Source organism: Cydia pomonella, chromosome 27 (genome assembly GCF_033807575.1).
Source record: "Cydia pomonella isolate Wapato2018A chromosome 27, ilCydPomo1, whole genome shotgun sequence".
Taxonomy (NCBI): domain Eukaryota; kingdom Metazoa; phylum Arthropoda; class Insecta; order Lepidoptera; family Tortricidae; genus Cydia; species Cydia pomonella.
In genome coordinates, this window is record NC_084729.1 from 6,378,589 (window position 1) to 6,599,069 (window position 220,481).

Consider the following 220,481-nt stretch of genomic DNA (forward strand, 5'->3'; position numbering starts at 1 on the left):
GAGCTTAAATGCCGAAAACAAAAATGGCGTGCGTTTTCTAAAAATTTGACCTCAGAATCATAATAAAGGTCCTCTGGGATCCTCAGATATCGATTTTCATCTCAATCTGAGCTTAAATGCCGAAAACAAAAATGGCGTGCGTTTTCTAAAAATTTGAGCTCAGAATCATAATAAAGGTCCTCTGGGATCCTCAGATATCGATTTTCATCTCAATCTGAGCTTAAATGCCGAAATTTAAAATGGCGTGCGTTTTCTAAAAATTTGACCTCAGAATCATAATAAAGGTCCTCTGGGATACTCAGATATCGATTTTCATCTCAATCTGAGCTTAAATGCCGAAATCAAAAATGGCGTGCGTTTTCTAAAAATTTGACCTCGGAATCATAATAAAGGTCCTCTGGGATCCTCAGATATCGATTTTTATCTCAATCTGAGCTTAAATGCCGAAATTCAAAATGGCGTGCGTTTTCTAAAAATTTGACCTCAGAATCATAATAAAGGTCCTCTGGGATCCTCAGATATCGATTTTCATCTCAATCTGAGCTTAAATGCCGAAATTTAAAATGGCGTGCGTTTTCTAAAAATTTGACCTCGGAATCATAATAAAGGTCCTCTGGGATCCTCAGATATCGATTTTCATCTCAATCTGAGCTTAAATGCCGAAAACAAAAATGGCGTGCGTTTTCTAAAAATTTGACCTCAGAATCATAATAAAGGTCCTCTGGGATCCTCAGATATCGATTTTTATCTCAATCTGAGCTTAAATGCCGAAATTCAAAATGGCGTGCGTTTTCTAAAAAATTGACCTCAGAATCATAATAAAGGTCCTCTGGGATACTCAGATATCGATTTTCATCTTAATCTGAGCTTAAATGCCGAAACTTAAAATGGCGTGCGTTTTCTAAAAATTTGAACTCGGAATCATAATAAAGGTCCTCTGGGATCCTCAGATATCGATTTTCATCTCAATCTGAGCTTAAATGCCGAAATTTAAAATGGCGTGCGTTTTCTAAAAATTTGACCTCAGAATCATAATAAAGGTCCTCTGGGATCCTCAGATATCGATTTTCATCTCAATCTGAGCTTAAATACCGAAAACAAAAATGGCGTGCGTTTTCTAAAAATTTGACCTCAGAATCATAATAAAGGTCCTCTGGGATACTCAGATATCGATTTTCATCTCAATCTGAGCTTAAATGCCGAAATCAAAAATGGCGTGCGTTTTCTAAAAATTTGACCTCGGAATCATAATAAAGGTCCTCTGGGATCCTCAGATATCGATTTTCATCTCAATCTGAGCTTAAATGCCGAAAACAAAAATGGCGTGCGTTTTCTAAAAATTTGACTTCAGAATCATAATAAAGGTCCTCAGGGATCCTCAGATATCGATTTTCATCTCAATCTGAGCTTAAATGCCGAAATTTAAAATGGCGTGCGTTTTCTAAAAATTTGACCTCAGAATCATAATAAAGGTCCTCTGGGATCCTCAGATATCGATTTTCATCTCAATCTGAGCTTAAATGCCGAAAACAAAAATGGCGTGCGTTTTCTAAAAAATTGACCTCAGAATCATAATAAAGGTCCTCTGGGATCCTCAGATATCGATTTTCATCTCAATCTGAGCTTAAATGCCGAAAACAAAAATGGCGTGCGTTTTCTAAAAATTTGAGCTCAGAATCATAATAAAGGTCCTCTGGGATCCTCAGATATCGATTTTCATCTCAATCTGAGCTTAAATGCCGAAATTTAAAATGGCGTGCGTTTTCTAAAAATTTGACCTCAGAATCATAATAAAGGTCCTCTGGGATACTCAGATATCGATTTTCATCTCAATCTGAGCTTAAATGCCGAAATCAAAAATGGCGTGCGTTTTTCTAAAAATTTGACCTCGGAATCATAATAAAGGTCCTCTGGGATCCTCAGATATCGATTTTTATCTCAATCTGAGCTTAAATGCCGAAATTCAAAATGGCGTGCGTTTTCTAAAAATTTGACCTCAGAATCATAATAAAGGTCCTCTGGGATCCTCAGATATCGATTTTCATCTCAATCTGAGCTTAAATGCCGAAATTTAAAATGGCGTGCGTTTTCTAAAAATTTGACCTCAGAATCATAATAAAGGTCCTCTGGGATCCTCAGATATCGATTTTCATCTCAATCTGAGCTTAAATGCCGAAATCAAAAATGGCGTGCGTTTTCAAAAAATTTGACCTCGGAATCATAATAAAGGTCCTCTGGGATCCTCAGATATCGATTTTCATCTCAATCTGAGCTTAAATGCCAAAATCAAAAATGGCGTGCGTTTTCAAAAAATTTGACCTCAGAATCATAATAAAGGTCCTCTGGGATCCTCAGATATCGATTTTCATCTCAATCTGAGCTTAAATGCCGAAATTTAAAATGGCGTGCGTTTTCTAAAAATTTGACCTCGGAATCATAATAAAGGTCCTCTGGGATCCTCAGATATCGATTTTCATCTCAATCTGAGCTTAAATGCCGAAAACAAAAATGGCGTGCGTTTTCTAAAAATTTGACCTCAGAATCATAATAAAGGTCCTCTGGGATCCTCAGATATCGATTTTCATCTCAATCTGAGCTTAAATGCCGAAATTTAAAATGGCGTGCGTTTTCTAAAAATTTGACCTCGGAATCGGAATCATTATAAAGGTCCTCTGGGATCCTCAGATATCGATTTTCATCTCAATCTGAGCTTAAATGCCGAAATTTAAAATGGCGTGCGTTTTCTAAAAATTTGACCTCAGAATCATAATAAAGGTCCTCTGGGATCCTCAGATATCGATTTTCATCTCAATCTGAGCTTAAATGCCGAAAACAAAAATGGCGTGCGTTTTCTAAAAATTTGAGCTCAGAATCATAATAAAGGTCCTCTGGGATCCTCAGATATCGATTTTCATCTCAATCTGAGCTTAAATGCCGAAAACAAAAATGGCGTGCGTTTTCTAAAAATTTGACCTCGGAATCATAATAAAGGTCCTCTGGGATCCTCAGATATCGATTTTCATCTCAATCTGAGCTTAAATGCCGAAAACAAAAATGGCGTGCGTTTTCTAAAAATTTGACCTCAGAATCATAATAAAGGTCCTCTGGGATCCTCAGATATCGATTTTCATCTCAATCTGAGCTTAAATGCCGAAAACAAAAATGGCGTGCGTTTTCTAAAAATTTGACTTCAGAATCATAATAAAGGTCCTCAGGGATCCTCAGATATCGATTTTCATCTCAATCTGAGCTTAAATGCCGAAATCAAAAATGGCGTGCGTTTTCTAATAATTTGACCTCGGAATCATAATAACGGTCCTCTGGGATCCTCAGATATCGATTTTCATCTCAATCTGAGCTTAAATGCCGAAATTTAAAATGGCGTGCGTTTTCTAAAAATTTGACCTCGGAATCATTATAAAGGTCCTCTGGGATCCTCAGATATCGATTTTCATCTCAATCTGAGCTTAAATGCCGAAATTTAAAATGGCGTGCGTTTTCTAAAAAAATGACCTCGGAATCATAATAAAGGTCCTCTGGGATCCTCAGATATCGATTTTCATCTCAATCTGAGCTTAAATGCCGAAAACAAAAATGGCGTGCGTTTTCTAAAAATTTGACCCCAGAATCATAATAAAGGTCCTCTGGGATCCTCAGATATCGATTTTCATCTCAATCTGAGCTTAAATGCCGAAATTTAAAATGGCGTGCGTTTTCTAAAAATTTGACCTCGGAATCATTATAAAGGTCCTCTGGGATCCTCAGATATCGATTTTCATCTCAATCTGAGCTTAAATGCCGAAATTTAAAATGGCGTGCGTTTTCTAAAAAATTGACCTCGGAATCATAATAAAGGTCCTCTGGGATCCTCAGATATCGATTTACATTTGAATCTGAGCTTAAATGCCCAAATCCAAGATGGCGGACGATCATTCAAATTGAGTGACCGGTTTGTATTGGGGTATCCGATCGCGTGGCAAGATACTTTTACTTAAGGGTAACGTTTGGACGGAAGCTTGTTTGGATACCCAAAGTATTGATATCGCTTCCGGAATGCTATTTTAACGGTCGGGTACCCTTTCAAAATTGTTTTAAAGTCTAAGGGTACCGTTTGAACGGAAGCTTGTTTGGATACCTAAAGTATTGATACCGCTTCCGTAATGCTATTTCAGCGGTCGGGTACCGTTTCAAAATGGTTTTAAAGGTACTTTTATTTAACGGTACCGTTTGGTCGGAAGCTTATTTGGATACCCAAAGCGTTGATATCGGTACCGAAATGCTAGTTTAACGGTCGGGTACCCTTTAAAAAGACCGGTCAAAACCGTTTTTAAGGGTACCTTTTCAGTCCCTGTCCATATCTAACTGCACACTTAAAGCAAACAGTAACCGCAAAGTTGAGTGCCTAATTACAGGGGAAAAGGTTTCTTGATAGTCCACACCAAGCTTTTGTGTGAAACCTTTAGCTACTAGCCGCGCACGATATCTCACTCTATTGTCACAATCACGTTTCTTTTTTAAGACCCACTTACACTGCACAACACTCGCGTTATCTGGGGCATCGACAACTTCCCATACCTCGTTGTCCTCAAAAGACTGCAGTTCATCTGCCATCGCCTGCAACCACTGTTGTTTCTCAGGTCCACTGATAGCGTCTGCATATGTCATCTCGTCTTCTCCCACATAGGTGCTGGTGCATGTATTTGCAAAACCATAACGTTCAGGTTTCTTCCTCAATCGTTCAGGTTTCTTGGTCAATCTTTCTGTGACGTCCACTCTTCTTGGTGAAGCATTTTCTGAAGACAATTGCTGATTTTCAGATGTCAATTGTGACAGAGCATCTATTCTATGAGGTACACCTTCTAAAGACTGCTGCTGTCCTTCCTCTTCATGTTGATCACCATCATCCACTTCGAGGTACTCTGATTCAGAGTCACTGGAGTTAGGCTGGTTAATTGGCTCTAATTTAACCACAGATTCCTCTGTCAACTCCCCCACTGAATCTGTGTTTTCTATACATACTGTGACTGTATCCTCATTCTTTTTCTTCTCTAGAATCACTACATCTCGACTTGTTGTGATCTGATTCTTTACTGGATCATAAACTCTGTAGCCTTTTATGTTCTCAGGAAATCCTACAAGTATGTGCTTCTTGGACTTTTTGTCCCATTTCGTCCTTTTTTCTTTCGGGATGTGTACCATGACAGGGCTACCAAAGATGCGCAAACCTTCTAAATTAGGCTTTCTTCCTGTCCACATCTCGTAAGGAGTTTTATCTATCCCCGATGCTACTGATCGGTTCTTTATGTATACGGCAGTATTAGCAGCTTCTGCCCAGAATTTCTTGTCTAGGCCGGCTTCAAACAAAAGACACCTTGCTCGTTCCACGATCGTACGGTTGCTTCGTTCACTGAGACCATTCTGCTCTGCTGTGTAGGGGTTGGTTTTCTGGTGCACTATACCTTCATTCTTTAAGAAATCTTCAAATTCTTTACTACAGTACTCACGGCCTTGGTCCGTTCTTAAAAATTTTATTTTCTTGTTCTGACTGTTTTCCACCATAGACTTGAACTCCTTAAAATAACTTAATGCTTCACTCTTTGCTTTAAGGAAATAAATGAAAGTCATTCTGGTAAAATCATCAACAAAAATGATGAAAAATCTTGCACCACCAATTGAGTTTTTTTCCATAGGACCACAGATGTCACTATGAACAACTTGAAGGATCTCTGTGGCTCTTGTGCCTGGTGAGAAGGGTAACCTTGACTGTTTTCCTTCACAGCACACTTCACAGTTTAATTTACTACCCGTGAATGTTCCAGGGAAATCTATTCCGTCCACTAATCCGCGCTTCATCCTGTTTAAATCACTGGCATTTATATGACCCAGACGGCTGTGCCAGGTCTGACCATCAGCTGTTGACGATGATAGCATACAGCTTGGTGTTGTTTTTAGTTTTAACTTGTAAACACCATTGACTAGGTCTGCTTCTGCAACTAATTCGCCTAGTTTGTTGCGAATCAAACATTTTTTACGACCAAAATGTACACTATTTCCATTTTTGGTCAATTCACTGACCGATAGTAGGTTAGTCGTAAGGTCTGGCACGCACAGGACATTTTTCACGTTCACTTCGTATCCGTGACTTGTCGTAATTTCCATATCTCCGGAACACAAAACAGGTACTTTCGTATTATTTGCTACAATTATGTCTGGAATATCCGGCGAAAACTCTTTATTTTGCAGCCAAGCTTCATTCGCCGTAAAGTGCTGACTCGCACCGGAATCCACATAAAAATCGCTTTTATTGAAGTCTCCACTAAGAAAAACAACGCTAAACGCGTTAGTCTGCTTTTTCTTTTCTGTTTTTTCATTTAACAGTGGACATTGGCTTCGATAATGGCCTGCGTTTTTACATTTATAACAGGTTATGTTCTTCGTGTTTACATTTGAGTTTGACGTTTGAGAGGTTTGTTGTCTATGCTTGCTAGTGTTGCTGTACTTCTTCTTCAAATAACTTTTTGCAACTAATGCTGAATTGCATTCCGTTTCACTTACTTGACTTGATTCCATATCGAGTAATTTGGTTTTAATTGAATCTGCCGTTATACTGATTCCAGAGTGCTCGATAGCCATAATCATAGGCATAAATCGTTCTGGTAAACCAGCAAGCATCAATGAACCTACCCACTCATCATTGATTTCGAAACCTGTACCGGATAATCTCTGCGAGGTTTCAACTATTTGTGTCACATAATTCGTCATATTATCACAGTTTTCCAGTCTGATGGATATTAAATGACGAAGCAAAGTAATCCTCCGCGAAAATCCTGAATCGTCGAACAAAGTCTTCAACGTTGTCCACAATTGCTTCGTGGTCTTTGCATTCTTTATATGCACAAATAACGATGAATCAATCGTCAAAATCAGTTTTGCTCGTGCTTTTGCGTCTGCAGTGTCTGCTGCTGCTGTTATTGCAGTCCCGTCTGCTGGAGGTTCTTCCTTCAGATACTTGTTCGCGCCTTCAAGTATCAGCAAATTTTCTACTGCGAACGCCCAATCGTCGTAATTTTCGCGACCCTTAAGCTTTGGCACGTTCGTCAGAAAATTAGAACTCATTTTCACGCACTAAACACGAAAAAACACTAACAATTACTAATATTTTTTATTAAAAATACGGGAAAACGCCCATAACCTCTAAAGAAAGTAATGAAACACACGGATGACGGTTGACAAGTAACGGGATTTTATTTCATAAGAACAGATATTACCATAGACATATGTTGTTACATGCCTGTACTAGATGGCGCTAGGAACTATATTTTAAACTTATTTTGATATATAAACAACAGTTATTTATACTTTTTGTTTCGTTTTACATTATTACACCTCTTAATCACTAAAATCATTATAAAGGTAATCACAATAATACAATCGAGTTTACGCTTTTAATTTCTTTGTATTACATTTTTAGCAACGAAAATTATATAATATTAGACATAGATTCATTACTTTTATATTCATGCCGTGTTTTAAGTTTCTTCGTTTTAATAAGACCGGAATTTTTACCGAAAGGGCCAATTACATGGCACGGAGTCGGTCCCGCCCGATGTCGGGCTTGATAATAGTTTTCCCTTTTACGGAATATCAGCACATCGTTAACAATATTTGAAACGTAAATAAATGGTTCAATGTGCAAAAATATCAAACATTGAACATTTTTGGCAATTAGAGACAATAGTACATTACGATACAAGTGCGAAAAATAGGAAATTCGAAACGAGTGGCGATAAATTAAAACACGACCGAAGGGAGTGTTTTAAATCGACACGAGTTGCGAATTACCTATTCGCACATGTATCGTACAACGTTTTACAGTACATATGGCCCTTTAAATGTTCGACACAGTAACGTAATATGCTACTTCTCGCACTAGTGCTATAAAGTAGCCCCATATGTACTGTAAAGTATTTTTACATGTCAAATATTGTAAAAGATGTGCTGATATTTGGTGAAACGGAAAAATACTCTTACTCGGGCCCGACATCAGGCCTGATTTAGTGTGGATGTAATTGGCCCTCAAGTTCTCGTTGCATGTCATGAACTTAGTTACACTAATTACGTTGTATTGTATGGAATTGTCATAAATTGTACGTATAATATAATTAATGTGAAATGTCAACTTGAGGTTACAACAGATAGTTCGGAGCGGCCAAAGTGTTCACAAATATCTGACCAAAGACTCTGTCAAAACCAAGGCTCGGAACCGATTTATAAAATACCGGTAAAAACCGTAACTTATAAGAACGCGAACGTTTTAAGAACTTTATTGTAACCTAAAAAAAACGGTTTATTCGACGAACGATGGAAAGGCCGGCCGGCCTGGTGGTGTGCCACGTAAACATAGAAAGAAACCGGCTTTTATTGCTCTACGCCGGTTAATTTGACAAAAACAATTGTCATTAAAACCGGTCTAAAATAACGGTTTTTCGAACGAAACCGAAATTAAAAGGTTTTGTGCCAATACATGATAACGGTTTGGAATTTCAACCGTTTTCCGAGCCTTGGGAACCAGTACTTATCCGACACCTTTATTTTTTATGCCACTATGCTACCTACTAAATATCGTAGGTACTTGCAGATGAAAGAGTATAAAAATTCTTAAAATTATCGAGTCTTATTGTCAAGATCTTGTTCCTAATAACAAAATACAATCAGTTTAACAAACCTAAAATTACAGATACAAAAACTTAGCTAATGCCGCATGTAAATAGAATCGAATTAGAATCTTCCGCTTGCTCGGGATTCAAAATCGGTACTCGCAGCAAAAACTAATTTTGTTCTCTTGTTATGAATAATTGTACCTAACTCTCAATGTAATTTTATTTAATACCCTTTTTAACTCTATAAAACTGCAAGCAAGAGCTTTAGCTAACGTTTTTACCTATAGAAGTTAGTTTTTTTATATCTAATTCAGAATAGCAGCGTTTAATGTGGGGAGGCCACAGCTCTAAACTCGGCGTAGGTGATGAAACCATCGTTGTCCTTGTCTGCCTGATCCAGTGCCCCCTCCACAATCTGAGCCAGATCGTCGTCTGAATACACCATCTGGCTCTCGACTTTTACGCCGTCAGCTCCTGGGGAAACAAAATGTGTTATAAAATATGTTATATCCCTAATATTGATGTGCGTTCGGTGCAAAAAGGTTAAGGTCAAGGCGGGAACAGTGGCTCAGAAGCACAAATATCGTTCTATATCTAACTGTAGCACCCTCGTGAGTCGTGTGTTAGAATAATTTCAATTTGTTCAATTACTGAATGTTCCTGCTGTGTTAGCAGGGAACCAAATAGCCTCTCGAGAGAGTGAGCCACTGTTCTCACCTTGATACTACTATGAATGTCAGCGTATCCCATAACGTATAGAAGCGTTCTTCGCGTTCAAAGGGTTAAATCACACAAGGTAAAATTGACTTTGATTAAATTTTTCCTACCACTCATGAATTGACTCAGATAAAGTGGTAGGGGTAGTGCTAGGGGGTAGGGGGGGTGAGGGTAGTGGTGGTAATGGTGGTCCAGGTGGGGGTAGTGGTAGTGGATTTGCTTCTATTTTAACTATAGTAAGTACTGCTTAACGAAATAAAAGAAAAATACACGACTAACTATAAGTAAAAATTGTATTGTTCTTACCTTAATATCTGTAGACAAAAACAAATTATTTAAATTATGAAATAAAACCAAGAAAATGGGAACATTTACACGTTTATATTTCAAGTGAATATATATTAGTATTTTAATAAAACATAATAAATGATTACCTCCTAAATTTATGGCTGAAAAAAAACAAGGTTGTGTTGTGACAAAAAATCGACTTCAAGAAGGATTACATTCTAATTATAATAAATACCAGCATCGGACGAAAAAAAAAATCATACATATGAAATATATCGTGATGTGAACTACCGTTTTAGTTATTCTCATTGACATATATCTAAGGACCGGCCTTACGGGCAATAAGAATGGAGCCAGTACAGCGGTGTCACGCACACGAATTTGAGCCAATCGTGCAGTCTAACGCCATAACGCGATTGGTTGACGAGTTCGCATCATGCTCGCGGTTGGTCGCACCTAATATAGTTGTATTAGGTGTATATATTATATTTATGCCAGTTACGCAAAGAGAGACCTAAGCCCTCCTACGTGTACACGTTAAACGCAGCTGGCCTACTTTATTGTCACGCGTGCAATAGAGTATTTAAGAGCAAGTTCGGCCTGGCCAGCCACATTAGTGTTCATGCTAGACAACGTCCATAATGTTTATTTAGGGTCGCCGTCATCAAAAACGATAAGGAGGACTTTTGCTTCTTACTTAATACAAATCAATTTCACTCCTACAGCCAGTCCGTAGTTGACCTTAACACGATAGAACAAAAGACATCGACGAGCTTCCTTTTCAGTAAAAACAAGCTCGTTGATGTTTTTGTCCCTTTGATATCTACGACTTTTTCTACAGTATCACTACTTTCCGTCTGCCTTCTGAGCCTCCTGCTTCTTAGACTTGGCCTTGTAGCTGCTAACCCGGTACTCTAGGTAGTCGACATATCCGTCCTTGTTTATGTCCGTGTACTTCAACACGTGCTCCAGCAGATCTTCAAGCTGTTTGTCCGTATAAGTCGCGTGGTTTTTGTCCACTTGACCTGGAATCATAATTATTCAACGCTTGACCACCATATCATATTACCTACCACCACCTGGTCAACGCAGTCACTTGTGAATTTAGATCCTGAATATGCATCAAAGAGTAACAACTCTCTGCCCGCCAAAATGGCAACTGACGCGCGTGGCCCAATATCAACCTTTGTACATTCTGATGGAGTACCGCACAGGATTAGCGTGGCGTTCAATGGGTTAATAAGAGCGAGATTTATTAATAGGAGTAGAGGTATTGAGTCTAAGGCTGAAGTATCACCTGCCTATTCCATCCTAGACTGCATCGCCACTTTCCATCAGGTGAGATTGTGATCAAGTGCTTACCTTTTCGTAATAAAAAAAAAGTTGAGGTTTGAGGTCGTTGTATAGCCTAGTTCGGACTACTTGAGGCGAGTGGCGAGAGTATTACGTGCCAGTACACCAAAAATTTGGTCGAGTAGATTAGTCAGTGATTTAGTCGAGTGGCTCCATTTTATTCAATTTTTTTGGCGAGTAAGCCTCTCCCCACGACTCCACTCGACTAAATCCTTGGTGATTTCACATAGGTATCGCCTACGTCATCGTTTAATTTCTTATAGTAGATATATCAAAAAAACAACACAAATATATACAAAACAGCACTTACCCTAGATTCAAGTAGGGATTTCGTACTTAGCAACACTCACACTTTCGGACACTTGTACAACGTTTGTCAAAATAACGTTTTCTGTACCTACGTACTGCAGCGTATTTTGTATTACAGAACCTATGTACGTACCTGCACGGTACGATTAGATTACACACTTTAACGACGGTTCAAGCTAATTTGGTTATTAATATTTACGCTATGACATCACCAATATAAACTAAACCCTAGATTGCTCAACAATTTAAGACACCGAGAAGTGTGGATGTAATTGGCCCATTAGCGCTACGACGGCAATAGGTACAGTCGACATCAGATATCTCGGAGCGGCCAAGGTGCTCACAAATATCTCAACACTCATCTATTGTTTTTTTGTTGTTTATTGTTTGCATTAGAGTGCGTGTTCAGATATTTTTGAGCACCTTAGTCGCTCCATTACATACTCGTACATTTCTAGGTTCATGGCGTTCAAAGCGTAAGCAGAAACGTTTCAAAATTCTATTTTTCTGCCGACGAAAATTAAACTACTTTTTGAAACTAGTTACTTTTCGCGTTCGCGAAGACCTTTTAACTCGTCTTTCGTCGCTTCTAACTCTTGCGTTTGACATACTACAATTACAGAAGGTCGGTAACTAAGATAGATGCACCACTGCTCATGCACTGGAATGGACTGCATGTGGCAGCCACAGATGCTGAGAAGTGGTGCATCTAGATTGCCTAGTTATATTTTTTTTTTATATTATTTTTTTTTGTACTTGTAGATATATTATTAGATTTATTATTATTATTTTGTATGTCACTAACCTTAATTAATTTTAAGATTTGTTGTAAATACTAACAATTATGGATCTATTGTGGATTCGAATTAAATAAATAATTGAAATAATTGTAACTCGGTAAAGCAGAAGGAGCGAGGACATTCCTTTTTTTAAATTTATATATTAAAATTAAAACTTATGTATAATACATATTTATTCCCGCCAAACTGTAAAGTTTATTGGTTTTCTGACTGTGGCTGAACGAAGTAAGTATTGAAATACGAGAGTTATTGCCGTAAGACGTCCCAACCAAAAATGTTGTACATACGGTTTTATCCACACAGACATTAAGAAACGAAACTGACCTAAACCATTATATTTTTGACTCCATGGCGAACGTAATACGTTGGACCGTTCATACTGATGAGTCTGTGGATCAATAGATCGCATTGTATTGTAAACAATTACATCACAAGGTACAATACACAATACATACATAACGCTTCCGAATAACAAGCACATACTTACCATCCACATTCTACAGTAGAGTTGAAACGCTGGTAGCTAGCGTCCGTCTAAGCTAGCTCTGTACTTGACAGCAGTGGCGGGGCAAGACCAAAAGTTTATGTAAGCAAGGTACATTTAGCGAGGCCCTCTGGTAGCGCAAGAAATAACGAACATTTTTAAGTTGTGTCCGAGTTATACTTATTTGAGGCGCGAAGGCCCCTCGGACCGCGAGGCCTTAGGCGGTGGCCCACGTCGCCCACGCCTAACGGCGCCTCTGCTTGGCAGAGTGTAGAAAAAACAACCATAAACATTATACCTAAAGTGTATAGTGGCACTGTTTGGCGCTGCTATATCGGTGCAGAGATAGCTTGGACGGACTCTGAAAAAGATAACCGGTTCCCAGTAGTGGGACGGATATAGGCTGATGATGAGTACCTGGCTCCAGAAAACAATGATTGGCACGTGACAAATGTCACAAACATGAATAAGAAATACATTTTACCACAATTTTACAATATACCTAAATACAAGTCATAATTTTAAAGAACAAATTATTTTTACTCAGACCCGTCTGCTAATGGCCTCTCTATTTTTGAAACACTTATTAGGAAATTTCACCCCTAAGGCACGTAAGAAAATAATTAAGATAAGTGACAAATTATGGGTCCACGCTACTACTATGTCCCTTAGCTCTTAATTCGCCAACATAAGAGCTATGGGACATGTTTTTGAGCAACTTGTGTGCACCCATATTTTTACACTTGACTGTAGACAGCAGTGTTGGCCGAACGTTAATTAGAATTGAAAATATTGAAAATTAACCATTACGAATTGAACTGTAAACCGTAACGGACGGTTACATTTTACGGTTCAATTTGTAATGGTTAACTGTCAATTCTATAATTAGAATAATTGGAATTAACAATATAATTGGAATTTGACGTTCGGTCAATACTGGTACACAGACTCGCCGCAGACTCTCATTGTTCTCTCTCTGCTGGTAAGTAGGTACCCAAAAGCCGCATGTTAGGATCTCGTCCTAGGCAGTCAATTTAAGTTTTAAAAAGGAACATCACACAATTTGCTCAGGTAGGTATAAAAAATGCAAACAACCAGGTATATTTTCTTTTACTTATTAAATCATGAGCAGGCTTGATCACGGAATATGGAGCTAACAGAGCGTAGAAGGCCCAAAAACTATTTGAGGGTACTGATGGTCAACTCCTTGGCAAGATAGTATGAGTGGCCATAGTGTAGATACATTGGTAGGGACCGCGAGTTCTCAGTTCAGGGCGAACTACTAGTATATTTCAAATAAACAAAAACCATGCAACAAAAGTTTATTAAACCTTAAAACGTCAGCGTTCGCCCATCTTTCAACGCCAATTCCTTCCTATCTCCCGTCCTTTTCACCCCCTCCTTATACTCCGCATAGTCTATGAATCCGTCTCCGTTATAATCGTTGTTGGACATCACCATGTCCGTGAGGAGGGACAGCTCGGTGTCGTCCATATGGGTCACTTTCTTTTCGCGTCCGTCTGCAAGCGGGTGACCGGTTACTTTTTGATCGCCAAAGACGTCGTATAACGTTAATAGGAGGCGGTTCAGGCGCCATGGCGTTTATAGACGTCAGGAATTACCGGGTATGTTTAACCAGTATTTAAGTTTTTAATTTCAAGATAAATATGGTAATTTACTTAAAGAGCGTGTCTTTAAATAATACCACATTTTATTTATATTCAGAATCACGCGCTCTTTCAATCCAGGAAACTTCAAATGATGAGTATGACTTATTTTGTATACAAATAATATAAAAAACACATCGTTTAAAGAAATCCTATCGTCACAATTTGTAACGAGACATAAATAACATGTCATGATATTCTGATGTGATGAGTTCCAGATATTTAAACACTGTTGCGAGCGCTATATCAGGGAGTAATGGAGTGCTTATATAAGTAGGTAGTTTTCATGTATGTTTCTGTACTGTTATGCTCACCTTTCATTTAGGTATCGACGTCTTGATTTTAAATATAATTAAAATCGAATCCAGAACCGAATAGGTACTAAGAGATATGCAACAAAACAACAATTTTGTTGTTTCGCATTCAAAGCTTGGCGATATTGGCACGAGTGACAACGTATAATTTTTTATACTTATCTTGAATTTTTCGCTTAACATGTTTAAAATAAAAGCAACACGTTATGATTTCAGTTTAATTTTCAAAATGAAATCTTCCGTCCATCTTTTAGTTGCATCTGCTTCCTACCCGCAGGTTCCGTCAAAGCCTTTTTATATTCAGGGTAGTCAATAAAACCGTCTAAATTCTTGTCAATATTCATCATCATCATGTCAATGAGTAGTGATAGTTCCGTGTCATCCATGTGAGTTACTTTCTCTTCGTGGCCGTCTGTAAGCGTTTTTGACGTGGCGGTTAGCGTATAAGATGGATGTAGGCTTTGATAATACTTATAAATTATCTTGGATGTTTGCAATGTGTACTGATAGGTAATTATAATGTGAGTATCACACAAATAATGCCTTAGTATCGTAGTTATTTTGAGAAAACAGAAGATACATAAGCAAGACATGCAACTATTAATTTTTCCGCCGTAACAAAGGATAATTATTCCATCCAAATTGTCTCTAAAGGTAAGAAATGGAACTTTTTGTCCCATTTATTCCTACCACGAACTTGTGAAAGGGAAGAAAAGGGAATACACCGCCAACGAAGTTTGAGCATCCTAAAATTATATACGATACAATAGGTACACAATACAATATCCCAAAGAAAGAGAACATAATATATTACATACATATATGGATAGTTTACATTATGAAGAAAATCTTTAACCTTTTCGCCGCCATTGACTTGATATAAAGTCAGTACATTTCGTGCCCCACACGCCACGACTAGACATGGTACACGGGTTGCCATGGGCGGGTATGTAGTTTACGTAATTTGTGGCTTGGCGTTGATGACACTTTATTACTTGATTGACATGGCGGCGAAACAGTTATTTGTTTTACGAGGGGGAAAAGTTGTTGTTTTACCGCTCGTGCTAATATTGATACCCGAGCAAGCGAAAGATTCCAAAATTGAACCACGAGCGTAGCGGTAACCACTGTTCGTGAAGCGGAATCTTGAGCGTTGCGAGGGTTTCAAGGCACGAGGGTTAAACAAACTTTGCCTCCGAGTGAAACACAACATTTTTCACCACACCAACGCGAGGAAAATACTAACTATGAAATACCAAAAAAAAACAAACCAAATCAAATCCAAATGAACTTAATTAAACATTTATCATCCAAAATCATCATTTAAAAGTCAATTCTACCAGCTAACATAAGGAAACGGCTCAAAATTTGCATCTGATTACTTTGCCCCACATGTGGATAAAATGCAACTTTCTCATTCGTTTTTGAAAAATCAAGAGAGCCTTTACCAGTTGGTGTAGTGAAAAGGTTAATATTATAGCAACGAAGGTTACACGTATAAGTAGGTACTAGTGTGTATTTCCCGACCAGTTTCGATTTCGCCATAAAAATCATATGTTTCGGCCAAAGTTTCGGTTTCGACCGAAACTAGAACAAAACCGGATCTTCAGTTTCGATCGGAGAATAAAAAGTACCCGTTGAGACTTTTTTATTCTTTAGTCATATTACAGACTACAAGTCAATAAATATGTGTTACAATCAGTGGTGGCCGAACGTTAAATAGAATTGACCATTACATTACAAATTGAATCGGAAACTGTAACCGTCCGTTACGGTTCAATTTGTAATGGTTACTAGTCAATTCTAATTAACGTTCAGCCAACATTGGTTACAATTTATATTATGCTGATTTAGGGTTAAACCAAGCCTCAAGCAGCCAAGGCTAGAATTGAGCCTTCTTTAACTAAGCTGCTTTTATAACACAGATACTAAAAATCACAATTCGATTAGACAATTTACCACAAAATGTACAATACTCGTACATACTCGTATTGATACAAAAGCGGTACCTTTTTTGTGAATATGTATTGTACTAAAATTTATTCCCATTAGTTCCCACCTTCTATAAATGGTAACTACTAGAAAAAAATCCCTACCACTGGTAACAACTTGGTGATAACTAGAGGGAATAACCAGACAAATTGGAAGAATCTAGAGTTGGACTACGCAAAGTTTTCATGCCTATGACAAGTAAGTGGGTAAATAAGAGTGATACACTTTGTTTCTAAATTTTAATTATATTAAGTGCAAAATGTATTAAATATTTTTTCATAAATATATTATTCAGGGTTGGCAATTGTATACAGAAGATAATTCCTGCCAAATGTCTACTCCTCTAGCAGCAAGCAATTCTTTCTAAAATGTTTGTGTTGTTTAAAACACGTTGTTTGCTCGATTAATTTCTAGAAAGTGACAGGGATTGGCACCCAAATTCCCCAAATTTTACAGCTCCTGACTTATTTCTGTGGGGCTATCTAAAATAACGTGTCTATGCTAACAAGCTGATAAAATTTAAACAGTTAACACCGACCATCCGACACAAATGTACTAAGATAACGCCGAAAATGTGCGAAAATATGCTGAAATTGGTGATGATAAGAGCTCACATTTGCCTGCTGTTAGTGGTGGACATATGTCAGACATTATGTTCCGCATGTATTTGCCAACCCTGAATAATATATTTTTAAAACAATACTTAATATTTTTTGAACTTACTATAGTTAAAATTTAAAACAAAATCTATACTTCTTATTTGCCCACGCTCTACATGGGGATGCATTCTTACTGCCAATTTTTTGCATAATTTACGTGGTTAGAGTCAAAACTGTCATGTTAGCATATTAGGCATATGTTAAAACTGATTACAGAATTCTGAGAATCTTAGAAAGAAATAACAACATGAATGAAAATAAAAAATGGAGTAACGTTTCAATGTTGTATATTTAAAATCCATCACTTAAAATAACGACAAAAGTAATAAAAAATAGTATATTTGAGAAAGCAAGGAAATGCTGAGTTTCATTCGGAATATTTCGAGTAGAGCTTACATAATTAAATGTAGTTTCCATCAGAGACGAGTCCTTCTGCACATGAAGCTTAACATAAGGACCCTTCTCAGATGGAAAGCCATAAATGTACCCTGAAGTTCAATCAACTAGGTAGTCAAACTCTACGATATCTCACTCGTTATATTTGTACAATTAGACAATTAATAAGTTCTAATTAATCCGGTACAGTTGTATATTTACTACAGGATTAAGTATATATTTTGTACACTGTAAATTATCAAAAACGAATTGAAATACCCGAGTCTGACTTATATTCGTTGATTGGGATTTGCAATAGACATTAAATTATGTGTATTTCTATGATTTCTTAAAAATATAGAACAGATAATTTATTTAATTTAAGTAGTATTAAGTACTTACTTAACTCTATCAATAAAATAGTGAAGATAGAAGATATACACGCTTAGTAATAAACAATAAAAAAATGTATTGGAAGGAAGTGATTTAAAAAAATGTATTTATATATCATAATGAAAGTAAACACTGTACAGTCTGTGTGTTTAGGAAGCGGTACCCGTAGCTTAGAAACGGAACAGAAATATTACGTAATTGTTTTTTACTAAGCATAGAGATTTATAGAAGATCAAAAAGCACCCACATGGCTAATTTAGTTTTCTGACGGTCAGTGTTTGTTTTAAAATTTTCGATAAAAAATCGATTAATCAATTTTTATATAGAAAAAAAAAAACGCTAATCGAACAATTTTGAACATCGGAATAATCGATTAACCGATAGTCGACAAATAAAGTAAAAAATAATGCATGTCGAGTCGATTGAACGAATCAATTTTCAAAAGGAATAAAATCGGAAACCGATTTATAGAACAATTCCAAAATATCGATCAGCAGATAATCTATTAAAAAAAGCGGACAGTTCCTATAATGCTACTCAAGACATGTCACTGACTGTTAAAAAACTAAAGAATGAATAACATAACAAAATATACAAATCATTAAATTATATAAACGGGACTTAATCACGTATAAAGTTTTGAAATTCCAATGTTGCGAGGACGGCGTTGTCCCCGTGGTCTCGGAGAAGACTGGCTAAAGTTGACATCAACATATTTTGGCCGCGCGAGTTTTTCGAACTACCCGCACTTGGTCTTGTTTATTAACTTGAACGTTTTGCGCACTAGACTGCGACTGACGATATTCGTTTCCACTTACATATACTAATGGCGCGATTAAGTCCTGTTTCCATAATTTAAATGTGTAAACGTCGTGAAAGTTTAAATCAAAATATACAAAAACAACCAATTGGAAGGATCATTCGAATTAGACACTTTAAGTGTACAGTCACATCTATCAATATATACACTTACATTACGAAACATATAAGTAATAGCTAGTATAGTAATAGCTCCAAGTAAAGTAATTACTGCTGTCCTGTATCCTTACCACGAGTTTGACATATTCGCTAGCAACTGATGATGATGATGAGTAACTAATGTGGTAGTGTGCAGTGAATGGAGAATTAATCTTGAAACGCGTTTAACCGCCATTTTGGATTCAACGGTCGATAGTCCACGTGCTACTTGTAAAGTCCAGCTACCACTTTACAAGAGCTGATAAAATCACCTTGCACTGTCTTGTACTAAACGTACAATTTCAGTCGTATTTAAAGCTCCTAATACCTTGATACTGGCGAAATAGTCCTACTGGACTGAAGCCATAATTTTAAAAGAAAGAATGAATTAATTAACTCACAATACATCTCAGTCGTACTGACATTGGTGCAAGCTATGCTAGCGAGATGCATTGCGCTTCAGTTGACGTAGTCTCTAGCGTTTAAGGCCGCATAAAGCTCATGGTGAGGGTACTGGAGGACGGTAAAAATCACTATACTTTGGTGGTGTTAAGAACGTTTAGAAGAACTTCGGATTTTAAAAATAATCCTATTATTACCAAAATATAAAAATTAGAGGTACGGTATCTGGATTTCGTTAATTAAATATAATAAGATCCACAAGTATTTATTTATTTATTTATAACGTCTTGTTCGTTCAGATTTGGCACGATTTGGAATATAAAGAGTGTTACAAGCAATTATATACAAACAAACTCTTTTTATACATCTGTTTTTAGGTACGATTTTTACTAAACATGTGGATCCTTACGTGTCAGTTTTACTTATAAAATCACAAGTTACTAATGTAAACTGAAAATTTATGCAATTGGCATATAAATTCACAGCTTTATAAAATGGTGCCATGCTGTATACTTCCAAAACGAAGGTCATTGTTCCCAGAAAGTAGAATGAATAGTTCTAAAATTTAAAAAGTTTCCAATGGTCGACCACATTCGTCTTGTTTTAATCAAAACATAAGGTAAACGTCCTATTGTTTGACAGACTAATCAGTCTATATAATAATAGACAATTGACAGCACGTTTGCCACCCGTTGTCCAGAACTGAGACATTTACGTTATTGATGAAAAAAAACTTAACTTTCTGAACGCCGCCATATATAGTGAAATTTGTTTTAACGTTTATCATATTCTACTTTCTGCTACTCAGTTTCAATCAGTAATAAAGTCGCTTATTTTTACACATATATTTAATATGTGTATCTCTAATAAAAATAAAGTACATACAACCTAATAGCTATTACCAAAGAGTACAATACTAAAAATTTAACGTATGACAATCATAACTTGCTTTTGTCTTAAATTTGAATCCTAAAAAATACGTTGTGTCTGATCGTGTTTTATTCTGCGGTCATTGTAATATTATTCTACATATTTCCTCCTTTTTCATTAGACACATATGCCACCAAATATATAAGCCGTATGTTATACAGGCTGTTTATTTAGTCACCTGCATTAATAATTTAAATTATTGCAGGTGATTAAATAAACAGCCTGTATAGGGAAACGGATTCAAACTTATATTTTAGTATGAAAGAACAATTCATAAGATTTTTCGAATATCACATAAGTGTTACATAACTAAAACAGATGTCATATCCATAAGTATATTGAAGAAAAAGTGGTGAAGGCCGGTTTCGAACCGACGTTCATTTTAGGCCACGCTGTCACGGCGGAACCGGTTCCAATTTTTCGACTATATACGGTTATTCGGTATTGGCCGAAAGTTAATTAGAATTGACCGATAACCATTACAAATTGAACCGTAAACTGTAACCGTCCGTTACAGTTTACGGTTCAATTTGTAAGGGTTAATGGTCAATTCTAATTAACGTTCGGCAAACACTGTGGTTGTTAATGTTATTACGCTCAGGCAGTATACTTGGATGTAATGTATTTATGTTTTGAGATTTCTAACCTAAAACTGATCGATACCGATAACTGACCATGTTCTTTAAGTCGTATCCCCATTTGAGCATTTCATAATGATAGCAGCTACCAAAGACATAAAAATTTGAATAGCAATCTCCTTAGTAAGTTATGCACCTTAGCGAGGTTTCAACTACATGTATTTTGTGACCTTTGATTAAGTGAATGTGGCGTTCTATACCTAAAGGAGCCTTATGCTTCGTAACAAGGGGTTTCGAAGACAAGCGTTACGGTCAAATAAGCTATAAAAACAGGGCCCGATCTATTTGAACCGATTTAGAAGCGAGGGCTGCCACACTGTGTCGCTTACCAAACAAACTTAGTTTAAACGAACTATGAGTCTAAAACCTCGTTAACTGGCACTGCATCTCTGTAATTATATATTGATATCTCTTTATTTTTTAAATTCCTGCTCAAACGAGGAAAAACACCCTAAAATCGTCAAAAGCAATGTCTAATACTATTGCCCCTCCTTATTCTGACTCTTCTGTTGCGCCCTAATGAATTCAGGATAATCTATATACCCATCCCTATTATGGTCATCCATGTTTAGTATGGGGTCTATTAAATTGACCAGTTCATCGTCTCCGAAGATCTTTTCGCCGGCCGGTGGTGACCCTGGCTGGGGTTGTTGCTTGTGTCCCTGTTCTGTAGCGTACATAGAAAGAAGACAGACACAGATGAGTGAGCGTAGGGTAGCAAGTAACAACTACTGGTGAGGTGATATTGTGCGAGTGTATATAAGGAAGGGAATTTTTTTGTCATGGTAGAAATGTCACCCGGTATTTATACAAGTTGACAGTTCAAAATCTTTGCGCGTTTAACTTTTTTGGAAGTCCCTTTGTAAAATGTATTCAGGTAATACAGAATACAGCAGAATATAGATTTATTTCAAAAATCGCCCATAATTCGATCATATTAGAGTTCATTTTCGGAATTACTCGACATTGGGAAGCGATTCGAAATAATTACTCGAATTCAGTTTATATATTTAATTGTATGGCATGCTTTTTTTTTACTAAATAGGCAATTTATTAAATCAGATACACTTTTACAGTTTTATCGCGAAATAATAAAACGGGTCCAAAAGAATACAATTATACAAGATTATTATCATACACCGCACTCGAGGAAGCATTTTGCGGGCACGTCAGTTAGTAACGTTTGCAAATAAATCAATACATTGTCGAGTTGTCAGAGTAAGATATTTGTACTTAATATTATAACTATTAATATTTAACTAAATCATTCATTTGGCCAAAAAAAATACAATAACGTATAGTCATTTGACAGAGACCAGATAGTTGCGACGACGAGCGAAGCGAGGAGGACGATGTTTTTTTTTTATGGTAGAGGAGGCAAACGAGCAGACGGATCACCTGATGGTAAGCGATTACCGCCGCCCATGGACACCTGCAACCTGCATGGTTCTGTTAGGTGAACTGCGACCTAACAGAACCGACTTTTTATGCATCGAACGATGTCGATTAAAGACTAGGTTACAAATATTCAGTACAAATACCTGACTTACTCTGACAACTCGACAATGTATTGATTTATTTGCAAACGTTACTAACTGACGTGCCCACAAAATGCCTCTTCGAGTCCGGTGTATGATAATAAGTCAACATTTATATACATACTGGGAGACTTTTTTACACCATCTAAAAAAAGTCACTCGGCACGAAAATCGACTGAGTAGTTGTTACTATTTATTAGCGAATAAAAAGTCTCAACAAACAAAAAAAAAAAATTTTTTTATTTAATAGTAAAGTTGAGACTTTTTACACAATGTAAATGAATGTAAGAAAACTATTTCGACTTTGCCCACCATTCATTGACAATATCCAAATATTTTTCTTAATAACATACCATGAACACATATTGCCATAGCCATGAAGAAACCCACCCTGGCAACATTTAACATTCAAACACTGTACCAACACTTAATCCCAAAAATAGCTGACATAAAATATAACATTTTGACCCCAAATAAACATAAATAAAAGTAGTTGTTTTAATATAATGTAAGCAAAAAAAACCGTATTTTTGTAATTATAGATGTCTAAAAATGTCTCACTATGTAAGATGTAAATAATTTGTGTAATTTGGGTAATCAATAGAATTTGTAAGTGTCTTTCATAAGTAATCGAAACGGTAACGGTATGTAACGCTTAATTTAATCTCGCCAGAAATCTAAACTCGCCTCTATTTTTAAGGAGTTAAAGTGCACGTTCTAATATGATTGATGTATCTTATTTTATTAAGTTTTTTTTTTTAGTAATCAGATTGGGCAAAGTTACAATTTTATTAAAATTAACAGGCCAAAGAAACTTAATTCAAATAAGCTATGAATTAGAAAAAAAAACATCAAATATATTTAACTCCCAAAATCCCACATTCAACATAGTCTATATAAATTTTAGACTTAGAATTTCGTACGGTTAGGTAAACTTCTTAATAACGATATTTGATTAAAAATTTAATCAATTATTTTGTTGCTATACTTCATTTTTATAGCATTAGAAAAAAAGTAAGCAAGCTTGACGTGTCTTTTTATGTAAAAACACTTTTAAAAAATAAAATTCGGCTAATATGTAACAAATATATAGATCATTGATGGCTGAACGTCAATTGCAATTGACCATATCTATTACAAATTGAACCGTAACGGACGGCTACAGTTTACAGTTCAATTTGTAATGGTTAATGGTAATTGCATTAACGTTTCGGCCAACACTGATATACATTCACATTCTTTTGGTTTCAAAAGTAATAATTACTATTTTTAATATACCTATATTAAAAATGTTAAAGTACTCACCATGCCAATGTATAAGGCTCTTGATCAGCTCACAGCCATCCAACTTATTGTTGTTGTCGGCGTCGTGCATCTTGAAGTAGTGGAACTGCAGCTCCTGCTCGGACATCTTGGACGTGTCGATGGGCACGTCCATGTGCTCTTGGATATGTCTGGATTATTCCATAAACAGATTAGGCGAGCTCAACGAGGGTGCGGAGTGTTAGGGTCGGCAACGGCATGTAACTCCTCTGGACTTACAGGCATAGGCTACGGTAACCGCTTACCACCAGGCGGGCCATATGCTTGTTTGCCACCGAAGAGTATTACAAAAAAAACCTGCGTACGTCCGCGAAGAAATTCAAAGACATATGTGAAGTCCTCAACCCGCGTTAGGCTTGCGTAGGGACTACAGCCCAAGCCCTCTCGAACATGAGAGGAGGCCTGTGCCCAGCAGGGGGACGTATATAGGCTGAATTATTATATTATATATTAAATTAGGAGGGATAAGCGTTGGTTGCCTAGCTGTAAAAGCGTGCGACTTTCAAGAACACTCACTCTCTTTCATGCTGAATGTTGGCAGCGTTCAGCAGTTGTGGCTCTGAAAATAAAAGCTCCAGTTACTGCATTTGAGCTACTCTTGCTATATTAACTAGTGGAACTGTAGAACCTCGTGGACTCCGCCATTATGAAAAAAGTGGCTGTGACAGAATCGGACAGACAGACGGACATGACGAATCTATAAGGGTTCCGTTTTTTGCCATTTGGCTACGGAACCCTAAAAAGAGTGATTGCTTGATTGTGAATGAACCCATTATTCAAAATGAACTTAATGAACAATAACAAATCTGCTTACAAAATCTGCGGGCGAGGTATATTCAGAAGGGATATGTGTAACTCATATCAAAGATACATCGATTGAGTAAGATGTATAAAGTCGAAGACAATTTCGTGCTTCGAATTTGACAGGTAAACGAGATGGCGCTGTACGGCTCCATACATTTTGCGGTAACTCTGATTGTCAAAAGTTGACATTTGACAATTCAGTGACAGCAAAACATATGCGCAGTACAGCGCCATCTGTTTTATATGTCAAACTAAGGGGCACGTTTTTTTCTTAGACTTTACCTGAATTGTATTTTTTAATGTTGACAGTAAATGATTAGTACCAATAAATAAATATCTATCTACCTCTCTATTACAACTACTACTATTATCTTTGGTCATATGAACTGTTTTGCCGAAGTCAAATATAAATAAAAGCCTATATATATTCCGATGCTGTGTTGCACTTTGACCCAATCCTGCTACCAGTGTTAGTACTGCTGATGAGGTTGGTATCAACAGAAGTGACAGAACTTACCACCGTGGAGGTCGTGCTGCACTATGCTCTGCCCCTCCAGCGGTTGCTGCTGGTATTCTTGCTGCAGTGGTGGGGGCTAATGCTGCAGCTGGTATCAACATAACTTACCACCGTGGTGGTCGTGCTGCACTTTGCTCTGCCCCTGCAGCGGTTGCTGCTGGTATTGTTGCTGCAGTGGTGGGGGCTGATGCTGCAGCTGGTATCAACAGAACTTACCACTGTGGTGATCGTGCTGCACTTTGCTCTGCCCCTGCAGTGGTTGCTGCTGGTATTGTTGCTGCAGTGGTGGGGGCTAATGCTGCAGCTGGTATCAACAGAACCTACCACCGTGGTGGTCATGCTGCACTTTGATCTGCCCCTGCTGCGGATTCTGCTGGTACTGCTGTTGTGGCGGAGGCGGCTGCTGGTACTGTTGCTGCTGCGGTGGTGGGGGCTGGTACTGCTGCTGCTGGTATTGCTGCTGAGGGACCTGCTAAAAAAAGATAAAAAATATTAGTTCAGTTTTTTTTTGTCCGAGCAAGCCCAAAGTGAAGTAAGCTTGAGAAAAAATGTTGTATCCAGCTTATTCTTATCTAGAGGTCTCATTTCTCAACCAACTCTCGTGGTATTTTGAGAGCTGGTTCAATAGTCATATGTAATTTTTATGCATCTTTTTTAAAATATATGGTGTATGTATGGTATGACAACGTATGCTATACATACACCGTGTTTTTATTGAATTCCGTTAACTTCGGGGCATGAGTAAGTACGTTTAAGGAAACTAAATGGCATAGGTAATTTTCAAAAAACATTTATTTTTGTTTTTTCTTTACTTTTTTATAAAAAGTAATTAAATGTTGCAGATAACGTTGTTGTAACACGTCACGGATTTCAAACCTGCATGGGAATCAATGATACTAGTTGCAAAGCAAATATTTATTGTTAGGGTGCGCCCAGATATGCGGGTCTTGCCATGTGCCAGCCAATTTTTTTATACTTGCTAAAAATATATCCTTTTTTTTCTCTTAGATATAAGCGGTTCAGCACTGGGCGAATGCCGCATGTTTGGCCGCACCCTTAGGTTAAGAGTTAACTAAGTATTGGTGCGCATAAAAATAGCTACATATTAAACGCGGGTTGTCAACAATATGCCATAAACTAATTCTCATATAATTCGGACATATGTTACGCCGCTCCCCGGATAGTCTAGAATTATTATGATGGGCAAAGTTGAAGGCACCAGACCTCAGGGCCCTCACCTACTAGATGGTGTGCACAAATCACAACACCTATGCAATTAAAACTACACAAGGCCATGCACTTGGCGAGGAATAGAAGCCTTTGGAGGAACCTGGTCTTCAAAAGAAGGACATGATGTCACAATGCTCAGCATTGAGTGATTGACTGAAGAAGAAGATTATCAAAGTTATTGAGCTGAGTGTTAACTAAGTATGGTAGATCTTATTATTAAGATCCATTGAATAAAGCTTATTATTCAGTGAGTAAATGTTGTCAATGAATTTTTTACCTGCTGATGACCTTGAGGTGGTGGCGGGGGTGGTGGTTGTTGATAATTCTGAAATATTAATAAAAAAATGAAACAATAAATTTTACTAACCTATACTGAATGAGGGTGGGTCTGTCTTTTGCCTCTAGCAAAAAATCACCTAATATAAATTTTACTATAGTAAAAATAAACTACAAAAATTACTTAATTTACCCTTTACCCTTAAATTTCATTGCATTTAAGAAAAAGTCTTATTCAATTCTGCTTAAATATTTACATTCTAGGAATAAAAATACAAGTAAATACAAGCTAGACAAATCTTAAATCATGAATATAGAAAATATAACATAACATTGATATTGATTTCATCATAAAATAAAGAATACTCAAATTATACATACGAGTCACTTTACTGTTTCATTTAAAATGCTAATAATGTTATTTGTAACAAGTTATTTGTTTGTGCGTTTTTTTTATCTGGTAACATTAGAACTGTTAACACAACCTAAATAATTGCACTAAGGAACCTAAACAACATGGTGTTGCTCATATGGTGTTTATTCCTGAACTGATTTTCACCCAAATACCCAGCCAATTGGGTGAAAATAAGTTCAGGAATAAACACTTGACAGTTTTTTGTAAATAATGTCAATCAATCTTGATTTTCGTGAGGATCAAATGTCTATATAGGACTCATGGCATTTAAGCAACACAAAGGTCAAAAATGAGAGTTAAAGATTGATGCTCACATTCGACAATTGAAATGCCTCTAACAAAATTATATTGTAATGTGACGTCACATTACATTAATCTGTTCTAAATGTATGGAAGATTAATAAAATTGCTATTTTGACCCTGATTATTACATTTATGTATATAGTTGTCATACAGCTTTTTTTCAATAAAATGTAATGAATCAAATGGTACCATTTTCTTTTAAAAGTAAAAAAAAAATATATTACTTTAGAGCCTTTTATTTTTTTATAATCTCAATATATCATTTAAAAATCCACTTTTTTATAATGGATGGCTCATTTTTTATCTATTTAGCTAAATTTTGTTATTATATGCAACATGTGTCAAGTACTCAATTACCCACATAATATTTGCGTACATAGTTGAGTCCACCCCAAGTACATATATCACAGTACCTACACTTGGATTACTTCTTCAGTATAATTTATTCTCATCTCTTACCTGTACTAATACTCATAAGCTTATTTAATCCTAAAATGTATAACTCATATAATTATCTATATTTTTTGAGTCTTAGAATACTTCTCCCTTCACTATTATTAATAGATTTGAATTCTATTGCTATCAGAATTCAGTGAAACATATGGGGATAACCCATATTATGCCAACTTGACATAACAATCATTGAATAGAGATTATTTAAAACGCAGGGAGACGTAAAGAGGAAGTAAAGCAACTGATAGTTACCTGATAGTTCTGAGGGGGGACCCCAGGAGCAACCTTTTGCTGATATTGTTGCGAAATGCAACAATGCAGGAAAGCAGTAAAAATTAGATAACGCAACATCATTCACACCTGAAACGTATACAACAACAATATTTTAAGCTGACGACACACCTTAATTCACTATTTTAATCATAAAAAGCGAAATTATAAGTGAAAACTTTGAAATAAAACCTATGATCTAACCTCTGAGTTAAACCGTGCTTAAAGCGAGGTTAATTGATTTACCTATAAATGTAAGCTACGTGGATATTATGGCGATAAAATGCTTATCGAGTATTCTGATAATGTAAGCAGATTTAGAAATCGCAAGCGTTTCGCAAAAGTCTAACTTTAAACAAATCGACACGTCACGTCAAACGTAAACGTCATTTGACATTTAGTGCGTTTTGTTATCGCACTGCTTTTTACAGTAAAGCGCCAATCAGAAATCGTTTATTGCGAGCCATGGTACATAGTTATTACATTTAAATTATAGAAACACATGGCACCTTGAAAAGGGTATTGCAAGTATTCTTATAGCTAGCTAGGACTAAAGTTATTAAAATTACATCCACACTTCCCAATATCAAACCCGAAATCAGTCCCGACGTCGGGCCTAATAATAGTTTTCTGTTTCACGGAATATCAGCACATCGTTAATAATATTTAAAATGTAAAAAATACACTGTCTCTTATTGCCAAAAATGTTCAATGTTTGACATTTTAGCATATGGACAATTTTTATATGAACATTGCATAATTATGAACGATGTCCTTTGTTCTCCGTCTACTTAAAACGGATTGTGCCTATGTAGCTCTCAAGTCTAAATCGCACAAGACATAAAACGTCAAGTTCCTAATTATCAACATGCCATTACAGCTTTTGAACTAAAGGATATTAAGACTAAATGGCTGTTAAGCTACATCGCATTACGACTAACCCGCATTAGGACAACAGCGGTATTATGACTGACTTAGGTATGTGCTCGAAACAGGCAGTGCACTGTATACACCGTGTTTTTTTTGATTTGCGTTAATTTCGAGGGTGCATTCCTGAGCTTAAATTAAGTTACTTTCTCAAAGACACCGATATTCTAATTAACTCCATTTCGGAGATAATCAATCATTAATTTTTATCTTATAAGGCCCTTACGAGCGTGTACACTTGCCTTAGGGCCTGTTTACTTATTGATTAGTGTTTAGTGCGAGTTCATACATTTGCTACTAAACGTAAGTACTATCTCGGACGATCGATGTTCGAAATGACATTGATATGTCACAGTTTTCAATTGTTTGGTTGAGTTAAATGTAATGCCCGTGTTACAACAGCGCTATATGCAACATTTAGTTACTTTTTATAAAAATAAAAATAGTAAAAAAAAAAACAAAAAAACATTTTTTTTTTTTGAAAATTTACTATGCCATTTAGTTTCCTCAAACGTACTTAGCGATACCCCGAAGTTAACCCAATTCAATAAAAACACGGTGTAGAAGAACAACGAAATGACCTATCGCCCATGAAAATTGAAGTTTAGGCAAAACCTGAGTATGTCACTTAGAAAATCAGCCACGAGCTCTAAACAGGCGATCCACTATATAGACAAACAGTGAAATGGCCAGCAAGCTAGATAGTCTTTATGCCCTTAAGGATTGAAGTTTAGGCATAACGCGACATAGGCACAATCCGTTTTAGGCAGACGGAGAACAAAGGATTCGAAAGTAGTATATTTTACATGTCAGATATTGTTAAAGATGTTCTGGTATTTCGTGAAACGGAAAACAAGTTGGCCCTTAAGGGTTCCTAAAATTCAAGGGTCGAAGTAACAAAACAAGACGAAAGTCGTGCTCCTTGTGAGTATTGTATTTATTGGAAAGGTCTCGGTGGACCGGCGCAGCATCCGCGTGGAATCGATGTCTTAACTTGCACAATTCGGCTGGAGGAACTTCAGAGTAAAAATAAACTGCACTTCATTTGCTACACACACGGGTCTTTTATTATCATAATAAATACACCGTTTGCTCGTCAGGATTCGCTTAATATAATTAAATATAAATATATCTAACACAAGAGTACTCGGGAGAACAGACATTCGGGAAGAGAGAGTAGAGAGCAAAAAAGAACGGATACGGAACTATGTATCAAATGACATTAGCTGTCACTGTCATGCATTGCGTTTTGTTATATGCTTAGATATATTCAATAGTATTCGTTGCACCCCACTGACTAAAGTCAATAATGAAGCTGTTTTGCACTCCAACAAAACAGCTATTATGTGTGTGGAGAAAACACAACATTTGATTGAAGAAGCTATTCGAGTTTTATGCCATAAATTATGAAAATGCCTCTTACCGTAGTATTTCTTCGATGATTTTGTTACCTTAAACGTCCCAGCAGTGTTGACCGCGTGAAAAAACACCTCTTGATAAGCACGCCGTCATCCTACTAATTTCATAGTCTTGTCAATCACCAGCAAGAAGCTTGCTGCAATGTTGTGTTTTCTCCACACACATAATAGCTGTTTTGTTGGAGTGCAAAACAGCTTCATTATATGTGTTTCCGAAAACACAACATTTGATTGAAGACCTGTTTGTTCTCTGCTGGTGACAAAATGGGAACTTAAATGCTATGTGATCAGTCTTAATAAAACAATTGTATCTAATCACACCTTTTATATATATGTAATCACCCTGTATACTCAGTAGCAATAGCCCTTTAAATATAGAGATTACATTGTTATGTTTGCACAACATTATTATTTTCATTATAACATGGTTATGTTATATTATATTTTATTATAATATTATATTTTTAACAGAATATTTTTATTACTAATTTCAATAGTACTTTTTATTTCTTTATTCGAACAGTTGAGATCGAAGTAAAAATTAAAAACAAAACTTCTAATTCACTAGATGTTAGTGTTCATTAACTATTTATGAGAATAAGGTACAATGATTACAATCATATTAAATAATCAATTGAATAATAATTAAATTTCTAGTATAACCTTTATACTTCTAGAAATTGTTTTGCCAAATGGTCTACTTGGGTAGCTGTATTTGTCTTTTCCACTACCCGGCAATAATGTTTCTTAAAAGTTGCCGCACTCCTCCAGTTACCTCTTTTTAATATTTCTTCTATAGGTTGTTGTTCCGAGTAGCTTCTAGAGGCTACTGCTGCTCTAATGCTACCTGGAGGGGCGTTAATGTCTATTTCTTTAAAAATTGTTCTTATCCATCCTGCTATCTGAGTCCTGGTAGCAGATTTTACTTTCCCTGTAATTGATATAAAGAGACTATTGATATCTGTATTTTCAGATAGTCTCCTATTCAGGGTTACATTGATAAGTTCTTTTACATGTTTTACTGGGCATAGTCTCAAGTCTGAATGTTGTTTCAATAGCCATCCTGATTGCCTTGCGTTGGCGTTATCTGTTTTTGACCCAAATTTTGGCCATAGAATCAGGCTCTTATCCAATTTTTCTATTAGATTCTCTTCTGCTATATTTAGTAGTGTAAGGTCATGTACTCTTCGACCAGAAGCTAGTAACAAGATGATTGCAGTTCTTCTTGATACTTCAAAAAGTGTTCCTGAATTAGGAGTTTCTTTGAGCCAATTGAATATTATTTCTGTGTCCCAAATTTTTTCTTTTCTCTCTATAGGTCTCATGATTGATATGGCTTTTAGCACTTGTTGTACAAAGAAGTTTTTTGTCAATTCTTCTGCTGCTGAGTAAGTTATAATTGCTGATTTATGCAGCAGTATGGTTCTGTAAGCCAAATGATCTTCAAGATGGAGTTTAGCAAGGAATCTAGCTAGGTCATTTCCCTTAGGTGATTTAGGGTCTATATTATTTAGTCTGCACCATGTAGTCCATCTATTGATTGGAGCTTTGTAAGTTGTCAGGGTCGAGTCTCTCCAGCTCTTTCTGAGGAGTTGTCTCTCTGATGCAGACCAGTGAGCGACCTGGTCAGCCCACCCCCAATTTTCCATGCTTGGAGTTTTATGTTGTTCACCTGGGTCGGCGATCTGCCTGTTGTCAAGTCGATTAGGTTGCTGTGTAAGTTTTCCAGCACATATGGTTCTGTCAAGGCTCGTGCCTGTAGGTCTGCTAGCCAGAAACACTGAGTCCACATTGGAGCTAACACAATGAACGTGCCCTTTGCTGTATTCAGATGTTGGAGGACTCTTGGAATTAGGTTTGGTGGTGGAAATACCCAGGCCAATTTGTAATTCCAACTCCGACTGAATGCGTCGCAGAAAGCTGCGGACCCATCGCGCGAGTCCCAGGTTACGTACTGCGCTACGACTTTCGCTCTTTCCGACGCGAACAGGTCGATGTCGGGCACACCCCACCTTTAATATATGGATGGAATATGGCTTCCGCAGCCTGGGGCAACAGGTGCCATTCCGGCACTGGTTTGTTCCTTGATAAGCGGTCGGCTATGCCGTTGTACCTTCCCGGAAGGTATGCCGCTGATAGTGTTATATTCAGATGTTCGGCTAGCACTAGAAGGTTTGATGTCAGTTCCAGTAAGGTTAGGGACCTTGTCCCTCCTTCGTTCCTGATATGTGCTACTAGAGTTCGGTTGTCGGACTGGACTAATATGTGTGTATTTTTCAGGATCTGACTTTTCCTTTTTATTGCTCCATATACAGCATATAGTTCCTTCATGTTGGAGTGCCATGTCTTTTGGTGATTTGTCCAATGTCCTGTTAAGTAGTAGTCGTTGAGATGAGCTCCCCAGCCCGCATCCGCTGCGTCTGTTGTCAAAAAGTGTGTTACCTCTTTTTTGAACATTGTTGTTGAGCTGCTCTCTATGGCGTCTAGCCACCAGATTAATTCTTTCTTTGCAGGGGTTGGAACCCTTTTCTTTGTTTTGGATTTTTTGTTGAATTTTCTCAAGAATCTCTGCATCTGGCGACAGTGTAGACGACCTAGCGGCGTCGTTATACTGGCAAAGTTTAGGAGGCCAAGTAAACTCTGTGCTCCTCTTAGAGTAATTTTTCCTGACTTTAATGTTTTCTGTAATATATCTTTTGTTTTCTTGATTTTTTCTTGTGGCAAAGCTAAGGTTCCTTCCTGAGTTTTCCAGACTAGTCCCAAATATTCTATTGTTTGGCTGGGCATTAGAACTGATTTCTTGAAATTTATTTGCCAACCCAGTTCTTTTAAAATCTGTAAGACTTGTGTTATCTGGGTTGCTAACAGACCTTTGTTTTGGTTGGCAATTAAAAAATCGTCCAGGTATACAATTGTCCTTATGCCTTTTGCTCGTAGAATTTCTGCTATCCAGTTTGACACTGTTGCAAAGGTCCGTGGGGCTGAGCACAGGCCGAACGGCAGTGCCTTTAGTTGCAGAACTTGATTGTTGTAACAGATCCTGAGGAAACGACGGTGGCTTACAGCAATTGGAAGATGAAAGTATGCTTGTGACAAGTCTATTTTTGTCATCCAGTCGTTTTTCTGCAGGAATTTGGAGATGTCTATGGGAGATATCAACTGGAAGTGTTTTGTTGTTATGAACCGATTGAGGCCTCTTAGGTCGAATATTGGTCTCATGCCTCCGTCTGATTTCTTTCTTAAAAACATTTTTGACATAAATCCTCTGTCCAGTGATGGAGGTATCTCCAGGATATCCTGAGCTTTCAGGTCCTCTATAATCATGGTCATTGTTGGTGATGTTTTGGTTGTGTATTTTTCTATCAAATTCTTGGTAAATTGTATCAGCGGAGGTTTTTGGGTGAATGGTATTCGCCCCTTTGTTATTATATTCATAATTACTGGATTGGCACCTAGTTGTTTCCATATGTGAGCTTTGTGCATTAAACAGCCTCCCCTGAATGTCTCTGTATTGGTATAGTCATTTATTTTTATTAGATTCAACAGATCCATTTTTCTTGCTTCTGAAAATTTTCCTTTTCCGAAAAGTATTCTGGTCCATTGTTTTATTTTTATTCTCTTTCCCAGAATTTTTATGAGAATACCGGTTAGGTTTTTTGGAATGTTCTCCTTTGTATTGTTTCTCTTTTAAATATGTGGGCTTGTTAAGCCAAGTTTGGAGCCCTCCTAGTGATTGGGTCACTGGCAGTAGTTTTTCTTTGTCAAATAGATGTTCTGTACTAGGTGGAATGTTTCTTAAGGTAGCTTTCAGATTGCTGTTCTGCATTTCTTTGAGAATTCTTTCTCTTCTTATTTCAATGCATTCTCCCCGTTTTCCACAGATTATTTGCATTATTTTTTCTGAACATTTTTGGACAGGTGAGCCAGGTCCCAGGAGTGTCATCATTTTCTCAAATAATGAATAAGAGTTTAGCTCTGGATTTCTTTCTGACCAGTTTAATATTTCCTGTAGACCTTGTTGTAACAGTTCTCTGTGCTCTAAATTTGCATTAGTTAGGCCCGCCAAAAGGTTCTCAGTTCCTGCCAAATAATCTTTGGTTGTTCCAAAGTGGAGTAGTTCTTCATTTATTTTCAGGTTTTCAAAGCCTGGGGTGGCTAAAAATTCATGCAAAGTTTTCTTATATCTCATTCCCTTCCAACCTTGGGTATTAAAATGTTGTAATTCTTTTAATTCTTCTTGTCTCTCCTCCTTTGCTGGCGCTATTATCTTTTTCTCATCAAAGTCTGTGTTCAGTGTACCTAGGTTTATTTTGTTTGAACCCGGTTTAACTAAATATTGGTTTGAGGAACTCGTTCCTGGTCCACTAGATGCTAAATTGTCCGATGCAGCCGGAGCTGTTTTGTCGTTAGTCATATTTGTCAAATATTGAGGCAGTTGTGACAAGTAACCTGATAAATACGTCATTTGCTTTTCCAAAGCCTCAAAGCGACGGTCTGAACTAAATTTTCTACGCTTATTAGGTGGAAGCGATGTAGAGTCCTCTTCGCCTTCCGAAGACGAGCGAGAACTCTCATTCTGACCATCGAAATAATTCGAATTCTGTCGGACCGACCGTTCCTCGTCCGAGGCAACGATCAAAATTTCTACGTCCGACTGGTCAGAAACCTCGCTCTTACCTCGATTTTCAGTTGCATCTTCGTTCATCTCTCTTGAGAAAGTCGACACAACACTTTTTAATCACTTTTACTTAAGTATTTGAAAATTTCTAATCGGAAATTAAAATTCTCGTCATTCAATATGGCGTAACTCAAATGCTATGAAATTAGTAGGATGACGGCGTGCTTATCAAGAGGTGTTTTTTCACGCGGTCAACACTGCTGGGACGTTTAAGGTAACAAAATCATCGAAGAAATACTACGGTAAGAGGCATTTTCATAATTTATGGCATAAAACTCGAATAGCTTCTTCAATCAAATGTTGTGTTTTCGGAAACACATATAATATATGCCAATGATAAATCAAAGCGAAATCTTGATCAAATCGAAGACAAATTGTCACATCTATAGAGCCCTTTCTTACTGTCAGTGTCACAATAGACAATAGTGCTGTCACTTGAAACTTGTATTTCTTTTTTTATTTATATGGTTCCTTTTCTTGTCCTGTGATCTTATCAATCCGGTTTGGGTGGATACTTTCTTTTTATTAAAATTCAATACTATCTTTCTAATACGCATAAGTATTTACAAATCGGAACATATCACTACTTGAAAGTCCAGGAAGTCATTTCAATTTGTAAAAAAAGAGCGTCTATGTGAAATATTACAAGCTGTGTCAAGGTACGTAAACAGTTATTATTTATTTTTATCCATAGGCACTCCCACCAGCCAACCCCAAGTCACACAACTATTTATAGATAAATCATAGTCACTATTTTTATCTTCTTCAGCTGTCTGAACTAGGGTGACCAGATGTCCCGTATTTTTCGAAACCAATACGGGACCGTGTATTGTCCCGTAATTTTGTGATTCAATGGCATTGGATGATAAAAATACCTATTTTGATTATTTGGAAAATTGGTAATTTTACTGTTTTATATAAAAAAAGTTTTTAAATATTAAGATTATAAATTGTAATCGAGTACTTTATTAATCTGTAGATTAATATTTAATTGAACTTAAATCTAGTAACTAAAAATGCCATACAATAAATAAATAATTAAGGCTATAAATGAAAAAAAAAATGGTTGTGTTTTACAATATTTTTTTATTTTTTCATTACCAATTGATTATGCCAAATTATTGTAGTAAAAAGTCCCGTATTATCAAAGCAGTTCTCCCATTAAACCAGAAATTAGATCTGGTCACCCTAGTCTTTTCAACTTACTTTTTCGGTTTTGGAACTTGAACCCTGAAGCTACATATTCACTGTAAATAATTTTATTTATAAGCCAACTTAATCATAATAATGGCTTATAGAATAAACAAGATTAAAAAAAAATTGTTTATAAACAGTGTTTGGAGATAGTTTCCCAGAAAATGTATGATGATCAATACAAAACATTGTTTATAAACCTTAATGAATATGTGGCTTGAATTAACAATTGAAGAAAGCAGGAGGCTGCTATCTGGTCCAACCAATATCTTTGGCTATTCAGGGTGGCAATGCAGCTAGCATATTTGGAACAACAGCCAGGCAAGGAACAGTTCGGGGCTTAATTGTTAGAATAGCATGTTTTTTTTTTATGTAGCATGTTGTGAATACTATTTTTGTGTGTAGTCAAGTCAATATATTCTTCATTCAAATAGGCCTAGCAACAAGCACTTTAATCTAAATATCAGAGCAATTTATTGATGCAGTTATTATTGTTCTCAAAGAACATTGAATTATTATAGATATAGCAAACTTAATAATAAGAATTTCACTAAAGGATTGTCAAACACCCAAATAAATCTAAATGAATGAATAGAATTATCAATTTCATCATTATTAACATAACAATAAATAAATCATTCTTTACAATCACACTTAATCCCACAGTGTTTCATCATTCATGTAGTCTTGTGTGCTATAACAGGCTTTAGAGATAAGCTTACGTTTTACATAATTTTTAAATTTACTAACAGACAATTCAGTTATAATATTAGGAAGTTTATTGTAAAATCTTAAACAATTACCCATGAATGATTATAATTTTATGGAGCCTAGTGAAAGGCACTGCAAGCTTATGCTTATTTCTAGTATTAATATGATGTATTTCACAGTTTTTCTTAAAACTTGCAATGTTTTTATGTACATACAGAATATTCTCATAAATATATTGACAGTGCACTGTCATTATGTTAATGTCCTATGTAAAAACTATGACAAAGCCTGCGTTGTGGACCTATATTATAAAAATCCGATAAACATCACAGCCCCTGTGAGCACTTCTCCTTCCTTAGACAAACCTTATTTTGTGAAACCGAAATTGCATTGGTCTTAGCAAATTTTGACTTGTGGTTGGGGTTACAGATATGTCGGCGGCCTATCGAAAATTTAGGCTGATCACGATATTCCTAGGCATATCAAGAGTCATGTGAAACATTGTCCCGTTCCCTGATTTGACAGAGCCCCGCTATGTGGGGCTCCTATTTCTGTAGATCGGGCACATGAACAGCATGAGTATTATAATGAATGAATATTCCAAACTTCATTAATTAATTCTAAGAGCAGCCCACAAGGGCTCAAGGGCTCTATTATGCATTAATTAAATAAAATATTAAGTAAATAAAACATTTATAATCGCCTATTTTGGTGACTTTGAGACCTCTTGTGGACTTTTGAAATACACAGTTTATTTCTCAAGCCAATTATTTTATTTTTCATATCAAATTTATTCAATATATACCAATTCCTATGCTCTGGACCAAGCCTTTAATTTTAACATTATACTACTTTTACAGAATGTCAAATATGTCATTGGATATAACGATAGTAAAAGAAGAACCTGCGGATGAAAGCGAGAGCAAGGAAGCCATCCAGGCAAACTTATATGAAGATCATGTTATCAAGAGGGAGGTCGTTGTTGGCCCTGAGGTTTTTCAGAAGCCTGATGTGGCATGTGCACGAAAAGGTACTTACATTTTCAGTATCTGAATAAACAAAAGTTTAACCCTTTGAACGCCAAGAGCCACTAAAGTGTTCGTGTAGTGTCGTGCCTACCACGCCAACGACCACTAAAGAGGTCATGGCAGACGCTGTCAAAGCAATTTTACTGTTGACAGATAAGATTTAAATTCGGTTCTCACTAGTTGAGATGTAGGCGTGTATGCCATATTTTAATACGAGAGAGAAAGCGTTCAAAAGGTTAAAAAGAGTAATCTGAGTAGGAATTTCTTTCGTATAGACTGGATATGTGTAATGTTGATAATGTTACTTATTTACAACACTTTATGCGATTTTTTGAGGCACTGTATGATTTTGAATTGAATCTTAAGCTGTAGTGATTTATAAACTACCATCATTAAGTTCCATTATGCTTAACCCTTTTCCAGGCTGCACTAATCTACAAGGTTTTCCAAAAAAATCCAAATTATTCCATTTAATCCAGCTTTGACGATTCATTTGAAGACGAGTAACATTTCCTGAAAGTGTAATCTAATTTGAACCTTAAATCGGAATGCTAAAGCTGAAATTCTAATGACGCGTATGTGGTCGATAAATCGTACTATGCCTGGAAAATGGTTAAAAACAACATACAATACCATACAAATGCAAATTTTTATTGCAAACCTCACTTACAAACATATACATAGTAAGTTTCTTAACAATCATTTATTTTGCAGCTAAAGCAAATGTCACAAAATGTGAAGAAAATATTAAAAATGGGCACATACACACCAAAATCAAGGTGGAAAAACAGGAAGAAATAGCAGAGAATGGTACTCAAGATAACTCATTGACCATTGATGATGATTTAAAATCTAAGTTAAATAAATCCGAAAATAATGATAGTCCCGAAACGTCTAATGTAGTAAAACCTAAAAGTAAAACCTTGTCAGGAGAAGAAAAACATTTCACATGCAAAAAGTGTAAATCTATGTTTTCTAGCAAATTGCTTCTCTTGAAGCATAGGAAGTCAAAACACGGCTATGCATATTTCAGATGTAAGAAATGTAAATACGTCGCTGGTCGCAAAGCACATTTTGAAAACCATTTGCGTACACATACTAGAGAAAAACCATTCAAATGTCACCTGTGTGAGTATAAGTGCAGCAGGAAAGATGCTTTAATGGTACATGAAAAGATACACGATGAAAAGAGACAGAAACGTTATCAATGCGTACAATGCAGTTTCAGAACTGACACTAAAGTAAGCATAGCTCGCCACGAAATGGTTCACAGTGGAGAAAAACCATTTAAGTGTCGCCACTGTTCATACGCCTGTAGGGGCAAGGTTGACTTGCGAAGACATGAGGGAACACATAGGCCTGAGAATTCATTCAAATGTGGAATATGCGATTATTCATGTACGCGAAAAAGTGACTTAGGTCGACACAAAAGATCACATGCACCAAGACCATTCAATTGTACAGAATGCACATTTAAATGTAGTCGAAAAAAGGTATGGTTGCGCCATCAACAAATGCATATCCAAAATACTTTTCAATGCAACGACTGCAACTTCATATGCAGAATGAAAAGCCGGTTTCTCTTGCATCTAATAGAGCACCGTAGTGAAAAACCATATAAATGCAATCAGTGTCAAAATGAATATAAATATAGAAGCAGCTTAAGAATACATAAAATGATACACACTGGTGAAAAGCCTTTCAAATGTAACCAGTGTAGCTACAGGTGCAGCCTACATTACAATTTACTGAAACACAAAATGAGACACAATGGCCCGAAACCATACACATGCGATGAATGCGGTTTCAAATGCCGCTTACGAGGTGGTCTTAAACGTCACCTAATGATTCATACTGGCGAAAGACCGTTTAAGTGTAAGTCCTGTGATTACAGGTGTAGAGATATCCAATCTTTACGGATACACGAGAGAATACACAGTAATGAGAAACCATACAAATGCGACATTTGTGAGTATTCGTGTCGTTGTAGGAGTAATTTGACTAAACATATGAAGACTTGGCACTAAAAGCCAGTACACCTAGTACACTAATTATTGGTCAGTGGCAAAAGTAAACGAATAGTTTTGTAGCTCGGTGCTTAAACACTTAGGTAGACTTGTTTCAAATTATATACTTGAACTTGTGTAAATAATATTTTTGAATTCATGAAAACGTACTGATACTAATAATGTGGTGATTTATTATGGCAACCCGGCATTTTTTGTTATCAATGAATAAAGGTTACTATATATATTATTTTTAAATTATTGTTTTATTATTTATGTTACTCTAGAAGGGAACATCAGACAGCCCATCAGAGAATAAATTTTGGGGGTTCCCCATACTTAGAACTGAAACTCAAAAAAATCTTTTTTCATCAAATCCATACGTGTGGGGTATCACGCGGTCAATAATAGTTTCCTTGGCACTCTTAATATATTTTTATTGAAATAGGTATAAGGGTGCCTTTCGACCAGAGATGTGTTATGCTATGTTTTCATACATGTGAAACGCAGCTCCAGCTTCAACTACGTTTCAAATGTATGAAAACATAGAATAGCACATCTCTGGTCGAAAGGCACCCTAAAGCATATGGTGAGATGGCTGTTTATTCCTATATACCCTATTTTTCTTTCCCTAATTAAGTTTTTTTTTGTTTTTATGGAGGATAGGCAGACGTTTGACTAAGATCACACCTGATGGTAACTAATGATGCTGTCTACGGTGATATAACTATTTACTCTAGCCTTCAAGAGATCCAGATTGTACTCGTGAGGAAACACAGACTCAGGCTGGGAATTCCACTCCTTGGCAGTTCGCATAAGGAATTTTGAAGCGAAACGCTTCGTGCGTATTTGTGGAATACCTACCATGAAGCGATGCCGAAGAGTCGATTATCTGGTAGTCTGATGGTGAAATGGGGATGGAGGAATAAGGTTGTGTAGTTCCTCGGCACACTCCGAAATGTGTCCTGTAAAAGATCGTTAGTGCCGACTAATCGATCATTTTTGCCGACTAGTCACCGACTACAAATCAGGCCGGATAGTCCGCTTTCCCGACTAGTCGGCTAATAGTTATCTATTGAATTGAATTCTAAAGCTAGATAATTTGAATTAGCAAATAATTTATTTTTCTCAAACTTGCAATGAAATATTGACATGACTTGTAAAAAACTTAAGTAAGTCACCTGTTGTATGTAGTTGTGACGTGTTCGAATAGACAATACATGTTTAAAAGACACACACAAACAAAACAAATGTCTATTCGAACACGTCACAACTACATACAATAGGTGACTTAAGTTTTTTACCTATAATTCAAATTAGGTCCGGAAACTCCGGAAATACTACATATCAGGTGCGATGAGTGAAGATGATATGTAAAGGAATTTCATACAGCCTTACACACCTAGGCCTGTAAGGCAACCATCTTTTGTTTTTAAACGTCAAATTGATGATGATACGTCTTGGCATACAACCATAAAAAAACCTACAAGCGAAATTCTGCCATTATGCTTTTTTTCTTTTTTATTTCATGCAGAAATCTTTATAGGGCTGTATCTCCTAAACCGTGCGTCGTAGCGAAAAATTAATCGAATTTTCGTTCCCCTTTTGATAACCTCAAATAAAGCACTAAGAAGAGAACAAAAGAAAAAAAAGAAAAAAAAAAGCGTAATGTGCGTCGTAGCGCCAAAATAATTTAATTACAAAATAATTAAAACGTGAAACAATCATCAATATCATCATCATCCTATTTTGTATAAGCATTCTTTATGTACAATAACCTAAGGACACCCCATCAGGCCTCTTGCCATCATCCCTGATAATGCCAGGCGGCTCAAGAAGAGCAGGCACATTGATGGTGGCAAGAGACCGACGGATTATGCCATTAAGCGACGCACGTCTTGAATAACAACCTGCACTTTTTTGGCAAGATTATCCATGGTGTCGCAGTCCTATTTTTATTATTATTTCATTGCAAGTTTGAGAAAAGCACTATACAAATCTCGGTGAGAAACGGGGTTGCCGGCCGCTTCGTTACGCAGCCTCTATAGTAATGTACTATTTATAATCAATGATGAAATAGCGAAAAATGTTTGTCTGCTTGTCTTGTGCCAATACCTACTGAAAACTATTGTTTTTTTAAGTAGGTACATACGAGCTGCAAAAGCCTGAAATAAATGATTATTTAATTTAATTTTATAAAGGCGCCCTTCACACTTTAAGTTCGGGCGAAGCTTTAGGGTTCTTAAATTTAATCATAGATATTTTTACTTCATAACTTATTTGTCTTTTTATAATATTGTTAATCATTATGTAAATAAATTTATTTGTTCCTGTAAAGAATATAAAATTGTGAAACCGTACCAATTTTACGTGGAAGTAACTCGTAACGTTCACTGGAGCCGTAGTGACCGTAACACAAAAGAACACAAAGATTAATTCTGCGAGATTAACACAGAGCGAGCGTAGACGCGCTCGGGCGAGGAAAACTCTCGCGCCGCCTCGGCCGAGGCACGTCTACACTGGCCGGTTTGTGCGTGAGGAAATTGCCTCGCACGTACGTGCTCGCTCGCTCGCTCTGCGTGGACCGGCCTAATCACATATACTAATCTATTAATTCTGCCAAAGGAAATCTTTTGTCCAGAGAACGCCTTATTTGACCTTTTTATTTTCTGCAGCTACGTCTGTCTCCTTAAATAAGTTTTTGGCAAAAATTTCATTTTTGGGACAAGCTTTCTGAAGACATTGATCTCGGAATTGACCTATTATGAATAGTATTTACTGAAGACGTTTACTGGATTGAACTTACTGAAAAGAAAAATTCCTACTTATGACAAGGCAGTATGGCTTAGAGCTTTAGCCTGTCCTAATGGACGAAGAAAAAAAAATGGTACAAGCTTTTATCGCTGACTGTACCTTTCCACAGGCAACTAATACTCATCGAGACTATTCTAAAAACCCCAAACACAATTAGGTTCAATTTTATCACAGAGTTCCTGTGGCTACCTCCTGTATCCATCATCAGATCAGCTCGATGATAATATTGCATTATCACCCGACTTACATATGTAGTAAATTTTCAGCTTCATTGGAAACCGGGAAGTGGGTCAAATTTAACTTGCAAGATTTTATTACAGACAGACAACGGGACGGGTGAAACTAAATAAAAGCTTGTAAAAAACAGATTTAAATAAGGGAAGTTTAGGAAAACATGGCGTAGTGCCTTAATTAAAATACATAAAAATTAAAATTAGATATTTATTTAACTATGAACATTGCCAGCTCGTAGGTAACCCTCTTTAGAGGAACTCATTTTAAAAACCTATTTTATAATTAAACTAGGTCTTAAATATATACAAATATGAAAAACTCTACAGTGCAAGTATTTGGAGTGCACCGACCGCAACACTCGCAATAGATCAAAACATATTTAAACATAAAACACATTTATTACTAAACCAAAAGTAAGGTAGGCTGTATCAGGGACACAGCCGCAATCGTTAACGTGAAACGTGCCGTGGGAAGTTATTGCAATGGCCGAGCTCATCGTAGGGCCGAAGGCCCAAAGCGTCCGGGAAATTAGTGCTCAGATAGAACAAATATTAACACAAAAGGATCAAGACTGGGCAGTTACATGTAAGACACGACGCCGGAATAAGTTTGCCGGGTAACTTTTGTTGTCACTACTCTTATTTTTTTATTTTATTGGTATTCAGGACAACAACGCCGCCGAATGACCGTCTCAAGTGGAATCCCGCCATGGTATATGAAATGGGGTATACACTGTGTAGTACAGTGTAAAGGGCGCCGTGTGTGTAAAAGCGCGCTCCGCGAACTCACTGAAATTCAAATTCGATCTTCAAGTCTCACCATCACACTTTATTCCTTCCTTATTTCTTTTTTCTTTTTTTTTATTCCTCATCCTCGCATGCTATTCTATACATCTCCCCGTTTATCATCACAAACTGATGCCCATCATTCTCGATAACCTCCAAAGGCGCCGAATCATCAAGCTCCACAGAGTCTATTTCCATCTCTACTGTATCTACATCCTCTTTAAAACTTGAATTTTGATCAACTTCTACTTTTGGTACAACAATCTTCTCTACTTCTCCTGGTTTTATAACTTCAATATTCTCAATTTTGATTCCACTATCGGGATAACTGATCTGAGCGACCGCAGACTCCAATTCTGTCGGTTTCTTTTTCCTTCTATCCCGTTTTCGTCTTTTCTTCTTGCAAATCGCAGATTCTTCCGCATCAGGACTGAAGATGAAGTAATTTTCGTATTCTACAGGTTTAGATTTTTGCTCCAAATAGTCCATTAGTTCGATTTTAAGTTGTTCGACTACGCTCCTTTCTAACTCGTTGATGATGATTTTCATGTGGGCGTATACGAACATCTTTTCCTTGGATTTGATTAATTTGGTTTTGATGGGGGGGATGACCAAGTTGTGAACGGTTTCAGAGTGCTCTTTCAAGTTTTTCCAATAGGAGAACTCCACGCCGCAGAATTCGCATTTGAACAGTTTCGTTGGCTCGTGTACCTAGAAATAATTATTCAAAATCACATACACATTATACACATAAATCTTAAACAGGAGTATGAGTAGTATCGTATCCTTTTTCTTATGAATATGAGTATGTATGTGAATATATTTTCTTATGAATGTGAGTATATATTCAGTATGAGTAGTATCCTTTTTCTTTGCGTTGTCCCGGCATTTTGCCAGGGCTCATGGGAGCCTGGGGTCCGCGTGACAACTAATCCAAAAATTTGGCGTAGGCACTAGTTTTTACGGAAGCGATTGTCATCTGACTTTCCAACCCACAGAGTAAACTAGGCTTCATTGTGATTAGTAAGGTTTCCTCGCGATGTTTTCCGTCACCGAAAAGCGACTTGTTAATATCAAATAAGTTCCAAAAAACTCATTGGTACGAGCTGGGGTTTGAACCCGTCTCGGAATTGCAAGTCGCACGCTCTTACCGCTAGGCTACCAGCAGCGCTTCAGTATAAGTAGTGCGCGTATATTGCACTCGTAAATGGCTTTAAATAATAACGAGGGAGGTATTTATCCTACAATTTATTACCAAAACGTGAGGGGACTCCGTTCCAAAACTTCTTTATTTTATCGTAACTTAAACATTTCATCTTATGACATAATTTTACTAACAGAGACGTGGCTACTAGATGGAGTATTGGACACGGAGTTATTTGATGATCGATATGTCGTTTGGCGGCGAGATCGTGATCCGCTTGTAACTGGCCAAAATCGAGGAGGTGGCGTTATTATAGCTACTCGCAGGGAGCTGGCAGTCATTCCGCAACCTACCTATCAATCAACAGCCGAGGATCTATGGGTGACCTTGACTATTAAGGGCCATCAAAACACATCAATTAAACTGCACCTATGTGTTTTATACTTATGTAAACAAAATAATGGTAATACCTTCTCACAGCAATTATCTAATTTCCTCAACAGCCTAGGTGAAGCGGTATTACGTGGGTGTGATGACAAGTATTTAATAATAGGCGATTTTAATATGAGCAATATTATATGGACACATCAGCATTCTACTTTGATTCCCTCGAATTATAAAACTAACGATGAGTGTAGTTTAATTGATGAGTTAAACACGCTAAACTTAAATCAATATAACGATGTCCGTAACCAGTATGGTAAGTTATTAGACCTTGTCTTGTCCAATGATGTAGTACATGTTAGTGAGTGTTCGGACCCTTTAGTACCGATTGATCCATATCATAAAGCTATATTAGTTTCGATTCAATTTGCAAAAATAAGTAGTTTAAAACCCGCTCCTCGCATAAAATATTTTTACAATAAAGGTGACTATAGTTCCATTAACAACGAGTTGACCTTGATTAATTGGGAGGATGAATTCTCGCGACGCTCATTAGAGGAGTCGGTTAGCTTTTTTTATTCCACATTTAAAAAACTGCGATTTAAATATATCCCAAGTAAAATATGTCATACTGATAGTTTTCCTAAGTGGTATTCGCCCGCGCTAAAAAAAGCTATCAAAGAGAAATCTAAATATCTAAGAAAATTCCGTACATATGGTAATATATCAGATTTAATCTCTTTTAATTTTCAAAGGGACAGGGTCAAAAAACTTGAACAGTCATGTTTTGCAACATATGTTCGACGCCTCGAAAATAATATCGTTAGAGACCCGAAGCAGTTTTGGTCCTACATTAAGTCGCGTTCTAGCTCACATGGTGTACCGAGTTGTTTAAAGTATGACGAAAGATTAGTCAATACGGCCGCTGATATATGTGAGGCTTTCTCTAACTATTTCTATACAACATTTTCTGCGCCTAGTATTGATCAAGCGGTGCCGGTTGACTCTGTAGGTGGTTCTATCTCACATATAAGTAATATAGAAGTTAACTCAGATGCTCTTATAAAGTTACTGTTAAAATTGGATCCGTCCAAATCAGCTGGACCTGATGATATGCCGGCCCTCTTTCTGATTAATTGCGCGAATACAATTGTGATTCCAATATCTCTACTATTCAAGCGCTCATTTGCTGAATGTAACGTCCCTTCCATATGGAAATCAGCCTACATTACACCCGTTCATAAGAAAGGCCCAAAAACGGAAGTAACTAATTATAGGCCAATCTCAAAACTCTGTATACTTGCTAAAGTACTTGAAAAACTAGTTTATACTCAAGTATATGCGGCAATTAAGAATTATTTTAGTCCTTTCCAACATGGTTTCCTGCGATGTAAGTCTACCGTTTCAAATTTGATACTCCTTAATGATTATGTAACTAAAGTCATGTCTGAAGGTAGTCAAGTAGATGTAGTTTACACAGACTATAGTAAAGCGTTCGATAAAATTGACCATAAATTGCTAATCCTCAAGTTAAGTAATATGGGTATTCACGGTGATCTGTTGCGCTGGTTCACGTCTTATATTGACAATAGGTCGCAAGCTGTTGTCATTAACAACTATGTGTCTAGCTGGGTAACTGTTCCCAGTGGCGTTCCTCAAGGATCGTTGCTGGGGCCTTTGCTTTTCAATATATTTGTCAATGACATCAGTGATTGTTTCCACACTTCCAAATTGCTATGTTTCGCTGACGACATGAAAATTTTTACCAAAATTAATTCATTGGATGACTCTGCTCTTCTACAAGATGACCTTACACGTCTTGTTGCATATTGCCAGACCAATAAATTAGATCTAAATGTATCTAAATGCTTTACTTTGACCTTCACTAGACAACAAAGTTCAATTCCAACTTCATACAAGCTAAATGATCATGTGCTTAAATCTGTGTCATGTATGAAGGACCTGGGAGTCACCCATGATTCAAAGCTTTTATTTGATACTCATATAGATAATATAGTAACTGGTGCTACCAAGACTTTGGGATTCATAATGCGTAGTTCTTTACATTTTACCCAAATTAAAACTATAAAAGTTCTTTATTGTACATATGTCAGAAGTAAACTTGAATATGCGTCTCAAATTTGGAGCCCCAGTTATAATATTTACATTAACAGAATAGAACGTATACAGAAAAAGTTTGTAAAATACCTCTGCTTTAAAATGAAAACTCCTTATAATTCATCCAATTATGAGAATATTTGTAAAAAACATCACCTTATCCCACTACATAAACGTCGACAGATTGCAGATATTACTTATATACTTAATATTTTAAATGGTAACATTGATTGTCCTGAATTGCTCGCTAAGCTCTCCTTCAATACTCCATCTAGGTCTAAAAGATACTTCCCTCCCCTCTCAATTCCTTTTTCATCACGTAATTACAGAAAGAATAGCTTTCTACTACGAGCTGGTAAAAGTCTAAATGAACTAACGAAGGAGCGGGATATAGACGTTTTTAATAGCAACATCACAACTATAAGACGGATTCTAACAGACAAATTACTTGAGTGAGCGAGTCGTATGTGTTGGCATATTATTGTATCGATTAACGTATTAAGATTACTAATAAGTTTTGGTTTCTTTGTTCAGTATATAATATAATAAGTTTAGTATTAATATTTAAAAATATTAGTGGTAACACGTTGTAAAAAAAAAAAAAAAATCTAGTGCTAACCACCAATTATCTGTTAACCTGTTGCTACCGGTGGGAACCTATAATTGGCTCTTTGTTATCTATATATATAACTATTGTACAATTTATAGCTGTTGGTTCTCCGAACAATAAATAAATAAATAAATAAATAAATAAATAAATAAGTAGTATAGTATCCATTGTAGTATATTAATATGTATGTGTGAAGTATGTAGTACTATATTAATAATATATCTTATACCTTTAAACGAGCAATTCTTGTATATATATAAATATATATATTTCTGTGATCTCGGAAACGGCTCTAACGATTTCGCTGTAATTTGGTATATGGGGGTTTTTGGGGGTATACAATCTATCTAGATTAGTCTTATGTTTGGGAAAACGCGTGTTTTCAAGTTTTCATGCGTTTTTCTTCCGACGCAGAATATGGTCGCTAATTTCGTGTTGCCGGCCACTGTCCGTCTGGTCCAGCGGGTTAGGACGCGGACTGCTAAACGAGTGTTACGGGTTCGAATCTCGCCCGGTGACTAACTTTTGTTTTTTTATATGTCCAAGTTTATATATAATTTTTTAATTTTTATTGTTTTAGACAAGTTTAATTTAGTAAAAAAACGTAGTTAAGATTATCACCTATAGACCACCATATTACAATAAATAGTTATAAGTGTTATAACCGAGCAAAGCTCGGTCGCCCAGGTATCTTATACCTTTAAACGAGCAATTCTTGTATATTTCTGTGATCTCGGAAACGGCTCTAACGATTTCGCTGAAATTTGGTATATGGGGGTTTTTGGGGATATACAATCTATCTAGATTAGTCTTATGTTTGGGAAAACGCGTGTTTTCGAGTTTTCATGCGTTTTTCTTTCGACGCAGAATATGGTCGCTAATTTCGTGTTACCGGCCACTGTCCGTCTGGTCCAGCGGGTTAGGACGCGGACTGCTAAACGAGTGTTACGGGTTCGAATCTCGCCCGGTGACTAACTTTTGTTTTTTTATATGTCCAAGTTTATATATAATTTTTTAATTTTTATTGTTTTAGACAAGTTTAATTTAGTAAAAAAACGTAGTTAAGATTATCACCTATAGACCACCATATTACAATAAATAGTTATAAGTGTTATAACCGAGCAAAGCTCGGTCGCCCAGGTATCTTATACCTTTAAACGAGCAATTCTTGTATATTTCTGTGATCTCGGAAACGGCTCTAACGATTTCGCTGAAATTTGGTATATGGGGGTTTTTGGGGATATACAATCTATCTAGATTAGTCTTATGTTTGGGAAAACGCGTGTTTTCGAGTTTTCATGCGTTTTTCTTTCGACGCAGAATATGGTCGCTAATTTCGTGTTACCGGCCACTGTCCGTCTGGTCCAGCGGGTTAAGACGCGGACTGCTAAACGAGTGTTACGGGTTCGAATCTCGCCCGGTGACTACTAACTTTTTTTTTTATATGTTCAAGTTTATATATATATATTTTTATTATTGTTTTAGACAAGTTTAATTTGGTAAAAAACCTATGTAATAAGATAACGCGACGTGCTGCGCGGGCGTGGAGTATACCTTGAGTATGTGGTCCTTGCAGTCGCTGCGGTGCTTGAACCTGCGCGTGCAGAGCGCGCAGCGGAAGGGGCGGCGCGCGTGCTGCGCGAGCATGTGCGCGACGTGCTGCGCGGGCGTGGAGTATACCTTGAGTATGTGGTCCTTGCAGTCGCTGCGGTGCTTGAACCTGCGCGTGCAGAGCGCGCAGCGGAAGGGGCGGCGCGCGTGCTGCGCGAGCATGTGCGCGACGTGCTGCGCGGGCGTGGAGTATACCTTGAGTATGTGGTCCTTGCAGTCGCTGCGGTGCTTGAACCTGCGCGTGCAGAGCGCGCAGCGGAAGGGGCGGCGCGCGTGCTGCGCGAGCATGTGCGCGACGTGCTGCGCGGGCGTGGAGTATACCTTGAGTATGTGGTCCTTGCAGTCGCTGCGGTGCTTGAACCTGCGCGTGCAGAGCGCGCAGCGGAAGGGGCGGCGCGCGTGCTGCGCGAGCATGTGCGCGACGTGCTGCGCGGGCGTGGAGTATACCTTGAGTATGTGGTCCTTGCAGTCGCTGCGGTGCTTGAACCTGCGCGTGCAGAGCGCGCAGCGGAAGGGGCGGCGCGCGTGCTGCGCGAGCATGTGCGCGACGTGCTGCGCGGGCGTGGAGTATACCTTGAGTATGTGGTCCTTGCAGTCGCTGCGGTGCTTGAACCTGCGCGTGCAGAGCGCGCAGCGGAAGGGGCGGCGCGCGTGCTGCGCGAGCATGTGCGCGACGTGCTGCGCGGGCGTGGAGTATACCTTGAGTATGTGGTCCTTGCAGTCGCTGCGGTGCTTGAACCTGCGCGTGCAGAGCGCGCAGCGGAAGGGGCGGCGCGCGTGCTGCGCGAGCATGTGCGCGACGTGCTGCGCGGGCGTGGAGTATACCTTGAGTATGTGGTCCTTGCAGTCGCTGCGGTGCTTGAACCTGCGCGTGCAGAGCGCGCAGCGGAAGGGGCGGCGCGCGTGCTGCGCGAGCATGTGCGCGACGTGCTGCGCGGGCGTGGAGTATACCTTGAGTATGTGGTCCTTGCAGTCGCTGCGGTGCTTGAACCTCCGCGTGCAGAGCGCGCAGCGGAAGGGGCGGCGCGCGTGCTGCGCGAGCATGTGCGCGACGTGCTGCGCGGGCGTGGAGTATACCTTGAGTATGTGGTCCTTGCAGTCGCTGCGGTGCTTGAACCTGCGCGTGCAGAGCGCGCAGCGGAAGGGGCGGCGCGCGTGCTGCGCGAGCATGTGCGCGACGTGCTGCGCGGGCGTGGAGTATACCTTGAGTATGTGGTCCTTGCAGTCGCTGCGGTGCTTGAACCTGCGCGTGCAGAGCGCGCAGCGGAAGGGGCGGCGCGCGTGCTGCGCGAGCATGTGCGCGACGTGCTGCGCGGGCGTGGAGTATACCTTGAGTATGTGGTCCTTGCAGTCGCTGCGGTGCTTGAACCTGCGCGTGCAGAGCGCGCAGCGGAAGGGGCGGCGCGCGTGCTGCGCGAGCATGTGCGCGACGTGCTGCGCGGGCGTGGAGTATACCTTGAGTATGTGGTCCTTGCAGTCGCTGCGGTGCTTGAACCTGCGCGTGCAGAGCGCGCAGCGGAAGGGGCGGCGCGCGTGCTGCGCGAGCATGTGCGCGACGTGCTGCGCGGGCGTGGAGTATACCTTGAGTATGTGGTCCTTGCAGTCGCTGCGGTGCTTGAACCTGCGCGTGCAGAGCGCGCAGCGGAAGGGGCGGCGCGCGTGCTGCGCGAGCATGTGCGCGACGTGCTGCGCGGGCGTGGAGTGCGCCGCCGCGCACAGCCGGCACTGCAGCCCGGCGCCGGCGTGCGAGCGCAGGTGCGCTTCCAGAAGCGGCTTGAAAATCTGCTCACAAACAAATTAAGTGGATATTATGAATGCCATAAATGCTGTTGAAACATCGACATATATCTAAAGACGAGCCTTACGAACACTAAGAATGGTGCTAGTTCGAGCCAATCGGGCAGTCTAACGCAACTAGTTGCGACCAATCGCGCGCGTGATGCGAACTCATCAACCATTCGCGTTCTGGCTTTAAACTGCACGCTTGGCTGGAATTCGTGTGCGTGACACCGCTGTACTGGCCCCATTCTTATTGTCCGTAAGGCCCGTCCTTAGATATATGTCAATGTGTTGAAATAAATAACCATCGCAATACTGACCGATTTCCCGCAAATGTCGCAGATGCTGTTCTGAGTGAGGTAGCGGTACTGCAGCGTGGGGTGCTCCTGTGCGTAGTGCGTTTTGTAATGGATGACGTCGTGGAGCATTTCCGAACACTGGAAATAAGTGTCATTATCATTTCATGGAAGCAAGATAATCGGCTTCGAATGAAAATAGTAACCGCTTCTTTATAATTAAATATAAATATTTGGGGACAGTCTTACACAGATCGACCTAGCCCCAAACTAAGCTAAGCTTGTACTATGGGTACTAGGCGACGATATACATACGTATATAGATACTTACATACTTATATACATAGAATACTCATGACTCATGAACAAATGTCTGTGCTCATCACACAAATAAATGCCCTTACCGGGATTTAAACCTTGATCAGCTTCATAAGCAGTCACTACCCACTAGCGCAGACCGGTCGTCAAACTGCCCTTAGTTAGTTATGCTGGGCATTTTCCGCAAATCGACAACCATTGTGCCTATTTTGCGTGAAACGAGGTAGCGCTACTCTAGCCACCCCAGCTCCTCCACGAAGCCTAGCAGTGTCTTCAGGTTGCTAACTGCCTCCTTCCGTGTGCACGGAGTCCCTAGGTATTTGCTCCTGTATACCTGTTTGCAGTCTAGAGAATATGTTTCGCTGTTTCCTCTTCTTCCATGCACGCTCTGCACATGAAGCTGTCCGTTTTACCCATATGACGTAGATGGGTGATTAATGTGTTATGTCCTGTAATTAATCCTACTATTTTTCGTAGTGTCTGGGTGTTTACAGTAGTATTTTGGTGAGCTTGTGGTTCTGGCCCTTAAAGTTCATTGTACTTACATAGCAGCACTTGCGCGGGTATTTCCTTGCGTCTTTGCATATGATGAAGTGCGTCTCTAGTTCTTCTTCAGTTTCGTACATCTTCTTGCAGGGTATGCACGCGAACCTGAAAAGTATTGTAAGTTAAATTTCTGTAAAAAGGTTCGATGGGATAAGACAATATGTGCGTGAATCGCGCCGCGAATTCGCGGAGAACATATCGCGACGTTGACTTGCATTCGTTTTTTATTACGCGGTGTCTGATCAAACTTTTGAATACAGTTTAACTTGGTAGTTGGCAATATAACGCAAATTGCATGCCAGTTCTTGCTAGCCTACACATTTCTAGTGACTCCACACTCGCACAACTTCACGGCGATTTTGCAGTTTAGTTCGCGCCAAGATGGCGGCAAAGCACCAGCTGATCGAAATTTAACTGTGAGTTGGCTACGTCACCAGTGTTATTGTTATGTGCTGTAGCGGTTTTTTAGGGTTCCGTAGTCAACTAGGAACCCTTATAGTTTCGCCATGTCCGTCTGTCTGTCTGTCCGAGGCTTTGCTCCGTGGTCGTTAATGCTAGAAAGCTGAAATTCGGCATGGATATATAAATCAATAAAGCCGACAAAGTCGTACAATAAAATCTAAAAATTTATCAATCAATCAATCAATATCTTGGAAGTAGAGCTTAAGAAAGACATTCAATGAAGACTATAGCGGATATGATCAGTTTAGCTGTTTTTGAGTTATCGCAATAAGTTTCCCCTTCATAGTAAAAAGACGTACACCCACAGTTCATCCCTTGGTTAACAATCTACCATACTTTAAGCTCCAGTTTTGCTTATTGTGACGGAAGAGTAACTACGGAACCCTGCTCTGAGCATGGCCCGGTTTATTCTATTTTGTTTTGACGCCGTAGAGGGGCATACATTGTACGTAAAATTTGAGCTCCAGTACCTGTACTTGCCTACGCCCATATGTACCGCTCTAGACTGTGTTGATCTATGAATAGCACATTTGGACTTTACTTCAAAGTGATAGGGTTCAATTTTGTAAGACAGGTAACGCCACTTACTGGACCATATCCGCGCCCGCGTGGTTCATGTTGACGAGGTGCCGCTCTGGACTGGACTGCGTTGATCTATGATGCACGTTGCATTCAATTTGAGCTTTATTTCAAAGTGATACAGTTCAATTTTGTAAGACATGTAACGCCACTTACTGGATCATATCTGCGCCCGCGTGGTTCATGTTGACGAGGTGCCGCTCTGGACTGCGATGATCTATGAACTGCACGTTGCATTCATTTTGAACTTTATTTCAAAGTAATAAGGTTCAATTTTGTAAGACATGTAACGCCACTTACTGGACCATATCTGCGCCCGCGTGGTTCATGTTGACGAGGTGCCGCTCTGGACTGCGATGATCTATGTACTGCACGTTGCATTCATTTTGAACTTTATTTCAAAGTAATAAGGTTCAATTTTGTAAGACATGTAACGCCACTTACTGGACCATATCTGCGCCCGCGTGGTTCATGTTGACGAGGTGCCGCTCTGGACTGCGATGATCTATGTACTGCACGTTGCATTCATTTTGAACTTTATTTCAAAGTAATAAGGTTCAATTTTGTAAGACATGTAACGCCACTTACTGGACCATATCTGCGCCCGCGTGGTTCATGTTGACGAGGTGCCGCTCTGGACTGCGATGATCTATGTACTGCACGTTGCATTCATTTTGAACTTTATTTCAAAGTAATAAGGTTCAATTTTGTAAGACATGTAACGCCACTTACTGGATCATATCCGCGCCTGCGTGGTTCATATTGACGAGGTGCCACTCTAGACTGCGTTGATCTATGAACTGCACGTTGCATTCGCTGCATTTGTGGTTAGGATCGCCTATTAATGGATCGTTTATGCTCTGTAAAAAAGGCAATTAGACAAGTCCGTCTTAGCTGAGTTATTTAATTATTATTTATTGCATATACATCATCAAAAATGGCGGCCTTAATGCCCAGAGAGATTAACTAGATGCACTTTTATAAATTAGATGAAATTGAAGCCAAAACAAAAATACAGCGACAAGTGCCAGTATAAATGACGACCAGACAGGCCCAATGGGTAGTGACCCTACCTATGAAGCAGATGGTTCCGGGTTCAAATCCTGGTAAGGGCATTTATTTGTGTGATGAGCATGAATATTTGTTCCCGAGTCTTGGGTGTTTACTATGTATTTAAGTATTTATATATTATACACCGTGTTTTTATTGAATTGCGTTAACTCCGGGATTTCGGTAAGTACGTTTAAGGAAACTAAATGGCATAGTTAATTTTCAAAAAAAAAAAATTTTATTTGTTTTTTTTTTTATATTTTTTTTTATCGAAAGTAACTAAATGTTGCATATAGCGTTGTTGTAACACGGGCATTACATTTAACTCAACCAAACAATTGAAAACTGTGATATATCAATGTCATTTCGAACATCGATCGTCCGAGATAGTGCGTATGTTTAGTAGCAAATGTATGAACTCGCACTAAACACTAATCAATAAGTAAACAGGCCCTAAGGCAAGTGTACACGCTCGTAAGGGCATTATAATATAAAAATGTATGATTGATTATCTCCGAAATGGAGTTAATTAGAATATCGGTGTCTTTTAGAAAGTTACTTAATTTAAGCTCAGGAATGCACTCTCGAAATTAACGCATATCAAATAAAACACGGTGTTTATATCGTTGTCTAAGTACCCTCAACACAAGCCTTATCGAGCTTACTGTGGGACTTTGTCAATTTGTGTAATAACACGGATCCTTCTGTTTGACATAATTATTGATTCGTAATGTAATGATTGTCAGATTATCATTAGTCATAAATCTGAAACCGTTAACTTCTCAGAATTATCGTAAGGTTAGGTTAGGTTTGTTTTATGGGAATCAAGAAAAGTTAGGTGTCTCTGAGAAAAAGCAAATTATGACTAACGAAAATGCGGACAAACAAATACATTATGACTTAAAACTTTATAAGAATTCAATTTTAATGGCGGCACTCCAGTCTGTTGCTCTACAACTCAGTGCAATATTAGCTTGGCCTGATTGGCCCATATAAGACGTCTAAATGGCCGAGCCGTCGAGGCCGTATAAAACACGAGTCAGGCAGTACTCACGATATATTCGTGTTCTCGGAGCTGGTGCAGGTAGTAGATCTTCTCTGTCCTAGCTGCGTACCCGCACAGGTTGCAAGGGATATGTTTAGCATGCTTGGCCTTCATATGCGCATGTAACTTTACTGAGTTTCTGAAATAAATGGATTTTTTGATTAGTTGCTTGATATAATATAACAAAAATTAAAGTTAAATTTAGAAATACTGTTTATTTTACCTTTTTGTCCATTATCTAGAAATGACATCTCACCCCTCTAGCGATAAATTGTAATTATATGTCCTTATCCTTCTGTGCACATATGTATGTGTAGAGTTATAGTACAGATCTGAACTGCATGCTAATACTGTATTTTCCGCTATTGCCTGTAACTTGTTTTGTTAGCCTAATAAATAAAATACAAAAAAATCTCGTTGTGTACATTCCTGCACTACCAGCAAGTTTCTGTTTGACCCAATGGTTGACTAGTAGAGAATGCCTTAAGGCATTAAGTCCGCCATTTGTACAATTTTATATCGTGCAATAAAGTTTAAATAAATAAATAAATCTAAGTTTTATGATGCCCGGAAGTAAGTCGATTAATGAAGTTTTCTTAGCCCTTGCAACACTTGCTTTGGTCGTAGTTAAATTTTGGAATACTTCGCTTGCTCCGGTATCAATATTAGTAGCAGTAGTTAAACAAAACTTTGCCCCTTGTACAACAATAACTAATTTTATTGATAACCAATATAATTATGAGTAGGATTATGTGTTGTATGAAGCGAAGTACTCACTTAAATGCCTTCCCACATTCCTCGCACGGGTGCTTCTTCGCGTGAACTTGGTCGTTATGTTCGATGGCTTGTGCTCTGAAAACATTTTCATTTTGTTTAATATTTATTTTCATTTTGTTTTTGTTATGGGCGCTGGCGGCCTAGCGGTATGAGCGTGCGACTCGCAATCGGGAGGTCGCGGGATCAAACCCCGGCTCGTACCAATGAGTTTTTCGAAACTTACCTATATGTACGAATTATCATTTGATATTTATCAGTTGAGATTCAGTAAAGGAAAACATGGTGAGAAAACCGGACTGATCCCAAAAAGGTCTAGTGTACCCTCTGGGTTGGAAGGTCAGATGGCAGTCGCTTTCGTAAAAACTAGTACCTACATCAATCTCGGGATTAGTTGCCAAGTGGACCCCAGGCTCCCATGAACCGTAGCAAAATGCTGGGACAACGCGAGGAAGAAGATTGCGTTTTTGATATATTTGACAATTTGATTTGATTTTACAAGCTTTTATTTAGTTTCACCTTACCCATTGTCTGTCGGTCTGTAATAAAATCTTGCAAGTTAAATTTGATCCACTTCCCGGTTTCCGATTGAGCTGAAATTTTGCATGCATATGTAAGTCGGTTGAGAATGCAATATTATAGTACCATCAAGCTGATCTGATGATGGAGACAGGAGGTGGCCATATGAACTCTGTGATAAAACACCGCAACCTAATTGTGTTTGGGGTTTTTAGAATTAGATCGATGAGTATTAGTCGCCTGTCTAAAAAAATACAGTCAGTGATAAAAGCTTGTAACAAAAATGAAAGTCTTGCCAAAAACTTATTTTTAAATAAGATATCGAGCTGACATTTTAGTATTTAGGACAAAAAAAACAATACTTTGCCTACTTACCGCGTTGTGAACACCTCCTTGCACAATTTGCAAGTATACATGTACCGATGTTGCAGCACCATGTGTTTATACAATTTGTCACGAAACCTGAACCCAGCGCTGCAAATGTCGCAAGAGAAATTGAACTTTTCACCCGGCTTCGCTTCTCTTGACTGAAAATGTAATAAATATTACATATACACACTCGTCGAGACCCCGAGACAGGCCGAGAACGAGTGTGTACATACTGCTCCCTTCTGGTCTCGCCTCGCCCGTCAACGATTGGATCGGAGAAGCGAGACGCGAAGGGATGTAACGTATCACCCTAGGGATTATATCCTCTAGGAAACTACGTTATCAAAATGTATTTTATTAATAAAAAAAAAAAAACAATTTTATAGGGTCATACATGTTTTACATGTACTTTGCACGTATACGTACAACGTTACAGGGAGCAGTACGTACACACTCGTTCTTGGGGTGTCTCGACGAGTGTGTACAACCGTAACTTATTATTGTACGGCATTTTGGATTCCAAAATCGTTAGAGTTAGAGCAAGCTAAGTTGGCGGCGTTATAATTCTATAGAAGTATGACGTTTTAAATAACACTTGCACAGCCTGAGCTATCAAAATCGCTGTCAACTTAGCTTGGTATAACTCTATCATGTTTTCAATCTGTACCCCCTGAAAACCTCGAAAACGAGTACCATGACAACACACTTCACGTTCACATTTAATACCTCTAGTCCTCCCCTGCTGTGCTCAGGCCTCGACCGCAGCAGCAGGACATCGCTCATCATCTGCTGCGACAGCACGGTTATGGTGAGGTTGGCCAGAGTTTGCCGCCGCTCCTTACTTTCCATTTCATACATACCTCCAGTCTACCCTTGCTGTGCTCGGGCCTCGACCGCAGCAGCAGGACATCGCTCATCATCTGCTGCGACAGCACGGTTATGGTGAGGTTGGCCAGAGTTTGCCGCAGCTCCTTACTTTCCATTTCATACATACCTCCAGTCTACCCTTGCTGTGCTCGGGCCTCGACCGCAGCAGCAGGACATCGCTCATCATCTGCTGCGACAGCACGGTTATGGTGAGGTTGGCCAGAGTTTGCCGCAGCTCCTTACTTTCCATTTCATACATACCTCCAGTCTACCCTTGCTGTGCTCGGGCCTCGACCGCAGCAGCAGGACATCGCTCATCATCTGCTGCGACAGCACGGTTATGGTGAGGTTGGCCAGAGTTTGCCGCAGCTCCTTACTTTCCATTTCATACATACCTCCAGTCTACCCTTGCTGTGCTCGGGCCTCGACCGCAGCAGCAGGACATCGCTCATCATCTGCTGCGACAGCGCGGTTATGGTGAAGTTGGCCAGAGTTTGCCGCAGTGCCTTCTTACGTTCCATCGAGTTTACCAACTGTTGGGTTTCTCTAGCGTGCTTGGATTTATTGTGGATTACTGCGTCTTTTCTGCAAATAATAATATCAGACCTTAGTTGCCTGATAATTATATTTGCTTAATTTGAACTAGGACAGAACGTTCCTCAAATCGGCTAGTGGCAGCGGTTACTCGGAGTCCCTAAACGTCAAATAGATATGAAAGCAAGACCTCTGATTAAAATACACAAAAAAATTCAGGACTCTTCTCAATATTGTGAACTTAGCAGTTTAAAATGTCATACACAAATTAAATTATCTTCATCAAATATTCCACTTTACCAAATGCTTTCCAAGAGTAGATGCTTTGTATTCAAAACACACCCTCAAAGATTCGAAAACCTTCCAAATTTAAAGTGAATTAAAAGTAACTTACTGAGTATAGACCCTGGCGCGACAGATCTTACAACTGTATTCGTACAAATGACAATTGGCCACATGTATATTGAGGTCCTCTACTGTAGGAAACTTGTTTTTGCACACCTTACAATCATGTTGGAATTTTCTCTGAAAACAAAGTTATGACTCAGTTTTATTTACATGATTTTAGCACAGAAAAAGTAATGTTAAGTCGCGTAAAAAGTGCCAATATTACACACCTAGGGCAGTAAAATAATACATGTAATTATCGACAAACATGTGATCTGAGGCTTTCTTATTTACTGGCCGTTTGTGTACAATTTTTCTGTTTATAGGATCCGGTAAGCAGCCGGTTCGGACACGGATATTAACTTAAACTACGTCCAAAAGAGAGGTATGGGCAGTGTGACTTTGTCTGGTAGGGTACAGCCAGGATGTCATTCCAGATCTAGAGCAGAGCCCAACTGGTGAAGTACCTCCACCTTACAGAATACCGCAGCCAAATAACACTAGACCCTACTCATAGTGTTGTGTTCCTACCGGTGAGTAAGGTTGCCAGAGCTCAACAAGGGTGCGGAGTGTTAGGGTCGGCAACGCGCATGTAACACCTCAGGAGTTGCAGGCGTCTACAGGCTACAGAGACTACTTACAAGCGGGCCGTTTGCTTGCTTGCCACCAACGTAGTATTAAAAAAGGTTACTTTGTTAAGCGCAGCGACCAGAAAGTTGACACTTTTCAGCTGGAGTGCAGTAAAAAATATTTTGTGGTAGATTGTATCTAGGCTAACTTCGCACCAACAAAGTGTGGCAACAGCACCAACCACACCATTTTTTACATTTGCTTGTATGAAATGCTATCTGTTGTCTAAGGGAGTTGCTGCCACCATATTTAATGTTGATCAGTTCATCCCCAAGGAAAGAAGGCGAAGAAGACTTGAGCGAAATCAAGCACGAACCTTAAGCCCGATCCAGATGGCGGCGCATTGTGGACGCCCTCTGCCCTAGTGTTGGTAGGAACTAGAGTCTTTTGAGTCTGAATTTGAAGAACTCGACTCGTTTTTAAGAAACTCGGCGCTTAAAAAACTTCCAAGGCTTTTAAGACCCGAGTTAAGTCATTTATTGAGTCTTTTTTAAGAGAGCCCAAAAGGACTCGAGCCTCCGAATAAAGACTCCGTCAACAATTGGCTACTTGACAGTTTTTTGTAAATAATGTCAAACGATCTTGATTTTCCTGAGGGTCAAATGTCTATATGGTACTCATGGCATTTAAGCAACACACAGGTCAGAAATTAGAGTTAAAGTCTGACGCTCGCATTCGAAGATTGAAACGCCTCTAACAAAATGATAACATGATGTGACGTCACATTATATAAGTCTGTCCGTATAGAAGATCAAGGAAATTGCCATTTTGACCCTGAAAATTGGCTACTTGACAGTTTTTTGTAAATAATGTCAAACGATCTTGATTTTCCTGAGGGTCAAATGTCTATATGGTACTCATGGCATTTAAGCAACACACAGGTCAGAAATTAGAGTTAAAGTCTGACGCTCGCATTCGAAGATTGAAACGCCTCTAACAAAATGATAACATGATGTGACGTCACATTATATAAGTCTGTCCGTATAGAAGATCAAGGAAATTGCCATTTTGACCCTGAAATATTGCGTTTATGTGTATAGTTGTCGTACAATTTATTTTTCAATAAAATGTATGGAATCGAATGGTACCATTTTTTTTCTATATTTCTATGATGCCTTCAAAATCCGTAAATTATGGCCAACATTACGATAAACTGTTTTGTTACAACAAATTTCTTATCTGTGATAATGTAGTTATTGCTTCATAACTACATCAAAATCGATTTGGTTATTATGCATTCAAATTTGGAACATCTCTAAAAAAACCAATTCGATTTGACCTCTATACTAATATCAGTCGAGATGCCTTTTTGTTCGAATTGAAATGTCTATTGCATACAAGTTTGACATATCTCGCATGTTAGTTTGTATCAAATGGTACGGAAATAGGCCCTCGACTCTAGTTTGTCTCTGAATTTAAAAAAAATACATGCGTGAAAAAAGATTTAATTTACCGCCATTTGACGTACAGTTTATATTTTAATTAGTTTTAAGTATAAAATGAATATGTTTTGTTGTTTTTAAGGTAACTATAGCAAAAGTTTCGTGTTAAATAAGCGATAAAAATATTTCGATGACGCCACCATATATCCGCGAGTTCCGCCATGCCCCAACGGAGGCTATAATTTGGGTTAGTGAATATTTCATAGAAAGTTTATAATGTGTGTAGATAAAATAGTGTATGTGACTGTACATAATTAGACATTAAAACACTCGTGTGATCTTTTTAAGAAACTCACTTCGCTCGTTTCTTAAACTCACACTCGTGTATTTTAATGCCTTTTATTATGTGGCAGTCACATAAACTACTATTGCGTTATTGTATATTATATTATTTGTGTGCTATAACTAACTTAATACTTAACGACAAAGCATTTCAAAATTGTGCAAACAAAAAAAATTTGAATTCTCTGAAAAGGACTCAAATCCCTACAAAAGACTCGAGTCTCTAACAAGTTCAAAATAACTCGAGTTTAGACTTAATATGTGAGTCTGAAAAACTGAGTCGAGTTTCAAAGCAGAGGACTCAAAGGACTCGAGTCTTAACCAACACTACTCTGCCCCATCTAGGCGACATAGGACATTAAGTCAAGTTCATTGTGCGTATAGTGGGACACACCCTTAAATTCTTAAAGTACTTACTTTGTTATGGTACTCCACATGTTTCATCAGTTCGTTCATTGTTTTATGGATGGTCAAGCACATAGCACACTTATACGGGGCTCGGCAAAATGGATGAAGGCGTTTCCTTATTTCCATCTTCTCTCTCTGTTCCTCTAAATTCAAAACTTTCAAATCAAATATCAGCATCGTTTTCGCAACAGTGTTATCTGCAAACGCTTTGGCCAGTTTTAAATCGTCAACTTGTTTTTTAGGCTCTGGTAGTGGTGGTTCTTCGAAGTTGTCATTGTCATCGCTCTGGTCATCAGGTTCCGTTTTAAGATCTTTGAAAATGTCATTCATGTCAATGTTAGCTGTGTCGAGGGCGGGTTCTAGGTAATCGTTGGTTGGTATATCTTCAACATCGTTATTGGTTGCATCATCTTCTGGTTCATTATTTTCTTCTGGTATTTCAGTATCTATTTCAGGTTTGATGTCAATAATATGTTTACTGTGTGGAGAAATACATCAGTTAGTTGAGATTTAATGATATTTAGTTTTTACATACTAAACGAAATTCGTGGATCTAAGGTTGTACCTTGAGGTACACCCCATTCAATAAAGTATATAAATCTCAAAATTTGTTGACAAACAGCTACAATATTATTTTTAGAAACACGTGTGTCCAGAATTTCAAGTAATAACAAGAAACAGAAGCTTGCATAACTGCAAACAAGTAAAAGTTATGTCATTAAGAAATCAAATGCATCTTGAAAATCAGAAATTCGAAAAAGCAACTAACCTGTGACATCTTGTATATTGAGCAGGATCCAAGTTATATTTCTGTAAGGAGTCATCTTCTTGGCCTACCTCATTGGCTATTAGGTAGCAAGGGTTGTGGTGCGGCTCCCAGAAATTTAGGGATGATTCCAAGTTGGTTTTCTTTCGGTTAACTGTGACTATGTCACTGTAGGATACCTAAAGTCGTAAAATACAATCAAATACCAACATATTGTAATAACAAAAATACTTAAATTATTTGTTTGCTTTTATCCTACTTTTATCAAAAACTGTTTTTTTTTTGTCTTCCATATATCCATACCAAGAACTTAAGCAGAACGCTATCAAGACTATACTATAAGTAACCTTAAAAAAAAGAGCAATGGTTAGGTACTGGTAAAGGCAGACTCATGAACTTATCATCCCTCAGAATAAACGAATTCAAATCCTTTATGATCCTCAGGCCCACCATACAAAATATTCTAATTTTTGATCAACCCTGCTGTATAGGAAATTTGGATGAATTATGAATATTATGATTGATTGAGAAAGCCATGAATCAAATAAATATTTATTTGGTTTATAAGGGAAAATGCATAACGTCTGGTGTGCAGCTATTTTAGATTTTTAACTAGTATGTATGTATGTATGTATATACTTTATTGTACATAGAAATAAAAACACGAAAAACACAGTTACAGAGTAAATTAAATACAACAAAGGCGACCTTATCCCTGTATGGGATCTCTTCCAGTTAACCTTTGAGGAAATTAGTAAAACAGAAGTAACGGTGAATGAATGACAAACACAAACAAAAGTGTACAATCACTGAAATTAATGAAATGCACGTTTTGAATACACATTGATACAAATATACATAGATAAAAAAATAACCATAAAATAATGCAAACATATATATATAAATAAAAATAAATAAATATTCAATATATAATATAAATAAATATGAATTCGAACCAGAAAAGTAATACCTAGTAGTTATAGTAATACCTCTGTATGTAAACATTTTCAGGACTAATTATTAATCCTTTATTCATTTGTAGTCTTAAATTACAAGTAGAATATAAAACACTAGCAAAAAATATATAAACACATTATAAAACCCTAAATTAGGACAAATTTATTATTTTAAAAAAGAGGGTATGTTTTCTGCATACATGACTGACCTGTTTTCTAACATTCAAGATCTCCTTGAGGACAAAGTACGCGCGGCGGCTCTTCCTCCTAAAGGCTAAACTTTTCCTGATGTGGTGCCGGCACTCTACACAGAAGTAAACTGGGTAGCCATCACCTTCGGCAATCTGTAATTTAACAAAAACCTGAAATGTTTTTGTTAAAGAAGAACTAATGTTCTTCTTTCCATACATTGGGGTTTTTGGTCCACCATACATGGGAATTTCATTTCATTTCATTTATTTATTTATTGCTATCAATCAGCACTAACAGCTAAAGCTTACGTGCTAATTGGCATTATATACTTATGGCATTATTGATAAACGCGTTACTGGCCTAAATTAGCTATGAATTGTATGTATATACTTTATTGTACAGAGAAATAAAAACACGAAAAACACAGTTACAGAGTAAATTAAATAAAACAAAGGCGAACTTATCCCTGTATGGGATCTCTTCCAGTTAACCTTTGAGGAAATGAATAAAACAGAAGTAACGGTGAATGAATGACAAACACAAACAAAAGTGTACAAATTGTTTGTCTTTATCTGTCATTTTGACTTAAGTGTTTGTAAGAAAGGGTTAAAACATAATTTAACTAAATCAGGCCCGTAAAGTTTTATTAATAAGGGGGTTGTCTAACATGCGTTAATCACTTTATAGAGAAAAAATAATAATAATTGGAAAGAGGAAGGAAGCTATTCAATGCAATAAATAAAATTAAATAATATTGGATTCAATTAATAAATTATATGTATGATACTGAATATAGAGTTAGGAATAATAACAATGGAATGTTTTATACAAGCCAAATAGGTAAAAACTGTAAAAACAGATACTATATTAAAAATTTTAAGCACATTTGGAACTTACTACCTATTTTAGTTCATAGTTTCATAATTATTTTACAATAAACAAAGTTATAAACTTGTCTACTTCTTCAGTCAGTGTCTCTCAATACTGTTAAAGACCAGGTGCCTCCATAGGGTTCTGTTATAAATACACTAAATCATTCCCATGCCAAAAACCCTATGCACATCACCCAAAGCTCCAAGAATGCTTGTTATTTTTAAATCATTTTCAAATATAAAAAGAGTGTTAGTGTTCTCTAGCAATAAGGCATATTACTTTGAAGGTTGCGAGTTTGATTCCCGGCTTGGGTAGTCCCAATAAGGACTAGTTTCCTCTCTAGGTTGGAAGAACATATCCTGTTGTTGGCATCGCTTTTATAATAACTAGTACTTGTTCCAAAGGCTCCCCAAGAATACTAAGACAAGGCTAGGAAGATGATGATCTCATTAACCCCATCCCATTTGACGACCGGTCTGGCCTAGTGGGGCCTCGGCCGAGTCAGCGCGCGCGTTATCCTCGCCCGAGCGCGCCGCCTCGGCCCAGGCGTGTCTACACTGGCCGTTTTGTGCGCGAGGAAATTGCCTCGCACGTATACTCACTCAATGAGGACCCGACTATTAACATACAGGTGTCACTCCACTCATACAATAAAAGCTTTGTTCATTCCATTTGTGCCAGCTTTCATGAATCGACCTGTACTTTGGGACATAATTTTGTTAACAATTTGTGTTCATACCTGGAGACCTGTGATAGCGGTGTATTGCCTCTTGGAGGCATCTCCAATTTTCTCTAACTTGCCTTTCACCGTCAGGCAGCTCCGACATGCTTTCACATCCCATATCCTTGACATCCTGAAAAAAAACTAGTTTAAAGCTAGATCTGATCTAGTTTTAAGCTAGCAACTATAATACGTATCATAATTTTTTTGTAAAATTGTGGTTGAAAACTAAATACTTACTGAGAAAATTTTTAGAATTTATTTGATGCAAAATAATTAAAACATTTTATTTTCGTCACTTACTCTTCAAGCAAATAAAATTATTTTCAATGGATGCGGCTGAACCGATTGTAAACTGAATTATCCAAATAATACCAAAAGGCCAAAGAATAATAAGGAACACGACGTACCTTTCCCTTATCACTTTAACAATATAGCTCCTTAATTAAATCATACAATAAACTACTACATTTTGAATATATTCAAGCGGCAAATCAAAATAATAACCACAGAATATTCAAGCATAAGAGAAATCGAATCGTGAACAAAATCCGCTCAAGATGAAAGCAGAAGCAGAACGAACTTGAAACGAACAAAATGGCGTACGACAGCGAGTGGAAATTCAATGCTACCAACATGTACATGGTTTCTGAGGTGAATTTGACTACAGTAAAGTACAGCGTTTTTACCTATTTCTCAAACAAACCTAATTAAGCTTGGCAGCTTCGATCTCTCTATTTTATATTGTTTGTGTCGTTTTAAACAAAAATGCTTTCAAAAGCAACGCGTAGTGATCTTTTTAAACTGTTTTAAACGTATATAATGTGATCAGCTTTCAACTTAATCCGTAAATAAAATCGAAAACAACAACAAAGCGTCATAACCTCAAAATGAGTTCCATACAAGAAAGGCTTCAACTGAAAAGGATCCCGTTGGATACCTGGAACGTAAGGGAACAGCTATGTCTAGCTTCAGCTGTGGTCAGGAGCGGGGACCAGAATTGGATGTCTGTGTCCAGAGCGTTAAAAACCGTGGGAGAACCTAATAGACCTGCAGATTGGTACTCTCAAAAAAGGTAACATCAAATGAAATAAACAGGATATGACATAAAAATCTTATATAAATAAGTGGAATTTATAAAGAACTTGCAATAAACCAAATACAAATTACATGCAATAATATTAATATTTTCTATATTTTGTATTTTTGGTTTGTAATCAGAATGTATTTTGATTAAATACTTTACGACTTACACGAAGAAGTGATTATTTTTATTATCGGCCACTACTATAAATTTTATCTCAGTATTTTAGAACACCCTAATAATTAATACTCAGTCTGCAAATGGCTATGTTGCCTGGCTCGACAATAGTGTTATATATCTTCTATAAATTAGAATTAACAACATTTGTCTTCAGTTCAAAAGTAGTATACACCTTATTAATTATCTTCTCCAGCTGTGCAGCCCAATACGGAGTACTGCTAGAACATGTGGAGACCCCAAAGCGCAAGAAGCGCAGCTCGGAAGGCGCAGTGGAGACTCCGCAGGAGAGCATCCTTAAGAAGCTCACTCAGGAGCGCATTGCTGAAATACAGGAGGCGGTGGCTGAGATGAACCGCCAGTATGAACAACTCAAGGTTTGTATTAGTTTAGTTTAAATTATTGGTTATATGTATACTATATATGTATATATATTATCTCATCTAGTATAGTATGTTTAGGTATTTAAATAAAAGTAAACAAACAATTTGCACATTTTCGGGTAGTTATAACATTTATTGGTTAACCAACCAAATACAAAACCACCTGGATCTGTCACTGAACGACCAGACTTTAACCTGCATTATTTGGTTATGTCATCTGGCCTGAGAAGCCATTAGAGGTAGATATTGTTTACTTTTATCTAAATACCTAAAGATACAGAGTATAGGAATGGGCCAAATATTCAGTAATTATTTGGTGTTCAGCAACTTTGTGTGATGAGCCCACTATTTTTACTGTGAGACTAACCCTTGTGATGTGAAATAAACTTGCTGCATTGCATGTTTCATACATACTAGTTTGAACTGCATTTTAATTTTTAATATTTTAGTATATTTTTTTTTTAGTATACAATATTTTGCGTTTTTATGGTTTATTCAAGTCTGTGTTTTCAGTATGAAAACCAAAGATTTGTAGATCCAATTTAGAAACAATTTTAATAACTTCTAATAACTGGAATTCTATTCAAAATGTTTTTTTTTAAATGTCTACTTAAAAAAAACATCCAATTTTATTCCAGAACGAAATAAACGAAGTCCGTAACCCGGCCACCTCGGAAGAGCGCGTGCGCGAGCTATGGACCGCCATCGAAACAGCCAAGCGGGCGCGCGAGAGAGAGACGGCCAAACGCGCCGCCTGGCTGAAAGAGAGAGAGGAGAGAAGAGCGCGAGCGGAGAGGACGTGGCGGCCACCTGCGCAGCCTAATCAGAGCGCTCCATGTAAGTGTTTACAGACATGTACAATCTTCAACACAAAATCCACTGGGATCCACTTTTGGCAAACCAATCCCTATTTCGCAAAAGCAATATGGCTTAGGAAAGCGCGTACCATCTGACCTTCCAACCTAAGAGGGCTTATTGGTTTATTGAATTTTTTGTACCCATATATGTAAGATTAGTTACAAATTTTCTTAAAGACTTCGTTAGTAACTTAGTATCCACAGTATAATTATTACATTAATTTTAAATAAATAGGTAATCACAGTCACAAATAAATAAATAAATAAAAATTGTTATTAAATAATGAACTAGTGCAATAAATCAATTAAATTAATATCACAATTAAAATCAAGTTAAAATCAGATTAAATACAGTATAAAAATAAAATGTCAGCAGCAGCATGTCATAAACCCATATGAATGTCATTGCATTTCTGCACAAAAGGACAGCCAAATTTGGATGATAATGAATTCAGGAGCGCGCCGGGGCCGCCTGACAACCTGCGCATGAGAGACGCCACTCTCTTGAAGATGATGGCGTGGAACCCGTCGGTGTGTGCGTCCGCAAACATACCCGATGCGCTGCAATGCCGCGGCAGCCGCAACAGGGTCCTGAATGCATTATTATATTGTATGCGCAGTACATTATATGACCGCTGAGTATAATTCGTCTCATCTGGTTCAAACCAGACACCTACGGTTTGAAAGTTGCGCGTCTACCGATATGCCACTAGCGCTTGTTTATCGACACAGTTAACTTTATCCTCGTGCCGCCCACCATACAAAATTATAGCTAAGGAAGTTCGTCGTCAAAGTTTATATCGTTATATCTTGTTGCTTGTAATTATTTATAGCAACGCCGCCGCCGCCATCGTCGCCGCTGCTCACGTCATTACTGAAGTCTTCCCCTGTGGTCACCACTCCGCAGCACATACCTCACCCCGCTACCGTCGTCGGTAAGTATCCTCCACACTTAATATTACAGATGTCACGATTATTCGCATTCGTATATACGAATATTCGCATAATTTAAACATTCGCATCGACATTCGGATTCACATCAAATAGCCGGGTCCACACAGAGCGAGCATACGCGCGAGGCAATTTCAGTGGCGGTATTGTGCGTGAGGAAATTGCCTCGCGCGTATGCTCGCTCAGTGTAGGACCGCCTAATGAAGCGAATGTTTTGCGAATGCGAACGTGCCCAGGTCGTGTCCTGTCTAGTCGACTCGCGTATGGGCAGTGCGCGCAAACTGTTTTCAAGTAATACATTTTGACCAGTAGTCAGCATTTTTCAGCACTTTATGACATCCTATTCTAAGGTTTCATATGTTCTATGTACTAACAGTATTTTTATAAATTAGGAATAATAATAACAACTACATATTCCCTTACATTCGCATCCTCCGCATTCGCGAATGTGAAGAATGCGACATTCGTGACGTCCCTGGTTAATATGGCTCAAATCTTGAAAGCCATTTTCAAACGTTTCATTGGGCACAAATTGTTTATCAAATTTATGACATAATGTAATATTAGAATCATTAGAATGGAATTAAGCTGATTTGATGATGAAAACCTCTAAGGTGCCATCTTACCGGGCATAACCCAAAAGTTGTGGCGCCATCGCTCGAAACGATGCCACCATACCTTTGGCCTTTGATCTATTGCGCTACTTTTTGATATTTTACAAATTGAACACATATCATTGAAAGAATAAGGATCAAAGTCAAATGGCGTTCTAAAAGTTCTAATCATTTGTCGAAAGATGGCAGTAAATTTACTGTGGCTACAAAGTTTTGTTAGACAATCCACCTCTATTTCAAATTCTGTTTGGTTTGAGTTTGTTAGAATCCTTTTGATAAGCAGTAGATGACTATTGTGAGAAAAGTATAATCGGCGATAAAAGTTTGTATGATTGTAAGATCGGGTTATTATGCAATTCGATCTCACAATTTTTACCCTAGGCAGGTCCACACAGAACGAGCCGCCTCCCGAGGAAACTGCGACGCGAAGCAGCTCGGCCTGTGTAGACGTGCCTCGGCCGCATTGCCGCGGGCGAGACACGTCTCCACAGACCGAGCTTCTTCGCGCGGCAATTTCCTCGCGAGGCGACTTATTCTGCGTGGACCCACCGTATATCTATCGAATTCATTAAACACGGCATGCATTATACCGTTTTTACTGATTACAATATATGACGTGTCATTACATTTTTCCATGTCTGGGAGTGTCATAGGACTATTATGTTATCTTAATAGTCCTGTCTTAATAAAAATTGCTTACAAAGCTTAACCACAGTCGGATTTCATTTCTTTGTAATTTTAAACCCCTTTTTTTAAAGTTTTTATTTAACTTGCAATGTATGTATGTTTGGCTCAAAGCTAAATTAGACCCACTTTCCATTATTCGATCTAACTGAAACTTCACATACATATGTAAGTCGGGTGACAGTGCAATATTATGGTAACCATCGAGCTGATCTGATGATGGACACAGGAGGTGGCCATAGGAACTCTGTGCTACCTAAATGTGTAAAACAACGCTACCTAATTGTATTTAGGTTTATTAGAATTGTTTCGATGAGTATTACTTGCTTGTTAATAACTTATAACTTTATTTTTTTTACGCAGAAACGATATCGCCATCAGCCGGTGCTCCGACTCTATCTATGCTGCTAGAGAAACCAGGCTCTACGAGCCCTCACGACAACAAACATGCCGCCATAGAGCACATCAAGAGTCAGTTGGTGCAGATAGAGCAGCAGCTTAAAGGTAACCTACCAGTGCCCGGTGTGCATTATAATGTGTGCGGTGTGTACTACCTATAGAGAAGCCAGGCTCTACCAGTCCCCCCCGACATCAAACATGATATTGAACACATCAAGAGTCAGTAGGTTCAAGGTAGAAGGAAATTATTTATGCAAACAATAATCAACATTTAGAGGAACTTTTTTTATATCTTTGTACCTCAAAAAACCGTTTTTCCTAACAACCTAGGTACTTGAAATTCATCCTAAATTCAAAGCAAGGACCGGTCCGGTATCCCCTTCGAGGGTTTTGGAAGGGGTATTTCGTAAGGCTTTGCTTACCAAAGCCGTTGCTAACTAAAACCCTTTCATTTAGCTTTTTACACGCTTCATGATACGAGTAAGCTGATACACGCTCGTAAGCGCTAACGTCTTGAAGGGGTATCCAGAACGCTTATGCCATTTTCAACTTTCTCTTCGTAAGAATATAATCAAATATTGTTTATTTATGTTGAAAGCGAAGACCGACCTGGGTGTCCGCGCGTTGACAGCACAGGTGTCATAATTTTTCGAATTAGGAAGGGGATACCGTTTCATTTTAGCGTTATCTCTGAAAGGAAAACCCCTTTCTAGAGCTAAGTCAAATGAACGGGTAATAAATTCAAAGGGAAAGCCATAAGGCTTTTTTTGGGAAGGGGTTAACGGGTCCCTGATTCATAGACAAGACGGCTAAACCAGTTTGAAGTAGATGGCGCTGCGGCGATCGCTGATACGGAGAGTCGGACCAAGTTAACTCTGCATTGCATCTGTAATGACAAAGTATGGCCATGTTATCATTAATGCCAATGAAAATATGACGTTTATAATGACACTCCCACACTGCTCTATTCAAGTCGGTGGAGAGTTCGCTTAGACGGACTGTAAATAGCTTCTATGTGTTTAAGCTCGAAGTTTATATTTAAAAATGATTTCTTGTTTACGGTGTTAAATAATAAAAAAGAGCGTGCTACTTGAAAAACTAATGCCTACGCCAATTCTTGGGATTAGTTACTAAGCGGGCCTCAGGCTCCCATGGCAAAATGCCGGGACAACGCGAGGAGATGATGATGGAGTTAAATAATAAAAATAAACAAATGAATACCTATTATTAGACATTATTACACAAATTGCCTAAGTCCCACAGTATACCGAATTTCCCTCAGCATTGTTTGTTCAAGATCATGCTTTTATTTTCTTAATAACAAAACATGATTTTAATAATATTAATAAGGCAGCGCGTTGAAAGATGTACCAGACTTTCATTTGGTTACAAATAAAAAAAGATCAAATCTGCAGGTTTTTAAATCTATTGTTTTTTCAGCGAGCACGACCGTGGCCTCCCCTGTCCCGCTCCCCGTGCCCGCGGTGGACATCGATGACATCGAAATAAAAGCTGAGGATGTGTATGCCTTTAGAGATATCGACCTGCATATACCGCCCGTCGCCACCATGCACAAGGGGCCAGTCAGGTATCTATACAATATCTGTCTCTTTCTAGTTAATACGACCGTGCTGAGACAGAAATAAAAGCTGATGATGTGTATGCATATAGTGATATCGACCTACATATGCCACCTATCAAGTCTTTACGGTTCGATAAAAAATGATGTCCGACCAATCAATCCAACAGGAAAAAACTACCTCATCGTTCGATCGATCGGACTACAAGGAAATATAATAATTTGATAATCGGACCAAAGAAAATTGATTGTAATAGAGAAGTAAAGTCTAAGAAAAAAATGTGCCCCTTAGTTTGACATCCAAAACAGATGGCGCTGTACTGCGCCATGTTTTGCGGTCACTTAATCGTCAAACGTCCAATTTTGACAATCAGTTACCGCAAAATGTATAAATACTATAAATAAATAAATAAGTAAAATAAATATTATAGGACATTATAACACAAATTGACAAAGTCCCACAGTAAGCTCAATATGGCTTGTGTTGAGGGTACTTAGACAATAACACATAAATACTTAAATACGTAGAAAACACCCATGACTCAGGGACAAATATCCATGCTCATCATACGAACAAATGCCCTTACCAGGATTTGAACCCGGGACCATCAGCTTCGTAGGCAGGGTCACTACCCACTAAGCCAAACCGGTCGTTAAAAAGAGATCGATAGAGATAGAGGTCGTATGAAGCTGTAAAGCGCCATCTTGTTTATAATTTGAAGGACGAAATTGTCTTAGATTTTACGCATCTTACTCAATCAATGTATTTGATCGGACTACGAAAACTTTAAAGTTCGATCAATCGATCCGGATTCCTGCAGGAAATAAAATAAATCGTTGTCCGATTGATCGATAAAGCCGGTCGGACCACGAGGCCTAAAGGTCCGTTGCAGCTTAGACAAAAATGCTTTTGTATGACCGTATGTTCTCCTTTAGAGGCCGCACTTCTCAACCGGTTCTAGTAAAATTCTATGACCAAGCTACTATCGAACTTGTATTGGGACCGTGCGAAGTGCGTGGTGGGGGTAAGTAAAGCGATCCCAGCGCATAAGCTGGTAAAAATTTGAACTAACTGCGGATAGCGTCTTTAACATTTCGTACAATTATATGGCTCGAAATAAAACTTTGATTTAAGATTACTCCTGAAATATTCATTTAAATTGTATGGTGTAAGGGACCATTGTAATCTGTATGAAATGCTTAATATACCTAACGTATTTATTTTGATAATGTTAATAATGTATCCATGTAAATAGCTTTGCAAATGCCACATATTACGTGATCTTTTTCTAGAAGTTAAGAATGGATATAGTAAGTTATCCTTAAAAGATAGACATTTCACATCGCGGACTTTTTTGTAGACCTATGAATGAGAAACAACCCCACCATACATTGTGTTGTTATAGCTCAAACGGATTAGGCAGCGTTTTCGATTAAAGCTCCTAGCCAGCGTGATTTTTTCCAACAACATCGTTATATTTCAAACAATTTACACAAAACCTTAACAAGTTATATACTTAAGCCTTCCTCAAGAATCACTCTATTGATAGATGAAAGTCGTATGAAAATCCGTTCAGTAGTTTTTAGTTTTGGAGTAGTTTTATAAGATGTAGTGAATTGACGTTTTCCCCTAGAATTGCGGACACTAGGTTGCGTGACAGTCGTGCACGCTCCCAATAGAATTCATTGAGGTTCACGAGGTCGACAGCTCACAGCCCCTAGTATAAAGTGTATTTGCAGTAAAATGAGATATAAATTCGTATGTTTTTTGTTACAGGTCGGTCGAGAAGCCGCCATTGAAGAAGGAGGAAGAAGAAACTCCAATGGTTACTGAAGATATCAAGGTAGAGGTTGAGCCTGCGCCGATCGAGGCAAGTAGTTACTTTAACTAAAAAAAATCACCTAATAATCAAAGAGAAATTGAAAAACTTTTGCAAAGTGACGCCACTTTTCGATATTTAACAAATGTAACACATATCAATGAAATAATAAAGATCAAAGTCAAATGGCGTTCTAAAAATTTTAATGACGTGTCGAAAGATGGCAGTAAATTTATTGTGTGGCTGTAGCCACAATTTTCTTTGACAACCTCTATTTCAAATTATCTTTGCTAATAATACATTATCTGTTACCCCCTAAAGAGGACTTCAAAGAAAATTAAAAAATAAGAACAGATTTAATCACCAACTGACAAAAAAATATAAATAAACATTTAAACTTGAAATATCTTAAAACCTAATCTAAATAAAGGATAATTATAAAATATAGACTATTTTCAACACTCCCTATGACGCCATTTCGCAGATCTTTCTTATTTCTATGTTTTTTATTCCATATTCATGTAAATCGTTTTTTTTTTAATTTAATGCATGTTAATTATAAGATGTAATGTTTTGAAAAGATGTGTCCCGCCGAGTTTATTGCCGGTCCATACTGGGATACCCTCCTACGTTTTATAAGGGATTTAAACTTCTCGAGTCAGAGGTGTAGACGTTCATAAGCGCATTGTAATATGCCTACTTGAAAAAAAAATCTTCATTGTTTATTTCCATAATTATTTATTTATTTCCATAATTCATACCCATTCATACTTCAAAAGACACTGCACCTACTTAATCTTTCTGGTTTAACCCATTGGTTGATTGGTAGAGAATGCCTTAAGGCATTAAGTCCGCCATTTCTACCTTTATGTATTGTGCAATAGATATTAAATAAACTGTAAATTTATTTCCTAAAGTGTAAATGTTAACATTCAGGTGCAGCCTATAGAAGAAGAGAAAGTCCCCGAAGAGATTCCCGTGGAAGAAATAACAGTGAGCTATTGTTTTTCTTTCGATTAATTCCTTCATATCTGTATGGTTTCAAAATATACCAGGAACCGGATAACCCTAACCTCGATAAAAGCTTTGCAATGGGCTGCCCTGTAAAACGGCTAACCCAGTGAAAGGCTTATTACCAGTTCGAACTGCTAGCCCATTCATTCCACTATCCCTTACCGAAAAAGTTACCAAACAATAGCTAGCCTTTGGTAAATGCTTACTGCTATCCTATATGCCTTGCAATCCCTATTACCCTTACAATTAGCGCTTTTCAGGGTTCCGTACCCAAAGGGTCAAACGGGACCCTATTACTGTGACTCCGCTGTCCGCCCGGCCGTCTGTCACCAGGCTGTATCTCATGAACCGTGATAGTTAGCCAGTTGAAATTTCTACAGATTATGTATTTCTGTTGCCGCTATAACAACAAATACTAAAAACAGAATATAATAAATATTTAAGAAGGCTCCCATACAAAAAAGTGATTTTTATATAATGGTACCCTTAGACCCCTTAGTGCGCGACTCCGACTCGCACTTGGTCGATTTTTATTATATATCTTTTCCTTTTTGGTTGTTTGTTAGTTCCAAATACAACTTTTGTAGGTAGTCAGTATTGAATAGCATTTATAAATAAATACTTAATAATAAATAAATATTATAGGACATTATTACACAAATTGACTAAGTCCCACAGTAAGCTCAATAAGGCTTGTGTTGAGGGTACTTAGACAACGATATATATAATATATAAATATTTATAAATACTTAAATACATAGAAAACACCCATGACTCAGGAACAAATATACATGCTCAACACACGAATAAATGCCCTTACCAGGATTTGAACCCGGAACCATCGGCTTCATAGGCAGGGTCACTACCCACGAGGCCAGACCGGTCGTCTATATATATACATCACAATACAATCTCTACCTGTTGATGGTGCCTGTTTTAATGTCTGGTTTGTTAATCTTATTATTAGGTAACCGAGGAGCCGGTACCGGTACCGCCACCGCCGGAACAGCCTTCGCCGCCGCCGGAGGAGGTCAAGATCGCGTTCCCGGAGGTCAAGTTCCCCACGCCGGAGATCAAGGTCATACAGCCGGAGGACCAGAAGGTACGGTACCGAAGAATAAATGTAAGATTGACAGAGACGTTTATTCTTCAATACTACAACAAATTCGATTGAAAATACGACGAACGACATATTTGTTTCTTAATGTACCGGTTCAGAGAGCAGTTTTTGAAAAAAAGTACCGCTATTTTAATAAACAATACGGTTGCCAACAATTTCATTAGCAAACTTTAGGATTTTCTCTAAGGACTTCAGCGACTGGAATTCAGAATTTTTTACTTTCGCTTGATAGGAAAAAATCACGAACATATGTTTAAACCGCACTTAAAAAATTCCGCAAGATACAAATTTTGGGGAATTTTTAAACTTGCAAAACCTCCAACATACAAACGGATGAACCTATGGATAAAACATGTTTAAAAATCACTGCACGAAAACCTGCTTTTAAAAACAACACATCTAAGTCGGTTCATCCGTTTTAAGAGATACGATGCCACAAACAAACACAGAGATACACATGTTAAGCCTTATAGGTCAGTAAATAAATATTATAAATAAAATAAATAAATATTATAGGACATTATTACACAAATTGACTAAGTCCCACAGTAAGCTCAATAAGGCTTTTGTTGAGGGTACTTAGACAACGATATATATAATATATAAATATTTATAAATACTTAAATACATAGAAAACACCCATGACTCAGGAACAAATACCCATGCTCATCACACGAATAAATGCCCTTACCAGGATTTGAACCCGGGACCATCAGCTTCGTAGGCTACCTACTAGGCCAAACCGGTCGTCAAACACAACAACAACAATTATAGAACATTATTACACAAATTGACTAAGTCCCACAGTAAGCTCAATAAGGCTTGTGTTGTGGGTACTTAGACAACGATATATATAATACGTAAATATTTTTACAGTACATATGGGGCTACTTTATAGCACTAGTGCGAGAAGTAGCATATTACGTTACTGTGTCGAACATTTAAAGGGCCATATGTACTGTAAAACGTTGTACGATACATGTGCGAATAGGTAATTCGCAACTCGTGTCGATTTAAAAAACTCCCTTCGGTCGTGTTTTAATTTATCGCCACTCGTTTCGAATTTCCTATTTTTCGCACTTGTATCGTAATGTACTAATAAATATCGGTACCTGATAGTCATAATGACGTTGTTTTGCTAAAAATGTTGAGATATTTAAGCTGCAACTTCGATTATTTTCTAAAACACTACATGAACTTGACAGCCGAAGGAGGAAGTAAAAGAGCCGGAAGCGCCCCCGCCGAATGTGGAGCCGGAAGTGGTGGTAGAAGACGTCCCGGAAGTGGTGGAAGAGGTCGCTACTGAAGTCGTCGAAGAAACTATGTAAGTGTCAGAAATGCCAACTGATTGAAACTAACATCACAGAATAAGTAATAGTACTACCGAACAGAAAAGAAACTTCCTACAAAACCGAAGTTTGACAGCGATTCGGGGACTAATCACAGTGTCCCTTTCTAATGTATGGCGCTATCCCTTTCGGCGATTTAGGGTTGTCAAACGTTAAACGCGTTCTTCTTAACTAAACTTCCGATGTATTGGTATGATGGAAAGGGACAAACTATTATTAGCGGCATCGTAACTTTAGTAGACGTTTATGAATAAGGGGGAAAGTTATTATCTTATCTGTGGTTGTGCATGCAAATCGACGCTAAGTTGTGCCAACCCTAATAATTGCTCGGAGCAATGCTGAGCCGCACTAAAGCTCTTCATACAAGAAGTAGACTCCGGTTGGAGCAAAAAGCTATGGAAACTTAGCAGGAGACAACTCCAAATTATAACAGGGGTGTTTACGGGCCATTATGGGGTCAAAGGGGTTTTGGCCAGGATGGGACACTCTGACAACACCGATTGTCGAATGTGTGGTGAAGAGGAAGAGACAGTGACACACCTAATGTGTGAATGTCACGCCCTCGCCAGACAAAGAATGAAGGACTTTGGAGCAGGCTATCTGGAACCAAAGGAATTCAAAAGGCTACCCATAAGCTCCATCATCCGACACATGGAAATGGTCAAAAAGGCTCTTGAGTAGCTAATGGGTCTTTCCTTAGGGGGCAAGGGCCCCCGGAAATTAGAAGATAAGATAAGATAATGCTGAGCCGAACGCGGCCGAAAGGATCAGTTTGAGATCACACAAACAAATGCCCTTACCGGGATTCGAACCCGCGACCATCGGCTTCATAGGCAGGGCTACTACCCACTAGGCCAGACCGGTCGTCTATGATTAGAGATGTTGCTGTATTTTTTTGCCAATTTCGTCATCTCCGGTCAACGGGAACTATTCTCCACCCTAACCATGAGGGAATATTCAACTGTAGCAGGTTACTGTATAAAATAGTTAATTACGATACAAGTGCGAAAAATAGGAAATTCATAACGAGTGGTGATAAATTAAAACACGACCGAAGGGAGTGTTTTAAATCGACACGAGTTGTAAATTACCTATTCGCACATGTATCGTACAACATTTTACAGTACATTATGACCCTTTAAATTTTCGACATAGTTACATAATGTGCTAATTTACGCACTAGTGCGAAAAAGTAGCACCATATGTACTGTGTTGGATCTGCGCGTGGGGGTGCTACGGGAGGGTGCACGGCCATCAAACAAGCGCGCTAGTTTAACACTTGATTTATTATAATGCATTCCAGAACAGGTTACAAACACAACGGCGCACACTCACGCATGCATATATATCTAACATACTATATTAGTATTTTATGCAACTGTTGTTTAACAGAGGTCAAAAAAGGCGAGTGGCGTGAGTAACAATTTGAGGCGAAGCCGAAAATTGTTAATAAAGACGCCACGAGTCCAAGCACTTACTTTGAAACAAAATTGTAAATTTTCCATGTCATCTATCGCGATTTTGAAGGCAGTAAATTTTTAGTTCTTGGGCCATCACTGATATTTCTTCAGGCGTAGACACTAAGTGTTCGTCTTCATCCATTTTAACTTGAAAGACACGCTGTTTTTTTAACATAAACGTCAAGTTTTTATTCGACAACCACAATAACCACATTCAAGAAGTAGCAAAGAATGGAGGGTACGGGCGGGAAAATGAATGAATAAAATTAAAAAAAAACTTGTCTATGGTTCACTTATTTGTCAGAGATGACATTTAAAATAATGCCAAATTTTAAATGTATAGTTACAATGTATTTCATACAATATTTTTTAAGTGGTCATTACACGAAGTTTCGAAAAGTGCCAAAAAGATACTGCGTGTATGCACAAATGTGTTTTTGGGGAATAGACTAAAGACTTGTCTTGACAACTATAAGGAAGGGTTTTAAAGATGTGTGCATGACCCTTTAAATGACAAATAAAAGTACGGGTTTAGAAAAAATATTTTACAAAAACATCTTTTTTCTTATGCAAAAACTTATTCCACAGCGTCCCGCCCGAGCCCTCACCGCCCCCGGAACCGGAAGAGGCCCCGCCCCTACCGCCCCTCCCGCCCCTGCCACCCCCTCCCCCAGAAGAACCAGAACCAGTAGTGATGCCAGAGGTCACTGACCTGGACAGCATACCGCTCCCTAGCGACCCGCCGCCAGCGGACAATGTTATAGGTAAGCGATTATATATCTTATGTCAAATCTTTAGAGTCGGTTTCAGATCGGAAGCTCTGCCCCTCCCGAGGAGTGGTCATTTCTAAATACAAACGTACTCGACTGTTTCCTCCGCGGTTTTTGAAGCTAGAGCAATGATTTTTTCAACACAAATTATTATGGATATTATGTGTGTCGGACTGTTTTGCTTCTTTTGATATTTTTATTTCTTCTGGCGCTAATGCACTTCAAATATTCGCTAAAACGGCCTAATTTACTAGGCTGCAAAGAGAAGCATGGTATTCAAAACTGAAATCTATTAGCCTAAAAAGCAAAACAGTCCGACACAGATAATTTCGTTACCATTAAGATCTCAAAATTTCGTTACATTTGGTTAAGTTTTGGTGTGTGCCGAGGGCCTTCAGTAACGTCTGAACGTCACGTTCCTGACAAAATGTCAGGAATAATTTGTCAGTCTTGTGACGATTGCTAACCGGCCGTTAATGGCAAGTTAAGTAAAAATGCCCATAAACATGGCTGTCAACATATTTTTGCGCCCTTACAACGAATAAACAAGACCTTTTCAAGCTGGTAAAATAAAAACGTATCAATTTATCATTTTTAGTCACAGAGCTCCCTCCGGAACAACCGCCATTACCCCCGCTTCCGCCGGAGCCGCAACCTGAGGAGACCATCGAGAACATAGCGGAGGAGATCAAGGTGCAGGAGGTCAAGGAGGAGGTCCAGGAGGAGAAGGAGAAGGAGGATAAGGAGGAGGATGCTGAGGTTCGTCCTTACCAAAGATTAATCGATTGTAAAATAAGGACGCTAACCACGAAGAATTTCGTACATTGACCCGACTAATCGTATCTGTATCGCACGCGAGCAATTATATTAATTAAGGGTTTCATTTCTCCACTACCTAAAGGTTTTCTGGAAGAGATCGCTCTGTAGCGATAAGGCCGCCTCTTGTTTACCTCTATCTTCATGTATTAAAATAAATAAATATTATAGGACATTATTACACAAATTGACTAAGCCCGAGAATAAGCTCCAGAAGGCTTGTGTTGTGGGTACTCAGGTGACGATATATATAATTATAAATGCTTAAATAGATAGAAAACACCCATGACTCAGAAACAAATATCCGAGCTAATCACACAAATAAATGCCCTTACCAGGATTTGAACCCGGGACCATCGGCTTCATAGGCAGGTTCATTACCCACTAGGCCAGACTGGTCGTCAAAATTTATTATATGCGTTTTCATGTAAATTCATTCTGAGGTTGTGTAATAAAGAGGATTTGTATTGTATTATTTACTTATTTAATCTTTATTGCACAATACATGAAGGTACAAATGGCGTACTTAATGCCTTAAGGCATTCTCTACCAGTCAACCAATCAATTCAATATTATATATTCCTATCCCGCCGATGATGCCGGCAGTCAATGCCACTGCGAGTGGGACAGCAATAGAATGCGCGTGCGATAGGAACAGGTCAATGTACAAAATTCTTCGTGTTCAGCATCCTTATTTTATAAGATGTGTTGTAACACCTTAGAGTAATAAGTAAGGATAGAGTGCTATCTCCGTACATCAGTTTTCTTACCAAAACGCGGGTTATTTTCGTAGTCGACATTTAACATCAAGTAGCGAATTTATCAGTACTGCTGCTTGACAATAGATAGAAATTTAAGCTCAGGAATATACCCTTGAAATTAACGGAAATTAAAACACGGCGTATAACTGCTGACCATACTTTACATATACCAAAAGAATTTGAAATAGAGGTGTATTGTCAAAGAAAACTTTATAGCCACGTAAATTTACTGCCTCTTTCGACACAAAATTAAAACTTTTAGAACGCGATTTTACTTTGATCCTTAATCTTTCACTGAGATGTGTTAAATTTGTTAAATATCAAAAAGTGGCGCCGTCTTACCGGGCACAACCTAGAGGTTATTATGGCACCATCGCTCGAAACGATGCTGCCATTTCTTACCTTTGGTTTTTGACCTATTAGATATGGCGCCACTTTTTTTTTATATTTAACAAATTTAACACATATCAGTGAAAGAATAAGGATCGAAGTAAAATGGCGGTCCAAAAGTTTTAATCATGTGTCGAAAGATTGCAGTAAATTTACTGTGGCTACAAAGTTTTCTTTGACAATCTACCTCCATTTCAAATTCCCTTTGCCTAACTATACCTATATTTAATTCCTTTTCAATTGGCACCTATCTAAATATCGAAAATATGTGGCATAGGCCACCGAAGTGGCCAGTGCAACGTTACCTGTCCCACAGGACTCCATCCCGCTCAAGGACATGATCAAGGACGAACAAGCGGAGGCCGAGGGGCCGAAGGAGGCCGACGGGGAACAACTGGAGCCCCATGCGGATACTGATGATGATACGCCCATGGAAGTTAGAATGGTTAGTATTAGAGATGCAACGGATATTCAGTTTGACCGGATATTCGGCCTGAACATTGGCCGAATATTCGGTATCCTGCCGCCGAATATTTGGTATCCTGCCGCCAAATATTCGGTATCCGTCGCCGAATATTCGGTATCCGGTCGCCTAATATTCGGTATCCGGCCGCTGAATATTCGGTATCCGGCCGCCAAATATTCGGCCGGAAGGTCAACACCTCAATTTTCAGTTTCGCCGCTGTCCTTCGTGAAGGTTTTGACCTGTTTCATAATGAATGTTCGCGCGGACTCATTTCTAGGTTCGAAACGAATTTTATCATGTCGTTACCAGACCACCAATACATTACCATTACAGGCGTAAAAAACAAAACTTCTGACATAATCAAACAATAAGGCCCTTCTCTCACGAAGCGACTCTCGAGCGACTTGTGTTTCGTACGCGTATCCTACGCGTCGCTTGTGAGTAGCCATACATATTCACTTCGTGTCGCCCACGACGAGACGCGTCGACGACGCGTTTGATATCAGTCGCACTATACTGTCTTGCTGGTCGCACGCGACTCGAGTTGCGTTACAAAGTGCGACGGAACAAATTTTTAATATTAATTTTGTTCTAGAGGTCAAAAATTATCCATGTTTATATAATTATAAGTTGCCAGAATATATGAACAAAGGTGTAATAGCAGGCGTGGATTTTTTGGTATATTATTAATTGCACATCAAAAAAATTTACATTTCACAGCAGAATAATGTATTCGCACACCAAATGCTGCTTTGCTGGTCAATTACCTTTTTCTTGCTGTATAATTAGATATTTAGGTTGGGTTAGAATATAAAAAATAGTCCCATTTGCGTAGCACCGTGTGCGGAAACGAGTAGCATACCAGTAGGCGATCATAGGGCCTAAAAAATCTTCACTTGATGAGAAAGATCGCCGATACATCCGCCGAAGACATCCGACGCCAGTGACGCCATGATTTAAACTACCTAATGAGATTTCACTTATAAAACGATTACACTCACGCAACGCTTGGTGCCCAGAACTCTACGCGTCTCGTATTCGTAACGTTTCTGCGATACGCTTACGGTCCGTGTGCCGAGGGCTTAAGTGTATTCTTATGTTTTTATCAACTTTTATTTTTACAAGCTTTTATTTACTTTCACCTGACCGTTGTCTGTTTGTAATCAAGTCTTGCAAGTTAAATTTGATCCACTTCCCGGTTTCCAATTGAGCTGAAAATTTGCATGCATATGTAAGTCGGGTGACAATGCAATATTTTGGTACCATCGAGCTGATCTGATGATGGAGACAAGAGGTGGACATAGGAACTCTGTGATAAAACAACGCAACCTAATTGTGTTTGGGGTTTTTAGAATTTGCTCGATGAGTATTAGTTGCCTGTGGAAAGAAACGTACAGTTAGCGATAAAAGCTTGTACCAAAAATGAAATTTTTACCAAAAACTTATTTTTGGTTGATTATTATTATAGTAAACACCCCTATAATGGACACCAGGAATGGGATGGTATAGACCAGGGGTGGCCAACAGGTCGATCGCGACTGTTAGTCCAGTCGATCGTGGCAAGGCAAAAAATATAAATACGTAGGCCGGTTTCATTTAAGGTTTCAAGAAGTATGTAATTGGTAGATCGCACAGGGTTTCGTTAGTAAACAGGAGATCTTGGGTCTAATCAAGTTGGCCACCCCTGGTATAGACAAATCCTGTAAAACAAGTATTTACCATCAGCTTTAAATCGCTGGCTACATTTTACCATAAACAAGAGCCAAAGAGCTACTTAAGTTTAATTTTTCATTGATATTTGTTATTTTGAAAATAAATGGTGCCATGCATCCCATGACTGGAGCAAAAAACACAGTTTTAATTGGTTAATAATATTGAAACCGATTGCAGTAGCTTTCATTAAATACATAGAAAACATAAATGACGAATTGGACATTCAACTTTCAAAGCGTAAAGCGGTAGACATTTAACAGGTGTCGGTGAAATATCAAAAATACTCCAAATTTTCTCTTAAATGTCCCATGATTGGCGCCGTTATTATATATATCTGGCTTTTTTTAGTTGAGCCGTGAAGAAGAAAAGGATGGAAAGAAGAAACGAGATTATTCGCGCAAGAAGAAATCTGACTCGAGAAGTGAGTATTTGTTACTCTTAAAAAAAGTACACTACTTTTGAAACTGTTAATTTTTTTTTCATTCATCTTATACAAGCTCATACAGGTTGTTTATTTAGTCACCTGCAATAATTTACGGGGTGAATATACAGGGTGATCCATGAGACGTGAGCAGGACGAAGCCCACACAGTAAATGTAAATTTTGATTATCTACAATCATGGACACCCTACAACACTTAATTAACAAAGATAAAACTTCCTTAACCGTTATGACAGCACTTTGATTATGAAGAAAATAAAATGGCGCACTTGAGTGATATACGATTTTTCAAAAGTAACCAGACCCCGATGACATTCAATTTGTCATTTGTTATGGATGAAACAAACAGGGTGACCATAAATGTCGTGTATAAAATAAGATATTTTTTTGAACAGAAAAAACCAAATTAACGTTAATCTCGCAAATACTGGTACGAAACAGTTACTGATACCTTACTGAATACGCAGGCTTGATCCTGCTCACGACTTCTGAATCAGCTGGTATAGGTCATATTGAGCGACTTTTACTATAGGACCAATCCCGAAATGTGTCTGTCCGTCAGCTTGCTCGGGCTCGGAGAGCGCGGCGGAGGCGAGCGCGCCGGACTCGCCGCACGCCAACGACGCGGAGCGCCAGCACCGGCTGTGGAAGCGGTCCGTCATGCTGGTCTATAGCAGGTGACTCATCATTTATTCAACTAACACCACAGGGGCACAAATCACAAAATACACTTACAAATATTTTTGACGACCGGTTTGGCCTAGTGGGCAGTGACCCTGCCTACGAAGCTGATGGTCCCGGTTTCAAATCCTGGTAAGGGCGTTTATTCGTGTATGGATATTAGTTCCTGAGTCATAGATGTTTTGTATGTATTTAAGTATTTATAAATATTCATATATTATATATATCGTTGTCTAAGTTGAGGGTACTTAGACAACACAAGCCTTATTGAGCTTACTGTGGGACTTAGTCAATTTGTGTAATAATGTCCTATAATATTTATTTAATTAATATTCAATGTAAACATATTAGAATCTTTATTATAGATGTATACAGTCTCTAAATGTCGAATTACGCAAGTAAAACTATCATAAATAAATACAGACAAATTCTAAAATTCTTTAGAGATGTAGAAGTCTCTAAATGTCAGAGATAAAATAATAATCTATTTTATTCTTGATACGTATTTACAACATAATATTGTACTGAAACAGTAGATTAAAATAAAGCTGACTAAAAACTAAAATGTTAATACTAGATTATTATATATTGACGCTGCGTTACGTTTGGGCCAGGTAGGGAACAGTTTGGGCCTTAAAAGTTAATTTTTGACAGGGCTAGTTTGTTGGGTATTTCTATTTTATTTCTGTATTAATAAAGAGATAACATATAATATAAATAACCGGCCAAGAGCATGTCGGGCCACGCTCAGTGTAGGGTTCCGTAGTTACTCTTCCGTCACAATAAGCTAAACTGGAGCTTAAAGTATAGTAAATTGTTAACCAAGGGATGAAACAGTACCTTTCATCCGAGTTAAACAAATAGGCAAATTTGCATAATCAGTGCCTAATTAAAGTAAGTCTTTTTACTATGAAGGGGAAACTTTTTGCGATAACTCAAAAACAGCTAAACTGATCATAGTTTTCATTTAATGTCTTTCTTAAGCTCTACTTCCACGATTTTTTTCATATTTTTTGGACCTATGGTTCAAAAGTTAGAGGGGGGGACACTTTTTTTTTTCGGAGCGATTATCTCCGAATATATTCACTTTGTCAAAAAATGTTTCTTGAAAACCCCTATTAGTTTTGAAAGACCTTTCCAACGATACCCCAAACTCTAGGGTTGAAGCGAAAAAAAATTTCACCCTCACTTTACGTGTAGGGGAGATACCCTAGAAAATTTTTTTTTAGATTTTATTGTACGACTTTGTCGGCTTTATTGATTTATATATCCATGCCAAATTTCAGCTTTCTAGCACTAACGACCACGGAGCAAAGCCTCGGACAGACAGACAGACAGACAGGCAGACAGACGGACATGGCGAAACTATAAGGGTTCCGTTTTATGCCATTTGGCTACGGAACCCTAAAAAGATCTTTAAATTTTCCTTAGAGATGTAAAGGGTCTCCAAGACCTGAATTCTTTGACCTGATTGTCAGTTCACACAAGTACAGATCTATTCACAAGAACTAGCATGAATGAAATTAATGAGGGAATGAACATATATATGTATGAATCAAATTAACCAATAAGTTTTTAGAATTGAATAGAATAGAATTATTTTATTCGTAAATACAAACAAGTCAAATTACATAATATAACAGAACCATAGAAAGTATAAAGCGCCACGAAATAGCCTCATCTCAGCATGTGGCTGGTGGCTTCCAGCGCTTTCTTTTGAACTTGTTATTGGTACGAAGGTTAAAACATAAACAAATTTTAAAATCTCGCTGACTTTATAATATAACACATGTTGAGTGCATGGCCTCAACATAAAAAAATTCCAAATCTAATTAGTAGAGTTGTGCGTGATCGTCTGATCGTTCACTGAAAAGATCGCTCCAAATTATTACAATCTCAAAAATGTACGAGTTTGTCCCCGTGATCTTGGAGAAAACCTCCTCCATCCTCGAAACGTCGGAGGTACATTTAAAACGCAATACGCGATTAAGTCCCGTTACTATAATTTAATAATGTGTAAAAATCGTGAAAACGTACTAGTTCAGTATTTTAGTACATTTAGTACAGTAGTACACCGGGAGAAACGAGCATAATAATGTAACGCAATTGTTACAGTGATGTGCTATCTTGCTCATATTAGCCGAAAGCCGTTCGGTCGTCTTCGCACGCGCTCGGCGTTAGTTCGGTCGGATCACTCGGATCGTTTTGCTGTCCGTGTCACTCCTTGCTCCCGTTTCACGTGGTGTACTAAAATGTACTAAGAGCAGAATCATTAGGAAATAGTTCGGTTTAGTACAACGGAGGGAATCGCATCTTTTGAATATAGTATATGTACTACACAAACCTACTAATTAGTTCATACATATCGGGATTAAACCGAGAACCTCCGCTTAATTTGTATTCAGATCAGAACACATACACACAGAACTTAAATGTAAATTTGTGTCCAGGTTATGCGCCCACAAGTACGCGTCACTGTTCCTTCGACCAATCACAGACGAGGAGGCGCCTGGCTACAGTGTAGTGATTAAGAGACCCATGGACCTCACCAGCATCAAGAGGAACATCGAAGCTGGCAACATAAGGTATACACACGCGCTCACACACACACACACACACACACACACACACACACACACACACACACACACACACACACACACACACACACACACACACACACACACACACCCCCCTTACTGTTCCTTCGACCAAAAACGGAAGAGGAGGCGCCCGGCTACAGCGTGGTCAAGAGACCCATGGACCTCACCAGCATCAAGAGGAACATCGAAGCTGGAAACATAAGGTATACACACACACACCTTACTGTTCCTTCGACCAAAAACCGTTTTTTTTTTTCATCGAAGCTGGGAACATAAGGTACACACACACACAACTCACTGTTCCTTGGACCAATCTCAGACGAGGAGGCGCCGGTACAGCGTCGTGGTCAAGATACCAAGGAACTCACCAGCATCAACGATTTTGACAAGTCTACAAAAGTTTCGGTTTCGGCCGAAACTAGAGCCAAAGCCGAACCTTCGGTTTCGGCGAAAAAACATGATTCGGCCGGACACTAGTGACTGTGTCTCGGATATTTTGTTTTAATTGTTGAAGGTTTATTGCTCTGTTAGCATAGACACGTCCCTTTACAAAAAAAAAACACACCTACTGACTTTTTTTTTTGTGGCGCCACATAAAAAAGTCAGTAGCTGTTAAATCAGGGGATCTTGGGGGGCAATCATAGTCACCGTTTCTCTAAATTAATCGACATGAAAACGTTCTGTTTAATGTTCAGACACATGATTTTTAATGTGTGCACGTTGTTCAGTCGTAAAACGCTCCATAACTAATTTGCGGTATCTACACAATAGTATTTTATGCAATCGTGGTATAATAGAGAGCTTTTCAGTCGAGTGCCGCGTTTAGACAATGAAGCTTGCTGAGTTGCCTAAGTAAGGGTAGATTGAGAAGCTAGATTATATCACTATTGTATACAATACTTTTTCAACGAGTAAGTATATGTGTAGACAAAAATGTAGTACAAAAGACTCCCGCCCCACGCCCGTTAATTCTTTTTTGTGGGAGCGCCGCGGCACGTGCTTGGTCAATATTTTTTATAGTTTACTACAGCGCATCGAAATGAATCTTACAGTTGAGTTTGGAGCCCATACATGAAAAGTACGCAATTATTGTTTGGAATACGAAATCTTAATTCAACCATTACAGTCGACGAATAGAAAAAGTAATTTTCATGAAAAAACTGTCATATTTGCCGCCAAAACAAAATGGCGGCAAAAAGGTGGTATACCTCCAAGTTTCCCAAGCTGTATCTAGTATGTTTCTACCCACGACGATAATTATATTCTATTGCAGTCGCCGGCGATATATTTATATTTCTAAATAAAAAATTGCGTCAACTTTTGTGAATCAACGCAAAATCCCTTCTTCTTTCTTCTACCAATAGGGAAACTTACGCGAATCTCTGCGTAGGCGGCGCCACGACCACAATCCATCACACTCTGAAGTTCTACCGCGAAACAAGAAAATGAAAATTTCGATATCTGACCTCTCTATCACTCTTGCATATTCGAGCGATAAAGACACAGATAACTAAATTTCGATTTTCGCCTTTCCCGGCAGGCCCTTTGTAAACAAACCGCCTTGATGCATCAATGTCATATTTTATTATCTGTGAAAACTTGTCAAAAAACAGTTCAAGGCACAGTATGTATAAGTTACTCTATGGTTTAGGAAAGGTGCTAGTGCTGCACTCTGGCGGCAGAACATTGCAGTAATACTCCCTATTGAACAGTGAAAATGGAAGTTTTACCTTATAAAAAATTTTTCCTCTGTTATCACAGAACTACAGCGGAGTTCCAGCGTGATATTCTCCTCATGCTGTCCAACGCGCTCATGTATAACAGCAGCGAACACAGCGTCTACCAGATGGCTAAGGAGCTTCATGAGGAGGTAACATAACCAATGCTTAAATTATACTATGTATCTTTAGGTATTGAAATAAAAGTATACAAAATCTACCCTCAAATGACTCCTTAAGCCGATTGAGGGTAGATAAAGACATTACACGATCAAGTAATGTAGGTCAGGTTGTCTGACTTCTAATAAATTCTTTCACAACTTAAATTAACGCAGCCCCCGCGAACCCTACCTAAGCATTTTCCCCAAAGTATAATGTTTTCATGAAAGTAACACTTTCAATAGGTAGGTAGGTTTGTCGGCAAACTGCCCAGAAATAGGCGGGGCTCCATCTATAGTCTGTATCTTTAGGTATTTAAAAAAGGTAAACAAACAATTTGTACATTTTCGGGTAGTTTTAATATTTATTGATTAACCAACCAAATACAAAACCGCCTGGATCTGTCACTGAACGACCTGACTTTAAACCTACATTATTTGATCATGTAATGTTTTCATCTACCCTCAACTGCCTTAAGGAGCCATTTGAGGGTAGATTTTGTTTACCTTTTTTTAAATACCTAAAGATACAGACTATAGTTAAGTTCTGAAGTAAATGTTTAAATTGTTCAATCCACTGGTGGAGCATTTTTTTCTGTCCAAAGAGGAATTCCGTTTACGTCCGAAAAAAACAGGCTTTAGCCCTTGGAGTGGTAGGCCGTCGATTCCCGACCGATTATGTCATTTAAATTTCAAATTTGATTTATTGAAATAAAATCAAAATTCCAATAACTCAAAAACGACATATGCCACTTGACAAAGTTTTATCCTGATGAAAATGTAATCTGACGAATGTGATCCTCTATGGATCGAACAAGATAGCTTACTACGACATCACTAAATACTTTGTCTCTAATTGCCAAAAATGTTCAATGTTTGATATTTATGCATATGAACCATTTATTACATTTCAAATATTTTTCACGATGTGCTGTTATTCCGTGAAACGGTAAACGACTATCAGGCCCGACAGCGGGACTGACTTCGGGCCCGATATCGGGAAGTGTGGATGCAATTGGTCCTTAAATAATTAATGAGATTGAACTCACTTACTCTTCAGTGAGTGAGTTCAATCAAAACATATAGTTCATTTAAATCACTCACTCGTGAACGACCCATGTCCAACGGCCAGTAAGCGTCAACCCGAGCTAAAATGAGACTACCTCATTTGCCTTTTACCATAATTAGGGTGCCTTTCGACCAGAGATGTGCTATGTTTGTTATGCTATGTTTATACATTTGAAACGCAGCTCCAGCTACAACTATGTTTTCTAATATATAAAAACATAGCATAGCACAGCATCTCTGGTCGAAAGGCACCCCTGGTTGTGGCTTGTGGCAGTAACGTGAAGTTCCTATTAATGTATTAATTAAATATTGTATATACTGATGTGAAAGGTGCTTTTAATTGACAAGCGTAACAAAAGCAAGTGATGTCAACCGAAAGGGAATATTATACCTCCACCTATTCGCAGGCGGTGTCGCAGCTCGGCATGCTGCTGGCCGCGCAGGCGCACGCGGGGCTGGCCGAGTGCGCGCCGCGCCGCAAGCGCCGCCGCAACGACTCGCCGCACCGCCACAAGCGCCCGCACCACTAACCACCACACCCATTGCCACTTACAAGGAAGGGTACCCAACTGTCCGACTCCGATTTGATTCATTTTGATATATGTTATAGAGTAGTCTAAAATAACGGACATTTTTTTTTTTAGCTGCCCAAACTCAACCTGTTAAGAGAAAATGGCCTTCAAAGTACTAAAAAGTTACTAAATCTTCTAACTCCTATAGAAAGTGATTTGTTATATCGGCTAAAACTCATTTTTTTCTAAAAAATCGACATTCGAAGTTTTATAATATCTTATCGCTAAAGTTACACATAAAGACAGGTATTTTTTTAGGAAAACTTGAGTTTAAGCAGATATAACAAAACACGTGCTCATTATTTTTTGCTGCTTTCAAACATATACTCAAACCAGCCATTAACTAGCAAGTTGCTTGAGCATCACTTTCTATTGGAGTTAGAAGATTTAGTAACTTTTTAGTACTTTGAAGGCCATTTTCTCCTATAAACAGGTTGAGTTTGTGCAGCTAAAAAAAAATACGTGTCCGTTATTTTAGACTACTCTATAACATATATCAAAATGAATCAAATCGGAGTCGGACAGTTGGGTACCCTTCCTTGTTAGCTTAGCCCTTTGATCGTCCGACACGTCAACTGACGCGCACCACTACAGCCTTCCCTTCAACCTTCGTGCATTCCGATAAGGTGCACGATGACGCGCACACGATAGGCGTGGCGTTCAAAGGGTAGGGCTCATTTAAACGGCGCGCGAACTCGCATCTAAGTTACATTGCGGACTACATATTGAGTATGAAAGGTAGAGGGTAAGGAGTGAAATATCCATAGGCAGAATTGTTGCAAAAGTGTCCAGCTGTCAGCTATAAATAATAGTTCCAAAACTCTCCAGAGTAGCGCTAGAGTAGCTAAGATTCTAGGCGTTGTTGACGGTGTAAAGTGCGCTGTCTATGATTTGTTTTTTTTTTTAATATTCTAGATATTGTAGTGCCACCACCTATTTAAGGTTTTTAGAGGGACACTTTTTGATACATGGAGATTTTATTTCTTACCTCTACCTTCCATAATATTGCGGTTGCATCCAATTCAGTCCATCGATCAAAGACCGCATGCGAGCTCTCCCACCGTTTAATTGAGCCCGTATTGTCCGATAGATCTAAGTTCACGCATTTGATACATGACAACGCCCGTAGAACGTGAGCGTGCATGACTCATAGAAATTATAAATAAAATCCCGTAATAATATTAGGGTTTGTCAACTACTTAAAAACAACATTTCGCTCGTCTGAAACATAACATACGATTCATTTTTTATATCTTAGTTATTGAATATTCTACGATTATAATTTATCACGCAACCAGTTAACTATGATGTCTAAAAAACTGTTATCACATTCACTGCCGAGAACCCTCCTGGTGGGCGCTCGTGAACTTTATTCAGATGCCGGACAACCCGCCGGGCGGGTTGTTTTGTACGCAGCAATAGACCACCGGTTTCTGGGGTAGTGCGCCGTTTTTTGTCTGGCAGTGAATGTGTTAATTAATAAAACAAACGAAACGATACAAACATGCAAAAATCGGCTGTAAAATCGATTCAACTAGTTCGTTTATAATCGCTATATTTGACAAACGATACGTCTTAGCCTCATCACTACAAACTTCAAGAGATAACTGTCAAATTATGGAAGGTAGAGGCAAGGAAAGAATCTCCTTAGGCAGAACTGTTGCAAAAGTGTCCAGCTGTCAGCTATAAATAATAGTTCCAAATATCTCCAGAGTAGCGCTAAAGTAGCTAAGAACCTAGGCGTTATTGACGGAGTGAAGTGCGCTGTCTATAATTAGATTTTTTTCTCAAGTATTCTAGGTATTGTAGCGCCACCTATTTATGGTTTTTTGTCGGACACTTTTTGGTATATGGAGATTCTGTTCCTTGTCTCTACCTTCCATATGTCAAATGTGTAAACTTAAATCTATGGAAGGTAGAGGTAAGGAATGCAATCTCCATAGGCAGAACTGATGCAAAAGTGTCCAGTTGTCAGCTATAAATAATAATTCCAAATCTCTCCAGAGTAGTGCTAGAGTAGCTAAGAACCTAGGCGTTATTGACGTAGTGAAGTGCGCTGTCTATGATTTAATTTTCTATTCAAGTGTTCTACGTATTGTAGCGCCACCTATTTAAGGTTTTTCGATGACACTTTTTGGTATATGGAGATTCCATTCCTTACCTCCACCTTCCATACTTAAATCTCTCCGACAATAGAGCCAGTTGCACCGAACACAACTGATTGACGGCTCTCAATGAAGTATGAAACTTCCCGACAGTAAATTGAGGCATCAACTACGCCAATTGCAACGACTCGGAGAGCCGATTACACCAAACAATTGTGATCCTCAAAACGTTCGCTAAATTGTAATGTATCGGATGTTTCATAGATCTACTTATGGACAATACATTGGAGATTTGTCAAATGTGGTTGGTGCAACAGGCCTTGATATGTTAGGGGAAGGTAGCGATCTATAACAAATATTAATATCGCGTGATCTTGTATTGTATATCGAATCAATAAAACTCTACCTTAACCCCTTAAAATTGTCGCAAATGAAAAAATGTAAGGTCAAATGCGAATTGTGTAGTATAAAATGTAATTAAGAATAAAACTTTTTTAAATAAACTTGTTTTTAACTTCAGTTTGTTACTAAGAATATAATTATATTAAACAGTTTAATAATTTTACAGAGGTCTACCACGAAAGGCGAAAGTTAAAATTTCGTTATCTGTCTCTCTATCGCTCGCAAGAGTGATAGAGAGGCAGATAACGATATTTCGATTTTCGTGTTTCGCGGTATCTGTATGTACTAGAGGCGCCCCCTACGCAGAGATGCGCAATATCTAAGCATCTTGCATTTTCGTGCTTCGAATTTGACAGGTAAACGAGATGGCGATACTTCATACATTTTGCCGTAACTCCATGAAGGTATATCTACGTCCGTGGGTAATATATATTAATAAATATTATAGGACATTATTAAACAAATTGACAAAGTCCCACAGTAAGCTCAATAAGGCTTGTTTTGAGGGTACTTAGACAACAATATATATATATAATATATAAATGTTTATAAATACTTAAATACATAGAAAACACCCATGACTCAGGAACATATATCCATGCTCATCACACGAATAAATGCCCTTACCAGGATTTGAACCCGGGACCATCAGCTTCATAGGCAGGGTCACTATCCACTAGGGCAAACCGGTCGTAATCGGGTAACTTTGAAAGTTGACTTTTGACAATACAGTTGCACCTATGGAAGGTAACGAATTAAATCTCCATGTACCAAAAAGTGTCAACAATCAACCTTAAATAGGTGGCACAATACCTAGAATAGAATAGGTTCTTAGCTACTCTAGCGCAACTCAGGAGAGATTTGGAACTATTATTTTTTGCAGACACTACCATAAGCGATTTCACTCCTTTTAAATCCACACTCGATATGTCGCACGGCCAAAGAGTATAATAATATATGTATAGTGCTAGGCTAAATCAGTTGTCGATTTTAGTTTAGTAGTCTAAACGAACTTTTAAAGGGGGCATTTTTTGTATAGAGTTATCGTTCTTCTCCTAGTGAGTGAGTATTATATTCTTTGATATTAATGTTGTGCAGACATGGCCGCAATGTTCTAACTTTTACTAATAAACAACCTACGTAATTTGGTCGGATTATTTGTTGCCCACCATAAAAAACGTCTTCGACACTTAGGACTTTTTAGAAGTAGGCAGAAAGGAAAGTGAGACTATGATAAGGACAAACAATAATAGCGCTTTCTCTACTACTCCTACTGAAAGTACATAAGACTATCCTGTTCTGTCAGTTCCCCTCCACCACTAAAGCCTAATCCATACTAAATACTAGATTCATGTTATTGGCGAACGAATGATCAAAAATCCTGGGCTATAACCCAGAATATCAAAGTTCGCAAATAGGGTTGTTTCCATCTACAAATCTTAGGGCAGAATTATATCCTAATAAATTGTTTTGGATTATAAGAACATGTTAAACTACTTTTAGGGGACCTGTAATGACCATATTTTTGTAAATATTGAATTTAAAATATCTTTTGGCACACGTCACGTGACCAAGCTCGAAACGTCATCAAAAATTCTGATGACGTCACAACTCTCGAATTGACACTGTTGACAGATAGGCGATAAACAACAAATGACAAATGTCAGTGGACAGTTCGTATCTTCTACGTGTGTATGTAGTTATGTGTCAAACCGTAAACTGTGACATCACACAATTTTCAAAGAGCGTTTTGGACGCGAAAGCAGCTGTCAAAATATATTTTGTTAATTTAACATATTTAAAGCCGTTTTTAGTATAATAGGGCAACTTTTAGTTAATATGGAACGTAATACAAGCGTTTCAAAAAATTGAAAACAACCCTATTAGCACTATAGCGTGCGTAAGATACATGCTCGTGTGCAAGCACTACTCTAACTTGATTGTGTGCCTAAAAACGTCTCAAAAACGTCAAACAGCGGCGTCAGCTGCAGCTGCAAGCCAACATAGCCAACCGTCAACAAACTAGCGCCATACCTTGATGGAGCTTGATTGATTGATAATTCCATTATTGTGTTTATCACATAAATTTACTGAAAACTAGATTGTTTTTAAAATGTACGAGAGTGGAGTAAATTCGGAAGAACCCGTTAACTATAATTTGTTATTTTGCCACGCTTGTCTTAGTTCTAATAGAACATTAACTCCGGTTGGAGACTACATCAACATTTATCTCAAAATTTGCGATAATTCACGAATGGTGAGCTATTTAAATTATTAATAGTATAAATTAAAGTATTTAACAATGATCTGGTAGCATTTATTTGCAAATATTTTTACAAAGAAGGGGTGAAAAACATGTTTATGTTGAAGCATACAGTGGGGTTTTTTATTCGAATATTTTTTTTACTACTTCAGTGGCAAACAAGCATATGGCCCTCCTGATGGTAAGCAGTATCCGTAACCAATGTATGCCAGCAAATCCAGAGGAGTTACATGTGTGTTGCCGCCCTTAACACTCTGCACTTCCATTGAGCTCTGGCAACCTCACTCACCGGCAGGAACACATCCTCATTTTTAAGAATTTCTGGGTAACAGAACAAAACCATAAAATATCTTCAACTTAATCTAGGAATAAACCTAATTTATATATAAAGAAAATTACACCAGAACCCTCTCTTAAGTTAAGGCATAGGTCTCTTCCAGACTTAAAATTTTTGCGAATGTGGGTCTCCCATATCAGTTGGCCCCTGCTACTTTAAAAGGTGGGCTCACATGCCGTTTTGTGCGTACATGCGCTCGCTCTTGTGGACCCGCCTGATTATGTCATCAGCCCAGTGTGCCAGTGGCCATCTTCATTTTCTTTTTCTGTCTGGACCTTTCCAGGCTGTCGCTTGTAAGGTCCATCTCTCGTCCTGGGATCTGGCAACACATGGTTAAATTTAAAGGGTCTATTTTCATATAAGCATTTCTTGCTGTCCCAAGACTATAATTCCAAATACATTGAACAAACAGTATTGTTATGGGTATAATTTCTTATAAACTATTTAAAAAAATGTACTAATGTTCCTTAAGGATATATTGTTTGTGATAAAAGGGAATTTAAAACCCTAAAACGGCAAAATTTATTGCTATTTCATCCCACATGTGTTTTCGCTTAGCAAAAAATCATAAGTTTGGATGTAGGCAATGTATTATCAAATACTCGATACATGTATGTAGAGAATTATTTAGAGGATCAATCTACTTATTTATAAAAAGTAATGCATTATTTACTAAAACCAGGAAAGCCTTTTTGTGGTTGTCTCGCGAGGCACTGTTTTTCTTATGTCTCGAGGAAACCTCCCTAAATCTGGTTTGTCTATTGATCTACCATTACATTTTAATTAACAATACAATATAAGCAAAGAGATAGGTACGGCTGAAAAACAGTGCTGTGCAGTCACCCGTGGCAAAAGCTGAGTCCCTAGCCCATTGTCACACTTAAGAGTTTGAATGTAAACAATATTTCTATTCAGTTTTATTAATAAAGTTTTTATTTATCTATGTAACATTTGTATGGCTACTTTGACCATACAAATGTCGAATGTGGTATACAAATGTTGACATAGTGCCATAAAACTGTCGGTTGTCGAAAATATTCCATTTACATGTCAAAAGCGTCCTACAAATGGCTGAATCCATATCTAGCTAACTATAAAAAGTAGAGTGGTGCCTCATACAGTATATTTGAAATTTTGAACAACCCTTCCTAAAACGACGATTATAAATCTGAATTTCCAAAAATAAAAAAATGTCGGAAAAACACCCTCTTCACAAATTGCATTGATTAGCAATATAAGCCAAGATTCAATTATTCTTTTTAATGTATCCAAAATGAAACAAAAGTTTGGATGAATTTTAATGATATATCTTAAAATAATAAACACCCTCTCTGAGTAGAATTGATGGTATTTTTGAGGTTATTGAATGCTACATATAAGAGAAAAAAAGTATTAGTTAATTTTGAATGTTTTTTATAGAACTTGACTTCACAAATAAATGTGTGCTGGGAGTGCCTAGCGCTGCTGAAGAAAATACAAGTTTTCAAGAGGAAGGTTGAGAATGCTCAGAAGATTCTGGACTACTGTGTCAGACAGCAGGTGAGTTCATATAGTCTTACAATAAAGAATAAAAGTTTTTTTCAATTCTGGTTGTTACATTTCACAGAACCTGCATGTTGATATACTACTTTTTATTCTTGTAAAGATTATTGAATATATTTCTATGATTATATTCTAGAAACTTGTCCATATAAAACTGCACTTGAAAACTACCTCATGACAAAGTCACAGTTCTAAATTTACTGGCTTTAAAGCTAAGATTTATTTTTACAAGCTTTTATTTAACTTGCGATGTAACTATGTATGTTTGTATGGGTCAAATCGTGCAAGTTAAATATGAGCTACCTCCCGGTTTCCGATGAAGCATTACTTATTCGACTAATTTATCCCAAAAAAATACCATCAAATAAATATATAAAATTAATATACACGGCACAGGCGCGGCACTGCACTATCTTCACCATGGCACGCCATCCATAAGGTCAAAATCTGCTATATTAATATGTTTTTATACATTTTTTACTCTTTCTTTTTCAGACTCCGCTAGAAGACAATCTCTCCAACCTAACTCTCTCTAGCATCGAAACAACCACATTTGACTTCCCAGTCATAGATCATGATAATAACTATGAAAACTACCTAGAGGACAACATAAAACCACCAGAATACAATGATCTGGACAAATGCATGAGATTAGAAGACTCTTTCACAGATAAGTCAGATTTTAGGCATGAAGACTCATACACAGACAAATTGGACTTGAGGAATGAAGATTCATATAACGAACTAATGTTTAAAATAGAGGATGTCAGAGGGCAGTGTGATATTCTACACGTTCCTGTGTTGGATTTGACAGGTAAGATTTTTTTTAAACAATCAATCATAATTTATTCGCAAGAACATATGGTACATGGGATGTTAGAATAAATATATAGAACCTTAATACTTTCAGCTGTTAGGAATGTGAAAATTAGTTTTGGTATAACCTAACTACTTATTCTTGTGCATGCATATTATTATTCATTTAAGAAATAAGTAATAAATAAATTATAATGTTGCAGTAAAAAATCAAAGTAGATGAATTAGTATAAAAATAGATTTCCATCTAGCGTAGGCACTAGTTTTTACAAAACAAGTTATAACCATTCAATTCAATTTATTTATTTCCTTTTAATACATTTTTAACTTTACAGTATATAATTCGTAAGAGTAGGAAATGATTCCTCCGTACTAGTAAGAACTGTATGACGGCAGGATGCACCACCTCTCCCAGAACACATTTAATCTATCTAAGTCTAGACACAATATACACAGTCAATATCTCCGCAGTACTAGTTATATACTAATATAACCATTAAATTAATTAATATTTTTAGTTTTATTTTATTATCAGTTCTGTTGTACACTTGTAGATTTAGTACCAAAACCTATATATTAATATAGGTATACTTAATGTTTTCTCGGGGGTGAGAGCCTGGTGAACTGTAATACAGGTTTATACCTAGTTCAGACTCCAGTCTCTCACAAAGGATCACAACCTCATCTCGAATGTTGTTATCATACTGTGAAATTGTTACAAATCCTTTGTGAGCTGATAAATAAACATTCTTATTATTTTTTATTATTATTATTAAATTACTAATGTGACTCATGCTCTTACTGTGTTTTGGGAACATTATTTTTATTTTCTATCAGAATTTGAATGAAGGTTGGAAAGTATAGAGGTGATATACCTCGGCGCTCGTAAGGGGTAGACCATGTGTAATGCGATAAACTTAAAAACACGTTTTAACATTCCTGACAACATACCAAAAATAATATTTAGATTAAGAATATGTTAAGTATTATTATTAGTTAGTTAAATGAATAATTTTAAATTTGCAGTGCGCTTACAGGGCTCATAGCTGCCCGATATCCAAATGTAACATCTAATGTACGTACCTATGAAAGCAATAAATGATTACTGATTACTGAATAACCTACGTGATTAGGTTAGGTCTATTGTTAGGCACCATAATAAACAGTTAGGGTAACGCGTATTGAAGTTTAATATTTCGTCATTTTTTTATTCATTCGTCATTATATAGATTTTGATTGCATTTTACAAATACACACATTTCTAATATATATAAACAAGGAATAGTGAGCAGATTTAGTTTTTTGAATAATGGTCTGCATGAAGTTAACACCGAAATACCACAAATCGCGCGTATACACTGCTTTTGAGCTATTAGCAATCCATTTATATTTGACCCGTTACCCCATACAGTTACACCATATCGTAGACTCGATGCCACGTAGCCATGATACACTTGGATTGCTGTTTTTTGGCTAGTAATTTTCTTTAACCTATTGAACGCCACGCCTATCGCACGCGGCGCGTAATCGTGAACCTTGTCGGTACGCATGAAGGTTGATATTGGGCTGTAGCCGCGCGCGTCATATGACGTCTTTGGCGGTCAAAAGGTTAAACGCCAAAGGGCAAAACTGTTTAGTGTGGTGAGAGAATAGGGTTGTTTCCAATTTTTTGAAATGCTTGTAATACGTTCTATATTAACCAAACATTGCCCTGAAATTTAACTTTTACCCTAAAAACGGCTTTAAATATGTTAAACTAACAAAATATATTTTGTCCCATGCTTTGCACCCAAAACGCTCTTTGAAAATTGTATGACGTCACAGTTTACGGTTTGACACATAACTATGTACATACCAAAGAGTAAAGTAAGTATATAGGTACATATACACGTAACACTAAGGCCTCCCGTTGTCTATTCTCAGTGCAGAATTTGATACTCAAGCCGTAGCCATTTAGGTGGTGGGCAAGCTGTGTTGCGTGCGTGTGGGTTTTTAACCAGCTAATAAAATATGTTTTCTGTAGGTAATAATAAGTTATTATATATCATAAAGTATTTATTATCCATTAGCATTTCTATGATGTTATTTTTTAGTGCAGATATCGAAGCTTCAATTAATTGCCCACCACCAAAATGGTTACGGCTTGAGTATTAAATTTTGTGCGAGAACAGACCTATATACTTACTTTACTCTTTGGAACAGACAACGGGGGGCCTACAGCAAAAACCGAAAATCGTATACTGTGGGGATCTTTTTCTTTTACTCTTACTAAGAGGTAATTAGAATGACAGAGAAAAATGCCTGCAATGATGAACTTCGATTTTCGCGGTTATAGCCCAGCGTCAAACCGTGAGTTGTGACGTCATCAGAATCTTCAATATCGTTTCGACTTCGGTCACGTGACGTGTGTTAAAAGATATTTTTAATTCAATATTTACCTTAACACCGTATATGATGCTAAAAATATACAAAACATATGTCAGACCCGTACTGGAGTATGCTTTTCAAGCCTGGAGTCCTTACTTTGCCAAGGACATTGAGATGCTCGAGAAAGTACAACGCAGTTTCACGAAACTGCCAAGGCAACTTAAAAACAAGCCATATGAAGAGAGACTAAAGGAACTGAACCTCACTACTCTAAAGCACCGCAGAGAACGTGGCGACCTAATAGAGACGTACAAAATACTATCTGGGCACTATGACCTCAAGGATTTCCAAGAGATGTTCAAGCTCAACAACAACAACCGTCTGAGAGGTCATCATTTAAAGCTGGAAAGGCATAGGGCTCACAGTAACCCATACAAACACTTTTTCAGCAATCGAGTGGTGAGGGCTTGGAACAGACTCCCAGAAGATGTGGTTTCAGCACCAAATGTGAACCAGTTTAAAAATAAATTAGACAAGCACATATCTACTACTCGTTCATGATAACTATCTTTATGAATATTGGATACAGGTCATATCAGTTGTCAAACTGCCTGCCTGCTTATTAAATAATAAAAAATAATAATAATAATATTTACAAAAATATGCCCATTAGAGGTCCACTAAAGGTAGTTTAACATGTTCTTATAATCCATAAGAATTTATTGGGATACTATTCTGCCCTAAGATTTATAGATGGAAACAACCCTATTGATACGAGACAATTGAAAAAAAAACTATAAAAATTCAGTAGTATGTTTTGTTTTAGCGAGTTTGGCCGAGGTAAAAGTGAAAATAGAACCCTTGGATTCCCCGGAAGATGAGGAAGAGAGGCAGCATCACCGGTGGCAGCGCTCCGCCATGCTGGTTTATAAAAGGTAATGTCTATACATATTATACCTGTGTTTTGACTCAAGCAACAAGGCTCATACTCATAAATACTACAGTACTTGGGCGACCGAGCTTTGCTCGGTTATAACTATTTATTGTAATATGGTGGTGTATAGATGATAATGTTAACTACATTTTTTTACTAAATTAACTTGTGTAAAACAATAAACATTAAAAAATTATATATAAACATTGGTCACCGGGCGAGATTCGAACCCGTAACACTCGTTTCTAGCCGTCCGTGTCTTAACCCGCTGGACCAGACGGACAGTGGCCGGTAACACGAAATTACTGACCATATTCTGCGTCGAAAGAAAAACGCATGAAAACTCGAAAACACGCGTTTTCCCAAACATAAGACTAATCAAGATCGATTGTATACCCCCCCAAAAACCCCCATATACCAAATTTCAGCGAAATCGTTAGAGCCGATTCCGAGATCACAGAAATATATATATATATATATATATATATATATATATATATACAAGAATTGCTCGTTTAAAGGTATAAGATATACTAATACTATTCGTCATCTGTCAGGATATGTGGACACCGTTACGCGCAGCATTTCCTGCGGCCCGTGACGGATGACCTGGCCCCGCTCTACAGCCGCATCGTGCGCCGACCCTCGGACCTGTCCACCATCAGAAGGAGGATCAAAGATGGCGACATCAGGTAACAAGGATACGATACTGTAAGGTTCGTGGCTCGCCGGGGATCACCTTGCAGTTGAAGGTTTTCAGTAGAGATGCAACGAATATTTGGCCACTATTCGGTTTCCGTCCTATTCGGCCAAAGTTTCACTGTTCAGCCAAATACCGAATAGTGGCATAGTATTCGGCCGGATACCGAATAGTACGTTAACTCGTAGATAACGGTAAACGAGGGGTAAAAAAGTAACAAACTACAAGTAATCAATTATTAACCTTTTGAACGCCACGCCTATTTATTTATTTAATCTTTATTGCACAAAAGAAAACAATCTTATAGTACAAAAGGCGGACTTAATGCCACGAGGCATTCTCTACCAGTCAACCTTAAGGCTAAGCAGAGAGATTGAGAGCGGTGCTACGTGCTACAATTACAATAGCGAAACGAATCAAACAAAAATACATAAAATAACATATACCTACATACAAACATAATACACACATACATATATATATATATATATAAAGACGAAACATCTGAAGCTAATAAATAAATACATTAAGAATCTTTCATTCTGCTAGCACAGAAAGCTACAAGTTATCAGATCTCTTGTAGAGCCAATCTTCTAACTCTACAAGCCCTAACCTCACAAACTCCACACCTTAGTCAAAATATGTGGCTTGGCCGTTTTTTACATGAACTATTGTAGGAACCTATAATAAAAAAAGTAATGAATATTAATAAATTGTTCACCTTACGCCCATGTGGCGGTAACGAAACGGCCAAGCCACATATTTTGACTAAGGTGTAGTTTGTATAATCGAGTATACATATTTTTGGCACTTTGTCCGTATCGATATTTTTAGACGTGACTGTACATATATTTAAAAGTACAAAATTGACTCGAATCGATCGAAAATCCTTCAACTTCGATATCGGATTTCCATGATTCTTGTTATCGATTTTGGACATGTCTCCCTTATTGCACTAGGTTGATTGACGAAGAAAACCTTGTAGCCACGGCAAATTTACTGCCATCTTTCGACACATCATTAAAACTTTTAGAATGCCATTTGACTTTGATCCTTCGCTTGAAATTGCTCGCCTTTGATCTATTAGATGGCGCCACTTTTTGATATTTAACCTTTTGAACGCCACGCCTATCGCACGCGGCGCGTAAACGTGAACCTTGTCGGTACGCATGAAGGTTGATATTGGGCTGTAGCCGCGCGCGTCATATGACGTCTTTGGCGGTCAAAAGGTTAACCAATTTAACACATATCAGTGAAAGAATAAGGATGAAAGTCAAATGGCGTTCTAAAAGTTTTAATGTGTCGAAAGATGGCAGTAAATTTACTGTGCCTACAAAGTTTTCTTTGACAATCCACCTCTATTTCCAATTCTTATGATATAATTTATCCCCTTATAATAGGGCCACGGGATTATTAGGTATGTTGTTTGGTTGACAGAACGACGGCAGAGTTCACACGCGCGTTGCTGTTGATGTTTTCGAACGCGCTGATGTACAATAGCAGCCACCACTTCATCTATCAAATGACGCTAGAATTTCGAGAAGAGGTAAGAATTTATTTTTATTTCCATATAGCGGTTTTTTCAAATGTGTCTCTAATTCATTTGTTTGATTTACCATAAACTCCTAACATTGCGATGATGAGTCATGTGATTTCATACAAAATAAGTTAAATGTAGCGGTCTGTTTAAGTTTTTACACGGGCTACATGTTATGTTATAATTATGTAAACTTTACAACTCATTCGGTTTTTATCTGTTTGTCTGATTTAATTTCTTGTCTTTTAATTATTTATATTAGAATTCAAGTCTTGGAGACCCGTTACATCTGTAAGGTAGATAGATATATAGATGAATCATTTATTTGTAAGGGTAATTTAATGATCGTTTTTTAAATTATATTTTACCTCTGACACTCAGAGACTTTTACATCCCTAATAAAAATAAAGTATCTAATATTTTATTGATTCCATATTTGTAATTGTATTTTTCTCCCCTCCCTACATTTAACTCAACCAAACAATTGAAACTGTGACATATCAATGTCATTTCAAACATCGATCATCCGAGATAGTACTTACGTTTAGTAGCAAATGTATGAACGCGTACTAAACACTAATCAATATGTAAACAGCCCCTAAGGCAAGTGTACACGCTCGTAAGGGCCTTATTAGATAAAAATACAATTTTGACTATCTCCGAAATGGAGTTAATTAGAATACCGGTGTCTTTGAGAAAGTTACTTAATTGAGCTCAGGGCACCCTTGAAATTAACGGAGATAAAAAAAACACGGTGTAGAAAACATGTAAGAACATATCGTTTTATTCAGACGCTCCGCGAGCTGTCGCTGCTGACGTCGGCGGAGGAGGAGGCGGGGGCGGAGTGCCCGCTGGCGCGCCTGCTGCGCCGCCCCGCCCCCGCGCCGCTGGCCCCGCCCACCGCGCCGCCGCCGCGCGCCGCCACAGTGCACGCGGGGCGGAGAGCCTCCGTGCTAGACCGACCACAACACGGTAAGACTTCGTGAATATTTCAGGGTTCCACGCTGGAGGGCGGGCGACAATCTGAACTCTATCGAAGATTATGCTGCCCATCCGCCCGTCTATTAGCCGACTATGTCAATCTTGTCATGGGTAAATTGTTAAAATTTCTGAGAACGTGTGGTAATAGTTATTTTCTCAAACTTGTAATGAAATGTTGACATGACATACTTCAAATTAGGTACGGAAATACGACATATCAGGTGCGATGACGATGAGTGAAGATGATATGTTAAAGGAATTTCATACAGCCTTACACACCTAGGCCTGTAAGGCAACCTTCTTTTGTTTTTAAACGTCAAATTATGGCACGTCTTGGTATTCAACCATAAAAAACCTATAAACAAAATTCTGCCATTATGCTTTTTTATTTTTTTGTGTTTTTTTTTTCTTTTTTGTGTTTGTTAAATACGAGTATTATTTAGGGGTTCTCAGGGGAACAAAAATTTCATTATTTTTGCGCTACGACGCACGGTTTAGGAGATACAGCCCCATAAAGTTTTTTTTTCAGTCATGCAGAAATCTTTATAGGGCTGTATCTCCTAAACCGTGCGTCGTAGCGTAAATATAATCAAATTTTCGGTCCCCTTTTAATAACCCGAAAGTAATAATAACAATCAACATCATCATCACCATCCTATTTATTTATTTTTTATTGCAAGTTTAAAGAAAAGCACTATACAAATCTCGGCGAGAAACGGGGTTGCCGGCCGCGTATCCCCATCCATATCATCATCATCACTATCCTATTTTTTTTTTCATTGCAAGTTTAAAGAAAAAGCACTATACAAATCTCGGCGAGAAACGGGGTTGCCGGCCGCGTATCCCCATCCATATCATCATCATCACTATCCTATTTTTTTTTTCATTGCAAGTTTAAAGAAAAAGCACTATACAAATCTCGGCGAGAAACGGGGTTGCCGGCCGCGTATCCCTATCTGACCTCGCTACGCTCGGCCGTCTACATCTACTTTGCCTGCAACCCTTCGTTTCCCGTCCTCTATGTCTGTCTGTCTATGTACTATTACGATACAAATGCAGAAAGTAGGCAATTCGCAATGAGTGTTGATAAATTAAAACACTCCCGACACGAGTTACGAATTACCTGTTCGCCCGTGTATCGTACAACGTTGTACAGTACATATGGCGTGAAAGTAGCATCATATGAACTGACCCACGTACGCAATGCGTTATGACCATCTGAACCTTCTAATTTATATGCTTGGAAATATTCATGTGTTGCGTTGCGTATGACGCGTATGTTTCCAAGTATACAAATTCAAGGGTTCAGATTTCATTGCGTATCGCCTACGTGGGCTCATATTCTTCCTGCCTCTAAGAAGTCGGTATAGCGCTATTTTTAGGGTTCCGTTCCCAAAGGGTAAAACGGGACCCCGCTAAGCCCCCGCTATCCGTCCGTCTGTCTGCCTGTCTGTTACCAGGCTGTATCTCATGAACCGTGATAGCTAAACAGTTGAAATTCACACAGGTGTTGAAGTGCTCAACACGGGTGGGAGGGGGTTAGGGTCGGCAACGCGCATGTAACTCCTCTGGAGTTGCAGGCGTACATAGGCTACGGATACTGCTTACCATCAGGCAGGCCGTATGCTTGTTTGCCACCGACGTAGTATATATATCAAAAAAAAGATGATGTATTTGTGTTGCCGCTATAACAACAAATACTAAAAAGTATGGAACTCTCGGTGGGCGAGTCTGACTCGCACTTGTCCGGTTTTTTTTAACATGCTCATTATGGCACTGGATCGAAAAGCCCGATGCAGAGCTTATTAGTCATATTAAGACGATTGTATTCCTTTTTAGCGTCAATTCAACATTTTAGTAGACTCGTGCATAAACTTTCATCTTTCATTTTGACGACCAGTCTGGCCTAGTGGGTAGTGACCCTGCCTATGAAGCCGATGGTCCCGGGTTCAAATCCTGGTAAGGGCATTTATTTGTGTGATGAGCACTGATATTTTGTTTCTGAGTCTTGGGTGTTTTCTATGTATTTAAGTATTTATACATATTTATATATTATATATATCGTTGTCTGAGTACTCACAACACAAGCCTTCTAGAGCTTACTGTGGGGCTTAGTTAATTTGTGTAATAATGTCTTATACTTAATATTTATTTATTATATTTTAGAAACATACAGTCGTTTACAAACAGTACATATACAAAATTGCTAAAGTTTAGACCTAGAGTTTATTTATAATATTTAATATTTATTCATTCACTCGGTAAACGAAAATAACCAACATTATACTATCATTGAGTTCAGCTTACAAGTTTTCCAGAAACCCCACCAAATAAAGTATAAATATTTCATTTCTGTTCCCAGAGCCCATTAAAGTCCCTCCGGCCCCGCGGCGCCGCGCCTCCGTGTACGCGGCGGCGGAGCCCCGGCCCGCGGAGCCCCGGAAACGAACCAAGTGGGACTGGTCCAGTATAGAGGACGAGTACCTAATAGCGAAGAAATACAAAAACAGTGTTGCTGTGTTACTATAGGATAAGTTAAATTTATTTTTACGAATATTGTGATAATTTACCCTAATCTAAGGGTTCTACAGTCATGGAGTCCGTGTAAACATAGATAAGTAAGCATCAGTTCACTCCATACATTGTTTTGGTACCAACAAATACTAAAAACAGAATAAAATAAATATTTAAGGGGAGCTCCCATACAACAAACATAATTTTATTGCCGTTTTTATAAATAATGATACGGAACCCTTCGTGCGCGAGTCCGACTCGTACTTGCCCGGTTTTTTAAATGAAAGTAAACAAAATCTACCCTCAAATTGCTCCTTAAGCCTGTTGAGGGTAGATGAAAACATTACATGATCAAATGATGTAGGTTAAAGTCAGGTCGTTCAGTGACAGATCCAGGCGGTTTTGTATTTGGTTGGTTAACCAATAAATGTTATAACTACCCGAAAATGTACAAATTGTTTGTTTACTTTTAGATGATAGATAGTTTACTTAAAGCGGAATTTAGCGGAATTATCAGTGCTCCTACTTGACAATAGATGTCGCGACGAACGAAAAGTCTAATGCTCAACAATTTTCAGCTAATATTATAACCGGATCAACCAGAACTTTATTTTCAACTCCTTCTGCCTACTTGTAATATTACTTGTAAATTGTTCACTAATTGTTGAGAAATACAATTTTCGTCAGTCGCGACACCCGAGCCATCTAGTGTCAAGTAGCGGTACTGATAATTACGCTACTCGATGCTAGATGTCGACTACGAAAATAATAAGGTTTTGGTACCAAAACTGATGTATGGAATGAGCACTCTATGCTTACTTCTTTCTCTATGGTCTAAGTTACCTGAGCACCGACTAGGCAGCCGCAAAGTGTGGAACGCCACTATAATCTTTAATAATGTCCACAGGATTTTGACGTACTAGCTTAGCGACCCTTCGTGCGAGCTTAGCTTCGCATGGGTAGTAAAGCGTAATATTGTATACACCTGTATTTATTTATTAACACTTTATTGTACATAAAATAATAAGTACAAGGCGCGGACATACAGACAGACATATGCGGCGGGGAACTTTTGAGGTGGCGCTCCCACACTGTCGCTTGCCAAGTCGGTGGACTCTATTAGCTTCGACAGACTTTTTAATTTTAGAATTATACTTTTTTTATAGTGGAATCTCATTGCATTTCATTTAGGTGAATTTCGTGTAGGGATATGATGGTCGCGGTTTTTTTCTTTCTACGTGGTCGTCACGTGTTAAGACAGTCTCATATCCCTACAGGTATAGAGAAATAAGAACTAAATGGCAACGCGCATGTAACTCCTCTGGAGTTGCAGACGTACATGGGCTACGGAGACTGCTTACCATCAGGCGGGCCGTATGCTTGTTTGCCACCGACGTAGTATAAAAAAAAAAAAAAATAGAGTGCTCACTCCATACATCAGTTTTGGTACCAAAACGCTTATTTTCGTAGTCGACATCTAGCATCGAGTAGCGGAATTATCAGTACCGCTACTTGACAATAGATGTTGCGACGAACGATAAGTCTAATGCTCAACAATTTTCAGCTAATATTATTAGTTGTAAATTGTTGACAAATACAATTTTCGTCAGTCGCGACACCCGAGCCATCTAGTGTCAAGTAGCGGAACTGATAATTCCGCTACTCGATGCTAGATGTCGACTACGAAAATAATAAGCGTTTTGGTATCAAAACTGATGTATGAAGTGAGCACTCAATGCTTACTTCTTGTTTCTCTATGCTACAGACTCTACAGAGTAGACTAAAAGGAAATATCTATCTATGGGCATTTATCATTTTTTCAGTAATACTCAATTTTCATTTTTTTCAATTGTGGAACGAAAGTTGATTATGGTGGCATGACTAAAATTGTTAATACAATAATTAGGTACGTGTTTTTTAAATGTACCCATGTTGTTAGCGTTTACATGATAGAAGTTTATTAGCAACCTAGTCTAAAATCATTTCATCTATAATTGCCAGGGGCGTAGCTACCGCCGTATCTGCCGTATCAATTATACGGGGCCCCCGGGCCACGGGGGCCCCCAACGTACGTTTTTGTGAGAAATCTTTACCCTTCCTAAGGGCCCCCAAACAAATTTTTATACGGGGCCCCGCCAAGGCACGCTACGCCACTGATAATTGCAGTATTTTTGAATGGAAATAATTTGTTCCAATTAGTGTGCCAATTTTGCTGCTATAGATATAAGAAGTAAACATGATCATATTTGATTTTAAACATTCTTTTATTTTACCCAAATACTACTTTCACCCTACTATCCATACATTTTGTACGAAAACGCGTCTGCGATTACCTATGTGATATCGCGTCCATGGGACTTGGGAGGTAAATTTCTGCCGACGCAATATCACGTCAGCGGGAATCAAAAGTAGAGGGAAGGCTTGAGAAATAATACACCACATTCATCTATAATATACATTTCACTTATCGTTTACATACAACCTGCGGTCGGCTATAATACTCTTATTTAGTTCCATACAAACTTCGTCATACGTCAGCATCGGGGTCGAGGGCCGAAGGCCCGGTACAGGGATAACACTTAGAGCTGCCAATTTTATACCACGGTGGTAAACAAGCGTACAGCCTGGCTGGTATGCGGATATTGTAGCCTACGAACGCCCGCAACTCGGCAACGCCACATGCACGTTGCCGACCCTTTAAAAATCTGTACAGTCAAGGTATTAAATATCGATACGGACAAAGTCCCTAAAATATGTATACACGCCCTTATAGCCCATACATTAAGGTAGTGTGTACATATTTTTGGCAATCTGTCTGTATCGATATTTAATACCTTGACTGTACACACCTTTTCAAGGCTATGTTTAATTAACAGAATATGATGAACAGATGCCCAATAGCAGGCTGAATACACTGTTCGTAAAAATGTATTTAAGATCCACCGGACTGTATTTTAGCAAATAAATGGTGACTGACAGAAATAGAGAAAGTGAAATTGCGATTCAAATCCTCGGAATATCAATTAGTTTTTTAAACCGTTCTTATCATCCAAAGGGATACGGATTAACCTTTTGACCACCATATTTGGCTGTGGCCGTCATCGGGGTCTTGCCAAGGACACCAGCTTCGCCAATGCAATAGGGACTTACGAGGGACTCCGTAAAGTTCAATTTCGCTTAAATAATCACGATCGCCTGGCGTCCGGGGCAGGGCATATTCCTACGCCGTCTGGCCTTCAAAGGCTTCTAGACTTGAATATTTTCTTTGAATATTATTTTATTTTATTATATATAGTGACTGAGTTTGTGACGCTATGGTGTTAGCTGTAAGTTGCAAATGTAATTTAAACGAATAAAATAAAAAAATAAAATAAAATTTTAGGGCTATGCCAAATAAGCATTTATATTTTAAGGTGTTTTAAATGCAGCTCTAAGTGTTATCGGTCTGTAAAATTTACAAATCAGACTTATAAATTGCCTTTATTGCTAATCTATAATCGAGCGGAATTATGATTACGCACCATGCAATATATTCTATGCGTCAAGTCCTCGAGGTTTAGGTGAGATAACATTGATTGTCGTGTTTCTTTGACATGGACATATTGGATTATTCATTTACAAATCAACATAATGAATAATCGAAATATATTTGAAAAGTATGACACGATAGATGACAAAAGTGCCAGATAATTTTATACACGTGATAAAATAAGTGTCACATTTTAACACCAAACGATAAAAAGACGGGCGCAGTGTTTATCACGCTATCACGTGGACAAATATGTACGAGCATATCACTGGTAGAAGTTTTGTTACACTAGTCTTAAATCAGGGTTGAAAGAGTTGTCCCGTGTGTTAAACATTTCTAGAAAGCTATACGTTCATCGAGACCAAAAAGTTTTATGGCATTCAACCATTTGACCTCCAACGACATATTTAGCACTGTAACCTATGTTTTACAGTATAAAATGAACCTTAAGGCATTTTAATAAAGTAGACTATTGCGTGTTAATTAAAACAGTCCCGGCGGTCAATATGCATGGTTGGTTTTAAACCTTTACTTGGCTTACACTTTATGCTGTTACGTTGAAATATAATATTAGTCTAGGCTATGCGCTGTCGACGAACAACATCAATATATCGCGAACATAGAACATCGTTGTAAACGTAATATCAAATGATGCATTCGTGTTATAAGGCACAACAATTCGAATCTTCAGATATTTCACACTAACCCGGGGTTAACCGGTTAAATTTATAGTTACCAGTACAATTTGATACTTGGTTAACATTTTAACTGGTTAACCCCGGGATAGCGACTTAACCGGTTAGCTACGGGTTAACCACGGGTCAGTGGTTTAACCGGTTAACCCCGAGTTAGTGGGATGGTGCAAGTGGCGCTAAGGGCCTCTCCTCACCTACTACTTTGTGGTGTAACTCGCCGTAAGTTTTGTCAGCACTTTTATAACCCTTTTACAGCCACGGTATCATGTCTAGACGCCACGGTACTACACCTCATAAAATCAAGTGTTGCCGTCAATGGGTGAATTGTAAGTATGTAGTTAAGGACCTGTAATTAGTCTTCCATTGTGTACTGACTATTAACCATGTAAATTTTATTGTAGTTGTTGTACAGTCAGCGTCAAATACTTCGTAGCAGTCAAAGTAGCCAAATAGTTCGGTACACCATATATTTAGTATGGTGTACCGAACTATTTGGCCACTTTGACTGCTACGAAGTATTTGACGCTGACTGTACTTTACACACATGAGTATATAGCAAACGTCAACATGCTTTAATTGTCGTAACACAATTACCTTAAAGATCGCTTAATTGTCGTAACCCAATTACCTTAAAGACTAATTACATTACAGCTCCCTATGTCCATTTTTTTGCAATTCACCCAAATACGTCAATTGAATGATGTATTTTTTTTAGATTGTGGCAGTCGACGGGTTAAAGTATTGTAGAACACAGTATTTTAACTGACCATTCAGACCTTGTGTTTTCAATAAGGTTCATGAATTGTGAGTTAACAGTGGTAACGATGGTATCTCGCATTAAGCGCTTGTGATATTAAAATGTCATATCCAATATAATAAAATAAATTCAAAATAAATATTCATGTCACAATCATTAAATAAAGTTAAGTTTTCATGTCAATCGTTTGCACAATTAATAATTTAGGTTTTCGTTTAGATGTCCAAAATATCTACGCAATGTGTTTACACCAAACGCTTATGATTGGGTCGAGTCTTACGAGAGTCAGCAATTTAAAGCATCCATATAGTTCGTGTCAAACACGATCACGCGCAGATTTGTCGAATCTAACCTTTAATAACATGGCAATACGAGTCGAGGCGCGTCTTTGTGAATGGCACGATCTATACAGTAGTTACATTCCATAATAAAATAGCAGCCGTAACAGTAGAGATGAACCTTTAACACTTGGACTATTGCCATCTTTAAGGGCCACTTGCACCAATCATTAACCCGGGGTTAACCGGTTAAACCATGGTTACCGGTACAATTTGACACTGGGTTAATGGTTTAACCGGTTAATCCCGGGTTAGTGGGATGGTGCAAGCGCTAAGTAACCTTGTAGACGCAACCCACACAAACGAAAGACTGTGTTTGTGCGTGTTGAGTGTATAAGGCTAGATCAAAGAGATTTTGAAATAGAGGTGGATTGTCAGTAAACCTTGTAGTCACAGTGAATTTACTGCCATCTTTCGACACATGATTAAAACTTTTAGAACGACATTTGACTTTGATCCTTATTCTTTTACTGATTCTTCTACTAGAGCATAAAGGTATGGCGGCATTTTTTCGAGCGATAGCGCTGTACCTTTGGCCTATGCTCTAGAAGATGGCGCCAATTTAACATTGAAAGAAAATCACATATCAGTCAAGTTAAATCTCTATTATAAATTCTCTTTGGGTTTGATAGACTTTAGATATGAAAGTTGATGCTTTGAGCTGTTAGAAATTAGGCGAAATTTCACCCTACCACTTTGAAATGAAGTTCAAAATGATTAAGTAATGGTTCATCTTTAGCCATTTGGTGTAAATCGTACATTTGAGTGTTTTTACACTATAATCTCTTCATGATTATTTAATTACATCATAGATAAGCTATACTTTTTAAATATCGGGTAGTTTGGAAGATTTTGGATTTTGTTTTGTGCTCGTCGTTTTGTGGCTTGGTTTTGGTGGGATTCTGTAAATAAAGACATTTTGAATGTTATAATAGAGATAAATAAATAGTAGAAGGAAATAGAGTGATACAGTTATATTTTAACTTAGAACATGATTGGCAGAAATGTAGCCTGGGTAGTAAATTAGCTCTTTGTAGTCTAAATGTACATTTAAAACGGAGGAACGCTTCAAAAATGGTGTTCTGGTGGTGGTCAGTTACATTTGATTTGAAGGTGGTGACATTCGCCGATAAACGTTATGTTTGGCGAAATATGATGTAAATGTATATTGTACCAACTTTTTTTGCTAAATAAAAAAAATAAAAAGTTCGAAACGCTTTTACTATTATTTTGAGGGCATAGGAGTTTAAGCTAAAGAGATATGGTTAAAAGGCTCACCGGTGTCAGTTAAACGGGTCTGGACTGCGGGTGGGTGTGGGGGTGTGCGTGCGCGTGGGGCTGCGCGGGCCGCTGCACGGGCCCGAAGCGCGCGTCGTCGTCGGGCGGGGAGCCGCCGCCCGAGCCCGAGCCGGCGCCCGAGCCCGACAGCGAGCTCGGCGACGACACGCCCACTGAAACATCACATATCCTACTCTTATTTGCTCAAATATCTTGCGCCATCCATATGCACGGACTGCTTGCGGCGAACGAGACAGCGTTATGCATATTATACAATGTGGGCCAATTAAACCCATATTTTAAAGGTGTATTCTTGACCGCATTTAGAGACTAAAATGTCATACAAAGTTTTCTGTACAAAGTATTGTTTTGTAGTGTAAAGATAATAACAGTTTTTGTAAAAAATTGTTTATGATATGATATAACTTAGTGAAAAATGCATTTTTAGCTGCGGGGCTGCCACTATGTGACTTGGTTTAGACATACCTACTGACAAACATTAAAATTTTAAAAGAAACTTGCAATGTTTAGCTGGAAATAAATGAATAAAATTTACTCAATCGTTATATTGATTTTCTTTCACCAAGGTGTAAAAATAAATAACGTGTCGTGTGCAGAAGACGCAAAACAATTTTTTCCAGCAAAAAAAAGTTTTTTTTTTGGCGAATTTTGACGACCGGTTTGGCCTAGTGGGCAGTGACCCTGCCTACGAAGCTGATGGTCCCGGGTTCAAATCCTGGTAAGGGCATGTATTCGTGTGATGAGCATAGATATGTGTTCCTGAGTCATGAGTGATTTCTATGTATTTAAGTATTTATAAATATTTATATATTATATATATCATAGTCTAAGTATCCTCAACACAAGCCTTATTGAGCTTACTGTGGGACTTGGTCAATTTGTGTAATAATGTTCTATAATATTTATTTATTTATTTTATTTTATTTAGCCAAAACTCATATAACATTTTTAGCTCCTTATGACCTCAGAAATGCGTGGTTAAATCTATCGAGTTTAATTGATCCACGGTGTACAACGCTGCCAACTTGCAGTTGTCACCGCATCCGGTTACGCCGACAGTGTACAAACCGCCGTAGAACTAACAAAACTCATACACACTTGCAGTTAAATTATTATCACCACAACGACGCTACGCAAAGCTAACCACTCCTTCATTCTTTGTTTAATATGTAACCACATAGCGTATGGTCGAAAGCACTTAACTGCTAACTTATACACAAGTACCATACACATACTTAAAAAAAAAATTGTATAATATTGTGACCGCAGCCACCAAACCGTCCGAATCTGTCGCTTGCCATAAGGACGAGATTTGCTTGCATCTTTATACGAATAACCTGACAAGACACCCTTATGGCAAGCTACAAAGTGAAACGTTTTGCCGGCCGCGGTCACAATTGCAAATTACTTTCAAATTCTGAACCTTATTTACACAAATCAGAAAATAATAATTAATGTTCAATTCAATATAATTTATTCAACAAATCAATCTTTTGTCATTACATTAGCCAGTTATTTCCAGTCATTATTAAAACCTTCAAATCCCAAGAATATTTGACTGTTCATACTTTTTGTATGAAATCACGTGTATTATGCGTATGTAGGTATTAGTTTAACTTACCGGGCTGTGGTCTGGGGTACACGCTGGGCCACGCGGGCCGCGAGAACAGCGACTCGTCGCGAGCCTCGGCGCCGCAACCCTCCTACAACGCGTTACATCACAAATTAAATGCAGTAATTGAAACATCTGCTGCGCTCCAAGACACAAATCATCGATGTAGCTCGGAAAGCGGCCAAGCTAAAATGGGATTGGGCTGGTCACGTCTGCCGAATGCCGAATGAGTTGTGGGGCAAAGTCACTACAGAGTGGGAGCCCGAAAACTCGAATCGGGGATCTGGCAGACCTCACCGGCGATGGCGGGATGAACTGGACTCCTTCTTGAAGGAGTGGCCAGACATAGCACTGGATAGAGATCAGTGGAGAGATTGGGGGGAGGCCTTTGCCCAGCAGTGGGACACGACAGGCTCCAAATGATGAATTGAAACATATATTCATTTTAAGCAACTACTCAAAAATTGCAATAAAAATATTAGCAATTATGACTTGACAAAGAGAAAAGGTTGTCGAGCTCAAAAATATTATTGATATGTGACGTTTTCAAAGAGAACTGAGTCAGACCAAGTTAAGTTGGCAACGATTTTGATAGCCCAGCCGGTCACTTGTACAAGTAAACGTTATAATTTCATAGAAGTTTGACGTTCAAAATAACACGCGCACTGTCTGGGCTGTCAAAACCGCTGGCATAGGTTACATTTCGGAGAGTGTGCCGAGGAATTGCACAACCTTATTCCTCCGTCCCCATTTCACTATCGGACCAGACAATCGGCACTCCGGCATCGCTTCATGGTAGGTATTCCACAAATACGCACAAAGCGTTTCGCTTCAACATTCCTTTTGCGAACTGCCAAGGAGTGGAATGCCCTCCCGTATGAGTACAATCTGGATCTCTTCAAGGCTAGAGTAAATAGGTATCTCATAGGTAAGCGTGCTCCACCGTAGACCGCATCATCACTTACCATCAGGTGTGATCGTGGTCAAACGCCTGCCTATCCTCCATAAAGAAAAAAACTTATGTTGGTCTGACTCTACGCATTCGTTGATAAAACGATTATTAGTTTAATTCTTAGCCTTAGTTGCAGGCAATATATCGTTAAAACGACATTTATTGGTAAGGTGAATTGGGATAAATTTAATAGGGAAGTCATTTTATAATACCCTAACATCTTCTTCATATTTAAGAGCTGTGCTCTTGTCAGTGGAGCAATCTCCAACTCGTTCCTCTGCCAACTCCTTAACCTTCTGGTATCACACAACCTGAACCTTTTCTTTTATTTGGTTGAAATAACTTTTTCTCGGTCTTCCTTTTTCTCTTTCCCTCTATTTTACCTTCTATGATGTTCTTAAGGAACAGATCGTGTCGGAAGTTACCCCAATGCACCTTTTTATCATTAAATTAAAACATCTAAATTAAACGCTTTAACATAATCCAACTCACCTGTCCTTTATAAAACTTGGACTCTGTAACATGATGTATCGTCACTTCGTTATTCAGCTTGGAGCCGACCCTCAACCTCTGGAAGTACGGCAGAGGGTCCCCGTTCACCATATGATTAGTCACATCATCATAACTGCCGTAACTAGGCACGTTCTTATCACTGAACAGGGCGTTTCTGAACACGTTGCGGTCTTCTTGACCGAATGGGGTGTACAGGCCTGCATAGTCGTTTTCTTGCTTTATATGCGTGCCTATAGGCTCTGGTCTGACTGTGTTTGTGAATAGTGATGAGTCGTTTGAGTCGAAAGATCGGTTTGAGTCATTGTTCGGTCTAGTTCCTATAGGGTTTGGTGATACGACCGGCTTTGGACTCGGGTTTTCTACATAGTACTCCGGTGTTAGGAAGTTTTTCTGCTGGTTGTCTTCATTCGTTTTGAACAGAGAATAACCTTCATCGTTTTTCTGTGTAAATGACGCTAAGTTCATGATTCTATTCTGGAATTCATCTTGTTTCGGTGAATTTCTAGATGGATCTAGAACGTACGCTTGCGGGTTAGGTACGGTCTGTACAGGTGTATACGTGTTGGGATTGACATAATTATATTGTTGTCCGTACATCGGCACGGCTTGTTGGCCCATTAAGCTTTGTTGGTGCATCATGGACATTAGTGGGTTTCTGATGGTGTACATCCCGTTGGATGTGGGGGTGATGGTGGCCTGGCAAGCGTTGGGCGGCATGGGGATGGGGTCGGGGATCCGTATCTCCGGTTTCTTGACGGGGTTGGCGACGGCGGGCATGTTGGGGTGGAACATGGGGTTGCGGAGGGTGACCATCTTGGTGCCGTCGACCTTGGGCTCGGCCTCGGCGGCGGCCGCGGCGGCCTTCTTGGCCTTCTTCTTTGCCTTTTTGGAGCGCCCCGGCTGGGGCGTTGGCTCGGGTATTATTATAGTTTTTGGTTGCTCTGAAAAAACATATAATAATATTAGTTACGATAGTGAAACAAACAAGCGCTCGTGAGCTAGCGGTAAGACCGTGCGACTTGCAATCCGGAGGTCGCGGGTTCAAACCCCGGCTCGTACCAATGACTTTTTCGGAATTTATGTACGAAATATCATTTGATATTTACCAGTCGCTTTTCGGTGAAGGAAAACATCGTGAGGAAACCGGACTAATCCCAAACAGGCCTAGTTTACCCTCTGGGTTGGAAGGTCAGATGGCAGTCATTTTCGTAAAAACTAGTGCCTACGCCAAATCTTGGGATTAGTTGTCAAGCGGACCCTAGGCTCCCATGAGCCGTGGCAATATGCCAGGACAACGCGAGGAAGAAGTGAGACACAAACAACAACTCGACTGTTTAAAGGTGTTTGTTTAGTAAAAGTGGCATGGGTTTAGTTATAAATAGTGTTTTTCTTAATAATATTTGGGAAGTGGGTGTAGTTTATAGTACGAACAAGAATGAAGGTGAGTAAGTCAGGGTGAGTTCGTGAATCGATTAGTGTCAGGGGCGGGGGGCGGGGGGCGGGGGGTATGGTGGTATGGTGACGTGGTGAGGTCGGGGGGCAGGCGGGGCGGGTACCTGGGTGCGCGGCGGAGAACATCATGGCGGCGGGGTCGGCGGTGATGACGGGCGCCGGCCGCGCCACCGGCGTGGGCGCCGCGCCCAGCGCGTGCGCCTTCCACAGCGGCTGCGACCACAGGACTCAATGTATATTTAGGAAAAATCTTGACACAGATGGACCTAGTCCTACATTCATCAGTTTACTATAGAGAGCGTGCGCGTTGAAGGTAGAGGTCCGCGCCACGCCGCCGCCGGGTCGTCAAAAAAATCACGCCGATCTCAAAATTTCAAACGAATCTTGTAAATTTAAATGTCCGGGGTGGCGCGTGAAACGCGTTCAAGGTCACTTTGTCGGCCCAGGCCATCGATGTTGTATGGAAATCTATTGCCGGCGCGGCTCTCTCAAGCGCGAGCAACGCAGTATCTCGCAGCGTATTATTGCGAATGTAAAAACAATATTTCTACGCATATTTTGAGAAAAATAAATAAATTTTTATCTCTCTAAAACAATCAGCTGCAGCATAGACCTCAAGTTGGAGGGTCTACCAGTTTATAACCCAAACCGTAAACTTGACATTTAGGCTGCGCCAAAAAATAAGGGACTCCTGTGAGAAAGTAAAGAATATGTAATACTATTAAAATAACCTTAATTTAATATGATCCTATTTGTCGCTTTAACATTCCTGCTCGTTAGAAAGAGACAAAATTTAATGAGGTTTGTATACAATTTCATGTACATAAAAAGGAGTATACCGTTACAACATCTTACGGTAAACGGCGGGAAGATGTTGATAACTCGAGATATACAATTGAAGAAATTTGAACCTAAAATATAAAAGGCAGTAACTCCGTTATCGGTTCCTCACGACCATATCACATCACTAGTGGCACAGCGGCCATCTTGGGGGAGATCGGGTTTGAGCGCGAACAAACCCGTATCATCTAACACGTATATTCGTATTTTGTGATCTTCTCATTATTTTTAAATCAAATTAGCCACTTAAAGGGTTATTATTATATCTTGGATTAAAACTACTTAATTTTGTAGATTTATTTGATTAGAACTTAACAATACACAACACTGCAAAAAAAACGTTCCATTTCACACATACTACGTAACGTTAATAAATAGATAATGGTACAATCTTAGACCGATCGACCTAGCCCCAAACTAAGCAAAGCTTGTACTATGGGTACTAGGCGACGATACACATACGTATATAAATATTATATTATTATAGGACATTATTACACAAATTGACTAAGTCCCACAGTAAGCTCAATAAGGCTTGTGTTGAGGGTACTTAGACAACGATATATATAGTATATAAATATTTATAAATACTTAAATACATAGAAAACACCCATGACTCAGGAACAAATATCTGTGTTCATCGCACAAATAAATGCCCTGACCGAGATTCGTACACAGGACCATGGGCTTCGTAGGCAGGCTCACTATCTACTAGGCCGGACCGGTCGTTATTTTTTTAAAACCGTATTTAAATGGTGTTTTTACTCTAACATAAGGTTCAAATTTCTTTTTTTTTTTTCTAGTTATCGACTTGTTCCAGTCTTATTTCTACTCACCACGGACTTGATGGGAGCGGGTTCCTTCTTCTCATTAGGTTGTACCCTCGTCAGCGTAATTCCGGGTGGGAGCCGTAAATCAGACACCTGGAACATGAAGTCATGTAAGAACACATTCAAGCGGCCACGTACCGCGCAGTTAAATTAAATACATAGAATTTAGGTACTTCAACTCAAATTTAGAACCAGAACATTTTATACTACTGTATTTTGTCACTATATATGGTTTGAATTGAGTGAAAAAAAAAACAGAGCGAAAACGATCGATTTTTGTTAAATACAAAAAAAAATTAAGTATACATAGAGTAGATGATGATGATCGGCGATTTATTTATACTACGTCGGTGGCAAACAAGCATACAGCCCGCCTGATGATAAACAGTTTCTGTAGCCTATGGACGCCTGCAACTCCAGAGGTGTTACATGTGCGTTGCCGACCCTAACACTCCGCATCCTTGTTGAGCTCTGGCACCCTTACTCACCGGCAGGAACATAACTCTATGAGTAATAAAAGGTAGCCCACCTGCACGCCGCAGCTGAGCTGCTCCATGATGCTGCAGGACGCTGATGCAGTCTCCGACTCCACGCCGCAAGAGCCCTGCAGGAACACACGTATTAATTGTATATACAGATGTCAATCACAATGAAATAATCAAAGATGATCAACTCTGGTCAACGTGGGACTCGAACCCACATTTTCGGATTGGAGTCCAACGCGTTACCAATTGCACCAGCTGACCATCCGTCGTTTACTGCGAATTTAACCATTGCAACTGTGACAACGTCACTAGCGACATCTGCACTTTATGGTTTATAATACGGAAGGTGGAGGTAAGGAAATAAATCTCCATGTACCAAAAAGTATCATCAAAAAACCTTAAATAGGTGGCGCTACAATACCTAGAATACTTGAACAAAAAAAATCAAATCATAGACAGCGCAATTCACTCCGTCAATAGGGACCGTGCGCGTTGGAGGGTCTGCCATCTTGTGGCCTGGATCGGAACAATAAACATGTAAATTCACACGTCACGTGTTTTCTTGTGCATAGTAGGTTCTGCCATCTTGTGGGCTACATGGGAACACTAAACATCACATTTACGCCTCGCGCCAAAAATCTGACGGGTCCTGTGCTGCCCCCTACAGTTCATGCACGCTCCCTACAACGCCTAGGTTCTTAGCTACTCTAGCGCTACTCTGGAGAGATTTGGAACTATTATTTATAGCTGACAGCTGGACACTTTTGCAACAGTCCTGCCATAAGAGATGTCACTCCTCTTAATTTCATACTCCATAGTTTACAACCTTAACTAACTCTGACGACATGCGTTAGCGCACGACTTGCCTCCCAACCACACAACACATGGTTGTGTTAATCCGGCTCGAGAGATACAATTCTTTCATTTTAGGGTTTGTCCCATAGTAAAAGTTGCTAAGTATGACCTCAACATTAACGGGTTTAAGTAATTGCTTTACGTTCAGACCAGTGATCGGAACTATGGGAGTAAAACTTTAACAAAACTTGTTAAGCGGACATAAAATAGTGCATACAGCCCTAAAAATATTCATGTCCATAGGGATAGGAATAGTATAGTACTTACAGCCATAAAAATATTTACATTCATAGATATTCGAATATTTTTATGACTATAAGCACTCTTTTTACGTCCGCTTGATAAGATTTGTTAAAGTTTTACTCCCATAGTTCCGATCACTGGTTCAGACACATACTGTATGTTATGTGTCGTGTTGTTTTTTTTTTATGATAAATATCTTTATTATCTATTTATAGACATAGTGCTGGGGCCTCTCTTTAGGCTTACAAGGCCTGTGTTGAGACGTCCCGCTCTTCCACAACCGTAATTACTTATAGGTATATTATATTACAAAATTACAGAAAATCTTTTTTTTATGTATATTTTTATTTGCCACGAAGAACCGCTCCACTATTCTCTAAAAAACGTATACCTTTGTGTTTAGCTTTAACGTATTGGTCAAGTCGCGAGACAACGCACCTTTTTGCCGACCACCTCGATGGTGGTGTCGGCGGTGATGTTGATGACCTGCGCCTTCTGTTCCTTCTTCTCTTTCTTGCTCTGTTTCGTCTGTTTAGCAGTTGGTGCTGATAGTGGTGCTGGAAAGAGAAAGATATACATAATAAATAAATAAATATTATAGGACATTATTACACAAATTGACTAAGTCCCACAGTAAGCTCAATAAGGCTTGTGTTGAGGGTACTTTAGACAACGATATATATATATAATATAATAATAATTTAGCCTATATACGTCCCACTGCTGGGCACAGGCCTCCTCTCATGCGCGAGAGGGTTCGGGCTATAGTCCCCACGCTAGCCCAATGCGGATTGGGGACTTCACATACACCTTTGAATTTCTTCGCAGATGCATGCAGGTTTCCTCACGATGTTTTCCTTCACCGAAAAGCAAGTGGTAAATATCAAATGATATTTCGTACATAAGTTCCGAAAAACTCATTGGTACGAGCCAGGATTTGAACCCACGACCTCCGGATTGAAAGTCGGACGTCATATCCACTCGGCCACCACCGCTTATTATATATTTATATTATATATAAATATGTATAAATACTTAAATACATAGAAAACATCCATGACTCAGGAACAAATATCCATGCTCATCACACGAATAAATGCCCTTACCAGGATTTGAACCCGGGACCATCAGCTTCGTAGGCAGGGTCACTACCCACTAGGCCAAACCGGTCGTCAAACATTACAATACATTTTAGCTAAAATTCATATTACTTGATTGAGCTCATTCAAAACAATATAAAAGGTAAGGTAAGGTGAGTAAGGTTGCCAGAGCTCAACGAGGGGGGTGGGGTTAGGGTCGGCAACGCGCATGTAACTCCTCTGGAGTTGCAGGTGTACATAGGCTACGGAGACTGCTTACCATCAGGCAGGCCGTATGCTTGTTTGCCACCGTGGGTGGATCAACTATTTGTGGCTTTCCATCTCAGAAGGGTCCTTATGCCTAATGTCCAATAAGGCCTTTTTTTAAATACAAATGGTGGATTGCCAGAAGGCATTCTGTGCCTTTTTTTGAAAGGTTTGTTGGTGGAGTTTCCGAACTATGAATTATAAAATAAAGATGTCGCTAATTTCTGCAGAATTATCCCTTAAGCCAGGGATCGGAACCGGTTTTTTGCAAAAACATCGAAATAACCATATATTTCGGTTTATTTTATACTCTAAATGTAGGACTCAGTTGTGTTTTCAGATAACGACTTCGTATTATTAGATTGCCTAATTAGAAATGAAGTAATTAACAAAGAACGAAAAAATACCGTTTTCGTTCCCATACAAAAAATACCGGTTTCCGATCCCTGCCTTAAACTATCAACTCACCAGCTTTCTCCGGTTTATTCTCCTTCCCTTTATCTTTCTTCTTATCTTTCTTATCTTCCTTCTTGACCGGCTCCTGTTTCTTGGCGTCCTTCTTGTCTGCCTTCTTAGGCTCAGGTTTGGGCGGCTCAGATTTCTTGTCTTTGTCCTTTTTACTCTTAGCTTCTTGCTTCTGGAGCTGCTGCTGTCTCTTTCGCTCCTCTTCTTCAGCCTTTAAAAAAATTGCTATTTAAAGTTTGTTCATATATTACTCGATTATACTCTCCTAAGATTTTTTTGTGTAATGAGAAAGATGAAGAATCAGAAAATTGTAATAATAGGGAGTGGTCACCAGGGACTGTGCATAAATTGTAGAGGGCAGCACAGGAGACGTCAGACGTCAGATTTTTGGCGCGAGGTGTAAATGTGTAGTTTATGCTTCCAATGTAGCACACAAGTTGGCAGAACTATCAAAAAGAATTTCAAAGAGGTGGATTTATGAAAGGTAGAGACAAGGAACAGAATCTCCATATACCAAAAAGTGTCCGACAAAAAACCATAACTAGGTGGCGCTACAATACCTAGAATACTTGAGAAAAAAATCTAATTATAGCGCACTTCACTCCGTCAATAACGCCTAAGTTCTTAGCTACTGGAGAGATTTGGAACTATTATTTATAGCTGACAGCTGGACCCTTTTGCAACAGTTCTGCCTAAGGAGATTCTGTTCCTTGCCTCTACCTTTCATAGGTGTATTGTCAAAGAAAACTTTGTAGCGACGTTTTACTGAAATCTTTCGACACATAATTAAAACTTTTAGACCGCCATTTGACTTTGATCCTTAATCTTTCACTGATATATGTTCAATTTGACGACCAATCTGGGCTAGTGGGTAGTGACCCTGCCTACGAAGCCAATGGTCCCGGGTTTAAATCCTGGTAAAAGTATTTATTCGTGTGATGAGCATGGATATTTGTTCCTGAGTCATGGGTGTTTTCTATGTATTTAAGTATTTATAAATATTCATATATTAACACAAGCCTTTTTGAGCTTACTGTGGGGCTTAGTCAATTTGTGTAATAATGTCCTGTAATATTTATTTATTAAAAAAAAATATATATCAGAAAGTAGCGCCATCTTACCGGGCACTACCTAAAGGTTATGGGGGCATGGATGTGATATACCTTTGACCTACCAAGCTCGTTACGAACCTGTTGCTTGGCGAGCAGTTTCCTCTGTTTCTTGGAAAGCGGCTGGCTGTCGGGCAGCGACTGAGACCGCTGCGGCTCCTTCTGTTTCACCTCCACTGCTTTTGGCTTTTCTGCTTCTTTTTGTTTCTTCTGAAATAAATAAGTAGAAACTTATAGGTAAACTAAACAGCTTCTGAGACCCCAGTTTTTTTTTACAAGAAAAACTAAGGATGGTATTCCCCCTGTCCAATTTCTTGGTCCAATGTGTATTTGCATATCACGTTTGGCTTAATTATTTTTGGTAACAAAACCGTTGTATGGAGTGAGCACTCTTGGTCTTCTTAATTCTCTTTGACATTACGTAGTATATGTGAAATGGAATGCTCTCTTCTGCAGTGGCCTGCCTTGTATATTGTTAAGTTCCAATAAAATAAATCTACAAAATTAAGTAGTTTTAATCCAAGATAGAATACATTAGTTGGGCCGGCTGCACCGAACCGTCTGTCACCGTTAAAGCGTTCGCAAAATTTCATTGTATGGTCACGTCTGAAAATATTGATAAGGACAAAGTGCCAAAAATATGTACATACTACCCTAATATATGGGTCATAAGGTCGTGTATAGGCGTGTAAGGGTGTGTGTGTGTGTAGGTGGTGTGTGTGGGTATATGTGGGTATGTGCATATTTTTGGCGCTTAGGTCGTGTCGATGTTTTCAGACGTGACTGTACGAGAGTCTTCATAGTTCTCTGCTGAGTAATGTTGGTCGGTCTGTCAAATGTGGTTGGTGCAAGGGAGCAGAAGCTCGGTGTGGCGGTACCTTGTCCTTGCCGGAGCCCCTGGCGAGCTGGTTGATGTGCGCGAGCGCCTGCTCCCACGTCTGCTTGCGCGGCGGCTCGGCCGGCGGCGGCGGCGGCGGTTGTGCGTGCATCACTGGAAATTTTTTTTTTTAATAAGCGTGGAAGTATTGTCATTTGGTTGTAATAGACTAGAGAATATCATGGACAACATTGCATCAACACCCACATCAAAAAAAAAAATCAGAAAATAGGCCACAGGAGCACTTTTACATGTAAATTTTTTACAAGCAATAATAATAACCAAAAATTAAAAATACAATTACAAATTTTATCAGCATGGTATTTTTCAGAGACTTTGTGAACATGTCAGCCACCTGGTCTTCAGTCTTGACATATTTAACAACTACCTTTTTATTTTCTATTACAAATATACAATCAATGAAGTATTAGATAATTAATTAGATGTATAGTCTCTAAATGTCGATAACACTAAAAAATGGTCTTAAAACTAAGGTATACTTCGCGATACGTTAAACTTCTAAAAAGCCTCGTCTCATCTAATACTATTTGGTCGGCTATTCCTAATTTGCCAACCACTTCAACGAAACGCTCTCAAATAATCACGGAAAAATGCTGATCGTTCATAATAGACTAAAGAGTTTCAAATATTGAACCGCATCATATCCAACCAAAATATCTTTTTACCAATGCCTAGCTCAGCAACAGACCTATAATCTTATTAACACATTCACATCACATACACAGTATTACACACGCACACATTCACACACAAATACACATTCGCTACAAACATTTTCGTAGCACTACGCTCGTAGCCGATCCCAGCGTTTTCCCGTTTTGTAGAGGAAAGCGACTACGAACAGAGAACCCGAGCGGGTTCCCGGTACTCAATGTGTTAAGGAGGAGTTTTGGCCGAAGGGTTTCAAGTTTCGGCGGTTCCGCGGCCGGCTCCCTGAACACAGCCGGGTTTGCGAAATGCATCGCAGCCATAGTGTGTGTTTTATTCTTTAAGACACATTATATAATATGTATGCTAGTTTTAAGGTATTTCTCTATGGGCCTATAGATAGATAGATAGATAGATTGAATATTCTTTATTGGCACACCTGAGTAAAAAGATACAAGAAAAATAAACAATTGATTAAATGTAGAGGCAGACAACAGGCGGTCTTATCGCTAAAAAGCGATCTCTTCCAGACAACCTTTGGGTAGCGGAAATAGAGAAGTTAATCGAAAAAGTAGGTGTTGCTAAACCGTTATGAAACCTACATTCACACACACAATTACAGTGAATAAACATACACATATAAGGAATACAAATAGACATACATAAACATACATACTCGTATAATTATATAGAAAATTAACCGAAACATAGCTAAATATGACAGCAGCATATATGTCAGCCACAGAGTAAAAATAACTATGTACTATATAAACACTAAGGGAGAGATAAATAATGTTCTTTGAGTGACTTTTTAAACACAGCAAGAGATTGAGCGCGTCTAATGCCAACGGGTAAGGAGTTCCAGAGTCGGACAGCTTGAAAAGTAAATGAAGTGTTGTACAATTTTGTAGAAGAAGATGAGACGGAGAGAAGCAGGCTTCGCGACAGCCTCACAGAATTTAGATAGTTAAAACGCTCCTTGAGATAGCGGGGAGTTGCTGGAAAGAAAAGAATAGAATATAGGAGAGACAGAATATGAAAGTTACGACGAAAACGAATAGGCAACCACTTGAGCTGTGAGCGGAAAAGAGAAACATGGTCATACTTGCGTAACCTAAGTAATAGTTGTCTGAATATAAAGATTTTTAATTTTTCTATTTTAATTTCATTTAAAACCAACCAAACATAATTGACGACGTACAACTTCAACTTTTATGATCAACTCTCGTATTTGTTATTCTTATTGTTATTATTACATAGAAAATTGAAGTTACAAAATGTATAAAACCAACGTTCATCTTAAAAACCGTAAAATAACCAACTACGTTTTACCTTAGAAAAAAATTTGAACGATATATATACATAAACGTAGCGTTATATTGACGACATAAGATGAACACAAAATACGTAGACTGTGTGAGAGAAAAAATGAAACAAAACGATCTAAAAACGCGAAGAAACTATCAAGGGGGTGTTTAAACTTACATTTTATTCCTTCGTTTACAAGGCGCAGGAAATTGTAAAAAATATATTAATATTATATACCTACATGCATATTATTGATACTTTCATTTCTGAAGCAAGTAATATCTACGAATATATTTTAATTTGGTGCGTCAATTACGAATACAGCAAGAAAACTAAAACCAAGCAACGAGAAACAAATTTTTAGTAGTGTGAAACAAAAAATGAGGGAGTTTAGCGGTTCGTATTGTAGCCGGCCCCGAACGGTTATTCCTTTGTCTATTGTATGTCATGTAAAACCGCACGTGCTACTACCTGCGAACAATAATTCTAATTGGCACCCGAGCGTAGGCTAGTCCAAAAAATCAGTGTAAGTGCACTCTCCGATAATGCGCCTTTGTTACGCATCTCGATGACACTTTCTACATTCAAGTACATTCTGAATCTTATTGCAATTCCCACAGTCGTATTTCAAAAACCGGTTAAAGCGAACGAAACTTTTTTGCAGGTAAGTAGCACGTGCGGTTTTACTTACAATAGACAAAGGATTAGCCGTTCGGGGCCAGCTGCAAAACGAACGACTATAACTTCAATTGTGCCGCAACGGTAAAGTTCTCGTGACTCTCCAGGGATCTACGATTGGCGGTGATTTGACATTGACTAAATGTACGAACTACTTTTACTAATGATATAACATGTACTAACGGAAAAGACAAACTACTAGGGTTACGGTTACCGGTGATGTGTCGGACGGCGTTATGTAGCTGCTGACTCGCGTCCGGCATCGGACGACGCACGCCGGCCGCGTCTGTGCAATCCAAACGCTTTTCATTTCTAATTTACTTTCGAAAAAAGTAAAGACCTAGTAATTTGATACTCGCTAGGAACGACGAAAATCGTTGATTTCTTGCGACACACACGCAATAAAGTCGTAACTTTTCTCCTAAAAAAATAGCAACCTAGATAAATCCTAACAATTTGTAATTTAAAGTCATCCATCAGATTGAAGAGGGAATATTGTATAACCTAGTTAATAGTTAAGGCTTTACAAGACTAAATGTTTCATCGTTACCCAGCCAGCTAACAGTTCTAAACTTTTCTAGTAATCTATGACTGAGAATTAACTGTTCAGCTGTCGTGATTTCTATCGAAATTTAGGGTGATTCAAAAATCAAAGATTATTTTTTTTTACCCTCACGTCATAATTTAATCCTACCTACTAAAATAATAATTACCCATTAATTTGAAAATTGTTGGTTAAGATTTAGCACCAGTACCACCTGTCAACTTTAACAAATTTTCTATAAATACGTTCTTACCGCGATGTGTGATATGGTTTGCTTTTAGTATTTTCCATGACAACATTTATCTATTATAGTAGTTTATGTAACTGTTTCATAATAAAAAACGTAATTTACTATAATACCTCCTTTGCTTAATTTCACAAGTTTTCAAGTTCAAAACAAATACCTAAATATCAATTTAAAATATGTGAAAAAATGCAGAGTGTTTTTTAACGCAACAGATCAGGTTGAGAGTAAAAAATAAAAATAAATACCGCCTTTCTTTAATTTCGCAAATTTTCCAACGTCGGTAGCGACCCCTTTATGTCAATTTAAAAATGTATAAAAAAATCTACAGTGTTTTTAATGCGATAGATCATTTGTAGAGGGTGAGAGTAAAACAAATGTTTTTTTTTCAGTACCAGTTTCAATAATCCTAGGCCATTTAGACACCATTAAGCAGGTGTGCTACTGATTCTGTTGTTGGAGCATCGCCACTTCCAACCATAATCTTATACCTTTAAACGAGCAATTCTTGTATATATATAAATATATATATTTCTGTGATCTCGGAAACGGCTCTAACGATTTCGCTGAAATTTGGTATATGGGGGTTTTTGGGGGCATACAATCGATCTAGATTAGTCTTATGTTTGGGAAAACGCGTGTTTTCGAGTTTTCATGCGTTTTTCTTTCGACGCAGAATATGGTCGCTAATTTCGTGTTGCCGGCCGCTGTCCGTCTGGTCCAGCGGGTTAAGACGCGGACTGCAAAACGAGTGTTACGGGTTCGAATCTCGCCCGGTGACTAACTTTTTTTTTTTTATATGTTCAAGTTTATATATAATTTTTTAATTTTTATTGTTTTAGACAAGTTTAATTTAGTAAAAAAATGTAGTTAAGATTATCACCTGTAGACCACCATATTACAATAAATAGTTATCGCCCAGGTACTGATACATTATCATAACTATTGAGACTAATGGCGTCAGCCATCGAGGCGCGTGGCGCAGCGCCCATGTGAAACAAATGCTGTATTAAAAATATATTAATTGAGTATAGAGGCGTAACGTAGTCAACTAAATTTACTGCCATCTTTCGACACAGGACTAAAACCCTATTTGACCCATGTCCTTTCACGTATGTATTTTCATATTGGTTAAGAGGAAAGTATAGCCTGATCGTCAATACAAAAGGAGAGAACGTTTTTCCACTTCTAAATATTTTCCATTGTCCATGATTTTTTAGTATGTTATTGACACAATGTAAAACTAGGTTTACAGTACATATGGGGCTACTTTATAGCACTAGTGCGAGAAGTAGCATATTACGTTACTGTGTCGAACATTTAAAGGGCCATATGTACTGTAAAACGTTGTACGATACATGTGCGAATAGGTAATTCGCAACTCGTGTCGATTTAAAACACTCCCTTCGGTCGTGTTTTAATTTATCGCCACTCGTTTCGAATTTCCTATTTTTCGCACTTGTATCGTAATGTACTATTATAGGTTTTCCTTTTTTCAATATTTGCATAACAAAAATAAATAAATATTTTTTTTTTTTAAAAAAGCGACACCTATAAAACGAGAATATATTATGCTGAAGCGATCGACATCAAAATCAGTGATTTGTTAAGATTTAGTCAGTAGAAAACGTTTTCTCCCGAAATGGAATTTAATAGAAAAATTACCGTTATTTCGCTAGATTAGAAAAGCTATTCTTTCCTCTTAAATATCAAACGGTGTCGCCATCTACTCGAGTATAGGCCAAAGTTATATCGCTATCTATTCTAGCATACATTTTTCTTGACTTTTAGACTTTATTTATCTTACACGAAGTTATGTATCTTTTCACCTCAGCAACTCGAAGACTTTACTCACTCCAGGGAGTGACGAAAATACGACTTTCCTCAGTCCAGGGAGTGAGACAAAGTAGCTTTTCAATTTAGTGAAGGCCATGAATACAGGAATAAAAACTTTACTTGATGTTGAATTTTTTTAACCTTTAATATGTCCTCACTACTGAGGTGAAAAGTTGTACGTGTCACACGAGAGCAAAGTTATTTTACATCACGAGTTTTTGAGTCTCGAGTAAGCGAAAGATTCTAAGTTAGAATCTTGAGACGCCACGCGATATCAACACACGCAAGAAAAACTAATTTTCCTCTCTTGTTGCACAAATAACTATTGCCTCAACTCTCTCATACGCACGCACGGCATGACGCGCCGCTCGCCGCTCGCCACCGACTGACACTCACTGATAAACGCCTTCTGTTTCTGGCGGTCCATCTTGTCGCTGACCAGCAGGTGCGCGGCCGCGAACTGCTGCTGCAGCTGCTGCTGCTGGAGCTGCTGCTGTTGCTGCTGCATCTGCTGTTTGTGCAGCATCGCCGCTTCCAGCTGAAATGGTATTCAGATATATATGACAATATCGATGCAAAAGAACAGAAAAATAATAGTACTACCCTACAGAAATGACACTTCCTAACTGAAGTTTGACAGCGATTCAGGGACAAATCATGCTGTCTATTTCTAATATATGGCACTATCCCTTTCGGCTATTAAATAGCCGTTAAAATTCAAATCATTATTTTATCTGTGGTTGTGCACGCAAAGGGACGTCAAGTTGTGCCAATGCTCGGAGCAATGTTGTGCCGAACGGAGTCGAGATTGGCCGAACGCTCTAGTGTCTCCTCACTGGCAAGAGTTGGATATGCAGGAAAGTTTTTGCTAAAAGAAAACCTTTATTTTATACAATACTTAGGGTTTACCTTTATTTAAGTCTAGTTGATGGATCTTTGCATGATTATGTGAATGTGTGTCCAGTACGTATTGCAGTACAATGTAAACGTTAAAGATTATATACAAGGAGCCCACGAGGAACCCGAGAGATTTTAACTACCCTTTTCTGAGGCCAAAATGAAAGAAAAAAAATGACGAGTTTAGGTCAATTCCACAAAATAATCGTTTATTTTTTAGATTTTTGTATTTGTATATCAGTAAATGTTATTTGTAGAACTGTAATTCAAAAATAATTTTAGCTTATTTTTTGTTAAACCTATGTAATGCAGTGTTACTTGTCAATTTTTGACATCTATAAATAAAGATTTTTTTGTGAGTGGCTTTACGCGCGCGGCGCGTCGCCCTGCAGCGCGCGCGCCAGTGCCAGCTGCCGCTCGCACTCCTCGCAGCGAGCAGCGAACAGTGTACTCACGTGCCGGTGCGGGGCGGGGGCGGCGGCGGCGGGGGCGGGCGGCGGGCGCGGCGCGTCGCCCTGCAGCGCGCGCGCCAGTGCCAGCTGCCGCTCGCACTCCTCGCAGCGAGCAGCGAACAGTGTACTCACGTGCCGGTGCGGGGCGGGGGCGGCGGCGGCGGGGGCGGGCGGCGGGCGCGGCGCGGCGCCCTGCAGCGCGCGCGCCAGTGCCAGCTGCCGCTCGCACTCCTCGCAGCGAGCAGCGAACAGTGTACTCACGTGCCGGTGCGGGGCGGGGGCGGCGGCGGCGGGGGCGGGCGGCGGGCGCGGCGCGTCGCCCTGCAGCGCGCGCGCCAGTGCCAGCTGCCGCTCGCACTCCTCGCAGCGAGCAGCGAACAGTGTACTCACGTGCCGGTGCGGGGCGGGGGCGGCGGCGGCGGGGGCGGGCGGCGGGCGCGGCGCGTCGCCCTGCAGCGCGCGCGCCAGTGCCAGCTGCCGCTCGCACTCCTCGCAGCGAGCAGCGAACAGTGTACTCACGTGCCGGTGCGGGGCGGGGGCGGCGGCGGCGGGGGCGGGCGGCGGGCGCGGCGCGGCGCCCTGCAGCGCGCGCGCCAGTGCCAGCTGCCGCTCGCACTCCTCGCAGCGAGCAGCGAACAGTGTACTCACGTGCCGGTGCGGGGCGGGGGCGGCGGCGGCGGGGGCGGGCGGCGGGCGCGGCGCGTCGCCCTGCAGCGCGCGCGCCAGTGCCAGCTGCCGCTCGCACTCCTCGCAGCGAGCAGCGAACAGTGTACTCACGTGCCGGTGCGGGGCGGGGGCGGCGGCGGCGGGGGCGGGCGGCGGGCGCGGCGCGTCGCCCTGCAGCGCGCGCGCCAGTGCCAGCTGCCGCTCGCACTCCTCGCAGCGAGCAGCGAACAGTGTACTCACGTGCCGGTGCGGGGCGGGGGCGGCGGCGGCGGGGGCGGGCGGCGGGCGCGGCGCGTCGCCCTGCAGCGCGCGCGCCAGTGCCAGCTGCCGCTCGCACTCCTCGCAGCGAGCAGCGAACAGTGTACTCACGTGCCGGTGCGGGGCGGGGGCGGCGGCGGCGGGGGCGGGCGGCGGGCGCGGCGCGTCGCCCTGCAGCGCGCGCGCCCGTGCCAGCTGCCGCTCGCACTCCTCGCAGCGAGCAGCGAACAGTGTACTCACGTGCCGGTGCGGGGCGGGGGCGGCGGCGGCGGGGGCGGGCGGCGGGCGCGGCGCGTCGCCCTGCAGCGCGCGCGCCAGTGCCAGCTGCCGCTCGCACTCCTCGCAGCGAGCAGCGAACAGTGTACTCACGTGCCGGTGCGGGGCGGGGGCGGCGGCGGCGGGGGCGGGCGGCGGGCGCGGCGCGTCGCCCTGCAGCGCGCGCGCCAGTGCCAGCTGCCGCTCGCACTCCTCGCAGCGGGCAGCGAACAGTGTACTCACGTGCCGGTGCGGGGCGGGGGCGGCGGCGGCGGGGGCGGGCGGCGGGCGCGGCGCGGCGCCCTGCAGCGCGCGCGCCAGTGCCAGCTGCCGCTCGCACTCCTCGCAGCGAGCAGCGAACAGTGTACTCACGTGCCGGTGCGGGGCGGGGGCGGCGGCGGCGGGGGGGGGCGGCGGGCGCGGCGCGTCGCCCTGCAGCGCGCGCGCCAGTGCCAGCTGCCGCTCGCACTCCTCGCAGCGAGCAGCGAACAGTGTACTCACGTGCCGGTGCGGGGCGGGGGCGGCGGCGGCGGGGGCGGGCGGCGGGCGCGGCGCGTCGCCCTGCAGCGCGCGCGCCAGTGCCAGCTGCCGCTCGCACTCCTCGCAGCGAGCAGCGAACAGTGTACTCACGTGCCGGTGCGGGGCGGGGGCGGCGGCGGCGGGGGCGGGCGGCGGGCGCGGCGCGTCGCCCTGCAGCGCGCGCGCCAGTGCCAGCTGCCGCTCGCACTCCTCGCAGCGAGCAGCGAACAGTGTACTCACGTGCCGGTGCGGGGCGGGGGCGGGGGCGGCGGGGGCGGGCGGCGGGCGCGGCGCGTCGCCCTGCAGCCCGCGCGCCAGTGCCAGCTGCCGCTCGCACTCCTCGCAGCGAGCAGCGAACAGTGTACTCACGTGCCGGTGCGGGGCGGGGGCGGCGGCGGGGGGGGCGGGCGGCGGGCGCGGCGCGTCGCCCTGCAGCGCGCGCGCCAGTGCCAGCTGCCGCTCGCACTCCTCGCAGCGAGCAGCGAACAGTGTACTCACGTGCCGGTGCGGGGCGGGGGCGGCGGCGGCGGGGGCGGGCGGCGGGCGCGGCGCGGCGCCCTGCAGCGCGCGCGCCAGTGCCAGCTGCCGCTCGCACTCCTCGCAGCGGGCAGCGAACAGTGTACTCACGTGCCGGTGCGGGGCGGGGGCGGCGGCGGCGGGGGCGGGCGGCGGGCGCGGCGCGTCGCCCTGCAGCGCGCGCGCCAGTGCCAGCTGCCGCTCGCACTCCTCGCAGCGAGCAGCGAACAGTGTACTCACGTGCCGGTGCGGGGCGGGGGCGGCGGCGGCGGGGGCGGGCGGCGGGCGCGGCGCGTCGCCCTGCAGCGCGCGCGCCAGTGCCAGCTGCCGCTCGCACTCCTCGAAGCGGGCAGCGAACAGGGACACCTGCCGCTCCGCTTCCGCTACCTCCTGTCACGTAACAGTACATTGTGTGATAGACAAGGCTAAAACATCAATTACACATATAAAAAAATTCTCATAACCCGTGTATTTTGATTTTTGTGAAAGTTTTTGGATTGTATACTATTAGAAGTGTTAGAACAAATTAAATTATCAAGGCCTGCAGTGCCAGAGGACGCTGGTTCGATTTCAGCCTGGGGCACTGAAGGCCTTGGTCACCTTTTCTTAGTATGTGTCATTTATTTCAGTTTTTGGATTGTATTGGCATAAGCTTGAATAAAAAAGTTTACCCATTTTTTGCCGATATCAATTGTTTTTAGGTGTCAATGAGCATGTAAAAAATTTCAAAATGCATGCTGAGATTTCGCAAGCAAACGCTTCTATCACATGTTTTGGAGTGCTTATAATGTTTTTAACACGCTTTTATTAGGTCGACCTGTATGTAACTAACTATGTAATGGAATCTAAGGTAACTAATTTCACCATCTTCCAAGGATCGTAGCGTCATGAAAATTGGCAGCTGTTTGTAGTTCTGATGACAATACAATAATATGGTACTGTTGAACTGATCTGATGATGGAGTTGGAAGATATGAACTGGAACTTCATGATGGAACATCGTATCATAGCTGTGTTTGGATTTGTTAGAAAAGTCTTGTAATGAACTTTGACTACGAATAGGTTTCAAGGTCTGATGATGAAGCCGGAAGATAGGCACTGGCATTCCATGATGAAATATCGTATCACAGTCGTGTTTGCACTTGTGAGAAAGGTCACGTAATGGACTTTGGACACGATCAGGTTTCAGGGTTATAATATAACAAACCTATTATATATTGATTTGGAAGTGTTTCAGTTATCTCAAATATATCCTGAGCAAAAAGAACAGCTTGGCCGCGAAATGCATATTGCCCAAACGCACCGCTTAATTTAAGAGCCCTTAATCCTTGGAGCGTTCTCCGATTTCACGAAATAACGCTCGATAGATGGCGTTGGCGCTCGGTACGCGAGCGCCGGCAACGCGACGCGCGTTTCAATGCAGACTAGAATAATCTTGATAGTTTTCAATATAATTTCAAGCAACATTAATTTTAGTGTTATATGATATCATATGGGCACTCTTTATTTTATTTTATATGCACAGTAGTTTTTTTTATGTACACTCTACACTACTACTAAGTGTACAGACTACAGAGTGTACTATAACCCTTGCTCTTTATTCTGTCTCTTTCACACCAATGGAAAATGAAGAAGTTAGTAAATGACTGCAGGTATAAATAAAGTATATTAGTGCGATAGAGAGACAGATAGTGTTTCGTTGTCGTATCGTAAACGATTGGCATGTTGGCCACACACTTGCTTGGTGCCTAGCCAAAATACCAATCGTTTGCGTATATTAGTGCGATAGAGAGACAGTAGTGTTTCGTTGTCGTATCGTAAACGATTGGCATGTTGGTTACGCACCCATGATACCTAGCCAAGAAGCCAATCGATTGCGCATATTAGTGCGATAGAGAGACAGATAGTGTTTCCTTGTCGTATCGTAAACGTTTGGCATGTTGGCTACGCACCCATGCTGCCCAGCCAAGATGCCAATCGTTTGTGAATATTAGTACGAGAGAGAGACAGATAGTGTTTCGTTGTCGTATCGATTGGCATGGTGGCTACGCACCCATGCTGCCTAGTCAAGATGCCAATCGTTTGCGCACATTAGTGCTATAGAGTTTCAGTGTTATTTGAAATCACGTTAGGGTTTGTATTATTATTTATGACCCGAATGAAGTCCATCCAGGTTCTTATGATGGAGTCAGGAGTTGGTCACCAGAACTCCCCAGAACTCCTAATCTACTCATCATAACTCCATCGAGTTTGGGCTCAATAGATTTACCCTGATGAGCACCATCAATCTAGATGAAGTCCAGGGTCTCATGATGGAGTCAGGAGTAGGTCACTAGAACTCCTAATCTACTCATTATAATTCCATCGTGTTTGGGCTCAAAAGATTTGCCCTGACGAGTACCATCGATCTAGGTGAAGTCCAGGGTCTCATGATGGAGTCAGGAGTTGGTCACTAGAACTCCTAATCTACTCATTATAATTCCATCGTGTTTGGGCTCAAAAGATTTGCCCTGACGAGTACCATCGATCTAGATGAAGTCCAGGGTCTCATGATGGAGTCAGGAGTTGGTCACCAGAACTCGTAATCTATTTATCATAACTCCATCGTGTTTGGGCTCAATAGATTTACCCCGACAAGCACCATCAAATTACCATTATGATGAATAGATTAGGAGTTCTGGTGACCAACTCCTGAGTCCATCATGAGACCCTCGACTTAATCTAGATCGATGGTACTCGTCAGGGCAAATCTTTTGAGCCCAAACACGATGGAGTTATGATGAATAGACTAGGAGTTCTGGTGACCAACTCCTGAGTCCATCATGAGACCCTGGACCTGATCTAGATTGATGGTGCTCGTCAGGGCAACTCTGTTGAGCCCAAACACGATGGAGTTATGATGAGTACATTAGGAGTTCTGGTGACCAACTCCTGACTCCATCATGAGACCCTGGACCTCATCTAGGTCGATGGTGCTCGTCATGGCAATCTCATGAGCCCAAACACGTTGGAATTATAATGAGTAGATTTAGGAGTTCTAGTGACCAACTCCTGACTCCATCATGAGACCCTGGACTTCATCTAGATCGATGGTACTCGTCAGGGCAAATCTTTTGAGCCCAAACACGATGGAATTAAAATGAGTAGATTAGGAGTTCTAGTGACCTACTCCTGACTCCATCATGAGACCCTGGACTTCATCTAGATTGATGGTGCTCATCAGGGTAAATCTATTGAGACCCTCGACTTAATCTAGATCGATGGTACTCGTCAGGGCAAATCTTTTGAGCCCAAACACGATGGAGTTATGATGAATAGACTAGGAGTTCTGGTGACCAACTCCTGAGTCCATCATGAGACCCTGGACCTGATCTAGATTGATGGTGCTCGTCAGGGCAACTCTGTTGAGCCCAAACACGATGGAGTTATGATGAGTACATTAGGAGTTCTGGTGACCAACTCCTGACTCCATCATGAGACCCTGGACCTCATCTAGATCTATGGTGCTCGTCAGGGCAAATCTCATGAGCCCAAACACGTTGGAATTATAATGAGTAGATTAGGAGTTCTGGTGACCAACTCCTGACTCCATCATGAGACCCTGGACCTCATCTAGGTCGATGGTGTTCGTCAGGGCAAATATATTGAGCCCAAACACGATGGAGTTATGATGAGTAGATTAGGAGTTCTGGTGACCAACTCCTGACTCCATCATGAGACCCTGGGCCTCATCTAGATCGATGGTGCTCGTCAGGGCAAATCTTTTGAGCCAAAACACGATGGAATTATAATGAGTAGATTAGGAGTTCTAGTGACCAACTCCTGACTCCATCATGAGACCCTGGACTTCATCTAGATCGATGGTACTCGTCAGGGCAAATCTTTTGAGCCCAAACACGATGGAATTATAATGAGTAGATTAAGAGTTCTAGTGATCTACTCCTGACTCCATCATGAGACCCTGGGCCTCATCTAGATCTATGGTGCTCGTCAGGGCAAATCTCATGAGCCCAAACACGTTGGAATTATAATGAGTAGATTAGGAGTTCTAGTGACCAACTCCTGACTCCATCATGAGACCCTGGACTTTATCTAGATTGATGATGCTCGTCAGGGCAAATCTATTGAGCCCAAACACGATGAGGTTATGATGAGTAGTTTAGGAGTTCTGGTGACCAACTCCTGACTCCATCATGAGACCCTGGACCTCATCTAGATTGATGGTGCTCGTCAGGGCAAATCTATTGAGCCCAAACACGATGGCGTTATGATAAGTAGATTAAGAGTCCTGGTGACCAACTCCTGACTCCATCATGAGACCCTGGACCTCATCTAGATCGATGGTGTTCGTCAGGGCAAATCTTTTGAGCCCAAACACGATGGGATTATAATGAGTAGATTAGGAGTTCTGGTGACCAACTCCTGACTCCATCATGAGAACTTGGACTTCATCCGGGTCAAAAATAATAATGCAAATGCAAACCCTAACGTAATTTCAAGTAAAAATGCGTTTTTCAGAAAATCGCAGCCAAATAACACTAGACCCTACTCATAGTGTTGTGTTCCTGCCGGTGAGTAAGGTTGCCAGAGCTCAACGAGGGGTGGGAGGGGGTTAGAGTCGGCAACGCGCATGTAACTCCTCTGGAGTTGCAGGCGTACATAGGCTACGGATACTGCTTACCATCAGGCGTTCAGGCCGTAAGCTTGTTTGCCACCGACGTAGTATAAAAAAAAGGACCACTGAAAATCCATCAATAAGCGAGAGTCTGTTAAGCATAGTGTAAAAAATGAACTTTTATTAAGATTTTCTAATCGCAGTATATAGCACTTCTCGGAACTCCGTAGCTGATTACGATCGCAACGAATGCCTGACAATCGAGCACAGGTCCGTCCTCTAAGCGCGCTCCGCGCGGACTGAGAGCGGGGCGTCGCTGCTGCGTGATTTATACGTGTTTTAAAAAAATATAAATTTACGGCAATGTAGGTCCCATAGTTATGATTTTTTTTTTATAGGTTAACATAAAGTTACAGTTTGCTATAATATTATTTTTAAAGCAAAATATGCGTACAATTTGCGGAAAAAAAAATAATAAAACCCTGTTTTCGCCAAAAAAATGAAGAAAACTCGGAAGGTATTTTATCAGTTTTTTCAAATGAATCTTCGATTGTTAATCTTTCCAGCCCCTCGTACGAGATATGTTGAATCAAATTGTAGTCATTCATGTACCAAATGATTCTTGTTTACAGCAAAATTGAGAACCGAAACGCCACATCTCACTGCAAAATTTGGAAAAGACTCCCAAAAAACTCATTAAAAAAGAGGTTTAAAAGAGAAAATGAAAATTTGAACTGTTGGAGCCGCTAGTTTAGGAAACGATTATTTAAGTACGTTACCAGTTTTTGAATAAATACTAATAGTTACGTCGTAATCTTGAATGAAAAAGGAAGCATTTTACAAAATACGCTCGTCTGTAGGAATAAGGACTCTTAATGACTGACGAAGGGAAAGCGTGTTTTTCTAGTGTTTTTTAAACTATTAATTTATTTCAGGGAGACAATCGATTCAGGACTAGGGTGACCAACTTTATAACAAACACTATCCCCCTTATTCATAAACGTCTGCTAAAGTTACAATGCCGCTAATAATCGTTTGTCCCTTTCCGACGTATTCGTATGATGGAAAGGGACAAACGATTATTAGCGGTATCGTAACTTTAGTAGACATTTATGAATAAGGGGGTTAATTGTTAAGTAACTTCGTACCTTGGCTGTCGCATTCAATAGAGTATTGAGTTCCCCTAGTTTCTCAGCTATCAGCTGCGTTTTGGCTTGCTGTGCTGGATTCATTTTCTGTTTCTTTCCTGTAAACAAATACAAAATTGAGATGAAAACAACAACTTTTTTTATATATATTTTAGCTAAAATTGTATTAAACGCGTCTTAAAATCAGTCTCATTTCCTATGTTCTATCCCTCATGACAGCACGGGTGTACCATATCTAGGTACTTATTCTTATTGCAAGAGAACTAGTGACAAAAAATTAAACAATGTTTAAGCTAAATTACGACAATAGTACATTACGATACAAGTGCGAAAAATAGGAAATTCGAAACGAGTGGCGATAAATTAAAACACGACCGAAGGGAGTGTTTTAAATCGACACGAGTTGCGAATTACCTATTCGCACATGTATCGTACAACGTTTTACAGTACATATGGCCCTTTAAATGTTCGACACAGTAACGTAATATGCTACTTCTCGCACTAGTGCTATAAAGTAGCCCCATATGTACTGTAAAAGTATTTTTAAGAAACTTCAAAATTCCGAAGAAAGAGGTTCTCGGGATCATTGTTCTGTTTGACTGGTTCGGATATTCCCGAGTATTCTAAACTTATTGCTTCTTGGAAAGTCAATGAAAGGCACTAGAAATGTCTATTACTTTGAGACAACAATTAACGGATCATCTAAATAACCTGTTGTCAAGACAGCGCTTCCTATCAGTGCTGAAATGGTAATGCATGTCCAAGAGGCCAATAAAAAAATAAATTGTCAATATTGTAATTTGAATCATGTGTTCGACGACCGGTTTGGCCTAGTGGGTAGTGACCCTGCCTACGAAGCTGATGGTCCCGGGTTCAAATCCTGGTAAGGGCATTTATTCGTGTGATGACCATGGATATATGTTCCTGAGTCATGGGTGTTTTCTATGTATTTAAGTATTTATAAATATTTATATATTATATATATCGTTGTCTAAGTACCCTCAACACAAGCCTTATTGAGCTTACTGTGGGACTTAGTCAATTTGTGTAATAATGTCCTATAATATTTATTTATTATGTGTCTCGCCTGCGTGGCTGGTATCTCGAGCCACAGTCGGTTCAGTTGCGTGGTTGTATGTGCTCGTGTACCCGATGGGCTTCCATCTGTAGTTTATCTAGCCTACCTTTCTTCTTGGCCTGCGTCTGTTTGAACTGCGCCTTGGCCTCCTCGGCCTGGCGCGCGGTCGCCATGTGTCGTGCTTGTATCGCTCGTAATTCTAGTCGCATGCGGTTGAGCTGTGTGGCCAGCTGCGTATGTACTTCTAACAGTCGGGCCTCCATCTGAGGATAGATAAACAGAATACTCTTTATTGGCACACCTCAGTAAAAAGATACAGAGAGAGAGTGAGAGGATGTGTAGAATATAGTTACTATACAAAAAAAAAGAGATTTGTTAACATTCTTGTGAATTAAAATATATGTTGATTTTGAAAGAAGACAATACAAATTCAACGGCTTAATCACAGGATCCGCGCCATAATAAACGCCATTTAAGCCTTTAATGAAGTAAGCTTGAAGTATTCATAGGTTTTAAAGTTTTAATTGCCAAGATGGCACATGAAGAAATAAAATTAGATTTTTAATGAAATTGATCCCATAAATTTATTTATTTACTTCTTAACTTTCTTATTTGTATGTGATGTGTCTAATGATGAGTTATTTTTTTTAATATTTATTGTATATATTGTTTCACGCTTCGTGCTATACACGGTCATGGCCCCGGAGGAAGACCAGCGCTAGCCCAGCCAGGCTAGCACCATGCTGAGTCGGAACCATTGCGTGGCTTATATGTTATGTTACTTGTTGTTTTCTTTTTTTAAATGAATGAACGCACGGAACTATGAGACCTCTTTGTCGATTACCATTCCAATGTAAATAAAATGTATTTGTAGAAGGTCGGCACAGTAATAATGCTTCTACCCGCCTTTGTCCGATTAACAATGAATTGGTATCAGTTTCTATACCCGCTTGCCCTTCTGGCGCTGCTTCTTGGCGCGCTTCTTGCCGCGGTCGACGTGGCGCGCCGGGCCCTCGATGTACTGCAGCAGCGCGTCCAGGTCGCGCGGGTCCTGCTGCGCGCCGCGCCAGCAGCCGCCGCCGCTGTGCGACGTCATCCTACAACGTTCACCACATACCCGCTTGCCCTTCTGGCGCTGCTTCTTGGCGCGCTTCTTGCCGCGGTCGACGTGGCGCGCCGGGCCCTCGATGTACTGCAGCAGCGCGTCCAGGTCGCGCGGGTCCTGCTGCGCGCCGCGCCAGCAGCCGCCGCCGCTGTGCGACGTCATCCTACAACGTTCACCACATACCCGCTTGCCCTTCTGGCGCTGCTTCTTGGCGCGCTTCTTGCCGCGGTCGACGTGGCGCGCCGGGCCCTCGATGTACTGCAGCAGCGCGTCCAGGTCGCGCGGGTCCTGCTGCGCGCCGCGCCAGCAGCCGCCGCCGCTGTGCGACGTCATCCTACAACGTTCACCACATACCCGCTTGCCCTTCTGGCGCTGCTTCTTGGCGCGCTTCTTGCCGCGGTCGACGTGGCGCGCCGGGCCCTCGATGTACTGCAGCAGCGCGTCCAGGTCGCGCGGGTCCTGCTGCGCGCCGCGCCAGCAGCCGCCGCCGCTGTGCGACGTCATCCTACAACGTTCACCACATACCCGCTTGCCCTTCTGGCGCTGCTTCTTGGCGCGCTTCTTGCCGCGGTCGACGTGGCGCGCCGGGCCCTCGATGTACTGCAGCAGCGCGTCCAGGTCGCGCGGGTCCTGCTGCGCGCCGCGCCAGCAGCCGCCGCCGCTGTGCGACGTCATCCTACAACGTTCACCACATACCCGCTTGCCCTTCTGGCGCTGCTTCTTGGCGCGCTTCTTGCCGCGGTCGACGTGGCGCGCCGGGCCCTCGATGTACTGCAGCAGCGCGTCCAGGTCGCGCGGGTCCTGCTGCGCGCCGCGCCAGCAGCCGCCGCCGCTGTGCGACGTCATCCTACAACGTTCACCACATATTACATGCCGCACACTTTTTATGAATAAATGACAATATTTAAGAAATACTCTACTCGGCGACCCTGTCGAGTTTTAACATAGAATCTTCTACTACATGCATTTATAGTTCAGTATCCTTTTTCCCGTAAAATAGGATAGTTAACTCACCCCGAGCACCCGCTAGACGTGGAAAACACGCTGGTATCCCTGCTAGAGAGAGAAACCTGCTGCGCCGCCGGTCTACTCTGACGCTGCTGTTGTAGCTAAAAAGAGAATAAAAAACACTGATTTGCGGCTTTACAGTAAACATTTTAGCTTTTTATATGATTATTTTAGCTCATGTCAGATCAAGCACATCACATGAGGCAGACTCTCCTAATAACTACTTTTCTATTATTATGACATTTTACAATTTTGACCAGACTTATATTATGGAGACACTCTTCGATCCTCAGATATAATTTTCAACACGATCGGACTGAAAGTACAAAATTTCAAGATGGCGGCCAACTCTTAAGAACAATGAGTTTTGATGTTATGATTTTCACCGCAAACTTATATTTCGGAACTAGATTCAGATCCTCAGATGCGATCGGCCTAAAACCACGTAAAATCAAGATGGCGACCATTTTTATCTGTCTTTGCCACTTTTTACACTATTGATAACACATTTAGGTACGCCCACTTGGTATGTTACAGTACCTGTTGTTGCAGCTGCTGCTACGGTGTGAGCGTGGGCTTGTTGTGTATGGGCAAATCGTAGATCGGTTCTGGTTTCTTTTGGGCGGGTGCGGGTTGTGGGACTGGTCGCTGTTGGAACGCGGCCTGTTGTTGTTGTTGTTACAGAACCTGTTGCTGCAGCTGCTGCTGACGCTGGATCTGCTGTTGCTGCTGCGGTGTGACCGTGGGCTTGTTGTGTATGGGCAAATCGTAGATCGGTTCTGGTTTCTTTTGGGCGGGTGCGGGTTGTGGGACTGGTCGCTGTTGGAACGCGGCCTGTTGTTGTTGTTGTTACAGAACCTGTTGCTGCAGCTGCTGCTGACGCTGGATCTGCTGCTGCTGCTGCGGTGTGAGCGTGGGCTTGTTGTGTATGGGCAAGTCGTAGATCGGTTCTGGTTTCTTTTGGGCGGGCGCGGGTTGCGGGACTGGTCGCTGTTGGAACGCGGCCTGTTGTTGTTGTTGTTACAGTACCTGTTGCTGCAGCTGCTGCTGACGCTGGATCTGCTGCTGCTGCTGCGGTGTGAGCGTGGGCTTGTTGTGTATGGGCAAGTCGTAGATCGGTTCTGGTTTCTTTTGGGCGGGCGCGGGTTGCGGGACTGGTCGCTGTTGGAACGCGGCCTGTTGTTGTTGTTGTTACAGTACCTGTTGCTGCAGCTGCTGCTGACGCTGGATCTGCTGCTGCTGCTGCGGTGTGAGCGTGGGCTTGTTGTGTATGGGCAAGTCGTAGATCGGTTCTGGTTTCTTTTGAGCGGGCGCGGGTTGTGGGACTGGTCGCTGTTGGAACGCGGCTTGTTGTTGTTGTTGTTGTTGTTACAGTACCTGTTGCTGCAGCTGCTGCTGACGCTGGATCTGCTGCTGCTGCTGCGGTGTGAGCGTGGGCTTGTTGTGTATGGGCAAGTCGTAGATCGGTTCTGGTTTCTTTTGAGCGGGCGCGGGTTGTGGGACTGGTCGCTGTTGGAACGCGGCTTGTTGTTGTTGTTGTTACAGTACCTGTTGCTGCAGCTGCTGCTGACGCTGGATCTGCTGCTGCTGCTGCGGTGTGAGCGTGGGCTTGTTGTGTATGGGCAAGTCGTAGATCGGTTCTGGTTTCTTTTGGGCGGGCGCGGGTTGCGGGACTGGTCGCTGTTGGAACGCGGCCTGTTGTTGTTGTTGTTTTAGTTGCTGAAATAATAAGAATATATGTAAAAACCTGATTTTTAGATAAGGTTTATTACTTACTGAATAAAATCAAACGCAATTAAGCATGACCGACCAATTATATATAACTTCCATGTTTTTACTGTAGAACTTTTTTTAAATATTTGTAAGTTATTTCCACCTCACTACTTTAGGTAGTCTAGTAATAGTGCGAGCAATGAGAAAAATTGATATGTTTGAATAAAGTACGTAGTCAACTTCATTTTTAAATTATAATTTTTTTAGTAATATGCTGAGTCTCCTATTGTAATTCACAGTATTTCATTGCATTCATCATATATTGCATTGTATTCATCATATATTTGCATAAAATTACTAGTAAAATATGCAATCTACAAACTAACCTATATTGTTTACTCTATACATGCTCATACAAAAAACACAAAGCTGAGACATTATTGGCTGGTACTGTATACCATGAAAATCCGTTAAAAAGGGAACGCTGGAACATCCGAAATGATAATTCATACAAATATTAATGAGCCTATCCATCGTTGGAGACCTTAGGACTGAAAAGAAGTCTACACCGACAATTTTTTTTATCTACAAAGCAAATATGTGTTGTAGAAGGGATGCCAAATCTTTGAAAAAGTTGATTTTGTAACAGTATAATGTATTTATTTATTTAATGTATATCGCACCAAAGAAAAAACCTTACAGTACAAAAACGGGCTGCCACGAGGCATTCTCTACCAGTGTATGCCAATAAAGAGTATTCTATCAATCTATCTATATACCAAGATATAACCACCCATCATATCTCCTAAGGCCAGCTTTTCATATTATCCAGTCCTTTTACATTACGTTTAGTACATTCAAGCCGGTCGTTAGCGGCCGCTATAAAGCTCAAAAGAGGCCACGTTTTTCAATTTGTGTTCTTTCACACTCCTCTTCTTCCTCGGGTTGTCCCGGCATTTTGCCACGGCTCATGGAAGCCTGGGGTCCGCTTGACAACTAATCCCAAGATTTGGCGTAGGCACTAGTAGTTAGTGATAGTAGTAGGTAATAGTTACGAAAGCGACTGCCATCTGACCTTTGAATCCAGAGGGTAAACTAGGCCTTGATGGGATTATTCCGGTTTCCTCACGATGTTTTCCTTCACCGAAAAGCGACTGGTAAATATCAAATGTTATTTCGTACATAAGTTCCGAAAAACTCATTGGTACGAGCCGGGGTTTGAACTCGCGATCTCCGGATTGCAAGTCGCACGCTCTGACCGCTAGGCCACCAGCGCTTCAGGTATTATATCTACGTACGTTTACGTTCGTTTAGTACATTCGCGGTACGTTTAGTACATTTAAGCCGGCCGTTAGCGGCCGCTATAAAGCTCAAAGAGGTCACGTTTTTCAATTTGTGTTCTTTCACACTCCTCTTCTTCCTCGCGTTGTCCCGGCATTTTGCCACGGTTCATTGCAGCCTGGCGTCCGCTTCGCAACTAATCCCTAGAATTGGCGTAGGCACATGTTTTTTATTCTATATATAATCTTTAAACGCGTTTACTCTTATCTATTTGTGCTTAGATTAGTTTTTCGTAATACCTGTAATCGAATCTGTTCCATAGCGTTGGGGTTGACTTTTCCCTCGGCTTTCAAGGCGGGCGGCACGTTCACTTGAACCGGCACCGTGCGTTGTAATGCCTGAAACAATAGTTGGTTAAAAATAAAACTATTTAACAAAAAATAAAACTGACTTCAGAAATTACCAAAATCGCCATACATGTACCTATAACATTTGAACTTTGACCCCGACTTGGTGCCAACGGGACCATCTCGGGATTATACCCGTTCGATAAAATAAAAAAACAATTTTTAAAATCGGTTCACGATTCTCGGAGGTATCGAGTAACATAAGTCCATAAAAAAAAAAAACTTTCGAATTGAGAACCTCCTCCGTTTTTGAAGTCGGTTAAAAATGGTCAAATTCATTATCCAGTTCATGCAACATCAGTATCAATCTGTCATTAGGGCTTTAGATTTGTCAGCCAAAAAACGACTATGACATGATACATTTTAGAATCTCGTTGCTGACACGATACCGCATCGATGGGAAGGGTGAGTACCAGATTGGCGAGAATGTAGGCCTACGGGGGCACGCAACTCTTCAGCATATTCGCGTAAATTAAGAAGATATAGGCCAAAGCAGGTGCTGTCCTCTACAGCTCACGTAAGTTTTCTTGTGCATTGTAGGTCCTGCCATCTTGAGGGCTACATTGGAAGCTTAAACTTCGCTGACGCTCATGTCCGCCATTTTGCCGAGCACGGCAGCCATCTTGTCCGGTTGGCACTCGCCCTGCCGCTAGAGCTGCTGACGCACATTCGTACTCACTTTGGGCTTGTCGTCGCTGACGCTCATGTCGGCCATTTTGTCGAGCACGGCAGCCATCTTGTCCGGTTGGCACTTGCCCTGCCGCTTGAGCTGCTGACGCACACTTGTACTCACTTTGGGCTCGTCGTCGCTGACGCTCATGTCGGCCATTTTGTCGAACACGGCAGCCATCTTGTCCGGTTGGCGCTCGCCCTGCCGCTTGAGCTGCTGACGCACACTTGTACTCACTTTGGGCTCGTCGTCGCTGACGCTCATGTCGGCCATTTTGTCGAGCACGGCAGCCATCTTGTCCGATTGGCGCTCGCCCTGCCGCTTGAGCTGCTGACGCACACTTGTACTCACTTTGGGCTTGTCGTCGCTGACGCTCATGTCGGCCATTTTGTCGAGCACGGCAGCCATCTTGTCCGGTTGGCGCTCGCCCTGCCGCTTGAGCTGCGCGTGCGTCTGCGCGGCGGTGAGCGGCGGGCCCGCCGGGGGGAGGGTTTTGGGTAGCGCCTGGAACACGAACTGGAGGTTATTTAGTCGGTGATGCGGGGAAACAAATGTGCAATGACTTTTTTTTCAGTAAATGAGTAAAATATAAAATACGAATAGATAATTAGTCACCAATTAAATTAAAATCATCGCTGATTTTTATGCCAGCCAATCCTCCAATGTCCTCTGTTTCAGACATCTTGTAGAGGTCCATTGCACAGTATATCTAATATCAGTACCTAACATTAGAAAAGCTCCCAACAAGTTTGCTTTCAAAAAATCTTTGCGTGATTTATTTGCTGGCAGTTTAAAGATCAATTAAGTATCAGTCTCACGAATCGGTTATGTATATTATGTATATATATGTATATATATATATTTATTTATTTATGTAATGTATGTATGTGTCTTTATGTATTTAAGTAGTTTATAATTAATTTATGTGTATTAGGACTCTAATTCTTTCAATAACAATTTCTTTTAGTTTTAAACGCGCCGCCTACAATCTTTTCTGCTTTGCCCTAAGGTTGACTGGTAGAGAATGCCTCATGGCATTAAGTTCGCCTTTTGTACATTAAGTTTGTCTTTTGTGCAATAAAGTTTTAAATAAATAAATAAATATATCGATTATGGATCACACAGATAAAAAACAAAAGTTGGCTTTTCTATTCCCGATAATTTAAGATAAATTTAAGATTCTGTAACTTTTAATTGTAACCTTTCCTAATATCGGGCGTAACATTTTAAATACATTTATTACACCAATTTTAACTTTCGAGAAAAGAAAACACAGCTTAGAACCTAAATCACAGTGAAACAAAATTGACCTTATTAATAGTATAAGAAAGTTTTAGTGTCTATCTGTAAATAGTTTGCTTATTAATCTAAAAAAAAATTTGAATGTTTTAGCCACCCACACTTATACGATTGTTTATACCGATCGCTCTCTGAGTATGTCGCACGATTTGTAACTAGCCCTAGCACAGGCTTCGGTCTTTTTGGACTGTTACTGCACACTATGTCTTTAAACGCTGGTCGGGAAACCCTTTATGTTATTTTGTATAAATAGTGAATAGTTAGTAGCGTTGTATTGTTTTTAAATAAAATAAAATAAAATGTGTACCCTGGCACTTTTGTACATTTTTTATTTGATAGAAACACCACATAATCCAGGTTTCCTCAAAGTTCGCACGGGAAAACGTATACCCAAAAATTCCCAAACACATTTGAAACTTCCCTTGGTTTGCCGGCTTGCTGCCATCACTTTGTAGTACATAGAATTGTGGTAAACGATACAAAAAAATGATACGTTTTTCCTATCAAAAATAAAAGCATTAAATTCAAAATAGGAAAGAGAGTAATTTTCTTGAGAGAATGCGCTGGTTTAGGCTACTAAACAGGAATAAAGGGGTATGAATACTCACTGGCGGCTTAGGAGTGGGTGGCGCGGGCACCGGCTTGGGCTTGGGCGCCTCGGGCGCCGCCACCGGCTTCGCTGCCACCGGCTTGGCGGCCACGGGCTTCACTGCCACCGGCGACGCCGAACCCTGTTACAGAAATTACGTGTTAGAAACGTTGTGTATTTGCATTTTTTTTTCTAATATAGAAGAAAGGGGACAGATGGATAATTAGAAAATGCAAGTTTTTTAACCCTTTGACCGCCAAAGACGTCAAATGACGCGCGCGGCTACAGCCCAATATCAACGTTCGTGCATTGCGACAAGGTTCACGATGACGCGCCGCGCACGATAGGCGCGATTAAAGAGATTTTCAATAAGTTTTTGGCAAAAATTTAATTTTTGGTACAATCTTTTATCGCTGACTGTACTTTTTTTTCCACAGGCAACTAATACTTATCGAAACAATTCTAAAAACCCCAAACACATTTAGGTTGCGTTGTTTTATCAAAGAGTACCTATGGCTACCTCCTGTCGCCATCATCAGATCAGCTTGATGGTACCATAATATTGCATTGTCACCCGACTTATATATGCAAATTTTCAGCTTCATCGGAAACCGGGAAGTGGGTCAAATTTAACTTGCAAGATTTGTCCCATACATACTAACAGGGCAAGTTAAATAAAAGCTTGTAAAAAGGCGAGTCAGCCTCGTTATTTGGCATACCAAAAAAGCGGATCTGTTTAACCCTTTTCCAGGCATAGTACGATTTATCGACCACATACGCGCCATTACAATTTCAACTTTAGCGTTCCGGTTTAAGGTTCAAATTAGATTACACTTTCAGGCAATGTTACTTGTCTTCAAATGAATCATCAAAGCTGGATTAAATGGAATATATTTGGATTTTTTGGGAAAACCTTGTAGATTGGTGCGGCCTGGAAAAGGGTTAAGTTTTGATCGATCGTTCGCGCTAATTGGTGCATGATAAATGCATTGCGAGTCATACCATAGTCGTGCCAGTACTAGTGTTTGAGTAGTTTCTGTCCTATTTAAATTAAACAGCCTGCATTTTTATAGTACATTGTGCAACGAGGGGGGTAAGTGAATTATTGTACGAGTCTGTATATTCACGACAGCCGCAGGCAATATGGCGGACGAATGTTTGAAATGTCACCGTATTTAAGAATTATTTCGCTTAAAATTTAGTTTTTTCTTCGCAAGTGTGATGAAAAACATTGTGTGTAACTGCAGGGGTAAGAATATTGCAAACTCGGGTGTTTAATTCCCTTCAGCCTGCGGCTTTCGGGAATTACCACTCTCGAATATTTCACTTACCGGCCTCGTTGCACAATGTACTATCATCGGCCTTCTAAGGCCGGGGTCGTTTTCACCCGCCGCCCGCGGCCGACAGCGGCCCGCCGCCCGCGGCGTCTGAATCTAGACGCCGCCGACAGCGGGTGTTTGGTCGTTTTGAGAACGTAGCCGCGGCGGCCAGTCGCGGCAGTTTCCGAGGGTTTTTGCTTGCGAACGGACGTGTGTGTGTAGGTTCGTGAAATGGAAAAAACTCTAGCATATTTATTGCTTCAGGAGGAAGAGGATGAGGATATCTTAATAATATTGAGGAAGCAAAAGAAAAAGAAGAACAAGATATTTAAAGCTAGACAAATAGTATCCCGTGCATCGTACAGTCAAGGTATCAAATATCGATACGGACAAAATGCCATAAATATGTATACACGACCTTATTGCCTATATATTAAGGTAGTATGTAGATATTTTTGTCACTTTATCAGTATCGATATTTAATACCTTGACTGTACAAGATACTATTACATTTGACTAACTCGATCAAAAGTTCGTCCTTTTCTTTGGTGAATTTTTCCATATTGAGCCAGCGTCCACCCGCCGCCCGCAATGCTTCAAGATAACTAAAGACGCGGCGGCCAGCGGGCGGCAGTCGCGGGCGGCGGGGGGACGCCGCACGCGGCGGGCGAAAACGACCACTCCCGAGCATTCCCGAACATACCATTCAGACGCCGCGGGCGGCGGGCCGCTGTCGGCCGCGGCCGGCGGGTGAAAACGACCCCGGCCTAAAGCTTAAGTGATATACATACGTTAGTCGTCCGGCATTTCTGCTTCTTCTTGTTGAGTATGGAGCGCAAACGCTCCCGGGTCTCGTTGAAGTTTCGCGGCACCGGCGTCGTGAGAGGCGGCTGTGGAAACGATACATTTGTCTATTCAACTCAACTTAGGATCCCTTACTAGGTCGGTACCTACCTAGTAAGAGATCTATTATTATATTTTCAATTGTACATCGAAATTTAAAATTAGGAAACTATAGGTCTATAACGAAATCAATGTATAGCTATTAGCTAATTTGCTCATATGTTTTATTTTAAGACTGTTTGTTTCTTAATAAATAAATAAAAATAATTAAGAGATTTTTTGAGACGTGGCTGTAGTGTGCAGCGCGCGTAGAGTTAAGTAGGCGTGAGAAAGACACGCTAACTGCGTATTCTATAAATGTAGACCATAGAGAAATAAGTGAGCTTACAGTGCTCATTCGCATAATGAAGGCATGACGTCTAATAACCGTAGAGAAATTCGAGATCAGATATTTTTGTTCAAAATCATACATGGCCTTATTGATTCTCCCAATCTTTTGTCTAAAATTTCAATTCGATGTCCTGATCGGCGAACTCGCTCCACAAACCTATTTGCAATTAACTTTGGTCGTACTACATATGCAAGAAATAAGTTCTTAGCTAGAGCGTGTAGAACTTATAATGAAAAATTTTCTGATATTGATATATTCCATTTATAATTACAACAGTTTATTTCTGCAATAAAATGTACAGCTAATAATAATATTGATTAGTTACTATATTTCAGCATACTTGCCAATTTGTTAATATTGTTTTCAACAGTTAGAGTTATTTGAGTTTTGCATGTTTTGATATTAATGTTAGTTTCTGAGCAACATAATTGTTATTACTCATTAGTGGAAACTGTTTGGCTTGTGGATGTGTAATCTGATTAACTATGTGTGTTGTTTTTGCCTGTTTGTTTCCCAAAGGTTTAAATAAATAAATAAATAATGGGACTGAGGAGGGTCTGAATGCCAAGATTTACCAGGAAGAAGTGTGTGTGAGCTTACCGCGTGTCCGAACACGGTGCAGTAGCAGCACGTGCAGGGCTGGTCGGCGGCGCCGTCGCCCGCGCACGCGCTCGTGCCGTTCGAGTGCCCGACTGAACACAAATCATTTATTTCATTCCAGGTAATAAATACATCAATATGTAAATACAGTAGGCGCCCGGTAGTCCGGTGCTTGTAAATCCGCCAGTTTTCAAATCAAATCAAATCAAAACACTTTATTGCCAAAACATGATGATACAAAGAAAAACAATACAAACAATACATAAAGTCTAGGTTAAGTATGTACTAAATTATTCTAGGTTAAGTACTAACTTATTATCTAAACTAATTGGTAATCAAAATTAGCAAGACATGTTGGCTGTGGGTACCAAGCTCAGCATATGCTAGACTGGCGTCCAGCGCTGGTTTTCAGTTTGGCCCCTTTTTGTAGAGGTCTGACAAAGTATTTACATGTTGATCTTTTCTGAGCCGTTAAGCATTTTTACTTACAACGAAAACAAAACTTATGTAAAATGATGAGCAGTTATGAAACAACAGTAATGCATAAAGAACTATTTGTATTACAATATTACATTCAAGTGGTTAGCGTATCGTGTGATTGTAACTGTTTACATGTGTCATCTGCTGTGCTGTTGTTACTGTGGTTGGGTGCATTAAGGTAGCTGGTGCTGTACGGGATTTGAATATGTGTGAGTGTATATATATTTTCGTCTTGAATACCCTGCTCTGAGGGCCTACCGCGAACCACGTTCGACGTGTTGCCTCTCTATTGCACTTGTAAATTCGTAGCTAAGTCTGACAGGGAGGTAAGACGTCGAACGTGGTTCGCGGTAGGCCCTCTGTAATTCGGCAGTAAAGCCGGTTGCATTGTTTGTGTGAACAATGCTTTATTTAGACGGGACTTTAGTGACATGTGAAGGTAAATATCGACCGAGCTTACTGCTGAATCTTAACTGACAATTAAAATAAGATCCACTGATGGTTAGTTGACACACACAATTTGACTAAGCCCCACAGTAAGCTGAAGAAGGCTTGTGTTGTGGGTAGTCACACAACGATATATATAATTAGCAAAAACATAAAAACACCCATAACTAAGCAACAAATATCTGTGCTCCTCATACAAGTAAATGCCCTTAACGGAAATCGAACCCAGGACCATCAGCTTCACAGACAGGGTCACTAACGACAAAGAGAATTAAGAAGACCAAGAGTGCTCACTCCATACAACGGCTTTCTTACCAAAAATACTATTATTTTCTTAGTCTACATCTAGCGTCAACTAGCGGAACTCTCAGTACTGCTACTCGACCATAGCTGTCGCGGTAAACAAAAAGTCTAATGCTCAAAGATTTTCCACTAATATTATAACCAGAGTAAGCGTAGGAGTTAAAAATTGAGTTCCGATTACTCTAGTTATAATATTAGCGGAAAATCTTTGAGTATTAGACTTTTTGTTTGCCGCGACATCTATTGTCGAGTAGCAGTACTGAAAGTTCCACTACTTGACGCTAGATGTAGACTACGAAAATAATAGTATTTTTGGTAACAAACCCGTTATATGGAGTGAGCACTCTTGGTCTTCTTAATTCTCTTTGCTAACGACTAGACCAGACCAGTCGTCAAAATCTGAATTTAGTATTTTAGCTCCCAGAGAAAAATATAAACAATGCGCAAAGAAAACAAACCTTTACAGACATGCTGCTGATGCGACGCGTTCTCGCACACCTTCGGCTTGACCGCCGGCTTCACCGCCGGTTTAGCCACTTTCACCTCCTTCTTCTTCTCTTCTAGCCCCGTCTTGCTCTTGCCATCGTCATAACACTGCTTCACAATGTCCCCTAAACACACGTTATCGTTGTCTTTGCAAGAATTGCAAATACAATCGTTCGTCCATTTGCAGTCAGATTTCGGAGTGTCGCAGGCGTCCGATTCCGATTTCGTTTGTCCGTTTCGCATCATATTTCTAAACGCTACAGCATTTAATGTTTGCTTGGCGTTTCGTAAAGCTTGAGCTGAATATTTCGCTAGCAGTTCAGGGTTTTGAGAACCTATTACAGATAGATTCGTCTTATCTTTATCTTCAGTTTCTTCATCAAGTTTCAAAGTTTCTTGTATATCGTCGTCTAGTAATTTCGCATCTATGCTCGAGCATATAGAAATTACATGCTTTTTATATGATTCCGGGACAGGTAACCCTTGAGTGATATATGATTTTATCGTATAAAAACTGTCTAACAATGATTTCTCCCCTTTAGACGTTAATATCGCTTCGCATTTCGCTAGCAACGCTTCGTTTTTAGATTTCTTATCTTCTTCTGTCTCTTTCAATTCGATTTTCTCTTCCTTTTTAACTTTAGGTTCCGGTTTTTTCACTACCCTCGCCTTACCTATGATTTTGCTTAGACCTTTAGCAGCTAGTATTTCAGCTTCGCTTGCATGTAAAGCCGGGCTTTTAGGTAAAGTTAATTTAGTAAAAGATTCCTTAATCTTACCTTCTAGTTTTTCAAGTCTATATAACATTACTAGCCACTCGTCGCCTGTTAGCACGTCTTTAGGCAATGTGTCCATGTAACACTTATTCATATCTTTTAAACGCTCTAAGAAGTATTCTTTCTTTTCTTCGTCAGGCATGGTAAGAAAATCTGGCACGTTTTCTGTATTCTTACCTGGTATTCCAGTCAATTCTTCTATGACATTACTAGCTATTTCCGGATTGAGTAGAATCCACCCAGTTAGTTGGACAGAATCCGCGCACCTTTTAATAACATCTATATATTTAAATTTCAGACTTTTAACTGAAGTCTTCTTGTCTTGAGACATTTTAGATAGTTTCATTATCAGCAGGTCGAAAGTGTTTCCCGCAGAGGTGCTTAGAAGTTTTGAAATTTGTTTTAAAGATTCCTTAGAGGCCGGGCAGCTTTCGCTATCGCTTTCGGATTGGGAGTTTTTATTTAACTCTTCTATCTTTTCTATAATTTTATCACTATCAGTGGCGTTCTGTTTGCCAGCTAAATCTTGTATATAAGTATAAAATTTCTCGAGCATGGCTTCTATCTCGTTTTCTAGTAACTCCACAGGTATACCTTTGAATTTCGTGGCTACATAGTGCTTCATCGAGTTAAACCTGTCTTTTACTAATTCTCTTAACTCGTCCATGCTCAGGGCGTCTTTTACGAAATTGTCAAATAACGTTGATGCCTTCAAATACATTTCAGAATTAATGCTATTCTTTTGCGTATTAAATATGTCCTTATTTATATCATCTTCAAGACACTTGGCTAGCTCAGGACTTTTGTTTTGTTTTAAATATTCGAACACTTTGTTAATAACTACTTGAGCTGATATAGAGAAGAGCAGATCGGAGATTTTGAAATCTTCCTTATTATTCTTATTTTTCATTACAGCTTGTAGGTCTTTTTCGTCTTTTAGCAGCTCAGTTATGTCCTGACTGTCGAATTCTAGAGTCATAGTGCCTATGATATCGTCGTGATCTAGATTACTCTTAATTTTCCTTGTTTTACGTTTGGCAGTGTTTTTAGTTACCTTAACGCTATCCTTATTCTTATTTAACTTTAGTTCTCTTATCTGTCTTAAGGTTTCGGGGGTTAGTTGGGCTTCATTATTAACTTCAGGTAGGCTGTTCATGATTGAAGCGAATTCGGGGAGTTCGAAAGAGGCGTTAGCGAATTCTGAAAGTTTGGACGCTATCTCGGGCATGTTCGCTAGTATTTGTGGCATGTTTTCTACTAGTTCAACTAGTTTAGTATTAGCTGTGTTAATATCTATAGGTTCATCCGAGTCCATTTTCTCTAGGAACTCAGCTGAATTCTTGTCCAAGCTCATCATGACTTCGCATATTTGTTCTAAAGAAAGCGGCCCGTCTTGCTCCTCTTTCCCCTCTTCTTTATTAATACTGTTGTATGAATTGATGATATTCTGACATTCTTCCATAGCTTTTTTGATTTCTAAACCGAAGGTAACATATTTGTAGACATTCGGGTCTTTTTCGTCGACTTTGATGCATTTTTCTTCTTCTTCGACTAAGACGGGCGTCCGCCTCGCGTTTAGGGGTACGTTTAAGACTTCTGGTGCGATTTGCGACTGGAAATCGACGTTGTCGTCGCGGGGGAGGAACTTGTTGACCTGGAGTAACCTCTGGCTCGGTTTGGGAGTGTAGACGGGCATGGGCTCTGAAGTTGTTGGAGACATTTCCTGAAAAAGAAAACGTATATAAGAACAGGCTAAGGCAAACATGAGCGAGCCCATGGTGATCGTATTTGTACACGTGACAGGGTGACAAAGACAGTTCCCGTCTCGTTCAGTCGCGTAATGTTAAACTGGCACTTATTCTAGCTATTTAATTATTTTTAAGGAATAATCTTTATTTGTTGCGACCATTATTTGACACCGCCCTAGCAGTTGCGAACGCTAAGTTATTGCTAAGCGGCGCTGCCATCGTGCACGGTCCCAATAAGTCACGCACGTTGTCGCTCATAGACGACGGCCAAAAGTAACGAAAAATGTAAATTTCGTGACCTTGACCCAACACTTAAAGCTGAAATAATGTAATAAGACGAATAAATCAAGCGAGGTACAACTGTTACAAAAACTTAGTGCCGGCCGGAGGTCATGCTTCACGGAAAAACTCTTTTAAGAGGGAAGAATACTCGTAGCTTTGCGTTCCTAACGAAATAACGGTACTTTTTCGGATAAAACGGTTTCCACTAACTAAATCTTGCTTTGCTTTTAAAAAATCCTTAAGTGAGCACTTTGCTGGCAGTACTGGAAAATCTTAATGTTTCTGCTTTGTAAGTTCATCTGATTTCATATATATATATATATATATATATATATATCTATTGAAAAACGTAAAAACAAACTACGACAAAAAACAGCTGGAAATTGCTGGAAAAAACAGTAAATTAGTTTGGAAATATATTAAAAACGTAACATACACAACAAAACAACGTGAATCATCTGCAAGTTTGTTGAAAGTAGGCCCGTCTGAATTGCTAGCTGCAAATAGCACAAATGAATTTTTCGTTAACATAGGAAAAAACCTGGCTGATAAAATCCAGGAGGATCCGTCTTCACCCCCCTCAAGAATACATTTTAGTACATATAAATCCTCGAAATCATTTGTCCTATTAAACACGGATGAAGCTGAGGTTGAAAGGATTATCATGAGCCTAAAAGACGATTCCGCGGTCGGTTGGGATGGCATATCGAACAAAATAATAAAGGCATTCAGACATATCCTGGTTCCACCACTAACATATATATTTCAAAAGTGCATCTCTGAAGGAATATTTCCGAAATGTCTTAAAAAATCCGTTGTAATTCCTGTCTATAAATCTGGAAGCAAAGTTCAAGTAACAAATTATAGACCGATTTCTCTTTTGCCAGCGACATCAAAAATTCTGGAAAAATTATTAATAATAGACTTGTGCAATATTTGGAGAAGCATGCTTTTTTGTCAAAGACGCAGTTTGGTTTTAGGTCCAAGTTATCAACTGCAGATGCTGTACACGAATTGACAGACTATTTAGTTCAGGAACTAGACAAGGGTAATAAGACAATTGGAATTTTTCTGGACCTCGCAAAAGCTTTTGACACCGTTTCTATTTCCATTTTACTGCACAAGCTTGAATCACTAGGTATTAGGGGCACACAGCACAAATTAATCGCGAGCTACCTAAACGGACGAACTCAATGCGTAAAAATAGATAACATCATCAGCTCAGATTTAGAAAACACATCTTACGGCTTGCCACAAGGGAGCGTTTTGGCCTCTACCCTATTTTTAATTTACATTAATGACCTATGCAATCTAAAGATAGATAGTGGCAAAATCATTTCCTACGCAGATGACACTGCGCTACTTTTTTCCGCAAAGTCAACAAACGAGGTTTACGAGTACGCACAACGAGGATTCAATGTTGTAACTAACTGGCTAAAACTTCATCTACTAACACTGAACTCTGACAAAACAAACTTTATAAGCTTTTCCATGCGGAAATCAGACCCAATGTCAAATAATCACACACTTTACGCACATAACTGTGAGGACGAAACAAATAAGCCCTGTACATGCCCATCTATAGCTATTACTGACAACATTAAGTATTTGGGAGTCATTATTGACGAAACTCTCTCTTTTAAAAATCACATTGAAGCATTGTGCAATAGAGTTCGAAAATTAATATTTGTATTTAAAAAACTTCGATCGATAGGTGATCAAACTTTAATCAAGCAAGTATACTTTTCACTGTGTCAATCGATACTAAGTTACTGTATTTCTTCCTGGGGTGGTACAGCTAAAACAACACTAATAAACCTAGAAAGAGCCCAGAGAGCTGTACTAAAGGTAGCTACTTACCGCCCATTCTTATACCCCACTGAACTCCTTTATAAAGCATGTGAAGTATTAACTGTTCGTCAACTATTTATATTAAGCACAACACTTAAGCAGCACACCAAAATTCCTTTCAACACTGCATATACTAACAAAAGGCGCAAAGATATTATATGTATACAAAGCGTACAAAGAAAACACGTATTTTCTTCTAGATTTTTTGTCTTTTTGGGCCCTTATTTGTACAACAGGTTAAATTCAAAATTAGACTTATACCCACTTAGCTATGTTGGTTGTAAGAATATTCTACGACGCGCCCTTCAAAAAATGACATACGATGATACAGAGAACTTACTAATAGTCGTAAAATGATTTCTTACTGTACTTTGATATAGAATACTTAAATAAGTTATTTTGTTAAGGTTATCACCCTACCAGATTTTTATTGTGTACTATTTATAATTATAATTAAGTGAATAATTACAAATTAATTAATATGGTCCTATTCTGCCTGAAACACAGGAACTCCTAGTTCAGGCATTTGTAAACTTTTCCTTATCCTTAATCCTTAGTCTTTAAGTGCTAACACTGTACTTATACTGTTTTCAATAAAATTATTTGTATTTGTATATATATATATGTATGTATATGTAAGTATATGTATTTGTATCAATATTATTAATATATATGTATGTTTATGTATGTGTATTTTTTATGAATGTATTGTGTTCGTACATGTATCAATTGTATCACCTATACCTATGTTTTTGCACCGCCTACAACTTATCTGCTTTGCCTAAAGGTTGACTGGTAGAGAATGCCTTACGGCATTAAGTTCGCCTATTGTACAGTGTGTTTTCTTATGTGCAATAAAGATTAAATAAATAAATAAATAAATCTTCACAAATCACTGTGATTTTGGTGTCGATCGCTTCAGCATAACATATTTTAGATTTAGGCTTAGCTTTAAAAATTGTTTTGTATTGCAAATAAAAAAAGGAACCTATAAACCTAGTTCTTCATTGTGACAATAACATATTAAAAAATAATGGAGAATGGAAATATTTAGAAGTGGAACAACACCCTTCCCTCTTAACAACGCGAAATAGCATTTTTCACACACGATACAGCGACATCTAGCGACTAATTCTATAACGCACTCCCTATAGGGAGCGTGCATGAACTGTAGGAGGCAGCACAGGAGCCGTCAGATTTCTGGCGCGAGGCGTAAGTGATGTTTTTTGTTCCGATGTAGCCCACAAGATGGCAGAACCTACTATGCACAAGAAAACACATGACGTGTACATGTGCATGTTTATGGTTCCGATTCAGGCCACAAGATGGCAGACCCTCCAACGCGCACGGTCCCTATACTATTACATACCTGTAACGGCGGGCTGACCGAGTCCTGCTCATGGTCCTGCAGACCTTTGTCGAGGCTGTTCAGCGCGAAGCTTGCGAACTTCACGAGGCACTCTTTCATTTCTTTGCATAGCTCCGTCTCTTTCTCACCGACTATCGTCTCGGTGTCGCTTACGTTGTCCTCCTTAAAACATATTTAAATTATTTAATTATTGTCCAGTCGTTGCCTTTTAAAATATTCATTTATTTTTAAAACGCATTTGTGCATGAAATTATTAACATGCATAATAATGTCTGATATAAAAATAGGAGCACATGAGAGACAAACCATATACCGGCGAAATATGCTATGTCTTTTCTAGACAAAACCTTAACTATCAGGATTATGTTATAATCTATGTTCATGATTTCACGATTACTTAAATAGCTTCCTTGGCGTTCTAAAAATAAGATATAATGACGATTGATTAACTTAATGAGAAAATTGGACATATCAGTGACAAACCATACACCTGCGAAATAAGCCTTTACACTTTTATCTACGTTCACGGTCACGCTTACACTCGAATAAAATTATATTGTAAGCAAGACTACGAGTTTTATAAGCACAATCAAAGCCATACACCTGCGAAATATGTTACCTTAGGCCGTAGGAAGGCCGCCAGCGGTTCAACGTCGACTCGTCTTCGTCTTTGAGCTTTACTAGTTGCGCGTTTGTTGTTGAGTATTTGCAGGATACGGTGCGGGCGGAGGGGGGAGCTAGCTTACACTAGACGTCTATACGTTGCAAGAAAAAAACATATAACAGCAAAATGTGTTACCTTCTCTAGAGGGAATGCCTCTGGCGGTTCAACCTCAGGCTTGTCGTCGTCTTTGAGCTTGAGTAGTTGCGCGGGCGCCTTGTGTTTGAGCATTTGCAGGATGCGGTGCGGGCGGGAGGGGGGCGCGAGTTTCCGTTTGGGCGCGGCGCCCAGGCGGTGCTTGGGGCTGCTGCTTCGACGCTTGCGGCGGGGTATGTCGTCTACTAGGGTCACGTTGCTTTCTGGCATACTGAAATGACGAAAACCAATCTATATGCGAGCTATAGCGAAAATGATCCTGCAACAGTTTTAAACAGAATCGATCTGAATAAAACATAAGCAACGAACATTGTCACGCTCAGGCTTTGTTCTTATAAAATAAATAAATAAATAAAGTTTTATTTTCAGGCATCACGTACATTAGTACACCCATATCACACTAAAAAGAATTGCTTAAAACTAAAATAAAAGTAAAACAAAAGTAAAACAAGTAAAATAATAAATGAATACTATTTTTTGTTCTCGTTTTCATGCACTGAGAGCAAGTGCCTAAACATATTACAATTAATATTGCGGTACACCGAGATGAGGATGGTATTATGCGAGCGGCGCATCCCCTCCCAGAAAGAAGCAATGCGCGCGCGTACCACTGCGAAGAAGTCAGGGATTCTGGCTTCCGCGAACATGGTGGAGGCACTGCAGGAACGCGGCAGCCCCATCAGAGTCCGGAATATATTATTATACTGCACACGGATGGTGCCGTACGATTTCCTGCTGTACCTGACCCACAGTTGACAGGTGTAGAAAGAGAGATAATATGCATTAAATAATGTATATTTGACTCCCCTGCTACACCCGGCAAACCTGCGGGCTATCATGTTGCCACGAACAGCCAGAGCTCTTATAAATTACTGCCTTGGGTGAGAGTTGAACTCACGGCCTCTGGGTCGATACTCCAGCGCTCTGCCAACTGAGCCACCAAGACCTCATCCGTAGCCAGGATTTTTTTTAAACGAAACCCATTAACCTTGAAAATATTATGCTGAAGCAATCGACAACAAAAACTAAGTTATTTATTGAGTAAGTGGAAAAGGTTTCCCCCGAAATGGAATATCATAGAAGTACCGTTATTTCGCTAACATCGCAAAGCTATTCTTCCCTCTTAACATATTTCCTACCTTCGCGAGCTACGCGCCACGCTTATAGCCAATAACATGCAGTGAATGTGTGAACAATAAACATATTGGTGTGTTTAAATTGTCGTGAGAGTTAAATGTTTAGTTAAATATTGGTGTGTGTATAAAATATAATCTACCTGTCCCGTTCCCTCTCGCGCTCGTTCCGCAGCTGCTCCTCTAGCCACATTCTTAGCCTATGGTAGTAGAGTTGCTGGTCCCTCATGTGCATCACTTTGCGTCTGACCTGTAAAGCAAATATCAGTTTTAAGGAATGTACACTTAGAGCTCACAGTTGGCTGAACTTGAAAACTGACAAAAAAAGGATTCCACACAAGTGTATTCACAAGGCCCGTACATTTCATGCCGTTGAGGCAAAAATGACGTAGTGTAACATACAGGGAGCTTTTTTTATACTACGTCGGTGGCAAACAAGCATACGGCCTGCCTGATGGTAAGCAGTATCCGTAGCCTATGTACGCCTGCAACTCCAGAGGAGTTACATGCGCGTTGCCGACCTTAACCCCCTCCCACCCTCGTTGAGCTCTGGCAACCTTACTCACCGGCAGGAACACAACACTATGACACAGGGAGCTACTTTATAACAGTACAAATTGAAATAACTAATCTGTTGACGCGTAGAAAAATTAGCGCTTGATACGTAAAAGACACTGTAAAAAATCAAAAATATGTATTATTTAATAAACTAACAATATATTATTTAGTTGAGTGACAATAAGTTGAAAGTCATACATTCTGTACTGATTGTCAAGTATCTATATCGGTTTATCAAAGAGGTTGACAAATGATGAATTATTACGAAAACACTATTTGGAATCATACTTTATGTAGAGTGACGTCATTTTTCCGTCAACGGCATAACATGTATAGCACATTACAATATTACCGCAGAAGACTGTTCGTTACGTTTAAGACTTAAAATATAGATGCAGTGACGAGAGAAGCGAATACAACCGTAACCCCTAACTGCTATTTTTTACGTACATATGTGACTGAAAATATTATCGGAGAAGGCTATTATCTAAAAGATAGTTGCGTAGGAGTTTGTCAGTGCGCTGTATCTCGTTGAACAGTTGCAGATGGTACCAGGGGCAGAGCGCACGTCGAAGCTGGAGGTGATCGAAGCGTGTTAAATAATTCGTGATCAAGCTCGGTAGTACCTTCTCGTGCTCGGGGCCGAGCACACAGAGTATAGCTGCGACGAGTGAAGCGAGAAGTGTGTCAGGTGAAGCGTACCTCCCGGAACCGCCGTCTGCAGCGACGACCCGAGCGAAGTGAGGAGAAATATAAAGAAAATCGTGAGTAATCTAGTAGACATTACCTCCTTGAACCGCTGCAGGTGGTACTCGGGGCAGAGCGCGCGGCACGCGGCGTGCGCGGGCGCGGGCGGCGGCGAGCCGGGCGGCGGCGGCGCCGGCGCGCGCCCGCCCACCAGCTGCATGCACACCTGAATCAATTCATTCATTAAATACTTTTTCCTACTCCTCTACTGTTATCTGTCATTTATGCATTCATTAACACGAATATAAGAACATACATAAAAGATTTCAAGAAATTCCTCATAAAAGCTCTTGTGCTTTTATAAGCTATAACGTTACTGCGATTAATGGCTACCAACCTAACAAAACCAAAACGAATACAGTTTTAAACTAAGTGCATTGCTGCCAACGTACAAAATATTCATTTGGTTGCATAGTAAAAATAATTACTTCATAAGTCAGAAACACGCATGTGCCACCCGTAATATAGCAACACCCATAGACTACGAAGACCGCTTAGCGTTGCTTGTTAGTCTCCGTAGGCTACGGTGGCCAAAATTGAGAAAAAACTTTCCAAAAAATTAATTTAGCAAGTAGCAAGTACCAGGGCCTCATGAGTTACGAGGAGGTGTCGCCGACCGGCCGGCCGCGGCCCGGGGCGGGCCGGGCGCGTAACAAGGTATGCTCGCGCATCTTGGCTATATACTTTTGCTGTAATTTGTTTACCTAAATAAAGATTTATTTTTGTTGACTCGTAGGAAAAATATTGTATGCAACGTTGTATAAGTAGGTCAAAAAATTCTCGTGGCGTATTCCTTTACAATGTTCGCTTACGCCTTCGGCTCCGGCTCACATTGTAACTCACGCCACTCGCCTTTTTTGACCCTTCTTATACAACTGTTGCATAAAATACTATTATTGCGATAAACATGGTATACATAAGATGGTATGTACATTATTGTTGAGTAGCAATACACGTTAGCCACAAAATGGCATGCAAAATTAATTTTTACTCCTAAAATAAATATTAATGTGAAATGACATGCTATAAGAATAGTACATGTCTAGCGACAAATGGCATGCAAATACTTTAACAGTCAGTTAATTATATTTACAGTAATAATTACATTTAATGGGGTATGTCAGTCAGTCACTAAGTCTAAGTTTTAATACATTATAATAAAATTCAAAATTACATTTCTAAGCACCTATATCCTAAATTATTTAAAAAGTCCTTAATCGAATAAAATGTCTTTTCTTTTAGCCACTGAAATAATTTCCTTTTAAATTCATTGAGGACACCATTTCCATACTTAAGGTCAGAACACACCGCGGCTAAAAAAACGCTGATGGTGCAGAATGCTGTATCGGTTGCATGTCCTCCTAGTACAGTCGAAAGTTTACGACACGTCACTGCGATTCCGCATCGTGACCGTTTTTTAAGCAGCTGTGTGTGCAGCATGGGAAAAAACGATACATTTTTTTTTTATTTCATTGTATGAAATCCAAAATCAATACTAATCTTTCTTTCACCGGTCTCCTTCATTGAAGTCGGGTTTTTTTTTCTTAAAAATTATGAGACAGTAACTTCCTATGTAGTAATCTACGTAGTACGCCACTTGTACGTAATCTGATATATCGGTTTCAAGGATTTAATTAATCGGACCTCAAATATCCGTTTCATTGTCAGAGAAAGCACGTATTTTCATCTAGATTTTTTTGTCTTTTTTGGCCCTTTTTTGTACAACAGGTTAAATCCAAAACTAGACTTATACCCTTAGCTATGCTGGTTGTAAGAATACTCTACGACGCGCCCTTCAAAATATGACATACGATGATACAGAGAACTTACTAATAGTCGTAAAATGATTACTTACTGTACTTTGATATAGAATACTTAAATAAATTATTTTGTTAAGGTGATAAGCTAAGATTTCTATTGTATACTCTTTATAATTATAATTAAGTGAATAATTACAAATTATTTAATATGGTCCTATTCCGCCTGAAACACAGGAACTCCTAGTTCAGGCATCCTTAGTATTTAAGTGCTACCATTGTACTATACTTTTTTCAATAAATTATTTGTATTATATCAAAATTTAAGGTCGCAATGATTACTCACCGTGGACAGTTTCTTCTGCTTCCGGTAGACCTGCAGCTGCCGGCGATGGACTTCCGGTAGCCGTCGGTACATCGCCATCAACTTCCGGTCCACCTCTGATAGGCCCATGTCCACCTTTTTCCTGAACAACAAATAATAACAATGTAACATTAAAAACGTACTGTAGTGTATTTTCTTGTAAACTCGCACAAGGCCCTCACGGCCGGAACAGCTTGCAGCAATTATAAGGAATACTATATATCCTGACTATAATCCAGTGGCGTAGCGTGCCTTGGCGGGCCCCGTATAAAAAATTGTTTGGGGGCCCTTAGGAAGGGTAACACAAACACGCACGTTGGGGGCCCCCGTGGCCCGAGGGCCCTGTATAATTGATACGGCAGATACGGCGGTACCTACGCCCCTGCTATGATCACGCCAAGCAGTATACACCGTGGTTTTATTGAATTCCATTAACTTCGGGGTATCGGTAAGTACGTTTAAGGAAACTAAAAGGCATAAGTTCATTTTTTTATAAAAAGTAATTAAATGTTGCAAATAGCGTTGTTGTAACTCGGGCATTTTATACATACATACATAAACAGGCCTTAAGGCAAGTGTACCCGCTCGTAAGGGCCTTATAAGATAAAAATTAATTATTGATTATCTTCGTAATTGAGTTAATTAGGATGCCCGTGTCTTTGAGAAAGTTACTTAATTTGAGCTCAGGAATGCCGTTTGGGCCCATTTCGAAGTTTTAGTGCCTAAGGACTTGGAAGCCAAAAATCGGAATAACTTAACGTAGTCCAGAATTTAAAACATTTTAGTATCTATTTTGCACATTTTGTAAAATTCGAAAATCACATAATTCAGGTCCTTGATTGCACTTACTCGCGCTCACCACAATCACGAATGGCGGGGTCGCCATGTGATGTGGGAGATGTATAAGGAAAACACACGTTGTTGTCAGTATGATGTTTATTATGATACTGTCTAATTAAGTTGAGTAATAATAATTATTTATATATTAATTAAATGTATAAATATTATAATGTCCGCGAGGGACAGAACATGTATATGCGCAAAATTAAAAACACGTTTTAACATTCCTGACAACATACCAAAAACAACCTAAGTAATTTGGTCGGGCTATTTGTTGCCCCTCTCCCATTTCATCTCTATATTATTATACCTCTATTGTTCATGTAAATTCATGAGCCTACCTAGCGCCACCGGAGAGATTAGGAACTATTATTTAAAGCTGAAAGCTGGCAAAGAGAATTAAGAAGACCAAGAGTGCTCACTCCATACAACGGTTTTGTTACCAAAAATACTATTCTTTTCGTAGTCTACATCTAGCGTCAAGTAGCGGTGTTCTCAGTACTGCTACTCGACAATAGATGTCGCGGCAAACAATAAGTCTAATGCTCAACGATTTTCTGGTAATAATTTATATTATTACCGGAACCGGAACTCTATTTTCAACTCCTACGCTTACTCTGGTTATAATATTAGCTGAAAATCGTTGAGCATTATCGTCGTCATCTATTGTTGAGTAGCAGTAGTGAGAGTTCGCTAATTGACGCTAGATGTAAACTACAAAAATAATAGTATTTTTGGTAACAAAACCGTTGTATGGAGTGAGCACTCATGGTATTCTTAATTCTCTTTGAAGCTGGTCACTTTTCAACAGTTCTGCCATAAGAGATGGTCGTCCTTTCTCTACCGTCCATATTAAGAATAGTGTATTTTTGGCCCCTTATACGTATCGATATTTCCACCTTCACTCACTGTGCATCAGGTGAGGTGATCCTGAAGAGAAGCTTACCTAGCATTGCGGTCGTCGGGCGGCTCCTCGCCGCGGCGGCAGTGCTGCGCGGCGGGCCACTCGTCGCAATGCTGGAGCACCCTGTCCATCAACCTACAAAAAATATTACGTTAAGACCTTGTCTTGTCGATACAACATACCTATTTTCTCGTCTAGAAACCTGATATTATGTATATAATTCGGAACCCAGGCATCTATATCTATACTCAAGGTTGGGAACCGGTTACTTTCCAAACCATTGTACTTTGCGCAAAACCTTTTAATTTAGGTTTCGTTCGTAAAACCGGTATTTTTAAAATCGGTTTTTAGTAGAACACACGGCACACCACTAGATGGCCGTCACGTCACTGATCGAATAAACCAGAGCTCAACGAGGGGGGGGAGGGGGGGGGGAATGCTAGGGTCGGCAACGCGCATGTGACTCCTCTGGAGTTGCGGGCGTACATAGGCTACAGAGACTGCTTACCATCAGGCGGGCCGTATGCTTGTTTGCCACCGACGTAGTAAAAAAAAACCAGTTTATTTAGTTTACAATAAAGTTCAAGTTCGCGTTCATATAAAAGTTCAGAGTAAAAACAAAATAACCGCTACTTTTAAAACCGGCTCGAGCCTTGTCTATACTGACATCACATGATGTCCTTGGACGCTAATAGGTTAACACTTAATAGAAATAATACATTAGACATAAATCGACCGGGATATAAACTGTGATTACCTTTTGTATTGTTTATAAGCTCCCGATATTTCGACGCAGTTACGTGCATCTTGTTCACGGGTAACTGGAGATAGCGGGTGGGTGTCAAAGTTCGCTCGTGCTCGGTATGCCCTCATTCGTACGCGGTTTATATCCCAGTCGATTTAAGTCTAGTGAAACTAACCGTGAATCATTCAAAACTGTTAATTATTACGTTTACAATTACTACGAAATCTGGGGAAATAGGGATGGTCGGTCAAGTATTTGTACATATGAACCTGGTAAACGCTTTTCTCTTTCAGGTTCGTATAGTAATTATACGAGGGCGGGATGATAAGTAACTGGCCTTAGCTATTTAAAAAGTTTGAATTTAAAAATAAACTAGCGTAATTTAAGCTTCGTGTCTCTGGCTATCTGTGTTCGAAATTTAAATTTGATGGCTTAAATATTTTATCGATTTTCTGTTATTTGAAAATATATTGTGACGATTGTTTTCAAAATGGATAAAATTGAACAAAGAGCGGTGATAAAGTTTCTTTACATGAAGGGTATGAAGGGGATAGGTATTTATGAAGAGTTAAAGAATGTTTTAGGTGAATGTGCTCTTTCTCACGCCACAGTAAAAAACTGGGTGGCTGAATTTAAACGAGGCCGTACAAGTGTCCAAGATGAAGCCCGCTCTGGACGTCCAAAAAGTGCCACAACTCCGGAAATGGTCTCCAAAGTGCACGATATGGTTTTGGCAGATCGACGATTGAAGTTATCAGAAATAGCTGACACTACAGGGATATCAAAGGAACGGGTACATCATATTCTAAGTGAAGAATTAAATATGAAAAAGTTATCCGCCCGTTGGGTGCCGCGATTGCTTACGCACGATCAAAAAAGAATCCGCGTGCAAAATTCGGAAGAATGTTTGGATCGTTTTCAGAAAAATAAAGCTGATTTTTTGCGTCGATTTGTAACAACAGATGAAACATGGGTTCACCACTACACGCCAGAATCAAAAATTCAATCAAAACAGTGGACTGAATCTGGATGTTCGGGTCCCAAAAAAGCTATGGCTGTAAAGTCGGCTGGAAAAGTTATGGCTTCCGTCTTTTGGGATGCTAGTGGAATTTTGATGATAGACTACCTTCCCAAAGGTAAAACTATTAATGGGGAATACTATGCTAATCTTTTAGATAAGCTTCATCAATGCATTCATCAAAAACGACCAGGCTTAGCAAAAAAAAAAATCATCTTCCATCAAGACAACGCTAGGGTTCACACATGTGTTAAAGCCATGGCAAAAATCGGCGAATTAAAGTATGATTTGCTGCCCCATCCACCTTATTCGCCTGATCTGGCACCATCCGACTTCCACCTGTTCCCGAAGCTTAAAACTTTTTTGGGTGGACAGAAATTTGCCACTAATGATGCCGTCATAGCCGCTCTGCCGTCCTATCTCTAAAACCGCTCAAAGCTGCATAATACCAGTTTTCATTTGGACAAATATTCTAAAAGAGAAAAGAATTCTCTATCGACTGGTCTTGGAATCATATTTTTATCTGTTGTAGTTACGGAGATACAGACTCGACCTAACACGCTAACTGCATTATAATTTGATACTTCTCAATACTATAAAATCGCAAACCTACATTATTCTTCTATAAGTAATATAAAAGCGCTTAGCCAGTTGTTTATTTTAATAAATCTTTTACGTTATACATAGCTAAAACACATTTACTTGGAAAAACTATTAATATGTTTTATCAAGTACATTTTTTATTATTAAATACTACACAAAAAAACAGTTACTATGCTTAAACATGGCTAACGTTCTTTAACCGTTAGTGTAAAAGACTTTTATTGCGATTCATGTAACAAATAAATCACTAAAACCTATTTAGTGTGCTTAATGGGTAATTATGTTTGAGAAAAAGAATAATAATACAACAGTTAAACACGGCCAACCAAGAATGCCACGCTAAAACCCCGCTAAGTGTAAAACATATTCCCTTGAATTTTATTACGTAAGGCAGACAGTTTAATAATGCGCCGTACGCTGTAAGTTGTCTTTTTTATTCGGTGACTGATGGATGCATGCTTATATTTAAAAAAAACCTAAAACCGAAAGTAAGTGCTACGATTTACATACAAAAATGGAGAACGATAAACCAATGATAATTCACGTCGGTAGTGGATTTCTACGTAGCGAGAACATGGTCACTACGAAGACATGATCTAATTTAAAAAGCAACTATATACTTAATAGAGAGTTGCTGGAATTGCTTAAACATATTGAGTTGGTCTTCCAAAGGTCTAAGTAGCAAGTGTCAGCATAAACTAATATAGTAAGTAAGAGGGATTGAGCTAATGCCATCTTAGTGGCGTAATGTTTCGAACTCTGCGGAGTGATGCTTTTATATCAAAAAAATTCCTTCTATACTCGCTCATCTGAGGTATCCATGATAGAGAAACAGCGAGATTTAAGAGACCTGGGGAGAGTAGGAAATCTAAATAGGTACGGTTAAAAATAATGGCAGGTAGAGTACTAAAATCAGTCTTGGCAGAACACTTTGACCTAGGTACCTATCACTATAACTTAAATTTCATTGGATTTACCTTGATACCGTAACGTGAAAGTCCAAATCAAAATGCTTTCTAAATTAGTGTTCATGTTCATGGTGCAGATAGCCTATGGTAGATGAGTAAAAGAGCCTTGACAGTATGTTTAAAGTGGTAGAAGAAGGAAATATAACGTGTTAGAGTATATAAAGTAAGGAAATGAAACAGGAGACAACACGCTGCCCCGTCCTGTGCAGGCACAATGAAGATTAAGAGCAATCCACCTCTGTTGACGCCCTACTTAATAACTGTGAAACTAGTTCACTGTCACAGGAGATACATTAAGAGAACGCAATATGCCTACTAAGATGTCGCAGTCACCCGTGTTGAAAGCATTACCGAAATCCAAGAATGATAACACCGTGATATACCATATCTGCAGTATTTTTATAAGAGCGATAATTGTACTGTGCCGAGTAGGGTAACCGGGTTAATATGGGTTCGTGAGCGCATGTCTGTTCAAAACGGTAATCTGTTTATGTACAAAAGACACTCAAGAACTTAAGAGAGGAAACAAAAAAATGGAAATAAATAGAGCGGTAGTTTGAGAAGGAGAAGGAATTGGACTTTCTAACGGCATCTTACCAAAGCGACTGGAAAATATAAGAAGAATAGAGCTATCGAGGATACATATGATGATATGATCAATAAGGTCAATTAGAGGGAGGATCATGTTTTGGCTCGCATCGTCTTTTCCAACGGCCTTACACGAGACGAACATTAAAAAAAGTTAAGTAGATGCATTAGAAGGGAAGTTTTAGATTTTTCTACTTAACGAGAAAAAAATTCAGAAGAAAAGAAGTGCAGATTAATGGAGTCGAAATCAAAAAAGGTATTAATTGAGCTTTGTAATATTTACTAACTCCAAGTAACTTAAGAAACTACCACACTTTAGCGGGTCCCCAAATTCAACGGAATTATGAAAGTGAAGCCTCTGATCATCTCCGCATATTGTACTACAGCCATTCCATAATGCATGAGATTAATGCTTTATTTTTATGCGAAGGGTGTTAAAGGCTGATTTTGGCTGCCCTATATAAAAACGTACTAGGTAAGGTGGGTAACTAATTATTGGAAATTAGTTTTTTATCTTATTTGTATCCATCTCGTAAGTACTCACCCGATTACAGAGACACCTGCTCCAAAATCGGCACAATTATTATGATTACTACAGATTTCTATGCCTATAACCCCAGTAAGTAGCACGTTAACTTACCTTTTACCGTAGTAAAACTCAGGAAGTCACAAATTCCGTATAAAAACTAGTAGGGCTCTGAGAAATGATAGGTTTTAGTGTAATCATTTAGCCTTACTAGGTTTTTGAACTGGCAATCAAAGCGCAGGGGGCGCATTTTCAAAAGTGGGCTTCATTAGACACTGGGCCTTACATGGATCAGGCACCTTACAATGGTTAGTAATCTACTTTTCACGTACATTTTTTATATAAAATTTAACACATTTTTGAGACTGACACAATTTGCGTTTTTAAAATTTTAAAAAGTTGACGACTGATTTGTCAGTATTTTTTAAGTTTTAGGTTTTATTTTTGCATGCGAATAAATACATATACGATACAGATGTGATTTAACATGTTGAATTTCTCTTAAAACTTAGTAGTATATCGCAGGTTAACATGATTTTGTTAATACAAAAAACCTTTTTTTGTGAATATTTCCAAGACTTAAACCTAGTGAGCATTACTAGTTCGTCATTTAACGGGCTTTTAGTATAGGAATGCATACAAATTACTTCAATATGTATAGTCATTACATAGCTAAAAAACGGTTACAGTCCAATAACGTGTTTATTACAAATGTTTTCTAGGTAATATTTTAACAGATAAAATAGTATAAAATTGTTCAGTACCTTTGCGGTTATTAAGCTATGTTTTATTTATTACACAATTCACAATTACGATACTATAAACACGTAAATTGACTTGGCCGTTATTTAGTTATTTTTTATATGTTATTCAATTCTAAAGAACGGTTAAGGTATACTAAACGGTGTTTTAGGAGTAATATCGCACATATTTTAGTAATTATTTGCAACACTAAAACACAAAATTGTGATTTTCTAATTAATAATATAATATTTGAGGAAATGGTTTTCAAACAAAGTAAGGATAAATTTAGTTTTAATTTTTGCACAAAAGAAATCCGGAATAAATGTACACATTTTCTAGAGATATGGGTTTGAACGTTTTTTGCCCATATCTCAAAACTATAATTTGTGGGTTAGATAGGTTTTAGTGATAGGACGGCAGCGCTGTGGAGGAGTATTTTGCAGGCCTCGAAAAGAATCATTTTATGGAGGGCATCGCAGCTTTAGAGCGAAGATGGAATAAGTGCATAGAGCTAGGTGGAGACTATGTCGAAAAATAAAATTAGTTTTAACACCGAAATTCAAGTATTTTCTACTTAGGCCAGTTACTTATCATCCCACCCTCGTAGTACAAATCGATGCCTCCTAAGTATACTGAAAGTGCAAAAATTGGATTTTGCAAGACAGCGGTTCAAAGGTACAACAGAACGTATCTTCCTTATTTTTAAAGTAATTCCATAAAATTTTGGAATTGTTCTAGCGAAATCTCTAAGATTATATATGCATTAATAGCATTCTAAAATCGCAGTTTATGATCAGGGCCCGTACTTTTTATGCCGTTGACGCAAAAGTGACGTAATTGAACATACAGGGAGTTACTACAAATTTAGATAACTTACTTATTGATGGGTATCATAATAAATACTTGTTACGTGAATAAAAGCTTGTTACGCTGTTAAAAACCAAAAATATGTATTATTTCATAAATTAATAATCTATTAAAAAATCTAATCTATTTCTATTATTTTTAAATGTATGGTGCACAATAAAGAATATTTACTTACTTACTTACTTACTTACTATTATTTATTTGTGTGACAATAAAATGAAAGTTAGACGTTTCTATACTGATTGTCAAGTATATGTATCAGTTACCTAAAGAGGTTGACAAATGATTAATTATTACGAAAATACTAATTGAAATCATACTCTATGTCGCGTGACGTCATTTTTCTGTCAACGGCATGAAAGGTACGGGCTCTGTTTATGATAGTATAACAGTATATACTTCAGTATACGCGTATTCTAGCGGAGCCAACAAGCGCTTGATCCAGTATACATCAAAACTTGACAATTATTAGGATACAATTTGATTCAAAGTAGAATTGTATGTTACCCAATTATCAAAACTTTTATAACTTATCAAATAATTGTAATTCAAATTGTGATTGTCAGTTTTTTTATGACGTCGACCCAGTGAGTTGTATCAGTATGCTACACTTTTTTTACCCTCCTCCGCGTTAACTGTACCGCGTACTGTGGCGCAAGTGACTTGCCTCAGTATACGATGTTCAAGTATATAAAATAATAATAATAATAATAAAGACGTTTATTCAAAAAGTTTAAACATAGGTACATAATGATGTTAGTTGCATCCGTATACGTCACTACATTTCCAAAACGAATACGAAATTCTGCATGAAATTTCAGTTGAAGGAAGTATTGGTATTTAAATCATAAATATGTAACAAACGTAAAATCATAAAAATATCACTTGCTCAGTATACTTAGGAGGTACCGAAATGAGCAAGTAGTTTATTCACTCTTTCAAATGAGGTTAAGAGGTAAGTATACTTTATCAGACGACGTTAGATACAGACAACTCTCAACAGCAGTTCCGGGGCCGAGTCCAGCGAGCTGGCTAGGCCTCGAGCCGCGTATGTACCTCTCTATCGACGCGATGGAGCGCATGAGATGGCGCACGGTGCGGCACAGCGAGCCGGGCGCCGCGTCCTCCGAGCCGGACTCCACGGCTGCCGCGGCCGCGAGCAGCAGCTCCGAGGCCGAGTCCAGGGATGAACTGGAGAGGCCTAGCGAGCCCGAACCGCCGTCAGACTCCGATACTAGAGAAAAAATAGTATATGTGAGTAAATGATTCTCATATTTGCTTAAACCACCTGACGAAAAGTAGAAATTTAGAAGAATGCCAGCGGTCAATGCCACTGTGCGAACGTGACAGCAATATATTAATGTGCGTGCAATAGGAATAGAAACAGGCGGTTCAATGTATGAAATTCTTCGTGCTTAACGTCCTTACTTTGCCTCTCATCAGGGAGGTACAATATATGGCGACTTATCACAAATCTATAACGAAAACTTATTACAAACTAGTTTACAAAAACTTACAGTCGTCCAAGTCGCCGGTGGACTTGTCGCTGTCCTGCTCTTCCTGCTCTCTCGCTCCCTCGCCTTGTGTCGCCGGCTGCCCCTCCGTGTCTGGAGGCCTGTGTTATGATAATATTGTTAAGACAGGGGAACCTTTTGAAAAACTTTAAAGTGTCAGGTTCAGCCAATAGTTTTTTAAAATCGTAATTTTTTTTGGATCACAATACTAAAAAATATGAATAGCAATCTTAAGACTTCAAAACGTGACTAAACAACTTTCATTCGATATATGAGGGGCGTCTGAAAAGATCTAAGTCTAAGATAGAAAAAAAAACAATTTAAAAAAATTAACTTATGTTTATTTTTCAATATAATCAATCTCCTTCTAACTCATTGCATTGTTTACATTTTTTATACAGTGCTTTTGGGACGTTAAAAAAATATTTCCCCTTCAAAATGCTCCTGTACAGCCGCCTTCATCACTTCATCACTTCTAAATCGCTTTCCCCTCAACTCTTTCTTTAAATTGTTGAATAGAAAATAATTGCTTGGGGCTAGATCTGGGCTGTAGGGTGGGTGGTCAATTCCGTCAAAACCAACTTCCTTCAGAGCACGCCTCGTAACATAACGGGTGCGTTGTCTTGCAATAACAAAATGTCTTTCCTTAGTTTACCCCGCCTTTTCTTAACTATGGCTTGTCGCACCTGTTGTATTAGATTCGCGTAATCTACTATTACGCGAATCTAATAATCTAATAGCCTTTTTCTAAATAATCGTTTAAAAGAATGCCATCACAGTACAGCCAAAACACCGTAGCCATTAACTTAGAGGCCGACTTTTCCACTTTAAATTTCTTCGGTGGCCTTTCACCCTTTTCAATCCACTGCATCGATTCAGACTTACACTCCGAATCATATTGTCTGATCCATGTTACATCAACAGTTACTATCGGGAACAAGCTTCATCTAAATCATCTTAGCACAATTATAAACACGCCTTTGAAGTTTCAACACGACGTTCTATATCGAAGGCTCCACCATTAACCACCCATTTTCGGTACCCTACGAGTACTGACTTTACTCATGTACAAATGTTCATGTAACATTTCTCAGACTCTTTCTTTATTAATACCTAAGACCTCAGCTATTTTTTACGTTAAATCTAGATGTTTGATTTTTTTATGGCTTCAAGGGACTGTAGACCTAAGCAAAGAGCGTATAATCACTAACCTGAGTACCTATATTGTTTTAATTTCAACTCGATACTTCCCCGCGTTCTCAAGAGAAAGGGTCTTGAGAGACAGACGAACGGACGGACAGACAACAAAGCCGGCTTCCGTGTTGGTATACATACTTGGCCCCCGTCCCGTCCCCCTGCTGTAGCTCCCCTCCCGCGGGCTCTATGGGCGCCGCGTGCTCCTTGCTGCTGTTGTCTCGTTCACTCACATGGCGACCCTGCACGTGTTTGTATACATACTTGGCCCCCGTCCCGTCCCCCTGCTGCAGCTCCCCTCCCGCGGGCTCTATGGGCGCCGCGTGCTCCTTGCTGCTGTTGTCTCGTTCACTCACATGGCGACCCTGCACGTGTTTGTATACATACTTGGCCCCCGTCCCGTCCCCCTGCTGCAGCTCCCCTCCCGCGGGCTCTATGGGCGCCGCGTGCTCCTTGCTGCTGTTGTCTCGTTCACTCACATGGCGACCCTGCACGTGTTTGTATACATACTTGGCCCCCGTCCCGTCCCCCTGCTGCAGCTCCCCTCCCGCGGGCTCTATGGGCGCCGCGTGCTCCTTGCTGCTGTTGTCTCGTTCACTCACATGGCGACCCTGCACGTGTTTGTATACATACTTGGCCCCCGTCCCGTCCCCCTGCTGCAGCTCCCCTCCCGCGGGCTCTATGGGCGCCGCGTGCTCCTTGCTGCTGTTGTCTCGTTCACTCACATGGCGACCCTGCACGTGTTTGTATACATACTTGGCCCCCGTCCCGTCCCCCTGCTGCAGCTCCCCTCCCGCGGGCTCTATGGGCGCCGCGTGCTCCTTGCTGCTGTTGTCTCGTTCACTCACATGGCGACCCTGCACGTGTTTGTATACATACTTGGCCCCCGTCCCGTCCCCCTGCTGCAGCTCCCCTCCCGCGGGCTCTATGGGCGCCGCGTGCTCCTTGCTGCTGTTGTCTCGTTCACTCACATGGCGACCCTGCACGTGTTTGTATACATACTTGGCCCCCGTCCCGTCCCCCTGCTGCAGCTCCCCTCCCGCGGGCTCTATGGGCGCCGCGTGCTCCTTGCTGCTGTTGTCTCGTTCACTCACATGGCGACCCTGCACGTGTTTGTATACATACTTGGCCCCCGTCCCGTCCCCCTGCTGCAGCTCCCCTCCCGCGGGCTCTATGAGCGCCGCGTGCTCCTTGCTGCTGTTGTCTCGTTCACTCACATGGCGACCCTGCACGTGTTTGTATACATACTTGGCCCCCGTCCCGTCCCCCTGCTGCAGCTCCCCTCCCGCGGGCTCTATGGGCGCCGCGTGCTCCTTGCTGCTGTTGTCTCGTTCACTCACATGGCGACCCTGCACGTGTTTGTATACATACTTGGCCCCCGTCCCGTCCCCCTGCTGCAGCTCCCCTCCCGCGGGCTCTATGAGCGCCGCGTGCTCCTTGCTGCTGTTGTCTCGTTCACTCACATGGCGACCCTGCACGTGTTTGTATACATACTTGGCCCCCGTCCCGTCCCCCTGCTGCAGCTCCCCTCCCGCGGGCTCTATGGGCGCCGCGTGCTCCTTGCTGCTGTTGAACTCGTTCACCGCTTGCATCATGCCGAAGAAGGAGATCCTGACAAAAAAATAAAATAAATAAAAGTCCGGCAACGGGGTTTTCAATAAATATATATTTTATCCCTTTAACCACTAAAGTCGTCACCTGCCGCGCGCGACCACAGCCCGACATCAACCTTCGTGCATTCTATAAAAGTTCACACGATAGGCGTGACGTTCAAACTAGTCCAAAGGGTTAAAAATGTAGACGGGAACGTTCGTTCTTCCTCGATTTGAAACTCGAGACACCAAAATTAATTTTACCTCAAAAGCAGTTTCCGTTGTTGCGCGCACACCGTCCGCGGCGTCAGGCAGTCGCAGCGGTGCTGGTAGCCCGACCACGCGCTCACTGAAACACAAACAGCTAACTAAAATACTAGTACATTGATATAGTATCGAGTATTTCTCCGGTTCTCATATAAAAAATATTCGGATATTTCCCGTTTTTATACCCAACAAAATACTTGCTAGGTTCTTTGGGCTTGAACTCTTTGGAGGTAAGACGAAATTTTAAGCTCCTTACGACTGCCTGTTGCGTCTTGCGAGGTGAATCGGACTGTGCCGAACTGGTGGCGCAATTACTGCGTCTTTTTGTCCCTACGCCAACCAGAGTCAATTTCCGGCCTCGTGACCGTGGTCTACTAGTAGGCCCGATTTCGCGAACCGTGTCTCATAGAAAATCCCCACTTGTTCGCCCTTTACTCCTCCTGAATGCGCTCTTAGCATCAGCGCCCGAGTGTGATTTATTTGCTGGCAGGTGGAGCGAAGTGCGAGATGAATTGTTGAGGTTCTGTGAGAGGATGGATGCACGTCCTTCAACAGTTTCATAGCTTAGTGGTTTCATAGCATAGTCAGTGTTATAGCTTAGTGTGGTAACCTGCCTAGAAACTGTCGATGCCTAATTAGTAATTGTACTTAATATTATTAGTTAACCTATTTTTGTTTCAGTTTGTTTGTAGTTTTGCAGTGATTTAGTATATACTGTTATGCTGTACAACTATTTTGGAAATAAATAATAAATAGATAATAGTTTACAATGAAGTTAGCAGCTAATTATAAATAGGTATTTCAAGATAATCATTTGAGACACAGAGCTCCGCGTAAGGTCGAAGGCCTAAAGCGTCAGACAAATGCGGGCCGTTGGAACATATATAAACCCAAAGCTTTTAAAGATGCGCAATTATATTTTTTATGTAACTCATAGATGCTTTTTTGTTAAAGCTTATAAAAAATTAAAATTCAAACACATGCGCGCGTTTGTTTTATGCGATAAACGCATGCGATCAATATAATACAATACTTTTTACTTTTACTACTACTACTACTTTTTTTTTTTTTTTTACTTTTTTTTCTCACACAGTTTACAATAAATCCACAGAAACAAAGACAATTTGATAGAGGTAACAACAGGCGCTGGAAGGACGCGAGGGACCGTGTCGGGGGCTACTCACGGTCGCGGGTGGCGGGTCGCGACATCATGTCGCGCAGGCGGGCCGCGGTGGAGCAGCGCTGGAAGGGCGCGAGGGACCGTGTCGGGGGCTACTCACGGTCGCGGGTGGCGGGTCGCGACATCATGTCGCGCAGGCGGGCCGCGGTGGAGCAGCGCTGGAAGGGCGCGAGGGACCGTGTCGGGGGCTACTCACGGTCGCGGGTGGCGGGTCGCGACATCATGTCGCGCAGGCGGGCCGCGGTGGAGCAGCGCTGGAAGGGCGCGAGGGACCGTGTCGGGGGCTACTCACGGTCGCGGGTGGCGGGTCGCGACATCATGTCGCGCAGGCGGGCCGCGGTGGAGCAGCGCTGGAAGGGCGCGAGGGACCGTGTCGGGGGCTACTCACGGTCGCGGGTGGCGGGTCGCGACATCATGTCGCGCAGGCGGGCCGCGGTGGAGCAGCGCTGGAAGGGCGCGAGGGACCGTGTCGGGGGCTACTCACGGTCGCGGGTGGCGGGTCGCGACATCATGTCGCGCAGGCGGGCCGCGGTGGAGCAGCGCTGGAAGGGCGCGAGGGACCGTGTCGGGGGCTACTCACGGTCGCGGGTGGCGGGTCGCGACATCATGTCGCGCAGGCGGGCCGCGGTGGAGCAGCGCTGGAAGGGCGCGAGGGACCGTGTCGGGGGCTACTCACGGTCGCGGGTGGCGGGTCGCGACATCATGTCGCGCAGGCGGGCCGCGGTGGAGCAGCGCTGGAAGGGCGCGAGGGACCGTGTCGGGGGCTACTCACGGTCGCGGGTGGCGGGTCGCGACATCATGTCGCGCAGGCGGGCCGCGGTGGAGCAGCGCTGGAAGGGCGCGAGGTACCGCGCGAGGCGCGCGCGCCACATGCCCGCCCACGCGCAGCCCGCGCCGCTGTCCGAGGGCGGCACTATGTCCACCTGCACGTACATACGAAGCTTTACCACACCCAAACAATTTACTCCATGGACATGGACGAAGGGTCGTCTTATATCTCACAAGGAAGGGTACCCAACTGTCCGACTCCGATTTGATTCATTTTGATATATGTATAGAGTAGTCTAAAATAACGGACACGTATTTTTTTTAGCTGCCCAAACTCAACCTGTTAGGAGAAAATGGCCTTCAAAGTACTAAAAAGTTACTAAATCTTCTAACTCCTATAGAAAGTGATGCTCAAGCAACTTGCTAGTTAATGGCTGGTTTGAGTATATGTTTGAAAGCAGCAAAAAATAATGAGCACGTGTTTTGTTATATCGGATAAGACTCATTTATTCCTAAAAAAATCGACATTCGAAGTTTTATAATATCTTATCACTAAAGTTACACATAAAGACAGGTATTTTTTTAGGGAAACTTGAGTTTAAGCGTTCATTGCCCCGCTATTTCTAATTTCTCATTGCACGCGCATGATTATATTGCTGTCCACAATGGCAGAGGCCGTGGAATCATGGGCGGGATAGCAATGTCAGCAATACAATTACGCGCGCGATAGATATAGAAAATATTGAGATATTATGTTAATGTGATATTTGTAGAATCTGGTTACGCCTATTTTAAGGGGCCACAGTACTGGCAGTAGACGGAACCCTGTCAAATTTGTATTTGTGTAGCAACGGTTCTATGAATTGTTTGTTTACTTTTATGTATGTCAGTCGGTCAATTACAGTTCTCATGTAAACACTGAATACATTTCTTGTATACACTTTCTTGGTTTAACTGTGCTATAGATCTCTGCTAAATAGTGATAGGTTTATTCCCCACAGTGGTTATGTAGCCTACGCACGATTCAAGAATAGTGTTAACGGTAAAAGAAAGAAATTTTCAGCGGAAATGAGTAGTACTGTAAAAATTGATCAACTCAACGAGAGTAATTATGAAACATGGAAGATCCAAGTTGAAGCAGTGTTAATAAAAAACGACGCCTGGGGATACGTTAATGGGAGTATCAAGAAACCAGCTGAGGTAGCCGAAGCAGCAAAATGGGAAATTGGCGATTCTAAAGCTAAGTCTGACCTAATTTTATCCATAACCCCGAGCGAATTACGACATTTGAGAGGTTGTAAGACATCGCGTGACGTATGGTTAAAGTTACAGAACATTCATGCTTCCAAGGGACCTGCGAAAAAGGCTACGCTATTAAAAGAGTTGTTACTGCGTAAATTGGATGAAGGTGGTGACTTAAGAGAACATGTCATGCGATTTTTCGATGTAGTAAGCCAATTAGCGGACATGGATATTGAAATGCATGATGATTTGATCTCTATAATGCTTCTGTATAGTTTGCCGTCCAGTTTTGACAATTTTAGATGTGCCATAGAATCTCGAGATGCATTGCCAAAACCAGACGCATTGAAAATTAAGATATTAGAAGAGGAACATTCCAGAAATGTTAAAGAAAGTGTAGATAAGGCACTTCTTGTAAAAGGAAAGAGATCTTCTAAGCCTAAGAAACAAATAGAGCATCGTCAACACGCATATGATGCCCCTGAGCAGGCTAATTCGAAATTTAAGTATAAATGTTTCAAATGTCACCAGCATGGACATAAAGCCTCTGAGTGTACACAGAAGATGAAAGTACAACGTAATGATAGTGCAAAGTATGTGTCGAACTTAAATGAATTACCAGATGTTGATTCCAATTTTGTAACATTCAATTGTGTTTCAGATGTTAATGCTGTTTGCAACGAGAATGGAAATTGGATCGTTGACAGTGGGTGTACGTCACATTTGTGCAACGATACAGATAAATTTGGTACTACATTACTACCGTTGCCCGGTAAGCTAAATTTAGCGACAAATTCGAGCACAAACGTACAAGGTAAGGGGACAGTAAGATTTTCTTCATGTAATAATGGTTCTAAAACTGAAGTGCAACTGCCAAATACTCTATTTGTTCCTGATTTGCGATGTAACCTAATTTCAGTAGCTAAAATTACTGATCAAGGGTATAGCGTTACGTTCAAGAAAAACATAGCTAGTGTTCAAGATAGCTATGGTAACACTAAACTTGTCGCGAATCGTAAAGGTAATCTATATTACGTCGAGGAACATTGTGATGGAGTGTCAGCGATTTCTGAGCGAAAGGTTGACGTATGGTCGTGGCATGAGTATTTAGGTCACTTAAATGCGAAAGATCTTGTCCGAGTCTTAAACAAATCTGGCATGAACTTAAAGATGACAGATGTAGCCGAGTTGTACGATTGTGATATTTGTGCGAAAGGAAAAATGAGTAGGTTGCCTTTTTCTAGATCGAGTGGGCCATGCGATGAAAAGTTGAGAATCATACATTCTGACCTCGTAGGACCCATGCGGCATACGTCAATAAATGGAGCGAAATATTTCGTAACCTTTATCGACGATCATACGAGATGGTGTGAAGTATATTTTCTTAGCAAGAAAAGTGAAGTCTTCACTACATTCAAGGTATATAAAAATTACGTAGAGAATCTATTCAGACGTAAAATAACTTATCTTCATACAGATAACGGAGGCGAATACTGTAATCGGGATTTCGACGAGTTCCTGAAGAAAGAAGGAATAGCAAGAAGATTGACAATTCCTGGAGTACCCCAGCAGAACTCGGTCGCGGAAAGAAAAAACAGGACCTTGTTAGAAATGGCGAGATGTATGCTGATTTCGTCAGGACTTTCTCCGGGTTTCTGGGCAGATGCTGTAGCAACAGCTTGCCATGTAAGAAATCGTTGTCCGACCAGAAGTCTTGAAGGTGAGATACCTTTTGAGAAATGGTTTGAACGACCTGTCAAGTTAGACTACTTACACAAGTTTGGATCTAAGGTACACGTCTTGGACAAGTCAACCGGGAAAGATAAGTTCGCACCAAGAAGCCTGGAAGGAATCTTTGTAGGCTATCCTAGAGATCGCAAGGGTTACAGAGTATGGATGCCAAAACAACGACAAGTTATCATGTCAAGAGATGTGAAATTTCACGAAGCAAAAAATGAAGATAAAGAAAACGTGAACCTGAAGATTGACCCCTTTGAAATCGACTTAGGAGAATCGATAAATGTTCAAAATCAACCTGTATCGGTAGATGTAGAGTTCCATCCGACTCAAACTAGTGAAAATCCGGTAATACATATCTCCAATCACGAGGATGAGTGCATCGAGTCATCGAGTAGTCGTGATCCAGAACCTGAAGGAGGAGATGATGTTCCCGTTGAAACCCGCCAAATGACAGACGATCCATATAATGTCATGGAACCATCTCAACACGATCATCATCAAGACGATGTTCATGTTGATGGGGGGAGGATAGTAAAGAGAGGTCCAGGGCGACCACGACTGGAGCGAGGTCATGTTGGGCGTCCACGGAAGATATACAACATGGTTGATGTAGAGCCACAGGTTTCCACGGAAGAAGGCGTTGAGTCGAATGGAGAGTATGCAGACTGTGTGGATTTCGTTGGAGTCGCCGAAATAACTCTAAAGGAGGCCTTATCCGGTAACGAACGAAAAGGATGGAAGGACGCAATAATTTCAGAAGTTCAAAGTTTAATCAAAAACGATACTTTCGATGTTGTCAAGAAGCCTATGGGTCGAAATGTTGTTGGTTGCCGATATATATTAACAAAGAAGTTGAATATCGATAGAACTGAGAAGAAGAAAGCCAGACTAGTGGCAAAAGGTTTTAGCCAACGTTACGGCATCGATTATCAGAAAACTTTTGCGCCAGTCGCTAGGCTTGACTCGATAAGACTATTAGTTGCACTTGCAGTGGAGCTGGATCTTAAAATTCATCAGTTGTACATTAATACGGCATATTTAAATGGATTATTAGAAGAGGAGATATATATGAAGGTGCCAGATCTCCTAGATGAATGTTTGCAAGATCTAACACGATTGGAGCAGCCAGGTTCACTTATACATGAAAGAGCTAGCAAGATGTTATGTGACCTGAGGTCTGGAGGCAGTGTGTGCAGGCTCAAAAGATCGCTGTACGGGCTTAAACAAGCTGGTCGACAATGGAACATCAGACTGGACGAGCAGCTGAAGTCCATGGGATTACAAGCATCTTTAAATGAGCCTTGTCTTTATTTTAAAAATACAGATTCGCAAACTAAACTCTTTGTATTAGTTTACGTGGATGACATTCTCGTCGCTTCGCAAAGAGGTGAATGCATCGAAGATTTCAAAAAGGAACTGGTCACTAAGTTTGAATTGAAAGATTATGGCATTGTGAAATATATGTTAGGCATAGAGTTTGACAGATGTGACAAAAGCATGAAATTGTCACAAGAAAAATACATTGATGATTTATTAATCAAATTTAATATGGATAAAAGTAAACCAATATCTACGCCTATGGAAGTTAAGCAAAAGATTGAAAAATCTGTAAATAAGTGCAGTGACAGTGAACAGTACCCATATCGTGAGATTATAGGTTCACTGATGTATCTCTCTACGGGAACAAGACCTGATATTACGAATACCGTGGCTGTATTGAGTCAATTCTTGGATTGCCCTAATGAGGAATGTTGGAATGCTGCAAAGCGTGTGCTGCGATACCTAAAGCATACAAAACAATATGGACTTGTTTACAAAAAGACAGGTAAATCTTTGCATGGTTACTCGGATGCTGATTGGGGAGGATGTTTGATAGATAGGCGTTCTTATTCCGGTTATGTTTTCATGTTAGGAGGTGGATATGTGTCGTGGAAGTCGCAGAAGCAAAAATGTGTCAGCACCTCAAGCTGTCAATCAGAGTATGTAAGTCTAGCCTCATCAATGAAGGAAGCTATCTACTTGAACAGCTTACTTACTGAAGTTGGGTTACGTAAGTTTGCACCATTATCTTTACATGTAGATAATCAGGGGGCGATTTGCCTTGCGAACGATCCAATGTTTCATTCTCGGAGTAAACACATTGACATAAGGTACCACTTTGTACGAAGTGTATTAAAGGACAATAAGAGTATTGAGTTAAAGTACTTACCGACCGACTCAATGCTCGCCGACATATTAACGAAGGCTCTGCCTAGAGAAAAGCACTATATGTGCATGCGTGGTTTGGGCATTGCTTGTTAATTGTTTATTTTTTTTATAGTTGTTCTTTGATATCACTTTGATTTGTTTTTATATGTTTTATTTGTGTTACCGTTTATTTTGAATATGCACATTAAGGGGGCGTATTGAAATATTATGTTAATGTGATATTTGTAGAATCTGGTTACGCCTATTTTAAGGGGCCACAGTACTGGCAGTAGACGGAACCCTGTCAAATTTGTATTTGTGTAGCAACGGTTCTATGAATTGTTTGTTTACTTTTATGTATGTCAGTCGGTCAATTACAGTTCTCATGTAAACACTGAATACATTTCTTGTATACACTTTCTTGGTTTAACTGTGCTATAGATCTCTGCTAAATAGTGATAGGTTTATTCCCCACAGAAAATATAGAAAATGGCGGGTCAATGTACGAAATGACAGACAATACAGACTTTCAACTGACAGAATGTGTCCAAAATATGTATATGTAATAGTTAGCTCAGAGTTTTATACTTACAGAGCTAAATTACCAGTTAAACATCCTTTCCACAGTTGGTTAAATATGATTGTGCTCAACATTGTAAAAAGTGAACGCCGTTTTAAATTTCAACATTTTTGGCTTTATTGCATTGGGGTATAACATTTTTGTGAAAGTGCAAACTGAAAGACATTGCATTAAGCGTTTCTCACCTTAAATGTGATTGTAGAAGCAGCCTTAAAGTTCTCCAAGATCTTGAACAACCTCTCCATAGCGTTTCTGCAACAGAGAGTAAATTTTCTCACTATTTTTTTTGCTACTAAACGTAAGTACTATCTTGTACGATCGATATTCGAAATGTCATCGATATGTCATGGTTTTTAATAGGGGATGTTACGCAAAACTCTGCGCATGGGGCACCTCTAGAACATACTTAGGGCCTACCGCGAAACACGAAAATCGAAGTATCATCATCTGCCTCTCTATCACCCTTGCATATTCGAGCGATAGAGGCAGATAACGAAATTTCGACTTACGCTTTTTGCGGTAGGCCTCTGTAAACAAAGCTTGATGCATCAATATCATAGTGAAAACTCAAAAAACTGTTGAAGGCTTGTTTAAGTTACTCGATGGTTTAGAATATATGATAGTGCTGCTCTCTGGCGGCAGAAAATTGCAGTAATACTCCCTTTTTTTGTCTGGTCGATTTAAATATACTTAATGTCCGTATTACAAGTTACAACAACGCTATTAATAATATATATAAAAAAAACTATGACATTCAGTTTCCTTTAAATGTACTTAGCCGTACCCCGAAGCAAAGGAAAGGAAGGTAGTCTAAGTAAAACACGTGCCCCTTAGTTTGACATCCAAAACAGATGGCGCGTATAATGGAAGGTGGAGGTAAGGAATGGAATCTCCATGTACCAAAAAGTGTCATCAAAAAACCTTAAATAGGTGGCGCTACAATACCTAGAATACTTGAAGAAAAAAATCAAATCATAGACAGCGCACTTCACGCCGACAAAAACGCCTAGGTTTTAGCTACTCCAGCGCTACTCTGAAGAGATTTGGAAAAATTATTTATAGCTGACAGCTGGACACTTTAGCAACAGTTCTATCATAAGAGATTTCACTCCTTTTAATTCCACATTCCATAGCGCGTATGTTTTGCGGTAACTGAATTCTCAAACGTCAACTTTTGTACAGCGCCATCTCGTTTAACTGTCAAATTCGAAGCACGAAATTGTCTTAGATTATACACGTCTTACTCAATCAATGTATCTTTGCCCCGAAGTTAACCGAGTTAAAAAAGCACCGTGTGTATATTATAGGTAAAAGTAAACGTACTCTTTCTGCAGCGGCTCCTCGACGGGTCGACACAGGCACACTTTGTTGACGATGTCGCGCGTCAAGTCGCTCTCCGCCTCCAGCCGCAGCAGGTGCTCGTGTATTATGGCAAGACCTGACAACAATAACCATATTATTAACGAGCAATATGAGACTGCTGTTCGCTCCGGGCAAGTCAAAAATTTGTGCTGGATACGATATGGAACAGATCTAGATATAATTTTTGACGTATCTTAAAAATTGAATCATCGTTGGAGATACAGCATTTAGTTAGCAGCTGCCAAATTGTATGAAGTTACCGCCCCACGAAAGTTCATATTTTCACCACTTCGTGCGATGGTGTCGCTTGTCCACCACCAACTTAAGACATAGATAGCGGGTGCAACAAGGTGAGGTGTGCCCAGCAGATACGGCTCGGAGAGACAGAGACAGCATGTATACCTGTCTCGTGCACGGCGTGCCGCTTGAGCCGCGCCAGCTGCCACGCTGCGTAGCGACACGGCTCCGCTGCCCACGAGAGCGACAGAGCACGCATGAGGGCCACCGCCGTTGGTAGTCTCGCTCCCCGTCAGCGGGACAGAGACAGCATGTATACCTGTCTCGTGCACGGCGTGCCGCTTGAGCCGCGCCAGCTGCCACGCTGCGTAGCGACACGGCTCCGCTGCCGACGAGAGCGACAGAGCACGCATGAGGGCCACCGCCGTTGGTATCGTCTCGCTCCCTGTCACAATATAATTGATTAAATAATAGTAGTTTATGTGACTGCTACATAATAAAAGGCATTAAAATACATGAGTGTTGGTTTAAGAAACGGACGAAGTGAATTTCTTAATAGTATCACACGAGTGTTTTAATGTCTAATTATGTACAGTTACATACACTATTTTATCTACACACATATCATACATATATTAACATATATATATTTATTTTTAATTCCGCTACCTAAAGGTTGTCTGGAAGAGATCGCTTTTTAGCGATAAGACCGCCTGTTGTTTACCTCTTCTTTATGTGTTGTATTATTTGTACTGTTTCTGTATTGAGGTGTGCAATAAAGTGTATTTGTATTGTATATTATAAACTTTCTATGATATATTCACTAACCCAAATTACAGCCAACGTTGAGGATTCGTTGCTCTCTTGGCGGAACGCGCGGATATGTGGTGGCGTCACCGAAATATTTTTATCGCTCATTTTACACGCACCTTTTGCTATAGTTACTTTAAAAACAACAAAACATATTCATTTTATACAACTAATTAAAAGACAAACTGTATGTCAAATGGCGGTAAATGAAAACTTTTTTCACGCCTGTCACGTATTCGTAGTTTTTTTTTAATTCAGAGACAAACTAGAGTCGGGGGCCTATTTCCGTATCATTCAAAAAATCTTAAATTGTAGTATGTATCATATTATTGTACAATAAGTTCGTAGATTGAATACTTAACTGTAGTTTGTTCTGTACATAGTGTAGTGTTCATATTGTTTAATAGTTGTATGTAGTCTATTAGTTAGTCGTAATTTGTATTTCTTTGCAGATCGGATACTCCACCGAACACTGTCTATGACCGTAATAAGAATCATATACTAGCCGTGTCTTATCCAACCTCGACATTGGCAGAATCATCAACACCTTGATGGAGCCATAACACGAAAAATTGATTGATTGATACAAACTTACATGCGAGATATGTCAATTGTATGCAATTGACATTTCATTTCGAGCAAAAACACATCTCGATTGATTCACATTCACACATATTGTTTTTTTTTTTTCAGAGATGTTCCAAATTTTAATGTATAATCAAATCGATTTTGATGTAGTTATGAAGCAATTACAACATCATCACAGATAAGAAATTTGTTGTAACAAAACAGTTTATCGTAATGTTGGCCACTATTTACGGATTTTGAAGGCATCATAGAGGGTTTAAGATATGTGTGTAGATAAACATTATAAATGAACCTATTATGATAGTCTTAAAAACACCGCCAACATAAAACCGCATCCACGGCGGTTTCCCATTTATCTCTTTTCCAGGCCGCACAATGGTTTTCCGAAAAATCCAAATTCCAAGTATATGATGATTCATTCTTCAAATGAATTATCATTAAATGTATCAAAACCATGTTTATTAGACTCAAACCAAAAGTTGTTGTGTCAACAAATAAGAGGCAAGTTTTGCTAATCAATTTAATGCCAAATGATCATTCGATCTATTGCGTTTCGACCAATAGTTTCTCGGGTAATTGTGAGAGTTACTAAATGATTATTCTACGTAAAGTAAATATGCGTATCAATGTTCTGCGTATTGACTACTCGTGCAAACGACTATTATGCGTAATGACATTCTGCCAATCGTTACTCGGCCAAAGAACCCGTCTGCGAAACGAAAATCGGCGTATTTATTTTCGGAGAAGCAATAGGGCATCGGAAAAAAAAACCTATCAAATAAGATAATTCTCAGCTCTGATGGTTTTTGGCCCAGTTATGCCCAAGGCCCTGTACTGTGGCTACAAAATTTTGTTTCACAATTGACCTCTATTTCAAATTCTCGTTGCAAAAGTGGATACTTATGTTAAGGCGCTGACTGTACTATAGATATATACCTCTCGCGAGCGCCGTGAGCAGGGGGCGGAGCACCCTGGCCAGCGCCTCCGCGTTGTTGGCGAGGCACAGGCACAGGCGGCAGTGGCAGCCGAAGCGGGCGCGGTACACCCAATCCTCGCGGACCATCTCCACACTCCTGTCAAAACAATTACTTGTTAATAAACTGCCAGTTAATATTTCTACTGAAAAAAACCTAGCCGCCTAGCCTTTCAAGGATTGCAACATACTTGAGAATTTCGGTATACATGATGATCAATCCAAACGGTCAGTATGGAGAAGTCAGAAACTATGAGAGATAGCCACATCGGAGACAGAAAAGTGGAGCCAAAGAATTCTCATGTGGCACCCTACAGATGGGTCAACATCGCAATTAACACGATGGGAAGATGAAAACATACATACAGTGGGACCACTCCGGACAAGGGTGGCATGAGAGGAGATACTGGAAGGAGTTGGAAGAGGCCTTTACCGACAGGCACACTGAATTAAGAGACTTCACATAACTATTCAACACTAACTTACAACCAAAAAACAAGAAACATGTTCAGAATAAAGGGCTATATAAATAAATTAATGTTTTTTATATCTATTTTGAATGTATAATAGTTATGTACGTACATGTTGGCCCCTATGAGCGTGTACATGAGCGCGCTGATCTCGCACCAGGCGTGGTACACGCCGAGCAGCCACTCCTCCACGGCGGTGAACTGCTCCGGCTCCTGAGAACATGCCAGCCGCTCCGCTTCTGCAGAAAACAAACGAATAAACATGTCATTCTTTAGACGGAGACCTTTTATATCTCCAGATTAAATGTAGTGACTTTTCATCTCTGTTATATTGCAGTAATTATTTATTATAAGATTATTATAATGTAATGTTTACCCAGGTCAAGGAGAATTAAGAAGACCAAGAGTACTCACTCCATAAAACGGTTTTGTTACCAAAAATACTATTATTTTCGTAGTCTACATCTAGCGTCAAGTATCGAAACTCTCAGTACTGCTACTCGACCATAGATGTCGCGGCAAACAAAAAGTCTAATGCTCAAAGAGTTACAGCTAATATTATAACCAGAGTAAGCGTAGGGTAAAAAAATGAGTTTCGGGTTACAATATTAGCGGAAAATCGTATTTTTCATGTCATTATAATTATTATGATGTTACTATTAATGTTGTATTGACTTGTAAAAGAGCCCCTGACGCCCTACTCTACGTTTCTCACTAGTTGAGATGTTGGCATGTATGCCACATTTTGATGCGAGAGAGAAAGCGTTCAAAAGGTTAAGGATACAGAACAACACAAATTGTTTAGGTATTTATGAGTTCCAAATGTCCAACCTGCCTTGATCTACCCGACTGTGGAACTAGGTTGCTTTGTCGATAAAACTTACCACAGACATAATGCAGCAAAGCAGCCTCTTCCTCGGGCGTTACTGGAGGCTCCTCATAGTCATACTCCTCGGATAACCTGTAATTAACTATTTTTAAAACCATCTCGACTTTATATATTTTATTTTAGTATACACCGTGTTTTTATTGAATCGCGTTAACTCCGGGGTTTCGGTAAGTACGTTTAAGGAAACTAAATGGCATAGTTAATTTAAATTTATTTTTTTATACAAAAAAAATTTTTTTTTACTCTTTTTATTTTTATAAAAAGTAACTAAATGTTGCATATTGCGTTGTTGTAACACGGGCACTACATTTAATTTAAGCAAACAATTGAAAACTGTGATATATCAATGTCATTTCTAACATCGATCGTCCGTGATAGTACGTACGTTTAGTAGCAAATGTATGAACTCGCACTAAACACTAATCAATAAGTAAACAGGCCCTAAGGCAAGTGTACACGCTCGTAAGGGCCTTATAATATAAAAATTTATGATTGATTATCTCCGAAATGGAGTTAGTTAGAATATCGGTATCTTTGAGAAAGTTACTTAATTTAAGCTCAGGAATGCACCCTCGAAATTAACGCAAATCAAAAAAAAAACACGGTGTATATAAGGAAGATCAAAAGTGCTACATATAATCATATCCAGAAATTAATAAGCCAAATTTAAAAGTGGAAAAATTACTGTCTTGGGTGAGACTTGAACTCACGACCTCTGGATTGATACTCCAGCGCTCTGCCATCTGAGCCACCAAGACCTCATCCATAGGCAGCAAATTTTCCACCATATGGGTCTAGGGGACCCTAGCGACATCTACCGTAAGAACGTTACACTTCTCACCCAAGACAGTAAATTTTTCCACTTTTTAATTTATTCTAAGCTTAATAGCATCGTTCGCAAATGTTTCTGCTTGTTAAAAATTAATTAATAGGCCAATTACAATGTATGTGCCAGATTTTGAATCATTTGCTCATTATTAACTGGTCACTCAACATTGTGTACTATATGCCTAAATTAACATATTAACAGTAACTATACGTTACTGTCTGCAACATAAATATGCGACGCACGTAATTGTATAAATAGCATGTAAGCAATATTAGCCTATAAATAAGTTATGTTTAGTTTTACCCGCTCTTATATACTACAAGAATACATCATATCTCCGGCAATGTATGAGTTTACTTAATCTCCTACCCACACATTTTTAAGACGGAACCCTCCCACGCTTATTGAAAACCGAAAACTGAAGAAAGAAAATATTAAAAAGAACCAAAATTCAAATTAAGAAGAGTGAGAAGAAAGAAGAGCGTTGTCCAGGGTTATCCCGGCTCGCAACTCAAGAGGTGTCCAGGGTATTGTACAGGTACAGGGTACAGGGTAGAATTTGATAATGAAAAACAAATTCAAACAAACCCGGGTACGTCCTTAAACTACGTCCTCAAGAGAGGTGTGGGCATTGTGAATTTCATCTCGCTTTGTCAACACATCGGCGGATGTCATTCCAGATCTAGAGCAGAGCCTCCACAAGTACCTTACAGAAAACCGCAGCCAAATAACACTTGACCCTACTCATAGTGTTGTTTCTTCCGGTGAGTAAGATTGCCAGAGCTCAACGAGGGTGCGGAGTGTTAGGGTCGACAACGCGCATGTAACAGCTCTGGCTGCTAAGCCAACGTGCCAATTATTAACGTAGTCATCTCTCTCTATCACTCTTCCATATTAGTGCGACAGTGACATTAGCGTTTCGTTCGCTACGGAGCGTTAACGATTGTAACGTTGGCTACGCGCCCTGAGTTGCAGACGTCCATAGACTACGGAGACTGCTTACCGTATCGGACCGTATGCATGTTAGTCACCGACGTAGTATAAAAAATATAAGTTAATTAATAAAATAAACAACTTACGAGTCAGTCTGCTCGATGGGCGCCTCGTCCTCTAGAGGCGCGTCGTTCGGCACAACGTCGTCGTTCGAAGTCAGGAGCTGTCGAAAAGTTCACTTATAAGAGTTCAGAGAGACTTCAGTTTTAAGTGTTTTCGGCCGAATTTCACCATCCCATACAAACGGAGTTTCGTTCTCATTCTCATTTTAAAACTAAGTGCTGAATTGTAATGAAACTTTGCACATACAATGACATGAGATATATCTAGTCCTGTAATTAGTTTATATAGCTCCAGTCTATAAAACAAACGAAATAGAGCAATAACATGTGTTGTATAAAAAAACTTAAGTTTGCGACTGATGTGTATCCTAAACGGCGGAAGCTCTCTCGAGTACCTCCAATTCCCAAATCAAGTGTAAAGAACTACCGGCCCATAGCCATACTTTCTTCATTAGCTAAGCTGTTTGAATCTACTGAAGGCATTGATTTCTCCCCAGCTAAACCCATTCCTTTGTGACGCCCAGCACGGCTTTAGGTCGAAACGATCATTGGACACCAACCTGTTGACGGCTGCCAACATCATTTCAGTACACTTAGATGGAGGAACACAGGTTGATGTCCTCTATTTTGACTTCAGGAAAGCTTTTGATCAAGTTGATAATGATGTTTTACTTGGAAAGTTGTGTGCCATTGGTTTTTCACCGCGATTGTTAAATTTTTTTGCCAGATACATGCGCGGCAGGCAACAATTCGTAAAGCATGATTGTTTTGTTACATCCACTTACTCTACACAATACGGAGTTAGTCAAGGATCTATTCTTGGCCCTCTGCTATTTGGCATCGTGGTCAATGATCTCGAGCGAGATAGTACTGAAAGAGAATACTACGGGCCTTTTGTACGCAGACGACCTAAAAGTCATGCTTGGTGTTAAACAAATGGCGGTTTGTGAAGCGATGCAAAGAGACATCAATGAGGTTTTGCAATTGAGTGTTTCGAATAAATTGCATTTCAACGTTTCTAAATGTTGCGTTATGTCCTATACTCGCTCGCCAAAACCTTTAATTGCACAGTATGTCCTAGGGTCAGAAGTCATAGCTCACGTAACAACTGTCAAAAGACCTGGGTGTTACCTTCGACGCCTCTCTTACTTTTCATGACCACATAAAAGGATTAGCTACCAATTGTTATAAGCGACTTGGTTTCGTCATCAGGAATGCGCGCGAATTTAACGATCCCAGAGCCATCAAACTTCTCTACACGGCTCTTGTGAGGAGTAAGCTCGAGGCGGCAAGTATTGTTTGGAACCCAGCTGAAAGCACATACGCCCTTCTCGTAGGAAAAATGCAAAAAAACATTTCTTAGGTTCTTATATAACAAGTTGTATATCTGAAGCTACATACACTAATTACAGGACGTAATTGGTGACCGAAGAGCTGGCGGCTTCCTCGCACAACGTATCAGTATTGCGATACAACGAGGAAATGCCGCCAGCATCCTTGGTACAATGCCTCAAGGGCCTATTTTAGATATAAGCTAGTTATAGTAATCATCTGCATTACAGGATATAATTAAGGTATATTTAGACTTTATCCTATTGTAAGTACAAAGTTGCAGTATTAGGAGATTCAATGTGGTCTTAAACCATTTTAAACTGAAACAGAATAGCACTTTTCTTTTTGTTTAGCTTAATTTATAATAATAAAAATAAATTCAACCATATTTCCTACAACTACTACTACTATTTATTTCAAATTTACAAGCCATTTTTTGTTGTATGATCCATTGAACTATGAGGAACCAAAAACGGTTTCGACCAAAAATAGGTTTAATTTACAAAAAACATTAACTGTCTCTTTAAGTTTTATAATGACTATTAATAATATGGGTATATACGTAATATAACTTACATGCAATGGTGCCAGCCTGACAGCCTGAAAAAAACACATATTTTAGTGAATCATACAAGATAATTCTACTGTCTTTAGGTCAGTAAATTCCAATCGATATAACTCACGTATATATAGTAGTCGTAAAAATTATCCCAATAAAAAAAGTTTTATTGTTACTGGTGATCTATTACTCACCTAAACTCTAACGCAAAAAAAATACAAATTTAAATAGACATGACTAGTTACAAATTTGCGAAGTGACAATTTGATTAAACATCTTTTTGGAATATAAGTTTTGCCATTAAAAACGTTTGCTAAATAAGTTTTTGTCTTAATAAAATTTTACAAAATGGCAAATTATAATTTTACCTTAATTAATTGCGAAGTACAATATTGCCAAAGATTCATTTGGGAAATGAAACTATTGCGCTATGTTTATTGGGAACTTTGGCGAAAAGTATTTGGGCCAAATGAAGGTACACCTTTTTTACCATTCTATTCTTTATAGATTTTATATGACGTTAAGGGAATGGAAGGAACGAAATCATCTTCCTCGCGTTGTCCCGGCATTTTACCACGGCTCATGGGAGCCTGGGATCCGCTTGGCAACTAATACCAAGAATTGGCGGAGGCACTAGTTTTTACGAACTTGAACCTGCGACCTCCGGTTTGAAAGTCGCACGCTCTTAACGCTAGGCCACCAGCGCTTGGAAGCATGGAAGTGGAAGGAACAAAATATGTATGCAAAATGTTGGGACAATTTTTTAGGGTTCCGTAGCCAAATGGCAAAAAACGGAACCCTTATAGATTCGTCATGTCCGTCTGTCTGTCCGATTATGTCACAGCCACTTTTTTCTGTTAGGATCGAAAGAATTGATTCTGAGTAGAAAAAAAATAAAAACAATAAAAAACGACAGAGAAACTGTGTACAATTAGTAACAAAATTACCCATTAGTTGTTTGGATTAAATTGGAAATACCATCATACCTGCAGGATATCCTCGTGGCGGATGAGCAGCGCCCGCTCGGGCTCCGGGGCCGGCTCGGCGCTCAGCAGCGGCAGCAGGAACTGCCCCATGGCCGGGGGCTCCGGTTCCTGTCACATCATGAGAATGTCAAAATTTCCAATCCTGAATACTCTACATCTTAATCGTGTAGAGTTTGTGAAGTTAGGACTTGTGGAGTTAGAAGGTTGGCTCTGCATGAGATCTTATAACTTTTTGACAGTGCCAGCCTCTCGAAAACACGAAAACACTTTCATGAAAATGTTGAAATGAAATCGAAATGAAATCGTTTATTCACAATGAACATATGGTAACATAAGATCTTAAATTACAAGCATTGTGTCCCATGATATATTCAGTCCATGTAGACATGTGAACAGTTGTCAGTGATAACTTGACTAGATCACTCGGTCAATTAAAATGAATTATATTTATATGATTAAATATAACTTAACATCAACTAATAAGAAATAATTTAATGAGGAGTCAATAGCATGAAAATATTAAAATTACAAAAAAAAAAAATAATAAATATGATAGGATGAAATAATTATAAAAGATTTTCAGATATCAATTAACATTTAAAACGTATACAATAAAAATTCGTTTATACTGTAAAAACAATTGTCAATTAGTATTTTATACAATGTCTTTTTGAATTCATTAAGGTGGTTCGATTTTCATACAAAAAACAATCGCTATTTATTAATTAATTACACAATATTATTACATAAATAGTTCCGCATCTATCTACTTTCGAATATTCATTTGCGCTAAATTAATAGAAAAACTTTGTTTCATACAGAAATCATGCAATAATCAACGTTATATTTTTATAAATTTTACTCATGTGTGTGTGACAAAATGTCGTGTACAAATACATTGCGGCGTTGCCACTCCATGCTTCGGACGGCCATCGGCGCGACGTTGCGATGTTTGGCGCGTTTTTAGCTGACTCTGTCGACACTGACACTCAGTGTGACCAGGCGTACAATAATTGTCGTACATGTACGATAATTTGGGTTATTTGGGCCCCAGTATGACGTAATGTTCCAAAGAGCATTATCGTACACTAAAGTACTATAATTTCAGCCCTTGGATGATGCCACCTTAAAAGTCTAGTAATTTGAAGCAAAATATGACACTTTCTCTCAGAAATAGGCTAAAATTAGTATCTTTTGGGTGTTCGGCTCCTTGGTGTAAGTTAAAATGGTCACAATTTCCTGTATACCGTTTGAGTCTATCCCAAAAATACACAAACATAAACAGATTTTTTGCGCAATTTAGACGAAAATTGTCTTTTTTTTATTAGGTATTAATTGGAAATTTAAGCTTATTTTGCTAGACATTTTTAGGGGCTGCCTTTTTGATTGGCGTACGATATTTTTTTCAACGGTACAATAATTCTGACACTCAAGTACGATAATTCTCTTCCGCTCGCCTGGCAACTCTGCTGAAACTTGACAGGACCTGGGGGCCTACCGCGAAAACCTAAATTCGCAAATTGCGGGGATCTTTCTCTTTTACTCTTACTAAGACGTAATTAGAGTGACAGAGAAAAATGCCCGAAATTGACGAATTTCGATTTTCCCGGTAGCCGCCCTGGTGCTTGAGGTACTTGATAGAAAACAACGCTGCCGCATGTTCTGAATTGTGATTTTATGTGTTTTTGGATTGAAAATGATAGCAACGTCTAAATCAAGTTACAAAAATCATCGATATTCTGGTCCGCGAAAAACCAGGAAAAGTGTAACTGTAATTGGAGTCTACAAAAATGACCAATTCATAGAAAATCTTCTTCCTCGCGTTGTCCCGGCATTTTGCCACGGCTCATGGGAGCCTGGGGTCCGCTTGACAACTAATCCCAAGATTTGGCGTAGGCACTAGTTTTTACGAAAGCGACTGCCATCTGACCTTCCAACCCAGAGGGTAAACTAGGCCTTGTTAGGATTAGTCCGGTTTCCTCACGATGTTTTCCTTCACCGAAAAGCGACCAATTCATAGAAAATATGACCTAGAAACTAGTTCACTTTTATAAAACTCAATTTTGCCCGAGATTGTACTTAGGCGAATACCTAAGGGAGCTAAGTGTATTGATCTTGAATAATTAATAGTTGGCTAATACATATATGACTCCAACATGATATGGACATTTACATCATAACTATTATACCAAGTTGGTTACTAATTTCTGTTACTCGATTTCTTTCTTTCTTCCTAGCGTTGTCCCAGCATATTGCCACGGCTCAATGGAGCTTGGGGTCCGCTTTGACAACTAATCCCAAGATTTGGCGTAGGCACTAGTTTTTACGAAAGCCACTGCCATCTGACCTTCCAACCCAGAGGGTAAAACTAAGCCTTGTTGGGATTAGTCCAGTTTCCTCACGATGTTTTCCTTCACCGAAAAGCGACTGGTAAATATCAAATGATATCTGTTCTGAAGTTCTGATACTCGATTTGCAACCTCTTTATTTCCGTTAAAACAAATGCTACCGAAAATATAAAAAATGACATAATGTGGTGGATTTGTGAGCTATATATAATTATATACCACACATAACGCTTATCTCGTCGTATCTATAATGAATTGGGGCCTAAAATAGAATCGTATTCCAATTTTTTGAAACGCTTGTACTACTTTCTATATTAACTAAAAGTTGCCTTAAAATTCAGCTTTTATACTAAAAACGGCTTTAAATGTGTTAAATTACCAAAATATATTTTGACAGATGCTTTCGCGCCCAAAACGCTCTTTGAAAATTGTGTGACGTCACAGTTTATGGTTTGACACATAACTACATACACACGTAGAAGATACGAACTGTCAACTGATATTTGTCATTTGTTGTTAATCGCCTGTCAACAGTGTCAATCCGAGAGTTGTGACGTCATCAGAATCTTCAATGACGTTTCGAGTTTGGTCACGTGACGGGTGCCAAAAGATATTTTAAATTCAATATTTACAAAAATATGGTCATTACAGGTCCCCTAAAAGTAGTTTAACATGTTCTTATAATCCAAAAGAATTTATTGGGATACAATTATGCCCTAAGATTTGTAGATGGAAACAACCCTATTGCGTTGCACAAATGTGGGCACCCGCCAAACATGATTTTGGGTGTGTCATACTCAGGGCTAACACAGATTCATTTCTGTGAAAAAGGTGTGAAAACCGGAAACTGGAAACCGTTCTCGAACCAATAGTGAAGCCCTTAAGCCACACCCTATTTCAAAACCAGCCATGGATCTTTGAACAGGACTCAGCTCCTGCACATAAGGCAAAAACAACTCAAGCCTGGTTTCGAAGGAACAAAATTGACTTTATTGCCCACGAAGACTGGCCGTCCTCCAGCCCGGACCTTAACCCCCTGGATTATGCCATATAGCAGGTTATTGAGGAGAAAGCCTGTGCTAAACCCCACACAAATCTTAACTCCCTCAAGCGGGCCATAGTTAAGACAGTGACGGAATTATACATGACAATCGTGCGTGCCGCTATTGATGACTGGCCTCGTCGTTTGAGGGCCTGTGTCAAAGCCAGAGGAGGCGATTTTGAATGATATTGTCATATGTAATTCCTGATTTTGTGTACTTCATTTTAATATATACTTTATTAAACTTTCGTTGGTATATTTTATGTAGAGAAAGATTATTGCAGTAACAGAATTTAATAACCAACTAGGTAGAAAACAATGCAATACATAAACACATAAATTGGATATGATGTGATCCGTTGAATGAAATTGACAATAAATAAAATAAATCAATAATTTTCTATCTCTAGGCATTGTGTGAAACTTCTAGTTGTGTCAAAATATCGGGAAATCAATAATATAAACAAACATGGTAAATATCTCATTTCTTTTTATAATGGTTATAAATAGAAGGCCATGCAATTTTGTAATTCACTGTAATTTAATTAAATGTATCGTAAAAAAATGTTTTAATTCTACTGTAAAATAGTACCTACTTTTTTAAAGGCTGGGCAGTAAGGGATTGCTTTAATTTTAGAACAAAACAACGTTTTTTTTTTGAAAAAATACCGGAAAATCTGACTTACAAATTTGGACTTTCTTCATCAACAACACAATCTTCTCCACCCTAGCATTAAAAAAAGATCTCCTAAAATATCCATACCATTACGTCACATTTTAGTGTGAAAGAAATTTCAATGTAAAACTAAAATTACAATACAAATTTTCGGGTTTTTTTAGCACGAGGATTGATTATGCTAGTGATTCTGAGTTGGAAGAACCCAAAAATATCATGATGTGTGAGAGTCAGATTTTTAATATTTTTATGGAAAACGCTCATATTTCTCATAAAATAATTTATTAATAATAGGTACTTGATAATACTGATAACAAAAAAAATTTAATGAGTCTCGAACCCACATCCTCTTGCATGTATTTCCACGTACATACCGCAACGCTATTGAAGCCTACTCACGCTGTGCCAAATTGTCAACTACAAGGATCCCAGTAAGACTGTTTGAATGTGTGAGTGATACTTAGAAATAGAGTCAAGAAACATTCTGTCGACATTAAGGGGTAGTTTTTGTATAATGAAGTGTTCAATGTTTGTTGTAATAGTTCAATATTTATTTAAAGAGTGCGCTAAACATAATTTACAGTATAGAAATACCAAGACTACTCCACAAAAAAATTAAAACTCAAAATTTGCAATTGTGGCGCCATCTAGAGAGGTTTAAGCTTTGGGTAACCTAGTCGAACCACCTTAATAGGCAATATCTTTATTTCAGCTGGTATTTTATTGAATATATTAATACACATACAATACGCGCTTTTTTTCCTAAGTACTAACTTGCTGGCTGATGTTTCCAAGACGAGATCATCGTCTTAAACATTTTCATGAAAGTGTTCTCGTGTTTTCGAGCTTTTTGTAGGATGTTTATTATGACAATATACTATACTGTATATGGTTTGACGACCGGTCTGGCCTAGTGGGTAAGTGACCCTGCCTATGAAGCTGATGGTCCCGGGTTCGAATCCCAGTAAGGACATTTATGCACAACATGGTACCCAAGGGATGGGAAAAGGAATGATGGTGGACAAAAATCAGATGGGAAGACCAGTTCAGGCAGGTAGCTGGAGCCTTGTGGAGAAGACAGGCTTTAGACAGAGACGTGAAGGAATATGGGAGAGGCCTATGCCAAGGGCAACCAGACAAAACGTCTGCGGAGAAACGCTAGCTGTAAGTAGTAAAGTAAGTAAAACATCAGAGGAGCCTTTTCCAAAGCATAACTTTTTCTTTTTTTTTATACTACGTCGGTGGCAAACAAGCATACGGCCTGCCTGATGGTAAGCAGTCTCCGTAGCCTATGTACACCTGCAACTCCAGAGGAGTTACATGCGCGTTGCCGACCCCAACCCCACCCCCCTCGTTGAGCTCTGGCAACCTTACTCACCGGCAGGAACACAACACTATGAGTAGGGTCAAGTGTTATTTGGCTGCGGTTTTCTGTAAGGTGGAGGTACTTCCCCATTTGGGCTCTGCTCTAGATCTGGAATGACATCTGCTGTGCTGTGCCCTACCACACAAGGCGAGATGACATTCACATTGCCCATACCTCTCTTTTGGACGTAGTTTAAGGACATACCCGGGTCCAAAGTTTACATTAAGTTTGTAAGGGACACCCATTCAAACTTCCATCCCCTAATTTAAAGGGTGGGAGGTGATTTACCAGAAATCCTAAAATATTTATTTTATCATTTATAATAAGCTGTCCCTATATCAATTTTCATACCCATCAAAATTTGTGAGTCTCATACAATTTCCAAACCCTAGTTTAAGGGGTTGGTTAGGAAGGGGGCCAAAAGTTCCATGTTTTAGGAAGTTTTTGTTATTTGTGTACTAATACTAGCTTGCATATCAAATTTCAGCTTTCTGGGACTTCAGTGACGAAATCGGGGTTTTTTAGATATCAATAAAATCTAAAATATAAGAGCAATATTTTAAGTCCACTATAGAGATCATATCCCGAGATTTTTATTTATCTGGTATACCAAACCCAAGTTATGCGATTCAAAAAAACGACGAAGCGCTTCGAGAATAGGTAGGTTCGCTTCGCTTGGCCCACCTTGGCCGCTACCATGCCCCCAGATTTACTGGACACATGTTTCCATAGATATATTATTATATTATATAGCCCTTTGTTCTGAACATGATTGTTCTTTTTGATAGTCTTGAATTATCATATGAAGTCTCTTAGTTCAGTGTGCCTGTCGGCAAAGGCCTCCTCCAACTCCTTCCAGTATCTTCTCTCTCTTGCCACCCTTGTCCAGAGTGGTCCCACTGTACGAATAATTTCGTCTTCCCATCTTGTTACTTGAGGGCCTTGCGATCTTGACCCGTCTGTAGGGTGCCACATGAGAACTCTTTGGCTCCACTTTTCTGTCTTACATCTTATAGTGTGACCTGCCCACCTCCATTTTTGCATATCTGTGTGAGTGAGGATATCTGCTACTTTTGTTCTAGCTCTTATGTCAGAGCTGCGGTTTCTATCCTGTAGTTTGTTTCCATAGATAGATAAGTATATTTCAAGCTGAAGACTGCCAATACAAACAAACATACCGCCTGTTCTTCCTGGTAGCCGTTGCACGCCGCCTCCTCGGCGACGCGCTTCGACGACGAACAGTCAGATGAACCTGCGAGAGAACATTAAGTTACTTAAACACAACATTAAACGACATTCAAGAAAAAATAAGGCTACATTCGTTAAATTGAAAAAAAAAAACTTAATATCTCCAATCATCATTTGTCATATCTCTCTTTAGCTCATGTCTACCCTTCGGGTGTAGGCCTCCTCCATTTTACGCCACTCGTCACGGTCGGCCCACTGCCCCTCCGGGTCGTCCGACTCGGCGCCGACGTCCGAAACGACCCCAACACGGTGCGTGCACTGTACGGTACTCACAAGCATCCTCGAGCTCGGTCCACTGCCCCTCCGAGTCGTCCGATTCGGCGCCGACGTCCGACGCGTCCGACACGACCTCGACACGACGCACGCGCAGCGAGGCGGCTCGCCGCGCAGCCGCGCTGCGACGACGGGATATCTGTGGACACATTAACTTGTGAACTATACTTGCCGCAAAACTAAGTGGCGAGTCAGGTCATGATGTCATCTCTTTCACTCTTGGTCTTAGCAAGGGTAAAGGAGATGGCATTATGATCTCAGTCGCCAGTTAGCTAATCCCTACCAACCTATGTAAGTACCTAAGGTACCTAATGATTCTCCGAAAATTAATTCGCAGATTACCGATTTGCAGACAACGATTCGCCTCGTTTCGCAGGTTTCATTTTGTAGGTGACAGGTTTTGGGGATCTCGGATCGGCTCTAACGATTTCGATGAAATTTGCTATATGGGGATTTACGGGGGTCGAAAAATCGATCTAGCTAGGTCCGTATCTCTGGGAAAGCACGCATTTTTTATTTTTATACATTTTCCGGTCGTCCAGATATTAAAAACCTATATTGCATAGGTTCGATGGCCCACATTGTTAACTGTCCATCGGTGGACCTTATTACAAAAGGCATAAGGTCCACCGGTGGACAGTTAAGAGTGTTGCTGTTTGTATAATACCTATGCTTATGTTCATATTTGAGTAAAAAAAATATTCAAACCAAAACTATGCTTAACGCATATACTTAATGTTTTATTTCATCCTTTCTAAAGTCAGTTTTTTTGGCAGTAAAGACTCTATTTCGAAAATAACGATGTATAAAATTTGAAACGTTAATCGACTAAACATTCCTTAAACGAAAAGATTACTCTGCCAAATGAAAATCGTCCAATAATAGTTCTGCTAATTTACACAGAAGCGAACTGAACTGCATGTGAATCAAGAGTCTGGGTAACGTTAGTCGACCGAAAGTTACATCTACAAATGAATCACTCTGCGAAATGATATTCGGCGAATCGTTGTTTGCGAATCGATAATCTGCGAATTTCGGAGAATCATTAGGTACCCATTTATATATTATATAATATATCGTTGTCTAAGTACCCTCAACACAAGCCTTATTGAGCTTACTGTGGGACTTAGTAAATTTGTGTCATATAATATTTATTTACTTATTATTATTTGTCTAGTACCCACAACAGCAGCCTAAATTGAGCTTACTGTTACTGGACTAGGTCAATCTGTGTAAAATTACCCTATAATATTATATGATAGTTGTAATCATCATAAGTAACTATCTGTTAAACTTTCACGATTTTTACACATTATTAACTAACCAAAGACCCGTAAGTCCCGTTTGTGTTAGTTAACTCTATGTTGTAGTGTTTTCCATCCTGGGCATTTTTTCCCTTCTCTATCGCAGAACCAGCGGCTTAGGATTTCTCTCGGTGGCCCTCCACTGGGCAGCTTGCTCAAAGTTTTCGCAACTCGCAGATCTGTGGAGCTTACCTCCTTGCCCTTGGCGATGGGACGCCGCTTGGTCCTCTGCGGGCGCGCCGGGCGTCGCGCGCTGCCCGACCACGAGGAGGACGAGGACGTCCCGCTGCCGGACACGCGGTGGCTGTGGGTATGGCTCCCCATCTGTAACACAGATTAATGTTTGAATCAGTCTATACAATATTTTTTCCTAATTTACGATTACTTAATGCCAAGTCAAGGAAGTCTTATAGATAACCAGCTGATGCCTGCGCCTTTGTCTCCATGGAATAATGACAATGATTGATATTAACTACCCCATGTCTCTGCATGAGCCTCAAAGTATCTCCATACCAAATTTAATCTTTTTTTTATACTATGTCGGTCGCAAACAAGCATACGGCCCGCCAGATGGTAAGCAGTCTCCGTAGCCTACGTACGCCTGCAAGACCAGACGAGTTACATGTGCGTTGCCGACCCTAATCTGCTGTGCTGTGCCCTACCACACAAAGCAAGATGACATTCACAATGCCCATACCTCTCTTTTGGACGTAGTTTAAGGACATACCTGGGTCCAATATTCAATGTTATATAGGTGCAATCTAAATCAGTTCAGCAGTTTAAGCGTGAAGAAGTAACAGAAAGACAAAGTTACTTTCAGATTTATAATAATAGTAGGGATTTTTTTAGGTTGGATGCTTTTCCCTAAATCATGTGTTTTTTAACTCTTCAAGCCAATAAGGTGATGCTGGCTTTTAGAGTTCACAAATGTTCTCGTGCATGTTGTTTAATTTTATTGAATTTAATTAAATGTTGTGACCTAAATCAGAGACTTGACCTCCTAGGGCCAAGCCATTCCAAATATGGGATTTGACAAAACTATTAATTAATGTCCAAGGCATGCATTAATATTACAAAATTCTTATAAGAATATTTGTTCTTTTATATAAAAGTTCAACCAAATATCAAATTATAGAAATACTTAGATTGTTTATTTATAAAAGAATTCAAGTCTTGTAACCCTTTACATTTCTAAGATTTTTTTTTTAAATTATATTTTATGACACTTAGAGACTTTTACATCTCTTAAGAATTTTAGTAATTGTCGTTTGTTATTTTTTTCATAGTTTTTTGAGTAATTCGACATTTAAAGACTATACATCTCTAATAAAGTATCACTGATTCCATACTTGTAATTGTATTTTGTCATTTTTATTGCTTCAGTAAGCATTGGCATGTAAAGTTGGCCTATTTGCTGAATAAATGTTTGATTGATTGGTAATGCTGCCTAAATGTTTGTTAAATCAGACATCCAGGCCAACACATCAATGTATAAGTTTACAGAAACATATATCTTTTGCCCGCATTACCGTTTTTTGAGAATATAGGAATATTTTATGTGTTTAATTGCGGGGACCTAGGGAACAATTTCGATCAAATTTGCTATATGGCGGTTTTCGGGGGCGAAAAATCGATCTAGCAAGGTTATTTCAGGGAAAACGCGCCATTTTGGAGTTTTTATATGTTTTCCGAGCAAAGGTCTCCTAGATATTTAAATAAATAAAACAAACACACAAATCATTGTGTAAGGGACATCCTGTAACATAAATATGTACACAAGGGCATTGCCAAGAGGTTAAAATCTGAGCATCCCTAGAAAATAAAATCTGTAACTCAATGTATAACCTGTCCATGCCATGCCCCGCCTTCCTATCCCATCGGCTGGCAACACTCTTGTCAGTAGATTAAATATTACAAGATTAATTTTAATTGTTCAGGTTGTATACGAGCCGCACAGGATAAGTTCTAAATAATCACAAAACACTGATGGTTGCGAGTTTATAGCTCGGAGCTCAATAGTCATAATAAATGATTCAAAGAAGGGTCAAAGGTTATATCGAGTATTTGTGATGTTGTTGAGTATAGGGTTCATATATAGTATTTATTGCAATACTTATGAAATTTTTGAGCTGTCCAGCTATCTCTACTTTAGCTATCCAGCAGCCTATAAAAATGTTGCCCACTCTTTTCCAATTTGAATATTTGACAACTGAAAATTGCAATTAGCTTGGCGCATTTTGAGTCTGGGCGGCTGAGGATAAGAGGACAGACCACTTAAACAATGAATATTGTGACATTGTTATGTATTATATAACAGCTAAAAACTTGTAACAATAACAGGAGAAATTCATGAAAGACAACATTTAATTCAAATTTAACACACACCATTATAATTTAACAGCAAACTGAAAGGGAATTTTGTACTTCACTACTACAATTTAGTGATATGCAATGATATTTAAACAAAGATGGTTTACATACAAACATACATACACATAGCGGTTGTTTAGATGTACAAGTGTTTACATCATATACAAGTAAAGTCTAACCAGACTCTAATGTTAAAACTGGAAATACAACAGATTACAATTAGACACAATTGATGAGTTGATAAATTTATACACAACCAGTTCAAATCAACATTTGATAAATATTAATCAGTTACACATTTATTTATGTCACAGTACATGCTTTCATGTGCAAAATGTCCTTGTCTAGCCTTGTCACATGTCCAAAATACACATAACTAGAGTACTAAGGTCAATGACATATTCTCCAATAACTTTAGCGTGGAAATCGCGAACGAATATTGCAATTTTTCAGCGTGGGAACGTCACTAGAAGAAAATTAGAGAGACAATTAGTCAGCCATTTTTGTTGTGTGGCTGGACTTACCGCGATCTCGAAGAGCGATGGGAAATCCTGCTGAGGTTCGTGGTCTGCCAACCCCGCAAGCATCCCGAGTTCAGCACTCAGGTTCTCGAGCTCCGCGCCGATCCGATCAGCCCTATCAGCGTCACCCAACTCATCCTTCAGGATATCGCCGATCTCTTGTGACACCGAAGCCACTGCGGAGGCCACTTCGTCAGGGGGCACTCCTTCCTTTCCTGGCCCTTCGCTGACACCGGCGAGAAGCTCGGCTCCCTCCGAAGTACCCGTGCTCTGCTCCGCACATTTCTCAGCGGAAAACATCATTTGCAAACCAAACACCGGAACTCCTCCGAATAACGAAACATCTAAAGTCACGCACTGTTAATATAGATCACACGAACAGTGAAGATTCAGTGGTAAATGAGTGAAAAACCATTTTTTCTCAACACTGATTTAGCCCGAACTTTTTGACAATACCAATATGGCGACGATATTTTTAGGAATTTGTGACCAGCCTCAGATGGATTTTATATCATTTTAAAGCCTGGCAAAGATCATTTTTTTTTAGGATATCGAATGATATCGATCCGAAGTTAATCTAAACTTTTCATTTTATTTTTCATGTATTTAATTGCTGATTGAATGATATAAGAATATTAAGAAATTATTTGTTTTATTAAACTTATTTCAGTTTCATAAGCAAACGAACAGAAAATGTGATCTTGGTTAGTGTAAGTCTAGTTCATTTAAAAATTATAATTCCATACGGTTGCTGTCAATGACAAGTAATGTAACATAGAAATGACATAGAAAACAAAAAATAATAATACGAGTTAAAATTTGATGCAAATATTGACTCGATGACTCGATACTCGATAGTACAATTAAATCGAACAGAGTTTACTTCGTTTACCTTTTCAAAACGTGAAGCTTGGGGGTAGCGGAAACGCTTATCTTCAATATTTTCATTACAATACAAGTTTTAAATAACCGTTTAAATTATTGAAAAATTCATATTTCAGACTAATGCATTCGGTTCGGTTACTTTTCATCACGTTCACAAATTTATTATTTACCGCCAGCAACCCTAACCGGAACTGTCGGGTCCTATGTCAACTTGACATTTGACACTTACAGATTGTGCGCGAACAGCCTCAGCTGGAAATTCACATCTAATTATAAATTTTATATATAAAAAAATGTATTGCAGGTAAAATACCGCAGTGCGATGCACACGGGCACGTGGCGACTATAGGTTTAGGGCTACATACCGGCCCGCTTAATTTAATTAGTCGATTTGCTTACTCGTAACTGTAGTGTATGAAACTGTATCTGTTTCTAAGCTAATTTTAGGATTAAGTTCGAGCTGAAGGTATTAAATTAAGTATAAATATTAGTATTTTGAGATTAGAGACTTTATATTTTAGTTATGGCAGTGCAAAATAAAGTTTTATACGCCTTTCGAGGATGGATAGCATTTGTTGCTTTTATGGACTTGGGGACCGCCGGCCGGTCGTACATCGAACGGCGGTCGTTCCTCAGTCACCACGGGGAAACTGAGCACTTGGATGGTGAGTTTTTGTATTTTTTTAGCTTTATATGTCTTACTTCTGGTCGAATATCTAGTCTGTTTCTTCTAATTTAAATGTCACTTAAAAATAACTGCAAATAGTGCAATAAATATTACCCAGTTTAATTTTACTCAACTTTGATTTGATTAAAACTAACTTCTAAAAGTACCAGAAACAAACTTGCCTGTATTTGGTATTCAAACATGACATGAATTATAGATTTAGTCCATTTAATTGTTTTCTAATTAGGCCTCAGTGTAACCTGTTAGAATCCTCAGTGTATCCTGTTAGACAAATATATTTATATTTTAATTGTACTCCTAGAATTAGTCAACTTCTCTAGGCACTCTATTCTACCTGCATGCATGTGTGATGTATTGATTGCATTAAAAATACTGATTCCAGTCATTGGTAATTACAAGTTTTTTATTAGGGTTAATCAGCTTTTTTATGATGTAATTCTGTCCTTGAAAAGTAGACCATTACCATAAAGATATTCATGTAAGATTTGCTAAAGTGATTGTGTTAAGTATTAAGAGTTATAAAAATTACTTACAATGAAAATAAATTCATTTATTCATTGATTTTATCCTATTTTACCTATTGTTAATAATAATTTGACTGATGAAGTTATATTACAAGTTACGTGTCCAAATTGCTATACAGTAAGCTGCGAAGATAACTAACCCCCAACCTACAAACAAGTTTTTATGCAGGGGGTCAGTTATCTCTGTAGCTACTGTACAATCTTGTTTGTATTTCAGGAGATTTCACAATCTCCCGGATGCTGGGCATGTATTCGGTGCTGAAGGCTCTGGCGCTCATCCACTGTACGCTTTACATACATTACAGGCCGTAAGTTACCATCAAACATGTCATTACCAATTGAAAAGTCAGATGTGCATGATTCGTGGTTTTCTATTCAATGAAATTTGTTATTAAAAATTGTAGAAAATTTGTTTTATATGTTTATTACGAAAAATAGTTTCATATAAGCTTAAAATTTAAATTCAACGAGTAAGGTGTTTAATGTGCCATATATTGAGTTGAATGAGATGGAATAAGATGAATGCAGAGAGACCACTAGATGTTGCTAGTAAATGTGCAACCACCAGATTTTTTTACTGAAAGTATTAATTATATACACAAAAATTGTTTACTCGTACATGTGTTAATACATGATACATGTACCCATAAATGATTTGCTTTTACAAGTGTAAAACTTGATGTAGGCATATCACCAGACCTCGGACAGAGTGAGCCATTTTTACGTCATTAATGTCAAGTGTAGATGTTAATATAGATATGCCTCAAGATGAAATATTAAAAAGAATTCATGAATAATAATTAAACAAAAATGACAGTGCATTATGTACAAAACGAGTAAGTATTATTTATTTATTCAAATTTTTCTTTGTTATTGGTTATTGTAATAAAGAACTATAATTTTTTATAGATTTTCAATTTTCAACGCACTTCTTCTTGAGTTTAATATCCACTTATAGATGGAAAAAGACCTTTCTACTTCCACTGAAGTGAGCGGAGTGAAGTTGTACATTAAAATACCGTCCACATCTGTTCCTTCCGAAATTTTTTCAGCATAGTCCCCTAAACAGATCTAAGTCTGGGTTTCTAGCTATGACGTCTTCTAATTTCTGACTGACAGAAGCAGACGAAGACCAGCTTATAAAATAATATGCTTATCATTTAAAGAGGCTTGCTATACAATTAATTTGTTTTGCTAGTTATGTAAAGATCTAAATAGAATAATTTAATTCGTTATTCAATTACATCACATCTGCCATTGAATGACTACGTAGGTATGTCCATATTATGCAAACTCTTAAAACAGCTCACCCTGTCCGAGGTCTGCATATCACATCAGGTTGGAAACCTTCACAGTCTCTTGATAGATAACTGGCAACGATTATTTGAATCCAGGACTATCACCCTACTGAAGGAATAAAGATCTGCAGGCGTTTTCATTCTGAAAGTTGCAAGCATCTGTGTTAGTCGACATTATTGTATTTCGTTTGTGAGAAAAAAATATATTACTATAAAATAAGAATCTACCTAGAGCTTTTACATTCCCCATCTCAGCTAGACCGTATCTCTTTTAGACTACATTTCACGAGCATACCCTATAGCTCACAATACTACCAAGATCAGTTTTGTCCAAATGAGGGTAATAATAAGCGTATGGCGTACAATGTAGACCAGGGGTTTTCAAAGTGGGGGCGCGCCCCTCTTGGGGGGCCGGATTAAGTTTTAAGGGGGGCGCGGGGCCACTGGAAATTTGAACGCGATTACCTTATAGTTTTTATTAAACCACATACAATACAAGTACATTTACAATTAGGTACAAATTATAAATCATAGATCCTAAATTAAATAACAGTAACCTAGAATGAACCTTAATATGCGTTGCAGGTATTAAGGTTTATTTATCACATTACTGTAGACAATATGTTACTAATACATAATTACATGGTATAACTTTTATAAGTCTGCATCCAGGCCACGCAACCAACCGCGTCAGATGTCAGACTGGTATAGAGGTCCTCCGGGCTGTCTGGGAAACGTCTCTTTGGGCATCGTTCACAATGCGCAGGGTAGTTTGTTCTTCAAGGCCGCAGTCACACATCGGAGTCTCGTTCCATCCCCATTTGTGTCGCATATAATTGTGTAATTTGGACAAAACAACAAAAGTTCTGGAAGTTCCGCGGACGGCTTCCTGGCGTAATGCGTCACAACCATAATGTGTTCTTTAGTTTTTAGGCCATTTTTTTGCCTGTCAATAGATATTTCTTATCAATTTATATCTTGTATGATACATTTAAATGTTAATTTCCAGCGTGGTATCCATGGGCTACTGGTCGCTCATGCTGACTATCGTGCTGTACTTCACGGAAGCATTCTGCTACCACTCAACCAACCTCAACTTCTACGTCGTGTTCCCGTGCATACTCAACAGTAAGTATGGTCGAATATGATAACTGATCATTAGACTGGTACATACATAAGGAGCCGCCTCGCGAGGAAATTGCCGCGCAAAGTAGCTCGGCCAAGACACGTATACACAGACAGACCAGCTTCGCGGTTATTGAGGACATAAGCCGTCCATTAGGTGGCGCGGGTGCATGAGCGGGCGCACGCACGCGGGTGTCATTGTAGGTAAATTCCGTCGCACGCGTGCGCGCCAGTTAGTGTTGCTCGTACTATTTTTTTCATTAATTTGAAATGTGTAAAGGCTAATAAGCTCCACTGATCACCGTTAAAACTCTGTATCTTTAGGTATTTAAATAAAAGTAAACAAAATCTGGCTTGAGGAGCCATTTGAGGGTAGAAGAAAATATTACATGATCCAATAATGTAGGTTAAAGTCGTCCAGTGACAGATCCAGGCGGTTTCGTATTTGGTTGGTTAACCAATAAATGTTATAACTACCCGAAAATGTACAAATTGTTTGTTTACTTCCATTTAAATACCTAAAGATACAGAGTATACATGCTATTTACAATACATTGCGGCATTTGATCGAACCTACTTGAATAATAAACTATCTTTAACGATTGAATTCTTTGCTAAAGCTAAAGAAAGGTCGGTTAGATCGAGGAATTTCGTACATTGAACCACCTGTACCTATCTCTATCGCACGATGTTAGCGGCCAATGACACTGTGCGAGCAGAACAGCAATATAATTATGCGCGTGCGATAGAGGTAGAAAAAGGCGGGTCAATGTACGAAAGTCCTCGTGCTAAGCGTCCTTTCTTTACCCGGCAATTATCGAAAATTGCATGCAGTTTGTCACAATGCCTATGAAGTTTTTAAAGACCATATTATACTTAGAACTGAGTTTGTTAAAAGTTAACCATTGACATTCCAGTTTCTCATGATTTTCATGGCACTTTTACAATCAACATCTTTTTTTGACCTGAACTGATGTTTTCGTTCCAGTTATAACCCTCCTCGGCCTCATATACCTGCCCACGAAGCTAAAGCTCTGGGGCCAGATACCAGGCACCTCGGGCATGGAGAGAGAGATAGAAGATGAAAACACGCAAATCCTTAGACAGATGGGCAACTTCAAGCGGCGGAGACCGCAGGCTAAGAACAAGTATGTCTGATCGCGGGGACTCTAATAAGTTCCATTAACAAGGGAGTGATACATAGGAGAGGTGTAATGTCTAAGACAAAGCGTGCCTACAAATTGACATCTAAGTAGATGTCGCTGTAAGTACATGTTACGGTAACTCTCGGAATGCAAAATCAGTTGCCACAAAACATGCCGCCACATAGCGCCATGTGCCAAACTCAGAGGCACGATTTTTTTCTAAACATACTTTTTTAACAATTATTAACTCTTTGCCTTAACTAAGTTATATTTTTATATCCCAGACACTAAATTGGCAGTGTGATTGAATAGAAGAAGTTTTATTCACAAAATTCTCAAACTAAAGTTAGTAAAACATGAAATATACAGAACCAATTTATTTTTAAGCGTCAAAACTAACTCAGCTTAATGTCAACTTCAATTTACTACGCGATCCTGCTTTAGTACCAATTTTGTACTAAATCGATAGTTTGGGGCAATCAAAGTGTCATTTTAGTATCTTAGACGTAAAAGTAAGGGTAACCATTAGGAGAATCCGTAGAACGAGCTGCCTCGTAAGGTATTTGCCGCGCGAGGCATTTGCCGCTCGAAGCGGCTCGGTCTGTCAAAACCATAACATGGCAAAAGTTTTAAAAATATAATTAGCTCGATTTTTTTATTATTTAATTTATTTACTCGAGTTAATTTAATCTTTTCTTCATCCTAAACCTCTCTAAAATCAATTATTTACAAATTTATATGCATTTTAAAATAGTCACTTGTTTGCTTGGATATATTTATGTAGTTATCGTAGGTACTGCAGAACGAATCACTTTGTCAAGTACTCACGGAGTGGTTTTTCAAGCACCTAGGAATACAAATAGAAGTTATCTACGATTTTTTTGTAAAATTATATGTGTGGAAGATTGTTCCTTACATAATATTCTTGTAAAACTATAATCGCAGTATAAAATATATCGAAAATGGTCCCACATGTTTTTTAAGTCAATTGCATGACATGTTTCGCTCCAGAACGAGAAACTTTATATAGAGCCGTTCGCGTTGGCTTACTGAAGCAAACCAAAATGGAGATAGTTGTGCAGTATTATAAACTTTATAAACATGAGTGACACGTTAATAGCTAGGTATATTTAATGTCTAAATATCACGGGTTTTGTATTTAAAATCACAATAGTCCAATATGAGTGCCAAGTAAAATTCAATCTTCCTACAGAACACAATAGATGATTATATGTATTCATATAATATAAGTATATATAAAATAACAAACACACAATAATATTTATAGACCGTGGAACAATTAAACCATAATGAAAATGCGCTTTTATTCTAAAAAAGATTTTGCTAACAGAAGATTTTTTTTTCATCTCATGCTATATATTCCAAGCAGAAGTACCGGTAGTAATATTTGATTCTAGTAAAAAATTACCAATATAAAACACCAATATTTATATGTACACAGTGTGGTGAAAATTGTGTAGCTGGAGTCTTAAAAACCCTTCAAGCTCTTCACCATTCGAAGTCAGGCTGCATACATATATGACCGTCGTTTACAATGTACTTTTACTTACATTATTCCCGTACACGGCGGGAAGAAATTGACAGCTCGAGATATAAAATTGAAGAAATTTGTGCCTTAATTTATTTTAAGTTAAAATTTCTTCAATTTTATATTTGGAGTTATCATCATTTTCCTGCCGTGTGCCGAATTTTAGCCTCTTGAGGTCCACACATGAAAATATGCCAAGACAAAAGCAATTTTGATTTGTCAGAATACATATTCAAATAAGAATGGAACAAGTTTTTATAGACAATGTTTAAAAATAAAAGATAAGTGGAAAAACTCACTGTCTCGGGCGAGACTTACGACTCCTTAATACTAGCCCCGATGATAGTGATTTCCACCATATCCTTCACTTGCGCGTGTTGGGGAGATGCCTAGAGACATCTACCGTAAGAGCATTAGACTACTTAAATGGCTACCGGAGTTCCAAGTCATATTGGTATTTTAATAGACCTCTGAGGACTTACCTTACCGCGACCACGTTCGACGTGTTGCCTCTCTGTCGCACTTGTAAATTCGTACGTAAGCACAGGGAGGCAACACGTCGAACATGATTCGCGGTAGGCTCTGAGCGGCTAGAGGATAGGATATTTAGCAACGGTTTACGAGCGCATTTTCAATATGCTGTAGGCAATAATCTACTCTCAATAATCATATCAACTTTACTGACTAAAGTTATATCCACAAATCCTAGTAACAATGCTCGTCCGAGGCAATGCGGCCGAGGCACGCCTACACAGACGCGAAGCAACTCGTCGCGTGGCGATTTCCTCGCGAGGCGCCTCGTCCTGTGTGGACCCGCCTATTGAAATATTTCCAATATACTCGTGATCTGTAGCTTAGTTTAGAAAATTTCGGTGATAAATTCACCTCTAAAGAGCTTGTTTATTTGAAGTTTTACTTCTAAATTAGACTTAACGACTCTAAAAATAAGATCTACTTTCGATGTTGCACTAAATCTTAAGCTTTTTTCAAAAGTTTTAATCATTTTATTACTTAAGGTTGTCTATTCTGACTATTCTGAGTCTCATTTTATTTTTAATAATTTTGTAAATGTTAGATTAGAATAAAACATTATTCCCTCTCAAGAAGACATACTGAATTATATAGCAAAGAGAATTTGAAATAGAGGTGGAATGTCAAAGTAAACTTTTGTAGCCACAGTCAATTTAGTGCCATCTTTCGACTCATGATTAAAACTATTAGAACGCTATTTGACTTTAATCCTTATTCTTTCACTGATATGTGTTAAATTTGTTAAATATCTCAAAGTGGCGCCATCTACTAGAGCATAGGCCAAAGGTATGGCGGCATCTTTTAGCGATGGCGCCATGACCTTTACGTTTCCTTGGACAATTTACCTCTATTTCAAATTCTCTGTGTTATAATATCATTCGCATGATGTCCCCGGGTTGTTTTTATATATATTTTCTTTTACTACACATAGCTACAGAAAAATTAACGTTTTTATACGAAAAAGATGACGCTGAAAGTATCAGTGAGATAAGGTATGTAGGTGTACCCTGACAAGGTTTTATTTGGACTTCGCCATGTTGCGGATTTTCAGTGGTACTAATTTATTCTACTGGTATGGAGATTCTTTGACAACCGACGTTGTAAGTCCAACCAGAAGAAAACATTTCGCAATTATATATAATTTTACGGATTTTACAACAAATATGACAAAAAAGATTGTCAAATATACAAGAAAAAGTATTTTGAATACAATAAAACATTTACTTTACATCAATAAAAAGATGAAGGATTATGTTAGAATTACAGTAAAAAAAAAATTGGAATTAGTCGTTCATATAACCGGTACGGACATTTTATTTGATTATTCTAACATTGACATGTAATTTTGGCAATTTGTTATATGTAATGTTAATTTAATTTATTTATTTATTAAAATATTGTCAATTTTATTAATTAACTAATTTATTACGTTGTTGTGTTTGTTGTTTGATCCCAGATGGTCGAAATAAATGATAATTTAATTTATTCGCTCCGTTCATGATTGTAGTGCCGCGCCGCCCTGGTGGGTGTGGGACATATTTCTTACTTGTCTAACAGCTGCCAAATAGTATGAAGACTAAACCTAAAATGTAGTGGTTATTATTCTCTTTGACTAAATATTGCGTAGGCGTCGCTTGAATTAAAATCAAGATGGACCTCGGACTAGGCGGTCGCTCCTGGATCAACGGTCCTTAACAACAAATGTTATACGAAGCGTTATTGTTTTTCTTGCTTATCTAAATTGCTACCTACTTTCGGGCGCTAGAAGAGCGTAAATATACTTCAAAGCGTTAAATTTTGCCACTACACACGGCAATACTTCACTAACCACTCTCTGGTCGCCGACAGTTTACTGGTTTTCGCGTCGACCCTTGAGTGGTGGGCCGCCACTTGAAGGGATATGTAAACTGCTTGTAGCGACACAATGTCAGGGCCAAATAGCATCTTGTCAAAATTTATATTATAAGCAATCCGTATTTAAAATGATGTAGACATTCCTGAATACCTCTAAACCTCTCCCGCTTGTGAGTGAGTGAGATAGTAAATAAATTCCTGTTATCTCTATACGCATCGGTATCCCTTTGCTTGTAGGCACACGATTTTGATCGCACCGATGCTTGTGGTAGAGGCTGTTTTACCTTGGCAAGGATAAGAAATCTTCTACATGCTGATGTTAAGAGCAGTTCAGTGATCTCGATTGAATAAAGTAATCAATGAAATTGATCGATATTGAACGTTGTTGTTTACATCTAAGTAAGAATTCTTTTTACAAGCTTTTATTATTACAAGCTTTTTTACAAGCTTTTATTTACTTTCACCTGACCGTTGTCTGTCTGTAATCAAATCTTGTAAGTTAAATTTGATCCACTTCCTGGTTTCCGATTGAGCTGAAAATTTACATACATATGTAAGTCGGGTGACAATGCAATATTATGGTACCATCGACCTGATCTGATGATGGAGACAAGAGGTGGACATAGGAACTCTGATAAAACAACGCAACCTAATTGTGTTTGGGGTTTTTTAGAATTGTCTCGATGAGTATTATTAGTTACTTGTGGAAAGAAAAGTACAGTCAGAGGCGTTAGGCGCTCGAAGACACAAACTTGGATTATTAATTGGGCCAACATCATAAACCAGTCTGAAAAAAATCAGAACTACTGGATTTGACGCAAACGACCCAGTTACAAAAGGTGATAAAGTTACTGGATTATCTATAAATATAGTTTTGTGGAGCATTACAATTGGGTACTTGACACATGTTGAATATTATAACAAAATTTAGTTAAATGGATAGAAAATTAGCTATCCATTATAAAAAAGTGGAATTTAATAAATTATATTGAGATTATAAAAAAATACAAGGCTGCGAAGTCTCAAAAAAAATTTTTTTTTTGTCTTTCAAAAATAGAAAAGAAAATGGTACCATTCGATTCCTTACATTTTATTGAAAAATAAATTGTATGACAACTATACACATAAACGCAATATTTCAGGGCCAAAATGGTAATTTCCTTGATCTTCCATACATTTAGGACAGACTTATATGATGTGACGTCACATCACCTTATAATTTTGTTAGAGGCGTTTCAATCATCGAGTGCGAGCGTCAGACCTTAACTCTCATTTCTGACCTTTGTGTTGCTTAATTGCCATGAGACCTATATAGACATTTGACCCTCAGGAAAATCAAGATCGTTTGACATTATTTACAAAAAACAGTCAAGTAGCCAATTGACATTTATGGAATTATAACTGTATAAGTCGCGGTAACTCCATTCGTTAATACTTTTAAAAGCTTTGTAACATTCTGTCTTAGCTTTACTAATACTTTCTATATTCAGTTGCAAAACGCGGACTGATGGTCCAACGTTCCTTGTTTTTGGGCGCTTAAAAGTGCCGTTTTTAAAGGCATCCGAATTCATATTGAGAATTAGTTGTTGAAGTAGAGTAAGCTGCGAGACCTTGAAGAGACAGTGCAGCTGCCAAAGTTGTTGCGCTCTTAGCACCACCCGGGGATCACGTGTAGGGCTATCTAAGGTAATTCCTACGGACGTGGAGCAACATCGACCCCCAACGGTGCGAATCACGGTGTGGAGCACCCGAGCAGACCGTACACCACACGGTATTTGACTGTCCTCTAACCAAATACCATGGCCAAGTAGAAGATTTTACCACCTTAACTAAAGAAGCGGTACAGTACTTAAAAACTGTAAATCTCTGAAGTAGAGTAACAAAAAGCCATACGAAAAAAAAAAGCTTTGGAAGAACTTTATTCATGAATTTGATGATTTCTTATCCTGGCCATAGACTATTGTACTAAAGATTAGTAATACAGCATTTTATTGTCATTCCTAGCGTAAGTTCTGTACAGGAGTATGTGTGCATTCATTCTATATTCTAAAGAACAGAGTTTCTAAAGAGGTACGCGCAGTGGTTTATGTAGTCATGTTTGACGAATAATTGTGTCCACGGCCGGCAAAACGTCCCACTTGTCGCTTGCCATAAGGACGCTTTGACAGGTTATTCGTATAAAGATACAAGCAAATCTCGTCCTTATGGCAAGCGACAAAGTGGGACGTTTTGCCGGCCGCGGTTACATTTGCTGTTAACGTGCAAATACTGCTGTATTTGACCTGTAGTGAATCGATAAATTAAGTTAATAATTAAGTATTAATTAAAAAGCAATAAGCTCAAGACGATGTGCTTTCCGTAGTGACTTAAGCATTCAAATTATCAGTAAGTTAGAATAGTAAAAATATTTGACTGTGTGATTGATATTTTGGAGGAGAATCTGTGACATTGGCAGTTTTTATAATTTACTAGTCTTTGATATATAAGCTGTAATTGTTAAATACGATTTTTTTGTATTTTTGTGATTTTGAATAGGTTTTAATTGAGGAATGTTAGATTAATTTAAGTTTTATAAAGTAAGACGGGATAAGACGGACACCGGGACAAGATAGAAACTTATATTGACTTGAAATATTCCCATCTTTGTATCTACGGCGTATTGTTGCGTGGCATCTTCTTAGGCTGCGTTTCCACCAGAGTCGTGCGAGGACGGTTAAGAATCAATAGAATATTTTTCCACTAGAGCAGCACTGAGTGTGGATAGGTAAATGAAATAATTCTACTAGTTCTCAACAAACACTGAAAACTCACTCGCTACGCATCATCGCACATATCTGGTAGAAACTATACTCTGTATCTTTAGGTATTTAAATAAAAGTAAATAAACAATTTGTACATTTTCGGGTAGTTATAACATTTATTGGTTAACCAACCAAATACAAAACCGCTTGGATCTGTCACTGAACGAGCTGACTTTAACCTACATTATTTGATCACGTAATGTTTTCGAAATGAAAATGGCCAGCCAGTTGAGGGTAGATTCTGTTTATAACTACCTATAGGTACAGAATATAGGCTGCGATTATTATTAATTATGAATATGCACAGTCAAATAGTTTGCCACTATATTTAGAGAATGGACCACACTACTAGTGCCATATCATGTTATAGGAATTGTTGAATTTAAAATAAATAAGTTTTGACAAATCGTGTTTTATTTCATTTTTTTTTTTAATTACAGAACTTAATATCCACATTAGATGCGGATCCTCATGTCCATGTGCGAGCGGGACATCGCTTTAAAACCCAAAACAGAAAGAGATTCTATTTTTGTTATATTCCCTATGACGCGTCAACAAAATAAGTATTAAACTATAAAACTTAAAACCTTGTCTACGGAAAGTGCTATATTAAGTCTGAAGCATACTGTCGGGTACTACACCGCGAGAAACACGCCCGTGTATGCCTGTTTCCTCGATCTATCAAAAGCCTTTGATCGCGTTGATTATAGTTTACTATGGCAGAAATTGGGGAAAACGGGCATGCCGAGTGAGTGTGTTGGGTTGCTAAAATATTGGTATGCCAATCAACTCAATCAGGTGAGGTGGGCCGATACTCTGTCGGGGGAATACAGACTGGAGTGTGGGGTAAGGCAAGGTGGAATAACGTCTCCCAAATTATTCAA

At 39.5% G+C, this 220,481-nt stretch overlaps 8 protein-coding genes and 1 non-coding gene across 16 annotated transcripts; 4 read left to right on the top strand and 5 right to left on the bottom strand.

Moving 5' to 3' along the window:
• Positions 1 to 7,431: 7,431 nt before the first annotated feature.
• On the bottom strand, positions 7,432 to 28,471 carry LOC133532506 (GATA zinc finger domain-containing protein 10). 7 transcript variants are annotated; one of them, XM_061871222.1, is made up of 7 exons: positions 28,272 to 28,442; positions 28,050 to 28,157; positions 26,628 to 26,675; positions 25,445 to 25,592; positions 24,316 to 24,358; positions 23,782 to 23,930; positions 7,432 to 9,134 (listed from the first exon to the last, which is right to left on the bottom strand). In XM_061871222.1, the coding sequence occupies exons 2-7, from the start codon at positions 28,149 to 28,151 to the stop codon at positions 8,986 to 8,988; spliced, it is 639 nt and encodes a 212-aa protein (XP_061727206.1). In that variant the 5' UTR covers positions 28,152 to 28,157; positions 28,272 to 28,442; the 3' UTR covers positions 7,432 to 8,985. The 7 variants fall into 7 exon arrangements, with proteins under 7 accessions (XP_061727206.1, XP_061727205.1, XP_061727202.1 ...); XM_061871221.1 differs by lacking the exon at positions 7,432 to 9,134 and adding an exon at positions 10,497 to 10,690 and having other exon boundaries at positions 28,272 to 28,444; XM_061871218.1 differs by lacking the exon at positions 7,432 to 9,134 and adding an exon at positions 13,917 to 14,131 and having other exon boundaries at positions 28,272 to 28,443.
• A 6,977-nt stretch (positions 28,472 to 35,448) lies between these two features.
• On the top strand, positions 35,449 to 40,054 carry LOC133532488 (zinc finger protein OZF-like). The gene is made up of 3 exons (XM_061871192.1): positions 35,449 to 35,749; positions 37,856 to 38,025; positions 38,738 to 40,054. The coding sequence occupies exons 2-3, from the start codon at positions 37,857 to 37,859 to the stop codon at positions 40,048 to 40,050; spliced, it is 1,482 nt and encodes a 493-aa protein (XP_061727176.1). The 5' UTR covers positions 35,449 to 35,749; position 37,856; the 3' UTR covers positions 40,051 to 40,054.
• A 3,837-nt stretch (positions 40,055 to 43,891) lies between these two features.
• Positions 43,892 to 58,458, bottom strand: LOC133532829 (zinc finger protein 729-like). Its single transcript, XM_061871681.1, has 9 exons — positions 58,327 to 58,458; positions 57,473 to 57,624; positions 56,582 to 56,656; positions 55,814 to 55,943; positions 54,442 to 54,569; positions 52,668 to 52,773; positions 51,829 to 51,945; positions 49,673 to 51,511; positions 43,892 to 44,573 (listed from the first exon to the last, which is right to left on the bottom strand). The coding sequence occupies exons 1-9, from the start codon at positions 58,456 to 58,458 to the stop codon at positions 43,938 to 43,940; spliced, it is 3,315 nt and encodes a 1,104-aa protein (XP_061727665.1). The 3' UTR covers positions 43,892 to 43,937.
• A 181-nt stretch (positions 58,459 to 58,639) lies between these two features.
• On the bottom strand, positions 58,640 to 66,075 carry LOC133532495 (uncharacterized). The gene is made up of 7 exons (XM_061871203.1): positions 65,935 to 66,075; positions 65,543 to 65,657; positions 63,948 to 64,082; positions 62,786 to 62,961; positions 62,026 to 62,494; positions 59,262 to 59,392; positions 58,640 to 58,918 (listed from the first exon to the last, which is right to left on the bottom strand). The coding sequence occupies exons 2-7, from the start codon at positions 65,654 to 65,656 to the stop codon at positions 58,672 to 58,674; spliced, it is 1,272 nt and encodes a 423-aa protein (XP_061727187.1). The 5' UTR covers position 65,657; positions 65,935 to 66,075; the 3' UTR covers positions 58,640 to 58,671.
• Positions 66,076 to 66,240: 165 nt separating this feature from the next.
• LOC133532479 (bromodomain-containing protein 8) lies at positions 66,241 to 93,780 on the top strand. 2 transcript variants are annotated; one of them, XM_061871172.1, is made up of 18 exons: positions 66,241 to 66,599; positions 66,982 to 67,162; positions 67,807 to 68,005; positions 68,859 to 68,960; positions 70,638 to 70,778; positions 72,114 to 72,261; positions 74,030 to 74,123; positions 75,009 to 75,065; positions 76,054 to 76,188; positions 77,412 to 77,530; positions 79,604 to 79,779; positions 80,384 to 80,544; positions 82,030 to 82,197; positions 84,280 to 84,352; positions 84,935 to 85,049; positions 87,504 to 87,638; positions 89,418 to 89,526; positions 91,008 to 93,780. In XM_061871172.1, exons 1-18 carry the CDS (start codon positions 66,415 to 66,417, stop codon positions 91,128 to 91,130), a joined length of 2,421 nt encoding a protein of 806 aa, XP_061727156.1. In that variant the 5' UTR covers positions 66,241 to 66,414; the 3' UTR covers positions 91,131 to 93,780. The 2 variants fall into 2 exon arrangements, with proteins under 2 accessions (XP_061727156.1, XP_061727157.1); XM_061871173.1 differs by having other exon boundaries at positions 82,069 to 82,197.
• A 1,819-nt stretch (positions 93,781 to 95,599) lies between these two features.
• On the top strand, positions 95,600 to 109,927 carry LOC133532493 (uncharacterized). The gene is made up of 8 exons (XM_061871202.1): positions 95,600 to 95,936; positions 97,699 to 97,818; positions 98,317 to 98,635; positions 101,831 to 101,939; positions 102,496 to 102,630; positions 104,076 to 104,184; positions 104,967 to 105,147; positions 107,519 to 109,927. Exons 1-8 carry the CDS (start codon positions 95,793 to 95,795, stop codon positions 107,683 to 107,685), a joined length of 1,284 nt encoding a protein of 427 aa, XP_061727186.1. The 5' UTR covers positions 95,600 to 95,792; the 3' UTR covers positions 107,686 to 109,927.
• Positions 109,928 to 110,111: 184 nt separating this feature from the next.
• Positions 110,112 to 207,632, bottom strand: LOC133532830 (uncharacterized). Its single transcript, XM_061871682.1, is given in 56 exon segments — positions 110,112 to 113,891; positions 114,268 to 114,440; positions 115,910 to 115,991; positions 117,345 to 118,306; positions 118,922 to 119,030; positions 120,494 to 120,580; positions 121,017 to 121,091; positions 122,509 to 122,627; positions 123,885 to 124,092; positions 125,072 to 125,200; positions 125,869 to 125,981; positions 128,737 to 128,808; positions 131,543 to 131,684; positions 132,499 to 132,597; positions 134,359 to 134,532; positions 134,875 to 135,099; positions 140,472 to 140,569; positions 141,656 to 141,812; positions 142,496 to 143,501; positions 143,669 to 143,763; positions 144,350 to 144,510; positions 144,544 to 144,652; positions 144,692 to 144,823; positions 144,863 to 145,081; positions 145,337 to 145,381; positions 146,956 to 147,054; positions 147,743 to 148,249; positions 149,641 to 149,763; positions 151,732 to 151,830; positions 152,775 to 152,866; positions 154,463 to 156,989; positions 160,517 to 160,678; positions 161,316 to 161,544; positions 162,610 to 162,716; positions 163,812 to 163,937; positions 165,875 to 165,995; positions 167,679 to 167,771; positions 174,752 to 174,929; positions 175,213 to 175,310; positions 176,545 to 178,014; positions 178,260 to 178,344; positions 180,215 to 180,365; positions 186,145 to 186,211; positions 187,283 to 187,397; positions 187,724 to 187,843; positions 187,878 to 188,003; positions 189,893 to 190,029; positions 190,512 to 190,638; positions 191,284 to 191,360; positions 193,197 to 193,273; positions 195,081 to 195,104; positions 196,050 to 196,157; positions 202,660 to 202,733; positions 203,003 to 203,141; positions 204,499 to 204,630; positions 207,201 to 207,632. Coding segments are annotated over 55 exon segments (12,672 nt in total). The 5' UTR covers positions 207,501 to 207,632; the 3' UTR covers positions 110,112 to 113,891; positions 114,268 to 114,276.
• On the bottom strand, positions 191,974 to 192,046 carry Trnad-auc (transfer RNA aspartic acid (anticodon AUC)). The gene has a single exon. It is a non-coding gene; the product is annotated as a tRNA-Asp (tRNA).
• Positions 207,612 to 220,003, top strand: LOC133532510 (uncharacterized). Its single transcript, XM_061871233.1, has 4 exons — positions 207,612 to 208,747; positions 209,512 to 209,602; positions 211,602 to 211,720; positions 212,706 to 220,003. Exons 1-4 carry the CDS (start codon positions 208,606 to 208,608, stop codon positions 212,873 to 212,875), a joined length of 522 nt encoding a protein of 173 aa, XP_061727217.1. The 5' UTR covers positions 207,612 to 208,605; the 3' UTR covers positions 212,876 to 220,003.
• Positions 220,004 to 220,481: the final 478 nt, after the last annotated feature.

Excerpts from the sequence above, each read along its gene's own strand:
- LOC133532506 (XM_061871218.1), bottom strand. The coding sequence starts at position 28,151 with ATGATGTTGCGTTATCTAATTTTTACTGCTTTCCTGCATTGTTGCATT. Across the intron at positions 24,359-25,444 it reads GCAGCATGACCACCACGGTG|AGCCACAACTGCTGAACGCT; the intron begins GTAGGTTCTGTT and ends TTTTATTTTCAG. Across the intron at positions 23,931-24,315 it reads AACATTCAGCATGAAAGAGA|ACATATCCAAGAGCACATGG; the intron begins GTGAGTGTTCTT and ends GGAATAATCCAG.
- LOC133532488 (XM_061871192.1), top strand. The coding sequence starts at position 37,857 with ATGTCAAATATGTCATTGGATATAACGATAGTAAAAGAAGAACCTGCG. Across the intron at positions 38,026-38,737 it reads TGTGGCATGTGCACGAAAAG|CTAAAGCAAATGTCACAAAA; the intron begins GTACTTACATTT and ends TTTATTTTGCAG.
- LOC133532829 (XM_061871681.1), bottom strand. The coding sequence starts at position 58,458 with ATGTATGAAATGGAAAGTAAGGAGCTGCGGCAAACTCTGGCCAACCTC. Across the intron at positions 56,657-57,472 it reads AAGGAGGTGTTCACAACGCG|AGCACAAGCCATCGAACATA; the intron begins GTAAGTAGGCAA and ends AAATGTTTTCAG. Across the intron at positions 52,774-54,441 it reads GCAGGCGCGGATATGATCCA|GTTCGCGTGCATACCCTGCA; the intron begins GTAAGTGGCGTT and ends AATACTTTTCAG.
- LOC133532495 (XM_061871203.1), bottom strand. The coding sequence starts at position 65,656 with ATGTCAAGGATATGGGATGTGAAAGCATGTCGGAGCTGCCTGACGGTG. Across the intron at positions 62,962-63,947 it reads TCTTGAATGTTAGAAAACAG|GTATCCTACAGTGACATAGT; the intron begins GTCAGTCATGTA and ends TTACGACTTTAG. Across the intron at positions 62,495-62,785 it reads CAATATACAAGATGTCACAG|TAAACATATTATTGACATCA; the intron begins GTTAGTTGCTTT and ends TTCTCCACACAG.
- LOC133532479 (XM_061871172.1), top strand. The coding sequence starts at position 66,415 with ATGAGTTCCATACAAGAAAGGCTTCAACTGAAAAGGATCCCGTTGGAT. Across the intron at positions 68,961-70,637 it reads TCACCCCGCTACCGTCGTCG|AAACGATATCGCCATCAGCC; the intron begins GTAAGTATCCTC and ends TTTTTTACGCAG. Across the intron at positions 70,779-72,113 it reads GATAGAGCAGCAGCTTAAAG|CGAGCACGACCGTGGCCTCC; the intron begins GTAACCTACCAG and ends TTGTTTTTTCAG.
- LOC133532493 (XM_061871202.1), top strand. The coding sequence starts at position 95,793 with ATGTACGAGAGTGGAGTAAATTCGGAAGAACCCGTTAACTATAATTTG. Across the intron at positions 95,937-97,698 it reads TTTGCGATAATTCACGAATG|AACTTGACTTCACAAATAAA; the intron begins GTGAGCTATTTA and ends TGTTTTTTATAG. Across the intron at positions 104,185-104,966 it reads CGCTAGAATTTCGAGAAGAG|ACGCTCCGCGAGCTGTCGCT; the intron begins GTAAGAATTTAT and ends CGTTTTATTCAG.
- LOC133532510 (XM_061871233.1), top strand. The coding sequence starts at position 208,606 with ATGGCAGTGCAAAATAAAGTTTTATACGCCTTTCGAGGATGGATAGCA. Across the intron at positions 209,603-211,601 it reads CTTTACATACATTACAGGCC|CGTGGTATCCATGGGCTACT; the intron begins GTAAGTTACCAT and ends GTTAATTTCCAG. Across the intron at positions 211,721-212,705 it reads GTTCCCGTGCATACTCAACA|TTATAACCCTCCTCGGCCTC; the intron begins GTAAGTATGGTC and ends TTTTCGTTCCAG.